Genomic DNA, 262,455 nt, shown 5'->3' on the forward strand with positions numbered 1-262,455 from the left:
CGTACCCCTCACGTCCACCCAGAGAGGGGGTCAGCCTCCTCCCTCTGCACACAAAGCGGGCTGCGAGGCACCTCACAAAGATTCTCTGCTCAGGCTCCCCAGACCTCTCCTGGGCACCTGTACTTCCCGACAAAATCGGACAGAGTGAGAATGACACTTTATCAGGTCGGCTAAAACACCTTGTTCTCAACACCTAATTAAGTCCCTGGTCCTCCACTATCTCCCTGCCCTCTGCTCTCTTTCCACCACCTCCCGTGGCTGTCAATGCCCACTTGCCCATGCCGTGCTCGGAGCTGGACGACTCCCCATCCCCCATCACAAGACCTCACCAGTCACAAGGACCCTGACTGAACTCAGGCTGAGTTTCAGCCAGAGCCACCCAGTGATTTTTGTCTTCGACACAGCTTCACCAACACTGAGTGTTATTCTTCTCTCATGGTTCTTTGCCCAGGGGAGGGGGAAGTAACAGATCTTAATGTGGCTTTCAGGGGTGCTAAATTTGCATTCATTTGCATTTAATTTGCATTCAAGATCAAAGTCTTATCCAAGGGTACTTTAAGAAGTTCATGAAAAATAAAGAATTAAGAGGTAAGTTTAGAGACTGGTGTTTAGCTTAGCAGTAAAGACAATGGCATCCTGGATTTGAGTCTAGGAGGTTCTAGAAGATTCTAGGAGGCAACAGTGATGGCTCAAATAACTGAGTCTGTACCACCCATGGGAAAGACCCGGATGGAGTTTCCAGCTCCTGAGCATTTGGGAAATAAACTGTAAATGGGAGCTTGTTCTCTTTTTCTGCCTTTCAACTAAAACTTTTAAAAGAGAAAACATAGGCTTTTGTATATGAAATGTCTGAAATGCATGCATAGTTTTTCTGTAAGATGCATTTCCCATGAACTTTCCCGGGGACTCCTGTACTTCCTTGCAGTTTGCAAGTCTGCTCTTCTTTCTCATGAGGGTCTGTGGTACAGGGGTTGGCACCCAGCAGGCCCAGGCTGATGCCCGGCTTCCACGATTCCAGCCGGGTGAGTCTGGGAGTTCAGTTACACTCAGGAACCCTCCGATTCCTCACACCAAAGTGTGGAAACCACAACACCCACTTCAAAAGCTCGTTGTGATGGGAATACACGTCAACGGTTAAGACAGCTGGCAACACTGAAATGGGAAGAGCTCTTGTTTCTGCTAGTATGTTGGGGGATGCTCCCCTCTTTTGTTATTGGTTTGTAAAAACTCTTTCTATACTCAGGTCATTCTCACTGTGACGCAAACATCTGTATTGTCTGGTCGGTCATTACTTGAATAACTTTGAGGTTATTAACCTTAAATTTAGTTTAAAAATTTTGTCAGTTATATCTAGCAGTGTCTTCTTTGACAGTTTCTGGCTAGCACACTGCAAAAGCCTGCGCTGTTTTATATTTATTAGGATCACCTAGGCTTTTTTTTTCCTAGTGCTATATTTTAATAGCCTTATTTTTATTCTTAAATAACCAAAATGCAGGGGCCAGTCATTAAGCACCCCCTGCGATGCTGGCACCCTATCAGCTGCCCTGTTCCCAATCCAGGTATCTCCTGACGCACCTGGGAGGCAGCAGCAGACGGCCCGAGTGCTCAGCCCCTGCCACCCACGTGGGAGACCCGGATACAGTTCCTAGCTCCCGGCTGTGGCCTGACCCAGCCCCGGCTGTTGCAACCATTTGGGGAATGAACCAGGGGACAGAAGATCTCTCATTCTGTCTCTCCTTATCTCTGTCATTCTGCCTTCCAAATAAAATCCTCTGAAAAAAATAGAACCAGATTATTTTGATATAAGATATATCCATTATCTGATTCTAATTCTAAACATTAAGCCTATTTGCCCAATACCATTTTTTAGTTGGTTTCTTCTTGGCCCCATCTTTTGAATGTTACTTTCCATACATACTGTTTCACACAAATTTGACCTCATTATGGGTCAAATTTGGCGATGCAGTGTATTCCCGTACCAAGCGTGCCATGTGGCTGCGTGCTGTGGTCTCTGGCTAGCGAGCCCCACTCCGCCCTCCAGGGGCCCCACACACTGTGAGCAGGATGCCAGCGGCAGGCTCGCCCTGGAGGGCCCGGGGCCACATCCTGGCCCATCCACTTCACTGCCTTGGGCAAGTACTGAACCTCCCTGTGTCTTGGTCTTCTCAGCTGCACAGTAACAGCATCACTTAGCATGGCGGTGGTATTTTCCCTATAAAGCAGGCCACACGTGTGTACGGTGGCCATGGCCCCATAACCGCTTCCAGTCCCAGGTCACCTGTAGCCACCACCCTTCTCAGCTGGGACTCAAGAGAGGAGCTGTCCCCGCTGGGCACCTTCTGAGGTTCCAGCCCGGCAAAGCTGTGAGCCTGAGAAACATCTCTCATGCCATCACGCTTGGGGATGACTTTTGCAAAGGCAGCCACCTAACTGGGATAAGGTGTCTTCCTAACCGCCAAGCTCAACTTTTCCTATCAATTATTGAGGTTACAGCATTAAAATATTAGATTATAACTGTATTGCTGTAAATGTGAGGTTGACTCATTAAATTTGAGGTTCTGTTATCAGGAGCATCTGCCACTTCCTCTTCAGGACCGGCGGCTATGATTACCAGTATGAAATGACCGTCTACATTCTTGATCATAGTCTTTGCTCTGAAATCTACTTTTTCTGGTGTTAAGAACTACTACTTAGTTCTTTCCATCTGTGTCAACAGGGTATGCCATTCTCCATCTGTTACCTTTTGTTGATTTATGACTTTATTTTTGAAATGGATTTCTTGTGGGTAGCAGACAGGAGCCTATGCAAGTCTTGCTGTGTTACCCAAGCAGGGGACCTCTTCAATGGGGTGTCACCATTCACACTGGAAGAATTTACCGGCACGTAGGTTTCAATCTTCCATCTTGCGTTTGTATTGCAGTTGTCCCATCTGTTTATTTTTGTTTAATCTGGCTTTAGTATTTAATTTGATCCGTGTGACTGGATTATTATTTTTGTTACTTTGCCGGTTGCTTTGGGGTTTGCAGGAAGCATCACTTTTTTTTTTTTTTTTTGACAGGCAGAGTGGACAGTGAGAGAGAGAAGGAGAGAAAGGTCTTCCTTTGCCATTGGTTCACCCTCCAATGGCCGCCATGGCCAGTGCGCTGTGGCTGGCGCACCGCACTGATCCGATGGCAGGAGCCAGGTACTTATCCTGGTCTCCCATGGGGTGCAGGGCCCAAGCACTTGGGCCATCCTCCACTTCACTCCCTGGCCACAGCAGAGAGTTGGCCTGGAAGAGGGGCAACCGGGACAGAATCCGGTGCCCCGACCGGGACTAGAACCCGGTGTGCCGGCGCCGCAAGGCGGAGGATTAGCCTAGTGAGCCACGGCGCTGGCCGAAGCATCACTTTCTACGGCGACCTTGCGCCACTTCACTAACAGCAGCAGGACTTGAGAGTGGGCCATGTTCATCTCCCTGACCCTCGTGTCATTATTCTCATGGCGTTTACCTACCTCTATGTCATAAACCCCATAATACATCATTATCACCTTCATTTGAACAATTCACTTTGTAGCTGGCATTGTGGCTTAGCAAGATAGGTCACTGCTTGCAATGCTGGCATCCCACATGGGCGTCAGTTCAAGTCCCAGCTGCTCTACTTCCAATCCAGCTCCTTGCTAATGCACCTGGGAGAGCAATCAAAGACAGCCCAAGTGCTTGTGTCCCTGCACCCATGTGAAAGACCTGGAAGAAGCTCCTGGCTTCAGCTTTGTCCAGCCCTGGCCCTTTGGGAAGTGAACCAGTAGATCAAAGATCCTACACGCACACACTCTCTCTCTCTGTCTCTCCTCCTCTGTGTAACTCTATCTTTCAAATAAATAAAAAAATTGAATCTTTAAAAAATAAACAAAAAATGGCTTTTGAAAGGATTTCAATTTAAAAAAAATGCCTTTCCCCAAGGAGTTACCCTTTCCGGTGCTCTTCCTTCTTTGGTATCCATTGGTGGGTCCCTCTGAAATAATTTTCCTTCTGCCTGAAGAACTTAGTGCTATAATTTTTGCAGAGCAGTTCTGTCTGCTCTTTCTGCTTTTGTTTGAAACGCTCCATGATTTGCCTTTGCTGTTGACTGGGAATAGAACTGTAGGCTGACAACCTCCCCAGTCTGAGCTGCCGTTCCAGGGTCTCCTCGCTTGCACTGTTTCCTGCAGGGGATGCACCCTTGGCAGGCCGTCTGCCCCTCTGTGTATCACACACCTCCCTCCCCCGGGCTTTATTACTGCTTCCCACAACTCTGCTGTGGTGTACCTTGGTGCTATTCTATTCAGATTTCTTGTGCCTGGCGTTTGCTGATATTCTTGCCTCTTGTGGGTTTACAGTTTATATGCTTTTCTGACATTTATCATCTGCTGTTTTTCCAAGTATCTCTTCTGTATCCAATTTTCTTCCACTGGGGAGCCCTACTGACACATGCGTGACACCACCTGAAGTTTTCCCTGATGCGCTGTTCATTGTATCACTCTTTACCTCTGTTTCCTTGTCTATGATCTCCATCGCTGTGTACTCCAGTTGGCTAATCTCTTCTTCTCAGTGTCTAATGTGTTTCTCATGTCAGGGACTGTAGTTTGCATCTACAGAGAAGTGTGATGCAGCTTTCGACTGGAGCTTGCAAACACACGGAATACAGTTGCAACTGTCTGAATGCCCTGGTCTGATCATTCTAGTATCCGCACCAGTTCTATGGTCCTATTTCTCTGTTTGCATGCTTGAAGATATTCTATTGATTGAGCACCAGATGCTGTGAATTTTACCCTGTCTGTGCTGGGTGTCTCTGTGTTCCTGTAAATAACCTTAGCTTCTATTGTAGTCCTCAGCTGAGTCTCTCGAAGAGTCTGATTATTCCAGACACGGCTTTCTTTCTTTTGACAGGCAGAGTGGACAGTGAGAGAGAGACAGACAGACAGAAAGGTCTTCCTTTTGCCGTTGGTTCACCCTCCAATGGCCGCCACGGCCGGCGCGCTGCGGCAGGCGTACCGCGCTGATCCGAAGGCAGGAGCCAGGTGCTTCTCCTGGTCTCCCCTGCGGGTGCAGGGCCCAAGGACCTGGGCCATCCTCCACTGCACTCCCTGGCCACAGCAGAGAGCTGGCCTGGAAGAGGAGCAGCCGGGACAGAATCCAGCGCCCCGACCGGGACTAGAATCTGGTGCCCCGACCGGGACTAGAATCTGGTGTGCCGGCGCCGCTAGGTGGAGGATTAGCCTACTGAGCCACGGCACCGGCTCTAGACACGGCTTTCAGATGTGCAGCTTGCAGGCACAGCAGCATGGTGTCTGTGGCCCCAGGAGGCGTGAGCTTTCCCCCTCTGGATGGTAGAGAAGGCACCGCATGAGCCTGCAGGGGCCGGCCGCACCCTTTCTCTCACAGCCATTCTGCAGGTTCTCCCCCAGCCTCAGTCAGCTCCTCCGGCACGTGCGCTGTCAGCTTCCAGCCGGGTGCTCAACGACGCCCTCTGCAGGTCTCACCCGCATGGTGCAGGCCCAGAGCCGCACATCAGCCTGGAGTGGTCCACAAGGCGGTCAGCTCCTCCCACCTCACCTGAGGGCCAGTTTTCAGGGATCACTGTCCCCAGAGTTTCGAATACGACCACTTCTTAGAGAGGGATGCGTCTGTCTGTCTGTCCTTCCAACCACAGAGAATGAGCTAGGAATGCAACTGGTTGCAAGTAACCGGAAACGAGACGGGGCCTGAACCCTCCACTGCTGACTCACGTGGCAGCCACCCTAGAATTTTCCTGAAATCACCTTCTTCACTTTCTCCTGTGTGTGCAACTCAAACGTCAGTCAGGAGCATGGCTGCTGGGTGTGATCATGCGACTGTACCCAGACACACGGGCTTTCAGGCAAAGTGGCACCTGCCATCTCCGCAGAGTCTTATTGCAGGAACAGCACTGCTCATCTCCTCTCCTTTTCTCCACCCCTCCTGGCGGACACCAGGTGTGATGGCTGCCACTGGAGCAGCCACGTTGGACCCCAAGATGAAAGCCGCATGTCAAACCTGATCATGGAAATCTGAGGAGTGTATTTTCAATTATGGCCAAGATTTTTATAGGAAATAAACCTTCTTTTCACATGATCAATATGGGATGCTATCACTCACCTCTGAACCTAATTCTAACAAACACAAATGAGCGGGACTCAGAGAGGCAGGTGAGCTTCTGAGCTGGTCCCTGATGTGAATAAACTGTCCGGGGTTCTGTTCTATCCTTAATGAGGCTCTGTTCCCCCCTTGGTGTCTTGGACCTTTGTTCTCACCCTTGGTACCTCAGGGGTACAAGACAGCTGCCACGTACCCAGGCATCACCTGCATGTTCAAGACAAGAAGAGCACTTCGCAGCAGTCACATCTGGCACCTGCGTGTTTTAGGAAGAAACAAGCAGCTTTCCCAGAGCTTCCTTTCCTGTTGCATCTCTTGCTACTCAGCTCTGCGGTCACTCCTCCTCGAAGGGAGGCAGGGACAGCGTGTGCCTTTCCCCTCCTGTCGCGGGAGGCAGGCGGGAGAAAGCTCTGGGGCATGGCTGTGAGTTGGCCAACCAAGAACATCGGCCACACATGGCAGGGCTAAGGTGTCCAAGTGCTGGCGTCTGAAGAGAGAGGGGACGAAGAGAGATGGGGAAGTGCCTTTATTTATTTATTTTTTTGACAGGCAGAGTGGACAGTGAGAGAGAGAGACAGAGAGAAAGGTCTTCCTTTGCCGTTGGTTCACCCTCCAATGGCCGCCGTGGCTGGCGCGCTGCGGCCGGCGCACCGCGCTGATCCGATGGCAGGAGCCAGGTACTTATCCTGGTCTCCCATGGGGTGCAGGGCCCAAGTACTTGGGCCATCCTCCACTGCACTCCCGGGCCACAGCAGAGAGCTGGCCTGGAAGAGGGGCAACCGGGACAGAATCTGGTGCCCCGACCGGGACTAGAACCCGGTGTGCTGGCGCCACAAGGCGGAGGATTAGCCTAGTGAGCCGTGGCCAGTGCCTTTCTTTAGACGGTAAGCCTCAAACCTGAGCCTGCAGGTTTCTTGGAGTCATGTGGAAAGCAAGGCAGAGAGTACTGGGGCAGGGGGGGGCAGAGGAGACTGCCACGGCCACCCCTGACTGTGGGCACTGGCTGCTCCCCTGCCCTCGCTAACCCTGGGGAAGTGCAGCTCCTGCTGCCTCCTTCTCCCACCTTCATCTGCACGGACGCTCAAGGGCTCAGCTTGAGCTCCTACTGTGCCCTCGGGGAGTCCACAGGTCCTGGCACCCCCACAAGGACTGTTTACTGCCCAGGGGAGCTGGGAAGGAGGGAGGGAGCCCAGGGGCAGCAATGCTGATGGGCGTGGCTTAGAAACCACACTGCAAAGACAATCACCCCCGTCTGCTGTCCCCACCCCCAAGTTAATTTACTTCGAGAAAATCAATGTGTAACCCTGGCTGGCTGACCCTCTCTCCATGCCCCCAAAGAAGTCCAAAGGCCTGGGTGAGCTGCCCAGGGGTCTGTGGTCTCGTGGTCACCTTGGCCAGGGTCTCTGGCATGAAATGGTTGTTCCTGTTCACACACACACACACACACGCTCACAGGTGCACACACATGCACACATGCATACGCTGAAGCTCTGGCAGTGAGTTGGAAGGCAACCGGGAGGCTGTTGGCAGCAGGACCACGGCTTCCCCGGGTCACTCCACGCCACTGATCTCGTTCCTCCACATTTTCCCCCGAGACCTTCGTACCCATGGCCGTAGCCTCCCATCCACCTGAGCCATTTCTCCCGGCTCCCGGCTCCTCCTGGCTCTGCCCTCTCCCCCTCCTCGCTCCTTGCCTTGTTCAGGCACAGCACTGCCTCCTCCAGTTACTTTCATTTCCTTGAATTCCGTTTTTACAAAACATTTATTTGAAAGGCAGAGGGACAAAGGGAGGGAGGGAAGAAGAGAGCTCCCACCTGCTGGCTCACTTCCCACAGGGCCGCAGCACCCGGGCTGGACCATGCTGAAGCCAGGAGCCTGGAACTTCCTCCAGGTCTGCCACGTGGGTGCAGGGGCACCAGTACTTGGGTCATTTGCTGCTGCCTCCCCAGGCGCGTTAGCAGGAAGCAGGACTGGAAGCAGGGTGCCGGGACAGGAACTGACACTCCAATGTGGGCTTAACCCACCGCACCACAGCACCGACCCCCGTCTCCTTGAATTCTGTTGGCACAGTCTCCGCTTACGCCCTGGTGGCTCTGCACAAGCCACTGCCCCGACCACACTGCTGCCGCCTAACAGCAGGTCTGGTGACTCTCACCTTCACATAGCTCTACTTCCAATCCAGCTCCCTGCAAATGCACCTTGGAGAGCAGCGGAAGACAGCCCCAGTCCTTGGGCCCCTGCATCTGTGTGGGAGACCAGATGAAGCTCCTGGCTCCAGTCTTGCCCAGCCCCAGCCATTGTGGCCATTTGGGTAGTGAACCAGTAGAAGGAAGACCTCTCTCTCTCTCTCTCTCTAACTCTGCCTTTCAAATAAATAAAATAAATCTAGGGGAACAAAAACCAATGAAGAGCTGAGTGCTGGGAAGGGACACAGACTGTCCAATGGGACATGTGGCCACCATGCTGAAATGGGGAGAGAAATTCGCACAAGGCTGGCCATGGACAAGATTCCAAAGCAAATTATCTAAGAGTGACTTTATTTTAAATTTGTACTGATTTATCTGAGAGGCAGAGAGAAAGAGAGAGAGAAAGAGAGAGAGAGAGAAAGAGAGAGAGAGAGAGAGAGAGAGAGAGAGAATTCTGTCCCAATTGCTGGTTCCCTCCCCAAACGCCAGCAACATCCAGGCCCCAGGACTGGGAACGAAGTAGGGAGCCAGGAGCTCCATGTAGGTCTCCCACGTGGGCGGCAGACACCTATCCACTTGACCGTGACTACGGCCTCCCAGGCATTTAAAGATCAGAATATGTTGCATCCAAGTCAAGACTTCTAGCAGGTCTAACAATCAGGGCTCCAAGGGCCGGCACTGTGGTGTAGAAGATAAAACTGCTGCTTGCGGCACCGGCAACCCATACGGGCACCAGTTCGAGTCCTGGCTGCTCCACTTGTGATCCAGCTCCCTGCTAATGACCTGGGAAAAGCAAAAGAAAATGGCCCAAGAGCTCAGGCCCCTGACAGCCATGTGGGAGACCCAGAAGCAGCTCTTGTTCCTGGTACCCGTTTGGCCCAGCCCCAGACATTGTGGCCATTTGAGGAGTAAACCAGCAGGTGAAACACCTCTCTCTCTAACTCTGCCTTTCAAGTAAATAAATAAATCTTTATAAAAAGAATCAGCCCCGGCAGGACCCAGCCTCCGTTTGCACGTGGTGGTGGTCGGCTGGGGCAGCCGAGGAGCGGCCCTGGGCTGGGCTCTCGGCCTGCAGCTGCCCTGAGCTCCCGGCATTCCTTTCCTTCTCCTTGGCCAGCTTTGCTCACGCACGTCTCCCAGCTGGTGCCTCCCACATTGCAGACGCCAATGCGCATCCCATCAACCGCCTCCAAAGTTCTGCAGGCCACCTGCCGTCTAGACCCACGACTCCCATGCCCCTGCGGGTGGTGGCCCCATTCTGGGGGCACGTTCAGTCTGGGAAGGGCAGGGCGAGCAGAAGGAGGGCTGTGGGCTGCTCAGCTCCAAGGGGACAGAAAACCAGCCTCGCCACTACCACATGGAGGTCTGCAGGGCAGAGCACTGGCCCGGCTGGGCCTGGAGCAGCTTCCCGGTGGGCTTGCCGCCCTGAGAGTGGTCCCTGTCTCCCCAGAAGCGGAACTTGAGGATGGATTCTGACAGGCAGGGAGGACCCCGTCTTGGATGTCCCAGGGGCAGGAAGGAAGCCAAGAGGGGGGAGGGACCAGTGCAACCCTGGTAGGGGCATCAGCCAGCCTGCGGGGAGCTCAGAGCTGTGCCAAGCTGGGGAGACCGGGGTGGGGGGGCTCATTCCCAGTGTCAATCAGTCCCCGGAGGAAGTGTGACCTCTCACAATCCCCCAAAACTCTGCCACCTGCCTGCCTGCCAGCTGATCTGAGAAGCACATCCCAGCATCCGCCTCAGCATGAAAGCGAGGGAAACCCAAAGCGAAGTCCTCCAGTGAACCAGGGCCCTGGTGCTCAGCGGTTTCTCTCTGTTCTGGTTTCTCCCACCCAGGAGAGTTACCGCTGGGCAACGCCGGCCTTGGAGTTCAGCACCAAGAACCCAAGGGGGAGTCTGCAGCGTAATAATCTGAGGGTACCTCAAAAAGGTTGTGGGAAACGTGTATTATGAAAAAATACAAACTATATGTGGATTTCAAAAAGTGTTGCACCAAAATAAGTGATTTTTTTTTTTGACAGGCAGAGTGGACAGTGAGAGAGAGACAGAGAGAAAGGTCTTCCTTTTTGCCGTTGGTTCACCCTCCAATGGCCGCCGAGGCCTGTGCGCTGCAGCCGGTGCACCGCGCTGATCCAAAGCCAGGAGCCAGGTGCTTCTCCTGGTCTCCCATGGGGTGCAGGGCCCAAGCACCTGGGCCATCCTCCACTGCACTCCCGGGCCACAGCAGAGAGCTGGCCTGGAAGAGGGGCAACCAGGACAGGATCCGGTGCCCCGACCGGGACTAGAACCCTGTGTGCTGGTGCCGCAAGGCGGAGGATTAGCTTATTGAGCCGCGGCGCTGGCTGTGAATCTTTTAATTCCATTTTCCACAAGTTGTCTGCAGTGGATGTCATGAGACATCTGTGCGAACTCACATTCTACTGAACATAGTTGATCGCGCACAGAAGTGTTTACAGATACAGAGGGGGCACACAGCAGTTTGTCTAGACACACAGAGATGCCTCTGCTCTGGGAGGTGAGGAAATGACCCCCGCCTGCCAAGGAGCACGCCCCATGTCCGGACCTGGGTTTCTAATCTCCTCCTCCAACCAAAGGAGCAGAGTCCCTTAGGGACAGAGCTGCTCCGAGGGCAGTGGCCGGGAATATGTGAGATGAATGGAGGCAGCTCGCGCTGGCAGGCAGGTAGGAAGCAGTCAACACACGAAACCACAGCGACAGGGCCGCGTCAAAGGGACTCAGAGCAGTAGACAGAGTTCCCAATGCTCACAGCTGGGGCAACTGGAGGGACGAAGTAAACCTGACCATTGACTTCTAACACTTCGTCTGTTTTATAAGCCAGGTGTTCCGCTACGGCAACAGCCCACACCTCAGACCGGGTCATTCATCAGCAACAGAGACTACTTCTCAGCGATCTCCAGGCTGACAAGTCCAAGGTCAAGATGCTGGCCTTGGGTCTAACGAGAGCTTTCTTAAGGCAGCCTCACATGATAGAAGGCAGAAGGGCGAGCTCCAAACCAACCCCTTTCCCAACCCCCTTCCTGAGAACATCCGGTCCACCCGTAGAATATCCAGTCCCATCACAAGATCATCCCATCATTCATTCATGCCCTAAACACATTTCAAAGCTTCGCACCACCCGTGACATTGGTAAGAACCAGATATTGGAGAGGACACATTTAAGACACAGCCAATCTGAAGTGTTAACTCACCTTTGTGATCCCGGGACTCAAGTTCCAACAACCTGTTCCCCCAGCCCTGGCCTGCAGGCCCTGGGCTCAGCCGCAGCCTCAGTGAGCTCTTTCATGCCAGCAACTGAACAAGCGTAGCCCTACCATCTGCCAGCCTGGGGAACCCCACGCCCACCACGGCAGCACCACAGCTCCCTCTCCAGCCCCCTCCTACATTTGAAGTGTATCTTAGCTGGCTAGGGCCCTTCCATAACCACAGCCTGGACTTACACAAGAGACCTGAGCCCACCGGGCTGGGCATCTGAGGTCGTGGGTTGGCGTGGCTGGCTTCTCCCGAGGCTGCCCACGCTCTCTCCTCGCTGCCTCTCCCTGTGGTCCTCCCTATTTGTGTCTGTGCCCTGGACTCCTCCTCCTAGGAGGACACGAGTGGCAGTGGATCAGGACCCGCCCCAAGCACCTCCTGATGATTTCATCACCTTTGGAAGGCCTTGTCTCCAAACACACGACATTGGGTGTCCTGGCGCCAAGGACTTCACCATAAATTCTGGTGGACACAATTTAGGGGGTTTCCCTGCACACCTAAGCCCCTCTTGTGGGTCAGTCCCTGATGGCCTCCACCTGCTCTTCCCTTCTCGGACCCCGGCCTGTCCCTTCTTTCAGCCCAGCCAGCTACTGCCAGGTATACCCATATTCCCCCACCTCCACCACCCCCAGGATGCCATGGCAGTGCTGGGTCTCGGCGGGGACAGCCTCCCCCCGAGCCTGCGCCTCCGGCACCAGTGGCCCTCTGCAGCTCCCCTGGCCCCTAGGTTGCTGTGGGCCTCATGTGTCACTGCCCTTGAGCCTCAGCATAGCCACAAGCTCCCCCCACAAAGGGCACGCCTGCTGCTCCAGTGCCTTCTCCTTCAGGGCTCAGGCCTTTGCATCCCCTGACCTTCACTGACCTCTGGGAAGGTCAGCCAGGTTCAAGGACACTAGACAGAGTGTGCAGGAATATGCAAGTCCCCCAACACCTACCGGAGCTTCCACCTGCCTAGTGGTGGCCAAGACCCCTTGGGTGGGGAGCAAGCCAGGAAGGGCCCATCCCCTGCCCGGCTGCTTGTCAGCAGGCTTAGAGATGGGCAAGCAGCAGGGCCAGCCCGCGCCCAGGCCTGCTTCCACATTTTATGCCCCTTTTGTGGAATGGACTAATGTGGCCTGCCAGGGGGGCAGGGGGCTGTCCCCAATTCTCCAGGCTCCCAACCTCCTTCTCGCAGCACCTGGCATTCGACTGCAGCATGTTAGACACACGACTCCAGCATGTTAGAGACATGTGTGGCTGCCAGACCCAGTGGGAGTGGCCACATTAAGAACCTGGGCCTCCAGTCGTCGCCTGACCCAATTTCACCACAAGCCTTCCTTCCTCTTCGTATTTCCCTGTATCCCCGCAGGTGCTCGGGGCTTTTCCCGCAGAGCACAGAACATCTCTGTTTCTCTCTCTTCCTCTCTTCCTCTGTATGATTAACGTTTGGATTTTAGTGGGTGTGAGTTTGCTCAGGCTGCCAGAGCCAAGCACTACAGACAGGAACTTGAACAAGAGACATGCCTTTTCTCACCATCTTGGAGGCTGCGAAATGAAGTTCATTACGTCTGGAGCGAGGCCTGGCTTCCCCATCCTGAGCAGGATCCGGGACGCCTAGCACGTTCGGCACGTCCCGCGGGGCCGCGCACGTCTCACAGTGGCCCCGCGGGGCCACGCACGTCTCACGCACTCCGTTGCCCGCCACCTGGCGCTTGGTAAACCTCCCTCCAGCTGCTCTCCCTCCTCGTTGCAATTCACCACCTAGCACCAGGCACAGACCCACCTTGTCTGGGTTTCCGCTGATGGCAGCCTATCAACCACCCCAAACCTGGGCTTAACCCCGTCTCCATTTCCTTCGCTCACGCCCGTGGCTCAGCCACGTGGGCTGGGCTCAGCCGCGGTTCTCACACCGGTGTCTCTCGTGTGCTTGGAGTCTCCTGGTGACGCCGTGGGGCTGCAGCAGGGGGCAGAAACTTGCAGATCTGCTTGCTCTCTGCTTTTCAAAGAAAGTTTTATCAGAAAAGGGGCTCCTCCGTGGATGTGCCGTCAACTACCAGTCACCCCTTTTATGCCCTCGGGATCCAGCCGCGGGGTCAAGAAACCAAAGCCAGCCAAAGTGGAAGCAGTGGGCAGTCCAGGCCTCCAGCCATCTGCCCCATTGACCACTGTGGACACTGAGGCCTCACAGCCAGGCAAGCTCTAGTGGCCAGGCCTGCAGAGAGCTCAGTACCCATCCTGCCCCCGGCCAGTGCTCTGCCCAGCAAGCATGCGGTGCTGTTTTCTTACCTGCAACTGTCAAGTAGAGGATGCAAAAACCACTCCGGGACATATCCCCTGCTGCAGCAGACGAGCAGCCAGGTAGCCCACAGCCCAGGGCGGGGCTGAGCCACGCCCCTAGGACCTCTGTGAAGATGGACCCTGGCCCATAAGCAGTCGGGCTAGCGGCAGGACAACAGGGGCGTCTACTTGTGGATGTGGCAGGGCTGGATTTCATGGCGTCCCCTTCTATGAGCAGGTCCTCAATCCACAGCCCAGCTGTGGACCTGTCGGTGCTGCAGCCCAGGGCCCTGGTCTCACATCTCCTCTAGATGTCAGTGCTGGCGCATGTGTGTTTGACACCTGCTCTGTGCGTGTGCTGCCCTCCCGTTCCAGGCATCTTTGTGGAGCATCTGGGTGGGAGTGACAACCGCACATTGTAAAAGTGACCACAGTCCCTCCCTACTCATGGGATATGTGTGCTGAGACCGCCAGCGGATGTCTGAAGCCCCAGGGGACAGAAATAACCTTTGGTGTACTACGTTTTCCTATGCACACTCATACCTGCCAATGATCAAGATGATTGATAAATCAGGCACAGGAAAGGATCAGAAACAATAGGGAATAACACAATCGAACAATCATTACAACAAACTGTTAAAAGTCACGTGAGCGTGACCTCTTGAGAGCACTAGGACACACATGAGTATTTCAGTCCGTGGCCGACCTCAAGAGACTGAAGGTCGGGGGCAATGGTGTATTTCATGCGAATCCGATGGGCACGTGGCACCATGAGGGTGGGTGACAGCCCCGCCCACCTCCAGGTCCATGGGGCAGCTTTGCACTGCTTGGGTTTTAACCCGTGTTCATCGTGTCTGCAACTGTAGTTAAAACGAGACAGGCGGTGAGGGCAGCTCTCGACTTTGCATTTTATCCTCGCTTCCCGGGTTGCAGCTGAAGCATGCGCTCCCTCCCTTTCTGCCCCTCTCCTGCCCGCCTCTCCTGCCACTCCCGTCTGGGACCTGCATGTGCATTTTAATGCTTCCCCGGACACCTGGATTAGTCCCCTACTTCTACTGTGACTTGCTTCTCTGCCGGTCCTAGAATCGGGGTGCCACCCACTAGGAGGGCTCCGGGGAGGCGCCCAGTTCCTTGCCTTTTCTCACATCAAAAGGCCCCTGCTTTCCTCTGTGTTCTGTTCCTCCATGCTCAAAGCCATAGCTTAGCACCTGCTGTCTCCAGCTCTCTGACCTCTGCCTCCGTCCTCGCGTCTCCTCCTCCCACAAGGGCACTGACAATGTCATCGGGTGCATCAGATAAGCCGTGGTCATCTCCCCAGCTGAGATCCCTTTACGTAACCACAGCTGCAAAGGAGCTCCCTCCTGCCACATAAAATATTTCCAGGTCCTGGGGATTCGACCGTGGCCCTCTTTGGGGGCCACTGTCCTGTCCACCACGTACCTTCATAACATTAAATGACATGTTCAGGAGCCGCTGCTGTGCCATACTGGGTTAAGCCTCCACCTGCAGTGCTGGCATCCTATATGGACGCCAGTACAAGTCCTAGCTGTTCCACTTCTGATCCAGCTCCCTGCTAATGCACCTGGGAAAGCAGCGGAAAATGGCCCAAGTGTTTGGGCCCCTGTACCTACATGGGGGACCCAGAAGAAGCTCCTGGATCCTGGCTTCAGATCAGTCCAGCTCTGGCCATTGTGGCCACTTGGGGAGTGAACCAGCAGATGAAAGACCCCCCCCCTCTCTCTGTAACTCCACCTCTCAGATAAATATATCTTTTTAAAAAATGACACGTTTAAGCCTTGACCTCTCACGTCACCAGTTTCAGCAGCAGTCTTGTGTGTCTCCGTGCTCCGCTTTACAAATATTTGTTCTGGAACATGGTTTACAGAACTAGAACAAAACAGGCGAAACCTTGTTCTCCTAGAGCGCCTGTTCCAAGGGAAATACAGGTAACAAATCAAAGAGGGAATCAGTATGTGCCCAGAACAACTGCTGTTTGGGGGTGATGTGGCCGAATGTATGTTAATGGAAACTTCGCTTGCTCTTGGACCCAGCCAACCTATGAAAACTCCGTGTATCACAATACACACACCCTTCTATTCTTTATGGTGTCACAGAGAACAGCAAACAGTTGGGAACCACCCAAAAATGCGTTCGTGGAGAATGGTGGTGCCCAGAAGCTAAAATTTGGATGCCTATGAGGCCATTTACTCCAGGAGCCGGGTTTAATAGCTTTAGGCACAAAGCAAGCAGGACCCACGGTCATGCAGCACGGTCCAGCAGGAAAGAGCGGCCTCACGTGGGGGTCACGGCGACACAGGCCACCTCCCAAAGGTGGGGCGTGCTGGAGAGAAAGTGTAGGTCGGGAAGAGGGCTGAGGCGTGCTGGTGGGGGCAACTGTCCTTTGCTCTTAAAGGTTTGATGCTGAAATAACTGTGGGGTCAGCAGTGTTGGGGCGACCATGCAGAGGGCTCCTGATGCCCCAGTGCAGCCTCCACGGAGGCTGACCCCTACCGTAATCGCCAGGGTGCACCTGCCATATGACCAAACTCCACACTTCACTGGCCTTTCCCCACTGTCCCCCCACATGTCCTTTTCCTGTCCTGGGGCACAGCCCGGGGCCCCCCACTGCACCTAGCTGCCTCCTCCCCTCTGCCACAGCCCCTTCATCTTTGTCTTTGGTGCCCTTGACCCTGGTGTGGGACAGGTTCAAGCAGGTGGGCAGGAGGCTCTCTCAGCAACATCCGAACCCAGACTTGAAGGAGCCAAGGGCCAGCTGGGGACGAGCATCCCAGATGTGGGAACAGCCACCGCAGAGCTCATGGGCAGGAGTACATGAGCTGGTGTTTCAACAGCCACACGCGCTGGAGCTGACCAAACTAGAAGTGCAGTAGCTGGCAAGGACCAAGAGGTGGGCACAGACAACTCCTGGAGGCCCTCTGATGGCTCTGTCTCCTCTGAGCAGAGGGGAGTGAGGCCAGGTGGGTTTTACTTGAATCCCTGGGGCTGCTGTGCTGTGGACAGATGCTGGGTTGAGGCTGGAGCTGGGAGATCTCCTGCAGTAGTCCAGGCACCAGGTTGTAGGCAGCTGGGACCACCGTGGGTGTGGTCAGAGCCCAGGCAAATTTTCCTGATAAAGCAGAACGCATGCACTCAGACTTGGGATTCAGCCCGTGGCCTGCCCTGCCTTCCCACTCCGCCTCCTCCCCACATCCCTGTAGCTCCTTCTGCAGGAGACATTGTTGGGAGGATGCTGACTCCTGCATTCCATCCCTTATGGGTCTGACGATTCACATTTTAACACTTCTAAGCCATTTCTATATACCATGTCAATTTTTTTTTTTTTTTTGACAGGCAAAGTGGACAGTGAGAGAGAGAGACAGAGAGAAAGGTCTTCCTTTGCTGTTGGTTCACCCTCCAATGGCCACCGCGGCCGGCGCACCGTGCTGATCCGATGGCAGGAGCCAGGAGCTTCCTCCTGGTCTCCCATGGGGTGCAGGGCCCAAGCACTTGGGCCATCCTCCACTGCACTCCCGGGCCACAGCAGAGAGCTGGCCTGGAAGAGGGGTAACCGGGACAGAATCCAGCACCCCGACTGGGACTAGAACCCGGTGTGCCCGAGCCGCAAGGCGGAGGATTAGCCTAGTGAGCCGCGGCGCCGGCCACCATGTCAATTTTATATAAGTGTGACCATTTCACTGCCCGCTCCCTAAAGAGCTACCTCCTGGGCCTGATGATTTTATCTACACAATTCTCAGTGCATCTGTAGATTGTTCCCAAGTCTTTGCAGTTATAAATAATACCAAGAAAACATATGTGGTACATGGGTTGATAATGGTGGGTTTGCTGGGTCAAAGAATAGTCACATTTTGCATTTTATTAATTTTGCTAAGTTATCCTCTGAAAAACAACTGTGTGACAATCAGCAGTAATGAGAGAAACCACGTTCCCCACACTTGCTAATCATGGGTGTCACTCATCTTTAATCATTTTTAAGTGTAGTAACATACACAGGACACATTGTTATTTTTTCATTTTTCTACATGGCTGTGAAATCAGACATATTTCTGTTTAAGATTTATTTATTTATTTATTTGAAAGACAGAGAGGCAGAGGCAGAAACAGGGAGAGAAAGTCTTCCATCTGCTGGTTCATTGCCCCAAATGGCCACAATGACTGAATCTGTGCCAATCCGAAGCCAGGAGCCAGGAACTTCCTCCGGGTCTCCCACATGGATGCAAGGGCCCAAGGACTTGGGCCATCCTCGCTGCTTTCCCAGGTAGCTGGATGGGAAGTGGAGCAGCCAGGACTCGAACTGGCACCCTCAGCTGCGCCACAGGAATGGGCTTCCAGGTTTATCTTGTGTCTGGCCATTGACTGAATAGTTTTATAAATTCCCTTAGATTTTCAGTTGGTGGTTTTGACTGGATGGATGACCCCATCATATACAGTAAGGTCACCATGCTCCTTCCTTTCCTTGTGTTCAGTTTCTCTATTTCTTGGTGTATTACTTTGGCCAGGACCTTCCAACCTGTAAGGAGCTTTGTCTGGGGGCACTGCCGCTGCATGGGGGCCCAGTGCCCCCCACAGCCAACCCTGTGAGTTGGTCCAGAATCCTCACCCTAAGTGTAGCAAAGCTGGGTGTCCTGGGTAGCCAGGCATCCCTTGCAGCAGAAAGTAGAGCAAACTGACATACGTGGGACTCCAGGGGACCACCAGGAGTCTAAAAGCAATGCAAAGGCAAAAGAGCCGGACAAACAAGAACCAGATAAGACTCATAACACAGCTAGCAGAAGCTCAGACCACACCACACAACCCTTCCCACTAACGAGAACCCACCTTAAAAACTTGAAAAAGAGACGCACCTGTGTACACGTGTCAGGTGTTTGGGATTCAACAAATCCACCGGAAACTCTTCAGTCTACTGAAAACACTGAGCTGCGTGGACCTCACACAGCCTTTGAACACCACTCTCATTTCAGATAGGGTTTATGTCGTTCAGTGGTTGCTTGACACTGGACCATCAGGGCCTCCAGCTCTCCCCAGGGTTGAGTAGGCACTGGCCCCAGCAGGAGTCCCGAGGGGAAGGCGGGACTTACTCAGAGCCCTGGGATCCGCCCCCTCCCAGCACTCATTTGCAAGTCAAATGTGCAGGCCATGGGCGGAGTGTCTGCGGGGAGGAGCCTGTATTCATTCAGAAGAGTCGGCTTAGGAACTCCTGGTGGAGGGGGTCGAGATACCGTGGGAATACGTATGTAAGGGTGGGTGGGAATAAAAAGCCCACCGACAGCTACAGCACTGGCTGTGTGCCAGGCACTGTGCTAACTGCGTTTCCTATTTAATCCCGCTCCCTCCTCTTAGTCCCCCACCCTCGAAATTCTGCCTTTGAAATAAATAACATCTTAAAGAAAACAGAACAAAAGTTAAGAAAGGGACTGGTATTGTGGTACAACAGGTTAAGCAGCTGGCTGCAAATGCCATCCCACAGGGGCCCTGGTTCAAGTCCCGACTATACCACTCCCCATCCAGCACCCCAGTAATGCTCCTGGGAAAGCAGCGGCAGATTGTCCAAGTACTTGCGCCCCTGCCAGCCATGTGGGAGACCCGGATGAACTGCCTGGCTCCTGGCTTCGGCTTTGCTCAGCTGGATCTCCCACCTGAGTGGCAAGGGGCCCTCAGGAGCACTTGAACCATTATCTGCTGCCTCCCAGGTGCGTTAGCTGGAAGCTGCAGCAGAAGCCAAGCAGGTGGGACTGGAACTGCTGCTCCAATATGGGGGTGCACCACGACGTCCATCTCCACCACCTCCCACACTGCGCTCAGACTCACGTGTAACGCGCTTTCTTCTCTTCCTCCTTCTGCCGCTGCTCTGTTCCCTTGTAATCTTCCGCCTCTTTTCAGCCCGGCCTGGTGCGCCCCCTGCCGTGGCAGCCCTGCTCCCCGTGGCCTCCTGGGAGACCCAGGATGACGTCTTCACTGAAGGTGGCTGGGTGTCCCCAACCCCATGGGGTCTGCAGGGGATCGCAGAAACCGCTCTGCCTCCAAATGCACCTTTTTTTTTTTTTTTTTTTGGACAGGTAGAGTTATAGACAGTGAGAGAGAGAGAGAGACAGAGAGAAAGGTCTTCCTTCCGTTGGTTCATTCTCCAAATGGCCGCTATGGCCAGCGCTGCGCTGATCTGAAGCCAGGAGCCAGGTGCTTCCTCCTGGTCTCTAATGCAGGTGCAGGGGCCCAAGCACTCGGGCCATCCTCCGCTGCCTTCCCGGGCCACAACAGAGAGCTGGACTGGAAGAGGAGCATCCGGGACTAGAACCCGGCACCCATATGGGATGCCAGCGCCGCAGGCGGAGGATTAATCAAGTGAGCCATGGCGCCAGCCCCCATCTGCACCTTTGACAGCCCACCCTCCACTCCCCCAAGCCCTGCCTCCCTCTCTGCCCCTGCTCCAGTACCACAGCACCTGCTCAAGCCTGGTGTTTGTCACAGCATCAGCCTCGCCCTCACTCTCGTCCCCTCGTTCATGTCCCCACTTCCCAGCTGTGACCGCACAGGTTAGCACTTAGCCCATCCCCAGCAGCTCCCCTCTGCTTCTGCCTTTGAGACTCCCAATCATGCTGCAAGAAAAAAAATGAGTTTCCCCCAAAGCCCTGAGGCTTTCTGCCTCTGCCGTCTCTGCCTGCCCCTCGTGGGCAGACCCTGATGGCCACTACAAGCCTTTGCGTCTGTGTACAGGAGTCAGGACTCTGTCCAGGTGCAACCCTGGCCTCCTGCACAAAGCATCCCAGCCCCTGCATGGGGCCTCCCGGCTCCTGTCCGCACGAGGGCTTCCCTTCCTGACCATCCACCGCCTTGGAAGCCAGATTTTTGGCCCCACCCTCGTCAGGACGCCTCTTCTGGGAGTGTGGATGAAGTCACAGGGACTCGAAGCCACCCGGTGTCCTGTGGCCCCCCATGCTGGGCAGGTGCAGTTCTGCTGGGCTCTTGGGGAGGCAGGGCCCACTGGGAACACAGCACCAGGTAGCAGCCAGCGATGCTCTGGCAGCAGAAACAGCTGTCGCCTGCACAGTCTCCTGCCTCCTCCCACGTTCCAGCTGGGCGCACGCATGGAGATGGTGTGTTCCAGCTTCCTCGGCAGTGACAATGACTAAGTGAGTGTGCAACTCTCAGCCTGTGCCCGGAGGGCAGGGAAGAAGCCCCAGGCTCCTTGCCTGCTCACACCCGCTGGCTGGTGCCAGTCAAGAGATCAACACCCCAGTGGGGATAGGGAGTAGTCAGTGACAGCAGAGAGAAGGAGCCTGGTGCCCCACCACCACCACTGGAGCCGCCACGCCCACCCAGGCTGCTTCCTTTCCGATGATCTCAGCGGAGGAAAATCCACTTCTAACTTGTTTGTGGGGGGATCTCTTCGCTACAGCAGCCTAACGCCTAAGCTACCTGATACAGCGATCTATAAGTGATATTTCTTTGCCCGCCCTGGCCCTGAGGAGTGCGCGCTGGGCAGGTGCCATGGGAGGGGAACATCATGGCGCCATCTGTTCAGCCATCTTCCAGGTCCCTCCCCACTGTGAACACCTGTGGGGCACATCTGCTCGTCTTCCGGCCACAGAAATCATAGGGTGAAAAAGACAGTGGCACAGGTGCGTCCCAGGGGGCAGGAGTTCAGCACAGCTCTCCAGTCCCCAGGGTCCTGTGGCAGCGATGCTGGCTGCAGCAGACAAGGGAGGCACCCGTGCTCCCAGCAGCTCCTCCCTGCCCCCCGTTGTCACTCACTTTCCATTGACTGTCCCACTGTGATGCAGGGGCAAGACGCTGAGATCTGGGGAGATCTTAGGAAACCCTACCCAAGTGGCAGGGTCAGGACCGGCAGGCAGGCTGACTGCAAAGGCCAGCTCCTCTGAACTTGACTGTGCCTCATCCCTAGACCCCCTCCAAGCTGAGACCCCCATGCAGCAGCCTCCCCGCGGGGCAGGTGCACGGCGAGTGTGCTTACACACACACACACACACACACACACTTCAGGTGGGGCCCAGGAGCTGACTCAGGGGACCACTCCCACACAGTCTCTGTCCCTTGAGAGCCAGCCTCATGGTCCTGTAGGTCAGCTAGAGAGGCTACAGGGTCTGAGGTCGCTGTGGAGACACACAGTGAGAGGAGGTGAGCAATCCTGGTTCCTCCAGTGTCCCCACCCTGGCCAAGCGACAGTCTACCCCCACCGGTCCCCGGCTGCTCAGGAATCCAAACTTCAACTGCGGGGCCACACAGAGGAGACCCCACGCGTGGTGGGGAGTTGGGAAGGGCAGAGGAAGCAACCTCACTCTGTACTATGGCAGCTCTGAGCCCCACCTCTGCCTGTTTGAGGCTTCTTACCCACTCAGTTACTTGCAGTTACCAAGTGCTGGACTTGGGTTGATGACTGGGAAACCATGCGAGTGCCGAACCCCAGCAGCTGGCCTGGGGCTGGGCTCTCTGGGTTCCCAAGAGGGCTCCGGTATTCCTCGGGGAGCAACGCAGGGTCCCCTGAACTCTGCAAATGCGAATGTGGGACTCAGCTTCCAGAATCACCGCCCCGTGCGTGCAGGTGCAGGCCGAGCACGGACACAGCACACCCACGTCCACATCCACAAGCCGCCGGTGAGTTCTTTTTTTTTCTTTTTATTGGCAAAGTAAATATATTTTTACGAAGGACCAAAGAAAATATACATAATTGTAACATATGTACACCAGCTTTATAGATTCTTAAAATTTCAAATGTACACAAATGTTGATGTTATTAAAAGATAGTTTATGTAGATGTACTTATGTACAGTTTATTTACATACATTCATAGGATGTGACAGAAACCTGGCAACGCAAGCTAGTTCATTTGATATTAATTTCTAGACGAGATAAGGAATGCATTTCTAACCCGGGGGGGGGGGGGGGGAAGGCGCTAGCTACTTTTATACCCACGCAGCCTGCTCCCCGCTCCTCCCCGCGGTGACCCCAGGGCTGCTGTTTGCATTCGTCTGGGACCCCAAAGGAAGACACAAGCCAGGCTGCTCGGAGCGCCGGCTGTCCGTCCGTCTGTCCTGCACATTTAACTCAAGCACATGCACTCTGACCCCTCTCCTGCCCCTCCTCGCCGGCGATCCTGCTGACGGAGGCACTCTGGGCGCTGCCGCCGGCCCTGGCACCCAGTGCAGCCCCGCACTTCTGGCTCATTTCCTTCTTCCCAGCACGGCTCCCTCTGGGAACTGAACATTCAACAAGTGCACATTTCTTCTTGGCTAAGCAATACAGGGCTGGCCCCGGCCCAGGCGGAGGGCCCAGTGGGAGAAGGGCCAGGCCTCTCCCCCATCTCCCCCCCCCCCGCCCCCAAATCCCTGCCTCCAGCCGGCGGCGGCCACCAGGGGAAGGCACAAAGGCACCGAGCCGGCCTCCAGCCCCGCGTGCGCGCTGGAGACCCAGCCCCCAGGGACGCGGGTGTGCGGCTCTCGGTCCTCCCGGGAAAGGCATCAGGTGGCGGGGCGCTGGGTTCACACCTCCCAGGCTTCGGAAGGGGGGCTGGTAACATTGTCACGGCCCTCTCACGGAGGGAAATAAATTATTGCTTTAAAAAAAAAAAAAAAACCACCACGGGGCTGGGGCCCGGGGGGGCAGGCTGCGCGGGGCGCGCTCAGTTCACGGCGCGCACGGGGCGGCCGCTCCGCGGGAAGCGGTGCACCTTGATGTGTTTGGAGAGGTGGTCGCTCCGCGCGAACTTCTTTTCGCACACGGGACACTGGTAGGGCTTCACGCCGGAGTGCGAGCGCCGGTGCCGCGACAGCTCGTCGGAGCGCGAGAACCTGCGGGACAGGGCGGTCAGCGAGGCCCCGCCCGGCCGGCGCCCACCCAGCAGCTCCGCAGCCTCCGCAGCGGCGCGCGGGGAGCAAGCGCGGGCTATCCAGTTCTTAAGGGATCCAGTCACTTCCGATCTGCTGGGAGAAGTCGCCTTCCAAGGAGCTGAGAAGCATAAAGCCAGGGCTTCCTTGCTGGCCCCGCGGGGTCCACGCTCAAGGCTCAGGGCCTTCCCCGGGCAGCTGGTCAACCAGAGCCCGGGACTTACCTGGCCCACTCTGCGGCGGGCGTCAGAGGCCACAGGCCTGCCCGCCCCCTCGGACCATTGTTCCCCAGGGGCATCTGGGGAGGGGTGTTCTGGGGGGGGAGGCCTTGGAGAAGGAAGGGGGCCTTCCCAAGAACCACAGTGGGCCTGGGGTTCTCGTTTTTGCTCCCTCTAAGCAGGGAGGTGGGGGCAGGGAGTCCTCTGACCTGAGCCCACCTCACTCCTGGACCCTGGTCCTGGAAGCTGGGTCCCCTAAGACTCCCCTAAACCAAAGTGCACGCCTGCAAAATGCCCTTCCAAGGGGGGAGGCCCCCTGACAGCCTGCAGGCAGGTGCCCAAAGGACACACAAGGGTCAGAGTTGGGTCAAGGCGCCCGGACGGTCTGAGGCTCTTCCCATCAGACCCTGTCCTGGCTGCCGGACCCCTCCCAGCCTGCCCAGTCCACCCTCCCCAAACACACATGGTTGCCTCCTCCCTGTGCTCAACCAACACAGATCGTCTTTGGTCCCTTTTACCACAGGATATTTGCACATCCTGTCCCCTTTCCCATTCTCTCCTGCCCGTTCCTTAGAGCTCAGTTGAAACGTCCCTTCCTCCAGAAAGCCCTCCAGCACTGCATCTCATTCGAGACTCCCATGGCATCATGTGTCTCTTTCCTTGTTCTTGCCACTGTGCAGTTTTAAATTAGCTTCAACTTTTGACGACTATCCGTCTGTCCCACGAGGAAGGATGCACCTGTCTGGGTCCCTGTCATCTCCCCCCGTGACCAGCCCTGTGTAGGGTCCTTGCTAGGTGCTCAGTAATTACACCGGAAGAGAGGGCAGAGCAGGCACCCCCAGAAGAACCGAGAGCCGTCATGGGGGCAGTCTCAGCGCGCACACATGTGTGCACACACGTGCATACACAGTTGCTGATGCACTGCTACACAGAAGCTCTCCTGCACACACACATGCACACACACGTGCATGCAGAAGCATCAGGCCCGACACCTGTTCCTGGACCCATGGCCACAAGGTGAGAGGCGGGTTAGGCGGTACCCCTGATCCAGCCGACGGGCGGGGGCTGCTGGCTGCTCTACCTTGACCCTGTGGGTGGAGGCCTCGACCCCACAGCTTGGGGTGAACCGGGGGACCCAGCAGGACACGCATGGGGCAAGGAGGCGCCACAGTCCTGCTCCTAGACAGCAGACTCTGCACCTGGCGCCCGGCACTCCAACGTGCATCCTCCAGGGTGGACAGTGAAGTCCAGCTGTCCTGTGGGCCAGCTGAGGGCGCTGAGGCACAGCGTGATGAGGCCTTGACCCAGGGTCACCAGCGACATGAAGGTGCCAGAGGCCGGAGCAAAGGTGTCAGCCCAGCCCCCGCTGCAGCCTTCCCGGTCCTGCTCGCACTTTGCTGGGCGCTGGGTGTCACCAGGACGGAAACAGGGTTCCTGTGCCCTGGCACCCAGAGCCCTAGCCCATGTCCCAGGGCCGGGGCCAGCTGTCCCCAGCTGCAGTTGGGCACACAGCTCCTGAGCTGATGAGCGCTGCAGGCAAGACTGTGGCAAATGCTCAGAGGCCGGAGTCACACAGCCTGCGGGGCTCTGCTCTCGGTCCTGGCCTTGGCCGTCCCCACCCCCACCGGGTGCCCTGTATGATCCTGCACAAACCATGGAGATGTCCGGGCCTCGGCCAGCCACAACACCAGGGATCCCGCCTGTCTTCCAGGACTTCTTGGAGGCTAAAAGCAGTGGCGTGGAGCCACAGCCGCTCTGTGGTCATGGTGCCATCCCGGGCAGGACAGGTGGTGAAGGAGACTCGCCAGGCCACAGACCAGGTCGATCTGCATGCTGAGCCCCTGGCTGTGTGGGCGCCCGAGGGCGCCGTCCCTGGGAAGAGAGCTCTCGGACGGCCCCTGCCTTGTCCCCGCATACCACGTCCTCCCAGACTGCAGCCCACACAGGGCTCTGTGCTGCACAGGGGGCCGGGTGGGCCAGAGACAGCCTCAGTAGGAGTAAGTTGAGCCTCAGTTTCCCCTTCTGCAGAAGAGATGCATGCCCACGACTGTGAGACTGTACAGGGCAGCGAGTCAGGAGCCCAGACTGCGGAGGGGCCATGAGCTCACGACCTGCGTGGAGCTCAGCGCAGGGCCGGGACGTGCAGGGTGTCTGGACACATCAGTAGTTCCGTGTGAAGGGGCCCCTTCCTTGAGACACTCACCCACCACCCACCAGCAAGTCATGCAGGCACAGGGACTGCGATGCAGATGGTGCTCCCTACATTTGCACAGTGTACAACCTGGCCAGCCACACCCGGAGCCTCTGCCTACTGCGAGGATGTGGTCAGAAAATGCCTGAATATATAGGGGCAGCAGCGAAGCAGCAATGCAGGGCTCCAGAGAGGAGGCTGGGAGCCAGGCCATCGGGTTTGAATGCTGTCCCCGCCACCTGCTGGCTCTGCGACCTCAGACTTGTAACTTCCCCATTCCCTGGGCCTCGCACGTCCACTGCAGTTGATGGCCGCGCTCGCTGCTCATAGCTATTAAAAAAGGGATTCCTTCTACGGTGCGCGTCTTGGCCATTCCAGAACAGGACGTTCTGCTGCGAGAACAAAGCAGGCCTGTGTCGGACAGGAAGGCAAGGAAGCTTCCTAGAAGGCAGGCTCGGGCGCTTCCCGGACAGCCAGGCCAGCCTAGGGCGAGCCGTGTTCTAGCCCCGCAGATGGGATGGGGAACCTGTGTCCAGGACAACAGCAGCAGGAAGCAGGGGCTGAGCACCGGGGCAAGGGACAGCCGGTGCAGGGGGAGGGAGGGCACACGGGCTTGTCCTAGGGGCACAGCGCCAGGGCAGCGCCGGCCCACCAGGGCCACAGGGAAGAGCAGCAGAGGCCACAGAATGCGGAAAGCCCCCATGCAGTGTGCAGACCAGGCTATGCCGCAGGGAACGGGAGGTCCTCCTGATGCTAAGCACGCCACCCTCCACCCCACAGGTGTGTAGAGGGGGCCAGGGCGAGGCTCCTGAGCCTGGGAGGTGTGGGGGTGGCAGGAAGCCCCAGCTGAACTCCCGGTTCTGCCACTATTTGCTGTGTGACCATGGAGGGCTTGCTCAGCTGCGCTGTGCCTCAGCTTCCTCCACTGGGAAACGAGGCCCATGCCTGATGCCAGACTTACAGAGCCACTGTGAGAACTGAATGGGGCAACATCCATGCAGGGCTCAGAACAGCACCCGCGGGCACCAGGGCTCCTGCTGGCATCGCACCTGCTACTCTGAGTTCTTCCCCTAGCCCAGAAGCACAGCACCCAGGGAAGCCAACAGCCCAGGGTGGGAGAGGCGCTGAGGCACCCACCTGGGGGTGCACCTCAGGCTCACAGACACCAGCCATGTCTGCCAGGGCAAGTGGTGCGACTGTCATGAGCCTGGCTTTTGCTGCTGTCAGCTGGGCATCGGTGCCCACACCGGACGGCACTGCAAGAGGGCTCCCGGGCTAATATTAGCATGTGGATGTGTGCAGGACACGGATGGGGCCTTTGCAGAAGCAAAAATCTAAGTCATGGGCCCAGGTGCTGCAGGAGGAGGGTGGCCTTGGGGACGGGGGGCACACACAGAGCCCATGTGCAAGAGGGAGCCCGAGCAGCAGAGAGGGGGCTGGTGGGGATAGTTCTCACCCAGAGGAGGGAAGAGGCAGGCAAGCAGACTGTGTGGGCCTGGGGTGTGAAGTCTGGATAGGAATTTAAGGGTGTCAAGTGCATTTACAGAGGTGATGAGCTTCCTATCACTGGAGGTATTCAAGTGAGGGCATCAGGTGGGGCGGGGGGGGGGGGGATTCCAGCTCTAAGATCTGACCATGGCGCCTGGCATACAGTAACCAGTTAACCTAAGGTGTCCTCGTCGCTTATCTAGTCCTGTGCAGACCGAGCTGCCCCAAAGCTGGGTCCATCCTCCCCTGCCAGCCTGCTGCCCAGAGCTGCGGAGTCTCCCACCCTCGGACCTGCTGGCGCAGACAACGGCCACGTGGACGGGAAAGAGCACTGGGCATGCACGCCCAGAGGTGCAGGATCCCCGGGCTGGGCCTTTCCTGTGTCCTCCGAGAAACAGCCCTCCCAGGAAGCAGGGGCCCTCGGCTCCTGGCCAGATACTACCCGGCCATATGTGACTGCACAAAGGCCAGCTGTGCTCCGGGGACCTTGGGCCAGCTCCCTGGGCCAGCACTGAGGTGACCTCACCATGCCGGGTACCCCCTGCCTCATCCCCTGCCAACTGGGTCCTGGGCAAGGAGACCACCGCCATCAGAGCTGAATCCCCTCCACATCTCTTCCCTTGTACCCCTCCTGCCACGGGGAGCTCACTCCCTCCTGCAGCCGCTGTGTGGAGGGCAGAGCCACCCTCTGGGCTGAGTCCTGTCTGCTCTGTGGCCTGCAGGACAGCTGGGAAGAAGGTAGACCCGCCTCCCGCTGGAGGAGGGGGCAGAGTGGACGGCCTTGACCAAGGATCAAGGTCTCCCCTGCAGCCTGCCCTTCCTGCCCCCACTGCAGGAGCCAGCGGGGGGGGGGGGGGTAGCACCTGGAAAGGTGAGACTATGCTGAGTCAGGATGGGTGCCCTGGAGAGAGGCTACCTGGCGAGCAGCTGCCTGCCCTCAGCGAGATGGGCCGCTGCCCCCGGGGAGCCAGGCCAGTGCCGGAACACCCTGCACACCAACCCTGGGCTGCGTAGTGCTGGCTTCCACGGTGCAGCTGAGGGAACCGACACTTGGCAGGTGCAATGCCCGGGGGCACTGGGCGAGCTGGGGGCTGACACAGGGGTGGGCTTAAGCCCGCTGCCTTCCCCACTCAAGGCACCACCATGCAAGGCATGCCTCTGGGGCCCCTCTCTCCATCTCTCAGCTCTGCCACCCACATGGGTGCACCCACCCCTGTGTCCTGCCTCACAAGCAGCCTGGCGCCCTGCACCCACAGGACAGGTTGGGGGTGCCGCTCAGGGGGACTCCAGGGGCTCTTGTGTGTGGTGGAACAAAGAGGGGCCGGGCACAAGGCAGTGCTGCCCTTATTCACGTAGGGAAAAGGCCTTGTCTCATCTGCTCCATGGAATGGGATTGTCAGTGTCACAGCCTGCCCTAAGCAGCTTGCCGGTGCCACCTCGGCCAGCCAGCACCCCCGCCTCAGGCCCACTCCGGTGGCTCTCAGAACCGGAGCCCAGTCAAGCAAACAGAAGCTACAAACAGCTGCTTGTGTGCCACACCCACACCCACGCTTGCACACATGCACACACAACCACACTGTGCACAAGCACATGGCGTCACGCGGCTTATACAGGACGAAAGCAAGATGTGCACACGCACGCACACACACAGCTCCAGGCCTGCTTGTAGGCTCACGCACGCACACCCACATCCCGACACGTACAGTGGCAGCCACTGGCAGCAGGGAGCAAGACTGTGCCGGCGGCACCTGTGGCCCTCCCAGGCAGGCCACAGAGTCCACCCGTGGGCATGGGAGCTCATGGTCGGCTGTCTGCATCTCAGAAAAGGATGGCCAAAGACAGTGAGTGGCCTCGGGGGCCACGGGGGTGCAACTGACCACCCAAGGGCCAGGTAGCCATGGGCAAGCCCCTCCCCCGCGGAGGGCTGGTTTCTCTGTTCGTGTAGAAGAAAGCCCCTAGAGGAATTTGCCACCTTGGCCAGGCACCCAGGTCCTCCTCCTCGGCTGGCCTCTGTGGCCTCCCCAGCACACCACTGGGTCCCCAGGGAGGAAGTGAGTGCCAGGCCTGGTGCACGTGGCCCAAAGACCCCGGGGAGGGAAGCTCACCCCAGCATGTGGGGAGGCAGCATTTTCAGGATGTGACCTCTCTAATCTGACCCCTTCCACAAAGCAGCGAGCAGGGCCACGTTCCTCAGCGCCCTCGGACAGAAGCGGGAAGGCCAGCAGTACTTACCCCGTGGGTGCTGGCCCGCAGCCCTCCATCGTTCTCAGTGGTCGCCTGAGCGCCTTCTGCTGCGGCCAGGCCTCTACCCTTACCCTGCACTGGGAGACCTACCCAGCAGGCTGTACAGGGTCCCACAAGCCTTACCTGATCATTAGGAAACCGGAGCCCAGTTGGCTCCCGGCCTGAGTCAGCAAAAGTGACCCAGAAGCCCCTGGGCAGCTGTGCCAGCTCCGGCCCTGACCTCCCGGCTGCACCCTCGCGCCCCTTCCCAATCGGCTTCCCCTCACAGTAGCTAAAATGGCTTTGCACGCAGACCCCAGCTAGCGGCTGGAGGCAAGCGCTTGCTGCCCGCCCAGGCCTGCCCCACAGCATACTGACCTCCAGCCGCAGCCCGGCCAGGTGCAGGCAAAGGGCTTCTCGCCTGTGTGCCGGCGCAGGTGGGCTTTGAGGTGACTGCTTTTGGTGTACATCTTGCTGCAGCCAGGGAAAGTACATTTGTGCATTTTGATGAGTTCCGCTGCCGGGTTCTTGGGGAACTTCTGACCCACAAGGAGGCCTGCAGGGCCGGGCCCCAGAGGTCCTGACCCGATGGGCTTGGCCGCAATGGGCACGGGGGCTATGCGCACGAACTTCGAGGGGAGGTTCAGGTTGGAAGAGGGTACCACCTGTGGCACCAGCGCAAAGGTCTGTCCCTGGATGTTGACCAGGAGCTGGGCCACCTTGACGTTCTCCGGGGCCTGGCCCGGGGAGGCCGGCCCTGTGCCCGATTCCTGCTTCACGGGCACCGGTTGGATCTGCAGCAGCACCGGGATGGGGCCGTCGGATGCCGGCCCCCCGCCTGGGCTCTGGGCGCCGCCCACACCCGCAGCACCTGGTGGAGGAGGACAGCGCTCTCTCCCGCCGGAGCCAGAATGGAGGTGGCTCCGGTGTGGCCCGGCGGGGAGCTCCCCGCTGGCCTCCAAGTCCTTGCTGCTGCTCTCCGCGGCTTCTTTGGCTCCTGGCTCCATGTTCTCCTCCAGAAACTCTTCGATCTCTTCCAGGGTGGGCTGGAAGGGTCTGGCGGCATCATCGGGGTCACCCACGGGAAACTCGGGGAAGCAGAAGTGCTCCCCCTTCCCAGGTGCCGGTGCCCTGCGCCACGACCCCCAGGCCACAGGGCCACTGCTGGCCCCGATGCTGCCACTGCCGCCGCTGCTGGCCCAGTGTGGCTTGGGACAGCAGGAAGTCCAAGATGCTGTCCTGGCCCTCAGTGCCCAGGCCTCCACTGTAGCAGGAGCACAGGGCCTGCGAGTCCGGGCTGGCACAGGAGCAGGGGCTAGAGGCGTCGCTGTCGTCTTCCGAGAGGGGTGAAGGCAGCATGTGGTAGGCCCCGCGGCCAGCCAGCCTGTCGCCCGAGTTCTCCCCCACTGGAAGCAAGTGGTCCACCATGCTGGCCGGGCCGTGCCGGTGGCGGCTGCGGAGAAGGGACAAGGGAGGCCTGGTCAGAGGGTGGCATGCTCACCTGATGCGCCGTGGAGCCACGGCCCCCGCCAAGCCTGCCCCCGGCCGCCCATGGCCGGATGCCCGGAGCCTGCCTCCATCCCAGGGGAGAGCTGCGCTGCGAGAGTGTTTTCTGAAATTGCACCACCTGTTTGCAAAAGAGCCCTCTCCAGGCCCATTGCACAATGCGGGGCACTTCTGGTTTCAGACAGTTTTCCAGAATGATCCTGGAAAGGAACACGTGTGTGTGTGTGTGTGTGTGTGTGTGTGTGAATGTGTGCACGAGAGGAGTACTGGGGAGTGGGCAGCTCCTGAACCCCACGTCAGCTAAGGCCCGGGGGGTCCCCGCCTGAGGACCCCTAACCCCGGACTCATGCCTGTTGAGTCACAGAAGTGGGGCGGGAGAACACCAGTTGCCCTCTGACCCCTGCACTATAGGGTCAGATTGGGCAAATAGAAGTACAGGCTGCCAGCAACATGTGTATTTCAGATGTTAAAATGTGTACTACTCTTAATATGAGTCTGCAAAGGGACATAGCTACACTAGAAACTTCTTTTATCTAAGATCCAAATTCAGCTGGACTGCCCGTGTTGCAGCCAGCACCCGTGGTTTGGAGACCAAAAACTTAAAGACCACAGAGTATGTGCCCTCCAGAGGGAAGACGGGGGAGGCAGCAGTGGCTCGGAGGGGCCGAGCTTCTCTCCTGTCCCCGGGAGAGGCAAGGACAGGCTTCAAAGAGACCCAGGTGGCAACACGCGGAGAGCACCCGCCTTGATACCCTCCCCCCGGCTCCACACCCGACTAAGTGGGACCCGAGGAGGAGACCCCTTGGCCAAAGAGGAAGCTGATCTGTTTGCACCCCATGGCTGTGTTCTCCCGGCTCGGGCTTGGGACACTCACCGCTTCGCAAAGCTCCAGCGAACACCTGTCTCCCGGCTAGACAGTGCGCGCCATGTCTCTGCCGGGTCCCTAGTGCCCGGCGAGGCACCTGGTGTCCAGGAGGGGCTCAAAGGACACTGGCAGAGAGGAGACAGGGAAGCCAAAGGCCATGCTGCCTCCAGTGTTCAAGGAGAGTCAACAAAACACGGCTATGGCAGGCCCACCTCTCTGGACCTTTGTCCCTGCCCAGTGGCCACAGCTGGCTGTGTGTTAATCCAGGTTGGTGATGAGGATGAATATTCTGCACCTGAAACCAGGTTCCCTGTTGCCTGGTGTCTCCTCCGACCCCCACCCCTAGCCGTCCCCAGGTCCACTCCAAGGGCCAGGCCCCCAGCACTGCCCACGAGCCAACAGGCCAGCCTCATCAGCTTGTGCCCTGGGATAAGACCTTGCTCCCCTCCCCTAACCTCAGTTTCCCCATCGGACCGCAGGACCTTTGGTCTCCATCCTCAACCCAGCCACGAAGCTGCAGGGAGCTCCAGGGAGCCAAGGCAAGAGCTGGGCCCAGAGGGCAGTTTCGCCAGGAGGACTTTTTCATTTAGAAAAAAAAGACTCAGCTAAGGGTTTAAAACTGGGAGCATGTGCTGAGACAGGCGCCATTCAACAGCTGAGACGCCGGGAGGGCGGGAAATCGCCAGGCAAGACGAAGGGCCACGGAAAGGGCCGAGCAAACACTCCACCCACCGTGCTCCCCCTCCGCTGGGTGGCCTCAGGCAGGTCGCACAACCTCTCTGTGTGTGGGACTTGGTCTGGAGAGGAGGGTTCCACCAGCAGTGCCCTGGGTGCATCCCCAGAGTGACACATGCTAAGGACTTGGACCGGGTCAGGCACACCACAAGTGCCTGCAGGTGCCAGCCGTTAGCATACGGCTCCTAACATGTAGAGAACACGGGGTCTTTCTGGCCCTCAGCCGCCTTGCTAAGGAATCAGACTCCCACCCTTCTGGGACCCGCGGCAGGCCTGCTGCAGAGCCCGCCTTGAAACGTGATTGACAGTCCAAAAGGCGACATTAAATGGTTACCATGAATCCCAACTATGCCGATGATCCTGAAGTTACTTTTTTTTTTTTTTTGAAGGACATACACAGATACACTCAGGGATAAAATGATAGAAAAAGAAACGGGAGTAAGCATAGTGGGGGAGGGAGAGAAGGAAGTAAGCCCCAGTGGGTCTGCAAGGGAAGGACCCAGTGGCCCCACGGAAGCCCACACCTGCTCTGAATGGCGGCTCAGCTCTGAGCCCCCACACCTCCCCCGTGCGGCCCTCAGCTCCCAGACCGCAGCTCGGCCGGCGGTCTTTCCATCAGCACCCCATAGGATGCTCCTGCTCGCAGGCTCCGCTGTGAGAAACCGCGTTGCTGCACGGCTGTGAACTCGCCGTCCCGTTCACCCCTCACCAGAATACAAGTGTACGGGCCGTCCAGTCCCGGGCCGCATTCCAGAGTCTAAAACTGGGCCTGGCAGCGTGTGCTGAATGAGCGAGAGGGAAAGGTGCTGAGCGAGCCGGGGCAGGCACGGGGTCTTCCTGCGGGGTGGGCGTCCCTGCGGCGGGACACCGAGGTACGGAGAGCCCAGGACGGGAGCGCCCGCCCGGGGAGAGAGGGCGCGCGGGGACTGGAGCCGCTCCGGCCCCTAAAAAACAGGAGCACGTGGCGCGGCCAGAGGCGCAGGCTGCGCGCAGGGGGAGGGGACGCGCTGTTCCGGGCACCGTCCCCGGCCGGCCGCTGGACTCCGCCCCCTCCCCCGGCCCGGCCAGGCCTGCTGTTTATCCTCCCGGGGACACAGCGGCTGCAGGAACAACATGTAATTGATAACAAGCGGAGCGCCGGCCAAGGGCTTGCCATTGGGTCAGCGCGCAAATCACGGGGGTGGCGGCAGGGGCCGCCCTTCAAAATAAGAGTCTCTGCTCCTGCATGGCCCGCCGGCCCCAAAGTAGCAGAGTTGCGGCGTCTTCGCACCTGTAGGGCCGTAGGGGCTCCCTGCGGGCTCCGGGTCCGCGGGAGGAAGATTTGGGGGGCGCAGACAAGCCGGGGGAATTTTGTCACCTCTGAGGCCGTGGGGGGAAAATCCCCTCTGCCCTGCAGGAGCGGGGCTTCCATGGGTAACTCCACGGTGGGGAACGTCTGGGACCTCGGGGACTCGGCGCGTGGGGTCCGGAATGCAGGACCCGCGAGCGGTTGCGGGGCGAGCGTTTCCGTCCTGGGACTGCGTGTGCGGGGTGGGGCGTGGCGCCGGCGGCCCACGGAGCTCCCGGAGGGTCCCGCGAGGAGCGCACGGCGGCCCCGCGTGGGTGCCCGAAGGAGTGGGGAACGCAGGGGGCGGGTTCGGACCCTCGGCTGAGCCCTGGAGCGCTACCCACCGAGCACCACGCCCTGGGCTCGCGCCCCCTCCCCCTCCCCTGCCCCCGCCGCGGTGACCGACAGTAACCCTTCCACCTCGGCCCGCCGCCCCCCACCCGGGCGGGCCAGCGCGTCCTCCGCGCGCTCCTCCGCCAGGCCCGGCCGAGCGCCCGCCATATGGGAGCGCCGGCCCGCAAGGAGCGCCACCGACACGCGCGGCCGGGCGTCCAGGCTGCCGCGCGGAACTGAGCGGGGCAGGTGACGGGGGGGCTACTAGGATCTACCACCCACGGACCCCTCCGACCACTGCCCGTCCCGCGGGTTCACCCCACGGGTCCGACACTTTCCCGGGCACGGCTCAGAGCCTCGGACAGCGGCGCCGGCGCAAGGCCGCGCGCCCCGAGCCCGGCCAGCGCCCTCCCCGCGTCCCGGCCGCCCCTCGGTCACCCCCAGCCGCGTCTCTCCCACCTGAACTCGGCGCACGCCCGGCCGGCGGCCAGGCCCCGGCGGTCCTGCGGCCCCAGGAGCTGGGCTGCGCTGGGGGCGGCGGCCCGGGTCCGGATCCGGCGGCGGCCGCGGGCCGAGCCGCGGGTCCTGCGCTCGCTCGCTCGCCCGCTGGCCCGCGGGTCGCTGCGGCCGAGCACTCGCCCGCCCGCCGCGCTCTCGGCGCTCACTCCGGGCAGCTCACGTGATGCCGCGGGCGCCGCGAAGGCTCGCAGGAGGCTCGGCCCCGGGCGCGCGCCCCATTGGCCAGCGCCGCGCGTCACGCGCCCCGCCCCGCCCGGGCCCCGCCCCCGGCCGCTCCGGGAGGAGCGCGGCCCGCGCGCTGTGAGCCCTGGAGCTGCGGGATCTGCGCTTTGCGGGACTCGCGCGCCGCGGGCGGCCCGGGCTCCAGCCCCAAAGCGGGGTCGGACCTGCGGCCGCTCTCCAGCTCTGGCGCGGTAAGGCCGCTAGGTGCCCGAACCGGCGTCTTGGGGAATTACGGTATCTGGCAGTGACCGTGAGGACAGTGCGCTCCGGCCGCGCGGCCACCGCGCCCCGGGGCGGTCTGGGGAGCTTTGCGGATCCCACCCCAAACCAAGGACGCGTGTCTGGGGGGGAACCTTTCTGAAGTGCTTCCGTCGTGTGCACTGGGGCTTGCTGCCTACGGAGCCCAGGGTGGCTGCCCAGGGTCGGCCCACGGGGGCTGGGCGCCCCGCTGAGTCCTGTAAGCCATACTTCGGTGGCTCCTTCTCGCGCCGGCTTCTCGGCCCGTCCCGGCACTGGGAGGAGAGGCGCCTTGTGCTGCAGGGGCAGAATTTCTAGGCAGACCCCTTCGCGGGCTTTCTGCATGCGGGAGCGGGGGTGGGGTCTGGGGCCCCTGGCTGAGCAGCCGGTGGGTGTTGGGGACACAGCTGCCCCTGCGCCCAGGAGCCAAACCATTGGGAGACTTGCGCTGAGGATGAGGGTGGTGGCAGGCTTACTTGTTGGCAGCAGTCAAAGCCCTCCGGTGGCAGCCTGGGCCGCGTGGGCAGCAGGGTGGAACCCGTTCCTTGTTCCAAGAGACGGATCTGCACAGTTCAGCTGGGGGCTTTGTTGGCTCAAAAACTTCCAGTGCTCACATTTCCTCCAGTTAAGAAAGCCCCTGTTCTCTACACAGTCCTCAGTGTGCCGCAGGACCGAAACCATCACTCGGTGCCCAACCTCTTCTTGTATCTCTCTCCCCACGGCTTACAGTACTCCGGCCACACTGGCTTCCCCAAACATGCCAGGCCCTGCCTCCGGGCCTTTGCACTTGCTCTTCCCCAGAACTCACGTGGCTCCCCTGGTTCCTTCAGGCTTTATTCAGATTTTACTCATTCGGGGAGGGGGGCCCTGCCTAGCCACACCCCTAATCTAAGATGTTAACAGGGCTTCTGATGTTTCCTACTGCCATATCCCATTTATTTCTAAGGACTGATTACCTTCTAACTTATCAATTTTACATTTTATTTACTCCTCCAATAAAATTAAGTTCCACCAAAAGAAATGATGTCTTTTCAAGTGAATGCAGCTCCAGCACCAAACACTAGCAAATGCCCAATTGTACAACACAAGAACTGTTGACAGACTTAAACGGACCAGGGCCAGCTTGAAAGGAATTCAGAAGTGAGGAATTCACCCCAAACAGGTGGAGAAGCTGGTCACCGGAGAAGTTAGAACAAGTGTCCAGAAAGCAAGCCAGGAAACTGCCAACCAGATCTGCCTGGCTCAGTGCAGTACCCACCTCGGTGTCCCCAGCATCATCCAGCCTTCAGATACCAACTCAAACTTGACTTTCCTGGAGACGCGTTCCCATCCCAACCCATCTCCTACCCTGGGCTAGATCAGGTCTCCCACCTGTCCTCCGTGGTGTGGTGCCCAGAATAATAATAACTTAATAAATGTGCGCTGAGTGAGTGAGTGAGTGAGTGAACTAGCTGGCAGGGACTTACTCTGCCTGATTAGCCAAAGAACTGCCTGAGCAGCCAGATCTGGCATTTACCCCATGGCTAGGGAGGGGAGCTGAATGAAGCCAGATGGCGCCCTTCAAAATGCAGATGGCAGGGGCAGCGTTGTGGCATAGGAGGTCCAGCTGCTGCCTGCAGCGCGGGCATCCCATACGGGCGCCGGCTTGAGTCCCAGCTGCTCCACTTCCAATCCAGCTCCCCACTAATGCATGTGGGAAAGCAGCAGAAGATGGCACAAGTTCTTGGATCCCTACACACAAGAGGGAGACCTGGAAGAAGCTCCTGGCTCCCAGCCCTGGCCGTTGCAACCATTTGGGGAGTGAACCAGTGGATGGAAGACCTCTCCCTCTCTTTCTCTGTGACTCTGCCTTTCAAACAAATGAAACAGATCTTTAAAAAAAAAAAAAAAATGAAGACAGCAAGGAAAGAAAAAACTCACAGTGGTGAAACCTCATACATGATTTCCCTCCACAGCAATTCCTTCCCTACTTCTACATGATCAAGCAGAGAAAAAGACCTTAAAGGCTGTAAGTTGTCTCGTTTATATGCTGTGTGACCTTGCTCGACCTTGTCTGTAAAACCACATGGGCCCGGTGCCTTTTGGGGAGCACCGGTCTTTGCTCCATCCTGGGATTTTGCACAGTTTAACCACGATGTGTCTGGTTCTAGATTCTCTTTGTAGTCTCTCTGCCCTGTGCTTGGTGCATCCTGTAAGCCTGAAAACTCCAGTCTTCTACAGCTCAGGGAAATCCTCTCATTCCCTGTGCCCCTCGCTGTCTGCCTGCGTTTCTCCCTCTCCACGCAAACACCACTTTATCTCAGATGCCCTGCTTGACCCTGCCCACCAACTCAAACAGCATGCTCAGTGCTCTGGCCTGCTGACCTTGACGTATTTTATTTCATGGTCCTGGTTTCATATTCTTTGCTTGTTCACTGCCTGTCTCTGCTACATCCCCAGAACATAAGACACTCCAGAAGTACCTGCTGAGCCAATGAAGAGATTCTTCCTTCTTGCTTCTTGTAACATTAAAAGCCACAAAGTCTCTGGACATGTTCTTTAGGCTCAGCATTCTCTTCCTTGATGCTGGTCATCACCTTGACCTCACCCCTGTCCCACACACAGGCCCACATCATCCTCCTGTACCCCAAGACCTCCAGCTTCTGCTTCAGCTTATGCCTGCTGCCACCCAGCCTGCCTGCAGCCGGGGAGCAGTCAGAGGGCGCCATTCAGTGGCGTGGTGGTCTGCGCATAAAGGGACCAGGGTGGCCTGAAGACAGCCACCAGGGACTCGGGGCCACTGTATCCGCGTATCCACGCTGTATATGCTGCCTGCCCAGTAGTCACACCCTGTACCTACTGCAGATAGCAGATCCACTGTCACAGTCTGTGCCGTAGTTCCCTGAGTAGCAGCCCTGGAGCACACAGCAGTGAGGCTGCCTAAGAGGGGGCATGATGCTGCTTTTAAGTAGCCCCTCCCATATCTCCAGGAGAGAAGAGAACCACACCCACATCATCACTTTCACTACAGCCTACAGTTGTCACTGCTCTATCTTATTAGTAGCTATTGCTCATCTCGATAAACTGTATCAAGAATAGGCAAGCACAGAGTTGCTCTAGGGGTGAGAACCCCCTGTGATTGCAGGCAGCCCCTGTGGCTCTGGGAATGCAGTCCCCACAGAGAATTCAGGATCCTATAGGACTAACGCCTACACGTTTCTGAATTTCCAGCATTACAGAAAGGCGTGAAAGGGAAAGTAAAACCCTGCCCAGCCCAGTCCCCCCACCCTCTCTGCTCATGGTTGCTGTTTGTGGTGCCCCTGGGACCTCCGGGATTCTGCATCAGATGCTGTGTCTTTTGGTCTCTGTGAGAAGCAGCAATGGCACGCTGCTGCAGGGACCAGGGAAGGGTGCCGGGGGTTCCCAAGTGAGTTTCTCCCACAGGAGGCACTAGCAGGAGACTGTGGGATGGGAGGGAGGTGAGCAGGGTTTGTGGTCCTTCCTGGCTGCCTGCACGTCTCTGTTCACTGAGGGTGTCCCTTTCCCAATGGCCACAGCCCCCCAGGAAGTCTTTCTGGAACTCTCCCTGACTCCTCAGGCCCCTGCACTACCTCACCCAGGTGTTTGCAAACCGTCCCCACATTAGAGCTGTGGGGAGCGCCCAAGTGTCCTCCAGAGTTGGACCAGTGGCCTGTGCACTGCACGGCTGCAGACAGAATCTCCTCATGGCATCATTCAGATGCAAACTACATCTCTTCTGCAGCTTCCACTGCGTCTTCTAAACCTTCTAAAAATCCACCCCCCAGGGCTGGCATTGTGGCACCGTGGATTAAGCTGCCACCTGCGACACGGCCAGCATCCCACATGAGCACCCTTTCAAGCCCTGGGATGCTCAATTTCCTATCCAGCTCCTGGCTAAAGCACCTGGGGAGGCAGTGGAAGATGGACCAAGTGCTTGAGCCCCTGTCACCCCCAGGGGAGACCCAGATGGAGTTCCAGGCTCCAGCAGCAAGTGTGTGTGTATGTGTGTGTGTGTGTGTGTCTGTCTGTCTATCTGTCTTTTTGTCTCTGTCTCTCAATCTGTAACTCTGCCATTCAAATAAATAAATAACTCTTTAAAAAAGAGAAAATATACCTTTCGTTTTCTCTTCATAATGCCACTGTTATTAGTGAATTCCTCATGTATTTTGAGTACACTGTCAAGTAATTTTCTTTTCAATAATGATGCTTGGAAGTGAAATTTTCTGAGAACTTTCCTGTCTAAAAATGTGCTTAGATTTGCTGTCATATTTGATTGATCAAAGTGGTACTTGACAAAATTTGTGGAAAGGGAGTGAGAAGTCTCTTTTGCTGCAAAAACAAAAACAAAAAAACCCAGCTTTTAAATCTATGCATATAAATGGGTTTTCAAAAGCTGTCTGGAAAATGCATATTAGAAAAAACTGCATAGATTCCAAAATGTTTTGCACCAAAATAAACTTTTTTAAAGATTTTTTATTTGAAAGTCAGAGTTACACAGAGAGAGGAGAAGCAGAGAGAGAGAGAGAGAGGTCTTCCATCCGATGATTCACTCCCCAGTTGGCCGCAATGGTCAGAGCTGTGCCAATCCAAAGCCAGGAGCCAGGAGCTGCTTCTGGATCCCCTATGTGGGTGCAGGGGCCCAAGCACTTGGGCCATCTTCTACTGCTTTCCCAGGCCATAGCAGAGAGCTAGATCGGAAGAGGAGCAGCTGGGACTCCAACCGGCACCCATATGGGATGCTGGTGCTTCAGGCCAGAGTGTTAACCCACTGTGCCACAGTGCCAGCCCCCAAAATAAACATTCAAGTTCCATCTTTCCATGAATGTTTTGAGGTGCCCTTGCAGACTTCGAGGTTTAGAATAATTCCTGTCCAGAGCTTTGACGATGCTCGCCCGTGGTCGCTAGGCGTCCAGCGTGGTGAGAGAGATGTTATCCCAGCCGGCATCCTTCCTTCCTGTAAGTTTGACATCTCGAGATTCTCATCGAGGTGGCGGCATTGGGAGCTTTTGAACTTGGGGAGGACAAAGCCCAAAAGCAGCCCCCCAGGGCTCCCCGTGCCCACCCTCACCCCCCTGCACCACCACCACCACCAGGGGCCCAGGGAGGAGGCGCTGTCTGTGACCCAGAGCAAATCTCCTTGGCCTGAGACTTCCCAGCCGCAGGACTACGAGAAGTCAATTTCCGTTATTTGTAAGCCAGTCGGTCCTCATTTCTGTTTCAGCAGCTGGAGTGGGCTGAGACAGAGGCTGCAGGTTGGTTTGTTTGTTCCTGTCTGTCCCCCAGCGGCTTGGGATCTCCTCCCCTGATCATGCGACGTGTCATCGTGAGTCACCCTGGCCTCGGCAGCAGCTCATTCTTCTTGTGTTGGGTTGGCAACGAGAGGGCAGCGTCATGTGTCCTTCAGCGCCGGGAGACAATCCTGCTGCTCCAGGTGCATCCCTCTTGCTCCTCCTCTTTCCTCGCCTCCTGGATCTCATCTCTGACGGCAGGCAGAACTGCCAGTTTGCCATCTCTGTGACCACCCTCCTGGCGTGGGTTTCCACACCGTCTTCTTCCTCTGCTCTTGCAGAGTTCCTTGAAGTTTGGCTTTTGGTGCTTCTAGAAATGTTCTCCTTTTATTCTTACAGTGTTGGCAATTGTATTTGAGGTTTCTGGGCAACTTCTCACAATTAAAAGCTACTCTTTTGGGGGCCAGCGCTGTGGTGTAGCAGGTAAAGCTGCACTGCTGGCATCCCAAATAGATGCCGGTTCACGTCCCAGCTGCTCTACTTCTGATCCAGCTCTCTGCTATGGCCCGGGAAAGCAGCAGAAGATGGCCCAAGTCCTTGGGACCCTGCACCCACCTGGGAGACTCAGAGAAGGCTCCTGGCTTCAGATCAGCGCAGCTCCAGCCATAGCGGCCAATTGGGGAATGAACCATGGATGGAAGACCTCACTCTCTGCCTCTGCCTCTCTGAAACTCTTTCAAATAAATAAATAAATCTTTAAAAAAAAAAAAAAAGGTATCCTACTCCACGCACCGGCTCACACCTTGCCCATCTCACCGACAGCGTACCCTTGTGGTCTTTGCCGGTGGTAGCTCCTCATTCCTTTTGTGGTTCCAGGGATGAGCCATCACACTCGCTGGTGGATCGAGCTGAGGTGGTTCTGAACCTTTCATGTTTACAACTTTGTAATGAACAACCCCGTACATGTGTCCGGTCAGCTGCGGGATGCCACCGGAAATGCAATTGCAGGTGAACGGAAGTGGCACATTTGTGATGGCAGTGGCTTTTGTCCCATCACGCCCTCGCTCCCAGGGCTCCCATCAGCAGAGCCGTCTCAGCCTGTGGATCCTCCACCCGCCCAAGGCTCTCTGAAGGTGTGGTTTTCTATTAGCCTTTGTTCCTTGGATGTGATCTGATTTTGGCGATGTCATCTCTCTGGTGCTGTTGGTTCCTCTTGGGTATTCCTTCCCCAAACACCCAGCAGTCCTGCCCACTCAGAGGCTCTGTCTACAGCCCTGCCTCGTCCGCGACACAAGGTCTGTGCAGCTGCACTGTGGAGTCTGCACACCAACATCCCTCTCCGCCTTCGTGCTAGGGAAGGTGGCCACAGCCCTGGTCCTCAGTGCTCTTCACCATCGCCACCCTGTGCCCATGGGCGGGGCGTGAGCAGGAGAGGTCCCACAGGTGCAACAGCACCATCTTTTGCCGGAAGCCAAGTCCCAGAGCCTTGAGGCCCCACCCCCCAGCTCAGGCCCTATCTGGCCCTAAATGTGGTGCTTCAGCTGCCATGGGCCCTACGTCTCAGGGGACTTCCTCATATCCCTGTGGCCCCAGGTGCCCCTGCCTTGGCATGCCTGCCTACCACACCATTCCCTGGCCATGAGTACCAGTGACCCCCCCACCCGAGCACAGCCCAGAGTCCTGCTCCACACCTGCTCTCAGGACACTGCGGGTCTCGGAGGGAGCTGTGATGTGGGCTGTGCCCATTCCGCTCCCCATCCCATGAGCACCTGGACAATGGCAGCCAGGCTCCCAGATGTCCTGTCCCAATGCCACAGTCCTCTCCATGGAGCACTCCATAAGGTTTATGCTAATCCGTTTATTCAGAGCTTCTCTCCAAATGGCACAGATGACAGTCCTCAGACCCCTTTCTCCCCTGCTCAGAACTCCCAGGGTCACAGAGAGCGGAAGTGGCCCAGCCTCCCCACCACCGGCCCATGGGCCATGCAGACGCTATGGTGCAAGGGTACCTCCTTTGTTTTGCTTCTCCCATGCTCGCTGCACAGGCCAGGTAGACAATAATAACACAAGTGGGGCAGGGGAGGGGGAAGGGAGCAGCAGGTGGAAGAGATCAGACCCCAGCCAGCATCACAAAGCAGAAATTGCCTTCTAAGAGTGAGCTCCAGAGAGAGAGAGAGGGAGAGCGAAAAACTCAACACCCAAGCCTGTTTCTACCGGCATCCCTTTGTGTCTCTGTTACCAAGGACAATGCTCTCTTCACAAGCCAGGATGCCCTGTCAAAGCAGGGAACAGGCCCCTCTTGGCTGCCACAGTACGGCGTCCAACACTCCCTCATCAGTGCTGATGGCCCCCAGCTCACCATATTTCGACTTGAGATTTTTTTGACCTATGATGGTGTGAAGGCGACATGTGTGCACAGAAGCCACACCTGGCATCGTGTGTTGGGAGCGTGTGCTGGGCTCGTGCCCGCTGGCCCAGTCCCCTTGGGTGACACTGGACAGTGGCAGCGAGAGCAGCTCCCAGACAGCCCCTCGGTCATGGGGGCACCGCAGCAAACACAACTCTGTGCTGTGCTCTGAGCTGGGGCACTCCGTGGCATAGGTGAATCCAATGCATTTTCAGCTTAGAATATTTTAATGGTGCCACCCCATCGGGCACCGAAGGATGCTTGTATGTAATAAACAAGTGGCTGAGGTCTTTGGAGCCAGGGCTGTTTCTTAGCTCAGTGATTCCTGACTTGTTGGGTTGAGTTTCCAGAGTGGTACTGTCCAGAACTTTCTAGATGTTCCCTACAGAACACGTTCCCTAGTGCACATCACGTTGGCCAGTGCCTGTCCGAGCTGGAAGTACATTCAGAGAGGAACGCACTTCTAACAGCACAGCCATGCGCTGAAATGAGGTGGCGCAGCCTCAGCCAACAGCTCTGCTCCTGTCTGGATGCCCAAGACCAGCAGGTGCAGCAGCCACGCAGACACCTGCCCCTCCCCGACACACAGGCCACTGGGAGAATCCTCACAGCAGTAGCGGTACCAATGACAGTGGCCAACTCCCGGGCTCCTTAGCCACGCCCGCGCAGGAGGGGATGAAGAGCTGCCCCGGCCTGGAGCAGGGGTTGAAAGCAGCACAAGCAAGGTGGTGGAGAAGGGAGTTGGGGCAGGGGCGGGGCGGGGCACAGCTGCAGGCTGGAGGAAGCGTGGCACCCACAGTGCGTCAGCCTCTGCTGGGTCACACTGGACAGCCAGGAGCTGCGTGGGACTTCCCATTTCACAGGACAGAAACCAGAAAGGCGGAGGGACCTGCCTAACATTGGGACCAAGGCAGGACAGGAGCCCAGACCTGGAGGCTGCTCTCTCTGCCCTTCCCTCCCAGACACTGGACACAGCTGTCCGCTGGCATCCACAGGGCTTGCTTCCAGGACGTCCCTTCGCCTCGCCATACTAAAATCCATGGATGCTCCAGTGCCTTATAGAAAACTGCATGTTTTTTGCACAGAACATGCGCACACCCTCCCATAGACTTTAAATTGCCTCCAAATGACTTACAACACCCTTTACCTGTAATAGCTAAGAAGTGGGTGGACTGTATTGCTTAGGGGACAAGGATGAGGGTAAACGTCTGTGTATGCAATGTTTTCTTCCCCGACTATTTTCTGGCTGTGGTTGGCGGAATTTGCCCAGGCAGGCTCCATACAAGCACCTGTATTTCCCTGCTCCACGCCAGCAAGCTGGACTCTGGCCACTTGCAAATGACCTCCCTAAGGAATCTGTGCTGGCAGGCTGAGAATGGATGGATGTAGAAGATGGTGCAGAGACAGCTCCAAGTCTAAATAAGAAGGGAACAGGGCAAAGGAGGCCATTCCACGAAGCAGCCGGCAGAGCTGTCCCGGATGCCGGGACAGCAGTGAGGGTGCAGCCCGCCTCAGACCTCACCGACAACCACTCCCTGGCTCAGCATAGTCAGAGGGAGCGTCTGCAGGTCTGTGTGGCCTCCCTGTATTGTCAAAGCTACCAGGTGAGCGAGCTGGGAGGGGAAGGAGAAGCCCTCCCAGGAATATTTATGCAAATTTATGTGGGAAATAGCAGCCCGATTGGTTGGGAAGAGCAGGAGCCCCCTGGACAAAGCTTAGCTGGGAGGGGGCAGCAAGGTCGTGGGGTTCATATTTATTCTGACACGTGTGTCCTGCACTGTGCTAGCACCTTGAACCCAGGATTTGACCTTACAGTTGGGGAAACAGGAAAGGAGAGGTCACCCACTCAGGGGCACAGCCACAGGAGCTGTGTCCAGAACCAGACCCTCACAAAGGAGTGGGCATGGGGGTGGGCCTGTCTGCTGCCTACTGAGAGCCCAGGAGGGGGCAGGGAAGGAGCCCCCAACAAGCTGGGGGGAAGGGGTGGGGTGCAGGTGGTAACTAGTGAACAAGGCCGGCGTCTGTGGGGAGCCTTCCATGACAGTAATGAAACGGCTGAAGCTGCTCAGTGGAGAAGAGGTCTATTTCGGGCTCCTGGTTCTGAAGGTCCACGGTCCGGGACTGGGCGGTTCTACCGGTTCCAGCTGTGCTGGTGGTACAGATTCACAAGGCTGGGGATGATGACAGCACGTGTGTCTGTGTGGCCTCTTACGAGGGCTCAGGCATGGGGCTCCACGCCAACAATCCAACCCAATCCAATCCCTTCCCAAAGGACTCCCTTCTGCGTGCCATCAGTGTACAAATTCCTGTCTCTCAGTACCATGAGCATAAGACTCTGGGGACCAAACCGTAGTAGTTCAGAGGGACTGCTATCGAACCCACAGCAGGCAGAACAAAGTTCTGGCACGCACCTGCCCCGGGCTCTGCTGCCTCAGGGTCCGTACTCTCTTTGCACCCGCACACCCGTAAACACCCCACCCAACCCCAGCCTGGAAGGCCCAGCAGTGACCGGCAGCCACACGGGGCACAGGCTAGCCTACTGCCAAGAAATCAAGGTGAAGATTCTCACCCGGCTCGGAGACTTAAGACAGCAGCGTCTTTAGCCAGAGAGCTCTCTCGCATCGCCCTCCCAGTATCCCAGCTGCTAAGTCAGGGCTGGGAGGGCAGCGAGCTGGTGCCAGAGGCCCAGGTTCATTCTATCTTCTTGATCCACGTGGCCCCAGATGACTCCTACCACACATGGACTCCAGCCTGGCAGAAGGACAGAGAGAGAGAGAGAGAGAGTGGAAGACACCGATCCTTCCCACGGGTGTACCTGCCGGGACGAACCACAGCCCAGATCAGGACATGATGTAGGGGGCTGGGAACCCAGGGACAGATGGGAGTTTGGTCTTGTCCCCAGCAGTCACAGAGACCTGAGCAAGTGGCCACCCTCTGTAGGTCTCTTTCTCCCCTGCACCGAGAGTTCAGCCAAAACACCCCGGGGCACCGACCAGGCCCCCAGAACCTCCAAGTGTTCTCGGAATCACTTGTATGGACTACCAGCTAATATAATAGCTACCTTTATCGAGTGCTTACTGTATACCCGGCACAGAGCCCAGAGCTAACACAGGCCAGGCTAGGTTCCAAGTGCTTGACAAATTCCACCTGACTTAACTCACACAGCCTCCCCCAGGGGCAGCACCACTGCTACTCCCACGGGCACGGTGAGCCCATCGCACAAGAGCCGACTGCCAGGAAACAGGTGTGCGCAGAAGCACAGAACCAGAGAGGGTTCTTGGAATCAGACTCCTTGATGGTACTCAGGCTCACTCAGCGCAGACCCTGGATGGCAGGAGGCACCAAATGAAAAGGAAAGACGGGGCTCTTTAGTGGAAAAACGGTCCAGCTGGGGCCTGAGCATGTCCGACGTAGGAACCAAGTTCACGGCCACGATTGAAGAGGGACGGAAACCACCTCCCGGCCCCAGCCAACCTTCCCCAGTTGAACCTGGCCCAGCAGGCCTCTATGGGTGACAGGGAGTTAATAAGTCACTGCTGCCTGGGTAAAGTCCTCTGAGCTAACGCACGTTATTCAGGCCACCCGTGGCCTGCAGTTCCAAGCCCCTGTCCCCCTGGAAGCCCAGGTGACCAGGGTCACCTGGCCGGTGGTTGGCTCAAGCAGCCCAGGGTGAATGAAAGGTGAGCCAGGCTGCGGCCGCTGTCCAGTTGTGCGGGGCTGGCTTAACCCAGCCTGATGCTAGCCACTGACCACACTTGGGGAGGAAGACCCTGTCCCTGTTCCCTCCAAACACAGAAGGGAACACAGGCCCACGCAGAGTAAAGACCACCTGCAAAAGGCCCCGGGAAACTGCTGCCCTCCACTCTGATCTGAGAAGCACACAGTAAAACAAGATACCCTTGTCATCCACCCAACCTGGGTATTTCCTGCAGGACAGAGGCTCAACTGGTCCATTTCCAAAAGCAACCTCATATGACAGGTGCAGTCTTTGAGTGAGCAAAGTCTACGTTTAGAAACTGACACCATGGGAGACTGTCGCTGTGGGGTAGCGGGTTAAGCTGCCATCTGCATGCCAGCATCCCACATCGGTGTCATTTCGAGTCCTGGCTGCTCCACTTCTGATCCAGCTCCCTGCTGATGTGCCTGGGAAAACGGTGGAGGATGGCCCAAGTCCTGCACCCACGTGGGAGACTTGCAAGAAACTCCAGGCTCCTGGCTTTGGCCTGGCCCAGCCCTGGCTATTGCGGCCATTTGGGGAGTGAACCAGCAGATTAAAGATCTCGTGTTCTGTCTCTCCCTCTCTGTAATTCTTCCTTTCAAATAAAATAAACAAATCTTTAAAAAAAAGATTGCAAAAACATCAGCATTGATGATTTTTTTTTATTTTTTGACAGGCAGAGTGGACAGTGAGAGAGAGAGAGACAGAGAGAAAGGTCTTCCTTTGCCGTTGGTTCACCCTCCAATGGCCACCGTGGCCGGCGCGCAGCGGCCGGCGCACCGCACTGATCCGATGGCAGGAGCCAGGTACTAATCCTGGTCTCCCATGGGGTGCAGGACCCAAGTACTTGGGCCATCCTCCACTGCACTCCCTGGCCACAGCAGAGAGCTGGCCTGGAAGAGGGGCAACCGGGACAGAATCTGGTGCCCCAACTGGGACTAGAACCCGGTGTGCCGGCGCCGCAAGGCGGAGGATTATTCTAGTGAGCCGCGGCGCCGGCCAGCACTGATGATTTTTAAAATATTTATACTGAGATGGGATTACAATTCACCTTTCTTTATAGCATCATATGTTTAAATTTCTAGGCTTCCTATAAGGAATATGTAACCCGGCAAAGAATACAGTTTGTCATATGCTTGTTTTGATTGGGCAACTTAATGTTGTTCTGAAATAGTTCCTTATAACTGCCCTCACTTCCTATCAGAAAGGGCAAATACCTTTTCTTATCTGTTACAAAAATGTAATTTATTTTCATACTATTCTGAATTCTTTGTTAAAAATTGTGGTTAAAGACAAAAAACTCACTTGCCCATTTCTAAGGGTAGAGTTCAAAATGTTGGGTGCATTCACATTGTTGGGCAACCGGCACCACCATCTATTCCCAGAACTATCTCAACATTCCAGACTGAAATGCTAATTCCTCGTGCCCCTCCCCCCACCATTCTAAGGTCTCTAAGAATCTGACTGCCGCCGGGGACCTCATCTAAGGGGAATCAGCCAGTGCCTGTCCTCTGTGTCTGGCTTATTTCGCTGGGCCATCCACGCTGTAGCATGGGTTAAAAGTTCCTTTCTCTGGCCGGTGCCGTGGCTCAATAGGCTAGTCCTCCGCCTTACGGTGCTGGCACACCGGGTTCTAGTCCCGGTCGGGGCGCCGGATTCTGTCCCCGTTGCCCCTCTTCCAGGCCAGCTCTCTGCTGTGGCCCGGGAGTGCAGTGGAGGATGGCCCAAGTGCTTGGGCCCTGCACCCCATGGGAGACCAGGAGAAGCATCTGGCTCCTGGCTTCGGATCAGCGCGGTGCGCCGGCCGCAGCGCACTGGCCGCGGCGGCCATTGGAGGGTGAACCAACAGCAAAGGAAGACCTTTCTCTCTGTCTCTCTCTCTCACTGTCCACTCTGCCTGTCAAAAGAAAAAAAAAGTTCCTTTCTCTGTAAGGCTGAGTAATACTCCATCCCACAGAGGGACCACAGCCTGCTCACCCTGTGTGGATGGAGCTTGGGCTGCTTCCGAAGCCTTTAGTAAGGGAGGATACATTGTTACATTGTTTCTGTTTGTTTCTCTGGAGCAGCCATAGCCAATCAATGGCAGCGGTTTTTCAAGGCTGCCTAGTAGTGGGCAGAAGGAGATCCATCCCCCCCCCCCACCCGCCAACCCCTTTCACCACGCCCCCACCCCCGTCCTTAGCAAATCTGGAAGGAACTTCAGGCTGTTGCTTGCACCCTGTGTGAAATGGCCCCTTGGAGCATGGAACTCTCTGCAAGGGAAATTGCAAGAGCTGGACTTGGGAGCCGTGCTGTGTTTGTGTCTCTCGGGCTGGTGGTGAGCTTGGAAGGTTTCTCAGTTGGTGACTCCTCTTCGGCCGGGGCAGCCGCATGTCATCCGCGTCCGCCCGCTGCCCTCGGGGGGGTCTGGACCGCTGCTGCATTGCGTGTGTGAACTGCTCCCAGGGGAAGTCTGCATTCACATCTATGGTCGCCTGTGCTTTCAGGGATGCAGAGCTGGTGCACATTTCTGTATCCAAGCGCGCTCCTGGCATGGCGTTCGGAAATCCTTCTCCTGCAAGGTGGCGTGCATATTTATTCCCACGCTCAGCTACGTCCCAGTCACATACCTCTGGCACTTTATCATCAGCCGCCTTAACGCACTGGGATTTATTCTGCTGAGTGTGCCCCGAGGCCGGGTTCGAAGTCCTCTGAAACTCAAGACCAGGCCACCCCTGACTGATGCTCTTCCCCCCAGCCCCCTACTCTCCGCATCCAGCACCTTCCTCAGAATTTGTGGGAGGTCGGGAGTGGGAGGCCCAGAAGGCAAGATGCTGGTTAAGATGCCCCTGTCCCAAGTCGGAGAGGCTGAGTTCAAGTCCCGGCTCCACTGCCGGTTCCAGCTTCCTGCTAACATATACCTTGAGCAGCAGCAGGTGATGGCTCAAATGCTTGGGTCCCTGCCCCGACACGGGACACCCACATGGGGTTCCAGGCTCCTCTGTTTAGCCTGGCCCAGCTCAGGGTTTTACAGGCATCTGGGGCATGAACCAGCAAATGAAAGCTTTTCTTTCTCTCTCAAATAAATATGCATTTTTAAAAAGGTTAAGGCTGTCATTTTGTTGTATGTATTTTACCCCAATTTTTCCAAAGGTGGTGGGGTGGAGGATGTGGGGCTGTACTGGCCAGTGTCCCAAATGGAGGAGCTGACTCACCCCAGCAGGCTGGACGGAGGCAGGCAAGGTGTGGAACATGGCTCCCAGAGCCCCCAGAGCCCCGGGTGCTCTCCACAGGGGCCTGAAGGAGCGAGGGGGCTGGATCCGGGAGCTGGGCCCCAGCAGGAGTCAGCTGGCATTACCAGCACCGTGAGCGGGCAGGGAATGGGAGGGGACGGGCACCTTGATCTCTCTCTGCAGCCCCTCCCCCACCCATCACCTGTCAATGCCTCCTATTGATCAAACCATCCCAGAAGCCAAGGTGAAGGCCCAAGCGGCGCTATGCTGGAGGTCAGCCTGGGGACTCTGCAGTGGGCGGGGATGAGGTGCAGGGTGGAGTGAGCCAGGCCGCTCAGTGGAGGTGCAAATGGCCTGAGCATGAGCTGGGCAGGGGAAGCTTGGGACCGGCCTCTCAGTGGGGCCTGGCTGAACAAAGGGTTTTATTTTCTTTTTTTTTTTTAATTATGATTTGTTTATTTTTAAGAATTTTTAAAATTTATTTATTTGGGAGGCAGAATTACAGACAGGCAGAAGCAGAGAGAGAGAGACAGAGAGAGAGAGAGAGAGAGAGAGAGAGACATCTTCCATCCGCTGGTTCACTCCCCAATGGCCAAAGCTGGGCCGATCTGAAGCCAGGAGCCAGGAGCTTTCTTTCAGGTCTCCCACACGGGTGCAGGGGTCCAAGCACTGGGATGATCTGCTGCTGCTCTCCTAGGCCATAATCAGGGAGCTGGATTGGAAAAGGAGCAGCCAGGACTTGAACTGGTAGCCCTATGGGATGCCGGCACTGCAGGCAGAGGGTTTTGATTCCTCTCTCCTTGGCAGCCCTTTGAGAAGGGAAAGCTACAAACTGGTGATGGAGAGAGGGGCAGGTGGGTGGCACGGAGTGCCCAGGGTTTCCAGCAGAGAGGCCAGGAGCAGCCCTGGGCAACCCTGAGAGCAGCTAGCAGGAGGGCTGCAGGTGCCCCTGATGGGAGCGTGAGCCGGCAACAGCTCTGCGAGGGCCCTGCTGCCTCAGGTGGCTAAGGGTCCCAAGGGAGGCTTTTGGGATCAAGGCTGAAGACACAGGAAGAGACAGCACTGGGAAGACGCGGTGTGAAGCGGCTGCTCGGGGCGCTTCCTTGAGTACACATGCCTCTCTGTCAGCAAGTGGGCTGGCTGCAGTGTCAATGGGGAAAGTCAGAAACGGAGAGGAACGCGAGCAGGCGGCCTCACCGGACCTGGAAGTCACCCCAGGCTTTCCTTAGGCGGCCACTGGAGTGGAAAGATTGAAGCACCCCGCCAGGCCAAGGGCCTTATATGAGCACTTGTGGCTGAGAGCCCAGCATGTGCAAAGGTCCTGGGGCAAGACAGAGAGAAAGAGAGAAATGGCATGCCCGGAGCATGGGCAGCCAAGGGTCAACTGCAGAGGGAGGGGGGAGTCCAACAGGCAGGAAAGGGCTAGCTCCCAGCCCCGGGCAGGCAGAGGCTGCATGGGGCTCTTCTCTGCTCTGCCATCAGCCCACACCCGTGTCCCAGGCTCCAGCGCTCCGTCACAGTCTGCCCCACAGGGACACGCACACCTCGGCTCCACTGGTGAAGGGTGTGCCAGCCCCAAGGAGGCGGCTCCGAGTCGGGCAGTCGGCTCCCTGTGCATCTCGCTCTGGGGCCCAGCCACGTATGCTGGCTTGCAGAGGTTCCCGCACAGTGCACGCAGCCGTCCCGGACAAGAGAGCATCCCACGAAAGGCCGGACTCCCTCCCGCTCACCGCCGCGGCAGCCCTCACCCTGCAGGTACCCAGCGCAAAGACACACAGCCCTTGAGCCCAAATCTCACTTTCCTCACTTGGGCTAGGCTACGCAGGCACCCTGAGCCGGGCAGGGCGCCACCACCCCTCTATCTGGTGTGCTCACCTCACCAGCGCCCCCTGCTGGACGATGCCTTCGCGGCTGCAAACCCTGCCGCCTGGGGAGCCCTGGACCGGGGCCTGGGCTCCCAGTGGGGTCCGCGTGTGTAGCATCAACCCCCTGGTGGGCAAGTGAGGCTGAGTGGGTGCAGTAAGGGGGCCAGAGGTTATGTATACCCTGAAAGTTGGGTACAGCCCGCAAGCAGGCCTGTCCAGTCTTGGGGGGACCACAGATGCAGACAACAGCTAACCCGGAACCCCCTAAGCTGTGATTCTTCCCATAGGCCTGGGGATTGTGACACCTCTCTGCAGGGCCAGACCCTGAATCCGCACAAGGCAAGCGGAGGCCTCCCCTCGCCAGGGCCCCCGCTTCCTGGGCCCACCCGGGCCTGGAAGCTTCCTGCGAACATCCTCTTCTCCCCCTGCCCCAGGACACACTCCTTCCTTGGGCCAGGAGTCTTCAGCCACCTGGAAATGGGCCTTTATCTGGTCCTGGGCCTGGCCGGGACTTTTTATCCATGCCTCTCGCTACTTCTTGCAAAAGCAAATGTTCCTTACGCAGCACTGGGCATGGTGCCACTTTGGGGGAGGCCAGGGGAACTCAGGACCAGCAGACAAGCGCCCAGCAGCCTGACACGGTCCGTGGTCTCTGCCGAGGGCTGAGGACTCTGCATTCCAGATGATTCGGGACCTCCTGGTTCCGTCAAAATTCAGGCAGAATGGAAAGCCAAGACACTCTAGCAAAAAAAAAAAAAAACAAAAACAAAAACAAAAAAACAAACCTAAATGAAAGATCTCCACGAGTGAGATCCCAGTGGAAAGAACGGGTCATCAAAGAAGGAAGTACCTTTCTCTGAAGGGAGGAGAGAACTTCCACTTTGACTATGACCTTGTCTAAGTACGATAGGAGTGGGCGAACTCAAGAGGCTTCCATAGCCTTGGCAACTCATGACAAGAGCCTAGGGAGATTACTGACACCATAAACAAGAGTGTCAAATTGTTAAGTCAACAACAGGAGTCACTGTGCACTTACTCCCCATGTAGGATCTCAGTCCTTAATGCGTCGTACATTGTGATTTAATGTATAACTAGTACCCAAACAGTATTTTTCACTTTGTGTTTCTATGTGGGTGCAAATTCTTTACTTAATATATACTAAACTGATTATCTGTATATAAAGAGAATTGAAAATGAATCCTGATGTTAATGGAAGGGGAGAAGGAGCGAGAAAGGGGAGGATTGCGGGTGGGAGGGAAGTTATGGGGGGGAAGCCATTGTAATCCATAAGCTGTACTTTGGAAATTTATATTCATTAAATAAAAGTTTAAAAAAATAAAATAATATTTGTTTCTCAGTTGGCTCAGTTGAGAAACACACACACACACACACACACACACACACACACACACATTCAGGCAGAACCCCTGAGAGTGTCAGGCGCCGTCTGAGCATTTGGGCCACATCAGGGAAACACAATGGGAAAGGATTTCTGCCCCGAGAAGTGTACACGCAGCCAGGAAATCCAACCACAGCCCGAGAGAGTGACAGGGCACGGCAGAAGGGAGGACGTGAGAGCTGACACAGAGCAGGTGGCGACATAGGTGGTGTCCGGAGGGGCCAGGCTGCAAACCCCTGCTGCTGTGTGGGCAGGCCTCCTGGAGGGGTGGCTCCAGTGTCAGTAAAGCAGCAGCAGGCAGTGCAAAAGTCCTGGGGCAGCGAGGCCAGCACAGCTGAGCAGCAGGGCGGAGGCCAAAGTGGCCACAGCAGTGCAGACACAGCCAAAGGAGAGGTCGGGGTCACCAGGGGTCTCAGCACATGGGGCGGCTGTCACTGGGAGTGACCTGGGAGCCACCGGAGGGTTTTGAGCCGAGAAACAGGGTCTGGCATGTGCTCAAGGGGTCCTCCTGGCTGGTTTACTAAGAATGGAACATGAGGTGAAGCGGGGTCGGGCAGGGCAAGGCAGATGCCAGGAGACGTGCAGGAGGCTTTCCACGGGTCCTCCAAGGATGGGCAGCTCAGGCCAGCTCAGCCCCGCACCGTGCACAGTCCTGACATACGTGATGCCCACACAGCCCTGGTAGGCAGGTACATGCACCACCCCGTTTTAAGATAGGGCCGTGAGACACAGAGAGGTTTAGTCACTCGCCTGGGGTCACACAGTGAGGGGACAGAGCCGGGACGTGAGCCCAGGCTGTCGGAAGGCAGAGCCCGGGCTCCTAACACAACACACTTTCCAGACAGAAAACTCACAACCCCTGTCCGGAAGGAGGCTGCTCATAAGGAAACCAGGGCCTGGGGCCGGCAGCAGCCAGCAGGAGACAACAGATCAGGTTCAGCCAGGCCCCACTGCACCTCCACCGAGCTCACGCAGGCCCCTGGGCAGCCCTGAATCTCTGCTCCACCTCACGGACAATGGGGACCATGAAGGTAGCTTTCCCGCCGTGTGCTCAGGGAAGAGGGGCTAGCCTTGTCATCTACCAAGTGGGCTAGCCTCATCATCCCCCAGGTAGGCCCAGGGGTTGCCCAACAAACAGTATAGACAGCGCCGTTCTGGAGACGGGTGTCATTTCTGGTTTCTGCCAGCCAGCTTTTGACGGTTTGGTATTTTTTTTTCCCCAAAATGTATAGAAATTTTCCATCTATAATGCTGCTGGGAGCCTTTCCTTTTAGATTTTTATTTATTTGCTTATTCACTGTCCTATCTGAAAGGCAGCGATGGAGCAAGGACACAGCCTTAGAGCCATTTTGGCTCCTTGCCAATGTGACAGAGAGCAGACCCCCACCCCCCAAGGGACTTCCAAACCCCCTGCATTCTTACACCAGCTGGACCCCACTTCAGCCATTCAGCCCACACCTGCCACGTTTGAAAAGCCCCACCTACTGGCCTCCCTCTCCCGAGCCCCCGCCTGGAAGGGGGCGGGGCTCCCCGTGTGCATGCCAGCAGGGAGTCGTTCCTCAGGTTTGCTTCTTGCGTGAACTTGTTCTGGCTGTGAGTCTGTGCCCGGCCTCCCTGATCTGCAATTCTTTCCTTACAGGCAGACACAGTAAGAGACGGACAGAGAGACAGAGGTCTCCCATCTGCAGGTTCACTCCCCAGATGCCCACAACGGCCAGGCAGAAGCAGGACCCGGGAACTCCATCCAGGTCTCCCACGTGGGTGGCAGGGACCCCAGGACTTGAGCCAACACCGCCGCCTCCCAGAGCAAGCTTCAGCAGGAAGCTGGAGTTGGGAGTGGATCTGGAACTCGGATTCGAGCACTGGACAGTGCTCTCTGACCCCAAACCAGCTTCCCTCACCCCTACCCTTCTTGTCCCCTGGGAGCCGTGGCTGGGGAGTTTCATGTGTGTGCTGCCCTGGAGAGGATGCCCTCCCTGCGCTGTCCGGGCAGCCATTCTTGTTCACCGTCCACTGCTTGCACACTCCTCGTCTGCGTCAAGTTCATTCCCACTTTCACAACCCCCCAGGTTTCTCCCAATGTGGCGGCTTCACTCAGATGGGCCCAGGCGCGTTTTCTCTGGCTGGGAATGAAACGAGCCAGTCGCCCACGTGTAGTCCTTGTTTGTGCAGAACGTGCAAGCAGGTTCCGAGGGCAGATGTGTTTCTCTTGTGCCCCTTCAACCATTTATTCCACAAGCACTCAGGGCCAGGAAACTCGAGGGGCCCTGGGCTGTGCCTTTCCCAAGTACTTTCCTCATATCTGGGGCTACTTTTCCATCTTTGGGGCAGCAACTTCCAAATCTTCTGTGTCCTGCTGTGGCCCTGCATTCCAGTCTAGTGCCCCCAGCCACCTGTCTGCCATGTCCAAGTGCATGTATCAGACTCCCCCTCCCCCAGGGTCCCAGCCTCAGCTGCAGGCAGAGCACCAGCGAGCCACCTCCTCGCTCTCTGCTCCAGCCCTAACATCCAGGACAGGTGCACACAACCCCTACCCCTGCAGCTCCAGAAATGCAGTCTCTTTCCTCCCTCCCCATCGATCTGGGCTGGGCTGTGAGACTTGCTTTGGTTCCAGAACATGGCAGAAATATTGCTCTTGTATTATGAGCCGGGGTCTCTGCTCTCCCCCTAAGACCCCTGCCCAGCTGCTGTGTGACAAGCTCATGGGGAGGAGCCCCCTGAGGCCACTCAGCTCCCCTGACAAGGTGGCTGACCTCACGCGTGTGAGCCCAGCCAAACTAGCGGAAGAGCCGCTTGGCAGAGCCCAGCCTGAATTGCTGCAGAATCACAAGCACAATCAGAGGTGCCTAAACACTGTAATTTGGGGAGGCTGCTCTCGCTCCTGCCTTCCAGCGAGAGCCCACATCACAGGCCAGCTCCTTCTCCACTCCTGGACTTCACCTTAGGCTGTCATTTGAAAGTCAGAGTTACAGAGACAGAGGGAGAGACAGAGAGAGAGATAAATCTTCCATCCACTGGCTCATTCCCCAGATGGCTGCAATCGCCGGGGTTAGACCAGGCTGAAGCCAGGAGCCAAGAGCCTCTTCCAGGTCTCCCACATGGGTAGCAGGGGCCCATGCACTTGGGCCATCTTCTGCTGCTATTCCAAGGTCGTCAGCAGGGAGCTGGATTGGAAGTGGAGCAGCTGGGACTGGAACCAGCACCCATATGCAGGCAGCAGCTCCACCCACCACACCACAATGCCAGCCCAAAGTAGCTGCCCTTTTGGGAGCTGCATCTGCCCTCCGTCTGTGGAAGTCCCCTGTCTCCTCCCCTCACCAGAAGGACATGAGGCCCCTGTCCCACGCCTTCATCCTCTGTCTGGCTGGCATCACCCTGTGCTGGGCTGAATCTCCACTGGGACAGAGACCCAAACTGCTTGCTTTCTGCTGTACTCCCTGCCTGCTACGGCACCCACACACAGCCGGAGCTCCGCGTGAGTCTGCGCTAGGACCTGAGCGAACCTACCACCTGCTGCACTGGCAGCACGCAGGGGATGTTAGCTCAGGGTGGGACGCACTGGTCAGCCGAAGACCTGCACAGCTTCCCCGCCTGCATCCAGCCAGCTGCTGGCCCCAGCGAGTCTGGCATCAGCGCTGTTCCTTCCCCTCCAGGCCCTCCCAGGTTTCCTTCCTTCTCCTCCACCATGGGCACCACGTCTCAGCCAGGCTCGCTGCTTCTCCCCTGCCCCGAGACCCTTCACACCCTCAGCAAGATCCTGGCTGGAGCCCCCTTCACCTGGGGACTGGAGAGCCCCCACAACCACTGGCAAGCTCCGCCCCTACCCCCTCCAGGCCCCACCCCTGAGCTCCGCACCAATGTGCATCTCCTTTCCAACACTGCTCAGCTCCTCAGCCCCGCCCCCAGGGCGAGGCTCACCCCCAAAAGTCCTCCTCTCCCAGGCAGTCCCCCAGAGGTCCCCCAGCCACTCTCCAGCCCCCAGAACCCCGCAGACGCTGGGATTTCTCTCTGTAACTCCATTCCGCCCCCTGCCTGCTGCCCTGACCCTCTCCTCCACCCTCCCTCCCCCAGCAGAGTAAGGGCTTCATGGCGGAGAGGGAGCACTCCAGGAAGCCACAGCCTTGAAGGCCTGGCACCCTCCCTGCTGCAGTGCTCAGTCCACTGAGGCAGCCGCAAGCCCCGCCCAGTTCCCAGGACAGGAAATGGGCAGTGCGCCCTGAGACAGCATGGGGCTGGACAAACTGCTCTCGACTATTTTGGGAGAATACACAGAGGCTACAGCATGCCTCCAGCATCCCAGGGGAGATGGCTCCAACCTAGAATTCTCACCCAGCTGTCAACCCAGGGAGCCACTGGACAGGCAAGTTCTCCAAAACTCGTCTCCTCCGCTCTCCCCAGAAAACCGCTAGCATAATGCTCCGCCAAGACAAGAGAGCAAATTGGGGAACCAAAGAAGGCTTCTTGCATGAATCCGACCCGGGAAGGGGCAGGGTTAGACCTGTGATGACGGGGGGCCGGAAACCCAGAGATCCATCCGCCAGGATGGGGGCAGGTTTGGGAGTGGGGGGAGGACGCATCCAGGTAGGGCCCTGACGCCCTGTGCGGCGTGTGTCCACTAGGAGAGCTTGCACCAGTCGGCAGCCAGATGTATGGAATGGAACACATGACAGGGAAACGGAGGGAATAAAACAGGACCCAGGCACGTGTATCCGTGGGAACTTAACATACACCGGCGACAAATGTGCAGCGCAAAGGGCAAAGCGTAGACTTTGGTGAGAACCTTAATGCGGCACCCGGTTATCCACATGGCGAAAAAAATAATATTCCCAGCTGGCGCCGTGGCTTACTAGGCTAATCCTCTGCCTTGTGGCGCCGGCACACCGGGTTCTAGTCCCGGTTGGGGCACCAGATTCTGTCCCGGTTGCCCCTCTTCCAGGCCAGCTCTCTGCTGTGGCCAGGGAGTGCAGTGGAGGATGGCCCAAGTGCTTGGGCCCTGCACCCCATGGGAGACCAGGAGAAGCACCTGGCTCCTGCCTTCGGATAGGTGCTGTGCTCCGGCCGCAGCGCGCTGGCTGCGGCGGCCATTGGAGGGTGAACCAACTGCAAAGGAAGACCTTTCTCTCTGTCTCTCTCTCTCACTGTCCACTCTGCCTGTCAAAAAAAATAAAATAAAAAAGATATTCCCACCTCTCTCTACACACAAAAAATAATTCCCAGGTGGTTTGAGAAACCAAGATGTCAAACGCAAATCCGTAGTTTTTGCAGAATGAAGATGTGTGCCCCACACCTACGCGCCCCATGGGCATGAACCACCAGGACTCATGCAAGTCAACAGAGAGGGGACAAGGAGCCCCGGGGACCAAGACGACAGGAGACACCTCCCCAGGAGGAAGCCTGAAAGCCAGGACACGAAAGATGCTCCACTGCTCTGTCAACGGGCCTCCACTATCAGATTGGCAGAAGCTTAAAGAGCCTGGCAAGAAAGCGCTGGCAATGTCGTGGGTCCACAGAGCTTAAACTCGCCCTGGGGAAGGGTTCCTGGTGCAACCACTCTGGAACGGAGCTTGGCATCACCTTGTAAACCACGCATCTCACCACCAGCAACTCCACGAAAGACCGTGTGCCCAAGAAAATGCTTCCGGCTGCAAATCAAAAACAAACACAAAGTTGGTTTTCTAAAGAGTTGTTGGTACAAGAAAAAAATGAATATGAGCCAAATGTCATTGATGGAGAGGTGATACGTTGTGCTGTACGCTTACAGTGAGATACTACTACGCAGCGGTAAAAGCGTGCAATTCACCACGGATGAGTTTCTCAGCGCTTTTTAAACAGAAAAGGCAAACCTCCAAAGAGTAAGTCAGTGGTGTCACGCCCATAAAAGTGACCATTATGCAAAACCAATCAAGGAGCTATTTAAGAATACACACAGCCGCCATGTTGTGGCGTAGCAGATGGAGGCACTGCCTACGACTCCGGCTTCCCATACCAACACCAGTTCGTGTCCCAGCTGCTCCACTTCCAAACTAACTCCTTGTTAATGTCCTGGAAAAGCAGAAGATGGTCCAAGTGCTCGGGCCCCTGTACCCAGATGGGAGACCCAGAAGTTGTTCCTGGCTTCCACCTGGCCCAGCCCTGGTCTTTGGGGCCATTTGGGGAGTGAACCAGCAGATGGAAGACCTCCCTCCTCTCTGTTTCTCCCTAACTCTGCCTTTCAAATAAATCAATCTTAAAAGAAAAATACATGTGTAGGGGATAAAACTAAAACCCACAGGAATGTGCACCCCAAAAGTCAGAATGAGGACACAGAGGTTCCTACAAAACTGGCAAAGTTTCAACTCTTTGTTCCTTTTTTGTGTGTCTGTGTGTAAAAAAGAAAAGGGGGGGGGGGAGCTGTCCCTAGGGATGCATGCCTTGGGTTAGGACTAGAGGAGGGCGGGGGTGCAATCCCTGAGCTGGAATTAGGATCAGGAAGCGGTGAGGAGAGGATGGGGGAATCCGACGAAGACGCCCAGGCTGGGGTGGCCTGGACTGCGAATCAGCCTGTGGACCGCCCAGAGATCCCGCTGCAGTAGGGGGGCTACCGTGCCCACGCTTGGGCGAGGGGACCCTGTGTGGGTGCGAGTCCCTCCCGCGCACCTGCCTGAGGACTTGGGCAGCAATCTGCGGAAGGGGCTTCCGGGGTCGCCGGAGCACTTGCTGCAGAGACGCGGAAGCAGCCAGCAGGACTCCCGTCCCTGCCCCGATGACGCGGGATGGGGCGGCCGCCCCCGAAACCCGCGAGCTGTAAAGAGCTGGACACCTACCCGGCCCAGGGCCAGCGCAGGCAAGGTCGCCAAGGCGCTGTTTGCGTGAGCCCGCAGTACAGCGTCTTTTCAACTCTTTACCAACCTCCTGCGTCACTGGGAACCTTTCCTCCCCGCCGCCTGGGACAACAGGTTCCTCTTTTGCAAGTCCCCTTTCTGCGCCAGGGCGCGGGGCTCCAGCTGGTGCGGGGCGACCTCGTGTGGCAGGCGCAGGCAGCGCGGCCGGGCCCCTTCCGCACCCCCACGCACACCTGCTGACCTCGACTTCCCCCTAGCCCTACCACCCCACGTGCCTCATCCACCCGTGGCGCCCGCACACCCACCCAGTTTCCGTCCTGCACCCACAGCCCGCGCCCTGACCCTCCATTCTGTTCTCCAAGCACTGCCATCGACTCACTTGATAAAATATTTATTGAACACCTTCCGTGCGCCAGGCCCTGAGCAAAGAAACAAGGGGTCACAGGACACAGTGTCTTGCCCTCACCGACCCACAGGATGGCAGAGGAGGGCCAGCCGCAGGGGCCGGCGTGAGACGACCACTGCTTTATTGCACAATGAGGACACCGCAGCCCAGACCCCCAGGGAGCCAGGCCCGGCTGGGTGGCTCCCAGTGAGAGGCTGGAAACAGCAGGGAGGAGGCAGAGGCCAGTGTCCTGGCAGGGGCGGGACAGACAGAAAGGCCAGACAGCCGTGCAGACTTGGGGCAGAGGGTGTGGAGGGAACGAGGGGGAGCGGGCAGATCCATCTGGACTCCCGCCCTGCACGGCAGGATGCTTGGGGTGGGGAGGGCACAGGACGAAGCGTTCTGAGGGGCCTCTTGGTAAATGAGATGCTGCTTCCTTGTGATGTCAATCATTTCTGCTGGCGATCTCTGCTTCTTGACGCAAAACACAAGCTAACTGGTATCAGGAACTTCTGAGACCCGCCCCCCCTTCCTCTGGCGCCAGAGGCAGATTGCACCCTCTTGTGGGGCACACCCGGCCGCCTCAGACTGCGCATGTCTGCACTCCGACCCCCACCTGAGCAAGCTCGGCTCCTCCACCCGTCCCTCTCCCCCTCCACACACACTTCCATCTCTTTATCTCTGCCTCTGACTCTTCATTCGCCCCCGCACCCCACCCACAGCCTGGCCAAGTCTCTGTCCCTCCTCCTGGCATGGAGCATGACCTCTGACCCACGCCAATGGTACCTGAGTTTCTCCTACAGGTGTGGCACCTCCCCAACCCCCCCCCCCAACGCCGGGCTTCTCTGTGGGAATCTTAGACCTGGCCTTGACGGCCAGCCCCCACCAAAGCTGCAGGCAAGGACTGGGTCGTGTTCCCCAGCCCCACTGTGGGCCAGCTCCACCCCTAGGCTGTGAAGATGGAGCCCCGGCCAAAGTGTTGATGGCACTGGCCACGTGCCGGTCCCGGAACTGCCCTGAGCAAGGCCCACCGCTCGCCCACTCGCCGGCAGGTCCAGCCAACACGGCAGGTTCTTTCTCTCTTGGCACCTGGCAGAGGGATCGGCTTTCTTCCTCCTGTTCACTCACACCGACTTCAAGCCTCACCCTCTGACAGCCTATCGACCATAAACACACAGACTCGTGCCGTCATCTCATTTCAGACCTTTTCATCATCACCCCAAATCCATCAGCTCGGGGGACGCAGGGGACGCAGCCCTCAGGGTCGTCCCCAGCTGGGAGCAGCCTCTGTGTGATGCTGTGCAGGACCCCAGAGGAACGAGCCGCCGGAGCCAGGTGGCCAGCGACGCCCCCTCCTGGCAAGGTTCCATCTACAAAGGCGAGCTGAGGGCACACCTCCTCCCGGTAGACACCTGTCTGCCTCTTCTTGGTGCCCCTCAAACCACTGCTCTCATGTCCTGCATCCCACAGGGTCACTCACGCTGCCCAGGCTGAGCCCATGCCCACCCCTGCTCCACGCAGGCCCCGACTTGCAGCCCCTCTTTGCCAGTTAGTCCTCTTCCCCTTTAGCCAGAGTACATGACGCCACCTCCAGGCCGCCCTTCCAGGTGATCCAAGCCCGCTGATCCTACTCTGCACGCCAAGAGCGTCTTTCTGATCCCACTGACGCCGTTTCTTGGTACCGGAGTCAAACATGCACACCCGGGGACACACAGGCCTTTCCCCAGCCTCCAATCCCGCGATCTACCCATCTCAGCCGGCAGGACAGCGGCCTGAGTCACACGACTGCAGCAGGCCGGGCTGGAGCACCACAGGGTGCACCATCAAGGGCAGGGGGGACACCTGTCTGGAGAGGAGGGTGCTTGGACACTCCGAAGGACCTCACAGCCTCTCCCCAAGCCCCCGGCGTGGGGCGTCCCTGCCAGGTATAGGGGGGAAGTGCCTGCAGCGCCAGCACTCATGGGTGGTACTGCCTGCACGGTGCCCTGGAGCGGCCATGAAGTCCCACCACCATGGCTTAGTCCTTCCACATCCCACCACCTCTGAGCACGAGGAAAATGCGCGTGCAAGACATTGCACCGCGCAGGTCACGGAAGTCCTAAGAATGCTCCCTGGCAGTGGGGTTCGTTCCACTCGGCTTCACGGTCGGCTCACAGACACCCTGGAGGGATCGATGCGTGTGTTGACTGCACACTGTCCCGATCTGTCTGCTGCAGGGAGCGGCACCAGCCCTGGGTTCTAAGGCTGCACCGATATCAGGTACCCCAACAACAGGAGGGGCCTGGGGTGAGCACAGAGTAAATCTGCAGCCCCAGGCCCCAAGACCTTCCCCTCCCCAGCTGGCCAAGCTGTGCCTCCCTCTCTGCAGGCTATGTGGGAAGAGGCACAGGCTGGACCTCCAATGTGGGAAGAGGCACAGGCTGGACCTCCATAGTCAGACAGCCTGAGTGTGAGCCCCAGCTCAAAGATTCACACTTAGGGGCTGTGTGGCCTTGGGCAAACAGCTTCCTGTCTCTGATCTTCAGCTTTCTCACTGAAATCATTGAAGCCTGGCTGAGCTGGGTGGCGGGAAGTTCTGCAGGCTGTCAGGCTGCCAGGTGGACCTGAGCAAGCAGATGCACCTGTAGGTCATGATATACTATAGCCGGCCAGGGGTGCTCGCCACAAGACCTCCCTCCCAGGTTGTTATTGTTATCCCCATTTCACAGGTGAGAAAACTGAGACCCAGGGCACATAAGTAATTTGCCCAAAGTCACACAGCCAGCAACGACAGAAGCCACCGTCCACTCCTGGACACCAGGCTCTCCTGCCTCTGCCTTCTATGGGAAAACACAACCACCCCCAGGAGTTTCAAAGGAGAGGGAATCTGGTGCAGGGACTTGGCTGCACACACGTGGAAGCTACTGAACATCAAAGGGGAATGGTGAGGCCATTGGGAATTAGCAAGAGCAGAGCAGCAGAGGCCCTGGGTGGCCGGGGTGTCGCAGGCCCGGAGGAGCCACAGTCAAGGCCCAAGGGAGGGGACAGAGGGCCTGCTCCTGCTCGTCTGCCACCCGCCTGGGAGCGCAGGGGGCCTGGGAGATGCCGGTGGAAGGGTGAGAAAGGGAGCGTCTGAGTGGGACCCCGGGGGAAGGGGACATTCTGAGAGAGAGAGATGAGGGGCAGCTGACCTGTGACGTGGAGGAGCCACCGTGGGACCTCTCGTGGGTGCTGTCATCCCGGTAGCTCCGAATGCCCTTCTTCGGGCCAAGGCCACCCCGCCCACGTGGAAGGCACAGGTGCGAGTTGTTGAGCCCGGTGCTGTGGGGCCAGGTGCACAGGGCCAGGTGCACGGGGCCAGGTGCACGGGGCCAGGCTCAGGACCACGTCAGCGCTCCATCAGGACACACCTGCCGCCAGCTTTGGGCCAGGCTCCAGGCTGCAGCGTCTGCCTCCCAGCCGGTTCCCTGTCCTCCGGTGGGCTCTGGGAGTACCCCCTGTTCCTTCTCCCTTTCCCGGGCCAGAGTTGATTTCCATTGTTTGTTTCAAGAACCTGGACTGACATAGGAGGGCTCTTCAAAAAGAAATGCGCAGTATGAAAAAAAAAAAAAGCTATGCATGGATTACAAAATGTTTGTGCCAAAACCAACATCTTTGAATTGCATTTTTCCATGAAGTATTAGAAGCCCCAGGGTGCTTTCTTTGAAGAGGATGATATGAAGTCGGAAATACAAATTTTCCCTCTTAAAATCCTTAGTTTTCCCCCAAAACATTTTATTAGGAAAACTTTCAAACTCCAAGCATACAGAAGTGTTGAAAGGATTTTGAACACCTGTGATGCCCCCACCTCAAGGTACATGTAGCCACACCTGCTTTATCACACATCTGCCCACCCTGCATCAACCCATCTCATATTGAAAATTGGCCTTTGGGGCTGGTGTTGTGGTGTAGCGGGTAAAGCCACCACTCCATAGGGGCGCATGTTCCAGTCCCACCTACTCCACTCCCTGCTAATGGGCCCCTTGTTCCAGTCCCAGCTGCTCCACTTCAGATCCAGCCCCCTGCTAATGGCCTAGGAAGAGCAGTGGAAGATGGCCCAAGGGCTTGAGCCCCTGCTACCCACATGGGAGGCCCTGATGAAGCCCCCTGGCTCCTGACTCCAGCCACTTGGGGAGTGAACCAGCCAATGGAAGGTTCTCTCTCTCTCTCTCTCTCTCTCTCTCTCTTTCTCCCTCTCTCTCCCTCCCTCCCTCCCTCCCTCCCTCCTTCCCTCCTCTTCTGTTTCTCCCTCTCGCTGTCACTCTGCCTTTCAAATAAATAATCCTTTAAAAAAAAACCAATAGGCTTTCATCAGCAAATGATGTTTCACTTAGAGTTCTTGGGCTAAGATTCACATTTCCATATCATATATTTTCTAGATTTTTTTATAAAAAACTTAAAAAAATTTACTTCATTTACTTGAAAGGGAGAGAGACAGAGAGAAAGAATATCTTCCATTTGTTGGTTCACTCCCCAAATAGCTGCAATGGCTGAGGCTGAGCCAGGAGCCCAGAGCTTCATCCGAGTCTCCCACATGGTGGCAGGGGTGCTTCCTCCACTGCTTTCCCAGGCACTTTAGCAGGAAGCTGATTTGGAGGCAGAGCAGTCAGGATTCGGCCCAGCACTCGGACATGGGATGCCAGCATTGCAGGCGGCAGGGTTCACCCGCTGTGCCACCACACCAGCCCCTAATGGTTGTGTTTCTAACCTTCTATACAACTGAGCATCAAAATAAAGACTGGAACACACAAACACACCCAAGAACTTGTCTTTACTGTCAAGTTCACCTTCAGACTTCTCGGGATTTTCCCACACTCATGCACCATTGGCTGGGACAGCTGTCAATCCCTGGTGACAGCACCGTGTGTCTAGGCAGGGGCAGAGACAGACTCTGCTGCCCACCTGTCAGCCCCAGCTCGGGGTCCTTGCTGGCTCCTGGTGGAAGCATGGGGAGAATCGCAGAACCCACCGCTCGGGTGGTCGTGGAGTTCCCACGCCTAGGAAGCATGCCCAGGGCTCACAGGGAGACCCACGGGGGGCCCTAAGCCCGTCTGTGGAGAACAGTGCACACAGTGCCTCTCGTGGGCTGCAGAGACCCAGCATCAAGGGCAGCTTCCTCCTCTGCTCCTCACCCGGCTTGGAGGCAGACAGGCGGCCGGGTCACCCAGGGCTTAGAACAGCTGCGAAGGAGCCTCTGTCCAAGCGTAAAGGGGCCCACCTCTCTGGTCCAGCTGTTCAATTCTTGCTGTTGTTACAAATCCACACCCTCACATGCGTGTGTGCGCACACACATGACACCCATGCCTAGTCATGTGCACACCCGAATGAGGTGGCTCAACACGAGGAGACCGCCCTCTGCCCTGCACAAAGCCCAGAGCGGCCCCTGCCGCGTGGACGCTGTCCTGCCCCCGCGGCCCCCACGGCGGACCTGGTCCTTCTCACTCCGCCCAGGCTGCATCACTGGACTGTAGACTGCTCCAGGGCGGCGAGCTGGGGAGCCACACGCCCCGAGGCTGCAGGAGCCCGGGAACGGGACGCCCTCGGCCGCTCTCGCTGCGGGTCCCGGTGCATCTCACGCGGCCGGCAGAGTTCACGATTCTAGGGGAGGAGCTGAAAACTTGCTTTTCTAACGAACTCCCGGCACTTCTGATGCTACGCGTCCGGGCTCCGCGTCCCGAGACCCGCCCCTTGGGAGAGCTTGGTCTGTTTTGCTCCGCCTGCGCCGGCCCCCGCTGCACCCCGGACCAAGCAAGTGAAGACAAGCGGAGGGCCCGGGCTTTGTGACGTCACAGCCGCCCCGGACGGTTGCCCGGGCGACGCTGTCCACGCCGAGCCCCGCGCTCAGCGCAGAGAACTGCGGCGGCGAGGAGGCTTCGGAGCCCTCCGGTGGGTGTCGCGGGGCCGGGGGTGGGGGGCAGGGCGCAGGGCGGGGGCCCTGGGCGCGCGGAGCCCGGACGAAGCCTGGGGGCGGGCCCTCGTGGTGCCCCGTGGCAAGGCCGCCCTGCTAGTTTGCTGCCGCTGCCCCTGCCTTGTCACTCCCCTGTGCACGCCCCGCCCCTCTGTCCTCGCACCCGGGGGTGGGGGGGCTGAGGCCTCCCACCCGGGGACACGGCCGAGCTGGGCGTCAGACGCGCCGCACCTGTGCTCAGCCGGCCCCCGCGCCCCTCTGCACGGGCAGTCACGGAACGCGACGGGAAATGGCGGGAGCATTTGAAATCCAGGAAGCCCCAGCCCCGGGAAGCGGGAGCGGGGAGCACTCGCCAGGTCTCTGCAGAAATGAAACTCTGCCTAATGCCTAGTTAAGGGGTTCCAGGAACATGGACCTCTGGTTCTCATGGCGCCGAGGGCTCAGGGGGAAACAGACAATAAACTGATTATTTCGCAAGAGCTGATCAGAGTGGTCATTGCAAAGGAAATCCGGCGAGGGCCGTCGGGGGCCGGGGTGCAGGCGACCACCTTGAAGGGGCCACACCAGAACGGGATGGAGGGAGAGGAACCAGAACTCCAGCCCCAGCGGGCGCGGGAGAGGCAGACCAGGCTTGCTGTGTTCAACCAACAGAAAGGTGAAGCAGCTGGAACCAGTGAGGGGCAGTGGACACAGGCAGGGGGCAGGTGTCCGCCCGGTGATGCACTCCCAGCAAATGCCTGCTGTTGTCAGATGCCCAGGGGCCCGGCGGGGGCCTGGGGACCACAGCACTCATGCACCCTTCACTCCCCAGGTGAGGGGCTCCTTCAGCCGAGGGAGGCGCAGCTTTGCGTTGGCTTCAGCCAGGATGTCCAAGAAACTGCTCATTGTGACCCCTGACAGCAAGACGGATGACAGTGAGTACCGGGTGGGGAGGGGGCTCTGCGGTGGGGAGCCCGGACGGTGCAGGTGCAGAGGGGCTGCAGAGTCCAGGTGGTTCTGAGCCAGGCCGCCTCCCAGAGCCAGGTGGGGGCAGCACTGGTTCCTGCAGGCGGGGAGGGCGGATCCCGCCCTGGCACTCTGTGGCATTCCCAGAGCGTGGATCCCGATCTCTGAATCAGACCCTCGTGGGATTCTGTGTGCCTGCGTCCACGTGTCCCCTTCCAGGAGGCTGCCAGTCCTGTGGGGGAGGGGGGATGACCCCCGCATAACTGACAACATTGCTACAACAGTATTTCCAAACAAGTCTCGCTCTGAGGTGCTGGGATTGGGGCTTGGGGGTGCACACTCAGCCTGGGGCAGCTGTGGCGAGGGTGCACGGTGGAGGGGGCCTCTCCTGGCTCTCCCCCTCCCGCTGCCATGGGGCTGGGTGGCGAGGAAGTGGCTAGCTACCACTAGACCCACCCCCCTTCCCCAGGGGGAATCACGTGTGTGTGGCCGGATGCCGAGACGGGTGGCCCTGAGCCGGACAAAATGGGCAATGCCATCGGTATGCCCTCAGTTCCTTTTTAGCTACAGAATTTCCATTTGTTTTTTAGTAGGCAAAGAATCCCAGGGTTCAAAATGGAGAGGCCCAGCGCCTTCTCGGCAGCCTACGTCCACCCTGTCCCCGCACACCCAGTGGCCAGCGCCACCTGCCCCCGCCAGTGTGCTCCCTACAGCAGTTCTGTGTTACACTTGTACACACTCGCTCGCCGTGCTCCAGGGGAGACTATAAAATGAATAAACGCTGACACAGGGTTAGTTAAAAAGTGAGCTTTGCCACGTCTGCTGATGGCAGAGTGACGTAAACACACAGCCACGAAACAACGTGAGGAGCCGCTGTCAGGGCGGGAGGATTTATCATCGATGCTGACTGCCCCTGTGGAGTGCCTAGCTGAAGGCACCGTATGCGGGGCACTGGATGGATTCAGGGCCTGAGCATTTGTGAGCAAAGCCAAGCCAGGCAGGCAGAAGAGGGAGCCACCTGCTGCCTCACAGCTCTGCACTCCTGGTGCTGGGAGCCTCAGGCAAGGCCCTGGGGTCCAGAGAGAATCCTTACACACTCTGATTTACTCAGGCCCCGCCCCTGCCTTTTCTGGCCATGGCCTGGCATTTTGGGTAAATGTGGGTTTATGTGATCGAATTTTTTTTTACTATTATTTTTTGACAGGCAGAGTTAGAGAGAGAGAGAGAAAGGTCTTCCTTCTGCTGGTTCACCCCTCAAATGGCCACTATGGCCAGTGCGCTGCACCGATCCAAAGCCAGGAGCCAGGTGCTTCTCCTGGTCTCCTGTGCAGGTGCAAGGCCCAAACACTTGGGCCATCCTCCACTGCCTTCCTGGGCCACAGCAGAGAGCTAGACTGGAAGAGTAACCGGGACAGAATCTGTGCCCCAACCGGAACTAGAACCCGGGGTGCCGGCGCCGCAGGTGGAGGATTAGCCTAGTGAGCCTTGGCGCTGGCCAATGATCGAATCTTCATTTTGGAGAAGCAAAGCTGAACCATCCACAGCCCAGCCCAGCGGGCACTCTGGGACCATGGCTGTGTCACCAGTACACATTGAGCACCTACTCTGTGCCAGGCTGCAGAGGCACACGGGACAGGAGACAGCGCCTGCCCTCTGAGAGTCTGGGGGAAGTCACCATGAAGAGCTCCATTCCTCCAGCTCCTCGGACCCGCCAGGCACACTCCCTCTCGGTGTCCTGGCACTGCTGTTCTCACTGCCGGGAATGCGCTTCCCCTAGAGTCCTCTGTGGCTCCCCCCTCCCACTGCCGGTTTAAATCCTGCTTAAAACCTGCAGCAACTCCCCTCATTTCTTTTCGTCCTCAGCTCCTTCCGCCATCTGCCCTGCCTAACCGTTCCTCCTCCCTCTGTCCTGTGTGTCACTCTCTCTCCAGAGCCTGGACTAAAACAGGCCCTTAATAAAAATGTGTCAGCCAGAGAGCTCCCCCCTAAGGTGAGGAACCAGGCACTGATGTTCAGCAGGTTGTTAACCACGTTAGCCAAAGCGGTTAGGCAAGGAGAGTAAACAAACTGAAAAGCAGGAAGGACAGCTCCCTATCCAAACACGACACCGTCCTGGGTGTAGACAAAGCATCTACGGGAAACCTCCCAGAGCTGCGCATGAATTCAGCAGTGCTGCGGGCAACAAGGCCAACGCAGCAAAAGTCAGGAGCGGACACCAGAAACGGACAGTCCAGACCGAATGAAGCCAGTGGTCCTGTGCGTTAGCATCCGAAAGAACCGAGTATCCTGGAACTGAGGTGTGATGTCACAGAAGAGGCAGAGTAGCAGCACCCAGGAACCCCTCCCTCCCGCAAAACGGCCATGGCAGGAGGCGCGGGCAGGTGCAGCTCCCAGGGTGGGGCCTGAGGGAGGAGCTGGTTAATTGCAGGGCGTTGTCAGCATCCCCTGGGTCGGCTCCCAGGCTGGCAACAGGCAGCAGGCAGCCAAACAGGGTGGTCAAGCACTCTGGGTACAGCCTGCTTGGTGCCCGGTTGGGCAATAAGAACCTTGTCCTTCAAAAACCAGGGTTGTGTGTTTGCTGACCGTGCACTTGGCAGTGGTGGGGCTGGCACAGGGGCTGCTCCTTGGTTCAACCCCACTGGCTGCCGGCTGAAGTGACCCCCTGGCCGTATCTGTGCAGGGCTCTCCTCCCTGTCCCCTCCGCCTTTGGAGAGCCAGATGTATTTTTCATTTTAGAAATCTCTGACAGGGAATTAATATCCAGAGTATACTTTTAAACTATTTATTTATTTGAAAGTCAGAGTTACAGGGAGAGAGGGAGAGACAGAGAAAGAGAGATCTTCCATCTGCTGGTTCCCTCCCCACATGGCAGCAACAGCCAGGGCTGGGCCAGGCTGAAGCTAGGAGCTTCATTCAGGCCACCCTAATGGGTGGCACTGGGCCATTTTCCACTGCTTTTCCCAGGCAGTTAGCAGGGAGCTGGACTGGAAGTGGAGCAGCAGGGACACAGCCTGCACCCGCATGGGATGCTGGTGTTGCAGGTGGCGGCTTTAACCGCTATGCTACACCTGACACCGGCCCCAGAGTATCTTTTTTTTTTTTTTTTAGGTTTATTTTTTATTTATTAGAGAGAGAGATAGAGAGAGAGAGGTATCTTCTATGCCCCAAATGGCCACAATGGCTGGAGCTGAGCCGATCCAAAACCAGGTGGCAGGGGCCCAAGCCCTTGGGCCATCTTCTACTGCTTTCCCAGGTACATTAGCAGGGAGCTGGACCAAAAGTGGAACAGCTGGGACTCAAACTGCTGCCCATATGGGATGCTGGCACTGCAGGCTGGGACTTTAACCTGCTGCACCACAGCTTGGCCCTCTGCCCTGAGTATGTTTTTAAAACTCCTAAAACAACCACAGCAAGAAGCAAGCAATTTAGAAGTGGGCGAAGCATGTGAACAGGTGTTTCTGCAAAGAAGACAAACAAGTGGCCACAAGCACATTTTAACATGCTCAATCCCACGAGTCACTAGGGAAATGCAAACTACACGATGCAAGATACCACCTCACACCTGTTAGGAAGGCTGCTAGCAGCAACACGGAAAGTGGTGGGTGTCTCACCAGGGTGGGGGACGGAGGGAAGGTTCAGATGCCACTTGGATGCCCACATGCCACATCGGAGAGCCCCGGTTCGAGTCCTGACTCCATTCCCGATTCCAGCTTCCCCCTAATGCGCATCCTGGGGGGGGGGGGCAGTGGTCATGGCTCAGTAGCTGGCTCCCTGCCACGCACAAGGGAGACCCAGAATGAGTTCCAGGTGCCCAGCTTCTGCCTGGCCCAGCCCCCACCATCGTGGGCACTGGGGGAGTGAGTCAGTGGATGAATCTTAGTCTCTCTCTCTCTGGGCAACTTTTTTTTAAGTGACAGCGGCGGCTGGTTGAAGTATCCCCAGACCTCGTTTGCACACCTGGTCCTGTTCTCCTGGATCCCTTTGGTCCGGGTGGTACTGCGCCCTGGAATTAGGGTGGGGTCCCCGCGGGTTCTGCACAGGCCCTGCCACGCATCCTGCACATGACGCATGCGCCTGGTGGTGATGCCCACGTTCCCGCTCCAGCCAGCCCACAGAGTTCCAGACCTCCCTCAGCCGCGCGCAGAGGGGCGAACCCACGACTCTCAGGATCCGTGACACACTGCACAGGGGCGCTTCAGAAAGCACATGGGAGGTGGAATGAGAAGAGACGGCTTTGGTGCAGGCAGGGTCGAAATCTGTGCTTTGTTTGCTCATGACTCGTATTTTCCACCCCACTTAAGCCTCCGCATTGCTCTTCCAACAAGACCCTGCACCCCACGGGCCTGGCGTCACTCCATCCCCTCTCCCCCCAAACGCCCATTGCCCCAGCCACGCCCGCCCCAGGAGCTGCTCCTTTCCGGCTCTACCAAGCAGCCCCCCACCCCACCCTGTCACTGCCCTCTGGCCACCTCCTCCATGAGGTTTCCTGGGCTGCACCAGTGATGGAAACATCTCTGTCTGTTCCCTGTCCAGGAAGCAGACGCCAAGAAGGCAGATACACTCTGTCTCCCAGGACACCATCCCCAACGATGCCTGAGCCCGAGAAGGCGCCAGCGGGTTCGGCCAGGTGGACGCGGAGTGAGTACCCATCCCCGCCCATCCTCTCCAGCCCCACGGCCGGAAGCTGCACTCAGGTCCCCCGGGACGAGTGCATGGAGGAAGCTTCTGACCCAGGTCCTGGGGGGACCGGGGTGGGGGCAGACGAGACAGGTGCGGCTCCTGCCGTGTTCCAATGCAGGTGCTAATGTTGTCCCTGGGCAGTGAGGCCGGCCAGCCAGGAGACAGACCCACAGTTCCCAGGAGTCCCTGCCACCGTCGTCCCTCTCACACCTGCCTTTCAAATCAATCCGTCAAACTAAATTTTGTTGAAATACTACAAGAAAATCCAGGATTTTTTCCTTTCATTTCAAATGCATTTCAGCTTTAGGTGAAGAATGCCTTCCTAAGCACAACCTAAAACCTGCAAGTTGTTCACTAGAGTTAAACTTCCCTGTAGGAAAATAAGAAAGTCAAAAGCAGAGGCCACCATTGTGGCGCAGCGGGTTAAGCCACCACCTGCAGTGCCAGCATCCCATATGGGTGCTGGTTCAAGTCCCGACTGCTCCACTTCTGATCCAGCTCCCTGCTAATGTGCCTGGGAAAGCAGTAGAAGGTGGCCCAAGTCCTTGGGCCCCGGCACCCACGTGGGAGACCTGGAAGAGGCTCCTGGCTCCTGGCTTTGGGTCAACACTGCTCTGGCCATTGTGGCCAGTTAGGGAGTGAACCAGTGAATGGAAGACCTCTCTCTGTAACTCTGCCTTTCAATTAAATAGAACAATTTTTTTTTAAAGGAAAGTAACCATTACAAATAGTGTAGAAATTGAGTAAGACTGAAAAGTCCCAGATTCACCAAGGGATGACCTCACTGAAAGGAGCAACACTTGGCGCAGGCAGACTTCGCAGACAGACGACCGACCGACCGGCCGGCCATCCACCGGCTCACTCCCCAAGTGCCCGCAGCTCCCCCTTCCTGAGGCCAGGATGCAGGAATTCATCCAGGTCTCCCACATGGATGGCAGAGACCCACGGACTTGAGCCACAGCACCTGCTGATGGGCGCTCCCTGGCAGGAAGCTCGGATCAGGAGCAGAGTCAGGACTCGAACCCAGGAGCTCCAGCCTGGGATACGGGCGGAGTAACCACCATGGCAAACGCCTGCCCCCTGACGTCAAACCGCCCGTCTTACCACTGTCAAGCGTACGCTCCCGTGGCTCTCAGCACACTCACAGCCTTGTGCAGCCGTCACCAGAGCTGTCATCTTCCCAAACCGAAACTGTGTCCCCGTGAGACACCATCCCCACCCCCCTGGGAGCCCTGCCACCTGCAGCTCCACTTCCTGATCCCGAGAACCCACTCCTCTGAGGACCGCAGGTGGATCAGACGGCACCGATCCTGTTGCGACCAGTTCATCCCACCCCGGCTGTCCCCACTGTACCATCTGAGCAGATGCATTTTGAGTGAAAAGCACAGGGTCTTGAAACAGGTGCATGGAATGCCTGTAGCTGGGTACGCAAAGCCTGCTGGGTAACGAGGCCCCACCCCCTAGACGTCAGATCCGTGCCTTAAACCTGTGATAGTTGGGATATTTGCCACACAGAGTTTGCAGCCTGAGGTCCAGAGCTCCCCGCAGGCCGCACGACTCCGTACTGCCTCTCCCTCCACACACCTGCCATCCTCCAGGGGCATGCGAGTTTCCACCCCAGGCCCTGACGTTCTTGCCTGTCCCCCCCCCGCCCCCCCCGGCCCTTCCCTCTTTTGCACAGGCCCTGCCTCGCCCCTCTCCACTGACCCATGGTCCTGCCTCCGGGGCGGGGCCTGGGACATCAGACCCACAGAGGATTCCCAGGTCAGGGCAGAGGACGTGTTGTCCCCCTTCCTCCTCCCCCATGAACATCTGTTAAAGAGAACAAGGCAGTGGGGGTCCATAGAACATGTCACCTAAAGGCAGGAGGTGCCAGAGACACCCAGGGGTGGGAGGCAGCGGGGCTCTGGCCTCCCAACCAGCACTCTCAGGATTCCCGGGCTGGACACAAGGGCCAGGCATGGCGAAGCCCTGTCTCGCAGAATAATGGGGAGGGTGCTCTGTGAAAGGGGGGGGGGGTACTGAGTCCCCCATTCAAGCTCCTGACAGTGAAGGCTCCCGTCTGACCAGGAGTCAGAGGGCTCGGGGCCCTTGGCTTCCCTGAACCTCAGTGTGTCCATCTGTAAAATGGCCCTGTGCACAGGCAGTGTGAGATACAAAAGGGACGGCACTCGGGACCCGAGTGCCAGGCACCCGCGCTGCTGCACGGCCGGGTGGGTGCCCAGTGCTTGCAGCTGCCTGGCGAAGTCGCGAGGATGAGCCCAGGTGTGGGGACGGAGGCCCAGAGAGGCCACGCGGCCTGCCCGGCACACAGGACACTGGGGCTGGAGCCTCCCTGCCCCCTGCATGGCGATGATGGCTGCGGCTTTCACTTTGTGTCTCCGCAGGGCACGGCCTGGGGCCCAGGAGCACCAGTTCCTCCCCAGCCGCGGAGAAAGAGGCGCACAAAGAAAGAAAGGGTAACCTTCCAGCTGGGAGCCTGGAGTCCAGTTGGTAGGAGGCGAACCCCCACCCCCACCCCCACCCCGTGTCCCCAGAAGCCCCCTGCCCCAGCCCTTAGTGCTCGGGGCAGGGGAAAAGGCTCCTGTCCCAGCAGGAGTTGGGTCAGAGACCGGAAATGGTGGGAGCAGAGCAAGGTAGGACTGGAGCCTCCCTCCGGGCGGGGCTGGGCCAGGCTGAAGCCAGGAGCTTCTTCCTGGTGTCCTGTGTTGGTGGCAGGGCCCCAAGTACTTGGGCATTCAGGCGCATCAGCAGGGAGCTGGAAAGGAAGTGGAGCAGCTAGGACCCGAACCAGCGACCATAGGGGATGCTGGCGTTGTAGGTGGCAAGTTTATCTGCTGTGCCACAGCACCGGCCCCAGGACTTAAGAGTTTTCAACCACAGTCACAAAATGGCTGCTGCAGTTCCAGCGTAATCACATATGATTCCAGGCATGGAGAAGGGGCAAAGGGAAAGGCCCAGCTAGTTACCAGCCAATGCTCATGGGGAAAGGATTCTTCCCAGAGGCCCCCGATAGCAACTGCTGCCCATCCACCACTGACTGACACCTGTCACGTGGCCCTGAGTCCTCACAGTGGGCACACTGCTGCCACCCAACAGGAAGCCGAGCGGCAAGGCCGTCAGACCCTGGGCTTCAGCCTCCTGCAGTGTGGCTCTGTGCCTGGGCGGCCAGCCCACGCTCCCGCGCCTCACCCCAGCCCCTGCCTCCTCTCCCGAATCATGAAAATTCTAACACACCCGTCGTCACACCTGACCCTGAACCCGCCCATTGTCACATCTGTCTGGCTGCCTCTCCCCGCGGGAGGCTGGTCCCCACGAAGGGGCAGGGGACAGCTGTGTCTCCAGTGCGTTCTGGGTGTGGGTCCCTCTGCTCCCCGCTGGTGATGCCGACGGGTCTCAAGTTCACAGTTTGCTAGGTCTCACGGACATCTGCAGCTGTGCAGCCTCCAGCCCTGGGGGATCTAGGACACTCCCGTCTCCCTAGACATCTGCTCCCCGCCTGGTCACTGCTGTGAACACCCTCCTGCGGGTCCCTCTAGGGCCGTAAGCACTCGTTGTCACTGGGTGTGCAGCCAGGCATGACTGGCAATTGTGCGTTTAATGTTTGTGGCAGGATAAAGTTTTCCAGGGAGCGCACACAATCCGCAAGCCCCCAGCAGGTGTCAGGGCCAAGGGGCTGCCCAGGGCTCGTGGAGCTCCCCGGCCAAGGCCCCAGGGGAGCACCTGTCTCCTTGCCTCTCCCTCCTGTGCACCGCACATGGCTGCCAGCTCTTTGCTGTGGGCCGCGTACCTTCCTTCCACAGGGACCTGTGGTACCCCCTGGGCCACCAGGTGGCCAGAGACACTGTCCCGGGCCCACAGTCCTTGGCCACACCCACAGAGTCCCCGTCACCAGACAAGGGAACCTGCTCCCGGGTTTGGGGAGTAGGTGGGTGCTACCGGCAGCCTTCCCCTGCACCCAGAGGTGTTCTGGGGTTCATTGCAGTTTCACTGCACCTGCTAGGACCCCCACTCATGTTCTCTGTCCCCTGTTCTCCTTTCTGTTAATGAGGCGCATTCCGCGGATTGGCTTGTAATTGTCCAATCAGCTGTGCCCTTCTGGAACGATCGGTGTCACGATCCGGTGTCCAGCACTGGCCGCCGTGGCTGACACAGCCCCATCTACAGCTTCCCGCTGACCGTCCCCACCTCTGCTCTCCGAGGCCGGCCTCCCTCAGCTTCTTCGGCTATGGGGCCTTGAGCGCATGTCTGGCCCCTCCCTGCCTCAGTTTCCCCACTGGGAAAAATGGGAACGACCTCTCCCACCTCACAGGGCGGTTATGAAAATGAAAGCCCCCATTTCTGCAGTGGAGCTGTGGGGTCCACGACCCTGTGGGCTGGCGGCCAGCGTGGGGACACAGAGACGCACCCAAGCCCCAGCTCTCCTGTTCTGCGCTTGGGACAATGCCTCTGTCCTGGGGGCTGGGGACAGGGAGGGCGCCTGTGCCCACCTGTGCCTCCAGCGGCGTGGAGCCCTCAGGACCCCCACCCCCACCCACTACCCCTGCAGCCGTGCGGCCTGCACCTCCCCTACCCCGTCCCGGCCTCCCTCCCAGGTTCCATGATGCCAGCATTTTCTAGCACTTTCCCGGAGCTGGGTGGGGCACGTGTCCAGGTCACGCTCTCCGCCTGACTCCCTGGCCCCCCGAGATGCACAGACAGACTTCCTGCCACTCTCCTGGCACCTGCCCCAGGTTCTCAAGTCAGCGTGGGGTGCAGAGCAGTGGAGGTTAAGAGCAGGACAGCATCCACTCTGCAAAGCAGACCCGTGCGAACCCCGCCCCTGCGCCTGGCTCCCTGGCGGATCCCTGCCTGCCTGAATGCCCTGGCCTCACTCACTTAGCCGTGGCCCACGCTCCAGCCCAGCCTAACCCCAGGAGTTCCCAGAGAGCCTTGGGCTCCCCCAGCCCTCAGCCAGGGGTACTGCAAGCACCTCAGCTGGGCTCCAGCAGCTCCCGGCCACCAGTCCATCCCACAGAGACCAGGCCTGAGACTGGGAGACAGAGGGCAGGGGGCAGTGGCTGGAGTCACAGGGGCTATGTTCACGAGGTCTCTTTCAGATGCCAGGGACAGAAGCCCATCGCGAACTAAGTTAAACCACAGAGGTGAGTTTGCCACTCCAGGAGTGGACTTCAGGCACAGCTGGATCCAGGAGCGGTCACACCACTCCTGCTGTCACGTGCTGGGCTGGGATGGCACCAGGACCCCAGAGTTCTGACCCCCGCCTGCAAGAGCTGGCTCCCCGCTCAAGGAGGCATCTCCCTCCCCAGATCTTGAGAACGCTCCCAGCCGTTCAGCCAATCCTTTCCACATCCCAGAAGATGTGGATTTCTTCTTGCTAAGAGAGCAGGAGCGGAAAAGAGCTTTCTTCGTAAGTACCTGGGGCAGAGGCCGGCCCCTTGGCGATGCTTCCCTGTCCCCAGTGACCCCGTCTCCCTGCCCAGAAGAGCACACTCTCACTCCACGATAGTCGGTGGCTCACCAGCGCCCACCAGAAGCTCTGCATGGCTCTCACACCTCTGGCCTGTCCCACCCATCATACCCAGCCCCTTCACCACTTCTGGGCCTGAGCCTGCTCAGTGGGCTGTTGTGGCCACTTCCACTGTCCCTTGAGTGAGACGCCACCCACTCCTGACAGGCTCCTCGCCTTCCAGGCCCACCCAAGACCTCGCAGGCCCTTTCCCTCCCCTCTGATGGCTCTGGGCATCAGTGGCCCGCTCTCACTGGACCCCTGGGGGCCAGAAGCACACAGAGATGCACCCACGTGCCTGCAGCAGTGCCTCGAAGTGCTGGGGCCCTGACACTTGCTCGGCCTCATGCGCACCCCAGCACCCTACCTCTCACGCCCCGCCCCGCCCCACCCCGAGTGCCACGCACCAGAGGTCAGGACAGCCCACACCTCACGCCCCAGCATAGCCTGGGCCAGCACAGGCACATCCAGCCCTGGCCACACCGGGAGCACTTCCTAGGACAGCCAGGGATCTCCTGGGAGGGGAGGGGCTGGGCTGTGATGGGACCCCATGGGGGGTGCAGCAGAGCAGGTGCAGGACAGAGAGACGGAGGGGAGGTCAGACCACAGCAGCCTTCCTGCGGGCCCAACTCTGGACTTCCCGAGCCTCAGTTTGTCACTCTGTTAAATGGGGCTTCAGATCCAAGGACAGACCACCTCGGCCTGAGCACGCCCCTGCAGTGCTCATCTGTGCACAACCAGGATCCTGCCTGGACCTCCGTTCTCAGGAGACTCCTACACGTCATGGGCCGGCCTGGCCCCCGTGTCTGTGTGCACAGGTCCCTGCAGCCACACACGATCCTGGAGGGATGCAGGGGGCGGGGCGACACCAGGCCCCAGGAGCCACAGGGGTGGGGTGGGGTGGGGGCTGCGGCGTCGCCCCCACCCCGCCTCTGCCCCCAGGAGCGGCAACAGAAGAAGGTGATGCAAGTGCACCAGAAGATGACCTACTCGTCCATGATGTCGGCCAAGCACAGCCACATGCGGCGGGAGCTGCAGCTGGAGGACAAGGCCGAGGAGCAGGAGCTGCACGAGAAGGTGGAGGAGCTGCGTGCCCTGCCCAGCTTGGCCTGGAAGCTCGCCGTGACCAAAGGTGCCGCCCCTCGTGCCGCCAGTCCCAGACAGCCGGGGACCCCCAGGGTGCGTCCGCGTGCGGGCCACACCGCAGCAGACGGAGCCAGGTTACCTTGGTGGTGAACACAGCGCCACTCTGGACCTCAGCCACGCCCTGGCTCCAGCACTCGAGAGCTTCATGGTCACGGCCAAGTTCCTGACCCTCTCCCGGCTGGTCACGGCGCAGGCCTCGTGGCCGGCGGGGCTGAAGTGTGTCCTCACGCTGAACGTGCGTGGGGGCCGGCAGCCTCATCTCAGCACCGAGTGTGTGTTAAGCTCCTCCCATCACGAGGCTGAAAGTAGCAGCCGGGGCGTGGACTCGGTGGGATGGCAAACACGAGAGGCTCCGAGTCGGACACCTGGGGCCTTAGTCTGGCAGAAGCCTGTGGCTGTGGGGATTTCTGCGTGTCCAGCCCCGCATCTGTCTGTTTTCCGCCTCTGCCCTCCATCCCCAGGTGGGGTCTGGCTAGGGGAGGCCGGGCCTAGCGGGTTTGGGCCAGGAGATTCCTTACTGTCCCAACCTTGACCGCCAGCCAGGAGCTGGGACTCCTTCGGGGGCAGGGACGTCTCCAAGGTCGCCCAGAGGGGCCAGGCCAGGGCCCTGCTTAACTCAGGAGGATTGTCCAGACCTCCACGACTCCGGCCTGCCATAAAGCCTGGCCGTGTGGACTCTGGCGCTTCTCGCCCTGGACACTCGGGGCTCGGGGTGCCCCGAGCGGAGATCCTGACAGCCATTTTTTCTCCCATGCCTGGTCATGTCCTGGCTCTCTCTCTCGGTATTGAGTTCAGCTGGGAGCCACATTCCCACGGGCAGAGAGAGGCCCTAGTCAGACATGGGGCGGACGTCCTGGCTGGCCTGACCCCAGCCTTGGAGAATGTCACATACTGGGCAGAGCATTCTCTTCTTGGGCTGGGGACCGGGGTGCCCCCACCACGGCCCCGGGGGCCTCAGCCCCTGATGGGCCCCTCAGCAGGTGTACTAAGAACCTGGCTCTGTCCCCTTAATCTGCCACTGCAGAACAGAAGCTGCGGTCTGACAGCATCAGAAACTACATCATGGAGCAGCGACAGATGTCCCTCATCCAGGTAGACGCAGCTGCCCCAGGGCCCCCCACCCCGGGGGCTGCCGGCAGGGGAACCGGCCCCGGCCAGGCAACGTGACTCGGCGTTGCCGGCCCCCAGTACGCCCTGAACATGAAGCAGAGGGAGATCCAGCGCCTTGACATGGTGGCCACCAAGGAGGAGGCCAGGCTGGCACAGGCCGAGAAGTCCCTGGAGAAGGACAAGTCCCTCTTTGACGAGTTCCTCAGGGAGAATGACCAGAGCTGCGTGCACGCCATTAATGAGTGAGCCTGCGGCCCCCCGGTGGGGCTGGCCCGGCAGCACCACCCCACAGGCCCTGCTGCGTCCTCCTGGCCAGGTGCCACCCAGCCCTAGCCGCCCCCTGCTGCGCCGCACCTGCAAAACCCCATTCCTGTCCCCAGCCCGGGGCCAGGGCAGCGTGCCTGCTCCTCCCCAGTGTTGTGTGATTAGCCCACCGTCCCCACCCCCAGGGCTGAGAAGGAGACCAAAACCAAGATGGAGAAGATCCTTGAAATACACGAACTCACCACCCAGATCACAAATATCAAAAGGTGAGGTCAGAGGTCAGGCTGGAGGTCTTGGCTTGCCCGGCTCCCTTTATCTCAGACACGTCGCCTTCCCCAGGCAGGGGAGGGGGAGCCAAAGGGAGACCAGCACCTTGCAGACCTCAAGACTTTACCTCCCGGGGCCTCTAGGCCCTGTTGGAGGGCAGCTGTCCATTCTGCAGGTGGATAGACTGAGGCTGAGGCTCAGTGACTTGGCGGCAGGTGCGGCTTAGAGAGTGGCAGCAGAGTCCCTGGGGTGGAGAGGAACTTGTGAGCTCTGTCACATGGCTGCAAGGCTGGAAGTAGCGCTGGCTGGCGCCGGGGCCCTGCGGGGTGGGCACCCTTCTCCCCCGGCACACTGCACTAGGTGCTTGTGCTACAGAACCGGGAGCCTGCCCAGGGTGGGCCACGATGGAGGGGACAGGTCCAGCCGGGGGTGGAGGGACCTTGCAATGGCAGAGTCTGAGCTCTCCTGACCCCTCCCTGGGCCCAGCGAAATCTCCAAAGTGGAAGACACCCTGCAGCAGTACAAGGCCTACAAGGATTTCCTCTACAAGCTGTCACCCAAGGAGTGGCTGGAGGAGCAGGAGAAGAAGCACTTGGCCATCAGAAAGGCCAAGGAGGCTGCCGAGCTCGCCAAAGAGAGTGGTACACGCTTCCTGCCCCGGGGACAGAGGTGCCAGGGAGCCGAGACCCTGGGTCCAGCTGGCAGGGGCCCAGCAGGCCTCCCGGCAGCCACTGGCCTCCACCCCACCCCTCACAGCCCCAGCTGGGCTCTGTGCAGGGCGGCGGCCACCCTGCCGCCTCCTCTGTCACAACCCAGGCTTTCTCTGGGGAGAGAGAGCATGGGGGTGGGGGCTTTCCTTCCGAGAACCCCCTCCTCCTGAGGCTGGGGGAGGCCATCAGGTGAGTCCTGGGAGCGGCTGCAGCCCGGCTCCCGCCGAGGCATCGAGGGCGCCTCCTTTGCTTCCTGTAGGACCAGGCACCAAAGGCAAGGTCTTGTCCCTGTGGACACGAGGTGAGTGGCCGCCCTAGGCTGGAGGGGCCGTGCAGCCCAGGCCTGGGGCGCATGGGCACCTCTGCTCTGCTCCCTCCAGATGCTCAGGGCACAAAGAAGCCCTCGAAGTTTCTACAGGTGGCAAGGCTGGGGCAGATCCTGGCCAAAAGCGTCAGCCCAGCAAGTGCACCTGGCAAGCTGGACTCCAGCAGGTGAGGTCCTACAGGAAGCTTGAGGGGAGAGGGGGACTTGGACCAGGGAGTGTCCCTCCAGCCCCGGCCCTGGCACCACCCAGGTGTGGTGAGGCCAAAAAGCCAGGAGATGACAACCAACAGAAAGAGAGTTTGCTACTCACAGTTCCCCAGGAGCAGGAGGGTCCACACGGGACAGCACCAGGGCTGGCCAGCAGGCAGAGGGAGAGAGGGACACTGCAGGCAGAGCCTGGAGCGAGGGGTCTGCGAGAAAGAGCAGGTGAAGGGGTAAGCGGGCTGAGGACCGCTTCGTTGGAGACTTGTGATCTCAGGGCTCTGGGCATCGGGCTGTCCCTGGTCCTGGTCCCACGGTGGTCACGGCACGGCAGAGGGAGCCAGAGGGCAAGAATCCGCTGGGCTGTGGGCCTGGACTGTTGGTTGGCACTAGAGCTGCACAGCTCTGGGCCCGTCCTTATAGTGTCTCGCTAGAAGGGGCGGGCAGCACCGGGACACGTGGTCACCGTGGGCGGGAAGTGGCACCTCCTGCGGCTCTCGTGACACTTGCCTGGTGGCAGAGGCAAAGTCCTCCTGTGACATCTTCCTGCACATCCACGCGGAGACCTGGGCTCTGGCTGTCAGTCATCACAGGCCCTGTGTGCTCGGCGGAGGCCGAAGATGTCCCATCTGTGTCTTGCCTTCTTCTTCTTTGTACGTTGTCTTTTGCGAGACATGAATTCTGCATCTTATTGAGGTCTCATTCACCCAGGTTTTCTTTTCCGGTTGATGGCATTTTGTGCCCTGCCAGAAAAGTCCTTGCCAAGGTCAAAGTCACGGTCACATTCTCCCGTGTCTCCTTCTGGAAGCTCTGTGCGTGATGTGCTGTGCATGCAGGCAGTGGTTGTGGGGATGGAGAGAAGTGGGGGCCCGAGGGCCTCGCCCGCCCTCCCCTTTGTGGGACCTGCACCTGCTGCTCATCCTCCACCCTCCCTGTTCTGTGACTGCCAGACCTCACCTGTCCCCGAGCTGCACATCTGAACGCTCACCCCTCCACGCACTCAAGCTCCCATATTCCAAACTCATGCCGGCCAGGCTGGCCAAGGTCCCACCCTCTCCAGTTTCCAAGTTCACCTTCCTCGTTACGTGCTGGGGTGATGCCTGGTTGGGAAGACTGGCCACCATCCGTGACGTCCACAACGGCCCAGGTGCTCTGCACAGTGGCTTCTCAGGCAGCCTGTGGGCCAGAAGTGCCGGAAGTGATTGTGAGCAGGTGGCCAGCACCCTGAGCTGTGCACCCCTCACTTGTGAACAGGGCGCCAGTGGGTACAGGGTGGGGCACTCCGCCTGTGCTCTCCTTGTGACCACAGCCTCTCGTCCAGGAATCCCTCTGTGATACCAGGGCCTAGGGTCTCCCAGGCCGCCCCCTACCCCAGTCTTCAGGTGGCAGGACCCACAATCCTTTGGAAACCCAGGCAGGGGCACCGAGAGTGAACCTGGAAGTCAGCGGGGTGGAGTCCCCATCCACGGCCCCACACTGAGCACTAAGAGCCCACAGAGCTGTGTTCACAACCCTCTCAGTGCCCAGGGTCGGCTGAAGATGGCCTCAGGTATCCCATGGTGGCCATACATGGGGCTATCAAGGGCAGCGCCAAGGCTGAATCTGGCGAGGGAGTGGGGCGAGAAGGGTCTCCAAGACCCTCAGTACAGGAGTGGCAGGTGAGGGGACAGCCTTGGTGGCGGCGGTGGGGCTGCAGGTGCAAAGGCCCTGGGGTGGGGCTGGCATCCATAGTGACCTGCAGTGTGGAGGCGGCGGGGCTGACAAATCAAGCTTTATTCCCACTGGCCACGAGGGCACGACTCTCAAAGCCATCCCTTGCTTGCTCTTGGACAGCTGTAGGGCCAGGAGACACCGTCTGGGAACTTGTGGGGAGAGGAGAGATGGGGGAGGGGGGCGCTCTGGGTGGGTGCCCTCAGACCTCTGCCAGGCCAGCGTGAGCCCCGGGGCCCTGAGCCCACCTTCTCATCACAGGTCAACCTTTGGCGTCCCCACCCACGAGGACGTCGACAGCGACAGGGAGGTCAGCGGCCCAGCTCTGGAACCACCCTGCCCTTCCCCCTCCCAGGCCTGGCCCCACTCGTGGCCCATGCCCCCCCCCTCCCCGCCCCGCTCCCTCCCCACTGTGCTGCTCCACGCGGCCCCCGGTCAGACCCCGCAGCGGCTCGCTCGGTGGGTGCAGGAGCTGCCGCTGTACTTCACGGAGCCGCAGCAGCTCCTGGACGAGTTTGTCCAGCTGGAGGAGCAGAACCTGTCGCTGATCCAGAACCGCCAGGAGATGGAGGAGGCCCTGGAGGAGCTGAGCCTCAGCCTGAAGAACACGCAGTTGCGCATGTAGGTCCCACGCTGGCCACTGCGCATGCGCCGTCCGCAGCGGGGGCGGGGGGGGAGGGGAGGGCCGGCTCCTACTTTGGAGAAAAGCTCGGTTTGACTGTCCCTTAGCAGGCCTGGCCCTGGGGAGGGGGCGCGTCCCCATCCGCGCCTTAGCTGATGGCAGCGTCAAGAGGCGGGAGTAAGCACAGCCGCAGGACGTGACAGGGAACCTGGGCTGGGGCCAGGCTGCTCTGGGCGCAGCTGTGTGGCAACCCGGGCTAAAACGCACCAGCGGGAGCCAGAAAGAGCCACGGGAGGAGGGAGGTGGCCAGCGTGGCAAGGTGGCCAGGGCCCCGGAAGGACCCGGGGGAAATCCCAGTGTCCACGGGGGAAATCCCAGTGTCCACGGTCCTGGGAGAGAGGCAGCGAGTGAAGGCAGGAGGCTGTCCAGCACTCACCTGGAGCCTACCTGTGGCTTTTTGGGTCCCTCCACTAGGCGTGGCCCCCACCACCTGCAGTCCCCGTCCCACATGCACACAGGTCCAAACGCCCAGGCCCCAGGCAGGGTCAGCCTGGGGAACTAGAGGCAGTCTGTCCAGGGCAGGGATGCGTCCCTCAATTCCCCATGGACCGGCCGACCATGTGATCTGGCCTAAGCTCCACAGGGTAAGGCAAGGCCGGCATTCAGCGGTAGCAGGCCTGGCAGCCAGGCCCGCAGCCTTGCCCTGCTAATGCTGGCTGTGTGCTGGGGGGGAGGAGGGGGGACAATCAGGGCTGTGAGAAAGGGGGCTGACCTGCAGGGGGACAGCAGGTAGGTGAGCAGGAGGAAGCGGCCTGTGGTCCAGAAACTTCCCGAGGGGCGGATGGACAGGCAGCCATGCGGGTGTCTGGGGAAGAGGGCTCTGGACAGAGGGGGCACGAGTGCAAAGGCCCAGGGGTGGAAGCCGGCGAAGCTTCAGTGTCCCACGGGGCAGCCACACTCCTGAGGCGCATGCCCCATGCGTCTGGCGTCTCTAGCAGTGTCCAGGCTGGTGCAGAGCCACCAGCTCTTGGCAAGACTGTTCCCCTGCACAGCTGGGATGCATCAGAGACCAACAAAGGGGAGCTGGGGAGGGGCACATGTGCATTTAACTTCCATGAACTCAACCACTCTTTCTCAGAAAAAAACCTTTAAATATATATAGAAAGGAAATCAACAACCTTCATAGGCTTATATCTATTCAAGAAACTGAATCAACAATTAATAACTTTCCAAAAAAGAAAGCTGCCTGTCCAGAGGGGTTCACTCGTGACCTCTATGGAACAAGGAAGAAACAATACCAATTCTCCAAAAACCTCTTTCAGAAGAGAGAAGCAGAGGGAATGCTTCCTCGCTTGTGCCCTGAGGCTAACGTGATCCTAAAACCAACCGCAGAGACTTTACAAGGAAGGCAGAGTCCAGGCTGGTCTCTCTCATCAGTGCAGACACAGACATATTCAATAACTCATCAGCAGATTAAACCCAACAATAAACATAAGGAATTCTGTAACAGAATTGGGTGGTATTGATGAAAGACTGGTCCAGTGTACTAAAATCAATGAATGTAACGTTACATCAGTAAGCTAACAAAGAAAAATCACAATTGTATCCATCAAGAAAAGGCACCCAACAAAATCCAACACTTGTTCATGATTAAAAAAAAAAAAAAAACCTCCCAACAGACTAGAAATAGAATGGAATTTCCTCAACTTGATAAACCCTCCTACAGCGAACACCACTCTAAATGGTAAGGAACTAGAAACTTCCCAGAGATGCGGAACGAGGGAAGGGCATATTCTTAGATCACTCGGCATCTGGGAGTCCCAGCTAGTGCAACAAGACAAGAAAGGGGAAATGCATGTAGGCTGGGAAGAAGAGATAAAACTGTCAAGGCTGGCACTGTGGCGCAGCATGCGGATCTGAGTGCTGGTTCGAGTCCTGGATGCCCCACTTCCAATCCAGCTCCCTGGTGACACTTCTGGGAAGGAAGCACAAATGCTGGATGGAGTTCCCGACTCCTGGCTTCATTCAGCCTGACCCAGTCCCAGGTGTTCCGTCCCCTGGAATAGTGAATTGGTGGATGGAAGATCCGTCTCTATCTCTCCCTACCACTCTTCCTTTCAAAGAAATAAAAAATCTTTTTAAAAAGAGAAACCAAACTATGTTTGTCCCCAGATGTCATGATGGTCTATGAAGACAGTGTGAAACAAGCAACCACTGCAACTGATAAGCAATTATGGCAAGGTTGCCGACATAAATTTAAGTTACACAAGACAACTGCTTTCCCAAACCATCTGTGAACAAGCAGAAATTGAAATTAAAAACTCAGGCTGGCGCCACGGCTCACTAGGCTAATCCTCCGCCTGCGGTGCCAGCACTCTAGGTTCTAGTCCCAGTTGGGGCACTGGTTCTGTCCTGGTTGCTCCTCTTCCAGTCCAGCTCTCTGCTGTGACCTGGGAAGGCAGTGGAGGATGGCCCAAGTGCTTGGGCCCTGCACCCGCATGGGAGACCAGGAGAAGCACCTGGCTCCTGGCTTTGGATTGGCACAGTGCACTGGCTGTAGCGGCCATTTTGGGGGTGAACCAACAGAAGGAAGACCTTTCTCTCTGTCTCTCTAATAAAAAAAGAAAAAAAATCAATGCCACTTACATTAGCACATGTAACAAGAAACAAGCTACACAGATATAAATGTAACAAAATACAAACAAGATCTGTATGAAGAAAACTACAAAACTCTGATGAAATCAAGTAACTAAGCAAGTGGAGAGAGATACCATGTTCATGGAGAGGAAGCTTCACTATTACCAAGAAGACACTTCACCTGATCTGTAATTCAACACAATCCCAATAAAAACGCAAGCATGTTCTCTTGTGGGAATGGATAAACCAGTTCTAAAGTTTGCATGGGGAGGCAGAAGACAGTAGCCAACACAGTACTGGATGGAACAGCTAACAGCACTGAACAATAATGCTAGAGACTGACACAGCTTAACTTCAAGACCTACTAAAACTACACTAACAGAGACGGTGTGGTATTGGTGAGAGAACAGGCAAATGGATCCATAGGACAGCAACAGATCCACAGGAAAACAGGAAGCCAATCTGTGACCAAGGAGCCAAGACAACAAAAGGGACAAAACCAGCATTTTAACACATGGTGCCTGGACAATGACAATCCAAGATCTTGGTGCATGTGGACACAGACCCCACCCCCTTCATCAAATCACACCTCCCTGTCAATCACTGGCTTAAGCACAAGAGGAAAAAACATACACTGCTAGAAGACAACCCAGGAGATCACTCTTTAGTACAGTATGTGAAAGAAATCATTCCTAGCCGCTGCTCACTAGGCTAATCCTCTGCCTTGCGGTGCTGGCACACCAGGTTCTAGTCCCGGTTGGGGCGCCGGATTCTGTCCTGGTTGCCCCTCTTCCAGGCCAGCTCTCTGCTGTGGCCAGGGAGTGCAGTGGAGGATGGCCCAAGTGCTTGGGCCCTGCACCCGCATGGGAGACCAGGAGAAGCACCTGGCTCCTGGCTTCGGATCAGCATGGTGCGCCGGCCGCAGCGGCCATTGGAGGGTGAACCAACGGCAAAGGAAGACCTTTCTCTCTGTCTCTCTCTCTCACTGTCCACTCTGCCTGTGAAAAAATAAAAAAGAAAAAAATAAAGAAAAAGAAATTGCTGAGCCAGACTTCATTAGAATGGAAAATTTCTGCCCCATAAAAGATGCTGTCGAGAGACTGAAAAGACAAGTCATGGACTGGAAGAGAATATTTGCAAAAGATCTATGTAGGGAGACATTATCTGATACATTAAAAAGGACCATTAAACTTAATAGGAAATTAGCAAAGTACCTGAACGGACACTTCACTGGGTAACACATATAGATGCCAAATAAGCATGTGAAAAGGACATAGCACCACGTCATCAGAGAAGTGCAAAGGACAGCCCTAAGAAGATACTGCTGCCCCTCTGTGAGAAAGGCCAGCACCCAGAACACTGGCACCACCGGGCGCTGGCGAGGAAGTGGGGAACAGGTATGCTCGCTCTCTGCTGGGAACGCAGAGTGGGGCAGCCACGTGGAAGACAGCGTGGGGGCTGCTCACAAAGCCCAACATCCTCTTACCACAGGATCCCGCAGCTGTGCCCTGGGTGCTTCCCCACATGGGCGGAAAATCCACGCCCTCAAACACTTGCACCCAGGGTGTTCACAGCAGCCTTATTCCTCGTCGACACAGTTGAAAGGAGCCCAGATGTTCTTCAGCAGGTGGACAGACAGATAAACGGTGCTGTACATCCATGCACTGGGAGAGCATTCAGTGCTAAAAACTAGCGCACGGTCAAGCCTTGCAAAGGCGCGGACGACGCTAAGACATATGACGGAGTGGAGGAAGCCAGTCTGAAAGGCTGTGTGCCCTGGAACTCCAACCACAGGACATCTGGAAAAAGCGAATCCATGGGAATGGTGAGGGGATCAGCGGTCGCCAGGGGCACGGGGAGTTTTGGGGCAGTAAAGCCGCTGTGTGTGGTGCTCCGCTGTTGGAGCACCAACAGCTGTGGACAATACCCAGGACGGGCCTTGTCTCTGCGGGCGATCACGGTGCAGATGTGCCAGTGCAGGGTCCCGTTGTAAGGAATGGCCCCCTGAGGTGGGGGATGTTGACAGCAGCTGGGGAAGGAGAGGGCGTGGCAGGGAGGGGACCTCTCTCTACCTTCCACCCAGTTCTGCACTGAACCTAAAACTGCTCTCAGGAAAACATCTCTATGGAAGCATATAAATAGCTGCAACAGTAAGTGAACAGCCTGGTTCACCATTAAAAGAAAGAATGGCTGTGTCGGAAAGCCGACAGCCAACAACAACCGCCCAAGTAGGTGTACAAAGTGTGGTCTGTCCACGCTACGTGTGGGAGACTGTCGCCATGGCAACAACTCATCCAGCAGCTTCAACACCACGAGTGGCTTCCCTTGCAGCTTGGGAGGGCGGAGCTCTCAGACTGGTCTGAGTGGACTGAAATGAAGGGGTGGGCTGCAGGAAAGCATGCTACATGGCCCACCACATCATCCACGCCCGTCTCCCACCTGCCCGCCAACGATGAGCAACCCCAGGGCCCGCTGCAGCCCCGACTGCTCCGTGCCAGGCAGCATCCCACGTTCAGTTTGTTTCCAGGGACCCAGAAGTGGGTATCTGAGGGACACAGGGCTGCCCCACAGTAAACAGGAACAAAGGATCAACGCGGCCAGCCATGGGAACAGCCACTCAGACATGACGGGAAGAAGGCAGACCCCAGGGCCACCTGCTCTGCTCAGGTCACTAACTTGACCTTCCTGAACCAGCTGTACCGGCTATCTCCTCCACGTAACGGGCACCATACAGTGCACCCCGAGTGCCTCGTGTGTCACCTGCAGGCTCCACGGGAGAAGCTCACCCACACGACTGCTGGAAGCTCTGTTTCTGGCTGCCTGTCCCAGCTGCTGGCTTCCTCAGAGTGTCTACCAGCAAGGTGGAGGTCCCATTTCCTGGGGCCTGATTACAGAGTGACATCCACCCCACCTCCTGTCAGTTAGAATCAGCGCTTGGGGTTCAGCTCACGCTCCACAGCACGCACATCAGGGGGCAGGTGACAGGGACACCGTCTCGAGGGCGAGAGGCACCAGCCCACACCGTGTGCACGAGGAAGCTCTGGGGGTGTTGGAAGTGCTTTGTGTCTGTTATTTGTAAGGGAGAGAGACAGAGACACAGAGATCTCCTATCTACTGGTTCACTCCCAAAATGCCAGCGACAGCTAGGATTGGGCCAGCCTGAGGCTGGGGGCTGGGAACTCCACCCAGGTCTCCCACAGGTGGCCGGGACTCAACCCCTGGAGCCACTACTGCTGCCTCCCAGGGTGCGTGCTGTCGGGAAGCTGGGATCGGAAGTGGAACTGGGACTGCACCATGCGATGCGGGGGTGCCAACATCTCAGCCGCCAGAGTTAACACCCGCCCTGTAAGGAAATGCTGATGCAACCAAGGTGCACAGATCCCAGCTGTATTTCTGTGTGTAAATTAGATACTGGGTGGAGAGGAGGCTCAGCCTGGTGAGCACCAGAACCGGGCCAGCCACTCTGGGTCACCACAACTCTAGCACAGAGCTCCTGCCAGCAAGGACACGGCACTGGGTGAGACAAGTCTTGGGCAGCCACGCCAGGCACCTGCACCACCTGGATGTGGCAATGAGACTGCACGGCCACCACATCAGCCTCCAGGCCAGGTTTCACCCAGGCCATCAGAAGGCACAACGCATCTCCTGTCCCTAACACTGGGTCCACGTCGACTTCCGGCTCTAAGGACAGGGGACGGATGTCCCCAGAAGTGGAAACTCCTTCATCGAGGGGGTAAGTTTGAGGATCCCGAGCCTCGAGGAATGTCTTTGGTCCTCCCTGCAGAGTGTGTCCCTGCCACTGGAGGGACCCATGCGGTCATGGGAAAGACCTCTGGGTTAAGGTCACAGCGAAGACTGGACACAGCTGGCCAGCGGGTTGGCAGAAGAGATGGCGATAACCCAGGGACAGCTGCCTGAACTCAGAGGAAAAGGATGGGGGATGGGAGAATCAGGACCCGGGATAGGATGTACACGGAATGTGGAAAGAATTCTCAGAGATGCGGGCAGAATGAATTGGAAGCAAAGCCCACTAGGCAGTGGATGACAACTGAACTAACTGTGCTGCAAACACCCAAGTGCAGGGCCGGGGGCTCGCCCTGGGCCACGCTCCGCGAAGCCGGGGAGCAGAGAGAGCCCACAACCACAAGGCCAACGACAAGACCAAACATGCAGGGACCTGCAAAGGAACCAGACACGACACAGGCCTCCCTGTGCCCTCCAGCACCCTGCAGGCAGGCGTCCCGCGCGTGCGGAGCCGCGACGCTCCCGAGCTGGCTCGGGGAGGGGCGAGGTGGCCTGGTTTCCTTGCATTCCTGGCCTTGCTGCTACAGCTGGGTCTGAGGACTCTGTCCGGCCTGGTCTTTCCAGGAGTCACGAGAAAATCGGATTTCTGGGGACAGGTCCCCATTTACCCAGAGCCTCCATCTTGGTATCTTTTTAAAAAAATTTTGCTAACTTCTCCAAATTCAGCCCAATAGTGCTAAGAAAATTGCAAGCCTACAAACACATCCACAAGCAGAGACAGCAGTAGAGTGGCCCCCGGCCTCCGCCACCGGCTTCAGTATTTATCAGTTCACCGGGACCCCTGCCTCCCCTCCCCACCAGACACACGATCACTTTATCTGTAAATATCTCTGTGGTTATCATCGAAAGGACTCTACACAATTCCATCAGCGTAGCTAAAAGAAACAAAATAACAATTCCTGGGGCAGGTGTTTGGTGCAGGGGTTGACGTCACCTCACACGCCCACGTGTCCGGACAACGGACCGTCATTCGGCCCGAAGAGGAACCAAACTGACCCGCACTGAGCAGGGGCGGCCGGGCCTTGGAGACACGCTGGGTGCGAGCAGCCAGTCGCCACGGCCTGTGTACTGTGTGTTCCCACTCGTGCAAGATGCCCAAGAAACCACAATCACCCAGGGGTGGCATCAGGCAAAGGGGGAGGGAGGAGGAGGTCCAACCGCCACGGGCATGGTGACAACGTCCTGATGTTACAGGACAACGACGGTCGCCTAACTCTGTGCAGACACCCTCCTTACCCAAGTGTACACTTCACATTAATTTCACTCTGCGTGAACCCCGTGTTAAATTTAATGCTGATGGTATGGCTTTTAAATCTCATCCCCTGATTCCTCCAGCATTTTTGACATCTTGGCCCGAGACACTTGGCACCCATGGTCCTCTGGCCCTCAGGACAGCTGGCAGGGGTGGGGGTGGGGGTGGGGGTGAGGGTGGTGACGCGCCCGGGGCTGCGCAGGCGGCCTGAGCCGTGCTCTGCCCTCTCCAGGGACAGGGAGGTCAACCAGCTCAAGCAGCTCATCAACACGCTGACCAGGTCCATCATCAAGGAGGAAGAGACGGCTGCCGAGCTGGAGCTCAAAGCCCGGGTCTTCCACTTCGGGGAGTACATGGGTGACGAGCAGGTAGGTGGGGTGGGGGGGATGGTCCCGGCAGCCCCCGGGAGTGCTGCCTGCAGCAGCCCCCAGTGCCAGTTCAGCAGCTGCACCCCCACTCCTCCCTGCATTCTTTCACTTTCTTACACGTTTTGTCCAGTAAGGCCACCCTGGGGGAGGGGAGGAGGTGTGCCCCTAGGCCAGCCCAGGAAGGTGACAGGATGGTGAGGGGACAGCAGGGCCGAGAGCCAGCCAAGGCCTCGGTGTACTCCCATGATGACCGCACCTCTGGAATCTCATTCGTTTCTCCTTAATCTACTTTCTTCCTGAGTCACTCCCACACTACCAAGTGCCGAGGCTGGGCCCGTGCTGTGTCCTGGGGCCTGGGCTAGGCCCTTCTGCCCACAGAAAGGGGGCAGTGGCAGCCATGCTTCCGAAATGTCACAGCAGATCCAGGAGGGGAGTTGACCTGCCCATGGCCACACAGGACACGGTTCTGTGGGGAGCTCCTCCAGGGAGGTGGACACTGGGCCTCAGCGGGCTCTCCAAGGGCAGCTGGGGGAGGGGCCGAGCCAGGGTGAGCCCTGGTGCAGGCTGGGAGTCCAGATCTGAGTACCCACTGGAGGTCAAAGCATTGAGCTGCTCTGGCCAGGTCCCAAACCCACATCCCCCAAGCACCCGCTGTGAGGTGGGCGGCGCTCCCCACCCTGGGAGGCTGGCGCGCCGCCCCGCTGGAGGCCGCCCTCGTGCATCCGTGTGCAGGACAAGCTGTTGGAGAGCTTGAACCACAAGGTGCTGGATGTGTACCACCACTGCGTCGGCAGCCAGCAGGAGGCCAACCTGAGCACCGTGCAGATGCTGGCCATCGTGGAGCACCAGCTCAACGAGCTGCTCGAGAACCTGGAGCGCGTGCCCCAGTCCAAGGTCGAGCAGGTGGAGAAGGCCAAGGAGAAGGAGCGGCGTCTGAGGCGAGTGCCCGGCCCCGCCCCCAGAGAGCTCGCAGGCAGACGGAGCCCCTGGCGCCAGGCAGGAGACGGAAGTCAGCATCGGGAATAGAGGGAGGGACGGTGACAGTGATGGGGAGACGAGAGGCCGGAGGATGTGGCCAGCACAACCTGGACCTGGAGGACCAGGGACAAGGGGGAGGGCTTTGTCTTTGCTGGCTGGGGGCGGGGCGGGCAGTGCTGGAGGGAGGAGCGGCAGGTGGGTGCTGAGTCACGTGGCAGGGGCAGTGGGTGCCAGCCGGCCATCAAATGCTGGATGAGGGCTGAGAGCCGGTGAGCAGAGGAAGAGGGGCTTCCGGGGAGCCTCTGGGGGCCCCTCCAGCCCTTCGTGCCATCTCCCCAACACGCAGGCTGCGGGAGGAGACAGTGAGGTTGCAGAAGCAGCTGCAGGAGGAGCGTCTGCAGCGGGCCCAGGCCCGGGCCCAGGCCGAGATCAAGAAGAAGGTGGGCAGGGGTGGCCGGGGGTCCTGCAGCTTCCTTTGCAGACGCTGCCACTGAGGCTCCCAGGGGGAGTGAGAGGAGGGCCAGGAAGGAGCAGGGTCTTCTGTGGCCACGTCTACTGCCTCTCCCGCCCCCAGCCCCCTGGCCCTGTCTCTTCCAAGATGCCCTCCTCCAGCTGTCAGCCTGAGACCCGGGCCAGGTCTCCTACACCCTCACTCCTGGCTGCTGCCTGGCCCAGCCGTGCCCCTCCATCCCTGCCAGGGGCAGGCACTCAGCTCACTGAGCCCCCACCCACAGCTCAGCCCTCCAGGGTCTCGCTGTTCCATCAACACTCCAGCCAGGACCCCAAGCCAAGTTCACTGTCACTGGGATTCCCCGACTGCTGAGTTCCAAGGCCTCCACGCCATGGGGGCCCTGGCAGCAGGAAGCCCAGACCCTAGAGCAGGCCCAGAGCTGAGCATGTTCCCTGACAGATGCCCGAGGCCCGCCCGCTGCTTTCTATGGAGACGGGTGCTGTCTGTCGCCTGTCTCGGGGAAGGGCAGTTGCCGCGGCGGCAGGGGAGCCTCTAACCCCATAGCCCAGGAAATGGCTTCACTGTGCAGCCGGCTATCTCCCAGACACACACACACACACCACCCCAAAGGGGCGGTGCTGCGCCGGCTATGCTTGGTCAGCACTGGGCAGACTCAGGGCCCCGTGATGCCGCCGGCACAGCCCACCAGCCCATCTTCCCCCTTGCAGAGAGGCAGAAAGCTGCTGTGCCGATCCCAGCCGCCGACGGTCAAGACCAAGGGCACCCCGAAGCAGAAGCAGGCGGAAAACGACGAGGACGACGAGATGCTGTTCTTCTTCACTTAATCGGCCTCTGGCTGAGGGCTCGGCAAAGTCAGCAGCAGTGGACTCGGAGGCTGGGCTGGGTCTCGGGTGGTCTGATGGCACCCTCCCGGCTTCCCGCGGTATCCCCCGGCCCCCAGGAATACATTCACGTGCGCACCTTCGCTCTCGGCAAACACTCGCACGCCTGTGTGTCCGCCGCCACGCCACCCCATCCCCCCACCCTCGGCCCAGAAAGACACCGCGTGCACCTTTTTGCTCCCTGGAAATACATAGCACCCCCCCACACACACCTCCCAGGCATTCACACATGCTCCCTTGCTCCCAGAATCTACACTTCTGTGTGCACTCTCATGCCCAGGAAATACACCCGTGCACACTGCCTCGCTCCCCTGGAACGCGCTGGCGTATGCGTCTTTTCTTCCAGGAAATACACTCGCGTAGGCGCCCTCACGGCCAGGAAATCACGCTCGTGCACGCGCACACATCACTCAGGGTCTGTTCACGGAAGCAGCCGCTGTTAGCAAACCTCAGCGCCCCCTCCGCACTCACCCCTTCCCTCGGCGTCCATCTAAACCAGCTGCTCCCTGGGAGACGGAGGCTAATTCCACGCGGGAGGGGACGTGATGTCAGCACCACCCACGTGGCTGCCTGGATTCAGCCTGAGAGACCCTCATGCAGGACCACCCCAGCCCCCAAAGTCCCCAAATTCAGGAAACAAAAGCACAGAACGGGCAGAGAGTGGAGGAGACCAAGGCAGAACCTGCAGAGCGACTGAACAAATACACTTCAAAAGGCACGAGGCCAAAAAAAGGAAAAAATGTATTCCGAGCGCCCCTGTGTCCAGTCGGGCACCCAACAAGTCTGTGCAAGGCCAGCGCCCATCTGACTGCGAGACCAACCTTCCCTTGCAAAAGCAGACTTGGGCGTGCCCTGCACACATCGTCCCCAACAACCGTTACAGCCCTACACACGTCGTTGTATACACAAACTCCTGTCAAGTTGCTATTCACAGCAGTACCCAAATGAACAATCTACAAAAAGTTACTTTAGAAGTTGTGACTCGACCAGCCCCAAACTGGGAGCTGCACACTGGGCACGGGGGGAGAGAGGGGGATCACGGGCCACTGACAGCCCAGTTGGCCCTTTCGGCACCCGCCAACACCAGCTGCCCGTCTGGTCTGCCAGCCTGCGTGTGTGAGTTTGGCGCTACCGTGGCAACAGTTCCACTTCGGCCCTCTCCCGTGGCAAAACCGACTGGTGCATGCTGGGAAACAGCCTGCCGCCAGCTCTTGGAGAGATACGGCAGGACTGCATAGCTCTCCCCTGCAAAAGGCCCAACCCTGGGGCTCAGAGACCTCTTTGGTTTCGCTGCACGCCCAGCTGCGGTGGACTAGGCGGCCGGCACCCTGCCCTATTTCCTGCGTTGCTTTTCCTAATGCTTGTGCTGCGTGGCTCAGAGCCCGGGGGACATGGTAGGAAGGGCTGTAACACCCACAGCCCAGGGGGGGACAAGGTGGGTGGGTGCCTGGCTGAGGGTGACCCTTGCCATGCCGAAGCACTCAAGAGCGCCGCCCCAGCCGGTTCCTGAACAAACGCAAGGAGGAACTTGCCCCTCCAACACTTGCTCCTTGAGGAAAATGGGAAGAAGGAAACCATGCTCCATACACACATTCTCTAGCACCTGTTCACAACACACGGTCGTCTCTGTTCAGCTCTGCATCCCCCTCCCCAGCTCGGCAGGTGGCAAAGGGACCGCAGTGAGCCAGTCTGCCAGCTACCTGGGCAGCTCCCTGCCACACCCCCACCCGTGACCACCTGCTGCCACCTGGTCCCGCCTTAACCACGGAGCTAAGCCAGCTCTGGAGTCCGTCTGGCTCTGTTCTCGCGCACGTTACAAACTGCCGGGCCCACTTCCCACAGGAGACAGGAACTCAAGTTTTTCAGTACAGAAATAGTTCAAGAGTATACCAAACCTGGGTGACAGGGAGGCGCTACCGTGGGGAGCTTTACTCTCAGTCCAGTCATCCGCCACCTTTCCTGTGCCCTGTGGGCCCTGCGGGGAGGCTGCCCCAGGCACCAGCCCACGCGGTCATGCCAGCCTCTAGAAGCTGGAGGCCCTGAACAGTCTCAGAAGAAAAGCAAGGAGCTGTCAGGCACCCACCTGCAGGGCGCAGACGGGCAAGTCCACGGTGAGGAAGGCGTGGCAGGCAGAGGGCCGGGGGTCGCGGGCAGTCAGCGAGCCTTTCACCTTGGGGGGGGTCACCCTGGGGAGGCAACCACCTGTTTGGGAAGCTGAGCCCAGCAACGCTGCACACTGCCCTGCAGGCTCCCCCAAACCTGCCCACATCCTCCTTTGTTGGGGAGGCGGCACCTGCACCAGGGAAGGCCCAGGGATCCATACACAACCAGCATCAGGACCTGGGGGCTCCCTGCCCCTGTCTGGTCCATGTCCTTCCACCCTCATCCCAGCCTGAGGCTCAACAGACCACGCTGGGCCTGGCGCCTCAGGCCCCTGGCCCTCCCCCTGCCGCCCGACAGGCTGTTTCCCAACCCCTCCCGGGGGCAGGTGCCACCCCAAGTCCTCCCTTCTCAGAGCACACAGACAACGTGCTCCATCAGAGCACCCACAAGGCAGCAGGTCGGTGGCAGGGTTCCGGAGAGCCGCGTCAGCTGGTGGACAAAGGGACACGGCTCAGGATGTCCCTGTCCTCCACCTGTGCGCACAGCCCCAACACAGAGCTCCCAGGGCCTCTGCCCCCGTCCCCAGCGCTTACGGCGCATCGAGGATGCCCCATGTGGAAGCCCTGGGCGCCACTCCCGCGACAGTGACGCTAAGGCGCAGAGAGCTCCCGTGTCTTTCCCACGAGTAGGCTAACCCCCAGGAGACACGAGTGGGGTTCAAGCCCCGGTTTCCCTGGCCTCAGCCTCAGGAAACAGCCCCGCCCTTCCACTGCCCCGCACGGATGCCAGCTTTTCACACTTGGGAACCTCCACGCTGACCTCCCGGCCAGGATCCTTGTTCCCTCAGGGATCCTCCAGCCCTTTCTCTGCCCCAATCTTTGGGGAGCACTGTTTGCCGGCTGCGAATGGACACTGTGCCCCACGCATCTCTGCAGATGAGCCCCTAAGGTCTCCCCAGCACCCCGCCCAGCCTCTACCTGGGCTGGCCTGCCTTCCCCCCTCCACCCCAGCTCATCCGCCCCTGCCTCTCCCGGGCTACAGCCTCTCCTGGGCTACAGCCTCTGGGCGCTCCTGTCTCCTCTTCGGAAGCGGAGCGGAGCTCTGGACGCCCTCTGCTGCCTGGAGCTGTGCTGCACTGTGCTGCACTGTGCTGCACGAGGGGAACCTGTCCCTGGGGGAAGTACAGCGACAGGTGGCAAGGACCAGGCCAGCTCAAAGCTGTGAGTCCTCATTTTCCTAATCTCTTCTCTCCCCAAAGCTCACCTCTCTCTTCCTGCCCCTCACAAGACCAGGGACAGCACTGTGACAGCCACTGTTTGCGACACCTGCACCCCACATCTGAGAGCCAGTCTGAGTCCCGGCTGCTCGGCTTCTGATCCACCTCCCTGCCTGGGAGCCTGGGAGAACACTGGAAGACGGCTTCGGATGCTGTTCCACGCCCCTGGCTTCGGCCTGGCCCAGACCTGGCTGTTGTGGCCATTTGGGGAGTCAACCAGCAGACAGATGATCTGTGTCACTCTGCCTTTCAAATAAATAAATCCTAGAAAAGCAACAATGAGACCAAAATTGGTATTCCCGGGGTTCTGGCACGATGGCTGCCGGCTGCAGGTGCCCCTGGGCCCAGGCAGTCTGAGAGGTGGCTGAGACTGACCTGGAGGGGCTCAGTGCGCCAGGGAAGGAAAAAACCCAGTAAGGCTCTTCCCTCTTCTCACACACACAAGTTACCGGTGTGCCTTGAGCAGTCCCGAGAGAGGGCATGGTCAGCTCCGCCTGAGGACCCACGATCCCAGGCCGGAAGGGAAAAGCTGGGCCTGGTCTGGGAGGGGCAGGACAGCGTGAGGGGCTTGACACTGTCCCATGGCAAGACAGCCACCAGAGGCCTGGGTGGGGGGGAGTGGCCCCAGATATAGGGTCACAGGCTGCAGACAAGGGAGGAGCTGGGCTTCTGAGGAGACGCTGAGGATGCTGGGAGTGGGGGGGGGCAGTTCACCGAGGGGACAGCCCCTTCCTGCCCTCTGCAGACCGCAGGGGCTCCTGGCTCTTACCTGCAGCACCTGGACCTGGCCACACTGCGCCCCGGCCGCGAGCTGGTCCTGGCGTCTTGAGGCTCCCACATACGTCATTGCTCTGGCTTGCACGGACCCGCGGACTGCTTCTGCCACCTTTTATGTCTTTGAGGACACCCTGCGGTTCCTAAAGTGAAACAGACGGAAACCAGCACATCCAACGCCCAACCTACAGGGCAGCGAGGCCCTGCGCGCGTCCTGGCAAAGGCAGGCCAGCCCGCACGACTACCCAGGAGGCCAGAGAGCAGCAGGAGGGCGACCGCGGAGGTGAAATAAGGCACCGCTGGCATCTTTATGCCAAGTTGCTCACTCCCCAGGGCAGCCTCTGGCTCATCGGCTCCAACAGTTCCTGGCAGGCCGGAGTCCCAGTGAGGGGAACACACAGAGCCAGAGAATCACGCACCAACGGGGAAGGCAGGACCCGGTCCCCACTCCCGGGCAACTCCACCTGAACAAGCAGTTCCCAAAGCCCCAGGAAGCCATCCCTCCCTCCACTGGCTTTACAAATCCATGCCTTTTTTTTTTTTTTTTTGGACAGGCAGAGTTAGACAGTGAGAGAGAGAGACAGGTCTTCCTTCCGCGGCGCCGGCAAGTCCATGCTTTTTAACGATGAAGAAATGAAGTAACGTGCAACGTGGGAGGAAAAGCTCCTAATACCCAGAATCCACACTGTAGGCAGTAAGCCCGGGGCAGCCTGCAGCGAGGACCAAGCACACGCACTGGAGTACCCACGGCCTGGGTCCAAGTCCCAGGCCACCGTGCACTCTGCTCTGTGACCCTGGACAAGTAACCTCAGCTCCCGGCCCTGGGGTCCTCTGCCCCTCGGGTGGGACCAACAGTCCTGAGCTCACTAAGTTCTGGGGAGGATGGAGCAAGCACACGTGGTAAGAGCTTGTCCCGCTGACGGTGCTCAGAGCAAGTGCTAAGGAACCCTTGGTGTCACCACCGCTGTGGCCGCACAGCCCAGGCTGGTCAAACCAACCAGGCAGCGACCACCCCACAAGCTCGTCCTCACTAAAGCATTCCTTTTAATTTCATTAAATGTTCACAAAATCGGTGCCGGCTCTGTGATGCAACAGGCTCGACCACTGCTTGTTGCACCAGCATCCCACGTGGGTGTCGAGTCCTCGCTGCTCTGCTTCCAATCCAGCTCCCTGTTAACACACCTGGGAAAGCAGTGGAAGATGGCGCTTGGGCCACAGCAGAACCAGATGGGAAGACAGGAACCCATATGGGATCCCGGGGCTGCGGGCGGAGGCTCAGACTATACCACGGCGCTGACCCTATGTGAACATGTCTAATGGATGTGGAGTGACTTCTGCCTTCCTTGCTAAGGGCATTTTCTCTCTAGGATGCAAACCCCAATGGTTCGGAGCAGCGCGTGCAGAGACAGCCGCAGCCGCTGCCCTGTGTGAGAGCGCGTGTCAGCGCGGTCTCCCTGGCCTGCGCCTCCAGCAGTGCCCCGAGCTCCCGGTGCCGCCCTCACGGACAAGCCACTGGGTGCAAAACTCTAGCACTAAGGGACATGGCGCCCACGCTGCTTGTCCCCTCCCAGCCCGGGCACCCAAGGAATTTGGTCTCCTTCCAGGGCAAACACTCACCAGGGCGTCCCGGGGCAGGCTGTTCCTGGGCGTCCACGTCCAGCTCCCATCATCACCTTCCCGTTCCTCTGGAAAACCCTCGGCCCTCATCCTGGAGTCTCTGACTGTTCCTAATTGCTCCTCCGGCAGCCAGAAATTTCCCACCAGCCCTCATGTTCCGGAAGTTGTATATTACTCCACCCACCCTCTGCGTGTTACCTGGATACCTTGCAAGTCTGCCACCACCCCAGCCAATGTCCCTGCAATAAAAGTACGCTTAGACATTGAAATTCCATTTGAATTTCCAAAAGTTCAAAGTTTTTGTCTGCACTGAGTTACCATCAAAATGATTAGGGATGCAAAACAATTCAAAACAAAACAGGGTGGAAGCTTTGACCATTATGATGTGAAAAGCAAAACCATATTGCAAACGCATCTCAAGACAAGCAGGACTGAGTGTTTTTCCCACAGTGAGTTCACGCACCTGGGTTTAAACACTGCTTACTGCTGGGGTCGGCCAGTGTTTACTTCTGCCAACCATAAACATGTTTTTACTCAAGGGCTCATGTGCCCTCAGCAGGCCTGCAGGAAACCCGGACAGCAAGGCCGGCCTCACAAATCAAGGCTCTCCCACGTCTTCTCGTGGCCACTTCCACTCGACCATCAGAAGGCACATTGTATAAATGCATTTGCTCCCGAGGACAAATGCCCATCCTGTGAACAGCCAAAAACACACAGAAATACATGTGTGCTTTGTAAAAACAAGTTGTGTTTGGGGAAATGAAATGCCCAAGGTGGGTTTCCTCTGGGCGGTGCAGCTTTAAGGCAGAGCACGTCTGGAATCCACACTGATCCTTCCCTGAACGCCCTGGGCTCAACAGCACACACTCCCAGTGCGCGGCCCTGCACGCCACGCTCTGTCCTCCCCGGCCTGCGACACTGGCCCAGCAGGTGCCCCGCCACCCGCCCCTGCCCTTGTCTACAGCCTTTGCGGGTCTGCCGGCTCACCTTCCAGAGGAAGGCAAAATTGACAGGTGTATTCTATGTTCCTTTGGGATTTTAAAGTAGCATATAAATTAATAAGCATTGAATGTTCCCAGCTGGAGCCGGCACTGTGACACAGTGGGTAAAAGCTGTCACCTAGGAAGCCAGCATCCCATAGGAGTGTGGGCTGGAGTCCTGGCTGCTCCCTGCTGATGCACCTGGGAAAGCAGTGGAAGATGGCCCACGGGCTTGGGCCCTGTACCCACGTGGGAGACCTGGATGGAGTTCTAAGCTCCTGGCTTCAGCCTGGCCCAGACCCAGCTGTTGAGGCCACATGGGGAGTGAACCAATGGATAGATCTGACTCTCCATCTAATTCTGCCTTTCAAATAAAATTAGAGAGAGAGAAAGGAGTGGGGAGGAGAGGAGAGGAGAAGGGAGGGGAGGGGAGGGGAGGGGAGATTTCCAGGAAAATACATGGCATGCCTCACTTGGGGCCTTATCCACACACACTGGCCTTGTCATCCATGACATTTTACTATTTTTATTGCCATTGTGAGATTTTTCATTTTTTCCTTATTAATCTAATAGGCTACTAATTTTATAAATTCAAGTGTATAATTAGCTACTTATGGGTACTTTTTTAAAAAAAGATTTATTTTATTTGAAAGACAGGATTACAGAGAGGGAGAGAGAGGTCTTCCATTCGCTGGTTCACTTCCCAGATGGCCACAACGGCCAGAGCTGCACCAATCCGAAACTAGGAGCTTCTTCTGGGTCTCCCACATGGGTGCAAGGGTCCAAGGACTGGGGCCATCTTCTACTGCTTTCCCAGGCCATAGCAGAGAGCTGGATTGGAAGAGGAGCAGCCGGGACTCGAACCGGCACCCATATGGGATGCTGGTGCTTCAGGCCAGGGCTTTAACCCACTGTGCCACAGTGCCGGCCCCCTTATGGGTACTTTTTAAAAACAAATTTATTTTTAATTCCATTTTCTACCAACTTTAAAAAATTAATTTTTTCAAGATTTATCCATCTATTTGAAATGCAGAGTTACAGAGAAGCAGAGAAACACAGAGAGGTTTTCCATCCACTGGTTCACTCCCCAAGTGGCCTCAATGGCCAGAGCTGAGCCAATCCGAAGCCAGGAGCCAGGAGACTCCTCTAGGTCTCCCACATGGGTGCAGGGGCCCAAACACTTGGGCTATCCTCTACTGCTTTCCCAGGCCATGGTGGAGAGAGCCAGCACCTGTATGGGATGCCAACACTGCAAGGTGGCTTTACCCACTACACCACAGCGCCAGCCCCTAAAAAATTTATTGTTATATACTTGAAAGACAGACACACAGGGACAGACACTCAGGGAGACCTTCCATACACTGGCTTACACCTCAAATTTCCTTTTTGTTTTTTATTTTTTTATTTATTTATTTTTTTTGACAGGCAGAGTGGACAGTGAGAGAGAGAGAGAGAGAGAGAGAGAGAAAGGTCTTCCTTTTGCCGTTGGTTCACCCTCCAATGGCCGCCGTGGCCGGCGCGCTGCAGCCTGCGCACTGCGCTGATCCGATGGCAGGAGCCAGGTGCTTCTCCTGGTCTCCCATGGGGTGCAGGGCCCAAGGACTTGTGCCATCCTCCACTGCACTCCCTGGCCACAGCAGAGAGCTGGCCTGGAAGAGGGGCAACCGGGACAGAATTTGGTGCCCTAACTGGGACTAGAACCCGGTGTGCCGGCGCCGCAAGGCGGAGGATTAGCCTAGTGAGCTGCGGCGCCGGCTTTACACCTCAAATTTCCAAAGAGCTGGAGCTGGGACAGGCCACAGATAGGAACCCGGAGCTCCCTCCAGGTCTCCCACAAGGGTGGCAGGGACCCCAGCACCTGAGCCATCACCACTGCCTCCCAGAGCACACGTGAGCAGGAAGCTGCTATCAGAGGGGGTCAGCACTCGATCCCAGGCACACCAATCCAGTGCGCGATGCGGGCGGCCCAAGCGGCACCACTCACCCATGCAGTCCTCCTCCTTTTATTCATTGGAGTGGATTCCTGTGGCTTTCTAAGCCTGGTCCTCACAGTATCGATCAAGAAGCCGCCGCCTCCTCTCTACCTGAGTTTACTTTTCCCACAGCCGTCCAAGCAAGTGTGGAACTCGCTGCCCTTCCCCGCAGGCTTCAGGGATGCACCAAGCACCACCACGGAAAACAGCCACGAGCCCGGCTTTCTGCATCCGAGCAATGTCTCGGGGCCATAGCGGCTTCTGTTTTGTCGATTTTTAAAATCAGCAACAGCTGATGAACTGCCACTGGCAGCCTGGATGGGCACCCGTAGAGATCCTGGCCTCACCTCAGGGCTGGGCTGGGCTGGGCAGGGCACCTGCAGACACCCTGGGCTCACCTCGGGGCGGGGCGTGCTGGCAGGCTCCTGACCCTGTGCCACCAGGGTGGACGCGCCAATGTCTCACTCGGGCTTCCACGTCCACCTTTCCTGCTGTACCCTAAGGCCGCCAGGCTCAGTGAGGGCTCTGGGGCCAGTCTGTCTTGGGCTCGGCCCCTGCTCCCGCCCCTCTCCCGCTATGCAGCCCTGGCCAGTTCATTTCTCCCTGCCTCGGGCTCCTCCTGCAGAGCTGGTGACATCAGGACCAGGACACCTCCTAGGCTGCGGCGAGACCCAAAGGGGCAGAGCCAGGCCGGGCACACCGTGAGCCTTCCTGAGACTCCGCCCCCTGCTCCTGTTTGAGTCTGAGGGGTGCGCCTGCTAGCTCTGAGCGTGGACCTCACAGCTGCCGCCTGAAACACATTGGGTCGCGAGTGCCTGCGTGCTTTACTGCTCATAGCAAGCAGCTCGCGTCTTCACGACACGGGAGGCATAGGGTTAGGATGGCAACCCCGGGCGTGGGGCTCTACAATCAAAACGCGACAATGACAAGCTGACCAAGCAGCACAGGGGACCCCGAGGGGCCGCTGCCTATAAGCAGCTGACTTTCCGGGGAGCCCGTTAGGAGCACTGCAGGCACTCACAGCAGGCCCAGCAGTGACGGCGCACTAAGCAGCAAACACGGGGCAGCGGTGTGGCGTAGCGGGTAAAGCCGCCGCTTGCCGTGCTGGCATCCCATATGGATGCCGGTTCGAGTCCCGGCTGCTCCACTTCCAATCCAGCTCTCTGCTGTGGCCTAGGAAAGCACTGGAAGATGGCCCAAGTCCTTGGGCCCTTGCACCCGTGTGGGAAGACCTGGAGGAAGTCCCTGGTCCTGGCTTCAGATCAGCGCAGCTCCAGGGGTCACGGACAATTCAGTAGTGAACCAGTGGATGGAAGACCTCTCTCTCTCTTTCTCTCTCTGGATAACTCTGATTTTCAAATAAATAAATCTTTAAAACAAACAAAAGCAGCAAACACCCCGAGACCGCACTGCAGCCAGCTGCCACCACACCCAGGGCCCTGGAGGCTGGAGAGGCCATGTGTCCAAGTCCAGCACGCGCTGCACAGCACACGGAGGGTGCACAGGAGCCAGAGCTGCAGCACGGGGCACCCAGCGAGAACGGGGACCAGAGGGGTCAGCTGTCATCCCGCTCCCAGCAAAGCGGAGCGAGCCCGAGACCTGGCTCCCCACCCCACTTTCGCCTCATCTCTGACAACGCTCCCAGCAGCCAAAGCCCCTCGCAGCACTGGGAAACAAGCAGCACTGGAGCCCTGCAGCCACACCCACCAGCTGGATGCCATGGTCGAGTGAGTCGAGTCTCTTTTCATTGGTTCACCCCCCAAATGGCCGCTACGGCCGGTGCGCCATGCCAATCAAGGCAGGAGCCAGGGGCTTCTCCTGGTCTCCCATGCGGGTGCAGGGCCCAAGCACTTGGGCCATCCTCCACTGCACTCCCGGGCCACAGCAGAGAGCTGGACTGGAAGAGGGCCACCGGGACAGAATCCAGCGCCCGGACCGGGACTAGAACCCGGGGTGCCGGTGCTGCAGGCGGAGGATTAGCCTAGTGAGCCGCAGCGCCGGCCAAGGTGAGTTGAGTCTCCGTGTCCCCACACGCGGCTGGGAACATCTGGGGCAGCATGTGTGGCCATGGCTCAGGATACCCACAGCAGCGTGGACAGAGCAAAGGGACTTGGGGCTCCGGCAGGTGGGGGGCAGGGTCACTCCCAAGGCCTCACATAGAAGTGTACACGTAGGGCGGGGCTCCTGTCCTCTGAAACCACATTCTCACAGAGCCCGGCCAGTTAAATCAATGTCCAAAAGGAGACAGGTTTTCGTTTAAACCCATCATGCATTCTCTGAGTGAGCACAGGCCAAGGGTCTGCCCAGAATTCCTGCCCGTGAGCCTCACAGGCACCCTCTAAAGCCAGGTCCCACTGCTGTCCCGTGAGGTCGGACGAGCTGTGGGGGGCACTGCAGGTGGAGGAGCCAGGCTCACCCCCCACTCCCCGCCACTCTGGGCTGGCTCTCGGACTCTCTCTCCAGCTGCTGCGTGTGGCCAAGACAGCTCCACTTCTAAGTACAAGTCCCCCCCTTCCAAAAGGTGGGGAACTGCCACTGAGGGTCAGGGTTAGGGCTGCGAGGGTCACAGACTTCCATGCTAATGAGGCAGGGGGATGGGAAGAGGACAGAATACAAACCAGAGCGGCAGGGAGAACAGGTGTCTGCCCACAGGTGTCAGAGACACCTTCACAGAGCGGCCCGCGGGGAGGGCCCCGCAGCTGCTCGCAGGCACTGCGCCGAGCTTACCCTGGACATGGCCATGACAGCAGTGCAGCGGGAACAGGGGGGCAGCCGCGGAAAAGACCCTGCTGTCTAAAGACCAGACCCGGGGTCCACACAGCCCCCGCTCCACGTGGGAGGAAGGGGCCCCCGTGCTGCGAAAGACACCCCAACGCAAGCTAAGCCCGTGTGGGGCACTTTGGGGGCCACAGGCCTACAGACCACAGAGGAACCACGTGACTGCTACGGGAATTCTCTTCTGGGAAGGGAAGTGACCACAGGGTAACCTCCGCAGCTTGTGACAGCCCCCACCCCACCCCGCTCACCTCCTGCCTGCCCTTCTCTGTAGGGTGAACCTCCTGCACTCATCATGGGAGCCAGAGACAAACGGAGGGAAACTGGTCACGCAGATGGGCAAAGGCTTTTGTTTTAAAGCAGAAAAAAAAAAAAATTAGCAAAGTTAGGTCATTGAATACAAGGTTTAGTTCCAGCCCCTGTGCCCACGCCTGGCCCCCTTCCTGCCACTCCCACAAGCCAAGGCTAGCCTGGGCTACAAACTGGCGTGTCTGCTCCTCTTCCCCACTGCTGTGCATCACCACTGCCCTCCTCTGGGGAGGGATGGGCAAGGGCACCCAGGGGCCTGGGACAAGCCCAAGGCCACGGCCAGAGGAACAGCTGCCCTGCGGCTCCGCATCCCAATGGCGGTTTTAACGCTAGCTTTGTAATGACACAAGCAACGTATTTCCCACACAAAAGCAGAAACAACTCAACAAAAAACTGAGCCTTCATACAAAGAAACCACTCTGCAAGCACACAGCTGCCCTACCACGTCTCTATGCAAACATACACACCGGTGTCCAGCACACCCCAGCTTTATTTTTTAAAAAAAGAGTATTTGTTGGAAAGACAGCATTACAGAGAAGGAGAGGAAGAGAGAGGTCTTCCACTTGCTGGTTCACTCCCCAGATGGCAGCAACAGCCAGGGCTGGCCCAGACCAAAGCCAGGAGCCAGGAGCTTCTTCCGGGTCTCCCACCTGGGTGCAGGGGCCCAAGCACTTGGGCCATCTTCCACTGCTTTCCCAGGCACATTAGCAGGGAATTGGATCAGAAGGGACTTGAACTGGCACCCACATGGGATGCCGGCTTCACGGGCAGAGGCTTGACCTGCTGCATCACAACACATCCCCCGCCCTTCATGTTTTTTTCCTTTAAAGATTGACCCAGCTTTTCTCACCAGCAGGGACTTAGGGAACACATGGCCCAAGCGTGTGGCTCTACTGTGCACGTCTGCGACTCAGCTACTTCATGAATGGCTCTGCACACGGCAGCTGGCCACAGATCCCCAGGGAAAACCCCGTAACTGCAAGGCTGAACATCACACACGGATTTCTTGGTCCTTGAATCCATGGCCAATGGTCCTGGAAGACCATCCAGCTGTGCCCACAGGCCTCTGGCCAGCAGCGGGGCTGGCATGGGGCTTCCGCCTGCCGCTGTCCTCGAGAGCGCGTGCGCACGCCCTTGCCCGACTTCCTGTGCAGGCATGCACCTCTCTTATCGCCTTCCACGCTGCGGCCTGATGCTGTCTCTGGTCATGGGGATGTCCCAGGGTGGCCGGCCAAGTCTTCACAGCCACGCCCCCGACGTCATACTTGCAAGGACTCCACACAGGGCCTGGGACGGGGGGAAGGGCACGCCCAGCCACTCCAAGGTGGACGGTGCCGGTGAGGCGCACATCGGAGGTGACCCACAAAAGGCACACAGCCCAGAACACAGCGTCCCAGGGGCCTCCACACTGCAAGCAACCCTCCATGCTGCTCACTCCGCATGCAGTCTCCCCACGCTATTTCCCCAAGAGGACAGCGTTTGTCAGTGACTTCAAGAGCCACCTTTTCCACAAACAAGAACATGTCCTCGGTTTGCTTCCTGGCTGTACCACACCACACCTGCCGGCTTCACCAGCAGTGAGAGGGGCTGCACCACCCACGCCCGCAGGTTCTTACCCAGCCGCCCTGCACTGCCACACGGGGGCAGAGCGAGCAGGCCTGCACCGACGGCTCCGCTGGCCCTCGGGTGCTCTCCCCGCCGACCCCAGCCTCTCCTGCTGGCTGACCACAACACCTCCTACCTGCTCACCCCGCTTCTCAACAGCAGCTGGGACGGGCCTCCGGGCCGCCCACCACTTTCCCCAGGGCGACGTCTACCGTCTTCCCACCCGATGGAGGGAAAGCCGGGGCTGACGAGGACCCTGCGGCCGGTCCCGGCCCCTCCCACGCCCCTCCCTCGGCTCATGCGCCCCAGCAGCAGCGGCCTCCTGGCTTCCCCTGGCAGGCACAGAGCTGTCACCCTCCTCCGAGACCTTCTGAGTCCCGTAGTTCAGCCCAACCTGCCCCAGCTCCCTCCCTGGAAACATTCGTTCTCTGCCTCTCTTGCTTCTGCCCCCTCACCACCAGACTCCAGTCTGTGCTGTTCACTGCACGTCACTGGGCACAGCCAGCCTTCTGTCCCCTCTCATCTTCCTGCCCGCTCATGGAGCAGTCTCCCCCAGGGCACCTCCTGACCACTGCCACTGCCACGTGCAGCAAACTCCAGGTGGGACCCGCCTGTGTCGAGCCCAGCTACTTCTTCCTTTACTGATCTCCCGGCTGATTCTTCCGGGTTTTCCGATCAACAGATCCCTCTACGGTCTCATTTCCTTTCGTGATTTCCTGCAGTGTCGAGCATCTGCAGAACAACATGAAACACTTGGGGTAACCACGGTAACACCGTCATTCCTGCATCCTCGCCGGGGGCAGGCGTGCAGCGCCTTCGCTCGTTCCCCACTAAGTGTGACACTGCCTCTTGGCTTGTGCTACAGAATCTCCCTACATTCCTATCTCCCTGAACAAGGGCTCACTTTTAAAATCAAACACAGGATTGGTTGAGGATGAAGCTCCTTCCGGAGACACCACGAGATCATTCTCAAGCCACGTGACCACACCCTATCCCGTCAGAACACTGGAACACATCACCGTATGCAGGGTTTTTCACAAGTCACCAACCTGGGCTCCCTTTAAGGGGTGTGGCCACCGCCCCGCTGGGAGCAGTGCTCATCACATCACAGGAGGGTGGACCTCTGAGGTAAGAACTTCTTCCAAGGCCGGTGAACTGTTCCTAGTCTTACTATGGACTAACGATGCCGTGCTTTCCTGGGAAGTGATGCGGTTTGATACAAGTATGCCGGCTGGTTACTGCATGGATTCCGTAACAGCTGCCTATTTCTGTATTTCCTACCCAAGCTGTGGAACTTCCTTACGCGCCTTCGTGCCCCTGACACGTGCAAGCTGACACTCACTCCGGGGGCTGCATCCACCTGGGGGTGCAGGTGTTGCTCTTTAAATGTGGACAGGCTGTCACGCTCAGTGTGGAAGTCTGGACTGACTCTCCTGGCCTGGCTTCCTTATTTTCACCTGAAATGGAAGCCAACTGCAGAGTTCCTTTTCCTTGTTGAACAGGAAGGCACCTGCGGAACACGTGCACGGAGCTGCAGCGTGCGCGCCATCCTCACTGTCTGACAAAGGAGAAAGCAGGAACAGAGAAGGGGCTGGCCCAAGAGTCCACACTGCCCGCCCACGGCTGTCCATCTCTGAGTCATATTTACTATCTTACCACATTATGGCCAGAAAGCAGTTCTTGCTAATTTTCCTGATGCCCTAATTTGTTCCATCTAACTTCTACAAACATACTGCATAGAATGGAATCCACCAAACCAACCCATTAATTCCATTATAAACATCCTTCACGGGGCCGGCGTTGTGGCACAGTGGGCTAGGGCTCTGCCTGCAGCACTGGCATCCCATACTGGCACTGGTTCATGTCCCAGCTGCTCCACTTCCAATCCCACTCTCTACTTATAGCCTGGGAAAGCAGTGGAAGGTGGTCCAAGTGCTTGGGCCCCTGCACCCCTGTGGGAGACCCAAAAGAAGCTCCTGGCTTCGGAACAGCCCAGTTCTGACTGTTGCAGCCATTTGGGGAGTCAAATAGTAGGTGGAAGATTTTCTCTCTCTGTAACTCTGCCTTTCAAATAAATAAATCTTTAAAAAATATATAAAAATGCTTCATGTTCTTATTTTTCTGCTAAAGCTGCAAAAAGTATTAGTTAAATTAATCACCTTCAAGACCGCTAGGTTTTTATTCATCCTGTTCGCCACACAACACAAGGTTGGGATTCTGACAGCGCCTTCTCGGGGGAGCCAGGCTCACTGTCACCCTTCCTGTGACACGGAGACCTTCCGCCTTCTCACGACGCGTCTTGCCGAGCGCTGTCTCCTCGGGCAAGCACTGTCCAGCTACTCTTGGTCCCCACCACGGTCGGGCTCCAGGACCCCTGTGGGCACCGCACTCTGCAGCGCACAAGTCCCCGATCCGAGCAGGGCAGCCTCTGCCTCTCTCTACGCACGTGCCGCCACGCACTTTAATTCACCACCACACGTGCAATCCCGAACACCACATCAACGCTACAGGAATAGTCATGTCGTTATTCAGGAAATGTCAAGACCAAAAAAATCCAAAACTGTTCAGCACGCACACTTTTTCTCCCAAGTATTTTCCATCCACGCTTGACTGAAGATAAATACTGAAGATAAACTGGCATTTTATTTTCTACACTGAATAGCAGCACAATGAACAGTCTTGGATTTCAATCCTATCGTGTCAGACTGCACACCTCCCGAGAGCCGACACGTGCACTCCACTCTTAACCTTATTTACAACGCAATCTTGACTGCATTCAAATGACCCAACCCCACCACGGTCCTGGTACACTCCAACTTCCGGCTTCTCAGACTCACTGGTCCGTACCCCCGAGCCACATTTCTGACACCCAGAAAACTCCAAAACCCAAATTCCTCCTTTAAAAATTATTTTGGTATCAAAAAATAATTCAGCAGCAAAACCTTACCTGAACAGATGCGACACCATTTACGTTCTTATCTGATTCCACGTATGTGGATTTTCCGAAAAGTACCAGTGCAGTAACTGCAAGTGTTAGTGCTTCTCTAAAATCTAAAATACTCTGAATTCAAAACACAGCTTGTGGGGTTAACAGACATAAACGTACTTCCCAGCACCGGTGAGCGTCCCGGGGAAGCAGTGAGCACACCAAGCGTCCACATCTTGGCTGCTGCCTACCAGCGTGGGCTCCCTGCAGAGGCGGCTGACTCCAGGCCTAGGCCAGGGGTGATGCGAGGCGCGTCCTCGCCCTAATGAGCACAATGCCCCACGTGGAGGCTGGAGGCCGGCTGGTGCGAGTTCTGTTTCCCTTCAACGTCTACAAATGTTGAAATCAATGAGTACTACCACCACTGGAGGCCCTGAGTAACACAGCCATGTCCAAGCTCACCACCTACCTTGCTGCATGAACCGTACCCCAGGATAAGGGAGTGAGAAGTCACCCCTGACAGAAGTGTTCTAGCTAACAGAGAAAAGGGAACAAGAGTATTATCTTTCAGTAATCTCCAGGGAGACCATGCACCGAGTCCCTGACCCCGCTGGCTGTGACCAACACAGGAACAGGGCCCCTGTACCAGGGCCTCCTGGAGGGGCCTACAGCCCCTGTGCAGGAGTCTCGCTAGCCTTGTGCCTGCCCCAGGACAACTGCATCACACCGCTAGATGCCACTGCTGGCTAACTTGTAGGAAACACACACACACACACACACACACACACACGGTAGGAGGAACTCTACGCCGGTGATGCAATCAGCAAGCTCCACACAGCACCACACTCAATGTCTGCCACAGAAACAGGAGAAAGCGCCGACTCTAAGAGACAGCAGTGTAGCAGGTATGAATCTTACTTGAATTCTGATTCCAACAGTTATAAATATTCATATTGGAGACAACTGAAAACTTGCTAGATACTTGTGTTAGGAAAATGCTGTTAATTTTGGGGCCGACGCTACGGCATAGTGGGTAAAGCGGCTGCCTGTAGTGCCTGCATTCCATATGGGTGCCAGTTCGAGTCCCAGCTGCTACGCTTCCAGTCCAGCTCTCTGCTACGGCCTGGGAAAGCAGTGGAAGATGGCCCAAGTGCTTGGGCCACTGTACCACGTGGGAGACCTAGAGGAAGCTCCTAGGTCCTGGCTTTGGATCAGCCCAGCTCTGGTCATTGCAACCGTTTGAGGAGTGAACCAACAGATGGAAGACCTCTCTCTTTCTCTCTCTCTCTTTGCCTCTGCCTCTCTGTAACTGCCTTTCAAATAAATAAATAAATCTTTAAAAAAAAAAAGAAAATGCTGTTAATTTTAAAAGAAGTAAGAGTTGTATGTGGCTATCATGTTTTGAAAGGGTCCTTATTTTTTAAGGACACTGCTGAAACATTAATAAAAGCAATTAAAAAAAAAAAGCATGTATTACTCCAACGCATTGCAATGAAGGTAACATACGTCATAGACCCGAATGTTTGTAGTACTCTTTGCCTTCAAGTTCAAGATTACCTACAGGTTCAGTAAAGGCATTCACGACGTGTCTGGCGCGTGGGCAGTTCCGCACACTCCCACCACCACACTCTCCTCCGGCGTCTCCACAGGTTCTACCGTGGTTTGAGAGCCGTGGGGGGAGCCCTTCCCACGTCACAGTCAAGGCTGCCACAATCAACAGCCGCTCCAGGAAGAAACGTGCGTGAGGAACCCCGTTAGCACAAAGGAGGAGGTTATGATTTATTGTAAGTAGGAAGCCGTAGGACTATTAAGAACAGAGAAGACAGAAAATCATACACGGACGCCACATCCCCCTTGACAGTTTAAAAATAAATTTAAAGTAACTGTAAGACAAATGAAACACGCAGAAGTAAAACACTGTGAGAATTCACCACTGCTGGGACCAAAGGTTCACCAGTTGCTGTAGCACTGTGTCCCCTCGTCTCATCCTCAGGAGGGAGGGACGTCTCGGGCCACAGGCCACCCCATCTTGTTGGGTCCACAGGTGTTTTTAAAAATTCAAGTAAGGTGTTAACATTTTCAAATAAAACCCCAACCGAACTCTGGCCTGGGGGCCACAATGCCCCATGACACACAGGGACATGTCTCCCGGGGAGACCGGGGCAGGCCCGAGCCACGGCCACTCAGCATCCGGGCCCCGCTCTGCTCTCTGACCCGTGGCCTGCTTTGCTTTTTCCCCTTAGCAGCCTTCCAGGTGACGGACACCTGTGTCTGAACCCCACAATTTCAGAGTTTTTTCTTTTTCTTGGGGGGAATAAATACAACATGTTCACATCACACGATGCTGAGAATTCCAACTAAATTTTTTTCCCTGAAGTACACATAAATCTACAGAGTTGAAACGTGTGAGTCAAACCAACGGCCAGGACACCTCCCCGCCTGTGGTTCCTATTCCTGACCGCGCCAGGAACCTCGGCCCTCCTGTGCGCGCCCCGCAGCACACACGCCTCGCCTGGCCGCTCCCCGCTCCTTCCTGCTTTTCCTTGGCTAGTGGAGTGGCTCGGCAATCAGTTCTCGCTGAGCCCCCACAGTCCTGAGACCAGAAAAGCCTGTGTCAGTCACGGGGCGTGCACGGCCACAGCAGGCCGGAAGGGGACCACAGACACGCCCTGGTCTGCTGTGGCACGGGAGCGCCAACAACCACTGCAGAGCCTCCGGCTAAGGCACACAGGGAACCAAGGGCTGCTCAGCTGCGGCCACAGCTGGCCAGCCGGGGGCGGAGCCATGCGCACGGCCCTGGTAGCCGAGGAGCACAGATGGGTCCTCTGGAGTCTGGAAGGCTTAAGAAGGCTCTGCACAGAAGCTACTACGAGAAGCAGGGCGGGCTTCTCCGCTTCCTGAGAGGACCCTCAGCCTGGCCCAGGTGCCGCTGGATGGCGTGGCTGAGGGGCGCCCGGGCAGACCCTGCCTCCCACGCCCGCCGCAGGGGCGCCTCTGCCAGCAGGTGCCACGCTCAGGGGCGCCTACGCCAGAACACCACCCACGTTACTGCCTCAGCCAAACAACACTCCACGAGGCCCTAAACTGCTGTGCTTTCACACACGCTCTGGAAGACAAACAACGTCATTCTTATCACTACAAAGCGGGAAAACAAAAACAGCCCTCAGCAGCTCCCGGCATACCTGTAACCCGCTCCGCACACTCCATTTGTACTCAGAGAAGCGAGGGAGCCCAAAGCCACGCGCTAGCAAGAAAACGAGCAAGCAGCTAGGACGCGGGTCGCCTCCAGGCACAGCTGGGGCTCTGCAGGGGCAGCAGGCCACCAGGGCGCTGCCGTGCCCGACACACCGCGTCCCAGTCTGGGGACCAGCTTCCCGCCTCACGTCCCGCCAGCGACTGCTATGGCAACCTGAGCGACGCCAGCCAAGTGTGGCTCTGGCACCAGAGACAGAAACGCGCACACTGCCCTGCGCACCAGAGACAGAAACGCGCACACTGCCCTGCGCTCGGATGAAAGAAATGAAGTCAGGTGCACCAGACCTGCTAACCGACGCTAATCCCAGAGGGCCGACGTCTCAAGCCAGGGTACATTAAGACGCAGCGCTGGCAGTAACAGCAGCGTTGCCAACAAATTTAACCTGTGCCACTGCGCAAAACAACTATGCGATCCGTCCATCTGAGACTAGCAAAGTCACACTCTCTCCCAAGAAGCTTTAATTAAATAACTTTAACTTAAATTATAGTAAATGTATCATTGGTATAAATATAAAGTCTCTGGGAGTGCCCAGCCTCAAAGGTGGAGACGGTGAGACTCCCCCAAGGACGAAGGTTCACAAACCGCTCCTTGTTTCTCGTTCTTTCTGATTGTAAAAAAATATTCCGCCATGGTTTTAAAGTTTCCATTAAACCTTTCAAGGTAGTTTAGTAACAACGCCTCCTCTCCTGACACCTGTCAGTAAGTGGAACGTATAGACACAAAACATTTCAACAAGATGAAACACCCCCATTTCCTCGAGAAAAGAAACACATGAGCGAACACAGCACTCAAAGGACCTTAGAAACCATCTGGCCAAATCGCCTGGTTTTTTTAAACAAATAAGAATTTAAGGCTCAGACAGGTTCAGCGATTTGCTCAAGGTCTTAAGAACTCGTCGGCTCCAGGCTCAAGGTCAGATTCAGACTCCCAGGCTGGGCGCCCAGGCTCCGTCCTTCTGCGAACCAGTACGAGCTGCTGCATAGAAAGGATTCAGCCACAGCATCCTCCAACCTGAGGGAGGGCGAGCCGAGCCCGGTGGTGCGGCAGGAGAGGGCTTCACACCAAACAGAGGCCGCCAGTGCCCGCACTGAGCTCGGCGTCCTTCGGGGCGCTGTGCGGCCCCACTGAGCTGGAGAGCACAGACCGTGGGGGCCCGAGGCTGCCCTCCGGCGGCCCCAGGCCGGCGGGGCCAGCAGCCGAGTCCTGCTCCACCTTGATCGGAGCCACAAGTTCTGGGGCGCTGGCATTTTCGTGGGAGGTACTTGCAGAGGTGGGTGTGGCGACGTGCGTGGCCAAGGTACTGCTGGCGGTCAGGGCCGGGGGGTCTTGACTCAAGCTCTTGACCGGCAGGGCCACCAGGCAGCCCAGGGCTCCCGAGCTCACAGTCTGCACATCCTCCACACTGAAGCTGCCTTGCTGGAGGACCGTGGCTGCTGTCCCCAGAACAAGAGGACTGTCCAGGCTCGGAGGTACCTCACTGTGGGCCACCAGGACCAGGGGGTCGATGGGCCCCAAGGAGCTGCTGCTGGCAGGGACGGCCCCTCCCAGAGAGGAGCTCACCGAGGTGACGTCTATAGTCAGGATGCCGGAGCTCAGCGCCTCGTCTGACCCAGCTGCCGAGCCGCTGGCACCGGGGGCGTCGGAGAAGAGCGCGGCGAGGTCTATGTTAGCAAGCTCGCTGCTAGGCGGCAGGGCGCTCGGCGCGGCCAGCTGAGGGAAGAGATCTGAAAAAGGAGGGGGCACTCTCGTTACTTGACGGCCTCGGCAGACGCAGACCCGCGGCTTACGCTCCTCGTGACGTCAGGGCAGCACTCGGCACCCTCTCCCTGAGCCCCCGCCCGGCCCATCTCTGGGGACCCCCACACACCGAGGGGAGGCCAGCTCCATGACATGTGTCTCAGCTCCTCAAGCCGACAAGAGGTTTCTCCAGAGAGAGCAACTGCAGTCGGATTAAGTCCTGTTCCCAGAACCCCACCAGCTGGTGAGAGCAGGAGGCAAACCGAGGCAAGCCACCGGGGAGTGACCGGGCAGCAGCAGGTGCAACCCGTGCTGAAGGGCTGGCTGGCCCCCACGCCACTGCACTTCCAACCGCTCCCCTCCCCACCCAGGGCGAGGAGCATCCCGAGGGGGGACACCCTGTCTGAGCACCTGACGTTCTGCAACAAGGGCGGTGCCTGGCCCTCACGCAGCATTTCATGATTGTACAGAAATAATCCTAACAGAGCCCTCCTCATCTGCAGTCCCACGATCTGATTATCTGTTATTCAAATCATTTAAATAATCAGAATACACTGAGGGGAAAACAAACACCAACATACTTCAAAAACACGTCAATGAGCATTCAGGCTGGGGGGTTACAACCCACGGCCCCCATCAACCACAGGGCCTCAAGCCCCGGGCAAACAGGGGACCGGGGGCACAATGACCAGAGCAAGGAACCAAGCAAGGCCTTGGGTTATTCTTCCCCAGGAACTCTCCACGGCAGTTTTTAAGATTTTTTTTTTAAAGATTTATTTATTTATTTGAAAGGCAGAGTTACAGAGAGGCAGAGGCAGAGAAGTCTTCCATCCACGGGTTCACTCCCCAAGTGAACCACAACGGTGGCCACAAGGGCCAGAGCTGGCCGATCCCAAGCCAGGAGCCTGGACCACGCCGGGCCTGCAGCTCCTCTCACACTGCCAGCAACGTGAACTGTCGCTCCCGAGCTGTGGACAACGGTCACGCGCCTACTGCATTTTCAGTGCAAGCCTATGACAGAACGCTACCCTAGACCAAAATGAAAATAGCCCAGCAAATTCAGAATGTATCCTCCTTAGCTGCCCTATCTCCGTATTACTTCAAAGATTCTTCAAACGCCTCAGCAGGGGTGAGGGGTGCGGTACAGCGGGTTAAGCTGCTGTGTGGGATGCCCACGTTGCACGTCAGGGTGCCTGGGATGCAGCCCCGTCTGTGTCCAATCCAGCTTCCCGCTTCCACAAATCCTGGGAGTCAGCGCGTGAACCCTGTCACCCACGCGAGGCAGGGAGACAGACTGAGTTCCAGGCTCCTGGCCTCAGCTTAACCCAGCCCATGCTGCTGTAAAACCTGGGGAGTGAGCCAGCGGATGGAAGCTCTCCCTGTCACCCCCCCTTTCAAATAAATAAAAAATCCACACTTAAAAGCATCAACATAGCATCACTTCTTCAATGACTACCTTATACCAATGACACAATCTGGAAGAAAATGATAATGATCCTTTGGAGAATTATATGGAAAACTATGTCTCAAAAATTTCCCCCGAATTCCATTGCGTAACTTGAGGATTCAGCTCCCTGAGTGATTAATAACCCCGACACAACCAGAATGAAAACACTTCCAGTAGGTGAGCACTGGGATGCTTGGTCCTCCACCCTGACAGGTGGCAGGACAATGACATGGGGATCGAGGTCCCATGATAAACCCAAGTCTGGGGCCAGTGCTGTGGCACTGCGGGTAAAGCCTCCACCTGCACTGCCGGCATCCCACACGGGTGCCAGTTCGAGTCCTGGCTGCTCGACTTTTGATCCAGCTCTCTGCTATAGCCTGGGAGAGCAGAAGAAGGCCTAACTCCTTGGGCCCCTGCACCCACATAGGAGACCCAAAGAGGCTCCTGGCTCCTGGCTTCAGATCGGGCCAGTTCAGGCCACTGTGGCCACTTGGGGAATGAACCAGCAGGTGGAGGACCTACCTCTCTCTCTTTCTCTCTGCCTCTCAAATAAATGAATAAATCTTAAAACAACAGACCCCACAAGCCTGGACACACAGGGCGCTACAGGAGCACCTGGCGGCGGGGGGCTGGTGGGGGGTGCGGTCTCCCACCAAGTGGAGTTCAGGAGAAGCTCATCGGGAACGACTCGGAGCCTCTGCTGCCTGATGGACGAGGCAGGTTAGGAAAGGTGGGAGCGCACGGAGGGGACGGCAGGAACAGGGAGACGGCTGATGACAGCGTCCCAGGGCACCAGCTCGGAGCTGCAGGAGCCTCGGCCACGGAGCGCCTCTGCGAGCCGCGGTGCCAGCGCCCACGTGAGTCAGGCGGGATACGCACTCCCCTCTGCTCACATGAGGCCAGGGGGCAGCTTCTCTGAACGCAAAGCTGAGCGGCAGCTGCTGGGGCCACGACCAGATGGCCAAGAGCCACAGAGGGGCTGCGCGGCCCCTCCGATGGGCTCAGAAGCAAGCAGAGGAAGGAAGCATAGCACCCGCCAACCAACGCGCCGGCCCACCACGCTCCGAGCCGGCCCGCCACGCTCCGCGCCTGCCCGCCATGCTCCACGCCCGCCTGCCACACTCCGCGCCGGCCCGCCACGCTCTGCTCGGGGCGCCTTAGCGAGTCCCTCCCAAGAGCCCCCCGGCCTCGTCTTCCTTACCCAGAGGACGAGGGAACGGGGCCCAGAGCCCTGCCCCTGCCCAGGACGTGCACGGGCAGAGGCACAGCAGGCTGGGACTGCACCAGCAAGCCTCTCCAGGCGGACGACCTCAGCAAGCCCAGACCGCAGGGTCCACGAGCGCACTAGGGGAGAGGCCACCACGGCCACCTACAAGATGCCCTCGGTGTCCCGGCCACAGGACTGTGGACACAAAAAGGGACTCTAAGTCCCAGGCCTTCAAGCTGCCCAGTGGCCGGGCACTCCCACGAGCAGAAACTGCCCCTCCATGTGCCCCTGGACTACTGCATGGCTCCTTGAGCTCTCTTCCCTCTGGAGTCCCCACTGCCCCCAGTCCACTCCAGACACACAGCCGACCCTGGTCTTCACCAGCCCCTGCACCCAGAAAAGACCGGGTCTCCCGCAGTGTGAGGTCGACGGGTGGGTAGAGAAGAGGAAGCGAGCGCGGAAGCAACAAGCCCCCCCCCCCCCCGTGGGGCGGGGCAGGCGCAGGTGAGAGTCAGGACACGTGGAGAGCAGACCAAGGGTGAAGGCGGAACATCACTCAAGGGAGGCACTTCAACGACCATGGGGACTGAGGGAGGGGCCAGACGTGGCAGGAGAGCGTGCACAGGAGAGTGTGCCCGCGGCCGGCCCCGGGCTGCAGTTTCCCGAGGGCCCCCCCCGGGGGATGGTAGGCGAGCAGACCTTGGCGCCGGCTGTGCTGTCTGACCACGTGCGCCTTCAGGCTGTGCTTGGAGGTGAAGAGGCGGTTGCAGCTGGAGACCGGGCAGCGGCTTTTCGGGGCAGCCACATCCTGCAGGTGCTTCTTGGAGTGGATGTAGAGACTGCTGCGTGCGGAGAACCTGGCACAGCACCCTGAAACACAGAGCAGGGAAGTCAGTCGGAGGAACCGAGGCACCACTGCCGCAGGCGCACCCGTCACACCAGAGCATGAGACCGCACCTGCACACGCTGCCCACTGCCAAGCAACGTGGGCAAGGGATCCTCAAAAAGTTTATGGAAAATGCATACTATGCAAAAACTACGCATGGATTTCCAGAAACTTCCTGCACCAAAAAACCCCTCATCTTCATTCCACTTCCCACCAACTTCTAGATGCACCCTCACGTGTGCCCAATCTCCCTACGGAGCAGCATCACAAGCAGAGAGTCGGAAGTCAGTGGCTTTGCTCAGCAAGGGATGGTGGAAAGCAGACCCACCCAAGTCCTGCGTCAGCTGCGTCTCGGCCATGACTCCGCAAGGGGCAGCTCTGTGCCTGTCTCACCAGGCACTAACTGTGAGCGATTAGTGGGAAGATCAAGCCCAAGCAACTCCCTGAATGTTCAACTGCTGTTGTGGCCAATTGGGGAGTGAACCAGCAGATGGATGATCTTTCTCTCTCTCTGCCTCTCCTCTCTCTGTGTAACTCTTTCAAATAAATAAATCAATCTTAAAAAAAAATACTAAAAACTTGACACCCCTTCAAAAAGTCAGCCTGGCCTTGGTGTTGTGCAATCGCATCAAGGCTGTGGTCATGTTATTTTATCTCATCTTCACAACCACCACATTCAACAGGCAACTCGACTACAGCCCCAGATGGCGAGGGTGGCAGGGCCCACGACCCAGAGCGGCGAGTTAGAACGTACCTTCCACGGGGCACGCGAACGGCTTCGTGCCCAGGTGCGTCACGCTGTGGCCCTTCAGGTGCTCGGCGCGCGTGAAGGACTTGCCGCAGCCCTCCACCGGGCAGGTGAACCTGCGGTCGTCGTCGTGTTTCCTGCAGCGGCAGAAAGGCACGGGCCGTTACTCACCGCCTCCGCCCCGAGGGCGCTCGCTGCTTCCCCGACAGACTCTGCATCTGGAGGTGAGGCGCACAGCTCAGAGCAGCTCGGCCACGTGAGCGCTGCAGCTCAGCTACCCCTAACCCAAGTCCTATCTGACCAAGCCTGCCGGGCCAGACCTGCGGTCAGTGCTACTCCTCCCCAGGAACGGCGGAGCCCAAATGCACGAGTGCAGCTGTCTCCACGCGGAGGCCCTGGAACACTTCCCCAGCCGCACAGGGCCAGGCCAAGTGTGAGCAGAGCACCGGCTGCAGGGCTACCGGGACCTTCCCCTGCTAACAGGCAAACACTGTGACCACTCCTACATGACATTTTCTCATGGCACCCTCGGAGCCCAGCTGTGCGCGTTCAGACAAGCAGAGGAACCACGTCCGCCTTGGCACCGCCGAGAAGGACAAAGCTCACATGGCAAGTGCACGGCAGCACGTGGACACGGGCTCACACGTCAAGTGCGCGGCAGCACGTGGACACGGGCTCACACGTCAAGGGTACGGCAGGACCTGCACACAGGCTCCAAGGCTGTCACTCCCAGCAGGAAAAGCATGCGGGCCACAAGAAGCGCTGACCCCACTATGTTGAGAGATGAACACTGGAGTTTTTTCACATAAAGTATGCCAAACGGCATTCGCAGAAACACTCTGTAGACAGTGAGTAACCTCCTTCTTATCGTCTCAATTTTCCAAGTCATCTACTTTGAGCTTTTTTTACTATCAACTTACAAACACCTACAAAGACTTCCATCCACAGAGTGCTGCTCCTGACACACTAGGGACTTTCATGGGGCTCCCTACCTCTTGTGCCTTAGGAGTTTGGACATGCTGGTGAACGTCCAGCCACAGCTGTCAGAGTCGCACACGAACGGCCTCTCGCCTGGTGAGAGAAGACAGCAGGCGTGTGACCGAGACGACGCGGCACACCACACCAGGCCCGCCGGCGCAGCGCCCGCCCGCCCGCCCGCGCGTGCCTTACCTGTGTGGCTCCTCAGGTGGATCTTCAGCCGGCAGGCTTTGTCGTACTGCTTGCTGCAGCCGGGGAAGGAGCAAGAGAAGAGCTCCTGCTCCCGGAAGTGGGCTCGGTTATGGGAAAACAGGGCGCTCACCGTGATGAAGGTCTTCTCGCAGCCTGAGTGGGAAAACAAGCCCTGCTCACAGCCCGCTCACGGCTGAAAACCAGCCACAACCCCGCCACGCCGTGCCCGCCGGGGTGGGGGTGGGGGGGCGTCTCAGAAGTTTCCCTCTGTGACAGCCACAGCAGGGCAGCTGCGAAGAGGCCGGGGTGGGGGTGGGGGGGGTGTCTCAGAAGTTTCCCTCTGTGACAGCCACAGCAGGGCAGCTGCGAAGAGGCCGGGGTGGGGGTGGGGGGGTGTCTCAGAAGTTTCCCTCTGTGACAGCCACAGCAGGGCAGCTGCGAAGAGGCGACAGGCACACCTACGACCTGGAGACGGAACGCCGGGTCACGAGACAGTCCCCCAGTGACCGTCATCCGCCGGCTAGTTCTGCAGCTCCACGCCCTTCTGCGTCCCTTCCACAACCTCAGGCGACAAGGCTGCTCGTGTGGGACCCAAGGAAACCCCGAGAGATGTTAACTAAGGAGCATGACTTTGTCTGGTGGGGGCAGACTCCGAAGGCCCACACATGCACGACCCCCCCCCCCCCCATCCTCTGCAACCGCAGCCCCTCCTCCGCCTCTGGCTTCTCAGGATCTGTTTGTCCACTTCCGCGGGGCTCCCTGCTCTCTCCATCTGCTCAACCCTCGGCCCCCAGCTGAGCCCCCAGCCCGAGCAAGCTCCTCGTCCCCGGTGCCCAGACTGCCACCCAGCACTTCTCCCGTGACACAGCACCCGGAGATCAGACAGGGTGGGCGTCCGAGGCGGCACAACGTTTAACAGGTGCCTCTGCTGCGGCTCTTCTCAGAGCCCTGAACGAGCTGTCGCCACACTGTGAAGACAGCGCGTGGACCAAGGAACCCGACGTTCCCAGCGACAACAACCGGGAAATGCGGTTCTCTGTTAACACCCTAAGTTCCCGCACTTCGGCCTCAATCAGGAGCCCACCCTCCCAACAGTTCCCAACTGGTAAGGTACACCTGGACCCGACTCTCCCTTCCTCACCGAGACCGCTCCCCAGATCAGTAGCCGTGCCCTCTGATGCTCCCTCTGCAGTCCCCTGCGGGAAGCCCCTCCCCACTCCCCTGCCATACCCTGGCTCAAGCCCTCAGCTAGCTCAGATCTGGGCCACTGCAAGGCGCCACACCGGTCCCTCTCCCACCTCTCCCAAAGCTCACCTGTCAGCCAACACAAAACACGGGGCCCACCTGGAGGCACCGGGTCCCTGACCTGCCCTGCCCTACACCCGGCGGGAGGTCCCAGCCACCATCAGATTCCCGTAAGAGAGGCAGGCTCTGAGCCAGTGTGTTCTCCCCAGAGGGGAGACAGTCCACAGGCCGGAACACCAGGGCCGCTGTAAACCTTGACAGAGGATCACTTTTTAAAACTCTGCTAAACCGGCACGCCCAAATGAAATCAAGATACAAAAGGCACAAAACCGGGGCCGCGCCACGCCGGTGGGGCACGGCCCTGAGGGTCTGAGGTCTGGGCTGTGGTCCCTGCATCTTCTCACTCTCACTAACCGGAGGCAGCCCAAGCGAGCATCCGTTGCCGCCCCCGCCGGGGAGACCAGCTGGGACTATTGCGCACAGCAACCCTGTCCGGGTCTCACATCCAATCACCCAGCACATACCAGGCAGGGCACGCACAAACACACCGGAAGGCACCTGTTCCCGGCCCTCGGTCCCCAGCCCCAAGCAGGGGAGTCTGGCACCTTGGGGCGGCCGCCTGGGACCCCCGCCCGCCCCCGCCAGCCCGTGGCGCGCCGTTACCGGGAAAATCACACTTGTACGGGCGCTCGGGCTCGAAGTGGCTGCGCTGGTGGGAGCTGAGCTTGGCGTGCGTGGGGAAGCGCTCACAGCACACCTCGCACTTGAACAGGCTTTCCTGCTCGTGGCCCTTCATGTGCGCCTTGAGGTTGTAGACGGTGGTGAACTTCTTGCCGCAGCCGCCCACCGGGCAGCCGAAGGGCCGCAGCTTATCGTGCGACTGAAGGTGCCGCTTGAGCTTGTACGAGGTGGTGAAGGCCCAGCCGCAGCCGTCCAGCGGGCACTTGAAGGGCCGCCGGCCCTGGAGGCCGCTGTGCGTCAGCAGGTGCACCTTGAGCTGGTGCTTCTTGGCGAAGGCCAGCGCGCACTGCGGCTCGGGGCAGCGGTAGCCCGGTGCGCCGGGGCCGGCGCCCGCGGTCCCACGGCGATTCTCGGCGGGGTGCGCGGTCGCCGTGCCGGGCGGCGCGGGCGGACGGTGCGGCGGCGGCGGCGGCTCCGGCCCCGGCGCGGGCGGCGGCGCGGGCGCCAGCGTGAAGACCCCGTTGTCGAAGCGCACCAGCAGGTCCTGGTTGTTGATGGTGACGGTGCCCGCGAGGGCGGCGCCGGGGGCGGCGGCCGCACCGCCGAGGCCCTGCTCGGGTCCTCCGGCGGAGCTGGGGGCGGGCTCGGCCTCCCGCCGCTCGGGAGTCTCGGCGGCGGTGGTGCCGCGCGCCACCTCCAGCAGCACCACGAAGGAGTCGCCGCCGTCCTCGGCTGGCGGCGGGCTCGGCCCGGGGGCCTCCCCGTGCCGCGGCCCAGGACCGCCATCTTCAGGGCTCCGCAGCAGCAGCAGGCGGCGGCGCGCGGGGCCCGAGCCGAGCGGAGGCCCCGGGCCTCGGCGGAGCCTGCCGGGATCGCCGCCGCCATGTTGGGTTCTGCGCGCGGCCGGGGCGGGGAGCAGCACCGGGAGGTCCATCTTCGGCCCGGCAGCGGCGTCTCAGCAGCCGCTGGAGAAGAGCTGGCAGCCCCGCCCGAGCGTGCGCGCGACGCCGTGCGGCCGCCCCTGAGCTGGTGGTCGCCAAGGGCCGGCGCGGAACCCGCCCCCGGGCCGGAGCCGCGCGTGCGCGAGAGCCGCGGGGTGGCGCGCGAGGGCTGCCGGGGCCCACGTGACGGGGGCGGGGCGTGGGGCGGGGCTTCGGCGGGGCGGGGCGCGGCAGGCAGATGCGCAAGCTCGGTGGGCTGAGGTCTAGTTCCCCGCGTGGAACACGAGGCTCACCCGCTTTGAATCGGATCTGGTAGTGGGACCCAAGAGGGACACCAATACACACCATCCAGGCGATGTACCCTGGTTAACTCACACGCTAGCCGATTCAGTCTGCGCTCGCAGGTGTGAGAATCCAGGCACAGGTGGGGTTTGGTGCCCAGGGTCACACGGCCAGGCGCTGCAAATATACCCAAGAGAAATGAAATCTTGGGGTAAATGTCCATAGCTGCATTATTATTTTTTTAAGATTTGTTTATTTGTTTGAAAGGCAGAGTTAACAGAGAGGGAGAGACAAAGAGATTTTTCCATCCGTTGGGTCACTCCCCAGATGGCCACAATGGCCAGGGATGGGCCAGGCCGGAGCCAAGAGCCTGGAATTCCATCCGGGTATCCCACGTGGGTGCCAGAGCTCCAAGCACTTGGGCCTTCTGCTGCTGCTTTCCCAGGCACGTTAGCAGGGAGCTGGATCGAAAGTGGAGCAGCTGGGACTTGAACCTGCGCCCATATGGGATTCTGGCATCACATCCGGCTGTGCTACAACACCAGCTCCAGCAGTGTTATTTTTAATAACCAACAGTGACGAAAACGTGGTCTCTCCCTACAGCACAATGTGCTTCAGCCATAAGAAGGAATAAAGTACTGACACATGGTCCAAGATGGATCAACCTTGAAAACAGTGTGCTGGGGCCAGCGCTGTGGCATAGGAGGCTAACTCTGCCTGCAGTGCTGGCATCCATATGGGCATCGGTTCAAGTCCCCGCTGCCCCAATTCCAATCCTGCTCTCTGCTATGGCCTGGGAAAGCAGTAGAAAATGGTCCAAGTGCTTGGGCCCCTGCACCCATGTGGGAAACCTGGAAGAAGCTCCTGGCCCCTGGCTTCAGATTGGCACAGCTCTGGCCGTTGTGGCCAGGTGGGGAGTGAACCAGCAAATGGCAAACCTTTCCCTCTGTGTTTTAAAAGTCAATGCGCCAGCGCCATGGCTCAATAGGCTAATCCTCTGCTTTGCAGCGCCAGCACACCGGGTTCTAGTCCTGGTTGGGGTGCCAGATTCTGTCCTGGTTACCCCTCTTCCAGGCCAGCTCTCTGCTGTAGCCAGGGAGTGCAGTGGAGGATGGCCCAAGTGCTTGGGCCCTGCACCCCATGGGAGACCAGGAGAAGCCCCTGGCTCCTGCCTTCGGATCAGCGTGGTGCGCTGGCCGCAGCATGCTGGCCGCGGCGGCCATTGGAGGGTGAACCAATGGCAAAAAGGAAGACCTTTTTCTCTGTCTCTCACTGTCCACTCTGCCTGTCAAAAAAAAAAAAAAAAAAAAAAAAAAAAGGTCAATGCAATACCTAGCTTAGGAGGATCCTGGTTGTGTAAGAAAACTGCACACGCCCACAGCTTGCATATGCTTAGGAATGTTCTACAACGATGCACAAGAAACAGTACCTTCAACAACTCACTTCCTCTGGCACGGTTTGGTTTTGTTTTAAAGCACCAGCGAGGGTTTTTGGAAATAACTTTATAGTAGTTAGAATATACTTTTTTTCACTAAGGAAAACATTTTGGCGGCTCCTCAAAAAATTAGGTATAGAATTATCATCTGGCCCAGCAGTCCCACTTCTGGCAGACACCCCCAAAGAATTGAAAGGGGAGACCCGGTTATTTGCACACCCATGTTCATCACAGCATTTTTTTCACAATAGCCCAGAGGCGGAAGCAGCCCAAGCATCCGTAAGCGTCCGTCATCAGATGAACTCACCAGCAAAACTCGGACACCTTCTCCCACATGGATGCGCCTTGAGGATATTACACTAACGAAACCAGCCAGTCAACAAAGGACTTTGCTTGTGGGCGGTTTCTAGGAGCCAGAACCACAGAGCCAGGAAGGGGCGTGGTGGGGGGGTTGCTGGGTTCCCTGGGACAGTGTCAGCTGGGGGAGAGGACACGTGCCGAACACTGTGAATATGCTAATTAATGTCACAGAATCAATGGTGCCCTTAACACAGGTTCAGATGGTAAATGTTCTATTATGTGTATTTTATCACAATGAAAGACAAAATATTGTTAATGAAAAGTAGTTGATGATAACCCGGGCATTCTCCCTTCTTCTCTTTTTCTGCTTTCTCAAAGGGGACTACCAGCAATTTTTTTTTAGAACCTAAGTGGATGAAATCAGCCTTTTGAGCACGCGGAAGGCGTCCTCTCGACCCTTCCTGCCAACGTCCTGTGTGGCTGTCTCGCCTCCGTGGCTTCGTGCAGTTCCAGGGGGCGCTGTTTCCCCCGCCACTGCTTCCTTGTCCAGTGCCTCAGGCCCCGGGAGCGTGGTGCAGGGGGCCGGGGAGCCATCGTGGATTTTCAGGCACGAGTGTGACATGTTCTTACTGCATTTGACAGCGGCGTCCCTGAGTGAGAAGCGGCCAGCAGGCAGAACCAGGATGAGGATGGACGCAGGGAGGCCATTACAGGGTCCGCCTCGTCTTTCTTGCCAGAGGAAGCCTAAGGTAGCAGAGCCCATCCTGCACCATCAAGGGCAGAACGCACTCAGGCTCAACTCCACCCTCATTTTCACTGTATTTAAATGACGTGTGTGTTAATCAGATTTCCTTTAAACGAATGAAAACGCCAGAGTTTAGAATCCAGTCCCTTACCTGTATCAGCCACACGTCCAGTGCTGAATACGCCCCCTGGGGCTCGGCGACCACTTCTGCTGGCGAGGGGAGGACGTGACCGCCAAGGCAGGCGGGCACGGTCCGGCCATCGGTGCTGGGGTTGCTGGTGGGTGTGGGCCTCCCCCACCCTGTGGGCAGGGGTCCTCCCCGCCCAGCGCCTGGGCTCTGAGAAGTTATGCGGCTCAAAGGCCCACAGAAGCCACCTCTCTGAGGGCCCCACAGTGACGATGCCACGTTCTCTTGACCAGCGCAAGTCACCAGGCATGCCAGCTCCAACAGGGAGGGAAACTGAGACCCACATCTCCATGACGGGCATTGGGAAGACTTTGCAGCCATCATTTTTTTTTTTTTTAAGATTTATTTATTTGAAAGCCAGAGTTCCAGAGAGAGGGAGAGGGAGGGAGAGGGAGGGAGATGGAGGAAGGGAGAGGGAGAGAAGGAGGGAGGGAGACAGAGGGAGGGAGAGGGAGAGAGGGAGAGAGGGAGGGAGGGAAGGAGGAGAGAGGGAGGGAGGGAGAGGGAGAGAGGGAGGGAGGGAGGGAGGGAGGGAGGGAGACGGAGGGAGGGAGAGGGAGAGAAGGAGGGAGGGAGACAGAGGGAGGGAGAGGGAGAGAGGGAGGGAGGGAGAGGCAGAGAGAGAGAATCATCCATCTGCTGGTTCACTCCCCAAATGGTCACAATGGCCAGGAGCCAGGAGCTTCATCCAGGTCTCCTGCACAGGGGCAGGGGCCCAAAATTCATCCGGGTCTCTCACATAGGGGCAGGGGCCCAAACACTTGGGCCATCTTCCCCTGCTCTCCCAGGCCGTTAGCAGGCAGCTTGATCGGAAGTGCAGCAGGGACATCATCGGGCACCCACATGGGATGCCGCAGCAGGCAGCGGCTTTTCCTGCTACACCACAAGGCTAGCCCCATTTTCAGCCATCTTTAATCCACCTCAACCCGTGCCCCTATTTCCTCAACTATAAAATAAAGAGGACCGAGAAAGAGAAAGCTGGTTGGGGACACACAGCCCCGCTGTGCTTCCAGTGAGACAGGAGCGATCCCACAGAAATCCAGGCTCAGCCAAGGTCGCCCTGAGACCGTGGTCGGGTGAGACCAACAAGGCCGCCTCCTAACACTGCCTCAGTGCCAAGCGGGGTCCCTGTGTCCCCCACACCACGCACAGGATCAGAAGCAGAGCTGCGACTTCAGCGCAGGTGCCCTGATACGGGCTGCAGGCATCCCAAGCAGCAACTTACCCACTGCGCCGAATCTGTAAACAGCACGGGCCAAGCAGTGCAGGTGTGGCTCAAAGCTCACACACACGCACACACGCACACGCCTTCAGCGTGGTTGCCTTGTCCAGGAGAGCCGAGAATGAGAGCCCTCCTTACCCGACCTGAGCTTGCCACCACGGAGAGGTCACAGATCCCGGGGGTTTGGGCTGTTCAGAAAGAGGCCCCCAAGGCTGTTCTATGGGGCCTGAGCCATTTCCAACCTCCAGTTTTCAAGGCCATGATGGCCAACCGGTTTCTCTTTTAACCATTTTGGTGAAAACATTTCTAACCGGAACTCCGTCCTCTTGCCTGTCAGAAGCCACGCTGTTCTACCCACAGCCACCTGGGTTGTGACCCAACTCGGATGCCAGCTGTCCCTTCTCCCCGTAGACAGCTGGCAGCAGGCTGATGTCCAGTGGCCTGGGGAAGTAGCCCGCTACCTGGCTTAGCTTGGTGTGGAGCCAAGAGGTGGCCTGAGGTCCTGGCTTGGGCCTGGAAGCCACCTGAAACCTTGCCCAGAACTGACCACTGAGCCCTGCCTGTCCCAAATGAGGCAAGGTGCTGCAGGGACAGCCGACGACGTGACAGCCTGGTCTCAAAGCAGCTCACAGCACAGCTGTGGCTAGGGACTGAGCGTGTGCCCCAAATGTACATATCAGAGATCTGACTCCAGGGGCTGGGATCTGCAGGTGCGGCTTCTGAAGCTATGCAGGGTTAGATGAAGTGCTGATGGCGGCCCCCGCAAGAAGAGATGACAGAGGACTCTCTCTCTTTCCTCTGGCTGCTGAGAGAAGACACGGCGAGAACATAGCCACGTGCAAGCCAGCCCTGACCTGGCACCCTGATCTGGGAACTCCCAGTCTCTGTGTCTCAGCTGCCAGTCTACAGCAGCCCAGGTGCACTAAGAAAGCTGCTGTGGCTCCCGCCATCTCAGCTTAGGTTGTGGAAGGAAGAGGGGACCAGGGCACCGCACCTGTGCTGTGTTTATCAGAAGTGCTTTCCCAAGAGCCTGCCCAGCCCACGCCACCTCAGCGCGTGGCCAGAACTGGGCCAGTGGTCACTCTGGCAAGGCAGGCTGGAAAAACAAGTCTTTCCGTGGGGCCTCTGGCTGTCCCAACTCCGGGCTTTGCTGGCCAGGGACTGGGGGAAGGGGCCCCTGGGAGGAGAGGAAGAGCCCGTGGTGGCTGAGGGCTGTGAACCTGGCTGGGGGGCCTGTGGCCCCTTAGAGAGCCCTGGTCTCATCTTTGTTTAGGATGAGTCACTGTTAAGTCTGCTGAGGAACTAGCTGAGGTTCAGGAAGTAAAGGGAATGGGGTTCACGGTCAAGGATGCCCTGCCCTTGACAGTGAGGTCCCCACGGGGCTGGTTCCCTGCTGTGGCACTGCAGGTTCAGGTCTCAGATGGGCCTCACCCACACCCGTTCAGTTAAGGGGAATCAATTTTTTATACAACAGATACTTAGACACCCACAGTGCAGCAAGCAAGCTGTGGCCTCTAATCCTCCTAGGGTAATAGGAGACTCAAACAGGTCACGTTTTTATTAGAGGCTGGATGTTCCGTTCACGACGCCTCATTGACCACATAGAAAACAAGTCTGTGTCCTCAGCAGCAGGGGCCAGGAACGCCATACCCCACAGCTGCCCTGGGTCCAACACCATGGGGCCATGGCCTGTTCTGATTGGGTATGGGGGGGCGGGTGGAGTTAGCCACACCTCTCTCATTTCTTCCCATAGGCACTGCTCCGAGGAAGTCACGGGGTATGGCCTGGGACCCCCTGACATGAGCCCAAGGAGACCAATGTCCGCATCCCTGAGTGGGCCCCTGTGGTGCTCTCCTTGCTGGGGGGAGGTCTTTCTCCCACCCTCCCCTCACCCACCAGGCTGCGCTTCCCTCCTAAGTGGCTCAGGGCAGGAGGCTGGGCAGTCCCACAGGGCAGGGCCTGCAGTGCCCCACAGGGCCAGCTGGGGGGAAGCACAGGTGGGGCTGAAAGAGGGGACACCCCTCACCAACGAACACCTGGTGCTCGGGGCCAGTCCCCGCTAGGGGATGGGACCTGGGGGAGGGCCTGCAAGGTGCTAGCCTCGGAGCCCAGCGTGGCTCCAACAGGACACCCAGGTCCCAAGCAGGTCCTGGGCGGCCTCTGTTGGAAGCAATCAGGCTGTGCTTTCCTGTGGTCCCTGCTGTGCCTGCTGCCTCCGTTCTCTGTGCCACTACAGCATTGTTGTCCATGGAGCCGACTGCCTGTCCCCGTCCGTGGAGCCGACTGTCTGTCCCCACCCCCAGCCCACTTCTCCAGCCATGGCCATGACAGGTGACAGTGCTCGTTTCATCCATTTATTCCCTGTGTGTCCCCTTCCCACACTGCGTCATGCCGATGGCCTGCTCCAGCCCCTTTGTGTCCCCAAGCCTGGGGCACTAAAGCCCAAAAGTACTTGCCCAGATGGATGGATGGGCAAATAGATGGACAGAGAGCTGCAGCCACGACACAGGGCGGCAGGCAAAACCAGCCAAACCACAGGGTAGCCCAGCCTGGATTCGTGGCAGGTGAGTCCCGCCCCCCGCCCCCCAAGATCCTGCTCTGCATACAACATCCACAGCCCGCCTGGGGCTCCCAGTGCCTCCCCCGGGTCATGGGCACATGCCTTCAGCTCTCCAGACCTCTGCTGGCTCATCTGTACACAGGGGGCCGGGTGTGGCATCCTGTCCAGGACCCTGAGAGAGCCACAGGGGGCCAAGCGTGGGCCGTGGAAGGTGTCCTGGGCTGGGAGGAGGGGACAGAGGGGGCCACGCCGGTGCCAGCGTCGGCTCAGTGCCGCAGGGCCTGCCGGAGCAGGCGCTCGTCTGCCACCTCGTGGGGGAGGGTCACCACCAAGCCGCTGTTCTCCTGCATGGCCTGGGAGATGATCTCATAGGCCTTCCGGTTCCCCGACCAGCAGCGCCGGGCCACCTGGGGGGAGGGGGGCACAGCGGTCGGTGTCAGCAGCACCTCCGGGTGTCCCCCTCCCACCCCTAAGGTTCTGTCTCCCACACAGCCTGCCCTCGTCCACGCCGGCACCTCTGAGGCCATCATGGGCTCGCTCTTCTGTGCCCGCCCCACCTGCAGCCACGGCTCAGGCTTCCTGCTCTCTTGCCTGCACCCCGACTTGGCCTCCTCTCGGATGGGAAGCCAGTGGGTGTGCCATCCCACCTATATGCCCACTCCGTCTCTAAGAATGACCTCGCCTCCACCCAGGAGCATGGGGCCAGGAGCCCTCCTCTCCCCTCCCCCATTGCTCCCCAGTCCACTTCCTCCCCTGCACCTGGTCTCCCCTGGACCATGGTGCCTCCCCTGCCCCCCACCCACACCCCCAAGCCTCCTCCCAGTCCATCCGCGTGCTGCAGCCAGTGGGGTCTCCCAGAGCAGAAGCAGAACACAACTCTCCCCACCTCTCAGTGCAGCCGGGTGAAGTCCCTCCCTGCTGGTGGCCTCTGGGGAGTCAGCCACCAGCCACCCGCCCTGCTCTCCCACCCACACCTCAGACTGTGTGGACTCTTGCCAGTGGCTCCTCAAGCCCCCGCCCCATTTCCCTCAGGTGCTGCACCTGCTTCTCCATGACCACCTGACCTCTGACCTCCTGCTCAGCTGCGGCTTCCTTAGCTGCCTGTGATGGGGCTTCGGGAAGGAACGCCCCTCCCCCACCCCACTCCCCGCACAGGAGAATCGGGTGTATCTTGGCTGGAAGACGAGGCCCCTTCCAGCTTCAGGCCCACCTTCAGAGAGGACAAATTAACGCTTTAAAATAGAAGCCAGTGTGGGAGGGGCTGGGGGCGGGCAGGGGCCCTGCTGGGAGGAACCGATGGGCACTGCCAGGACCACCTGTGCAGGCAAAGTCCAGACCGGGGTGGGGGTAAGGCCAGAGGCGGGGAGACCCTGAAAACAGAGACCCCAGGTGCCCGGGGCGGGGTTCTCATGAGCAGGGAGACCCTGCCTCTCATTTCTGCAATCTGGACATGCAGAGCCACCCAGGGGACAGGAGAGGTGGCGGACAGCCCCGGGGTGACTCACGCCGTTGGAGACGTCCCAGCTGAGCATCATCCTGGCTTTCTGCTCGGCCTCCGGGGTCCCGTCCAGCACGAGGCCGAAGCCCCCGTTGATCACCTCCCCCCTGCAAGCGGCAGAGGGTTCCAGCTCACTCCCTGGGCCTCACCTCACACCGAGCAGGCAGAGATGAGGTTGTGGAAGCATTGGCTGGAAGGATAAGGCGTCGGGGCTTGGGGGAGCCACGCCGGGTCTGCCCCTGCAGCCTGCAGACCAGCGGACACAGCAGCCATGCAGTGGCCACACAGCAGCCATGCAGCGGCCACACACTGGCCTCTGCCCGCTTGTGCCTCAGCGCTCAGGCTGTCAGCCTTGAACCCTTGTCCAGTCCTGCCTGACCACCCGAGAGGGCCGCCACCTGCACCTGCTCCAGCTCTTTGGGAGCTGTCCTGTAGGGACACTTCCGGGGGGGGCTCCCTTGTATTACTCACTTGTCATCCATCTTTTCTGCTTCCCGCAGGTGTATTTGGGGGTCCTAATTACCCGAAGGCACACGTTCCTTGATCCTCGCTACTTCTCGTTTCCTACTTAGTGCTTCTCCCTAAGTGCTGCTCTGCCTCTCCCAGGTCCAGCGCGTCCCTGTTTGCATTCAGGTCCTCAGAGCTGCTGGTGGGGGATGCTCTTGCTCTTCTGCTCTCTGCCTGTTTGCCCCGTGTCTCTTTTCCCCAAAGGCCTGGGACACCTGCGCCATCCTCACCCTCCCCATGTTATCCAGGGCGTCTGTGTTGTGCCGCTGTCCGTGCAGGACCCGGCCTGGGCTCAGCTCACACACACACAGGAAACACCCTTGATCTTGTCAACACCTGCCAGGGCTTTGATGCAAACATGCCCCCGCCACCACCCCCGCCGCCCCCTGCTCCTCGCCTGCAGTCAGTCTGCTCCTTCTGCTTCCTGCACCCCGAAATGTGCATCTGGTTTCCCTGTCTCAGCCTCCCAAGGCCCGCTGGCTTTACCTGCTTCTCCACCCACCCACCTGGACACGACTGCCTCTTCTCACCTGGACGCCAAGGAGCCCCGTGCCCCTGGGAGCCACCCGCATTCCCCACTCCCAGTCCCAGAAGCAGGGAGGCCAGGTGCAGTGCTCGGTCCCTGCTCTGCCCTGAGCCTGAGCCTTGCACCTGGGCAGGCCTATGCCCCCGAGTGGGGCCACCCCCTCTCCTGCCAGCCCCTGGCCCTCATGCAGAGTTGCTGATGCCACGTCTAAGAGGAGAAAGCAGGCAGCACCAGACCAAAGCCAGAGGACTCCCATGCATCCTGCAACCAGGGAAGCCTTTTGAAGATCAGAACTGCCCCCCAGAGGGTCAGAGGTCAAGGCTGCTCAGCTCCAGGTGACCTCAGCCTGCCAACCACAGAGCAACCTTGAACACGGGGGATGACAACTCATCGCTCGTAATGGGGAACTGGGGATTACTGACAAAGGGTGCTGGCACAACTAACGACACCTTTCTGAAAAACACGATCACAGAATTCATGTCACCCAGAGGGAAGGCAATGCCAGACGCACTCAAGGACACCACCAGGAGACTGAACAGACACCACTGCTCGGACAGAGGCATCAACTACTGTCATTAGCCCAACTGATCTTGGCCACGGGCCTGCAAAGCAGTTACTGTTACGTCAACTTTGTCGATGAGACATTTGAGTTAGAGACACACTCTAAGATACTGATCAGTGAGAGGACGTGTCAGATAAGGTGCATTTATTCCCTTTCCGTTCCAAGACCTTGCTAACATGACCAGAAGGGATTACTGAACTCACCCGGATAAGGAGAGAGGGCGAGGAGCACGAGCAGTGGGAACTTGGGAGCCGGAAAGCAGCTGCAAGCTCAAAGCCAAGGTGGCTATGGGCAAGTAACCCACAGCAGTAAATCCATGAGCACCCCAGGACTCAGGACCCAGCTGGTGGTGCCCAGGAAGCAGGAGCAAAGGAGCAAACCGGAAGCCTGTCCCCACCACGATAAGCCAGACGCCCACCCACACCTGGCTGCCAAGGGGGCTGCCTGAGCTGATTCTCGGTGGGACACGGGGGCGACCCTGGAGCACACAAAGCCCAAAATGCAACAGTGAGGCAGAAGACCAGAAAGGTCTCTTGCAAGGTCTGAGCAGCCAACGCCAGCGGGAACGATGAACTGATGTGTCTTCCTTGGCAGCCCAGCTGGAACGGCCTGTCCTGACGCCCACGGGCCAAGGGTTCCCCCAAGCACACAGGGCTGCTGCATCCAGCGCCTTGGCGCCCTTGCTAACCACAGCCCCTGGACAGACAGCACGCACACAGACACCGAACCATCGGGAAGAGGGGGCTGCAAGGAGACCAGCGCAACAGAGAGCCGGAAACAACCCACAGCTGTCACCGATGTCCTGGAAGACGGAAAGACAAACCAAGGGCCTCAGGAGAAGCTTGCGGGTATCAGGGAGGAACACGCTTCACACGCGACAGAGAAGGAACTTGGCCTGCAGAGCTGGCAGTGGCCTCCCGCTGGGACAGCGCTGGCTGTCCCTGGTGGTTGTAGTAAGCCTCGCAGAAGTAGCTGCAGGATTAAAGGCAGTCCAGGTGGAAGTCTGACAGTTCTAAAGGTGAACGTGCAGCCATCCCCCCGAGAGCCCACAAGGACACAGGCCTCTGGCTGCAGCATCTCACCAGCCTGAGTTTCTGTCCACAGAGCCCAGGCACCGACTGCAGCAGGGGGGCAACCTAGGAATTGGCAGAGAGCACCCCAGGGCCTGCCTACATTCTGGCCCTGCCATCTCTTGCCCCCGGGACCCTCGCGATGCAAACCCTTCCTCCATGGCTCTGCTCTGCCCCGTTTGCACTCCGCTGTCCTCCTGGCAGTGGTGGGGAGTGGGGGGACAGTTCTGGGTTCAGACCCCGGCTCCACCACCAACTCTGAAGCCTCGGGCAAGCTCCCCGGCCCTCTCCAGAGTCCCTCTCTTCCCTTCCCCTCTGGAATCGGTGCAGCAAACCCGGCTCTGTTCTTGATCCTGGCTCCTGACCCTGCAGCCTGTGAGACTCCAAAGAGAGACAAGCTGGTCACATTTTCCACTCCCGAACGCCACCTGACCGGGCTGCAGCTCAGAATGCCAGCCCCAAAGGGCCGCAGGCCAAGCCAGCCAGGAAAGTGAGGCTGCAGAAGGGTGTGGCTCCAGCGCGCAGCTTTGCTAAGTCCTGCGCTAGAGCCAGGCCGGGGGAGCTGTCTGCCTCCCCTGGGCCACAGCGCCCCCTGCTGCTTGGAGCTGCCAGCAACCCAGGTTTGCCCACGCCTGGAGCCCCCTGCCTGTGGAGGCAGACCCAGGAAGGTGCAGCCCGTCAGCCGCTGGGTGTCTCGGTTGCCTGCTCAGGTTAGGCGAGAAAGTGGACGACAGAGTTTGGCAGCCGTTTGCAGCACGGTCTGTGTTCGGTCATGTGAGTCGGCCATTACTGTTCGTAGTGATATGGACATCAGCCGGCATGGGACCATCCCAGCAGCACCTGTGCTCACGGTGCAGGCTGGGAACAGGTCTGAGCCGAGGGCAGAGCCGTAAGCCAGGGACGCCAGCACCCAGATCCCAGGTCTCTCCCACCCGTGCCCCAGCTCAGGCCCTCGGGTGGACGTGCTGTGTCAGTGAGCTGATCAGGATGGGAACGAGAAAGGATCTGTGAAATCGACATTGACAGGAAAAGGGTGCTGGTGTCACTGAGCCTGCGCTAAGACCGTGGTGTCCTGAGCTACAGGTGAGCCCCAGAGAGGTGCAGAGGCGTGGACGAGGCCCCCTCCCCTGGTGTCCTCCTGTCCCTCGGCATCCCAGCTGGCACAGGAATGCGTGGGAGGGAAACCGTTCTGCAGAGGCGGTGCCTGGGGAGGTGGCCCCGGGCCTGCAGCCCCCTGGGCCTGGCCCTGCCCCAGGAAAGCCACTGAGACTCGCACGCCAGCCCGCACCCGACGCTGGGAAACCTCCTTACCAGCCCACGCCTCCTCCGTTGTGAAGGGCCACCCAGGTGGCCCCACGACAGGCGTCCCCCACAAAGTTCTGCACGGCCATGTCTGAAACATAGAAGCCACTGCCGGTCCCTCCCTGAACTGGCTAGGTCTCAGGGACAGGGCAACAGCTGGGCGGAAGGGGACCAGGGACAAGCAGTTCCACCACAGGGGTTGGTGGCTGCAGAGCCGAGCCCGAGCCAGAGCCAGAGACACGGCCCGGCCGCCCTCACCTTTCCCTGTGGTTCTCTCCAGCACCGAATGCCGGACAGGCAGAGCCCAGGTTGCTAAGAGACAAGTGTGAGCTGGCCTGAGACCACAAAGTCCCCTGAGGACACGGACAGGAGGGCTGTGCCCTCTCCTCTCCCAGCCTCCTCCTCCAAGAAGTCCACCTGGTGCTCAGAGAGACCAGCAGGGAAATCCTCAAGATGTTCCCCTGGTGCTAGGAGGGAAAATACCAAGAAACAGAGCTCTAGAATCCAGAAGAGGCGAGGAGACAGCTTCTCGCCTGCAGCCTGAAGGCCAAGGCCACCGGCCAAGTGTACTGGCAAGCCTAGGGCATCCACTCAGCCCTGTGCGCTTGGCAATGGCCCAGCTTCCAAACTGGGGTGGGGGGTCCCACATCGCCGAAGCCCCTCAGCCCTGGGCTGGCCGCCCTCTGCCAAGTCTTCCATGTCAGGCCCTCCACAACGTGCCTGGAAGGACGCAGCCACGCAGGTTTCAGTAAAGCCCACACCCCGCGTTCTCCGCACCCTCCGTCTTCCTCACCTGCGCAGAAGGCAGAGCCGTCGTCAATGTTGGAGGTCTCCCGGAAGGGGCTGTCCGTGCCGCTCACGTCGTGGTGGTCTCGGCTCAGGACCACCGGCGCCTGCAGCGGGGAGGGATTCGGGCATCAGCCGGCGGCCGAGGCTCAGGCCACCCCAGGAGCCAGGAGCCTGTGCACGTGGGCCCTGGTCAGCAAAAGTGATGAGCAGATGTCCACGCGCCCAGCACGTAACCCGCGTGTCACACAGACGTCAGCTCGCAGCCCCAACCAGGGAGGCACAACCGTTACCATGCTGCCCATTTTATAGACAAGAAAACAGAGGCATCGAGAGGATAGGACACTCATTCTACACGTCAGAGCCAGGATTTAAGCTCACAGGTGTTATGCAGGATCTGGGGGGAAAAGGGAGAGGCAGACAGCCTGGGGTGGGGTGGGGGTGCTGGCGGGCATGGCCACAGGGAGATCAGCAACTTCACTGTGTGACCCAGGGCCCTTCCCCTCTCTCGGCTTTGGTTTCCCAAACTAGGTCATCGCGGAGAGCCCTGGTCTGCAAGGACGGAGACTCGCCACGTGGTGGAAACAGAGTTGGATTTTTACTGCACGTGTTGGCCACACTCCCCGTTCCCCAGAGATCTCAGGCAGCTCTGGGCTCTGGGAGACGCAGCGGGCAGCTCTGCCTCCTGCACCCAAGTGACGGCGCAGGCCCAGAGGTCAGGTGGGGCCCTGGCTAAGGACGGAGTCCCCGTGCTGTGCACAGCACGGTCCCTTCACTAAACAAGCCCTAGTTGGGTGCATTTCAAAGGAATGCAGCCCACCAAGGGCAGCCGCCAGAGGCCCCTCCGAGCAGGTGCGCCCAGAGATCCTCATTCTTGGAGAAGCGCCTGGCTGGCCGGGAGGAGAAAAGGCAAAGCTGCGGACGTGTGCCACGGTGTCCGGGGAAGCCGCCGCCTTCAAGCTCACGCTCACGTTCTGGGTTTAACATCACTCTGAGGGCACCTGCCTTGCCCAAGGTCATAGTATTGGGGCCTGGGTTCCAGGATGGGCCTTGTCACTCCTGGTTTCCAGTCATTCGCTCCACCCCGAACTCTGGCGCACGGAGCTGGCCCCCACTCATGCGCCCTCCCCCTCTCACAACTCACACCCTCGCCTCCCCACGAGGAGCCTGGGTCCCGGCACAGCCCATCTCAGCGCTCCCTCTGCCTGTCTGGGACAAAGCCTCCAGGGAGACCCAAATTCCCTAAAAAGTGGCGGCGTGGGCCTCAGTTGGGGAGGGGGGCCTGCAAGCACTGGGCAGGGCTGACCCCTGCTCCAGTGCAGCCGGCTGCTGGAAGGCTGCAGGGACTGTGGGGGCTGTTGATAGACAGGAAGCCCCCCCCCCCCCCCGCCAGAGTCCCAGAACAAGATGCATCACCTTGATCTTCCCACAGGCAATGGCCTGGTTGATGGCCACAGCAATGGCCACACGGCCCTTCTGGTCCGAGTACAGGATCCTCGCCTGGGAGCCCACCACCTGCAGAGGAGAGGGCAGGAGGCATCTGGCTGAAAGAGGCAAGCGTCCCAAGGTCTGGTGATGTGGGGGAGGCGAGGGTAACAACGGGAGATCAGCAGACCACAGATGACCCCCGAGGAGGGTCCCCAAGGTGTGGGACAGCTCTCAATCTGTGGGCCTGGCAAGCCCTTGAGTCCAGCCCATCAGACAGGTGCACCCACCTCCACCTGTCCTCATGCAGACGGGGCCCTGCACACCCTGGTGCGATCCGTCATGCCAGGAGCTCACCCCCAGAGGGGCCTCAGAGCCCTCACTTGTGTGGCTCACAGCCACTGCCTCAGATCCTTTGCAGAAAACTTGCCAGTGCTACAGAGACTTCTAGATTTCTTGGATGCAGACCGGGAACGGAATGGGGCGGGGGAGGTAAGAACTGTGGAGGAAGAGACACGGGACTGCCGACTTTGCCAAGTGTGTACGCTACAAGAAACTAAATCAAATGTGTAGAAGCAGGAGGCTGCCTTCCGAGAACGCCACGCCAGCCGTGGCAGGAACACGGCCTGATGTGGCTGTGCGTCGTGCCTGCCACAAGTCCCACTGTGTCACACACGGGCCCTCGCCCCTAAGTCTTCCAAGGAAGACAGCTTCATGGTGAGCCTAAGCCCCATCTTACAGATCAGGAGACAGGGAGCAACCGACCCAGAGGTTGGGACTGGGACCCTGCCGTCTGTCTTGAGCTCCACCCGCTCACTGCCACACGGTGGCACCTGCTTGAAGATCCCGGGCTGTCATTCCCAGCAGACAAAGCTCCCGCAAGTCACTGCTTAGCCCCACGACGGCATCAGGCAATGACGGGGGACATCTGCGGGTGTGGCTGGTGTGGGCGGGCGTGTTGCTAAGAATCCTACAATGTACCTCCCCCATCCCACCTCCCTCTGCATGGCAAAGAATTATCCAGGGACTCCAGGAGATAGCTGCACACTGTGTTCACGGCAGGATAATTCGTAGCAGTCGGAAGGTGGAAGCCACCTGAGCACCCGGCAGCTGATGACCAGGGAAGCCCTGGAGCACGACTCGGCCCGGAAAAGGGAGGAGATGCTGACCCGTGCTACAGCCTGGGTGGACCGCGAGAGCATGAAGCCGAGGGAAGAGAGCCGGGGGCCAGCCTTGGGCACGGCAGGCTAAGCGGCCACCAGCAATGCCCACACCCTGGATCAGAGCGCTGGTTTGAGTCCTGGCTGCTCCGCTTCTAATCCACCTCCCTACTGATGCTCCTGGGAGAGCAGCTGGACGCTGGCCCGGGTGCTTGGGCCCCTGCCACCCACAAGGGAGATCCAGTGGGAGTTTCTGGCTTCAGCCTGGCCCAGCCCTGCCTGTGGCAGTCATCGGGGAAGTGATCCAGTGGATGGAAGATCTCTCTCTCTCTCTCCCCTTCTCCCTCCAAATAGAGTAAGCAAATTCTTTTTAAAAAGAAAAAACTGACATCCCATATGGGCGCCGGTTCAAGTTCCGGCTGTTCCTCTTCTGATCCAGCTCTTTGCTATGACGTAGCAAAGCAGTGGAAGATGGCCCAAGTCCTTGGGCCCTGCACCCATGTGGGAGACCCAGAAGCATCTCCTGGCTCCTGGCTCCTGGCTCCTGGCTTTGGCCTGGCCCAGCCCTGGCCGTTGTGGCCATTTGGGGAGTGAGCCAGCGGATGGAAGACCTTTCTCTCTGTCTCTCCCTCTCTGTCTGTAACTCTGCCTCTCAAGTAAATTAAAGAAGAAGAAACTGGCCTGGCCCGTGTCAGCAGTGGCAAGGCTTAGAAACCCTGGCTATGGGGCAGCAGGGGCGGGGGGCGGGACCTGGTAAGGGAGGCAACCTCTCCAATGCCCATGAGCGCAGACTTGGCTGGGACAGCTGGTCTACTTGCTGCCTCCTTCCTTGCAGGTTTTGACTGAATGAGCCTTATTTTACTCACACCCGCTAACTCAAATCCGTTTTGGAAAACTTGAAGTGTAAATTCGTGTTGTGGGGAGATTCCCAGATTTCTTGGCTCCAGAGTGGGGAAAGAAGTGGGGGGAGGCGACCCAGGACTGCCAGCTCCGTCCTGTACACTGGGAGACATGACACTGATGTTTTCAAAACAGGCTTTCTGTGATCACCATCATTCCTAAGACAAGGGACGGGGGCCGGCACTGTGGCACAAGGGGCTACGCCACCACCTGCAATGCGGGCATCACATGGGCGCCGGTTCACGTCCCAGCAGCCCCACTTCTGACCCAGCTCCCTGCTAATGGACCGGGAAAACAGTGGAAGAAGGCCCAAGGGCTCGAGCCCCTGAACCCATATGAGAGAAACAGAGCTGGATGGAGTTCCAGGCTTCAGCCTGGCCAGCCCTGGTCGTTGCAGCCATTTAGGGAGTGAACCAGCAGACAGACGATACCTCTCTCTCTCTCTGCCTTACAAATAAATAAAACAATCTTTAAAAAAAAGTCAAAGGACAACATGAGTATGCAGAAGAACACAGTCTCCGGGGGCCCTAACCCACACACAGAGACTCTGCTGCTGCCCCTGTGCCACGGTCACCTGGCCACTGCATTGCCCTTGACCTTCACCTCCCCCACTGGCCCCTTTGCAGAGGTGCTGCCACCTCTCCTTCAAGGCTGCCTCGTTCTCGCTCCCCCACCCCACATTCCACCTGCGGCCCATTCCTCCCTGAGCCCCAGGCCTCCCCCCCGGGCATCCGGGAGCCTGATGTTGGCACATGGGGTTTCAAGGCTGCAAGGTTAAAGCAAACCTCAGCCCAAGGTGACAGCTCAGGTGACCAGGGCTATCCCTCTTGACCCTGGGAGCCCAGACCAAGGGTCCACTATTATAGACGCAGTGCATGGCCAAAGATGTGTCAACCACATGGGTGTCACCCCACACACACAACCGCTATTTTTGTTCTTCCTGCACTGGCTGGGCCTTTTGCCCCCCGGGAGTGTCACACGGCTGCCACCTGCTCATCATTTGGTCCTGAACACTCAGCAGACAGCTTCCCTGCCCACTCTGTGGGGGCAGCCCCTGTCCCACGCCACCCTGCTCCATGTTCTGTGTCACAGGCACACTCAGAGTGATGCTACAGGACACGGCCATCTGCTCGGGCCTGGGCACGGCGGCTCCTGTGCCTCCTGTGCCTCCTCCCTGCTCCTGGGCAGGGAGGGTCTTGGTGGGCCTGCTCTGAGCACCGTCTCCAGATGGAAGTATGGGGCTCAGAGAGGTTGAGCCACTTGCCCCAGGTCACCCAGCTGAGAACATGGCGGGGCCAGGTCACGCCCAGCTGACGCTGCTCCAGAGTCTGAGGTCTCGGCTCCTACAGGGCCATCTCTGAAGGAAGTGACTGCCCCTAGCTACGGCCCAGAGCCCCGGGCTCCATCCCCCACTCCAGGTTTAACTGACTGTGCCAAGAGACGCAACACACGCCACTTACAGTCTCCACCAGCATCCTGTGTGCATGAAGCACACTCAGGGTTGTGCAAACATCACCATCACCCATCTCCAGAATTTCTCATCTCCCCACACTAACGCTGTCGCAGGCCCAGCCCCTCGCCCCAGCCCCTGGCGCTGCCATTCTCCTCTCTGTGTCAAGGACGACTCCGCGGACCTCATACAATGGAATCGGCATTCATCCTTTGGAGTCTGACTTAATTCACTCAAGGGTCATCAGCGCTGGAACACAGCCAGGTCAGAATTTCCTCCCTGTTTAGGCTGATACTGCATTGTGAATTTTTTTTTAAATTTTTAAAAAAATTTTTTTGACAGAGTGGACAGTGAGAGATAGACAGAGAGAAAGGTCTTGCTTTGCTGTTGGTTCACCCTCCAATGGCCGCTGCGGCCGGTGCACCGCGCTGATCCGAAGGCAGGAGCCGGGTGCTTCTCCTGGTCTCCCATGGGGTGCAGGGCCCAAGCACTTGGGCCATCCTGCACTGCACTCCCGGGCCACAGCAGAGAGCTGGCCTGGAAGAGGGGCAACCGGGACAGAATCCGGGGCCCAACCGGGGACTAGAACCCGGTGTGCCGGCACCGCAAGGAGGAGGATTAGCCTAGTGAGCCGCGGCGCCGGCCATGCATTGTGAATATTAATTAGCTAATTGGATTAGTATTAAAATGTCCATACATGCCGCATTTTCTCAGCCACTGACCGGCCCATGGGCCCTGGGCTTGTTTCATCCACCGTGGCTAACGAGGTGATGTACAAACAGCTGCACAAACACCTCTGTGAGAGCCTGGCGAAGCGGTCGGCAGTTCCACCTCTGACCACGTGGGGGCGCCTGCCCACTGGTCTCCACCGTGGCTGAACGGGTCCCCTTTTCTCCCCTGCATCCTCACCCAGGCTGCCTTCCAGAAGGCCCCGGCTTCTTTGGCCATCATTGCCAGGGGCAAGGGGGCTGCTGCAGCCGCAAACAGCTGCACAGGGTCCAGCATCTGCACCCTCGCAGGGCAGGGCCGGGAGGGGGCCGTGGAACGCTGAGACCCTGCTGCCACCCCTTGCCCAGCTGACGGCTCAGCCTCCTGCCAGGACTTGTGCCCAGCCCTGCTGCGCCCCAGACCCGTGTGCTCACCAGCCGGTGCCTGGCGGCCTCCCGGATCCAGCGGATGTTATCCAGGTACTGCAGCTTCACGGACGCCTTCACTGCAGGGAGCGGGGAGAAGAGGGTCAGGTGCACCTGCAGCCCCCACCAGGAGCGCCGGAACCTCCCCGGTGCTGGCTGCTCCGCACAGGCACCTGGGGCCAGGACCCGGGCCCAGGGACCCACCCCAGTCCTCCCGACTTTGGGAACTGGCAGAGCCGACAACCACGTGAATTAAGGCATGGACACACACAGCCCCACTGCCTGATGTGTGCCTTCCCTCACCAGCAGCTGCTCAGAGCCTCCTGGACACAGACACCGTGCCAGGCCCAGGATCGGTCACCACCACAGCCATGGGTTAGCGGGACCAAAGGCTGCCCGAGACGGGAACAAGCTGCGTTCTCAGTGCTCAGAGGAAGCTCCGAGGGCACAGAGTGGTAGGCAGAGACAGCAAGTGCAAAGGCCCTGGGAGGCAGGAGCAGGCTTGGAAGACAAGGCAGTCAGGCCTCGGGATGGAGGTGTGTGGAGGCAGGGTGCCCGGGAGCTAGCCCCAGGGCCAGCGGTTGTAACAGAAATCGGTGACATTTTAATTAAATTAACTCACACACTGTAAACACACATTAAAAAAAAACAAAGGAGGTATCAAAGCCCATCGCCCCCAAGGACTCTGCTTCGCTTCCTGTGACCTGTGCTCCCGGGGATATCTGTCTGGTGGCAGTGTCACAGGATGGTGGGCACTGCTCCCAGGGCGGCCCGGTCACAGGCACAGGGCCACCTCGGCCATGCCGGCAGTGTTTACACCAGGGATGGGGATAGCTACAGGAGCTGGGGGTCTCCTGGGCGGGCTGCTGGTTAAACACACAGCAGTCGGCCTGCTGTCGGCGGGGCCGTCGTCCTACACCAGAGAAGCCTGCAAGGGCCTCTGCCCTGGTTTCCCAAGAGATGCCCGCGGCAGCCCCTTTTCCTGGCCCGGCTCTGCCCACACAGGTGGCCCCCTGTACCCTCAGCCTGGCCCGCCAGCCCTGGAGCTGCGTGACCCCAAGTCCTGCCCTCGCTCAGTGAACCTGCGGTTGGCAGCAAGGTCAAGACAGGCCCTAGGCACGCAAAGCAAACGGCAAAGGCCACAGGCCCCACTCAGAGGAGGGCACCCTGGGCCTGAGGAAAACCTGCAGAGAAGCGAGCAGCGAGGGCTCCGGCAATGGAGGGAGTTCCGTAGAATCACTGCCTTCTTTTCTCCATGGGATAAACATGGCCAAAGGCACGCAGCAGAGGCACTTTTAAAGGGCAGGGACAGGTGGACGCAGAGCACAGCCGTCTCAGTCAAAAAGGCGGAGGGAGGGGACGGGAGTCTGGCACTGCAGGGAAGACCCCAGTGAAGATGCTCACGCCCACTTTCCAGCTCCTGGGGTCTTCCGGCCCCAGCTTCCTGCCAGGGCAGACCGTGGACGGCAGCACACAGCGGCTGAAGTGCGTGGGACCCATGGGGGAGACCTGGATTTCGTTCCTGGCTCCCAGCTTCAGCCCAGCCCAGCCCTGGCTGTCGTGGGCATGTGGGGAATGAACCAATGAATGGGAGGTTGCTCTCTATCTCTTAAATACATACATACTTTTTTTTTTTTTTTTTAAATAAAAAGCAAAGGTAGGAGCTACACTCTGCATTGGCCAAACCCCAGATGAACTTGAACTTGACAGAGACCCTGACATAAGGAAAACCTTCATGGGCCTGGTGGAGGTAGAAGGCCATAGAGCCCAGTGCAGCTAAACCTGGGGCACAGGCGCAGGTGCCCTCACAGGGCTGCGGCCATGCAGGCGAGAAGCTGCATGGGACAGGGACCGTGGGATGTCCAGGGCAGCCCAGCCAGCCCCAGCCAGGACTGTCCCATTTCCAGAGCCCGGGAGCCCTTTCTGTATCAGCCCCTTGCAGTGGCTGTCATTTGCAGCCAGCGTGTCCTGGCCAGCAGAGCTGAGGTCCACACTGGGTGGGGCAGAGTCTCAGTGGCCACACAGCACCTGTGTTTCCAAGGCTCAGCATGACATTCGGGGTCCAGGATCTACCTGGCTGGCCTCAAGATCCTTTGAATCCCCAAAAAACTCAAAAAAGCCATTGGGATCTGGGGTCCCAGGCAGAACCCGGGCAGGCACCTGTGCCTACAGAGGCAGGAGCTCTGGGGACCACCCAGCCCCCGTGAGTACCCCCTGCATCACCTCCGGCAGCAATGACGCCCTCCAGAACGGACGTGGCCAGCTGGTCTGTGACAGCCAGGTCCTGGGGGTCCCCCGACGTGCACACCCAGCGGAAAGGCCCGAATCCCTGGGAGAATATGTCCCTGCAAGACAGTCGGGGCTTCCCAGCCGACCGCGCCCACGGGCTGGGCCATGTGGGCAGGCCTGGGACAAGATCATCATCTGGCACAGGGACTGAAAACCCTAAGCCCTGGGCTGGACAGAGAGTTTCAGGGGACTCCCTGCCTGCTGTGTCCCCACTCTGCCCCTCCCACGCAAACTAGGCTTCCCAGGTGACAAGCTCCTGAGGCTGGGTGACCCTGCACCTGCCAGGCCCAGCTGGGTGCATGTCGCCGGGCCTATCCCCCCTCTGCCATGCTCAGAGGAGCCCAGCTGCCCTTTGGATCCTTGTTGGTGACCCAGCCCACCGCTGGCTCTGCCTCGGCACCCCACAGTGAACCTGACAGGTGCCGTCTGCCTGCTCGCCTCCCCCGCTGTCTGGTCCCTGCTGGGCACGCTGCGGCCAGTGAGCGTTGAAGCCCAGACGAGGCCTCCAGCCTTGCCCTCAGAAGCCCCCCTGCCTTGTCCTGCGATGCAACAGGCAGGGGAGGAGGTTGATTTCACGTCAACCCGCCGGCCGGCCACTCAGGGCCGCAGCTCTGGCCACGGCATAAACGGCTCCTGGGACACACCTCCTGGTGTGCAGAAATCCCGTGTCCGGCACTCAGACCCCTTGGGCCAGGAGCAGGTCTCAGAGCATGGCCTTGGTGGTGGTCAGAAGTTAAGGCTTTTTCCTCCTTAAAGCCCAGGCCTCAGGCCCTGACAGGGGAGAGGGGTGGCACTGGGCACCCCAGAACCAGCAGCTGCTCCGGTACTCACCCCATAATGTGCTGGACGTACGAGGGGTAGCGGAATTCCGTCTTATTGGCGCCTTTCTTCTCCACGTCCGCTCCTGCGGGCAGAATCGGCCGCCCAAGGTGAGGACCCACACGGCTGTCCCGGGAGCCCAGCACGAGGTGGGAGAGGGAGGGGCTTGCCCAGCACCACCCGGGAGCCCAGCACAGCGGCAGGCCCGAGCTGCCCAGGCCCAGCCTCCCTGTTCCCCTGACCCACCTGCTCGCTGGGCCTCCAGGAGGAAGGCGTTGCCGTAGTCCCAGAAGAAGAAGTGCTCCTGGGCCAGCCGGTTGATGGCTGAGACCTGCCTCCTCAGGCTGCAATAGGCAAAGTTAGCTCCACCCTTGAGGGTGGGCCCATCGTTCCACCCCGCCCACCACCCAGCCCCCACCCACAGCGGGTCAGCTCCACCCACCAGGGAGGGAGCCACAAACAGGCCCCACCTACAGCAGGGTCAGCCACACCCACCAGGGAGGTAGCCACAAACAGGCCCCACCTACAGTGGGGTCAGCCACACCCACCTCCTGGCCCCGCCCCCCGGGGTCAGCTCCACCCACCAGGGTGGGCCCACCACCCCGCCCACTGTAGGAGGCAGCAAGCGCTCGGAGAGATCCGGCCCAGGGTCCACAGCCGGCCACTGGAGGGCCACAAGTGCAGAGGGCAGGACCAGGTGGGCAGCCCCGAGCCTGCCCTCACCTCTCCTGCACCAGGCCCTTGAACGCAGCCGGGTCGGAGGCCATGAGGCTCTGGGCCTCTGAGAAGCTGAGCTGCACAGGGTAGTAGCCACCGTTGAACGGGTTGTGGCAGGACGTCTGGTCCGACCCCAGGTCCACCAGGAGCTCCCCCGTCGTGTCCAGCTCATGGACCAGGCGCTCCCTGGGGAAGCCAGGTGGGAGGCCAGGCATGGCGGCACGAACCCAGCTGCCAGGGCCGGCTTCCCCCCGACTCAGCCCGGGCAGGGAGGCTGTGGGCCGGTCGCAGTGGGGACAGAGCACAGCTGGGGGCGCTGTGTCCCAGGAGCACCAGGTCAGCTCTGGGGCCTCTGCTGGCTGGGCTGTGGCCTGGGGTCCCCAAGGCTGCCACCTCCCACCTGCCACTCACCAAAGGTCCACCACGTTGCCGTGGTAACCAAGGCTGAGCACTTCCTTCTTTCTCCTGGCTTCCCTACAAGGACACAGAGCAGGAAGACCCACGTGGACCCTGGCCCACCTCTCCAAGACACCCCAGAGGACGTCAAATGGGGGAAATGCTGTCCCCGACCCCAGACAGCCCCATCGCACAGTGAGGCGCCATAGATGCACCTGCAGAGCCCACTCCACGGCTCGCCTCCCCCACAGGTGAGCAGGGGTGCACCTGCCACGCGCCCTGCTCAGTGAGACGATGCAGGGAGAACCTCAAGCCACACTCTTCCCCACACGGTGGCTGAGCGTAGGAACGCCAAGCACGGACCCGGAACCCATGAGCCACGTGTCTGAGCACCAAGGACACCACCCCGGGGACTTCCCCAGTGACAAGGAGGTCTGGGGATCTCTTATCGCGACGTTGGCGCGCTGTGACCTCTGGGTGTGGTGCCCACGTGGGCCAGCTCTCAGGCCTTGAACAAGCCCCCCGCAGAGCAGCCCAGCCTCCAGCACCGCCCCCGCCTCCAGGTCTCCCCACACGCGACAGCTCACGTGTCCGGGGCTCTGAGTCGCGTGTGGAGCTGTACCTGAGTCTCTCGATGCAGCGGTCCAAGCTGTCGGTCACCTCCATCAGCCAACCTTGCTTGTGGCGCTTCTCGAGGGCTGCTTTATCCACCTGGGGCCACAGGGCACAGACCACACAGTGACGGACGGCCCCTGGGTACAGCACCCCAAACAGGAGAGCTCTCCTCCGTGCAGGACACCGATCTTTGCAACAGTCCTGGGGCAGACGCTGAGCTACCCTCCCCCCGCCCCTCCTCCTCCCCTCCATCACTCAGGGTGACAGCACCACACCCCAGCCAATCACAGCAGCCCGTCCACTTTCTCCACCCTCCTGTGGGCGGGGTGGGGGTGGACGTCCATCTGGCTCAAGACTGAGCAAGAAGGTGAAAGAAGGGGTTCCTGAGACATGATTATCCTACTCAAACAGAGTCAGTCATAGCTGCCAACTCCCTTCTCACTTCTTCCTGCCTGGAATGTGGGTGAGATGGCTGGAGCAGCAATTTTCTACCTGCGAGGAAAGCCCAAGAGAATCTACAGACTCTCCGAGCTGCAAAACCTGTGCCAGCATCGTTGGCTGCTACATCACCTTGATGTGAACACCTGCATGCAGGGTTTCAGCCCGGGGCTAGAACACGGGTACGTGTGGGACAGGCTTAATGTCAACCAAGCACAAATCACGCATTCTGCTTCGCCAAAGCGCGCCTCAAAGCTCTCATCTCCTCTGCTTCTGGCTTCCCCCTCACCCTCTCTGTCACCTACCAGGTAAAGAAGTGACAGCCACTCCGAGAGAGCCCCCTGCACACACCTCCACCGCCCGGCAACCTGTCTGCCTTCCCCACCTGGCTGTGAGCCGGGCTGGGGGAGACTGTTCACTGGTTCTCTTCTATCTCTCATCCAAGAACTTGGCAGCAGACAGGGGCACCAGGAGCCGGGCTCAGCAGGGAAGGTGAGGGAGGGGGCAGGGAGGAGAGATAGGTGGGTGACACTGTGCGGGACAGGAAGGAGGGGGCAGGCAGGGCTGCAGACAGGAGCCCCCACCGGCTTACCTCTGCGATCACGCCAATGCAGCCCACGATGACCGCGGCCTTGGCCTGAGCCCCGCTCATGCCGCCCAGCCCAGAGGTGACAAAGACCTTCCCGGCCAAGTCCTCTGCACCCAGATAGCGCCGGCCGGCATTCAACACGGTGAGCTGCAAGGACAGGACACCGGGCGCTCATCGCCTCCTCCCAGGCCCTGCAGCCGGCAGCCCCCCACCCGCGGCCAGCCCCGCCCCGGCTCTCACCACTGTGCCGTGGACAATGCCCTGGGGACCGATGTAGCAGTAGCTGCCCGCCGTCATCTGGCCGTACCTGACCACAGAGAGTGCAAGCAGGGGCTGAGGCCAGCACCCGCGTTAGAAGGCTCAGCTCGCAACAGTCTATGGCTGCACCAGCCTGAGCGCGGCCAATCTCAGAAGCTAAGCAGGGTCAGGCCTGGTTAGGACTTGGATGGGAGACAGCTTACAGTGAACAGCTAACTATCCCAAAAGGCATTAATGCAGCTTCCTTAATGGAGAGACAGAGAAGCACACACACACACAGAGAATACAATAGGATAAGGCTACTGTCCTCATCTGGTTCTCTTCCCCTCCCCCCGCCCCAGCCATACTGCTAGAGATTTTGTCCTCTGCAATACGGCTGCGTCCTTGATTTTTTTAATAAAAGTCACGGTGAAGAGTTTCTGGCCACACAGACCACAGCTGAACGCGAGAAGGTTCTAGAAGTGCAGGGGAAGGTGCACTGGACGGGGCGCAGTGGACGATGCCAAGGCAGAGTGCGAGCACCACAGGGCCAGACTCCACAGGCACACGACCCCCCGTGGACCGCATGCTGGGGCTGCGGGAGGGGTCGGTGCTGGACACCATCTGAGGGTGGGAGCGCCAGCGCCCAGCTCTGCCAGAAACCCTGGAGCCGCCCGCTTCAGATGCGTGCACGTGGCCTTGCACCGCTGGGCCATGAGCTGGGTGGGGAGGGGTCCACGTAGCTCCTGGGACAACGCGTGATGGCAGCGTTTTCAAGTCAAAGCAAAGCTCTCGTGCGCAGGCACCAGGGAGCTCTCGGGTGAAGCCAGAGCCCGGTCCCTGGCCGAGTTTTGGGTTGCACAGGTACACAGCTACTCGGAGCCCATCACACAGAGCCTGTATGACACATGCTTCTTAAGGCCGGCGCTGTGGCGTAGCAGGTTAAGCCGCCGCCTGTGACGCCAGCATGCTATTTGGCCGCCGGTTGGAGTCCCAGCTGCTCCACTTCTGATCTAGCTCCCTGCTAATGGGCCTGGGAAAACAGCAGAGAATGGCCCAAGTCCTAGGGCCCCTGCACCCATAAGGGAGACCCAGAAGAAGCTCCAAGCTGCTGGCTTCAGCCTGGTCCAGCTCTGGCCATTGCAGCCATCTGGGAAGTGAACCAGCAGATGGAAGATCTCTCTCTCTCTCTCTCTCTCTCTGTCTGTCTCTCTCGATCTCTCTCTCTCCCCTTCTCTCTCACGCTGCCTTTCAAACAAAAAAATCTTTTAAAAATCAAGATGTATGAGTCTCACCACATGCAAATTGCACTTTAAGAAAAAACTAAGAAAACACTGAACTCCGTCAGTCCTATTTGCCACTTATTTTGGAGAGAATGAATGAAGGGATAAAGGGACAGACAGACAGACACGTGGCAAGCGAGCATAGCGGTGAGGCTCACTGCATGTTCTCCAATTTGCTGCAGCTTTGAGATTTTTTTTTGTTATAAGTTGTGGGGGAAGGGCAGGGTTTAAAATGGTGCTCGCGCGCTGTGTCGCTCACCCGTGTCTAAAAACCACAGGGATTTACATGGAAATGGGGAACCCGCGTGGATGAGACTAACAAGAGCTCCACGCTGCAACTGGGTTTTTGAGAAATTACACAGAACTGTGCCATTTTGTTATATGATGAGATGGGGCTAAGGCGGAGAGGCCGCCTAACGAATGGAACAGTAACTTACATGGTGACCCCCAAAGCAAAGAGCCTCTCGTACTCCGCCCGGGAGGAGTAGTTGGGAATGACCTGGGAGAGAGGGAGGGGGCAGGCAGCGGGGCTGGGATGCCTGGGCAGGGCCGGGGGCGCCCCCGCTCCCGGAGCCCAGACCCACCATGCCATTGGTGATGACCAGCCGAGGGGCGCCCGGGCTACTGGGGAAGAGGCCCAGGGGGTGTCCACTGTACATGACCAGGGTCTGCTCCTCCGTCATCTTCGCCAGGTAGGACATGGTCAGCCAGAACTGGAGGGCAGTCCACGTGCAGGCGCCGTGAGCGGGAGCCCTGTCCCTGCAGTGGTCCAGTCCCTCCAGGCTCCATGGTGCTGCCATGGCTCCGGGCGTCCCCACTAATACCACCCCTGCCCACCCTTATGACCAGAAGGTCCCCAGATAACCTCCAGGGCCAGTGTCCCGCACGGGGGAGGCCAAGGCCTGGGATTTGTCGGGGGGGGGCGGGGCTACACAGCCCCCCTACCTGAGCCCAGTTGCTGAACACCTGCCCGTTTCCTCCATAGGTCACCAGCTCCTGGGGAAACTGTAGGAGACAGGGCGTCGTCGGAGACAAGGATCTGGGAAGGGCACACAGGGCCATGGATGGGGAGCAGCAGGGCCCCCTGCCCCTGGGCTGGGCCCCACTCAATGGGAAGAAGGGTGAGGCCCAGGGACAGCAGGCCCACGGGGGCATGCACCCATCTGGGACAGGGCTGAGGCCACTCGGAGAACTCAGCCTGGGTCAGAGGCAGGGGCAGACGGGGACCAGGACAGGGGTCAGGGCTGAGGCCAGTTCTCCCTACTGGACAAGCCTCCAGATCCCTGCAGCCCATCCCCCTCCTGGTGCTCAGGACCAGAGCTGGCGCTCTCTCAGTCTGGGAGATGGATCTGCACGTTGGTTCCTGCAGGGGCCTGGGACAGGTCCACATGGCCAGATCCAAGATGGCGACTGAATCCAAGGTGGCAGCCATTGGCCACTGTGTGAAACACCTGCTTGATTTCAAAGACTCAGTATGGGGCTGGTGCTGTGGCACAGTGAGTTAAAGGCCCAGCCTACAGTGCCAGCACCCCATACGGACAGCAGTTCGAGTCCCAACTACTCCACTTCTGATCCAGGTCCCTGCAAAGACTCAGTATGGAAAGAGAAAGCCAACATCTCACCAGCAATGTTCAGACTGACTGCTTGGTAGAGCAGAACTTTCCAGCACTGAGCCTGTTTGCTTGCTTACTTTTCCTTGCCTGTCCGTTACGGTGACACCGACTCATGTGCCAGTTTGGATGCCGAGATATGGAGAGGACACAACCGCCAAGGGAAGCCGGGGGAAGCAGGCGGGGGCCCTCCCGGCCCTAGCTGTGCAGTGTCCCGTGAATCTACAAGTATCTCACGCCCGTCTCAGGCTCCACGTCCCCTGCGTGCTACCGGACCTGACCTTGCCCGGCTGTTACCTGGGCCACGGCGGGGTCCAGGTTGTTCATGATCATGTGCATGATGGCCGCGGCCGCTCGTGTCCGGCAGGGGTACTGCTCGATGGGGTAGGCCCTGCGAGGGGAAGTCCAGCCACCAGGTGTGAGGGTGCGAGGCACCGGGCTCCCTTCCTACTATGGCAGTGTCCACCTTGCCCACGGCCCGGCGCCTGGCCACGTGGGAAGGGACAGGCGTCCGAGGCCCTGGGACCACCTGAGCCTGCACACTTCCAGGCTCCACCCTCCCCCAGCCTCCCTCCCTCCCTGCCCCTCAGTGCGCCGCACTTGGGCAGAAGCTGACGTCTGCCTTCTGGAAGGTTCTACCTCAGGGCAGCATTGTTTCATGTGTTCTTTCGTTCACTCAGCAAACACCCCTGGGCGGCAATGCTGCCACAGGTGCCAGGCCAGGAACAGGAATTGTAGGGGGAGGGACAACCGGCATGATGCAAGGCCGCTCTGGCCTTGGGTTTGCCCAGGTACCAGCTCTCCGAGCGATGCCAGGTGCCGGTCTCATCTGGGAGCCCTCGGAGACTCAAGTCTGAGCCCCGCTGCTGCTGGACGAGGATGCCAGGGTGGGGCCCGGCACCCCCTGCTCCCACAAGGCCCCCCGGGACGCCAGGTGCACTGCGACGGGCAAACCAAGCCCCACTCGGGGACACAGGATGACAAGCCATGCCATTTAAGAAGGGATTCTGCAACAGGTGTGCTTCAGAGTCACGCGGGCCAGGCGAGGCAGGTCTGAGACACCTGTCAATCAGGCGCCCCATCTTTGGGCCACACTCGGGGCTCCAGACCCAGCAGATGACCACACGTTGTGTGGCTGTGTGCAGGGACCGGATCCGCCTGCTGCTGACCCCTCGGCGTTCTGACTTCCAGCCTGGAGTGTCCTCCTCCCTCGGCCCCCCATCCCCTAGATGCTGTGTCCCCCCTGACACTGCCCGCCCCGACGCTGTACCCCGGCCCCAGCACTCACTTCATCTCGAGGTCTGGGTAGAAGCGGTACATGTAGATGTGCCCGTACAGCCGCAGTTCCTGGGCGAACTCGGCGGCCAGCAGCTCCTGCACGTCCACGGGGAAGTAGCGCAGGGCGTTCCTCAGCGCCAGCTGTGGGGGAGAATGGGAGAGACAGCCGGGGCTGGGGGCGGAGGCCTGCATGGGGGGCCCTCCTCTCTCCCTGCTGCATCTCCTTCTGCTCTGCTCAGAAGCAGCCAAATGACCCACCCATGTAGGGCCTGGCTCTCACCCCAAGCCTACCTGCAATGTCACCTCCTGCAAGAAGCCCTCCCTGATTGCCCCCACAACCCTGCAGACCATTGGTCCCTCCTTCTGCTTGCTCCTCATGGACCATCTCCGGCCCCAGACACCAGGCCATGGGGCCACAGAGGGACTTGCCTGGGGCTTTCAGCTGTAGTGGAGGATGCAAGCTCTCGGGGAGGCCATGGGCACCATGCACACACACAGAGAAGCGTCCCCAGTCAGGGCCCAGCCTGTGGGCTGCACTCGGGGCTGGGCAGCCTCGGGCAGTGAGACTCCCGCCAGACCTGGGACCAGAGGCCAGGGCCAGGAGGGGTCCCGCTCGGCCGGGGAAGCAGCTCAAACACGATCCCACCCACTCCTGGGATCTCCCTCTGCCTTCAACCCAGCTCCTCCTGGGCCCCACCCTCCCTCATTTGGGTGCAGAACTTCCTCCTCAGAGGGGTCCTTGACGGCCACTGCCCACTGCCAGCCCCTCTCTGCCTGCTTCCTCACGGGGCTGTCCCAGTTGGATGCCCAGTTGGTTTGAGTCTCCGAGGGTTCCCAGATGAGACCGGCACCTGGCGTCACTCGGAGAGCTGGTACCTGAGCAAACCCAAGGCCAGAGCGGCCTTGCATCATCCCGGTTGTCCCTCCCCCTACAATTCCTGTTCCTGGCCTGGCACCTGTGGCAGCATTGCTGCCCAGGGGTGTTTTCTGTCCCATCTGCTACTCCACTTACAGCCCCTGTGTGCCTGCCGGGGGACCACAGGCAGGGCAGCCCACCCGCTACCCGCCACCCAGCACCCAGGCTGGAGACCGGAGTGGGAGCAGGTGAGCTGGGGGTAGCTTTGTTTTTTTATTTTTTGGTGTTTTTTTTTTTTTAACAGGCAGAGTTAGAGAGAGAGAGAGAGAGAGAGAGAGAGAGAGAGAGAAAGGTCTTCCTTCTGTTGGTTCACCCTCCAAATGGCTGCTACGGCTGGTGCGCTGCGCCGATCCGAAGCCAGGAGCCAGGTGCTTCCTCCTGGCCTCCTGTGCAGGTACAGTGCCCAAGCAGTTGAGCCATCCTCCACTGCCTTCCCGGGGCACAGCAGAGAGCTGGACAGGAAGAGGAGCAACCGGGACAGAAGTGGCGCCCCAACCGGGACTAGAACCCGGGGTGCCGGCGCCGCAGGTGGAGGATTAGCCTAGTGAGCCATGGCGCCAGCCATGAGGGTAGCTTTGTAGCTTCCTGTGAACCTCCCCCTCCTCCCAGGAGGCCCAGGTGTCTGGTGGACGGTGAGGCTGCTGTGGGGATGGGTGGGGGGAGAGGTGGCGGTGGGCATGGTGAGCTCCCGCCCTCACTCACTTGAGGAAGGACCTGTAGGCTGCAGGCACAGGAAGCCAGTGGGGGGACAGGTGACAGAAGAGACAAAAGCCAGGGACCGGGCCTTGGGGACACCAGCACTTGACGGGGAGGGGGGGAGGGGTGAGCAGGGGCGATGGTGCCCACAGGGAGCCCTGTGGCAGGGTGCAGCCTGGAGGTCCCCTAAGGCCAGGGTGGCGAGGGCTGCCTCAGTTTCCCTAGCTCTCGGCACTGACGGCTCAGCTGCGCATTCGGAAGGTGCCGGGCCCTGCCCGCTCCAGGTCATCTTTCCAAGGCCTCCAGGCCAGATCCCAGGGGAGCGCTTCCTGACCCCTCCTCTTCCCCGCCCCCCCCCCCCCCCCCGCAGCTCGCATGTTGCAGGGTCTGAGGAGCCACAGGACCCACGGGATGGACAGCAGGGCAGCGGGTGGGAAATTCACACCCGAGCTCTCAGAGTCTCGGTCTACACCCGAGGACGCGGCCCGCAGCGTGAGCACCAGAGAAGTGAGTTCTCCCAGGTGTTAGATGCGCTCTGTTCATCACAGAACGCAGGCCACCAGGGAGCTCTTGCGGGTACAGCTGGATGTACTCGAGACATACAGATCACACGGAAGCTCCTGGAGACACAGGCCTAAGCAGCAAACAAGCCCAGTGGCTTAGCGCTGGCCCCTGAGGGCTCTGGACATACGGAGCCATCCACTTCCCAGGCCTGGGGACCCGAGGCTGTTGCCTTGCGGGGCAAAAGGGCGCTGCAGATGCCATGGATGAAGGACCCTGGGATGGGCGGCTGTCCAGGATTACCCGAGCGCGCCCCACGTGGTCAGGGGGCCAGGGCTGGGGGAGGAGACAGGGGGCAAGAGTTGATGCCATCGGGGCACAGATTTGCAAAGGCTGCGCCGCTGGGTGGAAGAGGGGCCAGGAGCCAAGGAACGCAGTGGCCTCTGGGAGCTGCAGGAGGTGAGGACAGGATCCTCCTCTTGAGCAGGGAGGCGAGTTGGCCGCATTCATAAAAAGCGCTTATGTATTTGCTTTCAACTTGAGAGACAGAGCATGTGAGAGAGACACAGAGAGAGAGAGAGAGACAGAGACAGAGAGACAGGGACAGAGAGACAGAGACAGAGATAGACAGAGACAGAGAGAGACAGAGACAGACAGAGACAGAGAGAAAGACAGAGAGACAGAGAGACAGAGACAGAGAGAAAGACAGAGAGACAGAGAGAGAGACAGAGACAGAGAGACAGAGACAGAGAGAGACAGAGAGAGACAGAGACAGAGACAGAGAGACAGAAAGACAGAGAGACAGAGACAGAGACAGAGAGACAGAGACAGAGAGACAGAGACAGAGAGAGACAGAGAGAGAGACAGAGACAGAGAGAGAGACAGAGACAGAGAGAGACAGAGACAGAGGCAGAGAAAGACAGAGAGACAGAAAGAGAGACAGAGAGACAGTGACAGAGAAAGACAGAGACAGAGACAGAGAGAGAGAAAGACAGAGTGAGAGAGACAGAGAGAGACAGAGACAGAGAGAAAGACAGAGAGACAGAGAGAGAGACAGAGACAGAGAGACAGAGACAGAGAGAGACAGAGAGAGACAGAGACAGAGACAAAGAGACAGAAAGACAGAGAGACAGAGAGACAGAGAGACAGAGACAGAGAGACAGAGAGACAGAGACAGAGAGAGACAGAGACAGAGAGACAGAGACAGAGAGAGACAGAGAGAGACAGAGACAGAGACAAAGAGACAGAAAGACAGAGAGACAGAGAGACAGAGAGACAGAGACAGAGAGACAGAGAGACAGAGACAGAGAGAGACAGAGACAGAGGCAGAGAAAGACAGAGAGACAGAGAGAAAGAGAGACAGAGAGACAGTGACAGAGAAAGACAGAGACAGAGACAGAGAGAGAGAAAGACAGAGAGACAGAGAGAGAGAGAGAGAGAGAGAGATATCTTCCATCCACTGGTTCGTTCCCAAATGCCCACAACCGCCAGGGCTGGGCCAGGCTGAAGCCAGGAGCCTGGAACTGCACCTGAGCCTCCCACGTGGGCTGCCAGGGCTCAGGTACCCAAGCGTCACCGCTGCCTCCCAGGGTGCGCACGAGCAGGAAGCTGGCGTCCGAGGCAGAGCTGGGCCCCGAGTCCAGCAGGTGCGCTGATACGGATGCAGGTGTCCCTGGGAGGCCTGAACCCTGCGCTCAACAGCCAGCCCTCCCCTGCCACTCAGATCTCTGAGCCCCAGAACTGTGAGAGAAGAAACGCCGCTCTCCTCTCCGCCGCGCAGGGCTGCTGGCTTCTAACAGCGGCCGCAGGAAGTGACCCAGCCGCCAGCGGAATCCAGCCTTGGCCTCCGCCTCCGCGCACCTCTGCCGGCAGCCGCCCTGTTCCCCGCGGCGGCCGACCCCAGCCCACAGCTGTGTGTGTGCATCCAGCCCCCAGCTCACCTCTCATCCCAACCTGGTCGCAGCTGGTGAGGCAACAGCTCCCTTTGAAACCTCACTCACCTGGGAGTTGCTGTCACTGTTTTTGCCCAGAAATCATGGTCACGGTCCAGCTGCCCCTGTGCCCTTCGGCCATCACCAGCTCTGGCCTGAATCTGCATTAACAGGCGGGTGCTGGAGGGGCTGGCGCTGTGGCATAGCAGGTAAAGCCGCCAGCTGCGACACCAGCATCCCACATGGGCACCAGTTTGAGTCCCCGCGGCTCCGCTTCCAATCCAGCTCTCTGCTATGGTCTGGGAAAGCAGTAGAAGATGGCCCAAGTCCTTGGGCACCTGCACCCATGTGGGAGACCCAGAAGAAGCTCCTGGCTCCTGGCCTTGGATTGGAGCAGCTCCGGCCATTGCGGCCAACTGGGGAGTGAACCAGTGGATGGAGGACCTCTCTCTCTGTCTCTACTTCTCTCTGTAACACTGTCTTTCAAATAAATAAAATGATTTTAAAAGGGGGTGTGTGTGCAGAGAATGCTTCCACTCGTCTGTTCAAGAGGCACACACGGACATCTTGTGGGTGCGCAGAATGTGTCCAAACAGCTAGGCCAAAAACACTAGCACAGCTGTGTGTGTGCACGCGCGCACGCGTGTGTGTGTGTGTGTATAGGGGGGAAGTACACGCTTTCAGACCAGCCAACCTGATCTCATAAAATCACCTCTGAAGTTTTACGTCAAAAGGCAAAGCAACAGGTCCCCGACGAGAACAGCAGAAAACAAGCCCAAGTACGAAGCCAGCTGCCCACGGGGCCGCCGCTGGCACCCGGGCTCATATGAAGGCCAGCTGACCCCCTGCCCCTGCTCCTGCCTGCAGTTCAGCTCCCCAGACCCCCGAGGGAGTCACCCCCTCTCCCAGAGCTCCGCCCCTCAGCCAGGGCCCAGCATGCAGGGGGCAGGGCTGAAGGTCAAGGCCCTGGCAGCCAGTAGGAAGGTGACAGCGGAGGAAACATTAACCATCATGCTGCATCATGCTGGCCTGTCCCCTGTGGGCTGCATGGGGGCGGGGCGAGCAGCAGTCCCCCCTGCCATGCCCACCTCCCACGGTCTTGGACTTCTTGAGTCATTCTGAGTGAGGAGGACAGGAGAAAGCTCCCCGAATGGAATCTGTCCCCTTCACCCCCGGGACCCACCGCTGACCCGAATGTCAGCTCCACTCACAAAGGAGAAAGGGCGCCTCCTCCACAGCTCTTGGTGGCACTGACATGGGTTGGGTGGCCAGGCTGTGGCCTCCGTGCTAAGACGAGATCGGATCGGGGATGCCGGCCCCCAGGCTGCCACCAGCATCATCGGGCCCCCAACAGGGTTCGGTCACACACACACCCAGGGTCAGGTGCAAGGTCCCGTGCAAACAAGAGCTGACCTATCGGGGCACGGCGCCCAGAGCCACGGCATCCAGCCAGGGCCGGCCGAGGGTCAAGTTTACTTGGCTGGGAGACCGGAGCACTTCACACCCGCCCGCGGCCCCTTCCCACTGGAGGTGGCTGCAGGGGCACCACTTCCTGTCTGGGTGACCTTGGACCTCAGGCTCCTTACGGGTACGGGCACACCATAAGCCCACAGCCAGAGGTGAGCCCTGGGTGCTCACCCACAGGAGACGGCCAGTGTGGCAGGGTCTGGCACCCACTGCCCCCAGCCCCCGGCCCCAGCAGCTCCTGGAGGCCACGGAGGGAGGAAGGTCTATGGGGTGGGGGGTGCAAGGCCCCAGGAGGCACAGGGCTGACTTCCTACCTGCTCCTCTGCAGGGCTGAGGTTGGGGGTCCTGACCGGTGCATGGGGCACCCCGGCCCGGCGTCCGCAGTTCTCCGGGAGAGGCCGCAGGGGCAGGCCGGAGCACAGCGCCTGGAGACTGGACATGCCTGAGACGGAGGTGGAGGTCCACACTGCGGGGAGCCCAGGAGGAGACTGAGCGGTCAGGGGCCGGCAGGTCAGGGACCTCCCACCCCGGGGCCACCCCCTCCACTCCCTCATTGGGTCCAGAGTGTGCGGAAAGAGCCACAGGCAGGCCGGAGGGGCAGGTCAGAGCGACACGGCTGATGGGCGTGCGCCTGGGGCAAGGACAGGCTGGGGCTGGGCGGGCACAGTCGCGGAGGGGCCTGGGGCTCCGACTCCGAGGTTTGCTGTGTCGTCCCGCAGGGGTGTTCAGCACACCAGGGTGCAGTGCCGGAACCCAGGTCCATGCGACACAGAGGCTGCCGCAGCCAGTGGGGGGCCCCCATCCTCCCTGCCACGTGTGGCGCCTGGGGGACAGTGTGGGGGTAGCCCCTGGACCCTTCGCGGAGCCACATGCACCTGCCCGAGCTCGGCCCTCCCAGGACAGAAGCTCCGCTGTGGGGAGAGCGAGGTCAGGTGTCACACAGCAAAGGACCACAGTCAAATCCTTGGCCCCTGGGAAGCGACACCTGGGTGTGCCCGAGCTCAGCTCCTGAGGCCTGGGGGTCCCTCGCCACCCTATACAAACAGCAGGACACTCAGCTCTGCCCAGCACCTGAGGCTGTCTGCTTCGCCCTCTCATTGGCCCTGAGGAGGGCAGGGTCCCATTTTATGGATGAGGACACTGAGGCCAGGAGAGCCTGTCACAGACGGGGCTGGGACCTGGACCCTTGGGGGCTGAAAGTCGGCTGTAGCCACCCTACGGCCACCACACTCGGCGAGGGTATGGTTCCTGGTGGGACAAGTGCTCCTGGTCAACCTGTGTTATCCTCTAGTTCCATTTTCCAGGGACTTCTCTAAGACCCTCATGTGTCAGTCTCTGCCCCTGGCTCCAGAGACCCACGGGCACAGGTTGCTAGGGGACTTCTGTCCCAAGGTGTGGTCTTTGACCCCGATGCCTGCGTCCCTCAGTCCCCTGGCACCTCCTGGGTAAGAGCAGCACGTTTTGTTCTAGGCAGACGGCCCGTGCCGAGCTCATAGGTAGCGTCAGGGTGGGGGCTGGCTGACCAGACGCCTGGGCAAGGTGGGGGTGGGAAAGGGGCTGAAGGACAAAGTGACTGCTGACAGCCAATGGCCGTGACTCTCTAGGTCACTGTCAGTGTTGAACTGAACTAAGCGAGAGCACCCCCTCCCAGCTGGGCGTGGCTGGGGAGAAGCCCCCATGTGCCTTTGTGGGGTGAGGAGGAACCACGTCTCTCTCAGCCCGGGAGCTACAGTGTGGCCACTGCCCAGAGCAGGAGGCCGCCCAAGGCCGAGCCCAGGCACCCCCAGCAGGCGGCCACTCCAGCAAGGCCGCCCCAGCTGGTGTCTCCATGGCTCCATGGTCACGTGGTATGTCACTCCTGTTTTCTGTGCCCTACCAGGGCAGATGTTGCACCGGTCTCATTCTCGCTCCCACTCCCGGACCCTTAGCAGAGTGGGCTAAGTCTGCCCAATGAGTGGGCCTGTGAGCGGGAAGCAGGACACAGAGGCCTCTCTGCGGAGCCAGGCATCTCCACCCTCCCACACCCAGACCACCACCTGTTTCCAGGGAGGTAGGTCTCTGGGGAGGAGTCTGAGACGCCATACTCAATTTTGGCCACCAGGTGGCGGCAGACAAGAGGACCAACACTGAGGGACTGAGGGCTCCAGGGGCTGGGACTGTGGACAAGCAGGACAGGTCCGGGGGCCCAAAGAACTCAGGTTTAGATGAGACTTGGGGTGGGGAGCACTGGATGTGGATGATCAGGAATCCTGGGCCCCGGGCCTGGCTGGGACCCTCCCGTCCTACCTGAGAGCTCGGTTTCCCCTTGCCACATCACCATTTAAAGTCACACTTTTCGGCCAGCAGAACTATCATTTGCTTGATATTAAGTGGACCTTTTAATACTTAAATAAATGCAATCGTAAGGAATTTTTAGACTCTCACTGCAAGAGGAACCAGAAGCACTTGCAGGCTGCAACCGTGAGATAATCAGGATACGGGACATTTACCCGTTGCTACTGTCTGTCTCACCGCACCTGCACAGCCCTCTGCGGCTTAGGTGGCCCTGATGTGCAGGGACCTGGCGCACGGGGCGTGAGGCGACCTTCCCCCTCTCACGCTGCCAGTGAGCGGCAGTGCAGGGCTTGGAGCCACAGATTTTTCAGAGTTCTGGAAACAACTCAAGCTCAGTGCACACGCAAGCTAAGCGTTGCCATCCACACACACAGCCACGTTTCCTGCTGGCGGGACTTCCGGGCAGCAAGACCCTGGGGTCTGGAGTGGTCTCTCCCCCTCTTCCCCTCCCACCCCCCGGGCTGGGCAGATGTGTTTATCTTTCTGAGGTGGACTTTGCTCAGCCCTGACCCCAGTGGCCCTCCCAGCCCCCTCTCCCCAAGTCCTGGGTCCTCCCCTGGTGCCGGGGGCAACTGTGGGGGACCTGCCAGGACAACAGCCCCCGATGCCTGGTGGGGGTGTCCCTGAGACCCCCACCCCTCCCCCTCTGTGACCTGGGACTCGGGCAGGACCTGGAGGCGCAGGAGGGAAGCCAGGCGACAGAGTGGTCCTGGAGAATGGTAGGGGTTTCCCTTGGGCCTGGGGACAGGGCCGGGTGAGACAGGGGCTGCACTGCTGGGCGCCGAAGCTCGCCCCAGACCAGTCTGGGGGCCCCTGGAACATAAGGGGGCACTGCCCGGGAGGGGTCTGCTCCCCCAGCCGGCCTCTGTGACCAGCCTTCTTGGCCTTTGGTGGACGACGCACCCAGGGAGCCTCCAGGGGGCAGCGCCTCCTTAGGCACCAGGGCTCCCGCCCCGCCCCTCCCCGCACTGCCTGACCACGCCCCCTCTGTCGGGCGCGGGCGTGAGAGGGCCAGGCCCACGGCGGGTGGATTACAGGGATTTGAGGGACTGGGGCCGGCCACCTTGTCTCCACCCCTGTGCCTCGCGCCTTGATAAGAGCTGCCCGCTGGGAGGGACGGAGCGGGAAGAGCCAGCCCCAGGGCGGGTCCTGGGGCCCAGCCCCGCCGCCCCTGGCCAGTCTCCTAGGACTGCACCCCCGCTGGCTGCCCGCACAGCATGGGACGGCGCTGCCCGCGGCGGCGCATTCTGGCGGCCGCGTGCCTGGGCGCCGTGCTCCTGCTCCTGTGCGTGGCGCCCCGCGCCCTGCGCCCAGGTGAGTGCTGGCTGAGCCCGGACGGCGGGGACACCTGCTCCTCCTTCTGCGCGGGGACTTCCGGTGGCGCGCGGGGCGCTCACGACCCTTGAGGGCTGTAGATGCCCCAGCCCACCCGCAAGGGTCTGCTCCCCTTCGGGATGTCTCTCAACACAGAGGTGCCCATTCGGGCACCGCGGCCTGGGCCCGACACCAGGGTCGCTTGTGGGTAGCTGGGGCCATTTGGTCAATCGGGAAAGACGGCCTCTCTACCCTCACTATGTGGTTTGCAAGTAGGCGCGAGTGGGAGGGGCGGCTTGAGGCTCCCAGGTCCCCCGCAGGGGGTCCATCTTTGGCACTGCTCGCGGCTTAGTGGACTGCCAGGCCGCCTGCCGGCTCCCGACCCGGTATGCACTCAGTCTTCACTCTGTCTCTCCTCAGAGCCTCTGCCCTGTCCCATTTTACAGCAGAGGAAACTGAGGCCAGGGCGGGCGAGAGGGTGGTGTGGATGGCTAGGCACTGGCTACACAAGCCCCCTGGGGTGGGCATGCCCAGGCGCCCGCCCTTCCTGTGTGTAAGGGGGCAGGGGGAAGTGACCACTGCCCTCCTCCACCCTCAGGGTGGGCCGAGTCTGACCCCTGCATCCTTAGGGCAGACCGGGTCCTTGCGCCTAAGTAACCACGCCCCGCGGGGTGAGCGGGAGCCCATCTCCAGGGCGGCAGGAGCCCTTGGAGGGATCCAGCAGCGGGCAGGCTGCTGGACGCAGGGCCGCTCGCCCAGCCCTACCTGCTGGGATTTGGCCCCCCTTCCCTGGCCTCGGGGGCCCCTCTACAAGGGCGCTGGATCGAGGACAGCAAGAAATGCCCAGTGCTGAGCGTCCTCATCCCCTGGCTCCCCACCCCCTCTCCCCTCTCTACTCCCCCCTCCCCTCTCACTGCCCACTACGCACTGACTCTGGCCCAGGGTGGGGCCACCACACCTTCCCCTGTGTCTGGTCTCGGTCGGAGCTTCGGAGGGGGCTGGGGTCACTCCTTCCAGCCCCCGCTGACCCCAGCCTGAGCCAGCTGTGAGCAGGTGCTCCTTGTGGCCCAGCTGAGCTATGTCCCCTGGCCCAGTCCCGGGTGTGGCCCTAGTGTCTGCAGCCGGCAGTCTCTGCCCACCCAGTCATTCTGTAGAGGGATGTTTACCCAGTCCCGGGCACAGGGCACAGGGCAGGGCCCCCTGGCTTGTGGGTCTGAGAGAGAGGAGGCGGTGGCTCACTGAGCTGCAAGGAGTGTCTGCAGAGGACCGGGCAGGCTCGGGGGACTGTCCACACACCGTGGGTCTGGCTGTCCCCGCATCGCTGCGGGACACCTCCAGCCACCTCCTCCACCCAGCTTTAAGAGAAGAGAAACAAACCGGGGTGCCGCTCACCCCCCAGCCTTTGTTCCTCTGACCTCCTCCCACCCCCTGTAAAACCTGGGAGAGGGGTCCAGGGGGCTGGGAGACAGGCGATGACACTTATCAACCTCCTGCCCAATTGCTATTGTCAGAAACCCAAATCTCAGCTCTGTACCCTCTGCCCAGCCACAGCCTAGGTGCTCGGGGCTGGAGTTGGGGGCGGGGAAGGGAGCTGTGTGGAGGGGGGAAGGGCCCATTCCCCACAGAGACCACCAGCTCCCTACCTTCCCAGCTGGACTGCTGCCTCCCTTCTCCCCCTGGAAGCCAGCTCCTGTGCAAGGGTGGCCGGCAGGGGTGCAGGGACGCATCCAGGAAGCGCCCTCCCCTCTCTCTCCCTCCTCTGGTCTCCAGCACCACAGCAGCTGTGGATGTCCGTGCGGGCTGAGCACAGGAGCCAGGGGGGGCCCGGCGCCCCTGCAGTGGGCAGAGAGGACAGCGGGGTGGGGGGAGGATCGCGGAAACACCACCAGCTCCGTGGGTATCTCCAGCTTTTCATGAGACACTGGTGTTCTGGCTCCGCATAGAATGAACACAGTGACTCCCGGGGAGCCAGGTGGCCGTGGCCAAGGCACTTGGCCTTGGAGCTGAGAGGTTCCCGGGTAGGCGTGGCGACAGACTCCTCCAGTGCAGAGGCTGGGTTCCTGCCGGCCCGCTGGAGGAGGCCTGAGCCGGGAGACGGCCGCCGGCAGCTGCCCTCTCTCATGCCCCGCGGGCCCTAGCAGCAGGTATCCTCTCTGCCCCCTTGCTCGGCTTGGGCCCGGGCCCTGGGCTGTAAGCCCTGGACTCCTTCCCCGGCCCTGGGCCCGGCTCACTCACCCGCAAGGGAGGGACCGGAACCCGGAGCCATCTCAGCGAGCACAGACCCAGCCTCAGACACGCCGAAGCCAGAAAGGGATATCTGCCTTCAGGCATGGCTGTTTCCAGGGGCTCACGGCCCATCCCTGGCCCTGGGCTTGCGTTCCTCTCTGGTGCTGGTCTCCCAACCATGCCCCAAGCAGCTTCACCTCAGCGACCCCAGCCCAAACAGTGGGCTGCTTTACCGATGCAACCGGAGTCCCAAGGATACAGCTCACTGACCTGGACTGGGTCACGTGGTGCCTGTCGCTGAACCACCTGCTATGGCAGAGAGGGGTGCGGTGCTCTGATGGGGCAGGCCTGGGTCACACGCCCTCTGCCAACGCCCGTACGAGGGCATGTCCATCAGAACCTCACGGACTGAATGGATCTTAGTGCGTTTTGCATTGTCACAGCAAAATCCCCCAGGGGCCGGGTCCTTTATAGAAAGCAAGGCAGACAGGGGCATAAGCGGCACCCATGGAAGAGCTCACACGTGGGAAGGAGGAGACCGGGGAGGGTCAGGCTGGCGCCGCTGCCCCGGGAGCTAAGCCTGCCCTGGAGGGGCCCTCCCGAGGGTGGTGTCGCCGTGATCCCCTGCCCCGCCTCAACACGGCCACCTTACGCCAGCCCCTGCCGCACACACTCAGGCTATACCCGGAGCACAGAGCACAGCTGCACCCACTGCGCCTCTACTGCAGGGAAGCAGACTTGGCAGAAGGGGGCATGGCTGTCGGTGGCCACTCCCACACCGCTGTCCATTCTGGGTCCCGCTGGAGCGCCCAGAGCTCGGAGGCACGGCCAGCCAGTTACAGATGAAGAGGGCAGGCAGGCGGGATGGATGCCCCAGCAGGGGCGGTGCACGCGAGCCCACCTTTGGCGGGAAACTAAGATCAAGAGACAGGACACGTGGGACCAGGATTTGGAGCCCAGGCTAAATGCCAACTCCTTATTCTTTCTACTTTCTAGGGCAGGGGCATTTACGGTGGGCTTTAACGGCTGCCTAGGAGCTTTCCCGCAGGGGAAATATGGAAAGGAAATCGCAGGCAGAAGGAACGGCACAGACGGAAGCAGAGAGGGCTGGAATAGGCTGGTGTGTTCCGGAGTATGCTGTGCGTGGGGCTCAGAGTCCTTGGGAGGGAGGGGGAGAGGGAAGTCGGAGACGTGGTATAAGATGGCGCTCCCCCTAGAAGTTGGGGTGCTGTCCCTAGCCCCTTCCGATAGAGCTGACCTCCCAGGCCGTTCGACTCACACACGAGCCACAGCACGGTAGCCAGAGCAAGTGCCATGGGTCAAGGAAAAGCAGAGGCCGGGGGATCCTGTTTGCAGGTTTGCAGCTGATCCAGGGGCCCTCTCTGCCGGGGGGGGGGGGGGGGCGCTGGAGCTGAGACCTGGCCCCCTCCCCCCGCCTCCCCGCCACTTCCTGGTCCCAGGAGAGCTCCCCAGGCCGAGGGGGCGGCTGGTGCACAGGCCACGAGGGCGGAGCCCGCTCCTTGTGTTCTGTGATTGGCGGGAAAGGCCTCTGGGTCAGTGAGCCAGGACGCGGGGAGGGGCCTGGGGAGGAACCCGGAATTCCTGGGAGCGTGTGCGGAGCCTCGGGAGTCCTGGGCTCCCCTGGGTGGGCCGGGCAGGAACGGGAGACTCAGGGGAAGCTCCTGCGGCTGTCCCGGGATTGCCGATGGGGCCTGCCCAGGGCTGGCTGCGTGGGGGGCAGTGGGAGCAGGGGCCTGACCGTTGTGGGGGCCAAGCTGATGGCAGTGCACCCAAGAATGACCGGGGCGGACCAGGTTCCATTCCAGATAGCCTGGACTGGTTATTCCTGGAGAAGGGCTTGTCCCCTGTGTTCCTCGCCCCCCAAAGGAACAGCCCTGAGTCGGGGACACACAGGTCACCCCCAGGAGCCCTGTGGGGGCAGGCATGGGGCAGGGCAGACCCTGGCTGGAGGCCCCCCGTGGGATCAGTGTGGTTTCGCCTGCTCTGAGCAGCGGCAACTTATTAACCAGGTGCCGCGTGGCACAGCCTCTGCTCGGCAGAACGTCCCCGCAAGAGGTCACCATGCCCCGCCCCCCCCCCCCCCGAAGAGGACACGAGTCCTTCTGTGGGCGGGAGTGGGCGTGCGGGGACAAGGCCGTCCTCAGCTGGAGGTCCCGTGGGAGGGCCCTGCACCCAGGGCCTCGTGTGGCCAGGGGGGCCTCCTCGCACCATAATGGAGACAACCGGCCTGGGGGTGCTGGGGACGGACAGGGGCCGTGCGCAGGACGGCCCAGCCGGGAAGCAGACACAGGCAGGCCTGCGGCGCCTGGGCTCACATTCCGTTCCAGCACAGCAAATACGCTGTGGGGCCTTGGGCGAGCGGCTCTGCCTCTCTGCCCTCGGTTTCCCTATCTGTGAAATGGGGGGAACAATGCTGCCCCCCAAACCCAGAATCCTGAGGGCCACAGACACTTCCTATACCCCCTTGTTCACCCAGAAGCTTCCAGCCCACACTGCAGTGAGCACCTCGGGGTGTCAGGGTGGCCCTCACACTGGCGCCCTGGGCAGGGGACTGTGGCCTGCCTACGAGGCTGGGGCCGGACCGTGGGCGTGGCTGGCTGCCCACCCTCCAGCTCTCCCAAACTGCTGGTGGCTCATGCCTGCTGCTCTGTGCCCCTTCACCGTGGCTGGCTTGCTGGGGGCTCTCAGAGCCCCTCTGCCTGCTCATCAGGCCTCCTTGGCTCTGCCTCAGTTTCCCTTTCTCTCAGCCACAGCCCCGCCTTGTTCTCTGCCCAGCTGACCGCTCTCTTCAGCCTTCTCTCCCCGGGCCCTGCACATCATGCCTGCTTTGTTCAGGCAGACACTGTGTGGCTCCCCCACAGCCACCCCGAGCTGTCCTGGGCCCAGGAATCTCCAAGGTGGCCTCGTGCTCAGCGCTCCTCCCGCCACGTCTCCCCCTCCAGGGCCAGCCTGCCCACCCCGCAGATCCCAGGGCTCCTCCACCCGTGCAGTGGGCAGGGCGCGGCTGGACAGAGGCGGCCCGGGCCCTGTAATCACTGGCCACAGCTATTCTGGGCGTCTCTGGCGCCCGCTCCCTCTCCCTCTCTGCCCACAGGTCCTGGGGGGAGGGGGTCTGTTTCGGGGCCCATGTTCTTGCAGGCTGTGGTCTGGCCAGGAAAGGAGCAGCCCTCGGCAAAGCGGGTGTTACCGGAAGGCTGGGCGCCTTGGGGTTGTGGTGGGGGCAGCGGCTCTCCCTGGGCCTTGTCCACAGGCACTGGCATTTTCTCAGTCCGCAGCACTGGCCCGCAGCAGAGCCAGAGAGACGCTTCTCATGGGTGAGAGGGCGGACAGGACGCACTGCTTCCCAGCGTGGACGGCTGCTGTCCTTAGGTGGCGGTGGCCGAGATGGCCCCCAGGCCAGGCCTGTCCTTGCTTTGAGGAACTGCCTGACATGGCAGAGGTCACCTGTCACCTCGCTTCATGACAGCCGTGTTCCTGGGGCTTGTGCAGCTGCCAAGAAGTCAGCCACAGGTCCCGCAGAGACCTCCGGGTCGGGGTCCAGGGATGGGTTCCAGTGCTGGGATCTTAGGCCCTGTTAGTGCCTTCCCCACTCCATCAACCCCTCGGAGCCAGGCAGTCACAGAAGGCTCGGCCCCAGGAGGTGGCCAAGTCCCCAGCGCCATGCTGCACCCCCCGATCCTGCCCTGACACCTCTCTCATCCCCCACAGCATTTGAGAGCAGGCCTCTGGGCTCCGGCTGGCTCAGCGGGAGGAGGAGGAGTCCCTTGCAAATGCTGCACGACCTGGACCAGGTAAGTGGACAAAGGACCCCAGGGATGGCCCCACTGCCCCGGCCACGGGAACCAACAGCCCCAGTGCTGACCTGCCGCCGCAGGCCCCATGGGCTTCCCCAGCTGCAGGCTCTGTCCAGAGAGCAATGCCAAGGGCAAGTCTCAGGGGTGAGGTAAGGGGCCAGGGTCTCCCTCCACCTGCATGCGCATCTGGGCCCAGCCCATGGCAGCGTGAGGCCACACTGTGTAGCACTGTGCCTCGTGTTGCAGTGTGACCGAGTGAACCAGACCCCATGCCTGCCCTGGGGGAGTCCACAGTCCAGGGCGGGGGCAGCTGTCGCGTTACCTTCCGAATTTCAGTGCGTGCTCCAACAGGAGAAGGTACAGGGCACCGCCTACCTCCCACCCCCGGATTGCTGGCCCCACACCCAGTGTCTGCTGAGGCCCTGATGGACCCACACACTGCCCCGCCCCCCCCCCCCCCCACTCCCCGTACAGACACTCTTCCCGGTACCATGGAAGGACGGCCTGATCACCCATCTATGTTGAAAATATCATTAAGTCAAAAATGCACTTGTCCTGACAGCACACTGGCCACCCCAGCCGCCCTGCACACTGCCTGTGTCTCCTCGTGGCTCAGGGGCTCAGGGGCTCAGGGGCTCAGGGCCTCAGGGGCTCAGGGGCTCGGACTGCTCACCACCGGCCTGGGAGAACGCCCAGAATCCGTGCACGGTATCTACTGCAGGAGCGTGGCTCACCTCACAGCATCTACAGCCGGGGGCCAGCTGTGCTCCAGCGGGAGCCCCACGCCCTGGGCCCCCGCACACAGGCACTTGTTCAGACAGTGTGTACTGGGCACCTACTGCCTGCGATCTGCTCAGGCCGAGGAGATCCAGGGGCCACAGATGGGCTGGGTTCCTGCCGTAGGGAGCTGGCAGTCCCTTGTAGTGTGTGTGTGGGCGGAGCCATCGCCCCATCATCGCCTGCACTGCCAGGCCCTGACCCATGCACTAAAGGGGGACACACAGGTGTAACAGGAACTGTAGCCAAGAGGGGCCTCGTTTAGATGGGGGATGGGAGACTCTGAGAAAGGTTGAGACCTGAAGGTGAGAGTTTACTAGACAAACAGTAGCGACAGAGCAGGGGGTGCGCCCAAAGGGTCACACCCTTCAGTTGCCAGCCGGGAGGCCATGCCTTGCTGGCTGTGGGCCCCGTAGAGAGCAGAGGGTGCCCGATCAGATGCCTGTTAGTCTCACCGTAGCTGGCTGCCAGGATCAGCCATGGACGCGGGGCGTCAGCTGGCACTTAGAAGAGCCTGTGCCCGCTGGCGGCCCGGCCTCCGAAGCCGGCCCCAGCTCTCCGGCCAAAGCTGTCTTGAGACCAGTTTCAGCCTCTCTTTGGTCAAGCCAAGTTTCCGGGGCAGGGAAGGCTGGCACCCCAGCCGCCAACACAGCCCTCAAGGTCCCGCCCCCTGTCCCCTGTCCCCTGCCGCCCGCAGGGCCCGCGCTCGCCCCTGGCTGAGGCGCACCGCCAGCGGCGCGACCTGCTGCGCCGCGCCTGCAGCCGCCACGCGCGCCGCCAGCGCCTGCTGAGGCCCGAGGACCTGCGCCACGTGCTGGTGGACGACGCGCACGGCCTGCTCTACTGCTACGTGCCCAAGGTGGCCTGCACCAACTGGAAGCGCGTGCTGCTGGCGCTCAGCGGCCGCGCCCACGGGGACCCGCGCGCCATCCCCGCGCACGAGGCGCACGCGCCCGGCCGCCTGCCCTCGCTGGCCGACTTCGGCCCGGCCGAGATCAACCAGCGCCTGCGCACCTACCTGGCCTTCCTGTTCGTGCGCGAGCCCTTCGAGCGCCTGGCGTCCGCCTACCGCAACAAGTTCGCGCGGCCCTACAGCGAGGCCTTCCAGCGCCGCTACGGCACGCGCATCATACGCCGCCTGCGGCCCGGAGCCCAGCCCGAGGCGCTGGCCCGCGGCCACGACGTTCGCTTCGCCGAGTTCCTGGCCTACCTGCTGGACCCGCGCACGCGCCGCGGAGAGCCCTTCAATGAGCACTGGGAGCGCGCGCACGCGCTCTGCCACCCGTGCCGCCTGCGCTACGACGTGGTGGGCAAGTTTGAGACGCTGGCCGAGGACGCGGCCTTCGTGCTGGGCCTGGTCGGGGCGCCGGGCTTGCACTTCCCCGCGCCGCCACGGCCCAGAGCAGCGGCCGCAGCGCGCGACTACGCGGCGCGCCTCTTCCAGGACATTAGTCCCTTCTACCAGCGGCGCCTCTTCGACCTTTACAAGATGGACTTCCTGCTCTTCAACTATTCTGTGCCCGCCTACCTGCGGCTGCACTAGCGCGCGCGGGGCAGCCTCCCCTCCCCCCAGCCCGCCTGTGCACCTGCGCCAGGGCAGCTGCTTGGAGGTGCATTCCCATCACGACTCAGGAGGCGCCGGTGCTGCCGGTGCTGCCGGTGCTCGGCCCCGCAGAAGCCCTGCACCCACGCTTGGCTGGTTGGCAGCCCACCTGGTCACAGGTCACGCCTGGTTTGGGTGCAACCTGCTTTGGGCAGCCAGCCATACAGCTGTGCGTTTGCCTCTGCCTGTGCCAGCTGATGGGCACCTCCCCTAGGCACTCCAGGGCGGGCAGGTTCTGCGTAAGGAGCTTTTTTTTTTTTTTTTTTTTTAAGGCCCTGAAACGCCACTTTGTGGATCAGCTCTGCTTCTGTGCAGGGAACAGAATGCAGATTTGTGGCCCACCCAGGGCTCCGCCCATCCCCTGCCCCTGCCAGGACAGTCCTGAGCCAGGAGATTGGCCTCTCCTTGGCTGCACGCAGGGCAGGGCCAGTCGTGTAGGCGAGACTCTCCCCTCTTCCATCCAGGGGCCAGCGTGAGCCTCCTTCCGCGGTGCCAGACAGGACAGGCCCACCTGTCCCCACGTGGCTCGCGCTTGCTGTCTGGCGAGCTGCTGGGCCTCCCTGGTGTCAGCAGAGCCCAGGCCGCTGCGCTGGGCAGGTCTGATAGGATGGGGACAGGCATGTGTTTGAAATAAATGGTTTGTTACTTTCTGATATTTTTGGTGTGTCTCCACTTCCTTGTGCAGTTCTCTTGGTTTGGGGGGCGTGGGGCTGCCGGATCTCCGGCAACTCACTGGGTCTCTGAGCCTCACGTCCCCCTACCACCAGATGGTGTAAGCAAGCCAGGTGGGACCCCAGCACAGTGGCGCAGTGGGCTAAGCCTCTGCCTGCAGTGCCAGTATCCCATATGGGCGCTGGTTCGAGTCCCAGCTGCTCCTCTTCCGATCCAGCTCTCTGCTAATGGCCTGGGAAAGCAGTAGAAGATGGCCCAAGTGCTTGGGCCTCTGTATCCACATCAGAGATCCAGAAGAAGCTCCTGGCTCCTGGCTTCAGATCGGCGCAACTCTGGCAGTTGCGGCCATCTGGGGAGTGAACCAGTAGATGGAAGACCTCTCTCTCTGTCTCTCCCTCCCTCCATCTGTGACTCTGCCTCTTAAATAAATAAATAAAATCTTGAAAAAAAAAAGAAAGGTGATTACGAAGAGCAGATATGATCCCAGCCTGGGTTCCCACAGCTCTGAGGGGCTACGTGCAGAGAGGGGGCACTGTGACAACCTGATCCCAGCCAGGGCTTAAAGCCCAAACCAGCTCAGCCAGGCCTGGGCCCTGCTGGGCCTCCCCCTTGGGATGAGGACTTGTGTGCACGTGTGTGGATGTGTGTGTGCACGTGTGTGTATGCTGGGCCAGGAGGTGATGAGTGCTGCCTGACCTGCTGGCTTTGGGGAGATGGCCAGCCCTGGGAGTCTCCTGGGAGGAACTGAATGACCACTTAGTGACTGATGTCAGTTTCCATGGGGAAAATGCCAGAATTTTGGTAAGGCTGGAGGTTTTGGAAATCTAGTGCAGTGACGGGCGGCTGGAGGTCATGGAGCTCAGTAGCAGCGAGCCTGTTTCCATCACACACACGTTGGTTTGAAGTCAGCGCCTCGCCCCTGATGGATCACAATTCGATGTTACTCCGCTCTGTTCCCCTCTGTGCCTGGACATTCTGACACTTGTCACACTCGACTCCCCCACTGGGTGGGGCAGCCGCTACCCCGTCCCCCCGCCGATGTCCCCCATTCACACTGATACCGCGGGCACCCGTGTCGGGTCCTGATGGCTCGCATGTAGCTGTGTCCAACACCACACGGCCCTGTGCCCTCTGTGTGTGGGTAGGGGTGGGGAGGACACTGCCCAGGCCCGCGAGGGCTGCAGGGAGCTTGGGCAGTTCTGGAGGTTTCTTCCTTGTCACCTTGCTGTCCTCAGGGGGTTCTACCTGCTCCGGCTGCCCCCTGACCTGTTTCATCCTCCGCTGGCGTCAGAATGTCAGGGCTTTTATGGATCACAGGCTGACCACCAGAAGTGGGGCCCTTCCCGGTTGGGCCAAGCTGGACAAGGGGGCACCCAGGTGATCGCCTATTCAAACTGTATTCCAATTCCACAGGGACCAAAGCAGGCAGTGAAGTTGCACTTGAAGCTTCGCTTGCCAGTTTCTCGCTGTCTCAGAGCTGCGGCTGCTCACCCGGATCCCAGCACAGGGGCAGCTCTGGTGGCCGGGGCCACAAAGGTCCCTGCTTCTCTGGCTTTCATTGGCAGCAAAATAAATGTTTTTTTTTTGTTGTTTGGTTGGCTTTTTTTTTTTTTGCAGTTATGGGGTGGATTTGCGTTTTTACTGTGTGGCTTTGCCATCTCCCCAGCTTCCTGGGAGGTTAGACTTGGGCTAACATCAATCCCTGCTTCCAGTCCACAACACTATCTCATGCCTTCGTCAGTTTTAGAGTCTCAGCTGCGTGCATCTGTGTATTTCAGCACCTGGCCGGGTGGCCCAGGGCGAGGGCAAGCCCAGAGCTGCTCCAGTGAAGTATGGGACAAACCAAGAGGTCAGCAGAGCCCCGGACACACGAGCTGGCTGTTCCATCCGCACTAGGACAAAGGCGCACACCTGTGACACAGGCACAACAGCGGTGGTGAGGACAAGGAGCTGCACGGCCTCTCTTAGACGCGCAAACGCACTTAGGCGCTGCAAGACCGCTGCTGACGTCTGCAGAGGAATTGTGCAGGGAGGGGCTTGCTGAATCACCCCTCTGTTGCCAAACGTTTACGCTGGTTCCCCCTTCTCCGCACGGGATTTTGCAACGGGCAGCTTCCTGCAGGGTGTGCGTCCTCCTTCGAGGGTGCTGCACACAGGCGGACACCCCGCCTTTCTAGTCTGCATCAAACGCTCCCGGGAGAGGGATTACTAAGTAAGCACCGCGCACAGGAGATGGGAGTCTCACACAGCATCTTAACTGCTAAGCCAAAGATCCATTGCAAGAGATTATCTTTAAAGTGGGAGGAGAGGTGTGGTCACAGGAGAGATGCAGGGGTGGGGGAAGGAGCTCTCAGGAGGGTATTGGGTGTGGTCAGGTGCCCACCATGGTCATGCTATAGGCTCAACACGCGTGACTGGATTTTGCTTCTATCAAATAGTCCCCAGCTTTAAACATTGGCAAAGACCGGAAGACATAACATGGTCCAAACGGAGATAGGTCTGGCTACAACCCAAGAGGGCAGGACTCGGGAGTGGGGGCGGGGGCGGGTCCCTGCTCCCTGCAGGCTCGGGGAGGAGGGGCACTCCAGCCCCTCTGTGTAGACCAGAGTGCAGCACGGGGAGCTGGATCGGAAGAGGAGCAGCTGGCGCAGTGGCTCTGTGGGCTCCACGGGGGTTATGCCAGCCTCGAGGGGTGGCCCTGTTTAATCATGCACTGCTTCCCGTTAGGCACTGGCACTACAGGGGCAACGTCAGACTCTAACAGTGTTACATTCATGTATGACAACTTCAGAAAAAGGCGGGCCTCCCTCCCTGACCGTCCCCAAGCTCCCCAGAGACAACGGCTGCCTGTCTACCTGTTCCACACCCCCATTTGAACCAGACAAGGCGGTAGCACGCTCCACACACTTCTCTACTCTGCTTCCTGAACACCCTCCTAAACTCCTTGCAGGTGCGTGCAGATCGGTCCCTATGGAGTAGCCTTGCTGTGGCCCAGCAACCCTGCAGGTCAAAGCTCATTAGCCCAGCTGACCATTGGAAAACAGTGGCGGCTCAGAGAGGCAGAGGGACAGTCGGGGTGGAAGCGGGATTTGAACCTGTAAAGTTTATTAACATGGCATTGTCTGTAGGGAGAAGGGGAGTTCCTGGTTCACCACAGCCAAGGGGCTCAAGCCTCTGTGCCCACTGCCCCGGGCATGCCAAGGAGAAGGTGGCCCTGAGGGACACGGCGCTGGGCTCTAGGCGAGGCCCCGGGATGGCCCCGCTGCCTCATTGGTGCAGGAGTGTGTGGCCCGGGCGTGCAGCAGCCACAGCTTGTGGGACAGCTGTTTGGGGAAGCGACACTGGAGTAACTTGAGTTCCCAAAGATTACACAGCCGGGGCTGCAGCGGCGGCGATGGTGGCAGGCAGGAGCCCAGCGGGCCTGTGAAATCGGGAGCACCGAGCCTAGAGGAGACCACAGAGCCACAGCTGACTCTCAGGGGCTCTGCTGGCGGCAGCCGCTGCAGACCAAAGGGGGTGAGCGGGGCCGCAGCTGGGAGGGCTCCAGCCACCATCGGCCCCCGGCCAGACCCGTCCCAGCCTTTCCCACACGGAGCCAGCGGTGGCCCAGGAAGCCGCCTCCTCCACCTGCTCCACCAGCCATCCCAACATCCCCTCCCTAGCCCCCAGGCCCTGCCCTTCACCAGGTGGGCTTGTAGCATGCTTGGTGGCCCATCCCAGAAGCAGCACTGCATGTCCTCTAGATGGCGCTGTTCTCTGACTCTGGTCGGGTGGAGGGTGGCGTGGAGGGTCTTCCCCTGCCTCCCACGGGAGTTCTGCTGCTCTTTGACAGGGACCCCACTACTGCAGCCCTGTCCGAGCTCCTGTCCTCACAGCCAGGCCTGTAGTGCTGGCGACAGCCCCCCTGACTGCAGCCCACAACCGCTAGACACATTCCTTAGCCCAGCCCCCACTTGGGTGCACCCCAAGGACCCTCCCCACCCTACCAGGCCTCCCTGCCCAGTGTGGGGCTCCACACTGTCCTTCCCGAGGGTGGGGGTCTGCTCCCAGCCAACCTCAGCCTCCCTCCCTGGTCCCGGCACAGGTGGACTGCGCCAGCCCCCGCCCCGACTCTCTGCCGCTTCCCCGGTACACAGGTGGAACCCGAGACCCCAGCCTCGGCAGCTCAGCCCCCTGGGGCTCCCGTGCTCCGGCAGCCCACGGAGGGAGGGGCAGGAAGCCTGGAGGGGGCAGGGCTGCACATGAACAGGGCAAGCCCGTGTGTGTGTGTGCGTGTGTGCGTGTGTGTGTGTCCATGCGTGTTTACACGGCCTCTCTAAGGGGGGCGTGGACTGCACCCTGGTGACCCTGCCCTTTGCTCTGAGGCCCTGCCAGCTTTAACACTAACCAGAGCGTGAGGGAGGGGCCAAGGCCCTGGAGTAGGGCTGGGGGCGGGGCCTTTACCAAGGGGCCACGGGAGAACCCGGGACCTCACAGTCCCTTCTGCCAGGCCCACCGTGCCGTGCCCACAAGCAGCAGCCTGCACAGTCTGAGGTGCATCCCACTGGGGGATGTTCCCGAGGGTGCCCTGGTGTGCAGGGACGTTGAATCCTTATGCCTCTGCCCCCCATCTCTGAGCCCAGGCTCAGGTCTCAGATTCCACCCGACGAGAGCAGCTGCGAGTCTGCAGGTGTCCAAAGCAGAAACTCCCACCAGCGCCAGGGCCCTGAGAGTGGCCCGACCCACCAGGCTGTCCCGAGGCCTGCAAGCTGCCGCCTCGCCTGCTCTGGCCCCCTGCGCCACTGAGAGCTGCCTCCCAGGCCCCGCGTGCCTCGCCCGGAAGCGCCTGGAGTGGAGCACACTGGGAGGGTGGCGTGGACTTCGTTTGCCAAGCCTGGGGCGGGAACCCGGGCAGCACGCAGGCGAGCCAGGGCCCCGCTGGGGTGGGAGCTCACCCTCGCACCGGGATGGACCTGGTGGGCACGAGGTTCTTCTGCAGGGGCAGCTTCTCCCTCTGAGGGGTGCTCTTGGCTTCCCAGGGCTTCGGCGACTCAGAGCTGGGCTCTGACAACCAAGAGAGCCTGTGGTGGGTGGGCACAGAGAACAGGGGGAATTGGGGGGCTCCCTGTGGATCAGAGATGTCCCCCACTCCTGTCCCCCCAGAACATGTTCCCAGGGATCCTGCGGAAGCAGGGCTTGGCCTAGGAGTCTGGGCACCTCGTACCTATATGGAAAGTTTTTGGCAAATCTCTCCTGGGCCTTGGTCCTGGACTTGTTTAGCTGACGAGGCTTCCTGGGGGCCTTCAAGTCCATCCCGGGGTGGGCTAGGCTGAGGCCCAGCTCTCAGACATGGCTGGAAGACAGAGGGGCCAGGAGAGCAGGGCAGGGGCTTCCCCCAGGAACACAGTGTCCTCACCCACATGGTGGACACAGGAGGTGGCCCTGCATCGTGGGCTGAGCAGGCCCAGGGAGCCAGTTAGACCTGCTCCTGTGTGCCAGCGTGCATAGGGGCAAGTGTGCCCACGTGTGAGTGTGCATGAGTGTGCAATGTGCAAGTGTTGTGTGTGTGCACGTGCAAGTCAAATTCACCATCGCGTTGCCCGTCCCTCGCCTGCTGACTTGTGTTAATGTATCTTCATTGCCCCAGCTATGGCGCCGCCGCCAGCACAGCCCACGTGGGACTGCAGGAAGCTCCACCATTGGCAGAGGGGTCCCTGCCCCCGGGAGGAGGGAGAACCAGCTGTGACGCTGCCTGCTCCAAGTATAGACGGGCCCCGGGCCCAGATAGAGGAGCACTGGACACAGGCTCTGAGGGCTGGAACATACCCACCGCCATCTTAGTTCTGGAAGATCGGCCCACCCAGGAGTCCCTTATGCTGCCCCAGAAGCGCCGCCAACCTGCTCGTGACCTGTCCCTTGGCACCACCAAGAGGTCACCCTGGGCCCTGAGGCTCTGGCCCTCCACGTGCAGCTCTGCCAAGGCTGCAGCTCTCGCCCAGCACAGACTACTGAGGGCCCACACAGCCTGTGGCCCCAGCCCCTTGGCCGTTCTGAGCACACCCAGGTCCCTCCGCTGGGCCTGAACCCACAGTCCCGCAGCCACAGCTCCCATCAGACCCCGCGCAGCCGGTCACTGGCTTTTCCCTGAGGATTCGGGGAGGGCCCGGGGTCAGGCTGGGCAGTGGGGTGGTCACCACGTGTAGGCTCTGGGGCCTGGGCTGCGTCTGCCCAGTGCCAAGTAGCTTGCTTCGTTTTCTCCACCTGATGCAGAACCTGCCATCACCACGCGGTGTTTGAATGCGGCTCTGCCTGCACCCAGTGACGAGGGGGACACAGGTGGGTGCAGGGTGGGCGGGCTGTGCCCCTACTGTCAGGCCGCTCAGCCTCAGGCAGCCCTGGGCCAAGGACATGGGGGCCTGGGGACCAAAGGAGGCAGAGGTACCCCTCTCACTCACCCCATCCTCACTTACCCTCCCCCAACGCGTGGGGACTGGGGACGGCCCTCTCTGTAAATGGACTTGGCCGAGTCTGCTTCCCCCAGGGGCAGCGAAGCCACTGCAGGGCCCAGGGCACCCTGTGACCTCTAACCTCTGACCCCTGCATCCCCATCATCTCTACCCCATCTGATCACTTGGAAGCCTCTTCCCGGCCCAGGCGGCCGGAACTCACCAGGCAGCTCTCCCAGAATCCTGGCCTTAGCAACCACGAGGGCTTGGAGTCGAAAGCCCTGGAACTGCTCCTGCCCCGGGAGGCACGGGCTGGGAGAGCTGCTGCCCCCCCACCCCCCGAGCTGGGCAGGGCCGCCTCAGTCTGAGAGCGAGGCGCGAGCCCGAGGGCTGTCAGGATCCTCCAGCCAGAACAGGCCGAGCGTGAGAGCTGCAGCCGCGGGTGCCGGGTGCTGTGTGGTGGCAGGCGGGCCCACGCGGGCCATAGTCCTGGCTGCCAGCACGGAGCCGCTGCCCCAGCTCCCCTCCCCCCCCCCCAGGTCAGGAAGGGCCCACGGGCTCATTGCGACATCAGAAGACTCTGAGGTCACAATCGGGGGCATGGCAGCTGCGGACCCCTGGGGCACAGATTCCAGCTGTAAGCCCCCCACCCTGCCCCACTTCCCGGCCCTGTGGGCCCCGGCTGGCAGGTGTTTCAGCTCTGTGTGCACAGGGACCCATTTCATGGCCAGGGTCTTGCCCGCGTCAGGCTGTGTGAGCAGAAGAGATGGCCGGAAACGCTGGCTGCAGACAAGCTGCTTTGCTGGCTGGCCTTGACCGCAGCCTCAGCCGCAGCCCCGGGAATCGCCAGGCTGGGGGCTCGGGCCCAGGACGGACGGTGTGGTCCAGGGTGAGGGCTTGGGCTCCGGCACCTCCCAGGCTCGGTCTGCCACTTCCTTCCTGCGGCCTCGGGCAAGTGACTCAGCCTCTCTGTCCCATCTGCAAGGGGACAGCATTAGCACTGCCTCACAGGCGGCTGCGGGGGGCAAGTGTGGCTGTGGCTGCCGCACGCTCAGAGCACCCCCGGTGCTGGGGCCACACAAAGGTGGCTCACGGCTGGGCTGCCAGGCCCCACGGCACGGAGCAGGAAGTGGATTCGGGACGGACAGGTCCAGACCACTCCCTGTCTCTGGAGGAGGCCCAGGCGGGGAGGGGGCCAGGGCCCTTGACCTTGAGCGTGAGTGCAGACACAAGGAGCATACTGTGCCAGGTTAGGGCCCCTGCAGGCAGCACCCGAGATGGACACTGCGGTGCCCGTGGTCACTGGGGCTCCGGGTACAGAAGCAGGACAGGCCTCCCCAGAGCCTGGCTTCTGCCTGAGCCCAGGCTGGGTGGGGCTTGGGAGCAGGAACCGCGGCCCACGCCGAGCCCACCTGAGCATCGAGGCAGCCCTTCCTGCCCCAGCGCGGTCCCTCTCGGGGGGGGGGGGGGACGCTGCAGGTGTCACCAGCGTGGGACTGCGGAGGACCTAGTGCCACTGCCCAGAAAAGCAGGGCTGGCTGGGGAGCCCACCTTGCTGCTGTTAGAAACAGACCGAGAGGGGGACGGGGCCAAGATTCGGGCAGAGGCCTGGAGGAGAGGCCAGAGCTGCCGGGAGACTCTGGGGATGTCTCAGGTGGCCTAACCAGGGCTGCGCGGGAACTTGAACTTCAAGCAGGCGGCCCAGATCCCTGAGCCTTCAGTCTGCCCCAGACATTGAGCGTTTGCTCAGTAGAGGGGGTCCAGACTCTTGGTGGGAGCTGGGTGCAGACACGGCCTCCTCTCGGCTCGCTGTGTGGCTCTGGGCAAACGACGATGCTCTCTGGGCCTTGACCTCATCATCACTAAAAGGATTTGAGTCCTTCAGCCCAGCAGCTGTAGAGAACCAAGACGAGAACTTCCCAGGGGTCTTTGGGGCACGGGGTGGTGGTGTCCCAGCGGTGCCTTGGATCATGGTGTTGACGGAGAACAGAGGGCGAGGGTGCATCTAAGGGTCATACAGGAGATAAAATCAACCCAGCATGGAGGCAGAGGCTATGGGGGGCAGAGGAGCCATCAAAGAGGATTCCTAGGTTTTTCTGCTGCTGCTAGATGGGGCTGGCCCAAGCCACGGGAGACCACAGCTTCCGCATGGTCCAGTTGACCTTGAGCCTCCCTTGAGACACCTAAACTGAGACGTCCCTTCACTTAGGCAACTGCGTGCCTGGGTGTGAGATTCAGATGGGTGAGGTCTGGGGTCGGCACAGGTGTCACTGGCACACTCGCAGCAACGCCGATGACCATGGCAGTGGGTGGGGGCAGGGCTAGGAGGTCTCTGCCGAACCCAGTGACCGAGGAGGGTGCACACAGAAGTCCCAGTGTGTGACGTCAGAACAGCATGTGGCGCCTGGCTCCTGCACTGGAGTGCCAGGGTCAAGTGCAAGCGCGGCGCCCGGCTTCCAGTGCAGACCTGGGAGGCAGCAGGAGATGGGCCCAGTCCCTGCCTCCCATGTGGGACACCTGGACTGAACGCTCAGCCCTGGCGTGGGCCTCGCCCAGCCCCAGTGAACCAGCATTTGGGAGTGGTCTGTCTGCATCTCAAGTAAGTTAATTTTCTTAAGAAAGAAAAAAATTTACCTTGAAAAACAAACAAAAAAAAGCCAGGAGGCGCCTGTAACTATAGCAGTGCAGAGTGACCAGCGGTGACAGTGCCCTGGCTGCGCGCATGCGCGGTGAGGCCAGGGGCGAAGTGCAGCGCAGGCAGGCAGGGGCGGGGGCAGGGGCGGGGCCAGGGGCGTGACCGCTTGCACCTGCGCCACACCTCCGCCAGCCTCTCTCTCCGTGGAAGTTGGCTGATCTTTTTGATTAGGACCAACAGGATTGTTGTGGATTATTTAGAGTTTTCTACCTGTCACCTGTGAGCAGAGATAATTTTAATTCTTCCTTTCCACTTTGAAGGCCTTTTATTTCTTTTTCTGGCCTAATTGCTCTGGCCAGAACTTCCAGTGGCACCACAAGGGTCTTTGAAAAACGTGGGGAAATGGAATTAAATAAATTCATTTTGATGCAAAAAAAATTAAAAATGCAGTCCATGCTTACGCGGTGTTTTCCAAACGTTCGTGAAAAATTCATCTCGTGAAAAAAGAAACTTTGCATTTCAAATCTCAAAACTTTTGCACTAAAATAAACTCATCCTTTAATTCCACTTTCCGTGAGCCTTTCGGAGTATCCTGGTGCAGGTATAAAGAAATTCTGCCCCACTCTCAGAGCGCGGGACGAAAAGGCGTGGCGTGGTGCAGCGGTCAGAGGGTCAGAGCTGTGTCCCCGGGCGAGCCCGAGCCCGACGCGTTCGGTGGTCTCCAGGCTCAGCCAGGCCCAGCCGCTCTGAGTTGATGGAGTGGAATGGTGCCATCGTGTGGTGGCAAGAGGGAACAAGCAGCAGTGGACGGACAATTCTAGCGCACCCTCCCCCCTTGTCAGCGTCAAGGCCGCTGAGGGCACAGGGACCCCAACGCTTGGGACTTTGAATCCTGCCCCAGACTTAGTCGGACCTGTAAGTCCATTAAAGCGAAAACTCAAATTGCCTGTTGTTAAACAGAGACCCAGTTCACCTTGGAGAATGGACAGCTGCTTGTGGTGGGGGGTTCATTTGGGACCCCACGGACACCAGCGTCCCACCCGCCTGGGATTTGCCCTGTGACCGTAGGAGCAGGGACATGTGACACCGCTGGCTTCTTTTGGTTTGCATTTGCACTGCGTGGCACAGGCCTTGTCACGGGGCCAGCAGTGCAGCCGCATCCCCTGGTCCCGAGTCCTGGCCTCATCACTATGGGGGGGGGGGGGCAGCGCCCGGGCTAGGGAGACAGGCGGCTGCAGGAGACAACGCCCCAGAGGAAGGGGTGGGCGGCAGGGCTGGGACCCAGTGGGCTGTCTTCTGAGCGTGGCCGCTGTCCAGCTGTGGACACTTGCACCAGATGTGCGCTTCATGTGCTGCTGGTGGTCTGAGAAACTGCTGGCTCCCGGGCAGAAAGCCCGTAGCAGAGGAGCCGTGTGGGTGCCAGGGCCAGGGACCATGCCCAGGGACCACCTCGGAGGGAAGACGCCGGAGCCTACAGTACATCCAACCCAGCAGCAAGAGATGCCGATGGCTCCACTGTCATTTAAACACAGGGGGTTGGCCTAATACCTCCCCCCAAGCCAGCACAGCAACATGGGGTCTTAGTGTTCAGCTGCTGTCACAGTCAGCCCCAGGCCACAGAGCCTGCCAGCCCCCACTCCTCTCTAAAGATGAGCAGGCAAGTGGCCAGAGCGGAGCTCAGCGAGGTCCCTTGGAGACCCCAGTCCTTCCACCTGGTTCACCTGTGAGCTGTGTGGTCCGAGACAGCCCCGCCCCCCACCTGCACTGCGGCGGTGCCACTCGCCCAGGTCACGTCTCCTGGAGACACCCAGCTGCCAAGGTCTCCAGCCGGCGTTGCGTGCCCAGACAAGGCTAGGCACGGAGATTCCACTCCTAAAAGGGAACAAAAGGAGAGCAGTTTGGCAGGAACCAGCCAAGAGTTGCTCTAAAGCTCCCAGAAATGAGTTCCAAGTAGAGTGGTCTGAGGCTTCCGGGGGACACAGTGGACTACCGTTCGGAGCCAATGCTAGGTGCCACCAGTCCGGCAGCAGCGGGCAGCCAAGGGATACGGAAAGCTCTTGTAACTCCCAATAATATAGAACAGCCCAGTTAAATTCTGGACAGAAGACTTGGACAGGGGCTGGTGCTGTGGCGTAGCGGGTAAAGCCGCCACCTGCCGTGCCGGCATTCTATATGGGTGCCAGTTTGAATCCCGGCTGCTTCAGTTCCAATCCTGCTCTCTGCTATGGTCTGGGAGAGCAGTAGAAGATGGCCCAAGTCCTTGGGTTCCTGCACCCACATGGGAGACCCAGAAAAAGCTCCTAGCTCTTGGCTTCAGACTGGCCCAGCTCTGGCCATTGCAGCCAATTGGGAAGTGAACCAATGGGTGGAACACCTCCCTCTCTCTCTTTCTCTCTCTCTCCTCTCTCTGTATAACTCTTTCAAATAAATAAATAAATCTTAAAAAAAATAAAGCCTCGGACAGACAGTTCCCCCAAGAAGTTACATATGCAACTGGCTAACAGCACATAGGAGATTCTCGATGCTGCTAGGCATTCCAGGAGTGAAATTCAACCCAAAACCTCCAGTAGGTGGTACTTCAGACCCACCAGACGCCTCATATAAGGAACTGCTGAGGGTGTGGGGAAACTGGGAGGATCACTCTGCTGGGGGAGACACGAAATGGTATGGCTACCCTGGCAAACAGTGTAGACTTTTTTTTTTTTTAAAGGAATTTATTTATTTGAAAGGCAGAGTTACAGAGAGGCAGAGGCAGAGAAGAGAGAGAGAGAGAGAGAGAGATTGATTCCTTCCGCTGGCTCACTCTCCAAATGGCTGCAACGGCCAGAGCTGTGCTGATCCGAAGCCAGGAGCCAAGAGCTTCTTCTGGGTCTCCCATGTGGGTGCAGGGGCCCAAGCACTTGGGCCGTCTACTTCTGCTTTCCCAGGCCATAACAGAGAGCTGGATCAGAAGTGGAGCAGCCGGGACTAGAACCGGTGCCCATATGGGCTGGTGGCACTGCAGGCGGCAGCTTTACCTGCTGTGCCACAGCACTGGCCCCCTAGAAGTTTATTTAAAAGTTAAATGTAAACCAACTATAAAGACCCTTAATTCCTCTTTTTTTGGAGGGGGGGGGCGGGGAAGTTAAAACGTATGCTGACACAAAGACTTGTACATGAAGATCTTACCAGATCCTACTTGTGAGAGCCAAAAAGTACAAAGCTCCCCGTGTCGTCAGCCGACAGGTGGAGGTGCGTGCAATGTTCCACGTACTGCAGCGTTAGGCAGCCAGGGGTAGGAAGGGCGCACTGCCACGTGCCTCGGCGTGGGACAAACCTGGGAACCGTGGTGCCAAGTGAGGGAGCCACATCGTGTATGCTTCCCTCTGTGTGAAGTGCCCAGAACAGAAAAGCTGTATACACAGAAAACAGTCTAGCCAACGCCGTGGCTCACTAGGCTAATCCTCCACCTTGCGGCACCAGCACACCAGGTTCTAGTCCCGGGTCAGGGCGCCAGATTCTGTCCTGGTTGCCCCTCTTCCAGGCCAGCTCTCTGCTGTGGCCCAGGAGTGCAGTGGAGGATGGCCCAAGTACTTGGGCCCTGCACCCCATGGGAGATCAGGAGAAGCACCTGGCTCCTGCCTTCAGATCAGCGCGGTGTGCTGGCTGCAGCGTGCCGGTCGCAGCAGCCATTGGAGAGTGAAGCAACAGTAAAGGAAGACCTTTCTCTCTGTCCCTTTCTCTCACTGTCCACTCTGCCTGTAAAAAAAAAAAAAAAAAAAAAAAAAAAAAAAAAACCAGTCTGATGCTTCCCCCGGGGCGGGCTGGGAACAGGGACTGGCAGTGGGCGCGAGGGCTCTTTGGGGGATGACAGAAGTGTCCCACCGCCGGGCGGAAGTGATGGTTACCCAACTTCATGTATTTAAGATCACCAAGTTGTACACAGGAAAACAAGGTGAATATTATAATTTTAAAATACGCTAGAAACTATGTTTCCACCGAGTTATGGAAATAGTCTTTCGCTTGAGGAACACCAGCTTGGAGATAAATGCTCCCTTGTCTAAACCGCGCTTCCTGCTTGATGGCTTCCCAGCTGGCTTCTCTGCGGACTGAAAGGAAGACGACCCACAGGGAGGTCACTGCACGCTCCTCCACTAGGGGGCAGCAGAGCGCAAGCCAACGGGAAATCGCGACAGGTGCTCAGTAAAGCCACACAGAGCATTAGAAATTCAAACACTGTCCTGCTCCCCTAAGGTGGGGCCGGAGCCAGGGCTCCACTGAAACCTCCTCTTGGGTCCTCCCCGCCCAGGTCACTGTCAGAGTCCTGGGGGGAGGGGGCGGCGGGATTAAGGGCAGCACGGGGCTCTCTGTGGAGCAGCACAGGGGAGATGGGTTATTTCTGGCAAGTGACTACAGAATGAAGTCACCAGCAATCACCCATCCTACTCCAAGGGAAAGAACACTCTGCTTAAGCTGCAAAGTGTACCCCAAAGAGCTGAGGATGCAAACAGAGACAAAAACAGCCCTGAGACCTGCAAGCTGCTTCCCCTGAGGCAGGAGGTAGAAGAACCCCCACCCCCACCCCCCCCACCCCCCCCAGGGACAGGGGAAGGGGCTGGATCAGAGCCTGGGATCCCCGGCTGTCTGTCGGCACCACCTACCCGAACCTCTGCTGCAGCTCAGGGCGGGAGAGCTGGGAAGCAAACGCCCTGGGGGGTGGGGGTGGGGGTGGGGGTGGGGGGGGAGTGGATGGCCAGTAGCAGACTGCGTATAGCAGAGGAAGAAATCAGTGAACCTGAAGACGAGTTAACAGCCGACTGAGAGACAGAGAGAAAACAACCGGGGTCCTGGGGGACATCCGACTGTAAAAAGCCGATGGCGATCCGTCCCTGGAATCCAGCGAGAGCAACGGATGCAGGAGATGTGGGGAGGGGTTACACTTGAGAATGTTTCAAAATTGGCATAAATTTCTCTTTTTTTAAAGATTCATTTATTTGAAAGTCAGCGTTACACAGAGAGAAGAGGCAGAGAGGTCGGTCTTCCATCCGCTGGTTCACTCCCCAAATGGGCGCAACAGCTGGAGTGTGCTGATCTGAAGCCAGGAGCCAGGAGCTTCTTCCAGGTCTCCCACACAGGTGCAGGGGCCCAAGGACTTGGGCCCTCTTCTACTGCTTTCCCAGGTCATAGCAGAGAGTTGGATCCAAGCGGAGCAGCCGGGACTCGAACCAGTGCCCACATGGGATGCCAGCGCCACAGGCAGAGGATTAACCTACCGCGCCAATTTCTAGAAATTGAGATATGTACATGTGTGTCCTACTTCCTGCTCTGAAGACGTGGGCGGCCTTGCTGGGGAGAAGGTGGACAGGTAGCCCAGCCAGCCAGGTGGAGAGTGGCAGGGACACAGGTTGAGGTCTCAGAGTTCCTGAGGAGCGGACGGGACCCAACGGCACGTGCAGTGTGCACTGGTTCCATAGTAGACGGGGTCATGGGCGTGGTCCCTGGACACCTACCCCAACTGGGGAACAGCTGAGTCCTGCGACTGCATGTGGCTGGCCACGGTCAGAACAGCTCAGGGCATTGTCCGTACTACTTCTAAAACCCAGAAGGATCTCTGATCACGCTAAGCTTTTAGCCCATGGACTAGTTAAGGCCGTCAGCGACATTAAAGGGATTCGCTGACTTTGACCTGAAGTTAAATTCACGGGCGCACCACCTTGTACAGTCATCAGGCTGCCGGCTGCGCGTCTGCTTTAAAAGTGGCGAGAGCCAGTGAAACAGTGCGGACAACCTCCTCCCTGGTGTCACCAGCAACTGCCACACGCAGTGGTCTGTGGCCATTAACCTCACGCAGAGGAAGCACACGCAAGGGTCTTCTGTGCTGGAAGAAGATGGTCTGGGGCCATGGAGCCGCAGCAGGTCTGCCCCGAGCAGGCGCCCGACAAGTCCAGGGCTGTCCCACACCCCACTGCCAGTGCACAGCCTCCCCGGCCTCCCACAGAGACTTCACCGGAACAGTAACATCGCCCAGCGCACCAGCGCCGCCCTGCGCTCACCCCAAGGCAGGAACCTGCCCCAGAAAGTGGCAATAAATATGCACTTCCCCACTGCCCCCCGGCAGGCGGTACGACAAGCGACAAGCGGGATGGAACTCACTGCTCCCCAGGTTCAGCAGCCAAGCATCTACCTGAATTTGGGAGGGAGATGGACAGAGTTCCGAGAGCTGACCTGGGTGACCTGGGTGACCTGGTACAACCCAGAAGAGCCCAAAGCAGGGGTTCAAGTAGCCACCACAAAGCTGCCAGCAGCATGGGACACTGGCCCCGGCCACCTCTGCCTAGATGCTAGCTACACGACACAGCACCACCCTGGGGCCAGGGGCTTAAGCCTTGCTGTCGGTGCCACTGAGATGCACCCTGGGTTAACCAGGGAACCACAGCCTACGAACGGGCAAATTCTGAGACCGCATCTCGGGACTCAACATGCATTTTCCATGAATTTTTGGTGACCCCCTCACGCGCATTGATTTCAAAAGGTTTCTGCACCAAAATCAGATCCTTCATTCCATCGACTTTTGGAGCACCCAAGTACCCCTCGACCTCAGACAGACAGACAGACCTGGACAGACACACAACCTGGGACCACTTTACGGAGCTCTCCGATCCACACTCCGCTCCCTAAATATCAGTTATCGAAATGTCCCGTGGGGCTCAGTTACATCTTCAGCAGAGGCTTGGAAAACTCCGGAAATTCAGCACAAGCAAGCAGTGGTGCCAATTCTGCACCCGCCAGCACGGGCAAAGCCGGTGGGGGGCCAGGCCAGAGAGCCAGCTCCACGCCTCTGTGGTCCCTCACCACGCCAGGGGCTAAGTCGTCACCTAGACACCTGCTTGTTGGTGCCGGTTACTGTGCCCACTGCAGACAACAGGCTGGACCTGCACCCAGTGTGGTTCCGTGGTCCAGACTGCTGAGCCGGCACGCCCTGGAGGCCACGGACAGACCGGCTGCCCACTTCTGAGGCTCTCCGGGAGAGCAGGTCTTCCCAGGCCGGTGCACGGATGGCCACAGAGAACAAGGAAAGCAGAGCGGACTGAGGCCTTTGACGGTGTTGAGGGGTCAGGGCTGGGGCTTTCCCAGTTTTGACTTCCAGTGGCCCCCCAAAAGGGAGCCCCTAGGCTTTCTTGTTGGACAGAGGGGCCTGGTCACACAGACCCATGGTCCAAGAGGAAACCACAGCAGCAGGACGCCAGCATGGGCGCTCAGTTCTGAAGGTCAAGGTCAAGGCCACCGACAGTCTCATTTACATATCCCTATGACGACTTCCAGCCCCACCCCTCCCCGAGGGCTGAGCACCCTCCCCTCACTGCCACGTCAGAGACCAACACGGTGTCATGTTTCACAAGCACAGCCCCGGGGTGACGCGTGTGCTTCCCTGGTCACCTTCCACACGAGCTGGGACGAGTGCAGGTGCTCCTGGGACGCTAGCGGGGCCTCTGCTTCCAAGGTGCTGCAGCGAGGCCCCCACACCACCCGCCGGCTTCCCTGCTTACGGTGTCCTCGCAGTGATGACAAGGTGAGTCCCACCCCCATCTGAGCACCAGTCCCTTTCTGTTGACCTCCCGAGTTACGTTCAGGTTTATTTTGTCTGTCCTAGGAATACGGTCACCCAGGGCACTGCACTTAGCCGATCTGGACTAACAATTTTAATGTTACCTAGTAAGCATATTAGTCATCTATTACAATGCACCTAGTTATTGGCTGGCGCCGTGGCTCAATAGGCTAATCCTCCGCCTAGCGGCGCCGGCACACCGGGTTCTAGTCCCGGTCAGGGCGCCGGATTCTGTCCCGGTTGCCCCTCTTCCAGGCCAGCTCTCTGCTGTGGCCCAGGAGTGCAGTGGAGGATGGCCCAAGTACTTGGGCCCTGCACCCCATGGGAGACCAGGAGAAACACCTGGCTCCTGCCATTGGATCAGCGCGCCGCGGCGGCCACTGGAGGGTGAACCAACGGCAAAGGAAGACCTTTCTCTCTGTCTCTCTCTCTCTCACTGTCCACTCTGTCAAAAAAAAAAAAAAATGCACCGAGTTACTACTAGAAGCTTAAATTTAAAAAGGCGCATTCTCTTGGTTTCTGAGGGCCAGGAAGCAAGGAGCAGCCAAACTGGAAGGTTCTAGCTCAAAGTTTCTCAAAGGACGTGGTCAGGGTGCTGGCCCGGGGAGGGCTTGGCTGAAGTCTTGCTTTTCCCACGTTCACTGGCAGGGGTCCGGCACGCCTGTCTCTTGCTGACACGTGGGGCTCTGCGCCTGAGCTTCCTCCTGACACCACCACTGCCTTCCCCCAGGGCAATTGACAGGGAAGGTGCAGTTTCAGGACCTGATCTTACACGGCACAGGCCATCACCCGCCCTACGCTCCCGTCCCACAGGCCAACCTGGTGGATGGGGGACGGGAGGACACGGGGATCGGACTACCAGCAGCTGGGGAGCCAACTTGGGAGGCCACCTCTTCCTCCCGCTGCCGAGCCCCAGTGCTGTGTGGCTCCAAGGGCGTCCCTTAAAGAGCCCTGGCTCACCCTCTCAGAAGCCAGGCCCTGCCCTGATGCACTGGACGCTGGGAACTTGGTGCTGCTCAATTCTTTCAGGTCTGTGAAACAAGCAATGACGTCCACCCTTAGTAAGTGAATCGGCCAAGTCAAGCAACTGATCCTGTCACCGCGAGCAAGGCATGGGGCCAGACCTTCGTGAGCGGGTCATTCCTGAGAGCCTAGGATCCAGTTCCCGGCTTCTTGTGCACCGGATCCTGGTTTGAAACCTAGGCAGCCTCATCTCCGCCACCCCTAGAGTCCACTTTCCATTGTACTGCATGGGTTTTTCAGCGTTCTGGCGTTCCCAGCACGGCCCACGCAGCTCAATCCTCTGACTGAATGACGATACAAGCCTTTGGAATCTGCCAACCCTCCTGGCCTGGTACAGGGTGAATTTGCCACTGCAAGGAGTTATGTTTTCCTGCCGAACCATCTTCCTAAGCTCATTCAATCACGGCTATTCCTTGTACTGCTGAAATCTCAGTCGGTCCCGAGTGTGTCTGTGTGTGCGCGTGTGTGTGTTTGCTCTCGTGAACCACACAAGTGTACTAAAGTCTCCACCGCAGTGGAGGGTGTCATTTTGTCCTTGAAGGTCTGGAAGTGGCTGTTACGTTATTAGATGTAAAAGTCTCATCTTCCAGCCAAAACTAATCTCTGCCCATTACACAGCGGTCACCTTTATCCCAGGAGAGCAGAAAGGAGGAAGGGAGAAGGAACAAAGGAGGAACAGAAGGAGGTGAGAGGGAGCAGCGAGGGGCACGTCGTGTGCAAGCCTCTCCCCTCCTCGCAGAGGCCACCAGCCTTGCCTGCGCTCTGCAGCTGGGCCGGCAGCTCCCGAGTCCTGGGGGGATTCTTGCTGGGCCGCCCGCCTCCGGGGCCAGCTGCCTTCTCCCTCGCCCTTCCGCTCGGATGGAGCCTGCCCGGGGCCCAGTGCTACACACAGGTTTCTCACCAGGGAACTCCACCTGGGGCACGGCTGCCCAAGTTCAAGGTTTCCGAGCTTTCTGGTTCATTTCCTTTGGAATCCTGGAACACGTGGCTCTGTGCCAGTGTGTTGGGGCGGGGGGGGGGGGCGGTGGCCCTCAGAAATGCAGCAACCCCCGGAACAACTTTCCTGCTGCACCCAGTGTTTCATCCACGCTGGGAGCGCCTTGCGGAGCCCCTCCCCACTGCTTTCAGTCTGCGACACCACTGGGCTCAGAGCACGGGGTCCTTAACTAACCCCCCCCACCCCCACTCCCTGGCACCATCCCATTTCCCGCTGCACTGTTCCGGCTTCAGTGGCAGCTGGCACACTACCCTGCCTGACCTCTGACCTGGATTTCTCTCTGCCCAGTGGCTGAACCTCTGGTCAGTTTTCTTTGGGCTCCACCTCCTGCCACCAGGGGCACAGCTCCTCTCTCCGGATGCCAGGGCCCAATCGCTCGCTGGTTTAACCTTTAAGAAAACTTTGTGCCTCAAAATTCTGACCTTGAACTGGCCAGGCCTATGGCGCTGGGCTGACAGGCTCAGGTGTCGCTCTAGAAGAGCAAGGCCTCCTGGAAACTGGGGTCCAGCTCCCGTGTGGCCAGCTCCAAGGGCCGTGCACGCCGACCCGGCTGTAAATCAAACAGGGCCTCTCAGTACCACCTGCTCGCTGACTGAACCTGGCTCCCATCACACAGATTGTGACTGGACCCCTTTACTAAGCGTTGAATGCTTTTGTAAAGCTCACTGTTAAAACCCACACGAGAAATTCGAGTATTTTCCTCCTTGCCTGAGCTGCTGTTTGGTCTGGTGATCACCATCAGGAAACGCGGGCCAGGGTGGAGCAGGCACGCACAGCGCAGCAGGTGCCTTAGCCACCACGGCACCCCAGTCCTCTGCCCCTACACCCCCACAGACCCCACTCCCCCGCAAGCCCGGGCGCCATCCGGGCCCCCACACTGACAGTCGCCACCGCACAGTTTCCTAATAGGTAGTATATTTTCACATCAACAACAAGGGAGTAACGACGCTAGGAACGAGAAAGGGGAGCTGGGTTAACGGTGCCACTCCAGAGCCCTGCAGGGGCGGCTCGACCCAGACCTGCAGGAGAGTCGGCCGGGGCTCACCCGACGGCGGGTTCCGAGCCAGGGCGTCAAGGCAGCAGCGCGCTGCTTCTCCAAACGGCAGGGTAGGGCTGGCGACACCTGCTGCTGTCCCGTCTCCTTGTCCACCTTCGCACCGCCTCGGGCTGGGGTCGAGAGCGCGGCCCGTCGCTGAGAGAGGCGAGCGTGACAAGGACGACGCGGCGGCAGCACTAACTAGCCTCAGCAGCCCTGCTGAGTGACGGCCAGGCCCGAGGACTTGGTGATCTCCAGAGTGGTGAATACCTGTTCGCAAGGAAGGAAACAAGACACAGGCAGATTTAAAGGCCAGCGACGCTTTAAGAAGACACTGGGAACGCTGCCTCTGAGCTAGCCTGTAAAACCCACACAGCAGCTGCGATTCAAAATTCCTCTGTGTCTGAAAAGACACCAATTGAAGCCAGTTCTGAAGCCCTCCTGGTTCCTACCTCGCCGCAGGTGGGGTGGATCCCAATGGTCTCATCCAGGAGCTGCTTCGTGAGCCCGCATTTCATGGCAGCTGCAAACCCCTGGGTGATCTCCCCGGCGTTGGGTCCAAGCACGTGGAACCCTATCACCCGATCCTGTAACACGGGAACAAAGCAGAGAGGACCCGGGAGGTTACCAGTCTGCCTCGGCACCCACTCGCTGCAGCTGCACAGCGGAAGGGACAGCGTGGAGGACAGACAAAGAGCTCGCAGGTTGAACTCGGCAGAGAACACAATCTGCTAAATGAGCCAGTAAATGCACATCCAGAGTTAATTTGCACTCAAATTTACTAGAACAAGCAATTTACCCACTGCATGAAGGAGTTCATTAGTGTGATGTAAATTTCCAAATTATGCTGAGATGGTGCTAACAACAACATAACCAATCTGAATTAAAGTCCAACGCTGGGATACTTCTAAGGTGGCAGGTCTTTCTGGAAATACACGAGACTGCCCGCCCAGGGAGCGAGGCCTGCTGCCAGCCCTGAGCAGAGGTCAGGGAGTGGCCAGCGTGGCACAGTCACCTGGGACTGCGTGCAGGGAGGGACCCGGGGACATGATCTGCAGACCCTCTGAGACGGAAGCTGGGGCTTGGTCCATTTTCAAGGTAGCAGCACATTTGAGGCTGGCCTTTGGTCGATTACTTTTCATCAGACTCTGTGTTTGATTTTCAGTAGTACAGGTGCACAACAGATAGAGTATTCAAAGGGGCAGTGAAGGCCGAGGCTAGTGGAACTTTGTCCACGTGGATTCTGCACACACAGCCACTGTTCACAACACACAACCTCACACACGCCTGCCTAGCACCCACTCACAGCTCCAAGAGCAGGTTGTTAGGAGGGAGTTGGGCAGAGGCCTCCTGGGCCACAGGTGCAAAGGGGCGTTCCCAGGACCCCCATGCATGCCACAGCAGGCCAGAAGCGAGAGACAGCCCAGAGAAAAGGGAGGAGATGTGGGGGCAAACCTCCACTGACCACTGAAAATGAAGGCATGTGCCAGGCCGGGGAAGGCACGTGCCAGGCCGGGGACGCCACACGGCCTTATCTGCAGTAAAACAGTGTCTCCGTTTCACAAGGACTAGGGGCAGACTTCAGAAATGGACCTTTCGATGGAGGACAACAGAGGCCAGTCAGCAGGTGAGGGTGTGAGTGGAAGGTGGCAGGAGGGGGTGCTGGAACATGGGGGAGGAACTCTGGGACTGTGCCTTGGGGCCGGGGCCTCTGCCTGCAGCCTGGGAGCAGGCGCGGTCTGCTTCCCGCAGCAGTGGCTCCACCAGCCGGACCCCAAGTCCACTCCCTCTCTCTCTCGCCAGTCGGCCCGACCGCCTCTCCGCGCTCCGCTGGAAAGGCTGCCCTCCACAGCCATGGTGTCAGCCCCAAAGGACGCACTTGGCACTGAGAATGGGAATGTAACCAGACCGCAGCACCACCAGCCCTGGGAGCCCGGCTGCAAACCTGTCCACCCCAGCGGCATCGGGCCCCTGGGACCAACACGCCCCCTGGGGCTCTGCACTGCCCTGCACCCATCCACTGGGACCAACACTCCCCTCGGGGCTCTGCACCGCCCTGCACCCAGCAACTGGGACCAACACGCCCCTCGCGGCTCTGCACCCACCCATCAACTGGGACCAACATGCCCCTCGGGGCTCTGCACCACCCTGCACCCATCAACTGGGACCTACACGCCCCTCGCGGCTCTGCACCCACCCATCAACTGGGACCAACACGTCCCTCGGGGCTCTGCACCGCCCTGCACCCATCAACTGGGACCTACACGCCCCTCGGGGCTCTGCACCGCCCTGCACCCATCACCTGGGACCTACACGCCCCTCGCGGCTCTGCACCCACCCATCAACTGGGACCAACATGTCCCTCGGGGCTCTGCACCGCCCTGCACCCATCAACTGGGACCTACACGCCCCTCGGGGCTCTGCACCACCCTGCACCCATCAACTGGGACCAACACGCCCCTCGCGGCTCTGCACCGCCCTGCACCCATCAACTGGGACCTACACGCCCCTCGGGGCTCTGCACCGCCCTGCACCCATCAACTGGGACCTACACGCCCCTCGGGGCTCTGCACCACCCTGCACCCATCAACTGGGACCAACACGCCCCTCGCGGCTCTGCACCGCCCTGCACCCATCAACTGGGACCTACACGCCCCTCGGGGCTCTGCACCGCCCTGCACCCATCAACTGGGACCTACACGCCCCTCGGGGCTCTGCACCGCCCTGCACCCATCAACTGGGACCAACACGCCCCTCGCGGCTCTGCACCACCCTGCACCCATCAACTGGGACCAACACGCCCCTCGGGGCTCTGCACCACCCTGCACCCATCAACTGGGACCAACACGCCCCTCGCGGCTCTGCACCACCCTGCACCCATCAACTGGGACCAACACGTCCCTCGGGGCTCTGCACCACCCTGCACCCATCAACTGGGACCAACACGCCCCTCGGGGCTCTGCACCGCCCTGCACCCAGCAACTGGGACCAACATGCCCCTCGGGGCTCAGCACCGCCCTGCACCCAGCAACTGGGACCAACACGCCCCTTGGGGCTCTGCACCGCCCCGCACCCAGCAACTGCGCCCAGCAGGGAGTCCTGATGCCCCGAGTGGCTTCGCCATGCAGGCATGGAGCGCGTGCTGATGGCTGTGACACCCATTTCCAGCTGCACGGGGACCAGAGACACAAAGACAGGTGAGAATTAAACTAGGGAACGGCTGTGCTACGTGGTGAACTGCACGTCGGTGTCACCTCCTGCTGCTCACCTTGACCTGTTTTGAGGTTTTACCTCCCAAGACCGTTTACGAACTCTTAAGGCGACAAGAGCTGAGCATTCACACTGCCGTCTCCACCGGCCTCCTTTCTATAGCAAGTCGCAAGCGAGTTGCAGCAGGAGGGGAGGGAGTTCTGCCCACAGCCTCTCCGCCCCTTGCTGCTGCCTTCATGGGAAGCTTCCTCAGCACTCAGCTCAATCCCTAAGAATCTCATGTGCTGTGAGCCTCTTTTCCTTTTTTAAGATTTATTTTTATTTATTTGAAAGGCACAGTTACAGAGAGACAGAGAGAGGTCTTCCATCTGCTGATTCACTCCCCAAATGGCCACAACAGCCTGGGCTTGGGCCATACTGAAGCCAGGAGCTTTTTCTGGGTCTCCCACATGGGTGCAGGGACCCATGCACTTGGCCATCTTCTGCTGCTTTCCCAGGTGCATTAGCAGGGAGCTGGATCAGAAGTGGAGCAGCCAGGACTCGAACCAGGGCCCATGTGGGATGCCAGTGTCACAGGTGGCAGCTTTACCTGCTACGCCACAGCGCCAGCCCCAAGCATCTCTTTCTATGGGCTCTGGTACATGGCTGTTGGGCCCCACTGGCGCAAGAGAGACAACTTGGGGCTTGGCCGGTGGAGCCACCGCAGGAGACAGATGTGGCTGCTCCCAGGTTGTAGGCAGTGCCCCCACGTCTGAGGTCCAGTCCCAGGGTCTCTTTACCCATGTTTCGGGCACACGTGGCACTCACATGACCAAGATCTTCACAGATTACCCAGTTCCAAACCACCCAGCTGCTTCAATAGCCATGGTGGGGGCAAGGCAGGCACTGGGTGCAGTGGTTATGACGGTGCCTGGGACGAACTCGTCCTGTATGGGAGCCGTCTGGGTGGATTCAAATCCCAGATCCGCTTCCCGTTCCAGCTTCCTGATGTGGGAGGCGGTGGTGATGGCTCAAGTAATCGGATGCTGCCACCCGCACGGAGTTCTGGGCTCCCTGCTTCAGCCTGGCCCAGCCTCAGCTGTCACAGGCATTTGGGGAAGTGAACCAGCAGATGGGGGCTCTCTGTCTGTCTCTATGTCTCTCTGCCTTTCAGATGAATAAAAATAGATAAATCACACTTTTTTAAAAGACAGCTTTGGGGAGTGACAACTTCCAGTGATGTACATGGAGAGAGCACTGGTAAACCCCAACAAACCGTCCCTCTGTAGCCTCTGCAGATACATCTACTAGAAAACCATGTGAAGGACTTCTATCTTGCCCTGAAAAGTTATCTTTCAAGAAATTATTAAAATCCAAATAAGTAGGGATAAAAGCTACAATTAAAATTCCAGGGATTACATACCTGGTCCAGTTTGTTGCAGATTATCTTTGCATAACAAGTATTGTTGTCTCTGCCGGCTACCGTCCATTCGAGAGGCCAAAACAAAGTATGATACACCTGGAAGAGGGGAGAGGGAGGGCCGAGGTTAGCGGAGACGGAACCCTCTGCTGGACAGGCTCTCCACTTCTCTGAAGGCAGCAGGCTCTAAGCAGCTTGCAGAGATTCCATCTGCAATGAATGATCCCAACTCCACGCCTGTGACGGGAGCTGCTGGCCGCAGCCCGGGAAGAGCTGTACTAACGTGCTGACCTCCGTTTGGCTCAGCTGGAGTGAAACAAACAAACAAAAAATCTATTAACAGAATTCAGTTTTCAAACGTTTACAGAGTCCTAGCAATGCACAAAGCTGCTGTGTGGGCTGAAGCCCGAGACCGTGCCTCCGACAGTCTGACCACTTGCCTACGATGTCCTTACTCAAATAAAACCTACGAAGAGAAGTGACACAGGGCCAGTGATTCAGAGAGACACAGGACACCGTCTGCGCTGCTTCAGGGCAAGGCTCGCGTCCTTCCCGGTTCCGGCCCCCAAGGCCGCGGGCCGGTGCCTCGAGAGAACCCCTGAGCCCCTTCAGTGTGGCCCTGTCCCCTAAGGCAGCCCTGCTCCCAGTGCCGCTCCTCTGAACCACTCCACGCGGGAGGCCACGTTTGGCGAGCTACAATCCACAACGGCTAACTTGACATTTATAAAATAATCCCACTGACATCGATTGCTGATACATGCGCAGTAAAAATAAAATTTTTTACTACAAAGGTATCACATACAGTTACTTATAACAAAAAGATTAGACTCCACTGTACTGAACAGAAGAGGAAGACTTCCACTCATCTTAACACACACTTTGTCATCTCTATGGACCAGGAGATAAAGGTCTCTTTACCTCAGGAGATCCGTTCCTAAAAATACACCTCTAGGGTTAACAAAGGAGATGATGAGAACCCGTGAACCTTTAAAGGCCACATCAGAAATGGCAAGCGTCTATTTCTGGCGCGTCCTATTATATCCCTTCATGCCATAAACAAGAGGAAAGTGGGCACACATACGTCCTCCCATCTCCTGTCTCTTTTCCCAGTGTTTGTTAAAGGTGTTTTTTTTTTTCTTCTAGCGCTTCGACAACTGTACTTTAAGTCTCTAACCCCTTGTTTCATGATCCAGGCATGAAGCCTGGATCCAACCAGGTTTTCCCACTGAACACCGACCTACTTATCCCAACGTCTTCTAGGGAGTCACCCGTCTTTCCACACTGATCCAGAATCCTCCCTCTAGCACACGCTACTTCGTGTAAGCATTTCCGTCCGTGCCTGGATCGCGTCCTCTGTCCCACCGACCTTCTGGCACACCTGTATGCCTCGACGGCACACCTGTAACTGCTGCGACACTGTGACACACCCGAGTATCTAATTAGGGCTTCTCTCAGGCCTCTCCTTATCCGGAGTCTTCCCATTATTGCTTGGTGCTTTCTAAAAAGATCTTACCAAATTGCACACAATAATTAGACCTAAGTTTTGAGAGTAGGCTGTGAAAACCAGTGATTGCTGGTCCATCTGTTTCAATCCTCACCGAGGTCACCACGTTCACCATGTTTATTCTTTAGGCACCCTGTGTACCTCTGGGCCCCTAAAGCACAGCTAGCTTGCTACCACCTGACTTCTGTGTTGCGCCTTCTTCAGCCACGTGGCTCTCTGGGAGATGAGGACACTGATTCTGCTTCCTTCCCAGCCCACCACGGTCTGGGCATCCTTCCTGCCCATCCCCCACCCTGCCCCCCATAGTTAGATTCTTCTAGGACACTGCCAGTGTTGTCTCTACCACATTAAAGCTACCCACAGACAAGTGGGAAGGCACAAGCAAAGGTGAACCTGTACCCTTACCTCTTATCAGACGCTAACAGGAACTCAAGATGGATCACACACGCTGAAATCCAAGAGTTAAAAGTAGTTTTTAAAACTCTTAGATGAATTGTACTTCATTAAAATTAATGACCTGTGCTTCAAAGGACATCATCGAGAATGCGAAAAGACCAGCTCCAGAAAATGACAACAAATGTAAATTTTCTGTGCCCTGGGGACTTGTATGGCAAATACACACACAAGCACAGCACACTTCTAAACCAATCATAAGAGGAAAGGCGAGTTAGCCAAAAAGAGTAAAGGATCTAAACAGACATTTCTTTAAAAAAAAATACACAAATGGCCAGTAAGCGCACAAAAGGAGGCTCGAAATAAAAACCACCAGGAGCCGTCACTGGGAGGCTGCATTAGTTGGCTTAGGCTGCCCCGAAACATCACCACAAAGACGGTAGCTTAGAATAAACTTTAGGCTCTCCATTCTGAAGTCAGAAATTAGAAGCCCAAGTGTCAGCAAGGCCACCGTCTCTCCCGATGCTTTGAAAACCCCTCCTGGCCTCCTCCGGCTCCTGGTGTCTCCAGGAGCTCCTTAGCTTTTCCCAGCTGCCCTGGAACCCAGCAGTCCCAGGCCTGCACACGCAGGAGAAATGACACGTCCACATAAGGCCTGGAACGTGAGCACGCACCGTGGCAATATTCACAACAGCCACAAGTGGAAACAGCTCCAGCGTCCACCGGTGGCCCAACTCACCCAGGAATAAACACAATACGGTCTACACAGTCATAGTATCCAGCAGTATAATGAAATTAAGTACTGACACGTACAACACGCATGAACCTCGAAGACATCACGCTAAGCGACAGGAGGCAGCCCCGAAAGACCATGGAGTGAATGAGTCCATCTGTATGCAATCTCAGTTCGGGATCTACAGACACCGCTCGCTGCTTAGGGCTTGGCGGGAGCCCAGGGTCTGGGGTGTGCAGGGAAACAGGAAGGGATTCTGGGTGGGGCCATGCAAGCATTCTACGGTCCACGGGTGCTGGTCCCACAAGAGCAGGCAGGCACCACACTAAGGATCCACTAAAGTCCACTGAACGATGTGCTTTAAGGAATAAATTAACGGCACATATGTAAGCTATGAACTCGGTAAAGCTATTCCTTTAAAAACCAGGCCATTCACAGGAGAGGCACATGGTCAACTACGATAATCTTACTCTCATGTACAATTTCCTATTCTCTATTGGATTAAAGATGTTTTGCTTGAGCAGACTTAATTTTCTGTGTATTAACCCTAACTTAATCCTTTATCTCAATAATATTATTTCTTCTAATCTATGAATATGAGATGCCGTTTCAACTAGTTAAGTCTTCTAAAATTCCTTTGAGCCACATTTCATGGTTTTCACTGTATACGTTTTCCGTCTCTTAGTTAAATTTATTTCTGAATATTTTATTCTTTGTGAGGCTATTGTAAATGCAGTTGTGTTTCATTCAGGACAGTTCATTGCAGGTACATAAAAATACAACTGATTTTGTGTACTGGTTTTATAACCTTTGAATACATTTATTAGCTCTATTAAGGGCTCAACTGTGTCCTTTCCTCACCAAAATTCATTTGCTAAAATCCAGCTCTAATACCTCTGATTGTAATAACTCTGGATAGGCTCTTTAAAGAGATAAATCCCTTCTTATCAGTCATCAGGTTAGATGTAAAAAGACAAAGCTCTTCCATGAAGCAGTGAAAAATGGTTTTTAAAATGTTTATCTATTTACTTGAAGGGGAGAATGGAGGGAGAGAGAGGGAGGGAGGAAGGGAGGGAGAGAATGAAGGAATGATGAGTATCTTGATCCACTAGTTCACGGCTCAGCTGGCCAGGGCTGGTTCGGTTCAGGCCGAGGCCAGGAGCCCTGAGCGCCATCTATGTCTCCCAGGCGGGAGGCGGGGGCCCAAGTACTTGGGTTCTCATCTCCTGCCTCCCAGGCACGTTATCTGGGAGCTGCATGGGCAGCAGAACAGCAGGGACTCTAACGGGCACTGCCACTTGGGAGGCTGGCGCTCTGGGCAGAAGCTCACTGCTGGGCCACACCGCTGCCCCGAGATGGTCAGATTTGATAAAAAAAAAAAAAAAAAAAAAAAAAAAAAAAAAACTGTGGATCCATTTATACATGTGTAGAGACTCACTTTAGATATAAGAACACAAATTTACAAATATGGAAATTAAAAAGTCAGAAAATGATATTCCATGCAAGTAGTAACAAAGATTACATATATGGAAAGTGAGAGGGAAAATGATATTCACGCAATCATAACAAAAAGAAAGCGAGTATATTTTGGTGCTCAAGTTCTCCATTAGCATTCAGTTCATTTTTTGTACCATTTTTTTTTTATCCCCTTCTTTCCCTTTCTGATTATATTTAGAGTTTTTTTCTCAGTGGTTACCTTGGGGATTACAATTAACATCCTTAACTTGTAGAAATCTAACTACTGACTCCGTTTTTGTCCCTTCTCTTTATATCATCATTGTCAGATTACAACTATATATAATGTTCGAGGAAGCTTCAAAAAGTACACAGAAAATGTGTATTTTGAAAAAACTATGAGCAGATGAAACTTTTTTTGCAAAATTTCAAATTAAACATAATTATATTTTCATGGACACTTTAAAACTCCCTTATGTGCTCATTAGCATATTTATAATTACTGTTTTAATTCTTATTGCCTTTTTCTAAAAGATTTTATTTGAGAGTCGGAGTTACAGACAGTGAGAGAATGGACAGAGAGAAAGGTCTTTCTTCCATTGGTTCACTCCCCAGTTGGCTGCAACGGCCGGAGCTGCACTGATCTGAAGCCAGGAGACAGGTGCTTCTTCCTGGTCTCCCACGTGGGTGCAGGAGCCCAAGGACTTGGGTCATCTTCCACTGCTTTCCCAGGCCACAGCAGAGAGCTAGATGGGAAAAGGGACAGCTCTTCCCACAGATCTCTAAAGCTCTCTTCATGTTTCTCTATTCTTTTTGTCTTTCTGCTCTTCAGGTTGGGTAATTCCAACTGACCCCAAATTCATTAATCCTTTTTCAACCTGCACCAATCTGATTCTGAGCCCCTCAAGTGAGTTTTTCAATTCAGTTATTATATTTTTTCAGCTTCAGAACTCCTACTTGGTTGCTTTTCATCATTTCTATTTCTTTATTGATATTCTTATTTTGTTCAGACATCATCTTCCCGGTGCCCTTCAGTGTGTTACCATAGTTTCCTTTGGCTCATTGAACATATTTCAGATGGTTGGGTTAATGTAAATCACAAAAAATTCCAATGTTCGGACCCCGTGTGGGATAATTTTTATCCATGGTTTCCCATTTCTTTATATACTGTTGTGAACTGAATTGTGTCATCCCAAAATTCGCATGCTGAATTTCTAGACTTGGTATGTGATGTGGGGGTAGGGGGATGGAGTGACTACAGATGTAATTAACAAAGGTGAGGTCATACTAGAGTAGGGGGCCTCCTAATCCAATATGATTATCTTTATAAAGAGGGGGAGATTCTGAACTTGCGTCTTTGTGGTAGAATCGACCATCCTGTATCCTTGGAGGAGGACCCACTGGTAAGCAGAATGCTGTGCGAAGATGAAGGCAGAGCTCTGCAAGCCAAGGAGGCCAAAGATCGCTAACAAACCGCCAGAAGCTAGAGCGACAAGGAACAGGTTGTCCCACTCAGAACTTAGGAGGAAACAGTCCTGCTGACACCTTCGTCTCAGACTTCTGGGGCTGGGCCAGGCCAGGCCAGAGCCAGAGCCAGGAGCCTCATCTCGTCTCCCACGTGGGTGACAGGGGCCCAAGGACTTGGGCCATCTTCTGCTGCTTTCCCCAGGCCAACAGCAAGGGGCTGGATTGGAAGTGGTGCAGCCAGGACTTGAACTGGCACCCATGTGGGATGGTGGCAATGCAGGTGGTGATTTAATCTGCTATGCCACAACACTGGCCCCTAACTGCTGGGAATTAAAATGATATTTGGATTTGGGAGTGATGGAATTTTTTTTTAACCTTTATTCCAATGATCGTTTCACAACTGTGTTTTCTGAAACCATAAAACAATGAATTTTACTATAAGTAAATTGTAACTCTTTTTTTTTTTAAATTTGCAAAGAAAAAGAGTGTCTGCAAACTCTGAGCTTGAGGTCAGGCCTTACTACCTTTGAGCTCCACACTCTAACCGGGGAAGTTCCGCTGGGGACCCCTGCTGCGCATATTTAGGTTTTCCCTGAAGATTTTCTCAGAGCCCCCTGGAAACAAAACTCTAACCGATCTCTGCCCAGAGCAAGGGTGAAGGGATGACTGGCAGAGTTTTGAGAGCTGTTTCTTCTCCATTTAAAGCTGTGCTGGGGCCCACACTGTGGTGTAGTGAGTAAAGCCGCTGACTGTGATGCCAGCATCCCATACGGGCACTGGTTTGAGTCCTGGCTGCTCCACTTCCGATCCAGCTTCCTGCTAATGGCCCAGGAAAAGCAGCAGAAGATGGCCCAAGTGGCTGGGCCCCTGCCACCTGTGTGGGAGGCTCAGAAGAAGTTCCTGGCTCCTGGCTACAGCCTGGCCCGGTGCTGGCCATTGTGACCATCTGGGAGTGAACCAGCTGACTGAAGATCTCTCCATACGTATCTCAGTCTCTCTATCTGTAACTCTTTCAAATAAATACATCAACTAATTTTTAAAAAAGACCCCTGGAATAGAACCCATGAGTCCTGCTGTGCCTAGTGCCCCCTGGTTGGGAGACCTTGGTTTTAATCCTCCCCAGAAAAGCCCCTTCCAGACATGGCCAGTGTGCAGGAAATGCCCCGCAGAGTGGTTTCTGCCGTCTCTAACGCGGATTTCAGCGGCTTTCCCTGAGTCGGCCCCGTGCCCCGTCTGCCCACTCCCTCCTCCACGGTGCCAGCAACCTGGGAACGTCTAGCTACGCTGACATGTGTCGCAGGCTCCAGCAGGTCTTCAGCGTGCTGCTGCGCACCTCTTGTCTGTGTCTCCGTCTGCGTCCTTCCTGTCCTCCCCATCTGCCACGGGACGAGCGTCTTTGACCCCTGGTAAAACACCAGCCTGGGAGACAATGGTGCAGCAGGTGGGGACGTTGGGGGTGGCTAGGTCATGAGGTGAGAGCCCTCAGGAATGCAGTCAGTGCCTTCATACGGGGACTCAGACCTGCCTTGCCCTTTTCACCGGGTGTAGACACACTGAGAAGATGGCCGTCTATAGAGCTGCAGTGGACCCTCACCAATGTCCCACACACCGTTCCCTTGAACGTCCCAGTCCCTGGAACTGTGGGAAATACATTTCCATCGCTTATGAGCCACCTAGTTACTGTGTTGTCAGAGCAGTCTGAACAGACTAACACACCACCCTTGAGTTTATTTTTAAAACTTTTCCTTCCCAAGTTTACAGACGCGATTCATTGTCCTCACCAGTGAATGCTGCTATCAAAACAGCGCAACCGGTCTGATTCTTCACCCACAGTGCTCAACTGGCCTTCTGGGCCTGGACTCCCGAGAATCAATAACTCGATCAGGGTATATTTGTGTCAATCAATCCACATCAATTTATCCTCGAATAGGGATGTTATTTCTTTTTTTTTTTTAACTTTTATTTAGCAAATATAAATTTCCCAAGTACAGCTTATGGATTACAATGGCTTCCCCCCCCATAACTTCCCTCCAGCCCGCAACCCTCCCAACTCCCGCTCCCTCTCCCATTCCATTTACATCAAGATTCATTTTCAATTATCTATATACAGAAGATCAATTTAGTATATATTAAGTAAATATTTCAACAGTTTGCACCCACACAGAACAAAAAGTGTAAAATACTGTCTGAGTACTAGTTATAGCATTAATTCACATTGTACAACACATTAAAGACAGAGATCCAAACGGGGAGTAAGTGCACAGTGACTCCTGTTGTTGACTTAACAAATTGACACTCTTGTTTATGGCGTCAGTAATCTCCCTAGGCTCTTGTAATGAGTTGCAAAGGCTATGGAAGCCTTTTGAGTTCACCAACTTTGATCTTATTTCGACAAGGTCATAGTCAAAGTGGAGGTTCTCTCCTCCCTTCAGAGAAAGGTACCTCCTTCTTTGATGACCCGTTCTTTCCACTGGGATCTCACTCGCGGAGATCTTTCATTTAGGTTTGGTTGTGTTTTTTTTCTTTCTTTTTTTTTTTTTTGCCAGAGTGTCTTGGCTTTCCATGCCTAAAATACTCTCATGGGCTCTTCAGCCGGATCCAAATGCCTTAAGGGCTGATTCTGAGGCCAGAGTGCTGTTTAGGACATCTGCCATTCTATGAGTCTGCTGTGTATCCCGCTTCCCATGTTGGATTGTTCTCTCCTTTTTAATTCTATCAGTTAGTATTTGCAGACACTAGTCTTGTTTATGTGATCCCTTTGACTCTTAGACCTATCAGGTATGATCAATTGTGAACTGAAACTGATCACTGGGACTAGTGAGATGGCATTGGTACATACCATCTTGATGGGATTGAATTGGAATCCCCTGGCACATTTCTAACTCTACGGTTTGGGGCAAATCAGTTTGAGCATGTTCCAAATTGTACATCTCCTCCCTCTCTTATTCCCACTCTTATATTAACAGAGGGGAAGTTATTTCAATCTTCATATTCAGTTCTGCATTATGGGGCTACGTTTCTTCTATTATATCTCAGAATTCTGCTTCTACACCAGCAAGTTCTCCACTGAGGAGTATGAATTATATTTATGTTGGATTATATGTGTACATATCCTCTTCCTTCTCTGGTGTTTTTCTTCCACATGAAGACATACTTACCTCAACCTGTTCCATGACATCACCTTTACACTCAGCTGGTGTGTCCTGAGACTCGGCGAGTTTGTTGGTTCAGTGATAACATGTTTCTGGTTCTCAATTTGTCCTTAACAGTCAGTGCCTGGGCACAGTTCTGCTGCTTCCTCCTTCCATGCAACAGGGGAAAAACCTGCATTGCTCCCCTCGGAAGAACTCCTGGCACCTTTCTCCCTCCCCTGTCTCTTCTCCCAAGTCGCAGCATCAGATACGAGACTGCAGTGTGCGTTTTCATCTGTCTCCTTTGGTCATTTCTCCCTGGTGTCACAGCTATGTGGATCAGAGTTGTTTTCACCTACCACAGCAGTCAGGAAGCAGAGGAAACCAGCAACACAGAGGCTGCGCCACGGGGAAGAATCTGTTGAGTGTCTGCAACAAACCGGGCAGACCGGGGCGGAGAACAGTGTGGCAAGCATGGTCGCCAGGAGTCGGGTGGTTACGCAGCAGGAACGCTCCAACGACAAATATCCTGCCCCGGCCACGCGGTAGGCACACTGGGAACCACGAAAGAGCTTTAAGCTATGACCCTGGATACTGTGTGCTGATGCACTGCAGTGGGTTACAGCGGAAGCAGACACCAGGAAGGCTATCCGACTGGTACTGACAAGAGACTGGAGGATCTGAACAGGACAGCGCGAGCAGAAATGAGGCAAGCAGACAGACAGGAGACACAGCTGAGGGACAACCGCCAGGGCTCCCTGCGACGGACTAACTGCCAGGGACAGGCAGGGCAAAGTCAGCATGAGGCTCGAGGACCCGTGGACACGGTTTGTGCTCTCGAGGAAACCAGGTCTCATCAGGAATTCACGGAAATCAGGCTAATACCTTGTTCCCAGATACCCGAAAATCCTAAATCCAGTCAAGCCACCAAGTCAAGCGCAGCCCTGCTCTGGCCCTCAGGAGTCTCTGCTGTTTTCGAAGCTGTACCCTGACACTATGCCCGCGCCACAGGCACTTCCGGACCTAATAAGAAACATTTGCACAAAACGCATTTTTGTATTTGCCAAAGGGATATTTTAAGGACATTATTCACCATATCACAATATCCCTTTCATAATACCGTGAAGAACTATCAGTTCTCCCTCTTTGTGTCACATAGCAGGAAGCTTAGAATTAAATTAAATTTTCATCTAAATCTCAAGGCAGGACCTTATGGCATGAATACTGTGAACCAACAAATTCACCTTTCTTCCACCATCATCTTAGATTTTTCTACCTTGATTCTCTCTTCACCTTGACTTCCTCACTTCAGAAACTACTGTATATAGGGGGCAGGTGCCGTGGCGTCGAGGGTGAAGCCACCACCTGTGGTGCTGGCATCCCATATGGGCGCCAGTTCGAGTTTCCACTGCTTCATTTCTGATCCAGCTCCTGAGAAATGTGCCTGCAATAGTGGAGGACGGCCAAGTGCTTGGGCCCCTGCACCCACGTGGGAGACCCAGATAAGTTCCTGGCTCCTGGCTTCGGCCCAGCCCAGCCCTGGCCATTGTAACTGTTAGGGAAATAAACCTGCTGATGGAAGACCTCTCTCTCTCTCTCTCTCTCTCTCTCTGTAACTCTTTCAAATAAATAAACATTTTTTTAAACAAAACTATTATTTATGTATCTTTGAGAGGCCTCCTCAAAACCTGTAACAGAAATTTTTAAAAATAATAATAAATGGGGCGGGCATTGTGGCGTAGTGGGTAAAGCTGCTGCTTGCTACACCAGCATCCCGTATGGCACCAGTTCAAGTCCTGGCTGCTCCGATTCTGATCCAGTTCCCTGATAATGTGCACAGGAAGGCAGCAGAGGATGGCCCAAATGTTTGGGCCCCTGCCACCCATGTGGGACACTCAGAAGAAACTCCTGGCTCCTGCTTTGGATCAGGTAGCTCTGGCTGTTGTGGCCATGTTGGGGGGTGAACAAGCAGATGGAAGACCTCTCTCTGTCTCTCCCTTTCTCTCTCAACTCTGCTTTTCAGATAAATAAATAAATCTTTTAAAAAGGATTAAAAGTGAACTCTTTAGTTCTATCAAAATGCGATAAATAAATTAATAGGTGGGTTAACATGTAACAAGTCTTAGGAAAAGGACTTCAATGGCCCAAGTGCTTGGGCCCTGCACCCCATGGGAGACCAGGAAAAGCACCTGGCTCCTGCCATCGGATCAGCGCAGCGCGCCGGCCGCGGCGGCCGTTGGAGGGTAAACCAACGGCGAAAGGAAGACCTTTCTCTCTGTCTCTCTTTCTCACTGTCCACTCTGCCTGTCAAAAAAAAAAAAAAAAGGAAAAGGACTTCAATGCCACTTGGAGACCTTCCTTCATAGAAAGCCCTTTATGTGGGGTCTGGCCTTACGCACATTCTTCCCCTCGTGTGCCTGCCTTTCCACCTGAACTTCTCATTAATCACACCACTTATTTTTTTTTAAGATTTATTTATTTATTTGAAAAGCAGTTAGGAGGGTGGTGGTGGGGTTTAGAGAAAGAGAGAGACAGAAAGAGAGAGAGAGAGAGAAAGATCTATCTTCCATCCACTGGTTCACTCCCCAAATGGCCACAATGGCCAGGACTGAGACAGGCCCAAGCTCTCTCTCTCTTCTTCTTCTTCTTTTTTTTTGACAGGCAGAGTTAGACAGTGAGAGAGAGAGACAGAGAGAAAGGTCTTCCTTCCATTGGTTCACCCCACAAATGGCTGCTACGGTCGGCAGGAGCCAGGTGCTTCCTCCTGGTCTCCCATGTGGGTGCAGGGGCCCAAGCACTTGGGCCATCCTCCACTGCCTTCCCAGGCCACAGCAGAGAGCTGGACTGGAAGAGGAGCAACTGGGACAGAATTGGTGCCCCCACCGGGACTAGAACCCTGTGTGCCGGCGCCGCAAGGTGGAGGATTAGCCTAGTGATCTGCAGCGCCAGCCAGGCCCAAGCTCTTGAGCCATCCTCTGCGGCCTTCCCGGGTACACTAGCAGGGAACTGGGTCAGAAGTAGAGCAGCTGGGACTTGACCAGCACCCATACAGGATGCTGGTGCTGCAGACGGCAGCTTTACCTGCTACACTGCAATACTGACCCCTCTTAAACATTTTAAAATGAGTGATAAATATGCAATTATTACCAATAATTTTCTAAGACCCAAAAGAGATGGCTCATTATTATGAGAAGTTCATTGTAAGACTGATGAAATAATGCATTATAAAATGTAAATTTCAAAAACCATCTGAAATAACATTATAAAGTTTTAATCATACATTTTCCCAACAGCAGAATTGTAAATATGAATTTCAACAAGTCCTTAGGCCATTTAACTAAGGAATATCAATGCTGTGGTTTAAAGAAATTCCTAATAATAAATTAAATCATATAATGAAAATGCCTTCCAGGGACAGAACTGAGACTTCCATTCTCTTTTACTTAAAATATCAAGCATTAATAATCCTCCAACTCTTTACTTCCCCATCCTCTCCTACACTGGGATGGTGGACCAAAAAAAAAAAAAAAAAAAAAAAAACAAGACAAGAAAAGAAAAAAGCCAATCCAACTGCCTACCAAAATAAAACGCACAAGCACATTTTGAAGGTTAGGGTTGAATGAGGTTAGGGAGTGGGTTGTGGAAATAAAGAATCTGAACAGTCCACACAGGCAGACGTGCCGTACCCACCCTAAGCCCCACAACAGGGCAGTCTCCCGCAGCTGCAGTGATGTGACCGCCCCAGCTGCTGGCCTCAGCAACGCAGGTACAAGGACACCACCCCGACTTACTCTTTTTATTACTTTTCTGGAGAGCTGGAGTTTAAATTAATTTCTAATTCTCCCAAAACAAGATAAGCATTATAGTAACTTGCAAAATCACAAATAAAAAGTGACCGCCAAGACCAACAGTTGATTAAAAATTCTTAAAAAGGAAACAGTAAAACTCAATCTTACTTCTAGATTCTCTTTCATATATAATTCAGTGGCTTTCTCTTCCGATAATCCACAGCAACCATATTCCAGAGGAGTAAACACTGTTGTTGGAATGCTAAAATAATCACACTGGAAGATAAACAGATTACATACTTTCATTTTGTGATGCTTTTATTATTCAGTTAAAAAATCTATATTCCACGTATTTATAAAAGGAAAATAAGTGAGCCCAGTTCAGTATTAACTGATCCTGACAACATCAACAATGCCACAGAAGTTCTCAGTTACACCAAGGGAGGCGAGAGCCGAGCCCCTGACACCATACCCGGGCCCCTGCCCACAAGTGGGGAAGACCCTACCGGGGCCAGACCTTGACGTCTGCAAATCAGGAGGAAGAGGTGGCAGTGGGGCCGCCGAGCCGTCCCAAACACTCTCCCACGATGTTCTCCCGGTCCCCGTGGCTCTGGACTCTGCTCTCCTGGAACATCTCTGAGTCTGCTTGAATTGGTCCTTGGATTGTGCTACTGCCCTGGCAGCTGCACCTTGGCCCGTTCACAGTCTTTATGCCACTGAGAGGTGTTTAGGCAAGTAAGTGACTCTAAAGTGTTGGCCTGAGGGTCCCTGGCCATCGAGGGGAGATGGCACACTGCACCCTGGGAGCGAGGGTGAGTGTGGTCCTCTCCAGAGACCTGCATTTCCTAGCCCTTGTCGGACTGAGCCAGAGAACAGAACTGCAGGAGCACCGCGCGCTCCGAGCCAGGCAGCCGCCCTCCGTCAGCTCATCCATCCACTTGTGCCAAAGCAAGCGGCTGCAGGGGGCGCTGCTGCCCAAGAGCCCTGAAGGCTGCTGTGACAACGGAGACCTGAACTCCCCAGCTGAACACAGCAGTCCCAGCTCATCAGCACAGGAGCCAAGACCCTCAGCGGATGGCTGAACCCACCGGTAGTCCTGAACCCTATGTACACTGAGTTTTTCCTACATATCTATGATAAAGCTTAATTTACAAATTAGGCAGAATGAGAAGTCAGCAGCAATAACTAATAATAAATTGAACAACTGCAACAATATGCTGGAATAAGTTATGTGAATGTGGGCATTTCCTCTCAAACAAGGTCACTGGACATAAGCACCTTGCTGTACTTGAACCATCACAGCTTCTCTGCTGACTGACATGGCTACAGGTGACCAACGGCTGGGGATCTGACACAGCCTGGATGGGCTGGACAAGGGAACGATTCGTCCCCAGGTGGGACAGAGCAAGATGGCATGAGATTTCCTCCCACTACTCCGAAGAGCACGCCATTGAAAACTGATGAATTGTTTATTTCTGGAACTTTCCATTTAATATTTTCAAACAGTGGCTGACTGCAGGTAACTGAAACCACAGGAAGCAAAACCATGGCTCAGGGAGACCACTGTCCATTAGCGAAGACCCTGTGAAAACCATGTGCATACAGAGTGGCAACTGCCTGCCCCTCTTCAAAGGGTAACATTGCCCACAGCACTGTATGTCCCCCCAGGCCCTGCCAACAGCTACGAGTGACTGAATTGGGGAGACACCTAACCCCAAGAGAACCAGTACGTGCACTGGCCGGAAGTCTGGGGGATGGCAAAAATGGTGAGCTGAATCAGCCATACTTTTCCGTCTGCAGGAAAATGAACTCGAAGCAAAGAGAATTTTCCAGAGTTTTTTCAGGAGGCAGAAACATGCCTGCAGGGCTGTAGGTGAGACAGGCCACGTGACAGGCACATCTGTATAACACCTCCACCTGTGCAGCTGGGTGCCAGACCCTCCCCACGCTCTGACCACAGTAAGGCCAAGCGCCAGCATGGTTCTTATTCTAAGTCCCTGTGTGATGCCACCAATTAATCCTGATTACAATAATAAACTCCTTCAATTTGTCTAATGAGAGTGAGTTTCTCTTCTTTGTTACCCCAGAGAGAAACAACAGAAATCAGCACCAGGTATCCCTCATCCATGAGGGAGTTTGTGTGCAACACAGAGTAACTTCCCCATTAGCCTACCCTCTTCAACCTCATGCTCTGACACCACGTCAGGGCTGCCTACCCAGAAGCCTTGGGCAAGCTAAGCATTTCTTTTCGTTCTTGCCAGTGTGGTGGAGAGAATCACCTCCCGCGGGGACTGCCTCGGCACTCTCTGACATCTTGGGCCCTCAGGGTGCTGCTCACTGAGAATCCATTTACTGACCAGGAGTGGACCCCACGTGCCATGGCTGACAGGGAGGCCTCATGCTCAACGACGCCTTTGCTCCTGTTTCATGTCGATTAAGGAAATTCAACAGGAAGCTGCTCAACTTCCCCCCACACACCCCGTTTCTGCTAAAAATTCTTCTCCACATCTTAGACCATCTCCTGCACCTGAACTTGACTGCACACTACCCCGCCATCTGGCTTCCTCTCAGCCCTGTACCTTTAACGTTTTTCTTTGTCCTCTACATGTCTTACTCCATCTTCTAACCTCCCCTCGGCACGGCCACCATGATTAGCTTCTCAAAGCATCCGGCAACAGTGCTATCAACAGAGCCCAGAAATGCTATGTGCCTTGGGATGGGATAATTCTGCTTTGCCTGTGGAGCCATTGCTGCCTCCACACATAAATGCTGGCAGAGCCCCTCACACACCAGCCTCACGTGTCCACAAGGTCTTCATGCTGACCTTACCAAGCACCTGAGGGATGAAGTAAGCGGCCCACAACACTCCTTACAGAGCAGGCATGCCAAAAATACTCTACCAGACAGCATCATGTGAAAATAATCAGAGAAATTCGGACTGTGGGGGCTGGCACTGTGCCACAGCGGGTTAAGCCACTGCCTCTGACAAGGCCAGCATCCGGTATCGGAGCACCTGCCTGAGTCCCAGCTGATCCAGCTCTCCACTAACATGCCGGGAAATGCAGTGGGTAACGGTCCACTCAGCCTCTGTCACCCACATGGGAGACCTGGATGGATTTCTGGGCTCCTATTGGAGCCTGGCCCAGACTTGGCAACTGGGTGAGTAAACCGGTGGATGGAAGATTCCTTCTCCCTCTCCCTCTCTCTGTCTCTCTCTTCCTACCTCCCTCTCCAACTCTGCCTTCCAAATAAATCAACCAATCTGTGAAGAAAGAAACTTGGAACATGGGCCATTCTGCAAGAAAAGCAGTAGTGTGGCTTCGTCAACACATCAGTGTCAGGAAAAGCCAAAGGCAGGGGGAGGGACTTCATCAGCCTGTGACAGTCAAGAGTTACCAACTGTGTGAATCCAAACACACACACACTCCACGGGCAACCAAGGAAATCTGAACATCCCACCTCTCTCTGGAATCTATCGCCTGCCCGTCTGTCCTTCCTTCCTTCCTTCCTTCCTTCCTTCCTTCCTTCCTTCCTTCCTTTCTTTTTTAAAGACAGAGTTACAGAGAGAGTTAGAGACAGAGAGAGAGGTCTTCCATCTGCTGGTTCACACCCCAGATGGCTGCAGCAGCTGGAGTTGTGCCAATCTGAAGCCAGGAGCCAGGAGCTTCTTCCGGGTCTCCCACACGGGTGCAGGGGCCCAAGGACCTGGGCCATCTGCTACTACTTTCCCAGGCCATAGCAGAGAGCTGGATAGGAAGAGGAGCAGCCGGGATTAGAACCGGCACCCATATGGGATCCAGGGTTCTAGCCCGCTGCGCCACAGCGCCAGCCCCTCTGGAATCTCTCACACGGGGTTGCAGAGGTGAACATCCTGCTACTTAGGAGATACAGGACACAGCAGTGAAGGCAAAACGCAGGGATGTCTGCCACTTGAGCAACACCACCACCAAATATATATATATATATATATATATATATATATATATATATATATATATATCTGCACTGGGCACCCACGTGTTCAGCAAAGAGTGAGCCAAGATGGTGACCGTCCCTCCCGGAGGGGCTGAGTGAAACGTGTGATACCTTCCCAACCCCGTGGTATGGCATGTTTCTGAATAAGCAGTTGGGGCAGGTGACATCTTGAACAGTTTCACACTAGAGAACGCCCTGCCAGTTCCTCATGGTGGCGTCTGAGAATTCTAACGTCTGGCACCAAATTCACTTTCCAGCCTGACTCACAACTTCCAATCACCAGCTGCTCCGCTTAGAGACACCCGCAGACGGTGTGCGCACTCTGTAGGGGACCCCTCTTCGTGTGGGACAGTGCATTCAGCATTCCTGGCTCCCACCTGCTGGCGCCAGGTGAGCCCCGCCCCAGGTGCCCCTCAGCGGCCCACTCCTCCACACGGCCACTGCACTCCTCAAAGAACAGAGCAGCACCTCCCGGGTTGCGAACTCCCACAAGGCTGCACAGAACCTCAGAACAAACCCACACTGCGGAGCTTGGGCCCTACCTGAGTTATCCACCCACAGGAGAAGTCCTTGGCTTCCTCAGCTCTGAATTACTCTTCCTACAAAACCCCTCCCAAATTCTTGATCAAAGAACATGAGAAGTGGAAGTCACGAGACCCATGCCACTGGCCTTGCAGGTGATGCACTTGACTGCCCAGGCTCACCTCACAGGGAGGCACTGAAGCCAGGCCTAGAATCGCGGTCCATGTTGAGAGCTCCTGCCACGCTGTTACAGTGCAACAGTCCACACCTGGAGCCGCTTCCCACGCCGTCAGTTAGAACTAAGTGTCCCTTCCTGGAGCCTAAAGCAATTTGCCTGCAACACTCCAGCACCCAAACATCTCTGAAGATCAGTCTGTGCCCGCCTACCTGGCTAAGATCTGGGGCTGCAACTGTGGCCCATCCTTTGTATATCACCCAATGCAACTTGCACACAGTAGGTGCTCAGAAACTATCGACTTAAAATCAGTTACTAGTAAGCCAACTGCAAATGTCAGCTCTGAGGAACTCTACTTGGAAAACAAGCACACGGGTCTGTCTTGTGCTGGTATTTTCCACTAGGGTTTTGATCAAGCTCTTACCTCAACAACAATCCCGACAATCTCACCTTTTCTGAGGACGCCCCGTGGAGCCTTCGCGCCAACAGCTTGCCTGCCTGGATGGCCACGGGAGTGAGCTCCGGTTTGCCTTCCAGCACGTCTCCGACGGCATAGACATAGGGCACGTTGGTCTGCTCCACGTCATTGACCGGTATTTTGCCATTCCTATTCATTTTTGAGGGAACACAAATACACTTACAAAAACAAATTACACTGCTGGGTGACGGAAATTACCCCCAACAGACTAACTGCCCAGAGAAAAGAGCTCCCTCTCAGAAATCATGCACCTTGGGTTGTCAACTGTCTAGAGTACCGACGGCTTCCCGTAGCAAGAGTTTCCGTGGCCCCGAAAGAAAAGCTCTGGGGAAACTGTGGCTTTCTGGATGCCTCGGATACCTCCAGAACCTTCTCCCAGTCACTCTGAGAGATCTGGGACTTTCTCCATGCTGGTCCAGATCAGAGAAGCTCACTTAAATCACAGAGAGCAGGCAAATCCATCTGCACAACCATTTTTGAAATCACTACTTAGTGCAGAAGCTCTTCAAGGCACATGGTAAGAGTTACTGATTGATGAATCAAGACGCTGATAACACAGAGGGAGCGCAGTACTTACTGTAAGATAAATGATCTTACATCTGAGTAAGTAAATGAGCGTTTCAGAGACGATGTGCGGCAGAGTTTTGCTCTGCGCGGCAGTCGGGCAACGATCCTGCACGTACTTACTTCTCGTTGATTCTCACTCCAATCTTCTCTAAGCCTATGTTCCTCGTACAGGAGTCGCGACCAATAGCTAACAGAACCTGTATTCAAAGAGATCAACACCAGAAATCACCCATATCAGGAATGAGAGAGGGCACGTCGTTATTTAGACATTCAAAGGGTAACTCACAAACAGCTCAGGTGAAGTGGATTTTCTGTAAGAGGCAATTTACTAAACTTAAACACAAGGACCTGAATAAGCCTATGCTACGGGCTGAACTGTGTCCCTGCAAAATTCATGCTGAGATCCTAACCCCAAGGACCTCAGAGTGTGACTGACTTGGAGTCAGGGCCTTTAGAGAGGTAGGAAAGGTAAAATATGGGCGGGCCCTTGTCTAACAGGACTGAGTGGTGTCCGACTTGGACACTGGCTCATTAGAGAGAGAAGACCACATGCAGACACAGAAGGCAGCCATCTGCAAGCCACGGAGAGAGGCCTCGAAAGACATCAGCCTGCCAGTGCCTTGATCCTGGGCTTCCGGCCTCCAGAACTGTAGGAAAACACATTTCTGTTGTTTAACTCCATCTGCAGTATTTCACTTTAGCAGCCTACTGAATGAATGCACCCTATATTCATTAAGAAACTGAACTCACAGTTTGTAAGCTTCCATTAGCTAAGTGCAGGCCCAGAGGGCTACGCTGATAAAGTATATGAACCTGGAACTAAGAACACGACTAGGGGGACACGAACTCTTCCGGAAGAGAAAGGAGCATTTCTCCGCCCCTTCACGGGAGGCCAGTAGAAACCTGACACCAACGCCAGGCAAGGGCATTAAAACAAAAGAAAATCCCAAGCCTTCACTCCTCCCGAGCTCCGATGTAGCATCCTTGATGAAGCATTAGCACATCAGATGTAGCAACATGCAGAAAGGATAACTGATCAAGACCAAGTAGAGTCTGTCCTCACAGTAAAGTTGGTTTACCGTACAAAACCCAATGGGAGTGCATTCATCTTAACAAAATAAGGGAGAAAACAACCATCTCAAGGGACGCAGGGAAAGCACCTGACAGAATTCAGCACGGTCCCCGGTGCACAAAGAATACAGGAAAACTCCCCCTCCGCACGAGAGGCCACAGCCCCGCCGTGGTGAAAGCCCAATGCTCCACCCCTGGGGTCAGGAACCAGACGCGGCCCGGCTCACGATCTCTACTCAGCGCTGCCCTGGAGGACTGCACCAGAAGGCAAAGCAAAGACGAAGCCATGCGGACTGGAGGGGAGAAACACGACTGTTTTCATCGGCAGACCAGAATCCTAGGAAGCTGCTACAAGGTCAATACACAAAAAGATCACCTGTATTCCTATAACTAGCAACAGACCAGTGAAAATTAGAATTTTTAAAAACCTGTTTACACTAGATTAGACAGCATGAAATACTGAAACATAAATTTAGCACAGTATGTGAAGAGCTCTACAGCACACTATAAAACACCACCGAGAGAAACCAAGGTCTACAGATACATGGAAAGATATATGAAGTGCACGTATCGGGAAATCAATATTGCTGTCAGTTCTTCCAAACCGAGCCACAGAATAAATACACTCGCAACCAAAAATCCCAAGATTTTTTTTTTTTTTTTTTTTGACAGGCAGAGTGGACAGTGAGAGAGAGAGACAGAGAGAAAGGTCTTCCTTTTGCCATTGCTTCACCCTCCAATGGCTGCCGCAGCCTGCGCATCACGCTGATCTGAAGGCAGGAGCCAGGTGTTTCTCCTGGTCTCCCATACAGGTGTGGGGCCCAAGGACCTGGGCCATCCTCCACTGCACTCCAGGGCTATAGCAGAGATCTGGCTTGGAAAAGGGGCAACTGGGACAGAATCCAGTGCCCCGACTGGGACTAGAACCCGGTGTGCCAGCGCCGCAAGGCGGAAGATTAGCTTAGTGAGCCATGGTGCCGGCCCCAAGATGTTTTTAAAGAAAGTGACAAGCTGCTTTTTAACAATTTATATAGAAATGCAAAGGTCCTAAACAAAGTAGAAGGACTTACTTTACCTGATCAGAGACTTGTCATAGAATGTCAGTAACGGGAATGACGCAGTAATGGGGAAAGGACAGAGAGATCGGTCGAGGGACAGAATAAAGAATGCAGAGGCCGGCACCGCGGCTCACTAGGCTAATCCTCCGCCTAGCGGCGCCGGCACACCGGGTTCTAGTCCTGGTTAGGGCGCCGGATTCTGTCCCGGTTGCCCCTCTTCCAGGCCAGCTCTCTGCTGTGGCCCGGGAAGGCAGTGGAGGATGGCCCAAGTGCTTGGGCCCTGCACCCCATGGGAGACCAGGATAAGCACCTGCCTCCTGCCATCGGATCAGCGCAGTGCGCCGGCCGCAGCGCGCCGGCCGCGGCGGCCATTGGAGGGTGAACCAACGGCAAAGGAAGACCTTTCTCTCTGTCTCTCTCTCTCACTGTCCACTCTGCCTGTCAAAAAAAAAAAAAAAAAAAAAAAAAAAAAAAAAAAAGGAATGCAGAAACAGAAGCCCCGCCAAACAGCCAAATGATGTCCACAAAGGCACCAACGCAATTCAGTGGAGAAAGGAAGTCTTTCCGGGTAACCACGAGGAAGAAAAAGAACTTTGACTCAAACACAAAACTTACAAAAGCTTCAGGAGGAAATGGATGGGCATCTTCATGATCTTTGGGTAAGTAAAGACTTCTCAGAGCACAAAGAAAGCATTAACCATAAAGGGAAAAAACAGATAAATCTGATGTCACAAAAACTGTAAGACTACTGCTCATCAAAAGAAGCTTTTAAAAATTAAACAGGTGTTGGCCGGCGCCGTGGCTCACTAGGCTAATCCTCCGCCTGCGGCGCTGGCACCCCGGGTTCTAGTCCCGCATGGGCGTCAGATTCTGTCTCGGTTGCTCCTCTTCCAGTCCAGCTCTCTGCTGTGGCCCGGGAGTGCAGTGGAGGATGGCCCAGGTGATTGGGCGCCTGCACCCCATGGGAGACCAGGAGAAGCACCTGGCTCCTGGCTTCAAATCGGCACAACACGCTGGCCATGGCAGCCATTTGGGGGGTGAACCAGCAGAAGGAAGACCTTTCTGTCTGTCTGTCTCTCTCACTGTATAACTCTGCCTGTTTCAAAAAAAAAAAAAATTAAACAGGTGTTAAGTAGAACAAAAAAAAATACTAAAAGGAATAAAGCAGTAAGTTGTTCCTCTACAGTCAGGATAAGGGCTGATCAAGTCATTGTTTCTCATAGTGTCCATTTCACTTCAACAGGTTTCCTTTTAGGTGCTCAGTTAGTTGCCAGTGATCAGGGAGAACATATGATATTTGTCCCTTTGGGACTGGCTTATTTCACTCAGCATGATGTTTTCCAGATTCCTCCATTTTGTTGCAAATGACCAGATTTCATTTTTTTTTACTGCTGTATAGTATTCTATAGAGTACATATAGCATTAATTTCTTTATTCAGCCTTCTGTTGATGGGGATTTAGGTTGCTTCCATGTCTTAGCTATTGTGAATTGAGCTGCAATATTGTAAACTGAGGTGCAGACAGCTCTTTTATTTGCCAATTTAATTTCCTTTGGGTAAATTCCAAGGAGTGGGATGGCTGGGAAGCAGGATACACAGCAGACTCATAGAATAGCAGATGTCCTAAACAGCACTCTGGCCTCAGAATCAGCCCTTAAGGCATTCAGATCTGGCTAAAAAGCCCATGAGAGTATAAAAAACCCTAAATGAAAGATCTCTGTGAGTGAGATCCCAGTGGAAAGAATGGGCCATCAAAGAAGGAGGAACCTTTCTCTGAAGGGAGAACTTCCACTTTGACTATAGCCTTGTCTAAGTAAAATTGGAGTGGGCAAACTCAAGAGGCTTCCATAGCTTTGGCAGCTCATGACAAGAGCTTTGGGTGATTACTGACGTTATAAATAAGAGTGTCAACAACGGGAGTCACTGTGCACTTACTTCCCATGTAGGATCTCTGTCCTTAATGTGTTGTACTATGTGAATTAACGGTAATAACTAGTACTCAAACAGTACTTTATACTTTGTGTTTCTGTGTGGGTGCAAACTGTTGAAATCTTAATATATACTAAATTGATCTTCTGTATATAAAGAGAATTGAAAATGAATCTTGACGAAGAATGGGATGGGAGAGAGAGTGGGAGATGGGATGGTTGCGGGTGAGAGGGAGGTTATGGGGGGGGGAAGCTGCTATAATCCAAAAGTTGTACTTTAGAAATTTATATTTATTAAATAAAAGTTTAAAAAAATTAAACAGGTGGAGCCAGTGCAGTGGTGTTAGTGGGTTAAGCCGCTATCTGTAGAGCCAGCTTTCCATATGGGCACTGGTTTAATTCCCAGCTGCTCTGCTTCTGATCCAGCTCCTTGCTAATGCACCTGGGAAAGCAGCAGAGGATGGCCCAAGTCCTTGGGTCCTGCACCAAGGTGGCAGACCTGGAAGAAGCTCATGACTTCCGGCTTCAGCCTGGCCCAGCTCCGGCCATTTTGGCCATTTAGGGAGTGAACCAGCAGATGGAAGATCTGTCTCTCCTTTTCTCTCTGTATCTCTGGCTCTCAAATAAATAAATTAATTTTTAAAAATACCACTACACATCCACTAGAATGGCTAAAATGAGTAAGCCAGACAACACTAGAGGTTGGTGAGGATGTGGAACAGTGAAAACTTCAAGCTTGGCTGGGGTATAAAGTGATACATACCATCATCTTTTTTTGAATTTTATTTTTATTTATTTGAAAGGCAGAGTGATGGAGGGAGAGGAGGAGGGAGATGGGAGGAGGAAGAGAAAGAAAAAGAGAGTGAGAAATCCTCCATTTGTTAATTTATTCCCCCAAAGGCCACAACAGCAGGGCTGGGCCAGGTTGAAGCCAGGAGCCAGGAACTCCACCTGGATTTCCCTTATTGGGTGGCAGGGGTCCAAGTACTTGGGCCATCCTCTGCTGCCTTTCCCAGTGCATTAGCAGGGCTGGATGGGAAGCAGAGCAGCCAGGTCTCGAACCAGCACTCTGGTAAGAGATGCCAACGTGGCGGTCCTTGGCTTAACCTGCTGCACCACAACATCAGCCCTGATAACAGCATCCAAAAACTGGCAATCTCTTCTGAAAAAGTTAAACTCAGAAACTACCTGATAATCAAGGAACTTCACCACCAGGTACTTATGCAACCGAAACTGAAACACATGTCCACAGAAGGCTTCAGTGCGGAAATCTTCACAGCAGTGGTGATCACAATATCCCAACTGCAAGGCGCGTAGGTGTCCACCCACAGGAAGAGGCATAAGCAAACGGTGCTCTACTCACAGTCCAACAGAAGGAACCAACCACTGACGCACAGAACGTGGACGAACGCTAAGGACATCCGCCTGACCAAAGAAGTGGGGCAGCAAGGAGCGCGCACCCTGTACTGGTCCATGCATGTGACGCGCAGAATAAGCAAAACAGACCCAGAGTGACACAACCAGAATGGCGTTTGCTCGGGGCCAGGGACTGGGAAGGGGCCCGAGAGCTTTCCAGACCACAGGAGCATTCGGTTACTTTTAAAAGAGTGCGCCTTACACAAACGTGTGTGTTTGTCAAAACAGCACTGCATACCCAAGACCTGTGCACTTCACGACCTAGAAATTATGTCTCAGCACACAATGAGCTGACAAAGTCACACAGTACAAACAGCTTTACATACCAATATATGGACATTTAGATGAGATGAACTAATTTACAAAAAAAAAAAAAACTGATTAAATCTGACTCAAGAAAAAACCAGAAAACCTTGAAAGCCTTCTGACCATTAAAGAAATTGGATCAGTGCCCAAGAAAAATTCTAATATTACTCAAACGCTGTCAGAGAATACAAAAAGAGAAAACATACTCCAAACTACCTTCATCTAGAATAACCATTGTACTTACACTTGACAATTTCAGTATATGAATGGAAATTATAAGCCATTTACCTTTCACTAATATAAACGCAAAAAAATCTAACTAACCACAGCCAACACCACCGAGCTGGGTTTATTCCAGGAACACAAAATCTATATCACATTAGAAAATCAATGTAACTTAACCCATTGACACAGGGGTGGGAAACTTTTCCCTGCCAAGGGCCATGTGGATACTTGTAATATCATTTGCAGGCCATTCAAGATTATCAACTTAAAATTTAGCCTACTACAGATTTATTGAAATTTGAATCCTGCCTGCAGTTGCCTTGGCAGGGCCAGACCAAATGAGTTTGCAGACCTCATATGGTCCACAGGCCAGATGTTCCCCACACCTATGTTAACAGATTAAAGAAAAAAACTCATCATGAACACCAGCAAAAGAAACATTGTTAGAAATAAATATGCATTAGTGACTGTAAAGTAGGCAAAAAAAAAAAAAAAACATAATAACAAACAAAATAACGGAAAAGAACTACTTTAATTTGACTGAAATCTACATAAAATATTACTCTAATACCAAGACACTGAAAACTTCCCATTTTATATTGAGAACAAGACAAGAACTCCTGCTATTGTCATTTCTCGTCAACACTTCACTGGAAGTCCTAGCTAGTACACTTATGCAAAAAAAATTCAAAGAGACAGAGAGAGAAACAGTAGAAAGGAGGAAACAAGAGTTATTATTCTTAAATAATATGAATATGTACACAAGAAATCCAAGATAACCTATGAATAAATTTTCAAATAAGAATACAGCAAAATTATTGAGTACTATAAAACACAGAAACAGTGGAATTTCTATAGACCAGCAACAGGTAAAGATAATGACATTTTTCCAAAATACCATTTGTAACTACATATAAATACAAAGTACCCAGGAATAAATCTAACAGATGTTCTCGATGTCTGTGGAGAAATCTATTTACTCTGTCAGGAATTAATCATTAAAGAAGATCTAAATTAATGAACTGATGTACCATGTTCATGGATCAGAACCCTGAATACTGCAAAGAAGTCAAGTGTCTCCACCTGATCTATAAATCCAACGCAGTCCTAAGATCTCAACAAGGTTGATTGCTGCGTTTTGGTTTTGTTCTATACCTTTCAGCATGTTGATTCTTCCCACTCATATACTATGTTTTCTTTTTCAACTGACAAAATATGTATATAAAGAGTATATAAAACAAAAAATAGCTTTTAAGACTATAACTGGGCTCGTGCTGTGGTGTGGTGGGTAGGACCACCCCTGCAGCACCAACATCTCATGTGGGCACTGGTTTGAGTCCCGGCTGCTCCACTTCCCATCCAGCTTTCTGCTATGACTTGGGAAAGCAGCAGAGGATGGCCAAAGTCCTTGGGCCCTTGCACCCGCATGGGAGACCTGGAGGAAGCTCCTGGCTCCTGGCTTTGGATTGGCTCAGCTCTAGCTGTTGCGGCCAATTGGGGAGTGAACCAGCGGATGGAAAACTGACTCTGACTGTCTCCCTCTCCCCTCACTCCTGCCTCTCTGTGACCCTCCCTTTCAATGAAATAAAAAAAAAATCTTTAAAAAAAGGACTACAACTAATTACAAAATAATTACTGGCATCCAAAAGATCCCTTGTGCTGTTCACATTACTGGGGGATTTTTTAATTATTTGTTTTTGAAAAAAAAACAGGTTTATTGTTGTTAAATACTCATATAAATATAAAATCCTAATTCCTCAGAAGCACTAATAACAGGTGGATATATATAAATATGCTTCCAGATTTTGTTCTGCTGTGCTGTTACATACATATATATTTCACCATATTCTTTTTGTATCCTATAAAATCAAATGTCAGTAGGCCAACTACCTTCCATACCTATCATAGTCTTACAAAGAACAAAAAATATGTTACTAAGTTAAACTGCTGCTAGCTGATGCGTGTGTCCAGTCACTTGCTGCTTATAAAAGAAAAACTCACCGTGTTGTACACGCCTTCAATCGTCTCTGGCCCCTCCGTAGATTTAGCCGTTACTTTCAGCTTTCCAGGTGAACCCTTCTCCAACTGTTGAACCTGTCGAGGATAAATCACGGGATGATTCTCTCTAAAGGTGACAGAACACAAGCGGCTCAAATGGGCCTAAGTGTGTGGACGTACACCTGGGTATGCATACGTGGTGCGTATATTTAAGGTTTGGGGACAAGATGGAAACCGAAAAAAAAAAAAAAAAAAAAAAAGAAGGCGGCAGTCTCCCAAGATACGTTGTGGAGGTAGTAATGGTTAAGGGACTGGCTGAGCGTGGAGGCATCACAACCGGAGATGAGCGCAGCTTCCTGGGTGCGGGCTCCACAAACTGTGCGGACCGCGGCGGCTTTCGCTGCGGACTGAGATGGGCCGGGTAGATTAGCAAGGGACTACATTAAGGTAGAAACGCTGAGTTTCATTTTTATCTTGTTAAATTTGCAATGCTTATGAGGGATTCAAGTGGTGCTCTCCAGTAGGCAGTTGTATAAATGAGTGTGAATCAGGAGAGATGCTTGAGCGGGAGCTAGAAGTCGGCATCATTAGCATTTAGATGGCACTTGAAACTGAGGGCCTGAAGAGGATCACGCAGGTGAACAAGAACGAAACCAGGAGGGACTGGGGGGAAACAAACAGGTGCTGGGGCTGACGCGCCGAGGAGCAGTGCAGGGCCAGAACCACGGGCACATGGGCCAGAGGGAAGAGGGCGCCCCAGGCCCAGGCCAGGGCCGTGGGTCCCACTGCCGGCTGCCGAGAAGCTCAGCAGGCCGAGGACAGAGAGGTGACCGTGGGATCTGACAACAGGGAGCCTGCTAAGAACCCAGCAAGCATTGTCAGGAGAGTGCTGGAGTGGAAGTGGCTGACAACTGGCGTGAGCATGGGAGAAACTGGAAATCACAGAGACAGGAGTAGGTGCGGGAAAGAGAAGAAAAACGGGGACCCAGCCAGGAAAGCACTGGACAAGGGGCACCGGGAAGGCTTCTTTGTCTCAAGAGGAGAAATCCTGATGGGAATAAGAGAAAAGAAAGGCAACCCCCGAGGACAGCTGAGAGGCAGTGAGAGAAGAGGGACCCCCCCCCCCCCGCCCGGGGACACAGCAGCACCAGCTTCTCCATCACCTGGGGGGATGGAAGGCCCGTGAGGCCAGCTTCCTACATCTGGGGTGGAAACCCTATTTTCAGCACTATTGAGTTCAGACCGATGAAATGAAGTAAGGAGGGGCAAAATAAAAAGTCGGAGAGAGAATAAGGAAGCAAATAAAGGAATTGCAAGCGTCACCCAGACTTACCATCACAGGTACAAACTTTCTTAAGAACTTGACACCGTGCTGCTGCATGTAGGAGCCCACTTTCTCTGCCACTTCTTGATCAAAGCCTCGCAGAAGGATGGAGCGCACCATGACTGTGACGTCTAACCCAAGGCCAGCCAGAAACCCCGCACACTCCAGCGCCACGTAAGAGGCGCCCACTACCAGCGTTTTGCCGGGACAATAAGGCAGAGAAAAAAGGTCATCACTGAAAGATAAAAATAAAATTAAAAAAGAAACTGCAGGCAATAAACAGGAAATGCACTTTTGGGGTTTCAGTACAGAAGGGGCTTTCGGCAGCTGAACTGCGATCAGGGGAGCTTAAGAAACCCTCAGAGAAAAAGCTTCTGAAGTGTGTGATTCAGTCTAGGGTGGAGAGAAGGGGCAGAAGCAAGTAGACCTTAAGTTTCCCAAAATCAAATTAGATCACAAGTAAAGGGTACAAAAAACTAAAACAGAAAACACTGAACTACATTAAATGCAACAAGACAAATGGCTGTTTACTTTGGATGCATGTGTGTGTGTGTGGACAAACAGGTTCAGCTGAACAAGAGTGCAATGAAGAATATCATTCTTGGGGCTGGCGCTGTGGCAGAGTGGGTAAAGCTGCTGCCTGCAGTGCTGGCATCCCAATTGGGCTCCAGTTCGAGTCCCGGCTGCTCCGCTTCCGTTACAGCTCTGTTACGGCCTGGGAAAGCAGTGAAGACGGCCGAAGTGCTCGCATGGGAGACCCAGAAGAAGCTCCCAGCTCCTGCCATGTTAGCCATTCGGGGAGAGAACCAGCGGATGGAAGACTTCTCTCTCTGCCTCTGCCTCTCTGTGACTCTGCCTTTCAAACAAATAAATACATATTTAAAAAAAAAGAAAGAAAAGAAAAATATTCTTGAAATGTCTGCTCAGAAAGGTCTCCAAGTCACTGTAGTGCATGATACAGTGCCTTCTGCGTGACCATCCAGGGAAAACGCCTGGGAACCTCTGCTCCATTCTATCAGGTGCACACATAACCCTACAGCTCGTGGAGTTTACTTCTTTGCTTTGGCCTACAGGAAATTCAGGGCCAACTTTCCAGACCACTTCCAGATATTTCCTGGAAACAGACGGCATACTCTGGTACACAAACTTTACCACTGGCCTTATGATTTCCCTAACCTCACTTTCTCTTTCTTTCATGACTATTTCAAACTCCTGAGCTTCTTGTACTGTGTGTTCTTTCATCTGTCATCAATGCAAATATTTTGTGGGATTAGGGAGCAAATGAAATTAGAAACTGAAACACAATGCAATCGCTTAGAGTTAAAATGGTCTTTTAAATCTTACCTAGTAATACAGAATTCCTTATCTCCTGGGATCCCTAAATATCGTGGTCTTTCACCTGTTGCTATGACAAAATTGGCAGAAGTGTAGTAAGTTTCCTGTCCCTTTCGATTGGTTGCCTGGAAAAAAAGAAAATGAAATTTCACTTATTCAGCAAACACTACAAAGCATCAGACACCTGGACACGTGAACAATCATGCGCTGTGATAAGCACATAATGCAGAAAACAAAGGTCTTGACAAAATATGGATCAAGGAGGTTTTCACGTGGAAATGAGGAAAAAAAAGAAATGATTTGGAAAGGATGGAGACCTGGGAGACAGAACAGCACAGTACCCGGATCCGGAGGAGCTGGGGACTGGGGTCAGGGGCTGGAAGTGACCGCAGAGCAGGTCTGTGGCAAAGGAGACATGAAGCAGACAGACTAGAGCCAGAGGTAAAGCTCCTCACTTGGCACCCAGAAAATGCAGCCAATGGGAAACCAACCAGGACTGTTCACACCTGTAAGTACACGAGGGATGCAGAAGTCACTCCATTTTACAAATTCAGATGCCAATGAGAGTGTTTAAACAAGTGGGCTGGCACGGCTGGCAGCGGTGCCGAAAAGAGGGACCTGTTGCTAAGGTCCTGTAACAGACAAGCAAGCGCGTGCTGTGGGGTGAGACGGAGGAGCCTCAAGTTTGCAGCTCCAGCACCTGGGAGACGCTGGGGAACCACAGACAGAGCAGCGGGTTTGGCCAGGGAGCGATCGGCTTATCCAACCATCTGTGCCAGGCACACTGCACTTCGAGGAACAGTAAGCAACTGGGATTTCTACTGTGCTTCACATGAATAATGGAATCCAACCTGGCCCATCTAAGGGTCCCAAAGGGAAGCTTTAAATGGACATTTCACACCTTTCTAAATTCAGATAGCTGGCTGCCCAACAATCCAAATCCGTCAACATTATCTCACTGTGCTCCCAAAGCAAAGTATAAAATAAAGCAGACATTGAGCCCAAGGTCTGCCTGTCCTTCTTAACGCCGATTAAAATGTTTGTGTTCATCAAAAAGATCTCTTTTTCCTCATGTGTTCATCTTCTGTGGTATACTTAAACATTATAAGTATGAATTCACAACACACTGATTTTGATACTGCTTTTATCAAAGCTTTATGAACAGAAAATGCTGAAGTTCTAAAGAAAGTTTCACTTATTAAAAAATCTCACTGCTAACACTTTGATCTTTTAGATTTTATTGGCTTTGAACTGTTGAAACACTTCCTCTAAGATGATAATGAAACCAAAGGCAAATAATAACTTTAAGAGTTCTTTAAAACACAATTTCTTCCCTTTACCCAGATATGTGGAATCAACAAACAGGGAAATGCACATGCGTGTACTGCTCTGTGTGTGTGTGTGTGTGTGCGTGTGCGTTTACGTCTTAGCCAAAGTCCGTAAGGTGCGATGTGAAGTCTAGTTCGTGGGAAATACGGGCAGCAGTAAGGGAAGGCAAGAACAGGACAAGAAATTCAAACAGTACCTTTACTGTATGATGTTCAACAAATTCTCCGTAGGAGTTGACATAGGTCACGCCCCTCTCCCTCAAAGACAACCTGTAGCCCCAGTTCAGAGAGCCAATGTGGTTCTGAATCGCTTCTGTCATGGTCTCCCAGTTGTGCTTCACTGAAAAGAAACCAGGGGGTGAAGGAGTAAGCATGGTGTACTTGTGATGTTAAATTATCCGCACACATGCAAGCCACATCCGGCTGTTTCAAAAATCAAGAGCCTTTGTCTGCCACTGCCGGTGCATTCTGAAGGTCACACGGACTCCATGCAGCTCGGTCCACAAGACACAGAGACGGGCCTGGGGTTCCCCAGGAACTGGACGAGATCCCTAGGACAGGGCAGCAACCCCAGGGTGAGGGTCACAGCTGGAGACTGACGCCAACTACGACTCTCAAGAAGTGGCCCCGACTCACCCAGGGACGTGGATGGTACCGGGCAGGGAAGAGAGCGGCCTAGAAAGGAGGAGGCCCCGGGCACAGGGAAGCACAGCCAGGGGAAAGGATGGTGGCCCTTTCTCTGACACAGCCTGCGACAGCTGCCCACGATGCTGCCATCTACAGCGGTCACTCCCATTACTACGCGACACACGCACAGGTTCAGGGGCCAAGTCTCCCTTAGCTAGACTCACATCACATAAGCAGTTGAGCACCACAAAGTAAACAGTAAAAAAAGTAAAAACCACTGTAAAAACAGTAAAAGTAAAAATCACTGAGATTTTTCTAGGACTTAAATAAAACCTGCACACTAATTTTGAGATAAATATCTCCACAATCTAAAGTTATCTCCTCTAACATCTTAGATTCCTGCCATGCCTTTGTAGTCTTTCCTTATATATCCTACACCTTCCTGGTTGAATTTATTCCAAGGTAGTCTATGAATATCATGTTACATCTTATTATTTTTTTCTTTTTCTTTTTTTGACAGGCAGAGTTAAGACAGTGAGAGAGAGAAAGGTCTTCCTTTTTCCATTGGTTCACCCCCGCAAATGGCCGCTACGGTCAGTGCACTGCGCTGATCCGAAGCCAGGAGCCAGGTGCTTCCTCCTGGTCTTCCACGCGGGTGCAGGGCCCAAAGACCTGGGCCATCCTCCACTGTACTTCCGGGCCACAGCAGAGAGCTGGACTGGAAGAGGAGCAACAGGGACAGAATCCAGCGCCCTGACCAGGACTAGAACCTGGTGTGCCAGCGCTGCAGGCGGAGGATTAGCCTAGTGAGCCGCGGTGCTGGCCGCTATTGATTTTTATATATTTACCTTCTAAGCAATCAACAACTCAAGTCTAGAATTTCTTGGTTCAATCTTATATGTTCCAGCTCTACCATATATAATTGTATATAATTTGCATCATAAATTTTCAATCTTTTTATAACTTTTTTCAAATGCGTGCACTTTCTGTTACCTATTTGTCCTTTGCATGCACTGGCCAGACGCACTACAGCAATGCAGATATCAGCGGGAAGTGGGGCGGGGGGCGGTGCGCAGCCCTGTCTGACTCTTCACTTAATACAGAGACAGGGTTCTCGGCTGTGAAAGACCACCCAGGAGTTAAACGCCACAAGGAGAGGCCGCACTTTATGGACACCCACTGGTGCTAGTTTGATCTACAGCACCCCATGGGCTTGGGGAAACGCACCCAGCCTCTACTCAGGACCTCAACTGAACCATGCCCAGCCACTAACCCACAGCTGCTGCTGCCTTCGACCTCAAGGAGCTCCGCTCCCCTTCACCCAGCCCCTCTGCCTTCTTCCCATTCACCCTTTGCCATGCCGTCACCTGGGTGGCCCGTCACAATCACCTGAGCATCAGAACCCGCTGCGACAGTGAAACCTGTACACGCTCTGTGCAAAGAGCCTGGCTGTTCAGAATTTCTTAAAACCCCACACGGCGTGCGACACACAGCCAAGACGGAGAACCACACTCCACATGCAAGCTGTACTGCGTCCCATCAGGGCCACGCCCTTCAGTCTCTCTAAATCCAGCTCCGCACGGGCCTCCATCATTCCTCATGCCCCTCCCCTGACCCCTACTCTGCTTTCTAGGTGCCTTTGTGGGTACCACAGGAGGATCTGGAATAATACAGACTGGAATGCCTGCTCCTCTCCTGCTTAAACTCAACAGCTCTCAGCAGGGGGCAAACTCTATCTCCTGAAGATGGCACTGGAGGCCGGCGCCGCGGCTCAATAGGCTAATCCTCCGCCTTGCAGCGCCGGCACCCCGGGTTCTAGTCCCGGTCGGGGCGCCGGATTCTTTCCCGGTTGCCCCTCTTCCAGGCCAGCTCTCTGCTGTGGCCCGGGAGGGCAGTGGAGGATGGCCCAAGTCCTTGGGCCCTGCACCCCATGGGAGACCAGGAGAAGCACCTGGCTCCTGCCATCGGATCAGCGTGGTGCACCAGCCACAGCGGCCATTGGAGGGTGAACCAACGGCAAAGGAAGACCTTTCTCTCTGTCTGCCTCTCACTGTCCACTCTGCCTGTCAACAACAACAAAAAAAAAGATGGCACTGGAGGGCCCTGAAGACCTGCTCATGTTTCCAATGGCATTTTTTCTCCCAGCATCCCCCACTATTCCTCACCACATTCCCTCATCAACTCCACCCAACACTCCAGGTTTTCTGTCCTCTTCCAGCCTTAAACGTCCCATTCTGTGGCCTTTAAGACACAGCTCTCGGGTCCCCCTTGTGCCCAAAGCTTTCCTTGATCCTTCCCTGCACTCACAAAGCTGCATCAGATGCACTCAAGGCAATGCTCAAAACAGCACAGTAAGTGATGAGGGTACTTTGAAAAGTTTATGGGAAATGCAGTTAAAAGAGACTTTATTTAGGTTCATTTAGGTGCAAAACGATTGCAGTCCCGTGCAGTGTGTAACACGCACTTTGTGTACTCTTTTGGAAGGACCCCAGCACAGTGCTGAGTGGACTCCCTGCCTGTCTCCCCCATCAGACCTCATCCTGCTTGGGAGCAGCAGCTCGGAAGCCCTCCTGTCTGTACCTGAGCCGGGCAGGAACGGCTTGTTGGAGGAGCCTGTTTCCTGCCTTTCATTAACCAAAGATCCACCTTACCACTGAGCCAGTGGAAAATATTATCATCATAACAGATAAAACCAGAAGAATACTCCTCAGTATTCCGTTTTCTTGATACTTGAAAGAAATCTGCAACTAGGGATCCCTATCTCGCGCGCGCTACTAAGCGGCTGGCGCTGGTGTCACTGAAACAGGCAGGGCTCTCGGACAGCAGGTCCGGCTTTGTGTCCTCGGAGCCCCAGTGGCCTGCAGCTGGCTCCCAGCGAGTGTTTATGACATGAACTTCAGACTCAGCTACAAAAGCAGGCGCGGCAAATCTGCATCACAGAGACTCCCTCTTTCCCCTCTCCCCCCACCCGTGTCTTCTGCCCCGCTACTCACCCTGCTGACTGTACTCCCAGCCAAACTTCCGAGAGTCACGTAACGCCTGCCCCAGGAGGGCAGCCTGATGCATCAGCTTCTTGGGAATACAGCCTACGTTCACACAAGTGCCCCCGAGCCCTGGGAGAGGGAACAAGACTTGAGCTTTCCTGCACGTGTGCACACGCGGGTGTGCACAGCTGCCCACACCTGTGCAAGGTTATTAAAACATGTGGAACGGTGATGAGGAGGACAACTCTTACCCTGAAAATAACACACAACTGATCAATCCAGACTTCCTAACCAAGGGCCATGAAGAAAACCCAACGATAGGCAAAAATATGGGCACGTGAAGAGTTTTCTGGGGACAGAGTCCACAACTTCCACTTGAGTCTGAGCCACAAAGGGGTGAGACCCGGGTTAGAGGCACTGGATGTGCACACACCACACCCAGGGCCAGAACCTCGGCTTCTAGCCTGCCACCCTCTGTCACGCCGACTCCTCCTCTGAACCAATCTTCGGGTCCCTGCAAGCTGCCTGGTGACATCCCCTGTGAATCCTGATTGACACAAAGCAAATTGTACACCAGTGTCCCCTCCCAGGGCACAAGTCAAACATTTCCTCTGTGCTCACAGTCTCTGCCAGGTGCACCAGAGAAGGTGGATCGTTTCCGGTCAGAACTGGGCCAAGGAGAGGAGGAGAGGAGGGAAGAGGACAGGGGAATGGAAGAGGACAGGGGCTACACCCCCCTCCCCCAGGACTACCATGAGGAGCATCAAGGTAGGTGAGTTTTGTTTTTTTTGTTTTTTTTTGTTTGTTTGTTTGTTTTTTTGTTTTTTTTTTTTTTTGACAGGCCCAGAGTGGACAGTGAGAGAGAGAGAGACAGAGAGAAAGGTCTTCCTTTGCCATTGGTTCACCCTCCAATGGCCGCTGCGGCCAGCGTGCTGCGGCCGGCGCATCGCACTGATCCAAAGCCAGGAGCCAGGTGCTTCTCCTTGTCTCCCATATGGGTGCAGGGCCCAAGCACCTGGGCCATCCTCCACTGCCCTCCCGGGCCACAGCAGAGAGCTGGCCTGGAAGAGGGGCAACTGGGACAGAATCCGGCGCCCCGACCAGGACTAGAACCCGGTGTGCCGGCACCGTGGGCGGAGGATTAGCCTAGTGAGCTGTGGCACTGGCCAGGTGAGTTTTCCTATATGAAATTCCAGCCAAAAACTTTCAGTGTTAGTTTGAATTTTAAAAAACGATGTTCACATCCTATCACTCAGGATTCTGGCAGGAAAGAGGAGACAGAGGAGAGAGGAACTATTCAAAGGGTGGGAGGCAAAGCAAGCACAGAAGTACCAGCAGCCTGACCCAGGGACAGGCGCGGAACCCTGGCGGGCACATGGGAAGGGGCAAGGAGACCGAGTGAGCGCGGCGAGCAGGGACGGTGCCAACCCTCGGGGAGGACGGTGCCAACCTGCCGCCACCCAGCAGAGGCCGGAAGACTCCAATTCCACTCTCCTGTCTTCTCCCCTTCCCATTTCCCCAGAATGACCACGCCCAGCCAGAGGCCGGAGGGTCAGAGACTTCGGGGTATTAAAGAGAGCAGAGGTGGGGAGATACAGAGGCAGGGGAGATGCATTTGAAGTGCAAAGAGAAAAATCTCCAGCGCAAAGATCTCTGTGTTGTGCTTCACTGTGGGGAAAAACAAAATAACCACAGAAAGGTGTGCACAGCAGCCGGGGCGCGGGCCTGGGCCAGCTCTGTGCTCCGTGTTAAACCAAACGATACCGATGATGCCACACCAAGCCTACCCACCGAAGTGCAGCCACTACAAGTCGATCACAAGACCGGGACAGAAACACGGATAAACTTCACTGAACAGGACACAGCCCGCTCTCATGCTCGGACTGGGACTCTGAAAACATGAGAAAACGCTACAGCAACGGGGCGGGAAACTTTATTTTTTCCTTTCTGAAAAATCTCCTTTCATTATTTTTATGTTATTTTTCCAGAATCACCACTTGTTAAGCATGACCTCCCAGGCTAACTACACCTCGGACAGCGGCTGTGAGCATGAAGCGGCGACGTGTGTGCCGAGCAGAGCCACCACCAGGAAGCGGCACTTACCCCAGGACGTGCCCCGAGGGGAGGGGACCACGAAATCTAGCACCATAACCTTCCTCCCCAGAATGGCGGCTTCCTAAAAACAAAACAAAAAACCAGAAAAAGAGATGTGAGGATCCTGTCATTTTCCTGACACGCCCCCAAGGTTTTCTCTCCTTTCAATAAAAACAGATTGCTTTTGTGTGATAACAACCTCTCTCCCCTGAATTAAACCAGCTATTTCAATCAAAGGGAAAATCAGATCACTGGGAAAATCAGGGAAAACCGCGTATGGTGATCCCTGGGAAAGCGATCGCGAGTGGTCCCTGGCCGTACCTTGGCACACGAGAGGCCGCCCGAGCCTCCGCCGATGACGATGAGGTCGTACTCGTAGGCTGATTCCTCCTGGAGAATCTTCTGTAACAAACCACTCTGGTGCGCCTGCGGTGTCGTGAAAACAGGGAAGAACGCGGCATGAGTTATGGTTTTAAAGCTGTTTATTTGCATCCCGTGTGCAATCAGCACGGATTTCTTTGAGAAAAAAAAATCTGAGAAATGATCTATAATCCACCTGAGCTGTGCTGTACATTCATCGGATGCTACTCAGATCAGCTCCAACACGCAAATGTGTTGTCCATTCTGAGCGATCACCTGACGGCTGGGCCTGGGCCAAAGGGACGCACCGGGTCCTGGCACTGTGTTTGTCAGGCAAGGTCATTTCCCTTCGTTTAATTGTCAACACACTATTCTCAAGAGCAATAAAACAACCAAGAATCACTTTTCAAGCTCCTCATTCAATCTGAAAACAGCCCTCACGCCGCATCAGCAATGTGTTTCACGGTCTCCCATGCACTGATCTAAACTGGAGCTGTCCCGGTGGAGCTGCCGCCCAGCGCAGGCCTCTTGCTTGGTTCCTGCGGCCATGGTCAGGGGCTGCTCTGCACCGCGTTTTCTCTTCGCGGGGCCCTCCACGTGCTCTGGAGTATCAGAGATGAGGTTACAAGGTCAGTGTGTGAGTTTGCAGGAGTTTTCTTTATGCCACGTCAGTTGCTCGATCCCAGTACCCTGCCTTTGCAAATACCAGGCCTGCACCAGGCCTTTCTGAGAAGCACAGCCGGTTCCAGGTGGGGATGGGGACTCCGCAGGTGCCACAGGGCCCACTGCAGAAGAGATGCGCAAGCTGGCTCTTGGGATATTCTGAAAAAGACTCCTGTGGCCTCCCAACAGTAAGGTGTGCTCAGGAAAACTCATCTCCTACGGCTCCGGCATCCGAGAGAACACCTTCCAGTCCCGAAATGGAATTGCGACGCCGGCATCTCCACCTGCAGTCTCTGACAGCATTTTCCCACTTAGGATCAGCAAGACCAGCACTTCAGGTGTGCAGGGGCCATCATGACAATACTTAGCACCATGCAAGCTGTGTCACAGCAGTTACTAAGTAATGATGCCGACCACAGATTAACAATACAGTCAGGGGCCAGCGCTGTGGCGCAGCAGGTTAACGCCCTGGCCTGAAGCACCGGCATCCCATTTGGGCGCCAGTTCTAGTTCCGGCTGCTCTACTTCCGATCCAGCTCTCTGCTATGGCCTGGGAAAGCAGTGGAAGATGGCCCAAGTTCTTGCGCCCCTGCACCCATGTGGGAGACCCAGAAGAAGCTCCTGGCTCCTGGCTTCGGATTGGCACAGCTCTGGCTGTTGTAGCCAATTGGGGAGTGATCCAGTGGATGGAAGAACTCTCTTTCTGCCTCTGCCTCTGCCTCTGCCTCTCCTCTCTCTGTGTAATTCTGACTTTCAAATAAATAAATCTTAAAAAAAATAATCAAATCAAATCAAACTGAAAAAAATTTTAAAAAATACAGTCAGTAATTATTTTCTCCAAAAATGTAGCTGTTATCCAAAATTTAAAATAAAATCAACCACTGGTTTCTAGCATTCGCATACACATATCAAGCACGCAAAAGAACAGAATTTTAACAAAACCATTGTAAAACAAGGGCCTTTTAAAAATCAGTATCCATTGTTACTGGTTACCACCTAACTAAAGGGCTCCTGTTCATATCTAGCATCTAGGAGTCAGTAAAAATCAGAAGGCCCGGGCCTCTGCAAAGAGCCCGAGGGTAAGCAGCCCCAGCAGGAACTGCAAGGCCCCCCGGGAAGAATGTGTGCACTGAGGCACCTTCCTGGGAGAACAGCCCTCAGCTCTCTCTCACCAGCCACTGGGCACTGTTCTCCCTCTTAGCTGGTCAAGTTCACGTTGGCAGAAAAGTTTCCCTTTAAGTAATTCCTCTCCCTTTAAGTAATCCAAAATTATCTGACACCCATTTTATCCGCTTTCAAATTTTGTAACTATTAGAAGACAAATAAATAGACTCCTAAAAGCCATTTTCTCCCCTTTTTTCAATAGTTCTTAAAGCACAATGTGAACCTCATTGCAGATTAGATAATGCTTTTAGTACCTGGAACGTCCGGTCACACCCGCCCATGTGTACTTTATTTACAAAAATATTGGGCACGGTCTTCTGATTGGTAATCTCTGACAGCATCTCCTGGACATTGGCTCCATCGTCTGAAGAATAAAACAACCAACATAAAAACACTGAAAATGACTCCAGACCTGTGAGCTGCACTGTAGTGTTCCAGTGACCTAAATGCCCACGCGTACACACCCACAGTGAGTTATGCAACTTTATGAAATGATGACTCAACAAGGGAAAACAGCCATTCTTTCAAAGGAAACTTTACCAATACCATGGGCAGGCGCTGTGGCACAGAGGGCTAAGGTACCACCAGGGATGCCCATGTCCCCTATCGGAGTGCAGGCTTGAATCCTGGCTATGCTGCTCCCAATTAGCTTCCCGCTAATGCATCCCGGGAGGCAGCAGGTGATAACTCAAGTCCTTGGGTCTCTGCCAGCCACGTGGGACATCTGGATGGCGCTGCGGCTCCTGGCTTCAGCCTAGTGCAGCCCTAACTGTTGTGAGCATCTGGGGAGTAGGCCCGCAGATGGAAGATATGCCTCTCTCTGTCTCTGTCATTCTACTTTTCAAATAAATACTTTCGAAAAATATACCTATTCCTTTTAAAATTAAACCCACCTAAATGAATACTTTGATATATAGCTCAATGACTGTGCCAAGACAAATAGCTGAGGACAAATATCAAGATAAAATCTGCTGTAACAGTAATAAGCCAGAAAACACTTCCGCAATTTTATTTTTAAAAACTCTGTATGATCAATCAAAATCCAAAACTTACCTTCCATCTCTAAAATTAAACTGAACCATGACTACTTAAGAAGACCTTAATTGGGGCTGATGCTGTGACGGAAAAGGTTAAGCTGCCATCTGCAGCACCGAAATCCCATGTAGGCACCAGTTCAAGTCCCGGCTGCTCCACTTCTGATCCAACTCCCTGAAAATGTGCTTGGGAAAGCAGCAGAAGATGGCCCAAGTCCTTGGACCCCCGGGATGTGGGAGACCTGGATAGAGTTCCTGGCTCCCTGCTTCAGATAGGTGTAGCTCCGGCCATTGCAAGTCAGAGTTACACAGAGAGAGAAGGAGAGGCAGAGAGAGAGGGGTCTTCCATCTGCTGGTTCACTCCCCAGTTGGCCGCAATGGCCTGAGCTGCACCGATCTGAAGCCAGGATCCAGGAGCTTCCTCTGGGTCTCCCACCTGGGTGCAGGGGCCCAAGGCCTTGGGCCATCTTCCACTGCTTTCCCAGGCCACAGTAGAGAGCTGGATTGGAAGCGGAACAGCTGGGACTTGAACTGGTGCCCTTATGGGATGCCGGGACCACAGGTGGTGGCCTCACCCCCTACACCACAACGCCAGCCCCGAGATATCTTCCAACTGTTGGTTCATATCCCAAATGGCATTATTACACAGAGTCTAAGTCACCCCTTAGGATGCCCACATCCCATGTCGGGGTACCTGGATTCAACTCCTGCCTCCAACTGTCTGCTAATTCACATCTTAGGAGGCATTAGGTGATGGCTCACGTACTTGGGGAGTTGTCACTCAAGACTTAGGTGTGGTTCCAGGCTCCTGGCTTTGACCTGGCCGGGCCAGGTGTTGTGAGCATTGAGGGAGTGAACCAGCAGATGGAAGGGCACTGTATGTGCTGTCACTGTGCCTTTCAGATAAATAAAGATAAACCAATAAAACTTAAACAAATAATGAAGCAGTGAGGTTCTCTGAAGGCAGAGAGACATTTTTATTCACCATGCATGAAGTGTACAATAAATATCAGATGTTTGGGTACCAAGGATTCAAAACCCAAAGATATTAACGTAGCAAAATCAGGCAACAGGAGTGAATCTTTTCCATCTACTACGGCTTAGTCTATGTTGCCACAAAGCTGGCAGATTACGTCATAAGTGCCTCACGTACTTCCAGGTTAGAATCTTGTACATCTTCCTCTCACTCCCTTCCCTCCAACATGCGAAACATAGAAACCAGAAAGTTTACGTCAATTCTTTGTCATAAAGGTTCATTCTCTGCCTGGTTGAAAGCAGACGAAAATGGCTCCTCCAACCCGAAGAGACCAGAGCAACGCAAGCAGGACAGAGAAAAGGAAAGTGGTCCTTGCTGGTGTTTACCACAGACAGCACGTACCAAAGGCTCTACTCACCGACTTGATCAAGTTCCAGGATATTATAGTCCACTCCCAAAGAAGAAAAGAGCTCTTTAACCTGTAACGAAAATTTCCCAAGTTTCACTCTCACAAAAGATCCAACAGTTAGGAATGTGGGAAGAGGGACAGCAGTGTCCAAAATAAAGCTTCCTTATGAACCTGAGTTCTAGTCTCAGGTGTTTTTCCTTTGCTCTACACGTTGTCCCAGAAGAACCTCAGCCTATTCCTTGTGCCCCCCACCCCACCTTTTAAACATCATCAGTCTCCCTTTGACTCCCAAATCTATACCATTCACCCAAGTCTCTCGTCTGAACCCAAGACGGGCACCTGGCTATCCCACACGCAGCTCACCTCCTTGCACACTGCTCTTCCTCCATGTTTCCTTTCAACCGTCCTTAAATCATTCACCCTCTTTTTAGCCACCAAACACCTACACTGGGTCCTCGCTGTCCTAACTAATGGAGATGAACCAATGAACAAGGTACACCTCTGCCCTCCGGGAGGGGGAACTAATTCACAGTTTAACCGCAGCACCATTCACCAGCTGCGAGGAAAGGCAGGGCGGCCATCTCCCAGGATGTACGCAGGCACACGGAATCCAGACTGGACAGATTCTGCATTTTAACAACTTGCAAAGCTCTGATTAGCCACCATTGCAATGCCTCTCGCTCAGATAACACTTACCCACCCCACACGAATTCCCCAGCCACCTGATTACGGGTTCATCTTCCTGCTTCCACTATCTTAATTGCAGCCACCAACACTCCCCACTGGAATTTCTCGGCGACATCCTCAGAGTTCTCTCTGCATCAGCTTTGTCCCCTCCAGTTCTGAAAACTGCAGGCGCAGTGGCCTTTTAAAACCCACTTCTCACCACATCACTAATGCCCTCAGCCCTCAAGACAGAACCCTGGCGAAGCATCCACAGCTGGTGGAAATTATTCATAAACAACTACTTAAAAGTCTCCAGACATTTCCTAAGGGGATTCAGGAAAGTAAAAACATTGAATTAACAAAGTCTACTAAATCTCAGTAAGAACTGGGAGAGTTTGGCATGGGAGGCACAGCCTGCACCCTGGCCGGCCCTGCCCTGTCCCGCCCCAGATCAGCCTGGCAGGAGCTCCACTTCGAGTGGACGTGGCCTTGAACACAGGCCCTCCGCCCCGAGCTCCCGGTCAACAGATGCCCCAGCCTTATACCCCACCATCAGCCGTGGATGACGATGGCTATGCTCCTGCCCAGCACGGCCAGCAACACAGGAGCTCTCTTCACGCACCCAGCCCCCACTCAGAGATCTAAGGAAAATATGCGGAACCTGACCAACCTCACCCCAACGCACCTGGAAGATGAGGTTCCGGGCTGGGATAGGTGACCAGCAGGACAAGAGACGATGTCCCTGTCCAGAACCCTGCTCCCGTAAAGCACAGTGTCGCTCCCAGAGAAGCAGTCTCTGTCCTCACTCCCAGTTTTGGGGCAGGGGAATGGGCAGACCCTAAGTCAGTTCGAGGGACATTCAAGCCTAAAGGTACTCCTGAAAATAACGGGGTTCCGTGGAAGCAACGCAGAGGCAGCTTGGGGACCCCTTTGGAGCTGGGCCGCCAGAGAAAACAAGGGAAGGGCACAGCACAGCCCTCCCCGGCTTCCCTCGGAAACCAGCCTGCAAAGGGCCTCAGATTTCAGTGCATCGGTGTGGGGCGATTTACACCCAAGGCATTGCTAGAAATACCAGTAATCGGCTTGCAGTTCGTGGGGCCTACGACGCGGATGTGGGGCCGGGAGAGACACAGTCAACATCCACACCCAGGGAAGGGCCTGGCCCGAGCCCCTGCCACTCCAGGGCCGCTGTGCAAACTCAACGCTGCACCTGAGTGGCGTCATCTTGGGGAGAAACTAAGCTTCCCTAAAGTAACCCAGCCCTTCCGGTGTAGGGACATAAACAAGCAAACGCAGTACCCAAAGGTACTAAAATTTATCACGCAAAATGCCCGATTTTCAACAACAACAAAACGCACGGCCAAAGAAACACAAAGTGTAACCTATCCCCAGGAAAACAGGAATAGAAACCTCCTCTGAGAGTGAAGGCCTGCTACTTAACAAAGCAGCCATCGCTAATAAGTGAGTGCACAGAACTAAAGGAGACTGTGTTGAACAAGAGGAAGGAAGTACGACACAACCTATCATCCAAAAGAAAACCTTAGCAGAAAGAAATGTAAAATAAAAAAAATGAAAAAAAAAAAAAAGATGCCATTCAGGATGCTCCTATTTCAGAAAGCCTGGCTCAAGCCCTGGTCCTACCTCCAATCCCAGTTTCCTATTAATGCTCACTCTGGGAGGCAGCAGGTGACGGATCAAGGACTTGGGCCCCTGACACCCGTGTGGGAGCCCTGCATGGAGCTCCCAGCCGCTGGCTTGGGCCTGACCTAACTCCAGCTGGTGCCGACATCTGGGAAGTGAACCAGTGGGTGAGAGCTCTTCCTTTGCCTCTCTCTGTCTCTCTGCCCATCAGAGAAAAATTAATTAATTAAGTAACAGAAATCTTGGGGGTTTTACTCACCCTCACACCACTCCCTCCTCCATGATCAAGGAGGCAGCCACCTGGGCCCCACTCCCTCCCACAAAGGAGGGAGAGCAGAGAGGCCCGAACATCCTAACACCCAGCAAACTGGGACCAAAGGACACTGCCTCAGCATACTGAAACCACAAATGAAAAAGCCCACAGCTCACATCGCTCCTGAGGGTCAAAGACTGCCAAGCGTTCTCTCTGAGATGGGGCAGAAGACAAGGCGACCAGCTTCCAGCACTTCTGTGCAACACAGGACTGGGGGTCCCAGCCGGAACAGGAAGGCAGGAAAGTCAGTAAAATTCACTCTGTCCACAGGCAATATGATCCTCAGTGTGGAAAACTCTAACGATTCCACACACACACACACACACACACACCAGCCGTTAAAATAAACACATTTGGCAAAAGTTGCAGGGTACAAAAATCAAGACACAAAAACCAGCTGCTTTTCTACATCTTAACAATAAACAATCCAAACAGAAAATCAGAAAGAGAATTTCATTTGCAACAGCAGGAGAATTAAGGATAAACAACCAAGTAAGTGAGACTCCCACCGCAAACTACAAAATGTTGCTGGAAGAAATTAAAGACACCGTTAAACAGGTGTTACATGTTCACGAACTGGAAGACTTTGTATCTGTAATGAATCAACAGTACCGGAAGCAACCTACAGATCCAAATCAGTCCCTGTGAAAATCCCAACGCCAGGTGCTGGAGAGCATGTGGAGAAACTGGACCCTCACATACTGCTGATGGGAAGGTAAAACCTCACATACTGCTGATGGGAAGGTAAAACTGTGCAGCCACCAAGGAAAACAGAATGATGGCAGGAATCTCTTGTGATCCAGCAACTCTATCTCTAGATGTAGACCTAAATTAATTGGAAGCAAGGACTCAAACTGATATTAGTATGCGTATGTCCACAGTGGCATTATTCACAACAGCCCCCAAAGTGGAAGCAGCCCAAGTGTCCCTTTATGGATGAACAGAGAAGCCAAACTATATATACAGACAGTGGCCTATGACTCAGCCTCGAAAGGGAAGAAAATTCTGACACATGCTACAACATGGGTGCACCCTGAGTTTGAGCACGTTATGCTAAGTGAAATAAGGCAGGCATCAAAGGGCAAACGTGGTATGATTCTGCAGCTATGTGGTACCTGAAGCTGTCAAATCAACAGACAGAAAGCAGCAAGCTGGTCTCCAGGGACCGGACAGGAGGCCGTGAGGAGCTGCTGGTTGGTGGGTGCAGTTTCCAGCCATCGTCTTCACTGTTGAGTTGAGGTCATTACCTCTTAGCTGTGCTTCACCTGTGGTTTCCCAACTGCGGCTGCCTCTACACTCACTCTATTTTCCTACTACACTCAGATTTCAATCACGAGTCAGACCCTGCTCACAAGTCTAAGATGACTTCTCTTTGCTGTATCCTTAAGCCTGCATTTATCATCAATTCAAATTCCAGACTAAACTTCCATCCATTTTCCAATGAATTCACCTGCTCCCCTGCCACAAAGCCCATGTTCAGTCACACTATCTCCCTTTTATCATCTCCTATCTTTGCTTTTACTAATCCCTTAGCTGGATGCCCTTCCTTACCCAAATACATCCAACGATGCACAGTCCAGCTTACGTATCATTTTCTTTTCTTTCTTTATTTCTTTCTTTCTTTTTTTTTGTTTTGACAGGCAGAGTGGACAGTGAGAGAGAGAGAGAGACAGAGAGAAAGGTCTTCCTTTGCCGTTGGTTCACCCTCCAAAGGCCACCGTGGCCGGCGCGCTGCGGCCAGCGCACCGCGCTGATCTGAAGCCAGGAGCCAGGTGCTTCTCCTGGTCTCCCATGCGGGTGCAGGGCCCAAGCACTTGGGCCATCCTCCACTGCACTCCCTGGCCACAGCAGAGAGCTGGCCTGGAAGAGGGGCAACCGGGACAGAATCCGGCGCCCCGACCGGGACTAGAACCCGGTGTGCTGGCGCCGCAAGGCGGAGGATTAGCCTAGTGAGCCGCGGCGCCGGCTACATATAATTTTCTTACATGGTTCTGATCCTCCGTGAAAACCAGTTTTATCCCTCACCCCTGCTGGTTTTTCCTACGTTCTTCTTTCTGCACACGAGAGCCCAGGAGGCTAGACCAAGCTTCATTCACATTTGTGTCCCTATGACAGATGCTGCATCCAACGACACTTGCTGAATGACACGAGCAGCCAAAGACCCAATATCACCTTCTGACTGTGAGAGTAAGGTCCTATCTGGAATGCACTGTTTAAGGTTTTTTATTTACGAGGATTGTGGGTGTCTGAGTCCGTTTCGTGTTGCTACACCAGTAAACCCAAGGCTGGGTACCAGATAAAGGTCTAGAGATTGAAGGGCATAGTACCAGTACATGACAGCCCCCTGACAGGTGGCACCATAATGGTGGGAGATCACACGACAAGCAAGAGAGAAAGCCGAGACAACCGTTCTCGCTTGATGGCACTCGTTCTCAGCAGAGATCAGCATTGATCCCGTGCAGGCTGGTGCCCAGGACCTACCCACCTTCCCCCAAAGCCCCACGTCTCGACACTGCTGCACCGGGAACCAACCTCGGCGACACACTCAACCCGCATCCAAATCACAGCAGTGAGCACACACCACACAGCCCGCTCAGAGAGTGGTCACATACAAAGAAATACGTGGAGGAAAGCAGGCTGCCCCGCCAGCCAAGAAGAACACCCAGGGAGGTGCTGGAAGGTCTGCTGTCCAGGCAGAAGCAGATATCTTAACGCCACCCGCTGGCACAAGGCTCGCCCCCAAGACAAGTACGGAGGGCAAACGTTTGTCTTTAAAAAATCCAGTCATCAGAGCTGTCAAATTATGTAATGGGACTACGTTATCGGAAGTGCTGACACACGCGGGATGGAGAAGCATGTGTCCTAGGACTTTCTGTATCAGCAGAGGTTCGACTAGAATGATTAAGACTATTTATGTATTCAACACAGTATGTGCCTAATACAGTGATTTTTCAGTGGACGGACACGTCTCATCTCTTGGCAATTCTATAAAGGACAGCTTTTTTTCCCCCAGAAGATCAATTTAGTATATATTAAGTAAAGATTTCAACAGATTGCACCCACACAGAAACACAAAGTGAAAAATACTGTTTGAGTACTAGTTATAGCATTAAATCACAATGTACAACACATTAAGGACCGAGATCCTACATGAGGAGTAAGTACACAGTGACTCCTGTAAATACAACTAGAAGGTGGGGCCGCCGCTGTGGTGTACTGGGTAAAGCCGTCACCTGCAGTGCTGGCATCCCATATGGGCACCAGTTTGAGTTCCAGCAGCTCCACTTCCAATCCAGCTCTCTGCTATGGCCTGGGAAAGCAGTGGAGGCTCCTGGCTCCTAGCTCCTGGCTCCTGGCTTTGGATGTGCACAGCTCCGGCCGTTGCAGCCAATTGAGGAGTGAACCAGTGGATGGATGGAAGACCTCTCTCTCTCTGTAACTCCCTCTGTATCTCCCTCTCTCTGTAACTCTATTTAAAAAATTAAAATGTGCATGCATGAATCCGTGTCTCGGAGTAAAGTCCAAATATGAAACTACAGCCTATAATTTCCTGAGCTTAACACAACGTTTGTATCCGTCCTCAGACTTCCTAATTACATGAAACAAATTTCAAAACTCCGATGGTTCCCACCTTGCAGGTGGGATTCTCTGCCAAAGGTTCATTTCCAACCGCGTTGTCTTTAAACCCGAGTACATTTGTCCAGACCAGGCCGGGCCCCCTGCTGGCCCCGAGAGGCCAAGGAAACGTGCCACGAGCCTGAGGTCACCCACGACCTCCCTGGCCACTGACGGGCGCAGTCAAGGCCCCTGGACAGCAGCCGAGGAGCGGAGTAAAACTTACCGGCGCCTCTCCCTCCACCCCGTGCCCATGCCGCAAGGAGGGACGGGGCGAGCTGGCGGGCCAGGCCTGGACTGTCCGACCGAGCCCAGGGGCCTAGCAGGCGGACTCCGCCGCGTTCCCGCCCCACGCACTCGGGAACCCGGGGCCGCAACCCGGGCGGGAGGCCCCCAGGGAGGGGCCCTGCGCCCAGGGAGGCCCGCCCGGCCCCCGGCCGCCTACCCGCGCGCTGTGCGGGCAGTAGCTCTTGCTGAAGATCATCACCCGGTTGCCCTCGATGAGCTCCAGGAGGCGGCGCCGCAGCTCCTCGCGAGCCTCGGAAGACGGCCGGCTGGTGCCGGGGGACAGCACGCGGGCGCGGCGCCCCGGAGGCGAGGACGTGGGCATGCCGCGGACGCTGTCCAGACGGCGGTTGGGCGAGACGCCCACCCTCCCTGGCCCGGGAGAGGCCAGCGCCCGCGACGGCGGTGGCGGAGGCGGCGGCGGCGGCGGAGGCGGCTCCAGGGCGTCGACTTCGCTCCCGGCCAGGCCGGGGCTACTCAGGAGTTGAGGCGAGGGCGATCGCTGAGGCGCGGTGCCGGGACTGCGGCTGAGGGGCCGTGATAGCTGCCCACGCTGTCCACGCCCCGCACTGGCCAAGAGCCGCGCGCCGGAACCGCCCCGCCCCCTTACCCCGCCCTTTGCCCCGCCCCTCCCCGGCGCTCCCCGCCCCCTGACCGCGTCCCGCCCCCTTGCACCGCCCCGCCCCCGGCGCTCCCCGCCCCCTTACCGCGTCCCGCCCCCGGCGTCCCGCCCCCTTGCGCCGCCCCGCCTACCCGGAGCCGCCCCGCCCCCTGCGATCCCCGCCACCTGAGCCGCTGCGCCCCCGACACCACCAGGCTCCCTCACGCCACACCCTCTCCCCTGGCACCGCCCCGTCCTTTGCACGGCCCCTCCCAGCCCCCCAGTACCCCTTGCCCGCTTGCACCGCCCCGCCCCCGGCACTCCCCGCCCCCTTGTGCTACCCCACCCCCTAGCACCGCCCCGCACCTGACCCCCCCACCCCCTCGTGCCGCCTCGCCCTGGCACCGCCCGGCCCACGCCGCTCCCTCGCGCCACACCCCCGCCCCCGGCACCGCCCCGCCCCCGGCACCGCCCCGCCCCCGCCCCTCGTGCCGCCTGCTCCTGACGACCCCGCCTCCGACCCCGCCCCGCCCCTCGTTCCCCCTTGCCCATGGCTCCGCCCCCGCCTGGGCCCCGCCCCCTGGCGCGCCGCGCTGGGGAGAGGCCGCCCGGGCGCCGCCCACTTGCTAACCGCCCTGCGGGTCGCCAGAGAGCGCATCTTGAGACTGCCGAGTCCCCGTGACGCCGCCTAGAGGTGGCCTCTGTGCGATGCCCTCCACTCCAGGTGGTCGTCAGGCCCCTCCAGCCTCCTTAGGGGGAACTTGTCCGTGTCCAGGAGACAGTTTGCGTCCCGCCGGGGCAGAGCCGTGCAGCTCTCAGACGCGGTCCCTGCGCTGTGTCCCGCCCCCGACCCGTTCCCTACCGCGCTGGGAGGCTGCGGCCACCCTCAGGAGGGACCCTGGCCCGTGGTCTCCGGCCCGGGGGGAAGCAGCGGCGCCCTCAGGGCTGTGCTCAGCTTCAAGGCCCTGCTGCCCCATGCCACAGGCGAGAAAACGGAGGCGGAGGAGGACTGACACGGGGCGGGGGCCGCACTTTTGCTAAAACTAATACTGTACTCTCCATTCTTTTGGTAGATTTTGAGGACACGAAGAAAGTAGAACTGACCTTATCATCTTTATACTTTTTTTTTTTTTGCAAATGATGAGTTCTTTATAAAACTATGAATTTTCCTCTATGTACTGCGTTGACTCCCCTCGCAGTTTTTATGTTACTTCTCATTGTCATTTATTTATAAGTAGCTTTTAATAAACGTTTTTAAACCCGTTTTAAAATTTTAATTGGTTTTAACTGTCCCTTTAATGTTGCAGTTATATACAAGGCATACAACATCTCCAAATGGAGAAGACTTTGTATCGCTGTTGGTGCTGCTCCTTTACTGCAAAGTTTAAAATGCGTTATAATGGGCGGCGCGGTGGTGTAGTGGGCAAAGCTGACACCTGCAGTGCTGGCATCCCATATGAGCACTGGTTCGAGTTCCGGGTGCTCCACTTCTGATCCAGCCCTATGCTATGGCCTGGGAAAACAGTAGAAGATGGCCCAAGTCCTTGGGCCCCTGCACCAACATGGGAGACCAGGAAGAAGCTCCTGGCTTCTGGCTTCGGATCACTGTAGCTCCAGCCATTGCGGCCATTTGGGGAGTGAACCAGCAGATAGAAGACTCTCTCTCTCTCTCTCTCTCTCTCTGTGTGTGTAACTCTGACTTTCAAGTAAATAAATAAATCTTTTTAAAAATAAAATGCATTATAGACCAAAAATATGGCTTCTCTGGTCATGAGGATCTCAAGTATTTGAGGAATGCCTTCCCCTTGCTCCAGTTGATTTCAGAGTCTTATGCGTGAGCCACATCTAAGTCGACCAGTCCCTGTCATTTCCCTCATGGCACCAATTGGTCCAAGCATGGTCACAGGACGTAGGACGGTCTGTGAAAAATCTAGCCCAGGAGAGATACTTTGTTAGTGAGGAAATATTGGATTCCAGTTGCTACTGCCAGCATTTGACCACGAGGAGAGACTGCATGTAGTAGAACAAATGAGCTGAGAGCGAGGTTGGGAGAGAGAAAAACTTGTATCTCCAGGAGCATCACTGAACTCCCGGATCAGACCTCACTGAACACTGCTGTCTCTGGGCTGTTGTGGTCCAGTGAAGGCCCTTCTTTTTTTTTTTTAAGATTTTATATGAGAGGGAGGGGGAGGGGGTTTCATCTGCTGGCTCACTCCCCAAATGGCAGCAATGGCCAGAACTATGCTGATCCAAAGCTAGGAGCCAGGAGCTTCTTCCGGGTCTCCCACGCAGGTTGCAGGGGCCCCAGGACTTGAGCCATCTTCTACTGCTTTCCCAGGCCATAGCAGAGAGCTGGATCGGAAGAGGAGCAGCCGGGACTTGAACCGGCGCCCACACGGAAGGTGGAGGCTTAGCACAGCGCTGGCGCCTGCCCTTCATTGTCTAAGCCAGCTCTAGGTGTGTTTGCTGTTACTTGCAGCAAAAGCATTACTAACAAATAAAAACATTCCAAGGTTGTTAAGCACAGAGAAATTGATGACTCACTCTCTTAATGGATTAAGTCTTTGCCATGAAATGCCTTCTTTGTCCTACTTTTTACCCTTACATTCTATCTTTATCAAGTATCACTGTGGCCTGCTTTTGTTAATATTTGCATATATATCTTCTTCATTCTTTTCAGCAATGTTTATCTTTTTCTTCCATGTGTACCTCTTAGGACAGGAGATAGTCTAATTCATAATTTCTTATCCCTTAAAAGTTCTTAATTGATGACAGATTCCAGAAATCGTATGTTGGAGCCAGAGGCTGTTGCCACAGAAGCAGGTTTGTGGTTGCCTTGGGCTGTGGGGGTAGACAGGACATTGTGGGGGTGGAGGGTGGGGAGGGATTAGAGAGTAATGGCTAAGGGCTCATTGCTCATTGCTATGAGTGGTAAGTGTGTTCTAAAGTTAATTGTGGTGTTTGGTGCACAACTCTGTGAATATACTAACAGCCACTGAATTGTACAGTTTACATGGGAATGGTAAGTGAATAATTCCTTGGAGCTGTTAAAAAAGATTTTGAATAAGTACAACAAGAATAGGCTGCTATGAAAAAGAGCCAGGAAAAACTCTTATGAATGAATTTGAAGTATTATTTCCAAAATGTATTCACATATATATGAAAAAATTATATTTGTACAAAAATAACTGTAATCACACATGTGTGTGCTTGTGTCTGTGTCTGAAGGTATCTCACTGTGGCATAGCAGGTAAAGCCACCACCTGCAGTGCCGGCATCCCTTATGGGCTCCGGTTTGAGACCCAGCTGCTCCACTTCCAATCCAGCTCTCTGCTATGGCCTGGGAAAGCAGTAGAAGATGGCCCAAGTGCTTGGGCGCCTGCACCTGCATGGGAGGCCAGGAAGAAGCTCCTGGCTCCTGGCTTTGACCTGGCCCAGCTCTGGCCATTGTGGCCATTTGTGGAGTGAACCAGCAGATGGAAGACCTCTCTCTCTCTCTCTCTCTTTGTCTCTGTCTCTGTCTCTGCCTCTCTGTAACTCTGCATTTCAAATAAATAAATAAATCTTTTTTAAAAAAATATCACAATATGGAACAGAAAGGTGAAAAGGCAGAGAATGTGGAAGGAACTCAGAAAATCAATCCATGAGTGCCAGGTGGGACCTGTCCATTCGGTGTCCCAGAGCTGTTGTAGGCGGGAATACAGGCTAAAATTGATCAGGTTTGTGAGCTGGAATACCACGCCCCCGTGTGACCTCATGCCCCTACCTGGCCACACCTGTGTGCCCACCTGCCAATCAGGGTAATTAACCACTCCCCTTTGGAAGCGGACTCGAGGCCTGGAACATGGTGGGCCCAGCCCTTTTTGGCCCTTTTTTTGGTCTTTTGCCTCTTTCATCTCTGTGCCTCCAGTGTTAGGAAACTGGCGCAGTTTTATCTATGGCGCAATCTGCACCCTGATTTACATCCTATTCCCCGGTTCCCGCTGCCATTGCTGAAAGCCAGGTGGCCACATGGCCCAACCACCGGTGCCAAGCTCCACCCCCGTCCTAATGGGATTCGCTGCTCCTGCTTCCCGGCACGCCCTCCGGCAAAGTTTTAAAAGGGCCTGTTTCTGAACACTTGGCTCTTGGCTCCTCTCGTCTGCACTCCTCTCTTCCTCCCGTCTCTCTCCTCTCTCTCCTCTCTCTTGTCTCCTCGCTAGCTCCTTTCCTCTCTGTTTCTCTCTTACAGTCTCCTTCTCTCCCTTTCCTCCCTTCTTCGTCCCACCCCTCCGGTCTGCTGCAGTTTCCCCAATAAACCTTTTCCCTCACTCCGGTGTTTGGTGTGTTTTGTGACGGCCTAACAGAAATACATAACATCCGGGCCACCTGCCCCATGCTTCCTGGCCTGCATGTTCCTCCACGTGGCTGGCTCCTGGTACTCGGTATGAACCCGGATTTCCCTCTTCTAGATAAGGTCCTCACTCTCCTGTGCATTTCTCCCACTGAATAAAAAACTTAAAACTTCTCATGCTGCCTCCTTCATTTATCCCAGAATTCTTCTCTGAATATTGGGCAAGAACCCACGATGCTTATGTATTAATAAGCACCTGGTAATATAATTGTCACCCCATACTCCGATATCCAAGCCAGTGACGAATCCTTAGCTGAGGGTGAGCAGCACACACTGTGGTCGGGGAGAAGCAGGCGCTGGGCTTGGGAACCCACAGCCTGCAGGGGGCTGAGTCACGAGTGTGGAGCAACCGCAACGCTTATGCGGACTCTGTGCGTCGTCGGGGCAGGGACATTCATGAATTTTCTGGGTCTGCCGAATGCTTGGAATCTGGGAGCTCCCTTTTTGTCCTTTGTGGTGGTTGGCACTGTCGTGGCACTGCTGGGTGTGTCCGCACAGAGACTACATTGAGAGGAGGTTGGTGAGGTTCTGAAGGCAGCCCAGGCAGCTGCACTGGAGTGGGAGCTGTTGAGGACAAGGCATCCTGCTCCCAAACAGAAACAGCGTTGGGGTGGGGGTGAACACTTAACTAGGCCACGCAGGTACCAAAAGTACGCTAGGAGCCCCAAAAGCAGAGGACAGAGAAAGGGGGCCAGAAACAGTGAAATAACAAGACAATTTCCCAAAACCGAAGCACATAGGGCTTCGTGCGGTGAGCAGGCAGGCAGCCAGTGAGCACAGAGGAGCTGAGACTGCCAGCGGCCTGTGGGCTGCAGCCCAGCACCACGCAGACCCCGCCCCTCCCGGGCTGCTCCCACGTGGCGGCAGACTCAGCACAGCCATTCCCCATCAAGCACCTGCGCCTCACTTCCCATCAGGCGCTAGACACCACGATGACCACGTGTACTGCAGCCCCATCCAAAACCCTGCCCATTTGAATATTCAATGAGGGCAGCACCTCCGCCCTTTAAAGGGGTGGCCGCACCCATGGTGGGGGAAGCGGCTTCCTTCCTGGAGACACCTTGCCTGCACTCACAGCTGAAAGTGCACTATCCCTTTAAATAAACCCCGCTTTCCTGTGCACCTGATGCCTCCTGCGTGGATTCGTTGAAGGCCCAGCCAGGACCTCTGTTGTCCACACCATTGAGTTTAAAGAATTTAGTGTAGCTCCCTGCTTATGCCCCTGGGAAGGCAGCCAAAGGTGGTCCAAGTACCTGGGCCTCTGCGGCCCATGGAGGAGACCTGCATAAGCTCTTGGCTTCAAGTCTGAGCCAGCACCAGTCACTGCGGCCATCTGGGAAGTGAACCAGCAGGGGGAGGATCTCTCTCTGTGTCTTTCCCTCTCTCTCTATAACTGACTTTCAAATAAGTAATTTAAAAAGAAAAGACATGTTCAGACGTGGAAGGACTCAGGTTCACCTAGCGCACAACATTGCCCAGGAAGTCACCTAAGACGTTCTTCACCCACATGAGGGGTGGCGCTCCACAAGGAAAGACCGGGTCCGTCCTAGGAGGGTAGAGAAGGGAAGCCCTTGACTGACAGCGATCCTAGAGAGGGCTCAGCCCAAAGGGAAGGAGGGAAATGTCCAAGAAAAACGCAGAGGTTGTCCAGCAGCCCCCTAGCAGCCTCTCACGCCTTGGGGTGCAGGTCCACTAAGCCGGGTCCATCTTCTGTTCACTCCCAGGGTCCAGAAAGGTCCCTTCCTGCCTGGCTGCTTTCCTAGCCCTGAGCGCCACAGGTACAGGTCACCCGCGGCTGGCTGACCGCACCTCTGCTGAGTGGCTTGACTGAATTCAGCTGGGCTCTCGAGCATGTCGGGAAGCTGGCCGGCTCCCTCGGCTCCAGGTCTCCCGTGCTACAGCACCGTGGTGGCCCAGACGTCCAAGAGAAAGGCAACACCCAGATCTCTGGGGCCTGGCTTCAGAAGCAGAACCGCCACCTGCTGTCAATCAAAGTCAGTCACAAGGTCACGTCTCGATGGGAGGCGCTTCACGGTCGCATCTCTGAGGCCACGGGTCGGACCCAGCGCTGCAGGACTGGGGCTACTTTTGTCATCAGTGCACCACGGAGAAGAAAGGAGTTTTAAAGGTGTGTCTCTTCCCATGTGAGGTTGCTTTTCTCTTCTTGGGTGACCTGGGCACGAATGGACCGCTTTCCAGATCAGAACTGTACACCTCCCCGTGGGTGTCAGACACCGCGGCGCTTGCTACGGAGAAGCCTCGGAGGGATCGCAGCGCGCTCCGCCCAGCCCAGAGAAGCCCGCAGCGGGGAGCCGCGTTCAACCCCGGAGCAAAGCTGGAGGCGGGATCCGCCCTCCCACTCCGACACCTGGGGGCAGCAGAGGGCTCGGACGGATGCTCCAGAGACGGCTTCGCTAGCAGCCACCTTCCCGCCCCCCTCGCTGGAGCTGATCTTTCCAGAAACCAGCCATGGAGGTTCCGAGGGTAATGGAAGTGCCTGCTCAGGCGGAAACTTAGAATTATGCCAGCTGCTGCTCTGTCTACAAATGGAGACCTTAAGTCACCTTGGAACAGATTTGCCTTATTATCTCTGGAGTCTCCTTAAGTTATATAAATGGAAGGCAGGTCGGCTCCGCTGTTTTCGAGAACAGGTGCAAAAGGGACCTTGGCTTTCTTTGGCTTGGAGATGCCTGCCCCTGTCGACAGGGAGTCCTTGATGTTCAATGCTAAGGAGGAGGCGGCCGCGGCAATCTGCTCCAGGACCCAAAGCCTTCTGGGAAACAGGGGTTGGGGATTCCGAGCCCCTCTTTTATAGGAACCTGACCCTCTCAGGTCTCCCCTGAGGCTCCCGGCAGGAAAATGAGCCTCGGCCTCTGGGTTCTACAGAAAGCTCTGCAGAGAGGGGCAGTCCCGGAAATGCCTGTGGGCACAGCCCTGGCGGTCCAGTGAGCAGTTTGGGCTGGCAGGGTCGCAAGCCCAGGAGGCGGAATGTTTCAAACTGGAGCAAGTAGGGCTGAAAGCAAAACCCGAGACGAGCGCAGCCGGCCTCTCTGCGTGGTGACTCGGTTCGGCGGTTTGCATTCGGACTGGGGCTGGTAGTTCAGCCGGTCTTGCACGGGGTGGGGGTCGGGGGGCTCTGACCCGGTCCCGGGATCTCCTAGAGCTAAAGCGGGGCCTGTCCTTCTGCTGCAGCCCCTAATTATCTCTCTGCTCTCCCAGGGCCGAGCACAGGGTGTGGCATCATCAGAGGATGCATGCTGAATTCAATGCGTGCCGAAGCTTTCAGCAGAGTGGCCCCAGCAGGGGTGCGCTGGGAGGGCGCCGCTTTGCTGGGCAGGAGGCCCCGTGGGCAGGACGCGGGGTTCCTCGGCGTGCGTTCCCCACGGCGGCCGCGAGGTGGCACCGGCGCCCCTCGGGAAGCAAACAATGCGGCGGTCTCCTTTCCACCCGCCCGGCCGCGGCCGCCCGCTGACCCGTGCACGCGACCGGGAAGCGGCCACGCGCCTCCTGGCCACGGCCGGTCGGCTCCCCGCGGGCACCGGGCGCCACCGCGCAGGTCAGCCTTGCCCACAGAGGCTCCCGGGGGAGCTGGGTTTCAGTGGCCGGGGTCCCCCTTGATTTCCTGGTGAACAGAAAGGGGACGGGGACTATTCCGTGACCAGGGCCGAGAGAACACGCGCCGCGGAACAAAAAGGGTTGGAGCGTGAGAAATGCGCGCCGTGGACACGGCGGCGAGGGTTGGGCCGGTTCCTGGCCTGCTCCGCAGTTTCCTGCTGCTGGCGAGAGAACCGGCGGAACCGGCGGCCGGTAGAGCGCTCCATGCCCCACCCCCCACCCCCATTCTTAGAAGGTGACCTTGTGACAAAGGTGTGCTGAGCCTTTGCCATCTCTGGCCTCGCTGACGCCTCTCCAGGGCCCTCGGATTCTTTCTCGGCGCCTGTGCTTATCCCCATTTGACAGACAAAGAAACTGAGGCCCAACGCATTGGGACTTGGAGGAGCCCACAGTGGTCAAGAGGGACGCAGAAATGCAAGTGAGGAGAGACAAGAGACGCTGGAGGTGGGTGGGATACAGAGAGGGAGAGCGGGAGAGGCCAGGAGCCTGCAGGGACAATGCGGGACCACTTCCACAGCTGGGGACAGGAAGCCTCTCAGGGACCAAAGGAGCAGCAGAGGTCAGCCTCGGTGCCCTTTGGGGATACGGTTTGCCCCAACGTCTCTGTCTCCGCCCCTTCTCTACCGGCCCCCACCGACCCCTGGAAATGGCTGGAGAGGTGCACACGGGTTGCAGCCTGGGTTCCCAGGACGAGTAACCGCAATAGAAGGTATCCTTGAGGCAGCCTCCTGTCTGCGCGCCTGTCCAGCCGTGGGCAGCTCGCCATAGCTCCCGACTTCCTAGCAGCACCTACCTCTGCAACGGGACCAGCAGGGGACAGAGGGGGCTGAGGTGCTGCAGGGTCCCACCCAAGGTTCCATCTCCCGGGCGGTCACTTCCCTCCCCTTCTGTCCCAGGGACTGCCTAATGGCCCCATAAAACTGGGGCCGGTGTGTTGGCCTCCCGGATTCGGTTCCTGTTCACTTGCAGGAAATCATTTCAGCTAGGGGCATCTATTTCATTCCTCCACGGCAGAGGCGTCGGCTGCTACTCACAGATGCAGAGACGTCGTTGCCGGAGCTGCAGCTGGCTTCTGCGTGTTCCAGTGTCTGACAACAGCGCCGACATTGGGAGTCCTTTTGGAGAGCAGTCATTGTGGATTATTAAACTCCGGGTGGTTTTATTTACATCTTTCTTTGTCGTGCAACATTATTTCCGCAGCTCCTCCTTAAGCTGTGATGTATGGAGCAGGTGAGGAGTTTCCGAGAGGAGATATGCCTTAGCCTTTCTTCTTTTTTAAGGGCTACAAGAATTAGTGTCTAAATAAAATCAACCAACAGGAAAGCGTGCATACTGCTGCTTTATGAATCTGACAGATGCTGGTAACGGGCAGCAAACCTGTAGAATAGAAAACCTATAAAACAGGCCTCAGAGCACCTCTCTCTTGTCAAGTTACCATGAAGGATATCTACAGGCTTGCGGAGAAAAAATCAACCAGTGGGGGAGTGGGGGAGTTTCTTAGGTCTGGCAGACAAGATGTTTATAATACACACAAGAATGAAATCCTAAATTGCAAACGTATCCAGGATGGGCTTGGAGGCAGATCTGGAATTTGCTTGACTTACAAAGTCTGTGAACCCGGGATTATCCTGTTCTTATCCTAGTCCTAGGGAATCAAAAGACACAAGGCTTTTCTTGCAGGGAAGAAAGACCGGTGGGATTTCAAGACACCAACCCCCACCCCACCCCCCCCTCAGGCGTGGGGTTAGGGCTGGAAGCTTTTATCTGTCCCACCTAAGCCTTTGGACCAACCCAAGGTGTTCACACCGCATCCCCCAGTGGCTCCGCAGGGTCAGCCATGGCCACAGGAACCACCTGGACAGACCCAGCAGCCGGCCACACTCACCCGTGTCCTTGTCGGTTCTTCACCAAGGAAGGCGCGGTTCCTTTCTCTCCCGTGCCAGTTCCGCACCTTGGATTGGTCAGTTAATCTTATTTTCTTGTCTCAATCTTTGCCATATTCAAAGGCTGTTGACATTTCCTGGCCTCCTCTTCCTCTTTCCCGGTCCCCACCAGGGAGGACGCCTCTCCCAGCTTTGACTCATAAGGGCTCATCAAAGAATCCGTCAAGGGGCCCCCGAAACAACCTGTAAATGAAGGTTGGATGCTTTATGGTTCTGGAGCAGAAAGGGGGCCTAGGAGAGGGAAGAGGAAGGAGGGAGGAAGGGGAGAGATGGGCGGGGCCGTAACCACACACACCAAAGTGAGCACCTCTGAACCGTCTCCACGGCAGCACCAGTACTGCTAGCTGCTCCAGCCTGTTTGCAAATCTGCGAACTGAGTTGAGAATCTAAGCATGAGTAATCAGAAAGTCTTTCCACCATGTTCTCTGAATAGTAACACTAGGAAAGACAGTCGCCAAATCCAATCATCAACAACAAAAATGTATCTGAGAAATCAGATTTAATAGAGAAAGCAGAATAGGAATTGAGAACTTTGAATAAGTATAATTAGTGGCTTCAGAGAGAAGACTTTTTTTTTTAAAGGATACTGAAAAGTTGACTGCTAAGTTAGGGAAAACAAGCTTGACAGGTGGACTGAACAGGGAATGCACGCAGCTGAAGAGCGAGTCGGTGATCTGAAGACGAGCTGAGGGCGTATCTCGGAACACGATGCGACAGCACAAGGAGCACGGAGCACAGGATGAAAGCAAAGGGCCGGGCAAGGGGGAGAAACTGCAACAGCCATCAAATGGGAGTTGCAGGACGAGAGAAGAGAGGGCAGGGGGTGTTCGAGAAGTCACAGAGGAAATTGTCTCTACCTACAAGAAATGCATGGGTGCTGGGATTGGCAGGGCCCCTCAGGAGACTTCCAGGATCGCTGAGCCAGAGCCTCTGCGTTCTGCGTGCCAGTCACTTGGAACCTGGGATTCTGCATGAGCCTACGATGCAGCCGTCACTCGTGAGAAGGGCAAAGGAGAGACGCTTCCGGGCAGGAAAGCACCTGCACTTTCTAAAATAAACAGTAAGAAGTGTTCTCCCGCAAGAAGGAAAAATGACGACGTGCACACAAGCAAAAGAGAAGGAGTTCCAGAAACAATGCTGATCAAATAAAACCATAAAAGTCATTTGTAAAGAGCGCGTAAGCTGTGACTATTGTGGGTAAGAAACTTTAAATGATAATGTGGGTATGCTACTTGGAAAACTGACAGCATCACAAATGCTAGATTCACTTGAGCCTGTGGATTCAACCAACCAAGGATGGAAAATCTTCAGAAAAAAAAAAACTGTGTGTACTCAACATATACAGATTTTTTCCTTGTCACCATTCACTAAAAAAATTCAGTATAACACTACTCACATGGCATTTACATTGTTTTAGGTATTATATTAGAGGTGTCTAAAGACATTTTAAAGTTTATGGGAGGAATTATGCAGGTTGTGGGCAAATACTATCCCATTTTATATGAGGGCCTGGAGAGTCTGGGGGTTTTGGTATCCAAGGGGTGAAGCTTTGAAGAAATCCCCTCTGGATACCAAGGGAGACTGTATACACACACCATCCTGTTCCAAAAGGCAGGCATAGGTGTTTATGCCAAAAAACACAAGAAAATACCTTGTGAAATAGTCATAAGATAGAATAGGACAGAAGACAAGGAATGTACGGCTGTGGTTGGGTAGAACCTTAGAAATCAGTCTGGGGGGTGCGAGGGGGCCCAAGGAAAACAAAGCACCTGGGGAAGGAGGGCAGCAGCCTCCAGCAGCCTGGGCAGCACCTTGGAAGCAGCCCAGAATTTCACATGACAAGGTCCTGCCCTACCCCAGTGACTTCACAGGTGGGCCCAGCCTTCTCCCCAAGGGGGCACCCAGGAGAGTCCTCTCTGCCCAGTGCCAAATGAGCTACCGGGGAATAAGGCCTTGGCAGGAATTTCACACCCAGCAAACCCTTTGTCCAGGAGAAGAAATGGCAGTTAGAAGTGCACCCCGGTCCCATACAAGCCCCAGTGTGAGTACTGACTGCACACTCAGCTCTTTCCTGAGACACTCACCTGGCCCATCAGGTGCACTGCTCTCAACTGGGCGTTCTCAGTTCTTGACGGAGGTGCCCACCGTTCTGTCGGGTGTGTTTCAGCCCTCAGCAGTCAGCTCCCAGGTCTTTGCTGAGATGCCCGCCTGGCCTACCACATGTATTCTCTCCATTAAACTAAGTAGCCTTGCTTTCCCTAGTCTGAATGGCTGGGCACTCTCGGATTCCATCTGGAGTGGTGCCCATCCATTCTGATGGCTTCCCTACCCCATTAAATCTTTTTTTTTTTTTTTTGACAGGCAGAGTGGGCAGTGAGAGAGAGAGAGACAGACAGAGAGAAAGGTCTTCCTTTGCCGTTGGTTCACCCTCCAATGGCCGCCACGTCCGGCGCACTGTGGCCAGTGCACCGTGCTGATCCAATGGCAGGAGCCAGGTGCTTCTCCTGGTCTCCCATGGGGTGCAGGGCCCAAGCACTTGGGCCATCCTCCACTGCACTCCTGGGCCACAGCAGAGAGCTGGCCTGGAAGAGGGGCAACCGGGACAGAATCTGGTGCCCCGACTGGGACTAGAACCCAGTGTGCCGGCGCCGCAAGGCAGAGGATTAGCCTAGTGAGCCGCGGTGCCGGCCTACCCCATTAAATCTTGCTACCTTGCTTACCACTAGTCTGTCTCGTGCCTCAATTCTTTCTTGTGTGAAGACATGACCCTCTACTCCACTCACGTCTGGTAATACTGTGACCAGCATTGTGGCATAGCGGGTTAAGCTGCCGCTTACAACACTGGCAACCCATATCAGAGCACCAGCTCTAGTGCCTGCTGTTTACCTTCTGATCACCCTTCCGGCTAATGCACCTGGGAAAGCAGGGGATGACAGCACAGACACCTGGGCCCCTGCCACTTGTGGGAGACCCAGAGAGAGCTCCTGGCTCCTATCTTTGGCCCGGCTTAGCCTGGGCAATGGCAGCCATTTAGGGGTGTGAATCAGTGAATGTAGGTTCTCTCTCCCTCTCTCTTTCTCTGTACTTTGCCTTCCAAATAAATAATAAATAAACCTTTAGAAATAATGTATTGTTGCTATGTGGCTGTGTGTGAGTTTGAGAGGCTAAATGTTGAGCAAATGAAGCCAAACACAAAGGAAGAAATGCTATGATTCCATCTACAGAACGCTGAAAACAGGACCAACTGACACGTGTGGTGGAAATCAGAATTGTGGTTCACGTGGAGGGAAAATGGCGGGAAGGGGACTCCACAAAGGCCTTTGGCGTGGGTGCTCTAGGTGTTCTGTTTCTTGACCTGGTGATGTTTACGTGAGTGTGTTCGCCTTGGAAAATTCATTAAGCTGTATACTTTATACTTGGGCATGTTACTGTGTGTTATATTTTAATGAAAACAAAATAACCACAGAACAAAAAAAAGGGTAAATGCAATGAAGGCAAGTAAAAGTGTATTGTTTGATTTATTGTGGGGGTGATAAGACTATAGATAGTGTTTGAAATATAACTTTTTGTATTAAATATTTATTTATTTATTTATTTGAGAGGTAGAGCTACAGACAGTGAGAAGGAGAGACAGAGAGAAAGGTCTTCCAGCCACTGGTTCACTCCCCAAATGACCGCAATGGCTGGAGCTGAGCCGATCTGAAGCAAGATCCAGGAGCTTCCTCTGGATCTCCCATGTGGTGCAGGGGCCCAAGGACTTGTGCTACCTTCCGCTGCTTTCCCAGGCCATAGCAGAGAGCTGGATCAGAAGTTGAGCAACTGGGACCAGAACCAGTGCCCAAATGGGATGCTGCCACCACAGGTGGAGGATTAACCCGCTGTGCCACAGCATCAGCCCTGAAATAAAACTTTAAGTATACATTTTTAAAAGTGAAAAATTTTAACAAGTTTAGTATAACAAAATGTAAGAAAAAATGGATAGAAACAACTAAAAAACATAAAAAATAGGGAAAAATTATAAGGATAATTTTAATAATGCCAATTGTTACAATAGATGTGAATGGGTTCAACTCATTAATTAAAATAAGACTGTGGTTGGACAAAAATACAAACTCCAGTGATATGCCATTTGTGTGAGACACATTTAAAAAAATCAGAAAAAATTAAATATAGCTAATAAAAATGCTAATAATAAAAACAGAAGAACAGTAACATCAAATTCTGATGAAATGGGATTAAAAATCAAAGCATTTAATAGCACAAAGAGGGATCTGTCAAACTGAAAAAAAGTAATAACCTTTAGGTAACAAATCAGAGACTTTTTTTGTTGTACCCAAGTCATAGATCAAGGTACATAGAGAAGAAACCTGATAGGATTACAAGAATAAATCAGATCCTTAAGCAATTTTAACAAAACTCTCACAGAAATAATTAGAAATATTTGAGTAAATATCTAATTAACTTGATAAATCACTCTTTCATACACACACACACACACACACACACACACCTGTCTGTTTAACTAACAAAGGTTATATATTCCTTTGATCACCAAGGGCACAGTCTAGGCCATAAAGGAAACCTTAATAAACTCCAAAAATTGCTATTACTTAAACCACAATCTCGATTGAAAGTCAATAAATTAAAGATTAACACAAACATTTGATAGCTATCAAGTAAAAAAAAAAAGAAAATATACACTTTTCCACCATTCTATATGAATGATAATAGTAGTACCATATCACATATCACAAAATCTGTGTTTTGCTGCCAAAGCAGTACTCTAATGAAAAAGTACAGCTTATGTGCCTTTGTTAGAAAAAAAAATACTGGGCCCGGTACTGTGGCATAGAAGGTTGAGCCTGGGAAAGCAGTAGAAGATGACTCAAATGCTTGGGTGCCTGCACCAACACGAGAGAGCTGGATGAAGCTACTGGCTCCTGGCTTTGGCCTGGCCCAGACCTAGCTCTTGTGGACATTTGGGGAATGAACCAGCAGATGGAAGATCTCTCATTCTCTCTCTCTCTCTCTGTATGTATGAGTGTGTGTGTGTGTAACACTGCCTTTCAAATACATTAAAAAATTATAATTAAAAATTATTTGATTCCAAAAAGTAGGGTGATGAGACTAACACTAAAGTAGACATTAATAAAAAAAGCAATGGATCAGCAAAAAGTAGATGTTTCAGTAGACAATAGTTTAATATAACAAAGAAATGGAACTAAAAGGGAGATACATGTACAGACACATAAAGTTTTTTTAAGTTTTTAAGACAACCATATACAACTTTATCTCAAGTTCAAATACCTAGACAAAATGGACAGCTTTTAAGTGAACTATTAAGTTCTTAAAATTGGTTCAAGGAAGGCTGGCGCTGCGGCTCACTAGGCTAATCCTCCGCCTAGCGGCGCCGGCACACAGTGTTCTAGTCCCGGTCGGGGCGCCGGATTCTGTCCTGGTTGCCCCTCTTCCAGACCAGCTCTCTGCTGTGGCCAGGGAGTGCAGTGGAGGATGGCCCAAGTGCTTGGGCCCTGCACCCCATGGGAGACCAGGATAAGTACCTGGCTCCTGCCATCGGATCAGTGCGGTGCGCCGGCTGCGGCGGCCATTGGAGGGTGAACCAACGTCAAAGGAAGACCTTTCTCTCTGTCTCTCTCTCTCTCACTGTCCACTCTGCCTGTCAAAAAAAAAATAAATAAATAAATAAAAAAAAAATTGGTTCAAGGACAAATGGGGCAATGACCATAGAAGTAAGTTGCAAAATTATTTGGATATTGACCTTGTAAGAGGGTCATTATGTGTTTACCAAAATCTACAGAATGTAAACATAAGGGGTGAGCCCTAATATAATTCATGGACTTTGCATGATAATGACATGTCAGCACATGTTTAAATGTGGGGGGTGGGGGTGAAAGACGCTGATAGAGGGGAGGCAGTATGTGCATAGGGGCAGGGAGTAAGTGGGAAATCTCTGTCTTTTCCACTCAGTTTTGCTGTGAACCTAAATCTCTAAAAATCCCTATTTGTTAAAAATGTAAGAAAAACCCAACAAAGTGTCTAACAAGTAAGTTTCTTAGTATGATAGAGGACATTGGAAAGCTACAATAATCATCATGCTTGATGATGAAATAAAATGAAACAATGCTGTGATCACGGCTCTAATCAACCATCTTATTGGAGGTTCTAGCCAATATCATAATAAGCAGAGAAAATGGAAAGAATAATGGGAAAAGGGAACAAACTGGAATTATTTGCAGATCAGATGATCATCTGCCTGGAAAACTCTCAAGAAAATCAACTGAGAAACCAACAAGAGAGTTTGGCAGCCACCAGATGTAAGAGCAGCATAGAAAAATCAATAGCTTAATTATATACTAACAAAAACCAATTAGAAGAGGAAATGAGCAACGAATTCATTCTTAAAAGCAACAAATTCCAAAAAATTCTAGCAAGAAAATGAATGGAAATATCTAAGAAGTATATAAAGAAAGCCACCGAAGTTGGCTGAGTGGCCTCAAGAAGACGTAGAGAATCAACTCTTGCAACTTCAATGGACTCCCGCTTGTAATCTCAGTAAGACTGTTAATGGGGATTTCTTTCGCCTGGAGTGGAAACTTCCAGAGAGAACCAAGAAAAAAGAAAAATAAAGGTAACTTCCCCTTTCAGAGATCCAAATATAAAATTTTAGCAGGAAAATCGGTGATGAATTGCTGCAGAAGTATCCAAAGGTAGAGAAACAAACCCAGAATCAGACCCTGCACACACTGATGAATATTTTATCACAAAGTTGGCTTTTGACATTCAGTGGTAAAATAGTAAAACATTCCATAAATTATGGAGAGGGAGCAATTGGCTATCTATTTGAAAAAATCCTATATAGAATAATCCCATAGCATAATTAAGATAAATAACAAATGACTTAAAGGCAAACATAAAGAATACACTATTTTATAATCTCACTAGGAAAAACTTCCTTATTAATACATCAAGTTCACAAGCAAACAAATATGACTTAGACCTTGATTCCACAGTTTAAAACTTGCTTGTCATAACGTGATAAATTTTTAATGTTATTTTTATCATCACACAGGAGTGGTAAATAGAAGAAAAGAGTTATACTATCTAAATAAAACAGAGGAGTAACATCCAGAACATACAAAGAGTTCCTATAAATCAATAATAAAGAGATCAAGTCAACAAATAAGGGATCAAATTAAGTGGGCAAACTGTATCAGAAGGTGATTTACATATAAAAGATATAAATGACAGGTAAATGTGAAGATGCTCAACTTTAGGGATGATATTCAGGGAATCACAGCTAAAATGACAAATAAAAACAACAGGATCTTTTTTCTCTATCATCCTAGAGAAAATATATCAGTAACCCCCAGGGTTGGCCAGGGTGTGGAGAAGTAAAAATCTCATCCATTGTTGGCAGGCAGGAATATTGACCCAGCCTCTTTGAAGGGTAACTTAGCAGTAACTATGGAGACTTAACAAGCGCATGTGGTTAGAACGAGCAACCACACTTCCAGGAATCTTTCTTCCAAAACACGCGCACATGTCCACAACGACGTATGTTCACAAGGGTCCGTGGCAGTGGGGTTTACATTTATGGTAATGATCCGTGAGAAGGGTGGGGTAGTGGCCCAGGTCTGTGCCGCTGCATCAGGAGGCTGCTCATGGCGTGCAGCGCCCCCTGGAGAGTGGTGTGTCCCTCCACGCATGCTCAGAGCAGGTGGCAGAGTGGTGTGCAAGGGTGTCCCTCCCTCCTGGCCCCTACCAATTCCGGCTGCGTGCTGTGGGCAGCTTCGTTCCCTCCTACCCCAGGGTCATGGCTCTGACGTGGGACCGATACCTAGACTCACTCCGTCAGCCTGCCGTCAGGATTAAAAGCAACAGCAACCCCACCCAGAGCTGTCCCCTTCTTCCCAGGCTTCCATTGGGAACACTGGGGATGAGATCCATCGGTGGGGTGCCCCCTGGATACCAGGGACAGAGAGGGGAGCCAATCGAGGCAGCTCAGCCTGCACCCTCCATGAAGAGAGGAAAAATAATCAGGTGAACACCCAGATCCTTTCAGATGCTGTGATCCCATCAACTTCCCCTCCCCCTACTTCCGCTTCAGGCCCATCCAGAAAACGTCAGATAACCTCCTGACCGGCAGCCCTTCCTCGGTGCTCAGCTGAGCCTGTCCCCTCTCTGTCCTCTGGAACCATTTCTTCTGAGACTTTTCTTCAGCTCCACTATACCACTGCCGTGCACATGGGCTGGTGTCGGAGAGCCAACCTATCTCTCTGCAAACCTCTATCATTCCCTTTCTGTTTGAGGGCTCCACAGCCACATTTGGGGAGGAGTGCATTTACAGCTGCAAACAGGCACAACATTGTGGCAGCCCCGTGGGGGCTCCCGGGACACTGGGACACAGTAGAGGAGTCTTCTAGCTCTATTTTCAATGCAAACACAAGGTGTCTACTTAGAGCGTGTTGTTTTGCCAGCCTGAGAAGCGGTGATGTGGGAGATGGGGTAAAACTTCCAGCCACGCTCTGGGGTGGCCCCTGCTCTGAGCCTAGACTCAGGGTATGGCCTCAAATACAGAGAAGGTGATCCGGTCCCTGCCCCTCATCCTGGTCATCCCACAGGGGTGCTCCAATTAGGAGGCTCCTACAGCAGCTCAGAGTCCGCAGGGGATCCCAGCATCTGGCCCCTCCCTTTCCTGGCTAATGTTTGCAAAAGGCTTAAAAATCACTTTGCCAAGTAGGCATCCGGACTTACCACTGGGATCTCAAAGAAAATGTGCCAATTTGTAGCTTTTATCACAGTGTAATATTCCTTTGAAGTGCATGCACATTTAAAACATTCGTGAAACTCAAACTCTAAGAGTCCCTTTCATGGTGGGGAGGCAAGGTATGGCTCTACAACTTCACATTCCAGCTGTTCAGGTTGAAGGAA

At 56.7% G+C, this 262,455-nt stretch overlaps 7 protein-coding genes and 1 long non-coding RNA gene across 10 annotated transcripts; 3 read left to right on the forward strand and 5 right to left on the reverse strand.

The window, feature by feature from the left end:
* Positions 1-22,543: 22,543 nt before the first annotated feature.
* On the reverse strand, positions 22,544-35,287 carry KLF15 (KLF transcription factor 15). The gene is given in 4 exon segments (XM_051851796.2): positions 22,544-23,663; positions 30,198-31,015; positions 31,017-31,272; positions 35,045-35,287. Coding segments are annotated over 3 exon segments (1,218 nt in total). The 5' UTR covers positions 31,248-31,272; positions 35,045-35,287; the 3' UTR covers positions 22,544-23,494.
* Positions 35,288-66,087: 30,800 nt separating this feature from the next.
* On the forward strand, positions 66,088-94,502 carry CFAP100 (cilia and flagella associated protein 100). Its single transcript, XM_070049828.1, has 18 exons — positions 66,088-66,502; positions 67,336-67,438; positions 72,003-72,107; positions 74,537-74,608; positions 77,249-77,293; positions 77,459-77,559; positions 78,601-78,790; positions 79,829-79,896; positions 79,993-80,156; positions 80,364-80,444; positions 80,932-81,318; positions 81,474-81,647; positions 83,653-83,701; positions 83,861-84,012; positions 91,939-92,074; positions 92,807-93,012; positions 93,399-93,492; positions 94,232-94,502. Exons 2-18 carry the CDS (start codon positions 67,390-67,392, stop codon positions 94,346-94,348), a joined length of 2,190 nt encoding a protein of 729 aa, XP_069905929.1. The 5' UTR covers positions 66,088-66,502; positions 67,336-67,389; the 3' UTR covers positions 94,349-94,502.
* A 17,995-nt stretch (positions 94,503-112,497) lies between these two features.
* On the reverse strand, positions 112,498-124,226 carry ZXDC (ZXD family zinc finger C). The gene is made up of 6 exons (XM_002713143.5): positions 123,103-124,226; positions 121,195-121,347; positions 121,017-121,095; positions 120,031-120,161; positions 119,090-119,260; positions 112,498-115,723 (listed from the first exon to the last, which is right to left on the reverse strand). The coding sequence occupies exons 1-6, from the start codon at positions 124,052-124,054 to the stop codon at positions 115,056-115,058; spliced, it is 2,154 nt and encodes a 717-aa protein (XP_002713189.2). The 5' UTR covers positions 124,055-124,226; the 3' UTR covers positions 112,498-115,055.
* Positions 124,227-130,573: 6,347 nt separating this feature from the next.
* Positions 130,574-159,394, reverse strand: UROC1 (urocanate hydratase 1). 2 transcript variants are annotated; one of them, XM_002713076.5, is made up of 20 exons: positions 159,208-159,394; positions 153,393-153,523; positions 152,402-152,495; positions 151,440-151,499; positions 151,079-151,207; positions 150,932-150,993; positions 149,215-149,281; positions 148,978-149,121; positions 147,955-148,043; positions 147,348-147,410; positions 146,943-147,122; positions 146,466-146,563; positions 146,232-146,304; positions 145,335-145,456; positions 143,121-143,191; positions 138,460-138,558; positions 137,051-137,150; positions 136,267-136,348; positions 132,298-132,397; positions 130,574-131,199 (listed from the first exon to the last, which is right to left on the reverse strand). In XM_002713076.5, exons 1-20 carry the CDS (start codon positions 159,331-159,333, stop codon positions 131,059-131,061), a joined length of 2,031 nt encoding a protein of 676 aa, XP_002713122.3. In that variant the 5' UTR covers positions 159,334-159,394; the 3' UTR covers positions 130,574-131,058. The 2 variants fall into 2 exon arrangements, with proteins under 2 accessions (XP_002713122.3, XP_017199193.3); XM_017343704.3 differs by lacking the exon at positions 159,208-159,394 and adding an exon at positions 158,638-158,849.
* Positions 159,395-162,223: 2,829 nt separating this feature from the next.
* CHST13 (carbohydrate sulfotransferase 13) lies at positions 162,224-171,615 on the forward strand. The gene is made up of 3 exons (XM_051851786.2): positions 162,224-162,541; positions 168,497-168,579; positions 170,057-171,615. The coding sequence occupies exons 1-3, from the start codon at positions 162,445-162,447 to the stop codon at positions 170,900-170,902; spliced, it is 1,026 nt and encodes a 341-aa protein (XP_051707746.2). The 5' UTR covers positions 162,224-162,444; the 3' UTR covers positions 170,903-171,615.
* A 3,107-nt stretch (positions 171,616-174,722) lies between these two features.
* C10H3orf22 (chromosome 10 C3orf22 homolog) lies at positions 174,723-178,588 on the reverse strand. The gene is made up of 4 exons (XM_008260312.3): positions 178,283-178,588; positions 176,838-176,966; positions 176,569-176,694; positions 174,723-175,078 (listed from the first exon to the last, which is right to left on the reverse strand). The coding sequence occupies exons 2-4, from the start codon at positions 176,924-176,926 to the stop codon at positions 174,871-174,873; spliced, it is 423 nt and encodes a 140-aa protein (XP_008258534.1). The 5' UTR covers positions 176,927-176,966; positions 178,283-178,588; the 3' UTR covers positions 174,723-174,870.
* Positions 178,589-191,194: 12,606 nt separating this feature from the next.
* Positions 191,195-243,417, reverse strand: TXNRD3 (thioredoxin reductase 3). 2 transcript variants are annotated; one of them, XM_070050000.1, is made up of 16 exons: positions 243,112-243,417; positions 236,441-236,501; positions 234,267-234,376; positions 232,147-232,251; positions 231,835-231,907; positions 229,741-229,860; positions 226,318-226,460; positions 224,802-224,917; positions 223,467-223,692; positions 222,137-222,229; positions 214,253-214,329; positions 213,538-213,694; positions 208,584-208,691; positions 195,948-196,043; positions 191,788-191,922; positions 191,195-191,605 (listed from the first exon to the last, which is right to left on the reverse strand). In XM_070050000.1, the coding sequence occupies exons 1-16, from the start codon at positions 243,274-243,276 to the stop codon at positions 191,543-191,545; spliced, it is 1,848 nt and encodes a 615-aa protein (XP_069906101.1). In that variant the 5' UTR covers positions 243,277-243,417; the 3' UTR covers positions 191,195-191,542. The 2 variants fall into 2 exon arrangements, with proteins under 2 accessions (XP_069906101.1, XP_017199195.3); XM_017343706.3 differs by lacking the exon at positions 208,584-208,691.
* A 7,616-nt stretch (positions 243,418-251,033) lies between these two features.
* Positions 251,034-252,883, forward strand: LOC108177089 (uncharacterized). Its single transcript, XR_001793820.3, has 2 exons — positions 251,034-251,978; positions 252,575-252,883. It is a non-coding gene; the product is annotated as an uncharacterized lncRNA (long non-coding RNA).
* The last annotated feature ends 9,572 nt before the right edge of the window (positions 252,884-262,455 follow it).

This window comes from Oryctolagus cuniculus, chromosome 10 (assembly GCF_964237555.1).
Source record: "Oryctolagus cuniculus chromosome 10, mOryCun1.1, whole genome shotgun sequence".
NCBI classification, from domain to species: domain Eukaryota; kingdom Metazoa; phylum Chordata; class Mammalia; order Lagomorpha; family Leporidae; genus Oryctolagus; species Oryctolagus cuniculus.

Coding starts and splice junctions, on each gene's coding strand:
- UROC1 (XM_017343704.3), bottom strand. CDS start 158,766: ATGATGCTGGTGGCAGCCTGGGGGCCGGCATCCCCGATCCGATCTCGT. Junction 148,044..148,977: donor GCATTGGCGTGATCGCAGAG/GTAAGCCGGTGG, acceptor CTGTGGCCCCAG/GTGGATAAAGCAGCCCTCGA. Junction 146,564..146,942: donor AAGGGCCTGGTGCAGGAGAG/GTGAGGGCAGGC, acceptor TGCCTATTGCAG/CCTGAGGAGGCAGGTCTCAG.
- C10H3orf22 (XM_008260312.3), bottom strand. CDS start 176,926: ATGGACTTGAAGGCCCCCAGGAAGCCTCGTCAGCTAAACAAGTCCAGG. Junction 176,695..176,837: donor GCCAAAAACTTTCCATATAG/GTACGAGGTGCC, acceptor CACCCACCACAG/GCTCTCTTGGTTGTCAGAGC. Junction 175,079..176,568: donor AGGTCCATCCCGGTGCGAGG/GTGAGCTCCCAC, acceptor GGTCTCCTCTAG/GCTCGGTGCTCCCGATTTCA.
- ZXDC (XM_002713143.5), bottom strand. CDS start 124,054: ATGGACCTCCCGGTGCTGCTCCCCGCCCCGGCCGCGCGCAGAACCCAA. Junction 121,348..123,102: donor GTACAAGTGTGATTTTCCCG/GTAACGGCGCGC, acceptor TTTCCCACTCAG/GCTGCGAGAAGACCTTCATC. Junction 120,162..121,016: donor AAACTCCTAAGGCACAAGAG/GTAGGGAGCCCC, acceptor CTGCCGCTGCAG/GAAACACGACGACGACCGCA.
- CFAP100 (XM_070049828.1), top strand. CDS start 67,390: ATGTCCAAGAAACTGCTCATTGTGACCCCTGACAGCAAGACGGATGAC. Junction 80,445..80,931: donor CAGATCACAAATATCAAAAG/GTGAGGTCAGAG, acceptor CCCTGGGCCCAG/CGAAATCTCCAAAGTGGAAG. Junction 81,319..81,473: donor TTCCTTCCGAGAACCCCCTC/CTCCTGAGGCTG, acceptor TGGCCGCCCTAG/GCTGGAGGGGCCGTGCAGCC.
- CHST13 (XM_051851786.2), top strand. CDS start 162,445: ATGGGACGGCGCTGCCCGCGGCGGCGCATTCTGGCGGCCGCGTGCCTG. Junction 162,542..168,496: donor GCCCCGCGCCCTGCGCCCAG/GTGAGTGCTGGC, acceptor CATCCCCCACAG/CATTTGAGAGCAGGCCTCTG. Junction 168,580..170,056: donor TGCTGCACGACCTGGACCAG/GTAAGTGGACAA, acceptor TGCCGCCCGCAG/GGCCCGCGCTCGCCCCTGGC.
- TXNRD3 (XM_070050000.1), bottom strand. CDS start 243,276: ATGCCCACGTCCTCGCCTCCGGGGCGCCGCGCCCGCGTGCTGTCCCCC. Junction 232,252..234,266: donor GGTGTGACCGGACGTTCCAG/GTACTAAAAGCA, acceptor ACGACACCGCAG/GCGCACCAGAGTGGTTTGTT. Junction 196,044..208,583: donor ATATGAAAGAGAATCTAGAA/GTAAGATTGAGT, acceptor CCCCTCTTCCAG/GTGTATCATACTTTGTTTTG.